Raw genomic sequence first — 287058 nt, forward strand, 5'->3', positions numbered from 1 at the left:
CTCATGGGTGAGGCAGGGAGAGCTGATCAACTGAGCTAATCCTGGTACTCACTGTTCTTAAACCGAGACCAGAAGGTGCCTCACAAGAAAGATGGTACCTATACCAATGGATTGGAGTTTGGACAGAATCTAGAGTCTAGTTTGTGAGGTAGTTCTGCCTTGGTACATCAGAAAGACTTGAGAATGAGGGAGTGGCAGGAAGGGGCAGTGGATAGCTGGGAGGAGATACTGGAGCAGAGCCTTCCACCAACAGGTGGAAAGGCCAGGAGGCTGGGGAGAGTTTCCAAGACAAGCATTGCCATCTTGCCCAGGGCCTCCTTTGGCCTGCATGATGGGAACAGAGGTAAGAGCCCCAAACCAGTAGCCTCTAAGTTTTCCTGCACGTGGTTTCGGTGAAATGGGGGGAGGACAGAGCCGGAGATCCCTGGGAGCAATGGAAGGCTTCTCTCTTCTAGTTCTGCTGCACAAATGCCTGGGCAGTCTTCAGTGTTTAGCCTCTGACATCACCATTTATGGACTGGGGCCTCTGAGAGCGAAGGGCCAGCTATACCTGAGCGTGAAGCAGTTCAGACCTTGGGCTGTCTGGGCTGAGCAGCATGGTGCTGCTGCAGCTGGAGCTCAGCTGACTGGGCTCAGGGCCGAGCTTAGGCTCCTCTGGAGAACCTGACACTTTCCCGTAAGAGCACACCAGCCAGAGTGTGCCTACCGCTAGCTCTGCAACCCCTGGAGAGCAGACAAGAGCTGCTTCGGGGGCAGGTAGGAGGAGAAAGGAGCTGCACAGTCCGTACCTACCTCTTGTCCCTTTTCATCCTACCTGCCCTTCCCCCCACCTGCCCCCCACCCAACAGGAGGAGCCCACACCAGCTCCAGCTCCAGCTGTGAATTCCTGGCAGGGACCGTGGCTGATTCAAATGAATCTTGTTGGCAAAAGACTCAGCTCTCAAAACCAGCCTACTTGGAACAATCTCGAAGGGCCTGCCCTAGTGAGGAGAGTATCTCAAGGCTCCATGGAAGCCAAGAAGAGGGTGGGGGTGGGGAGGTCACTGCGGCTCCAGAGGCTCCCGTTGGGGAATGAGGTCTCTTTCTTTCAGTCAGCCATACAGTTCAGCAAGGGTTTGAAAATAATTGTCAGCATAACCAGCGTTAAAAAGATGGTTCGCTTTTTATCAGTGGTCGAACCAGCTCCAGGCCACATTTATTGAACTAGTTATGGAGGGCACGGTGCCAGGCACGGACGATTAGCTTTTACAATAGGAAATGAGATCGGAAAGAAAAAACACATTCCCACAAGCAGACCTTTTATATATGCAGCAGTTGAATTCTAAAAAAGACATTTCTAAATCTCAGAGAAAAATCAGTAGGTAGTTTAAAATCGGAAAAGTCGTGAACAAATTTTTTTGCTTCAATCTCTGCAGATAAGGTTTTACACTTGAAAGAGGCAGCTTAGAGCCATTTGGTGTTTTGATTACCTATGGCTAAAAGGGAATGTTAAAAATGGGAAATTTGGACGAATGCTAGGTGCTGTTTTGGGGTCATAGCTTTGGGATGAGATGCACTTCATGTAATCAAGCAGAAACACAAAGTTGTAATTTGGGATTTAAGTATTTGGGGCGTCACACAAAGCTGTTAGAAGATTGGATTCCTTGGAATTTGGATCTCTAATTTTAAATATCCACAGAGTTTGTTTTTTAAAAAAACTTGGTGTTGAACATTAGTTCAGACTCTCACTTTGAAGATAGCTAGGATAACAAAATTGTCCTGATGAAATGGACTGACCCTTCTGTTTTTCAGAATTATTAAGGAATTTGACGATTAAATGAATTCTCATTTCTCTTCACACTGGTAAGAAATACACAATTTTTTTTCACTGTTTGTGCTCATACATATTCTAATGTAACAATGGTGCATTTAAAACCGGAAGGATTTTGATTTACCAGTAAGTTTTTTTAGCAAATAAAATAGGCAAAGAACACACAAATACAATTCATTTTTATAAAGGAAGTAAATATGGGAGCATTTTTTAAAAGGCTTAACCTCAGTTATTTTTAGAAAGTGAAAATTAGATCAATTTTTAATCTATCCAATCAGTAAGAATTTTTTTTAAATGATGATACTCAACTCCTGCTGCCTGATGGAAGTATAAATTAGTACAACATTTCTGAAAAACAATCAGGTGGTATATGTGAGCCCCCGAGGTGGTATAAAGATTATTTAAAATAAAAGATTATTTAATGTATGAAGATGTCTGAGAGTCAACAGTTGCAGAAAGAAGGCTTCTCAGAGCTTCCCTTATTTGTCTAAAAGCAACAAGTTCTGGGAAGTAAGTCTGCCACAAATTCTTCTTCAGGGCAGATCTATTTCCGGAATAGATCAAATAAAACCCACCCCAAATCTCTTTTCTGGGGGATTTGTACGGCCCTGAAGGAGACAGAAAGGCAACTCATACTTGACAGACAAACATCATCACAAGCTTTCTTATCTCTGAAAGAGAATGTTCTGAAAATCCATTGTCTTTCCTAAAAAACTCACTTACTCTTCCCACAGAAGCCTTTTCTCCCTCCCTCCCTTTTCCCTCATAAGTGAGGTACAGAAGCCTTTTACTTAAACCATTTAATAAGCCAGCTACTTCATTTGTTGGCTTCCATGTGTACCTCAAAAAACCTTTGTCCCCTGTTAGTCTGTCTTTTGTTGGTTTAGTTTGCAGTTCTCAGCTACTAAACCTAAGAGGCAAAGGAAAAGTTCTTTTGCCTCTTTACATATATATGAAGGAACTTGTATATTAAAGGAACACATATATTTTGACCCAAGAAAATTCTAAGAACAAAATCTAAGGAAATAATCAGAAGTCAGGAAGAGATTTATGTGAAGGATGATCATAACACGGGTAGTTTGGGGGGAGGGGGAACGAAGGAAAAACACTGTCTTAGTCCATTTGGGCTGTTAGAACAGAGTACCATAAGCTGGGGCTTAGAAACAGCAGAATAATATTTCTCACAGTTCCGGAAGCTGGGAAGTTCGAGATCAACATGCTGGGAGATTTAGTAAAAGTCTACTTTTTGGTTTATAAACACCAGTCTTCTCTCTGTAGCCTCATATGGTCAAAGGTGGAATGGATCTCTCTGGGGTCCATTTTATAAGGACACTAATCCCATGAGGGCTCCACCCCCATGACCTATTCACCTTCCAAGTCCCCTCTTCCAAATTCCAAATACCATCACATTGAGAATGAGGTTTCAAAATATGCATTTGGGTGTGGGTGCGGGAGAAAAACATGCAGTCTAGAGCCCAAAGTGCCTTAAAAACAGGGGAAGTTTTAAATAAATGATGGTATATTCATAAGATGGTATATTCACACACACACGCACACACACACACACACACACACACCCCTCACACGGACACATGATTGTTTATCAGCATAATCTCAATTAATCAAGAAAAATCCATACAGGAGAAAAAGGATGAAAAGAAATATCACCAAATGTAAACTGGTTATTTCTGGATGTTGAAAATAAGGGTCTTAAATTTTTCTTTCTGTATCTTTTAGTATTTTCCAGATTTTTGAAATAAGTATGTTAATATCTTTTGACAGGGGGTGGGGGAAGAGAAGCAAAAAATGTAATTATTTTTTATAAGATTTTATTTACTCATTTGATAGAGAGAGCACAAGCAGGGACGGTTGAGGCAGAGGGAGAAATAGACTCCCCGCTGAGCAGGGAGCCCGAAGCCACCAGCTTGATCCCAGGCCTCCAAGATCATGACCTGAGCCAAAGTCAGATGCTTAACCAACTGAGCCACCCGGGTGCCCCACCAAAAAAGTAATTATTAATCAAAATAATAAACAAATTAATTAATGTTGAGGGAAGAAGAGTAGGACAGAAGGAAGGAAATGTTTTGCTAGGTCTTTCCCTTCAATTGTAAAATGTCACCAAAGCAATAAATGTGGGTAGTTTTTCTTCGTAAAGTACAAACAGTATTTTAATTGTTTTATTGCATCCCATAGGTCAGTGATAAAAGCAAACACAAAGTTGCAACTTGGTATGTTAAATAACTTGGTGCATAAAAGACTAATAAAGTAGGTTTACGTGTATGTGGATATATCATGACAATATATAGACTATAGGAAGTTAGGCAGTGAATTGCTTATTGCAAATAACTTTTAAACATGCTTTTCAAAGATAACAAGACGTAACAGGTAGTTAAGTAAAAGCTATCTTCCATAATTTCAACACCAGAGTGGCAATTCTGTTCCGTTCTATTATCTTCATGTTATATGCTTTTTATACGTTTTTTGCTTAGATTTTTTCTTGATTCTAGCCTCATGTTGTGTGATATACATAATATTTTTAAATTTTTCATTGTGCATGTTTGCAAACACAGAGAAAAATTGAAAAGAAATAATCCAATAAATACTCATTCCCATTACCTAGACTTAACAATTTGTTAACATCTTTCATGCTTTTTTTTTTTGGCCAAAATTTTTTCAAAATAACTTGTAGATGTTGGGGAGCAGCATCTACGAGGTCCTTCTAGCTGGACTAAGATCAAATGATGGGGTGCCTGGGTGGCTTCTGAATTCAGCTCAGGTCAGGGTCTCAGGGTCATGATCTCAGGGTTTTGAGATCAAGCCCCGCATAGGGCTCTGTGTTGGGTGTGGAGCCTGTTAAGATTCTCTCTCTCTCTCCCTCTGCCCCTCCCTCACCTCATATGAGTGCACTCTCAATCTCTCTTTCAAAAAAAAAAAAATCAAACCGACATTATTTCATATACACAGGGAATCCACACAGACATGGCATTCCAAAGACGGGCAGACAAAATAAGGAACAGATGTCACAGAAATTAGAAGAAGGGATAGGGGTCTGGGACTTCAAAGGGGAGGAATGCAATTCACAGGAAGATGAAAAGAGCAATGTTCAGTAAACTAGTGTGTGCGGGGCCCCTCAGAAACAACGGAACACACAGGACTTGGATCAGACAGGCCTTGCTAAGGTTGCTCCCTGCCCACCACACCCGGCACGCATCATAATGTAGTTCTCTATGGTGACAGCTCTCTTCCTGGAGCAGGTCTCTGTCTAAATTCTTTTTAGGCAGTTGAGGGGGAGGAAAGAGCTTTTCCTGAATCTGCTGGGTTTTGATTGCTTTTAACTCAAAATAATCTTCATGCTAAAGCGGCCCATCTTAGGGTGGCCGGCCATCCCTGGCCCCCACATAGACGTTATGACACTTCGAAACACTTCGACATGTGTTTCCTCCAAAAGGACATTCTCCTACGTAAATAACCACAAAACCATCATCACCCTGAAGTAAATTAACAAAAATTCTCAAATATCAGGGCACCTGGGCGGCTCGGTTGGTTAAGCATCCGACTCTTGACCTCCCCTCAGATCTTGATCAAGGTTGTGAGTTCAAGCCCCGCATTGGTGTGGGGCCTACTTAAAAAACAAAAAACAAAAACAAAAAAAATTCTCCAATGTCATCTAATACCCAGTTGGTACTCAGAGTTCCTGAATTGTCCCCAAATAGCTTTTACAGCTACTTTTTAAATCCATACCTTTATAACAGCTGCCTAATATCAACAATGGATAATACCATGATGGAATTAACCAGTTCTTCTAGACGTGACCTGTAATTGTCAAGGAGCTTCTTTCTTGGCAAATTTGGTCTTCCAGCAAATGTTTATTGAGCGAAGTGCTGAACGAAGTGCTGGTATTATGAGGTGAAAGTCATTTTCCTGCCTTTGAATAGCATGTGCTCAGTGCACAAGGAGACTTTATTTCTTCACTGGGACATTTCTAACTTAGCTGAAAGAGGGGAAATTGAGTCAAATAGTGAATGCTTGCATCTTGATATGTATTTTGTCCTTGGAAAAAAATATATTCTACTGATTATGCCATGTCAACAGAAACAATGCTTCTGGCATTTACCCTAACTGAAAATGATACCTCTTGGGATTTCTCCCTCCTCCACTCCCCACCCCCGTTGTTTTTCTTTTTGGTATTTCATTGAGTAGAGAATGATATTTCCTATTCTTTATTCCTTAATGAAGCAAAATGGACTTTTCTTCTCAAATCTCTCCATTGCTTCTATTTGGCTATGCTTTCAGGACCCTTTGGTTGTTCTGTCCTGGCTTCCCCACCTCCCAAGGACTCCTGCCCTTGGAGAGAGGAGGTCTCGCCCTGGGAGACCCGTTGGGTGGTCTGCAGTCCTCTGTCTGCCACTGTCTCTGCCTTGGCCTGCAGAGAGTGTCTTACTGCTTCCACATTCCCACCCCAGGAGCCCCCTGGGGTGACGGGGTGGCCAGGACTCATCAAGCCACAGGAATTGGGAAGAGAGATCAGAGGAAGGAAAGGGGCCGCCCAGATGGGAGGACACCTTTGAATCCAAGCCTCCTCAGCCTGGCTCCCCTTTTCTCCTATCCCCTCTTCACTGTGTTCTCAGAGCATCCCATGTGCCCCATGTGAGGGATGTGCCTTGCCTTACCCTACCTGTGTCCCTGCCTAGAATGTGCTACCCGTTCTCTCTGCCATCCTCGGTCCCTCAAGACCCAAACTCAAGTTTTCAAAGTTCCTTTCACTTCTGCACTTAGCTCACACAGCTAAGCTCAGCTGCCACATCTCTCTCTGTCCCTCCCCCTCCTCCCCAACTCTCCTGGGATAATGGCCTCCCCACTTCCTTAGCTGCTTCCAGCCAACTCTGGTGGGACTCATGTGGTCACTTTGGTGTGCATGACACACTCAGCATCTGGAGGAAAGCTATTCACTCACTGGTGCAAAGGGCGGGAGCAGAAGCCCTGATGTGTGCTGCGCAGTACGAGGCCAGGATTCTCTCCCGGCAGTTCTGAGGGGATGTGACATCAGCTGGCCCGAGAAGTCCTCATCTGTGTCCATTCTGTCCCCCAAAGGCAGACACGGTGCAGGGCACATGGAAGACCAGACCGACAGCAGTGTCCTCGTGTGGGGGCTGATCTGAGCGTGGAGGAGGCATGCAGTTCTGCTTTGAATTTTTACATGTGACTTATCAGCGGAACAACCGTTTGGAGACATGGGCCTGACCCTCAGGAGCGAGGAGGTGCGGCTTTCGGGCTCTGCGCTGTGGAGCGGAGCTTTAGACCCTGGAACAGGGCCTCTGCTTCTAGCGAGACCAGAAGAGCCCCAAGGGAGAAAACAGTGGTGCGGGAGATGTCCCCACTGAGGAGGGGCAAACGGGACACTTGGTGCGTGAATCACTTCGGTTGTCATTTTCTCCACAGGCCCTCGAAGTGGTAGGGACTCCACGGAGTACCTGTTCGTGCCCACTACCTGGGCCGGATGGCTCCCAGCAGCCCTTTCTCTCCCCCTGCTGGTCATGTGATTTAATTATTAACCCAGGAAAAACAATTGCCCACCGAGGGGCTCCACGGCCAATTAAAACTATCAGTGGCACTTCCCGGGCCCGGACTCTTCCCCACCTGGTAAATTCTGGGCTGCAGGGAACATCGATGTCTCCCTGACCACCCCTGCAGTGACTGAAGTGCTGTCTTTAGTGGGGCCTCAGGGCGACACAAACCAGAATTGTGGAATGGGGGTGGGGACAGCCCAGTCCTGCACTATTACAGGGGGCTGTCCAAGCCTAGAGCTTTCGGTAGCCCGATGCCATGCTGAGCTCTCTACGGGCCATCCGAGTCTCGGCTCCCGAGCTGTAGGCACTGGCTTGTCTGGTTTTCTCACCCGTGACACTAAAGAAGCACAAAGAGCAAGCAGGCCACCCTGCACCCTGCCACTTGCCTCTGCCTTGTGACTGTGCTTAATATAGGTCAAATGAAAACAGCTCCCGAAATAGACTTTCTCTGAGAAGCAGCTGCGCCTGCAAAGCGCTCCACGAAAGGAGAAGGTGCGGGTGACTGGGGAGTGTGGCTCTCCTCAGCTGTTACATAACCTGGGCCTGAAATGGGGGCCAAATATCTGTGGAGGAAAAGGGAGGGTACCCCTGCCCCACCCCCACCCCCCAAGCCCGGGAAGCAGCCCAACCCTTACAGATATCAGCAAGCTTGCAAGGAGCGGGTTCTGTCCTGGACAACAAGGTCACCCCTCAAAACATCACTCTGGGGAGCTTGTCATGCACGCCAAAGCAATCACATGACTCCCACCAGAGCTGGCTGAAGCACCAGACGGGGTGGGGGGGTGGAGGGTGTGAGGGGTTAGGGGGGGTGACTCCCCTGGGAGAGCTTCATCTGCCCCAGGTGGTGGGCTGAGGGGATTGAGGAGAGCGGGACAAGTCTGTGTTTGTCAGTTCAAGGATAGAGGAAGCTTAAGCAAGAGGAGAACACCTGCTGTGTCACCCCTCCTCTGCGGGTGACACTGCCTCTTCCACCCTCCTGTACTCCTGGGGAGCCACCAGTGTGGCCCAGCACTCCCCACAGGACTCTCCCTTTGCCTTTTCTATAATGAAAGAACAGTGCTTCCGCCATTATTCATTTTCCATTCACTGGGTGGTAATCAAGACTTCCCTGAAGAAGTGACTGGAAAAGAGACAGGAAGCTGAAAGAGGGCTAGCCAGGCAGGGGAAAGAAGTCAGGGTGTTGAGGAAGCACCTGACACAGCAAACAAGACATGTGCAAAGGCCCAGAGGCACCAGGGCCAGCATATCTCCAGGAGAAAGCACAACAATGGCAGTGACTGGATGACAGTGAGAAAGGCCTGGTGAGAGCTGAGGCTGACAGAGCAAACGGCCACCCCCTCCTGAAGAGCCTTAGGAAGTGTGGACTTCCTGCTGACAGAACTGGGGGACTGCTGTGGCGGGGGCTTCTCCAACATGACGGCATGTTAGGGGAGCAGACTGCGGCCGCCCCTCAGACGCTCTGGAGGTGCCGCCCTGCAGTCTGCGTGTTAATAAGCCCTCCTTGCATGACTCTGATTGAGGCTGAAGTTTGAGAACCACCGAGAAGAGGGTGTGGCTGTGGATTTGTACACGTGGAAAGGGAGCAGAGGTTGTGCCTCCAAGAAATTTGGCTGTGAAGGAAAGAGAGAGGTGCGGGGCAGTTGGGGGGCTGTGGGGGTGACAGAGACCGTCTTGGGTCAGTTTCCTGGGAGGCAGAGGCTGAGATGAGGGTTAGTTGGCAGCGGTTCCCTGGGCGGCGCAGCATGAGGAGCAGAGGTGGGCGCTGGGTGCAGTGACCCAAAGGCCTGGGCAGAGCCTTCTGGGAGCTGTGGCGCTAGGGTGGCCCTTCAGAGTTGTTCCAGAATCAGGGCAAGGGGGGTCTGAGCCTTTACCCCCATATTAATCATGCTTTTTTATTTGCTGTATTTTCCCATTTTTAAAAAAAGATTTTATTTATTTATTTGACAGAGAGAGACAGCCAGCGAGAGAGGGAACACAAGCAGGGGGAGTGGGAGAGGAAGAAGCAGGCTCAGAGCAGAGGAGCCTGATGTGGGGCTCGATCCCATAACGCCGGGATCACGCCCTGAGCCGAAGGCAGCCACTTAACGACTGCACCACCCGGGTGCCCCTGTATTTTCCCATGTTTTAACATCTTGCTGATCCTAGAGGGACTGCCCCTGGCACGGCTACTAATTCCTAGAGATAGCAAATGCCTTCCTTGTGAGCATGACTTTCATATGCAAGCCAGCCAACCAATCCAGAGTCCAGACACTCACCCGCCACCTTGACAGGACTCTTAAAGGGTTCTTACACTCAGGGGCACTACCCCCGCCCTAATCACCTCAGGGTCAGGCACCAAATGACTAGGGACAGCCCCTATATCCTAGAGTCCATAAAATGATTCCAACTAGCCAATCTTAAACCTGTTACACTGCCGTGCATTGCCTTTCCCACGGAAGCCGGAAGCCGCAGTAAATGTTACCGCCCACATTTCCCCCTATTTTCCCCGTGAGGCCTCTGCCTCCTGATGGAAACTTTCACTTCACCATGTGCCACCCTGTGTGATATGCCTTACCTCCTATTTCTAGGGATCTGTGAGTATAAACTTCTTCCTTCGTGACAGTCCTCTGCATGTCAGTATGTCTTACCCTATCCGCTTAAAACAACTCCAGATTGTTTCAAATACCCCAGCACCCACCAGTCATAGGGTGTGGCCTGCCCCAGGGAATGGGTGTCACCCGAGGCCGGGCAGCTCCCTTTGGGGCGTTGGCTGTGAGCTGCGGCAGCCACCCGGAATTCCAGCAGCTGGGATTAGATGCCTCAGTCCAGAAGGGGCATCTACTAAAAGAGACCTTTTATAGGTGGAGGAAGCTAAAGAATGCTTAAGTGCTGGGGCGCCTGGATGGCTCAGTTGGTTGAGCATCTGACCCTTGGTTTCCGCTCAGGTCATGATCTCAGGGTTGTGAGATGGAGCCCTGAGTCGGGGGCCTCACTCAGTGGGAATCTGCTTAAGTTTCTCTCCCTCTCCCTCTGCGCCACCCCCCCCCAATTTATCCCTCAAATAAATAAGTAAATAAATCTTTTTAAAAAAATGGCATCCAGCTGGTGTTTGCAGATTGAGGAGCCTGGGCTGGAAGGCAGGACATGACGGCAGCAGAAAACAAGCCATGCGCAGGACTGATAGACTGCGTGAGGCCAAGAAACAGCTGCAGTGGGAAGAAGTGGCTGAGTGGGAGAGCCAGAAGGATGGGCTGAACAGGGATGCGAGGGGGCAGATTGCAGAAATGCAACAGTTCTGGGTGAAGGGAAGCTTCAAAGTGTGCCCTGGGGAGTGGGTGGTGGAGATAGAACAGAGGTTAAGCCCTTAAAAAGTGAGGCACTCGAGGAACCAGGAAGCCATAGTGTTGGATGGTTCACACTTGTGAATGCTGACTCACACATAAGAAAGTACAACACAGACTTGGGGAGAAACAGTCCCTTGGACTATATTGGCTGTAATACTGAGGTAACCAATTGACCTTGTTCCGTGAAAATACCTCTAACACACTGTGGAGGTTGTCAAGACCCAACTTTTTGCTTTTATATATTTGCTAAATTTAATAGAATGAATGTCGTAAAAAGAAAAACAAGAAACATTCCAAAAATCGTATGTAGGTTGTGGCCTTAAGATGAAATAAAAACCCTGGATGAAAAAAGTCAAAATATTTACAAGGGTTGCTTTTGGGTGATGAGTGTTGATAGAGTTACGAGTGGTTATTTCTGGGGGGCAAGCGTAGTTTCATTTTTATTTTTTAAAGATTTTATTTATTTATTTGTCAGAGAGAGAGAGAGAACACAAGCAGGGGGAGTGGCAGGCAGAGGGAGAGGCAGACTCCCCACTGATCAGGAAGCCGGATGTGGGACTCGATCCCAGCACCCTGGGATCCTGACCTGAGCCGATGGCAGACATAGACACTTAACCGACTGAGCCACCCAGGCATCCCAAGCGTTGTAGTTTTAGAAGACGGGAGACTGTAGAAGACAGTGAGCTGGGTTTCAAAGTGGCCAGGGAAGGAAGAGGAGGTCAACTTAATGGCCTCTGTGAGAAGGCAGGTGGAGGGCAGCGGGTCTTGGAGCCTGGAAAAGGGCCCTTAGCAGTCAGCTGTAATGCCCAGGCCTGCAGGGAGGTGGCGCTCCCAGCTCCTCCTCCAAGTCCGTACTCAACTTAAGCCATGCATTGGTCCGCCTTGTCCCATGACCGTGGTAGTAGGTTATGAGGTCTGTTAGATAAGATTTGTTTTCTTCTTTAAAAAGAATTTCGGAGCAAAAGGGGCTTGAGAAATCATATCATTTTACACATTAGGTAAGTATAAGTGAGCTTGGGTTGTCAGCTCATAGGAAGGACTGGTGGCTATTTATGGAGATTCTTTTCTCTCTCCTCTCCATCTTATACCCATCTATTCTCCTCTCTCCAATCTACTTACTGAATAGCTTCTGGATTTATGATAGCAAGACATACTCTCACTTTAGGACATTTTCAAAGAAAAAAAGGATTAAGATGCACACAAAAATACAAAACTACAACGCTTGCCCCCCAGACATAACCACTCTATCAACACTCATCACCCAAAAGTAACCCTGTAAATATTTTGACTTTTTTCATCCAGGCTTTTTACTTCATCTACTTAAGGCCACAACCTATGATTTGTGGAAGGTTTCTCTCTTTTTTTTTTCTTTTTATGACACTTATTCCATTAAATTTAGCAAATACATATAAAAGCAAAAACTATTTTAAAAACCACCCTAATGTAATGTTACACCCCAGGTAACACCCTAAATAAAATTTATGAAAAAATAGGCATTGGATTTTAGATATTGCTTTGGAACCTGCTTGTTTTGCTTAACTTTGTGTCGTGCTATGGAAGTCTCTGTGCCCGTTGGATCTGCTCTGTGTTCTGTCCCAGAGGCTGACTGTAAGGCACCTTGCCCTCTGGCTTCCAGATGAGCCCGATGAAAGAAGGCCCTGCCGGAAATAAGAGGGTGGGAGGAAAGCGAGAGCAGGTATTTCTCTCAGGCAGCCTCTCTGTGGGGTCACCTTGAGCTGCTCCGGCCCCCTGTAAAAGGTCACACTGCTCCTCTCCGGGCAGACTTTTCTGCAGGATCTTCCTTCTAGGTTCCTTTAATAGCTCCCTCCCCCAGGGCCAGACTAGCATGGGGTGAGGCAGGTGCCTCTGGCGCAAACATGTAAAGAGGTACTCACTGTGCCTTGCACAGCCCTGAGGGTGAATGTGTCCTCAAACCCTGCATCCTAAGTGCCTCACTGAGCTTGCTGTGCTCCCCGCCCTCCCTCCCCAAAGCCACTGAGGTCTAGTGATAGTTTGTTGTTCCTAGCCCCCAGTTACTTCGACACCCCTCAGGTGTCCCCCCTACCCTGCCCTCACCTTTGTAAGCAGCCCCTTTATTCGTCCCTCCTCGATTTATCCCGATGTGAGTGTGCCATCAAGTTCCTCTTGGAGCCCGGCTATAGCTGTGTGCATCTGTCCATAGCATCTAGTAATTTTTTTAAAAGACTGTTTATTTGAGAGAACGCACTAGCTATGGGGAGGGGCAAAGGGAGGGTCCCTACTGATCCCAGGACCCCAGGATCATGAGATGATGACCTGAGCCAAAGGCAGACGTTTAACCGACAGAGCCATCCAGGGGCACCACACTTAGTAATTTTTTAACATTATTTCTAATGGTTTATTTTCTACATGAAATGCAATCATTTAAAAAAAAAAAGTCTCATTCCCTCTTGTGAGACCTCTATGGTTTCCAAACTATTACTATTATAAAAAAAATTCTGCAAATACATGGGCATTTCCTTGGGTGAATTCATAGTAGAATTTCAGGGTTAAACTGCATAAGCATTTTTATGGCTTTATACATATTTATTATGTATCGAAATGTACCTAGTTTCAACTTGCATTCTCGTTGCTAGCGAGCAGGAACTTGGTTTCAGTCGTGTGTTCATCCTTCTTTTTTGAACTGTTTGTGAGCTTTACTCATTTTTCAGGGCCATGATACTTTTTTCATATTAATTTATAATGGCTCTTTATGTATTAAGAATATTAATCTTTTGTCATTTGTTGTAAATATTTCCCAGTTTGTTGCTTGACTTTCATCTTTTTTACTGGCATTTAATAATTTTATACTTGTGTATGGGCATTCAAAAATTTCGGGGTTTTCTCTCTTAAGACACATCCATTTCTTGCTTTTGGTTTTCTTCTTTGCTTTTAATCTTAGCAAGGCATTGCCCTCCCCAATATCATATAAATATTTTGTATTATTTTTCTCATTCTTTTATAGTTTCATCTTTCATGCTTAACTATTTGAACTGTCTGGAATTAATGTTTTTCCGAATAGTCGGTTGTCCTAGCTTCTGTACTTATCTAATTTAAATCTCAATGTCATCATATGTTAAATACCCACTCATATTCAGGCTTGCTCCTAGACTTTCAGTTCCACCTCACTGAGCTATTTATTCTTGTGACAACACCATAATGTTTTAATTATTATAGCTTTACAGGAAAAAAAATAAGACATACTTTTCTCCCTTCCATACCCCATTAACTTTCTTTTTCAAAAAAAATTTCTTGACAATTCTGCTATATTAATTTTTCCAAAGGAAATTTAGATTTATTTTCTAAATTTGCACTAAAAACACAAAATTTTATTGGAATTACTTTATCTCTATAAATCCATTTAAAAATAATTGATATTTTTAAAATATTAAAGTATTCCAACTAGATATATAAGTATCTCTCCATTGATCAATTTTCTTTAAAAAATCTAAACTTCTTTCATATTAAATTTTTATAATTTTACTCATATGTGTTGGTTTGATGTAGATCTTATTTTAATATATATTTTTTTCTTTTTAAATTTTTATTTAAATTCTAGTTAACATACAGTGCAATATTGGTTTCAGGAGTAGAATTTAGTGATTCATCACTTACATACAACACCCATTGCTCATCCCAAGTGTCCTCCTTAATACCATCACCCACCCAGCCCATCCTCCCCCACCTCCCTCCATCAACCCTCAGTTTGTTCTCTATCATTAAGAGTCTCTTGTGGTTTGTTTCCCTCTCTCTTCCCCCTACCCATATGTTCATCTGTTTGGTTTCTTAAATTCCACATATGAGTGAAATCATATGGTATTTGTCTTTCTCTGACTGACTTATTTCACTTACATAATATACTCTAGCTCCATCCACATCATTGCACATGGCAAAATTTCATTCTCTTTGATGGCTGAGTAATATTCCATTACACACACACACACACACACACACACACACCACTTCTTCTTTATCCATTCTTTATTTATTCTTTATCCATTCTTTAGTCGTTGGACATTTGGGCTCTCTCCATAGTTTGGCTATTGTTGATAATGCTGCCATAAACACAGGGGTGCACGTACCCCTTCAAATCTGTATTTTTGTATCCTATACCTAGTAGTGCAATTGCTGGATCGTAGGGTAGTTCTATTTATAACTACCTATTCTATTTATATTTATTCTATTCTATTTATAACTTTTTGAGGAAACTCCATGCTGTTTTCCAGAGTGGAGCTGGCTGCACCAGTCTGCATTCCCACCAGCAGTGCAAGATGGTTCCCCTTTCTCCACATCCTTGCCAATACCTGTTGTTTCTTGTGTTGTTAATTTTAGCCATTCTGACAGGTGTGAGGTGGTATCTCATCGTGGTTTTGATTTGCATTTCCCTGATGATGAGTGTGTGATGTTGAGCGTTTTCATGTGTCTGTTAGCCATCTGTATGGCTTCTTTGGAAAAATGTCTATTCATGCCTTCTGCCCATTTCTCAACTGGGTTATTCGTGTTTTGGGTGTTGAGTTTGATAAGCTCCTTACAGAGCTTGGATACTAACCCTTTATCAGATTTATCATTTGCAAATATCTTCTCCCATTCCATAGACTGCCTTTTAATTTTGTTGATTGTTTCCTTCGCGGCGTAGAAGCTTTTTATCTTGATGAAATCCCAATAGTTCATTTTTGCTTTTGTTTTCCTTGCCTCCTGTGACATGTCTAGTAAGAGGTTGTTGTGGCCAAGGTCAAAGAGGTTGCTGCCTGTGTGCTCCTCTAGGATTTTTATGGTTTCAGGTCACACATTTAGATCTTTCATCCTTGAATTTATTTTTGTGTATGTGTAAAAAAGTGTTCCAGTTTCAGGGGCGCCTGGGTGGCACAGCAGTTAAACGTCTGCCTTCGGCTCAGGGCGTGATCCCGGAGTTGTGAGATCGAGCCCCACATCAGGCTCTTCTGCTACGAGCCTGCTTCTTCCTCTCCCACTCCTCCTGCTTGTGTTCCCTCTCTTGCTGGCTGTCTCTATCTCTGTCAAATAAATAAATAAAATCTTAAAAAAAAAAAAAGAAAGTGTTCCAGTTTCATTCTTCTGCATGTTGCCATCCAGTTTTCCCAACACCATTTGCTGAAGAGACTGTCTTATGCCCATTGGATATCCTTTCCCGCTTTATTGAAGGTTAGTTGCCCATATAGCTGTGAGTCCATTTCTGGGTTTTCAATTCTGTTCATTGATCTATGTGTCTGTTTTTGTGCCAGTACCATACAGTCTTAATGACTACAGCTTTGTAATATAGCCTGAAGTCTGGAATCGTGATGCCTCCAGCTTTGCTTTGCTTTTTCAAGATTGCTTTGGCTATCTGGGGCCTTCCGTGGTTCCATACAAATTTTAGGATTATTTGTTCTCGTTCTGTAAAAATGCTAGTGGTATTTTGATAGGGATTACATTAAATGTGTAGACTGCTTTGGGTAGTATGGACATTTTAACAATGTTTGTTCTTCCGGTCCATGAGCATAGAATGTTTTTCCATTTCTTTGTGTCCTCTTCAATTCCTTTCATAAGTTTTCTACAGTTTTCAGAGTACAGATCTTTTACCTCTTTTGTTAGGTTTATTCCTAGGTATCTTACGGGTTTTGGTATAATTGTAAATGGGATCAATTCCTTGATTTCTTTTTTGGATGCTTAATTATTAGTGTATAGAAACACAACAGATTTCTGTATGTTGATTTTCTATCCTGCAACTTTGCTAAATTCATGTATTCTAGCAATTTTTTGGTGGAGTACTTTGGGTTTTCACATAGAGTATTATGTTGTCTGCAAACAAGTTTGACTTCTTCCTTGTTGATTTGGATGTATTTTATTTCTTTTTGTTGTCAGATTGCTGAGGCTAGGACTTTCAGTACTATGATAAATAGTAATGGTGAGAATGGACATCCCTGGCTTGTTCCTGACCTTAGAAGAAAAGCTCTCCAGTGTTTCCCCATTGAGGATGATATTAGCTGGGTCTTTTATAAATGGACTTCATGATGTTGAGTTATGTTCTATCCCAACTTTATTGAGGGTTTTTATCAAAAATCGATGCTGTATTTTGTCAAATGCTTTTTCTGCATCTATTGAGAGGATCATATGGTTCTTATCCTTTCTTTTATTAATGTGATGTATCGCACTGATTGATTTGAGATTATTGAATCCCCCTGCAGCCCAGGAATAAACCCCACTTGATTATGGTCAATAATTCTTTTAATGTACTGTTGGATTAAATTTGCTAGTATCTTGTTGAGAATTTTTGCATCCATGTTCATCAGGGACATTGGTCTGTAATTCTCCTTTTTAGTGGGGTTTTTGTCTGGTTTTGGAATCAAGATAATGCTGGCCTCATAGAATGAGTTTGGAAGTTTTCCTTCCATTTCCATTTTTTTGGAACAATTTGAGAAGAACAGGTATTAAGTCTTCTTTAAATGTCTGTTAGAATTCCCCTGGGGAAACTTCTGGCCCTGGAATTTTGTTTGTTGGGGGATTTTTGATTACTGCTTCAATTTCTTTACTGGTTATAGGTCTGTTCAAATTTTTTTTAAAGATTTTATTTATTTATTTGAGAGAGAAAGAGCGAGGGAGAGAGAGGGAGAGAGAGCACAAGGGGAGGAGGGGCAGAGGGAGAGGGAGAAGCAGGCTCCCATCTGAGCAGGGAGCCCAATACGGTACTCAATCCCAGGATCCCAAGATCATGACCTGAGCCGAAGGCAGATGTTTAACCGATTTAAGGTGCCCTGTTCAAATTTTTGTTTCTTCCTGTTTCAGCTTTGGTGGTTTGTATGTATTTAGGAATTTGTCCATTTCTTCCAGATTGCCTGGTTTGTTGGCATATAATTTTTCATAATATTCTCTTATAATTGTTTGCATTTCTGTGGTGTTGTTTATTTTTATATGTTTAGAAAGAGCTTCCTGCTGAAGATTGACTTCATATAATAATGGTTTTTTTATAGATGTTGTTTATTTTTAATTTTTAAAAAAATATTTCTTTTAATTATGGTAAAAAATATATATCACTAAATTTACCACTTTAACCATTTTGAAATATACAGTTCTGTGGCGTGAGGTACCTTCGATTGTTGTGCAACCATCACCACCATCCACCTCAGAACATTCTTCCTCTTGTAAAACTGAAACTCCAAACCCATTAAACACTCTGTCGTCTTCCTTCCCCTCAGCCCTTGGCAACCACTGTTCTACTTTCTGTCTCAATGAATGTGAGTACTTATTCTGAGTACCTCATAGGAGTGGAATCATAAAGTATTTATCCTTTTGTGACTGGTTTATTTCACTTTGTATAATGTCTTCAAAGTTCATTCATTTTGTAGCATGTGTCAGAATTTCCTTCCCTTTAAAGGCTGAATAATATCCCATCGTAGATACACAATGTATCATATATATTTTGTCCATCCATTCCTCTGCTGATGGACACTTGGGTTGCTTCCTCTTTGGGGCTGTCCTGAATATGCTGCTGTTGAACAGGGATGTGCAAATATCTCTTCAAGGTCCTGTTTTCTACTCTTTTGAGTATTGTTGGCTTGCAACGTCCTCAGGAGCTTTCTGGGTATAATCTGAAACCAGCCCTAGTCCAGGGAGGGCAAGGAGAGAACGAAGAAAGAGGCAGGCCACTCTAGATAGTCTAGATTGGCAGGTGGCAGGTTTGATAAGCAAGAGACCTTACCTATGAAGCTTGTCTTGGGCAGCTGCAAGCTGAATAGATCTCTACACCTGCCATCTGGAATTTTAAATGTGCGTATAGAGGACTTAACTGGGTTTAGTCATGTACCCAGTCCAGATTGCCTCGACACCACATTTCTATCTTGAGATTATATCCTTGGGGCAGTTTCTGGCAGCAGACATGGCAAGTGGAACACACATTCCAAGGATAGGAGAGAGGGGTGAGAGTGGGATGAGAGCTTCCAACTGCCTCGTCCAGTTTACAGGTCAACTGGCAGTCATGTCTTCTCTCTCCCTCTCTCTCGCTCTCTCTTTTAACAGACAGTGTTGTATTAGTTTCAGGTGTACAATACAGTGATTCCACAATTTCATACATCACCTGGTGCTCATGACAAGTGAGCTCCCTAATCCCCACCACCTATTTAACCCATCCTGCCACCTGGTCATATCTTCTTGCTACCCTCCTCGAACAGATATATGCCCAGAGGTGAAATTGCTGGATCATGTGTTAGTGCTATTTTTAATTTTTTGAAGGCCCTCCATCCTGTTTCCCATAGTGGCTGCACCATTTTACATTCCCACCACCAGTGCACAGAGATTCCAATTTCTCCACATCCTCACCCACTTGTTACTTTCTGGTAGTAGCCTCCTAATGGATGTGAGATGGTATCTCACTGTAGTTTTGATCTGCATGTCTCTAATGAGCTAGCAATGTTGAACTTCTTTTCATGTGCTTATTGACCATTTATGTATCTGGAGAAATGTCTATTCAAGTCCTTTGCCCATTTTTTAACTGGGTTGTTTTTTATTGTGGTCAGTCTTAGGAATTCTTTTTTTTTCCTGGATACTAATCCCTTATCAGATATGTGATTTGCAAATAGTTTTCCCCATTTTGTGAGCATTTTTTGTTCTGTTGATAGTTTCCTTTGATGCACAAAAGTTTTTTTTAAGATTTTATTTATTTATTTGAGAGAGAGAGAGAGAAAGCACGAGCGAGGGGCGGGTCAGAGGGAGAAGCAGACTCCCCACTAAGCAGGGAGCCAGATGTGGGACTAGATTCCAGGACCCCGGGATCATGACCTGAGCAGAAGGCAGATGCTTAACTGACTGAGCCACCCAGGCTCCCAATGCACAAAAGTTTTTTAATTTCTAAGAAGCCATTTTAGCAATATTAAGTCTTCTAATCCATGAACAAGGGATAACTTTCCATTAAGATGTGTTTTTAATATTAAGAATGGACAGTGGACATTTTCAAATGGTTTTTTGGAATTGAGATAATTTTTAAAGGGATAATTCCATTAATAGATGTGTTAATATTCAATCAATGGCCAACTACTCTTTGTATTGCTGGATTTGGCTTGCTAGTTTGTTTGGCATTTTAGCTTTTCTATTCATAAGAAAGATTTGCAATTACTCTCTTTTGGACTTGTTAGGTTTTACTGTCACATTTGTGCTAGTTTTATAAAATGTACTGGGAAACTTCCTATATATTTCCCTATGACCATTTTTTTGACTTGGGAAATATCTGTAGTTATTAAGTTTTTATAGCAGATATGAATTTTACACAGGTTCAGAGATACAGATATGTAACTCTCATTTCTCAAGACAGATACTTGGTTGAAGACACTCCATTTCCACTGATGGGAGAAAACTTACTCATAAATTTTAGCCACTTTGTTCTGTTTTTTTAAAAAATTATTTCTTTATTTATTTGAGAGAGAGAACATGAGTGGGAGGATGAAAGGGGGAAGGGCAGAGGGAAAGGGAGAGAGAATCTCAAGCAGACTCTGCACTGAGCACAGGACCTGACTCAGGGGTCAATCTCATGACCCTGAGACCACGATCTGAGTGGAAACCAAGAGCTGGACACTCAACCAGCTGCACCACCCAGGTGCCCCATTTTTAGCCACTTCTGCATTAAAACATGTCAATTTAGAGTATAAACTGAAATCCAATCCCCCCCTTCTTCTACCTTCCCCATGGTGATCTGAATTCTAGGAGGCTTACTTATCTTTCTAGCATGAGATGGGTTCTTTGGTGCTGGTGCACCTCCTGTCTTTTGTTCCTGTTGCCATGTGCCGGCATCCACTACAGGTGTACCCGGCTCCGGTCCAGGGTCTGCTTGGCCGTGAGCCCACCAGCACTGCATCCCCCTTGTCCTGACACCACTCTCCAGGGTTCTTTACGGGCTCACTCACTACTTCCATGGGTCCCAAGGACTTGTTTGCATTCCCTCAACTGTCCAGGGTATAGGGAACAAATCTCCACCTGCCATCCACCCAGATGATTCTCTCAACCATTTTGAGTTTACCATGTTTGTTTCATGTCCTCTAAAGCTTGCTGGGTCATGGAAAGTCAGCCTGTGGGCCTCTTTGCTCTGGTACTCCTTTCAAACTAGTTGGGGTTTCTCTTTGCCTGCCCCTCACTTTCAACCGGGAGAAAGCCAAGGTGCTGAGCACTCTTCAGAGACTCTTTATTTGGTGTCTATGAACACCACCTTCAAACCTCTAGTGAGAAATCTGTCCTTTTATGATCCTAAACTCTGTGCCCTCTGCGATTTTGTCTATAGCCATTGATTTGTAAAGTTAAGGTTTTTTTAACATACAAAACAAAATAAAAATAACTTCTTTCTCAAAAATCCGGCTCTTGAAAATCAGGTGTTTTTGGGATTCAGGCTCTGTCTCTCCAATAAGGCAAAATGTGCCTTGAAACTCAAAGCTGAGCAACCCTTTTCTTGTTCCGCCCTCCCTGCCATTATCCGTAAAGCAGTGAATGCCTTTGAGTTAAGGATAGATGATGAGCTCTGGGAAAGTAGGAGAAACCAGAAGTTACTTTCAATAATTTTTGAAAAAAAGTCATCAATTGATGTTAAATAAAATATCCTTCTATTTTAGAAATCATTTTCTCATAAAATCACCTGGTCTAGTATGTGTCCTGAAGGTAATTCTTTGATAACATTTTCAATTTTCCATTATTATTTGTTTCTTTGAGTTTTTTATTTTGTAAATTTGAATACCTTCATGTATTCTGAATAACGATCAGTTTTATCAGTGTTTTCAAATTGATTAGCATAGTGTTATACATGTTCTCATAATTGAAAATACCTTAATATCAATGATTATGTCCCTTTCCTTACATTTTTTTTTTTTAGAAAGGGAGGGAGAAATACAGAGAGTGTGCACATGGGGTGTGTGAGGGGCAGAGGGAGAGGGAGAGAAAGAATCCTGAGCAGGCTCACAACCCTGAGATCATGACCCAAGCCAAAATCAAGATCTGGACATTTAACCAACTGAGATATCCAAGTGCCCCTACCTTTCCTTACATTATTGCTCATTTCTCTCTTTGACTTGCATCTGTCAGGGTTCAGTTGCAGAAATACAGTCCTTCTAACTGGGGTAAGCGGAAAGGAAACCGTGTCAGTGTGGAAAATAACTTACAGAATCACTGGGGAGACTGAAGAAGCAAACTTGAGGTTAAACTCTCAAAGGCGACTTCCAAAGACACAGGTGCAACTTAGGGTATCCCTACCATGTACCCCATTCCCTCCATGCCACCTTTGAGCACTTTGTAAGAATCATCTCAATGATATCTCACAAAGCCCCATGAGGAAGAACAAAAAAAAAACCATTGAGTCCCTGGTCTCCATGGCCACAAACAAGCCAAAAGACAGGGAGCCAAGACCTGCGATTACGTTCCAGCTACAAGGTTACCATGGGTCAAGAGAGAGTTGGGATGGGCTACCCACTCTTGGTGGCCCCTGCAGGCAAGTACCTGAGACCTGAAAAGTCAGGGACAGCCAGTATCTAATAACCAGAAATCTGGGCTAATCTGATCCTGGGATCGAATTATTTTCTTGGTAAGAGATCCTTGATTTAATTCTGCTCTAGAAAGATGATACATGGTCCCAGGATGCAGTTGGATGAGGCTGTGCCTGGAGTGGGAGGTAGAGGAAGAATTTGTTAGGGCAGGATGCAAACAGGGAGGAGAAAAAGGAAGCATGTGTCAGTGGCCCTGACACCCTCTCTCCCACCTCCACCCCTGCCCCCAGGAGTTCAAAGAGGGTGAACAATGGATTCCTAAACCTGGAAGCCTGGCAGGATCCCAATCATCATATGGAGACCTGGGGACGGCTGGCCTGGCTCGGATCCTCCATCATAGCCACACACAAAGGTTTACCATGCCCCACTAGCTGCTAGACAGCGTGGCTGCAAGGTGTGTGTGTGATGCTGGCCTCCCCCCTCCAGGACCCATCCAGAAATGCATCCTTGCTTCACAGCACTCACTCATTTCAAACTTGTAGCCTCTTGAGTAACAGAGTCAAGTTTCCTTGCTTTAATTCTTTTTTTTTTAAAGATTTTATTTATTTATTTAACAGAGAGAGACAGCCAGCGAGAGAGAGAACACAAGCAGGGGGAGTGGGAGAGGAAGAAGCAGGCTCCCAGAACGCCAGGATCACGCCCTGAGCCGAAGGCAGACGACAGCTGAGCCACCCAGGCGCCCCTCCTTGCTTTAATTCTTAAAATGAACTCCTCATCCCTCAAGCCATTCTTACGCCACACTGTGCCTCAGTTCATCAGGTTTTCAAGGAAACAAACAAGTTCATGTTTACCCTATCATGCCCTCTTCCTCCCAGCCTTCACCTGTCTAGTTTGCTAAACAAAGGTAATTTCTTCAGCCTATCTTTATTTGTTTTTATTTTATTTTTTTAAAATTTTATTTACTTGAGAGAGAGAGTGTGCACAAGCATGGAAGGAGTAGAGGGAGAGGGAGGAACAGACTCCCAGTGAGCAGGGAGCCCGATGTGGGACTTGATCCCGGGACTCCAGGATCATGACCTGAGCGGAAGGCAGATGTTTAACCGACTGAGCCACCCAGGTGCCCCCTTTTGTTTTGTTTTTTAAATATTTATTAATTGATTTGAGAGAGAGAGAGAGAGAAAGAGCAAGAGCAGGAGGAGGGGCAGAGGGGGAGGGAAAGAGGGAGAATCTGAAGCAGATTCTGTGCTGAGTTTAGAGCCTGACGCAGGCTCGATCCCACGACCCTGAAATCATGACCTGAGCTGAAATTAAGAGTTGGACGCTTAACCAACTAAGACGCCCAGATGCCCCCATTTTTTAGTTTTTTAAAAAAATACCCGGCTCTTTTTATGTATGTATGTATGTATGTATGTATTTAAATGCATTTCTTTAACGTAATCTCTACACCCAACACGGGGCTCAAACTCACAACCCTGAGATCAAGAGTCACATGCTCTATCAACTGATCCACCAGGTGCCCCCAGCCTGTCTTCATATTTAAAATTCTTTCCAGATTCTTATCATATTTCATATATTGTGTTTCCAGCTGCCTTTTTTTCTGGACCTTTGCAGGCTCCTCATGTCTTTGGTGAGGGGTGAACCCACACACGATGCCCTAGGTGGGAACAACGTGACTTCTTTGTGCCTATGGGCAGTGGACAAAAGGAAAGGGCAGTGAGTGTACTTTCAGCAGGGCTGATGCTGACTGTCAGGGGTAATCAGCCCTATGAAGCCTAATGCAAGGATGAGATTAAAAAACAACCCATGGCAACACTTAAGCACAAGCAGTGTATTTGCATCATCTCAAAGTATTTGCTCCCAAACACCTAGTAATTACAAAGAGGAAGCTAGCGAGTCCACGCTGGAGAATCCTGGAAGACGCTACTTTAACCAAGTGACTAAGGTCAATATCACCAGTAACAGACCAGCATCATACCCCTCTGATCTGATGCACTGAGAAGAGCAGGTCGCCTCTGCCATCTCCTTCCCCATAATGTGTGACCTTAACTGAATCACAAGATAGCATTCTCCAAAGTATCTGACTAGTATGCTTCAAAAATGTCAAAGTCATGAAAGACAAGGAAAGACTGAGTGTCTTAGTCCTTTGGCACTGCTGTAACAGAATACTACGGCTTGCGTGGCTTATAAACAACAGACACGTATTTCTCACAGTCCTGGAGGCAGGGAAGTCTGACATCAAGTTGCCAGCAGATTGGGCGTCTGGTGAGAGACACTTTCTGATTCATAATGGACCCCATCTCTCTGTGTGCACATGGTGGAAGGGGTGAGAAAGCTCTCCAGGGCTTCTTACAAAGACACTAATCTCATTTTTGAGGGTTCTAACCCCCATGACCTAATCATTCCCCAAAAGCCCCAGCTCCAATACATTGGAGATCAGGCTTCGACACATGAATTTTGGGGAGAGACAAATATTCAGTCTATAGCACTGAGGAACTAGAAGAGACTGGTGCTAACCTAGGAGACACGAAAGCTAAATACAGTGTGGGATCCTGGAAGAGAAAAAGGGCATTAGTGGAAAAATTCATGAAATCCAAATAAACTCTGTAGTTAATGAATAGCATAGTACTAAGGCTAATTTGCTAGTTTCAATAATTGTTCTTTGGCCATGCAAGATATTAGTCAACATTAGGTGCAGCTGGGTGAAAGGTGTACAGGAGATTCTGTGCTACCTTTGTGACTTCTCTGTAAGTATAAAATTAACTAGCAACAAACAAACAAAAACCTACAAACTCACAGGAGTGGGTTGGGCAGCAGGATCCAAGAGCTTTCCCTTGGTGTTTGTCTCCGTCTGGGAGGGCACCCTCTTTGGCGATTAGGGTTTTATTCCTTCATCAGCCCTGGAGGACAAAGCTCCAGGAGGTGACATCCCTCCATATCCTCAGTTCCTGACACAAAGTAGGCACTCAAAGATTTGTTGAATGAATGAATGAATGAATGAATGAATGGGATCCTGGTTTCCATAAAGGAAACAGAATTGGCCTCCGCTACGAGAATCTTCAGAGTAACTGCAATTGTTAATGTCTCTAACCAGTCTGGTGTCTGGGGAATCTGGGCAAGGAGCTGGAGTGGGATACAGATGGTTTTGAGTAAATCTCCAGGTTGCACTATCTCTCTGGGCTCCTTGGAATGGTTTGAGGTGCTTGTGCTCATCTGAAGGGCATTGGAGGGGTGGCCGAAGTACAACTCCCAAGAAATTTGTACTTCCAGCCTCTTCCTGTGGTAGGAACCCCTTCCACCCATTTCTGCTGGCTTATTGGTCTTTTCCTGATTTGATTTGTAGGAACTCTTTATGAATTTTGCATGCTGAGCCTTTATTGGCTATATGCAATCCAAGATTTTATGTATCTGGGGTCTCTTGATGAAAAAAAGATTTTTTGTTTAAAACATAGCCAATCTATCACTTTTTTCCTATTATTTGTGTCTCTTCTGTCATATTTCCTTCCTTACCTTAAGATCATAAAGTTACTTTCTTATATATTCTTCCAAAGGTTTAAAAGTTTCTATTTCAATATTTCTTTTTTTAATCCCCCTGAAATTTGTTCTGTGTAAAGTATGGTGTCATATCTCATTTTATTTTTACACATGGAAATTCAGTTGCCCTGTCACCATTTATTGGCTAGCCTGTCCTTTCTCCATTGACATCAAACGTCACTTCTCTCATGTAAAAAACTTTGTATAAATTAATGAGAGGGGCGCCTGGGTGGCTCAGATGGTTAAGCGTCTGCCTTCGGCTCAGGTCATGATCTCCAGATCCTCGGATTGAGTCCCACGTCAGGCTCCCAGCTCAGCCGGGAGTCTGCTCCTCCCTCTCCCTCACCGTCTGCCTCTCCCCCTGCTTCTGCTCTGTCTCTCTCTCTCTCCCAAATGAATAAATAAAATCTTTTAAAAAAAATAAACTAGTGGGGGCTCCTGGGTGGCAGAGCGGTTAAGCGTCTGCCTTTGGCTCAGGGCGTGATCCCGGCTTTATGGGATTGAGCCCCACATCAGGCTCCTCTGCTATGAGCCTGCTTCTTCCTCTCCCACTCCCCCTGCTTGTGTTCCCTCTCTCGCTGGCTGTCTATCTCTGTCAAATAAATAAATAAAATTAAAAAAAATAAACTAATGAGATTACTGAGTGTCTGCAATGGAAAATTGCTTGGAGCATACTCTTTCAGGTATTCTGTGATTCTGCCTTTCATTGACCTGCGCTATTTTACAACTCCATAAATTGTAGACAACCGCAAACAATGCAGAGTAATTCTTGTCTTCAGACACGTAAATCAGTTCCATGTGGTGAAGGTTCAACTGACTTCCTTCTCCCTCCGTGGAAGAAGAAAGTTTTGCTGCCATGTTCATGTCAATATTCCTGGTCTATCAGTGTGTCCATTCTTTGGATTGCCCTTTGAACTGGTTGTAAGATCTTACCAGTTCCCTCATTAACAATGAATTAAATAAAAATTGTAAGATGTGTTTCCTTTACATCTGTACGAGAGTGATGATTTTACCTTATTTGAAATTTATCCCGGAGCACCTGGGCGGCTCAATCAGTTAAGCGGCTGCCTTCGGCTCAGGTCATGATCTCAGGGTCCTGGGATCCTGCCCCACGTTGGGCTCCCTGCTCTGCAAGGGAGTCTGCTTTTCCCTCTCCCTCTGCCCTGCTTGTGCTCTCTCTGTCTCTCTCTCAAATAAATGAATAAAATCTTTTTAAAAAGAGAGAGAAAATTATCCCTTAGCCATCATATACGAAGGACATATAGTTTTAAGCAAACCTAAAGGGAAATGATTATTAGGTAGCAATTATTCACTTACATAAGCTCTTGCCATGTGAACATAAGCGGTTACAGTGGGCTCCAATTCACAAGTGTTTAGAGCTCTTTTCAGGAACACAGCCCTGAGTATAGAGGCATGCTCGTGTTTGTGACAGTGCTCTGGCTGGCCAGGAGAAAACCAAACAGAACACATTTTCCGATATGTATCCTCAGTAGTGCAAGGAAACTTTCCAACACTATAATGGCAGTATAATCAACACTGAGCATCTGGAATGAAGGCTCCTGACTCAGCAGAGCCAAGACATGAGCATTCCAGAAGCTCCCCCATGACCGTTGATTCCTCAGCAGATGTTTACAGAGTGCCTGCAAAGTGTAGAACTCAGTGCTAAAATGCAATAAATAAAAAATAAAAGTCTCTTTGTTCTAGTTGAAACTAATCACCTAACTCCAAAGGTGGGACAAACCCCATGGGCCCTCCATGAGATCTCCATGAGATATACAATATGATAAAATATTGTGAAATGATATAATACGAAAGATGTGATGTGTTCGTTAGAAATGAACAGGTCAAAACGTAAGTCTGATGCTGCCTGCTGTCTTGGCCCAGAGGCCACCCCATGCTCTTGCTCTTGAGGTGGTCGTCCTTGAGGGCTCTGATGAATGTGGCTGACTGGTTGTCTTACAGAGAAGGACCTCTTTCAAGGGCCACTGGAGGAAGCCATAGTGTCATGTGTTTATAATCCAAGGACCATAGGCTCTACTCATTGAGTAGGCAACCTGGCAACCAACGGAAGACAGTATCATTACCAAGTGGCATCTACCTGGGGAGCCCAAACCACTCAAAAGGAGGTTTTCCCAAGGTCCCCTGCCAATACAAATACACAGTAGCTGCTATCAAGGAATTTGTAACCTACCTGAGAAGATAAGACTTGTATAGCTAGAAAGCCAAATAATATGTCAGCCTAAGGGTTGTAGGTCTGGGGGATCACTTATGGAAAGCTTGAAGAAGGAAATGAGCATGAGGTGGGCATTGAAGAAAGGTCAGATTAGGGCCAAGGAGGGTAGTAGACATTCCCAGGGCAGGGTAGAGGGAAGAGCTGGAACAGAGTGGGGAGTAAGCCAAAGGAGTCCCAGAGGCAGGGTGGTGGAGGGAGCCTGATTGTAGGGGAGTGTTATTTCTCAAGCATGAATAGGGTCTGGAAAGAAGCTCTCCACAGTGAGGCTCTCTTCCTAGAAGGGGTGGTCAGAATTGGGCCCCCTTGTGAGCAGTGCTCCTTTCTTGGCTAACCAGGACATCCCCCAAAACTCCTAATTTCGGGAGACTTTCCCTCTCACAACTATCAAAAAATACCCAGGCTGTATTAACAGATGAGGTGGGTCACAGAGGAAGGTCCTTTTCTTCCCATCAGACTGCTTTCCCACAGGATCGACTGGGGAGGTCTTTCATGGCCCAGAGGGGACAATGGAAGTGGCACACAAGGCTTGGCAGAGGGAGGTTAGGCAATGAAGCCAACCTCAGCCGTATTCACAAAGCTGTCAGGGGTTCTGATAAACATACAGAAACACCAAACCCTAGTCTTCACAGTTGGAGAGGATGGGTCAGGAAAATGTGGAGGGAAAGAGCAGAGGTCTAGAGTCAACATGGCTGGCTTCAAATCCAGCTCACCTTTTGCCAGCTGTGTACCTTGGTCAAGGTTCTTATATTTTCTGTGCCTCAGTTTCCTTGTCTGAAAAATGGGGATATCACTCCATAACTCATGAAGTGTCTGTTAGGATAAAAGGGATAACATGGGTAGAGAAGGTAGAAGAACAGACAGCAAAGGCTCAGCAGAGGTGAGTTAGCATCAATTAATCCAGTGAGGTCTTGGATATTTACTAACATAATCAGTTAAAATATAGATAGATGATAGATAGATGATAGATAGATGATAGATAGATAGATGATAGATAGATAGATAGATAGATGATAGATAGATGATAGATAGATAGATGATAGATAGATAGATAGATGATAGATAGATGATAGATAGATAGATAGATAGATAGATGATAGATAGATGATAGATAGATAGATAGATAGATAGATAGATAGATAGATAGATGATAGATAGATGATAGATAGATAGATAGATAGATAGATGATAGATAGATGATAGATAGATAGATAGATAGATAGATAGATAGATAGATAGATGATAGATAGATGGATAGATAGATAGATAGATAGATAGATAGATGATAGATAGATGATAGATAGATAGATAGATAGATAGATGATAGATAGATGATAGATAGATAGGTAGATAAGATACGTTCATATGTTTTTGTGATATCTATCTATCTAGATAGAAATAGATACGTATCCTAAGCAGAGTCCTAATGTAGAAAATAGATCAGTGCTCCTGTTTGGAGCTCCCAACCATCCCCCCCAACCCCCCAAATTTCCTGAAGACCTCCAAAGAACGCAGGTTAAAAATTGATCCAAATCCATTGGCGTGCCGAGAATGGAATCCCTTCTACAGTAGCCCTGGTAAGGCATCGTGGGGCCTGTCTAAGCATTTTGCTGATGTGTCCCTGTGGTTTTCCAGTGGCCCAGTAGGGGCCAGTCGTCTCATCACTGGGAGCCACAGACTAGAAACCTGCATCTGGGTGGCTAGATCCACTTGTCCTCCAGAGCCACCAAGGATAAGGCTTCCCCTAACCCTTCTACCTGAATCCACCTGGGTGGGGTTGCTTTGGGAAATAATCACACCCATAGGTACTGCATATAAAATAAGGCAGTCCACCAGAGTTCCTGAAAGATCCACGTTGATCTTAGCAGGTACTTTCCTTACACAGCTCCCTCCCCAGATAAGCATCCTGGACAAGACCCTGGAGAAGAGGAGGGTAAGAAGGTCATTCTGATTTTTCCTCTGAGGTCTCAAATGACGTTCCCAGTGAAGAGCTAGAGCCTGGCCTTGTCTCAAGCCTGCTCTTTATTCCTTGGCTGATGTCTGTGAACACTGAAATGCGGGCCGGCTCCCTGTACTCACTTGCTGTCAGTGGTTTGGGGCTTAATGACTTGGCTGCCTTCACTTCTCCATGGGACAGTGCTACAGCATTCAGCCCTCCAACCAAACCACTGCTCAGAAGTGATGGATTGGTGCAAGGGCTTGCTGGAGAGGCACTTTGCAGGCCCCGGCCATGAGCACTGAGCCAGGGGCAGCTGTGAGGCGTGTAGGGAGGCTGATCTAACGAGACTCTACAGGGAAACAATCCGATGTCAGAGCTTGGGACTCAGGCAGGCTGGAAGGACGTGATGCATGAATTCCAGTTCCCATCAAGGAAAAAAAGGATGAGCTGAGTAAGCAGCCCTTGAGACTCATTGCAATTACCCTCTCCACTGTGAGCTCCTCCTCAGTTCGGTCTTATTTCCCTCCAGTGTCCCTACTATTTGGACTGTTTCCTTATAGCTCTTATCACTTCCTGGTTTCACTGTTGGTAAAGTAAATACCTATCTTTCCCATTAAACTGTGGGGGCAAGCATTGTGTTGTTTCTATCCTAGAGGAAACCCCCAGAGCTCCAACACTTCTTCGTATGTGCTTGGGCCCAGCGGATGTTTAACTGGAATTGGCAGCTGCTCCAGTCACCTTTCCCACTAGGGACCAACTAAAGTCATCTCCAAACCCAGTGCAGACCCCTTTATCTCCCCCAATTGCACACTGATAGGGTGGCAAGGACGATGCATCCTCAGAGCTGTGCAGTACCTGGTCTGGAAGGGACCCCAGTGAAGGTCCATCCACAGAATGGCTTAGTGAATGGGATGACACATGGAGAAAAGGGTGGCTAAAGGATGTCCTGTGACCACTACAGTCTGGGTGACTGAGAATCGGAGACAGAGCTTGTTGTAGGACAGGGGCGTGTGCATCAACAGGCCTTTGGACTGATATCGGGAGATGCAAATGGCCGAGGACATCCTAGTGAGGATAATAAGAACACAGGATTTGGATTCAGACGGGTTTGGGCTGGGGTCTGGCTCTTCCACTTACTGACTGTGTGACACCAAACTTCAGCTGTCAAGTGGGAATAATGCCCACGTCATAGGGTTCTGGGGAGGACTAAATGAGATAGTGCTGGTTATATGCTCATACACTGCTTGGTATACAGTCAGCGCTCAGTCCATGTCATCGGGATAGGCGCAGTGGCCCAAGGCGTCCCAGGGTGCAGGGCACCTAGAGGCAGAGAGCAGAGGTGGAAAACACCATCCATGCCCAGTCCTTTCTTTCTGCAGAGAGGTGCAGGAGAGAGCAGGCGTGTCTGAACTCAGGTGGCATTTACAACATCTGTTTGCTCTGCAGCTCCCTCTTAAGGCTTTCCTGGGACGTGAAACCAAGAAAGTTCCAAAGCCTCAATTTAGTACAGCAAGATGATGGAGGCTGACTCTGGCTAAGCCAGCAGAGCTCATGGCCCCTCTGTAGACCTGTAAGGACCATTTTACGGGGATTGTCCATAAGAGACGCTCTTACTGAACCTTTGCTGATGGGCATCTCATGACCTGCTATCTTGCAGTTCTGATGAAACGTGTTTCTTTTTGTTCCCATCAGATTAACAATGTTTCCCGGTTGAAGGGGGGAAAGATGGAAGCAAATATACTAAGAGTCAAGAACTGTGCTCCCCCTTCCCTCCTCATCTGCATGACAACCATGGCACATGTATTAGTGTGTCCACTCTAATGAAATGGGCTGAGAGAATAAGAAGCTTGACCAAGATGGTAGGTCCACAATTCAGTCCCAAAGCCCACGCTCTACCTCAGGGAAAGGAGCTCTCTCTGCCTGGCTCTGCAGTCCAGTCTCTCCTCCCATAGGCTCTTTGGGCCAGAAATGTTGATGCCAGTGTGAAGGGTCTCTACCATGACCTTGTTAATCTCACACAAGCCCAAACTGAGAAATGGGTTAGTTAGTGGGGCCTGTTAGAGAGCAGATAAGTGCATAAATCGTTTAAGCAAGAGTATACTCCCCAGCATGTCCTGGTTTCCGCACTTGCATGCTGTCCCCACCCCCACCCCATTTGATCACTTGTGCTCAGTGCTCCACCAATTCCATCCTGGTCTAGTCCACCAACAGCTGGGGCCCTTCTATGCCTCAGTGCCTTTGCTTGTGCGATGCCCTTCTCCTGTTTCTCTCTCGAAGCCTTCCCTGGTTGTCACTCCTGTAAGCTAGCTTCTGTCTTGATTGCACCGTGGGATTTTGCTTTATACAGGTGACTGATGATACAGAAAGGTCAGTGCCATTGAAAGAATTTATTACTTACCGTTTCCCAAAGAAAGGGGCATACCATACCACCTGGGAAAGCACTGAGGTCAATCAGGAGGCAGAGGGATGCAGAGGGATGAAGGAAATCCCTCTCCCAGAGCCTTTATTGTGTTTCCATGGGAAGGAAGGGGCGAAACAGAGGAAACAGCTTAAGATCAGCTAGTTTGAATGATGCTGGCATGCTCTGGGCTAGGCGGGTGGTGTCCAGTTGCCTGCTGCCTGGCCCTGGGGTGGTGTAGGGCAGGGGGATACAGGCTCATAGGTGACAGCTGGATAAAAGAGCTTGTTGGGGGATGAATGAATAAAATAAAACACACAATTAATACACTTTCCTCTTTGCCCCAGGGATGCTTCCATGGCTGAACTCAGCACATTGTTGGCAGTTTTCTCCTTCTAGTTTGTTTTGATGCATATGTTCCTTGCTCAGCTGTGAGCCCATCAGATGCAGGGTCTGAATCTTGTTCATGTTTGTACCTTCAGCATCTGGCAAATTCCTGTCACCAATCTATGTTTAAAACTGTGATGCTCAGGCCTGGTGCTCATTAGAATCCCATAAGAAGCACTTTTAAAACGTTGGTGTCAGGGCGCCTGGGTGTCTCAGTTGGGTGGGCATCTGATTCTTGATCTCAGCTCAGATCTTGGTCTCAGGGTTGTGAGTTCAGGCTCCATACTGGGCTCCACATGGTGCATGGAGCCTACTATAAACAAACAAACAAAGTGATGTCTGAGCCTTACCCTCAGAGATTCTGACTTAATTCATCTGGGGTGTCTGGATTTCCACTGACTCCTTGAATTTCCTGGGAGGAATTTTCCAGAAGGAAATCAAGGTTGCGGTCCCAGATGTGGTCATTTAAAACAGCAGGTAACCAAGTCCTGAAAGCCAGGGACTTGCCCCGGCTTGATCACCTGTTACAGGAGCACCAACTGCCCATCTTAGTAGAATGTCACCTGCTAAAAACAGTCTCTGCGGTCTGGGCAGGTCCTGGGCTTGAACAAGTGTTCCTCCGCATTCTTCTGAGGCTCCAGGCCACATTAGTTGGAGAAGGGGCTCTTGCTTCACCCCAGGCATGGTTCCCAATCCCGCCTCTCTCCTCTCGGTGTCCATGTGAGTTTTGCTCTACACTGTTTGTCTCTTTCTGGGACTGTGGTCTCAATGGTTTCTCTCTATTCTTCCACACCCTCTCTTTGTGCAGCCCTTGGGCCTCTTCTCCCTGTCTCACAATGTATCTTGAAAGGTAGGAAAAATGGTAAGAGAACCGTCTCTATGATTTCTGCTCTTTACCTTAGAATCCTTGGAAGAGGGAATGCCAGAAAACCCACCCATTCTTCTTTTCCTATTCTTACCTACCCTGCATGTTAGCTCCTCCCTGGAACTTCCTGGAACTTTCCCCAACTGCCTCCCCAACGGCCAACTGCTGCCTCCTCTCCTGCACTCCAGGAACCTCCTTTAAAACTCCCATACTCTCAACACTGGCAGACCCTGATTGCCTCAAGGGCCCAAACTGTGGGGCATCCTGGAGGGAACTTGCTCCCCACCTTGCCCAGCCCAGAAACCTGCCAAGATTTCTCAGCTCCCTGCAGCCACCACTCAACAGCTCTCGCACTGCTCTGGGTAAGTGCTAGGGGCTCTTCTCCCTGGTTGGTGGGATGCAGGGACTTTCCCTAAGGACCAGCCAGACAGAGAGACAGAGAAAATAAGAAGTTCTCAGGGATGAGAACTGTGGCCTGGAGAATTTAAGAGAATTCGTGTTTAGGGTGTATTTCTGATTTCTTTACCCTCATATGATTTGGGGCCATTACTCGGCATTTCTACATGTTTGTGTCTGAGCATCAAACATTCCTCTACCTTTCCCAGAAAGGGCTTCTTGGCACATTTCTCACTACTGGTGTCTGGGCTGGGATTAGCATTACCGATTTCAGTTCAGACAGGCCTTACTTCTAACAAACTTAGGAAGTTTCTTTCCTTTGTGGGGCCTGATTTCTCCCTCCAAGGATGAAGAGTTCTTATTTCCTCCCATGTGTAGACATGTGGCAAGACCCAGAGATCAGATCTGTGCATGAAAGGAGGGGAGGGGTGGTCAATATGCAGCTCTCGTGGGCTCTACATTCAGGGCTGACCTCCACAAGGACAGACAGAATATTCAACCTTCTGAGGATGACAAGGCAGCAAATGAACCTGGAAAATGCCACTATTTCATAGCTTATCTGGGCCTTTCCTTTCTGTGGATGAAGTGAGTCAATAAATACAATATATGGCTAAGGCAGTGGGCTGATTAGGTCAATAATTGATTGCTGAGACCAACAAGCTGGGACTCCCAGAGAGAAGACTTTGTGTCTTTGGAGTGAAGTGGCCCAAGCTCCCGGCTTCTGGCTGGAGGTCTAGCAGAACCCTTGGATAAAATGAGTGGTTGGCTCAGAGGCCAGGGCTGGGCTCATCTCACAGACACTCTCATAGTCTCCTCACTCTTGGGAAATGTAACTGCTATAAAATTCAGCTATGGAGCTCTCCCTACCACTGCCTCCATGCCCCACCCCCTGTCAACACCACCAGTTTGTGCATCTTCTGTTTGATAAGTTAGAGATTTACAATTTAAAATGTGATAAAAAGAAAGCAAGCATTTCCTAAAATAACAACAAAAGAAACTACAGTCTGATACTTTTACATTCCAAGACAATTCCCAAATTGGTCCTCTGAAATGAAACATGCATAAAAGCAGCATCTTTTAGTTGAGAACTAAAGGATGGCTCAAGTGCATTGTGGGAGACTTTATGGTCCTTTCCTACTCTTTACATATGAAGGACAATGAAAAGTCAGAATATTCTGTTTACAACATATTGTTTTGGGATGTACATGCTTGTTTAGTTATTAAGTGTCTACTATATTCGAAGTGCTATGGGGGACGCAGAAACAGCTGGGGCCCTCACAGGATGAGATACATGCACAGAAAACTCTAACATTAGAAAGATATCAGTGAAAGCTATTGAGGGAGGAGCAAGCACTCCCTCTGGAACTCCAGGGAAACACAAATTAAATTAGTGGATGTGGAGGTGTGATCTTTAGAAGCTCTATGTCCACTCTTCCTCCCTTTATTTCCTTCCTTTTTTAAACGGTAATTGAGCACCTGTTGTTTCTCAGGGACTGTGCTAGGTGCCAGACACAGCAATTCACAGGACACATGTGGTTCTTCCTCCCAAAAGATAACAGTCTACTGGTAGATAAGCACAAGTAAATGGCAAATAAAAATGGCCTGATACTTACTATCATGGTGGAAGTATTGCAGAGACTATATGTGGATATGAGAGGGTACCTAAGAGGGTTCACTGAAGGAAGGTTCACTGATGTTTAAATAACATCTGAAGGATTAGCAAAAGTTAGCCATATGGGTCATGGGTCAGGAGAGAATGACCCTCCTTGCAGAGAGAACAGCTTGTACAAAGGCCTTAGAGTGAAGAAAGCACAGCCAATTGGGGATATTTGGAAAGTAGTCTACACAGGGAGATCAAGCGGTCTATACAGTGAAGAGAATGGATTAGGTCAGGGTTTCCAAAGTGGGTTCTATAGACCACTAGTTCCTCGGATGTGTATGGTGTGGGGGTGATAAATATACATAAAATGTACCGTTTTAACTCTTCTTAGGAGTACTATTCAGTAGCACTGATTACATTCACAATGTTGAACATTTATCATCCTATGCATTTCCAAAATATTTATTACCCCAACATAAAATCTATAACCATTAAGTTCTAACACCTCTTTGTGAAAAAATAAGTTTCTGTTGCTTCAGCCACCCAATTTATGATATTTTGCCATGGCAGCCCTGGCAAACTAACAATTTGTCTTATCTCTGATCCTTGGGAAAAATCTTGAGTCTTTCACCACTGAGTGTGATGTTAGCTATAAGTATTCCACACATGGCCTTTATCACGTGAGGATGTTTCCTTCTCTTCCTGGTTTGTTGAGTGGTTGTTTTGTTTTGTTTTGTTTTATCAAGAAAGTTGTTGGTGCCTGGATGGTGCATTCATGTTCAGTGTGGAGTCTATTTGGATTCTCTCTCCCTCTCCCTCTGCTCCTGCCATGACCTGATTGCTTTCTCTCTCTCTCAAAAATAAAATAAATTGTTAAAAAAAAAAAAAAAAAGAATGAAACTGGATGCCTGGGGGGCTCAGTCGGTTAAGCATCTGCCTTTGGCTCGGGGTCGTGATCGAGTCCCACCTCAGGCCTCCTGCTCAGTGGGGAGTCTGCTTCTCCCTCTGCCCCTTCCCCCACTCACGCGCTCTCTCTAGCTCTCTCGCGCTCTCTCGCAAAAATAAATAAATAAAATCTTTAAAAAAAAAAAGTTGTTGAATTTTGTCAAATGCTTTTTCTGCCTCAAGTGAGATAATCATGTGGATTTTTTCCTTCATTCTGTCAAAGTGGTGTATTACATTGGTTGATGTTCATATGCTGAACCATTCTTACATTCTAGGAATAAATCTTACTTGGTCATGTTGTGTAATCTTATTAATATGCTTCTGAATGCAGTTTACTAGGATTTTTACATCAATATTCATAAAGAATATTGGTCTTTAGTTTTCCTTTCTTGTACTGTCTTTGTCTGGTTTTGGTATCAGGGTAATGTTAGCCTCACAAAATGACTTAGGAAGTGTTCCCTCCACTTTAATCTTTTGAAAGAGTTTGTAGTGACATGTTTTTATTCCCATCTTACTTCTTTTTGTGTATATTATGTAGGTATATTTTGTGGGTATCATGAACACCACATAAAACATCCTAAAATTATTACAATCTAATTTGAATTGATACCAACTGAATTTCAATTGCATGTAAAAACTCTACTCCCCTACTTTATGTAATTGATGTCACGAATTATGTCTTTATATATCTGTATGCTAGCAAAAGTCTATAATTACTTTTAAATCCTATTTTTTTTAAAAAAAAGTGGAGTTTCAAAGAAAAATTGTAATAATACTGGCTTTTATGTTTGCCCATTTCTTTACCTCTACCTGAGATCTTTATATCTTCACCTAACATCAAGTTACTGTCTACTGTCCTTTCATTTCAACCTGAAAGACTCTTATTAGCATTTCTTGCAGGGAATCTCTAGTGACAATGAACTCCCTCAGCTTCTGTTTATCTGGGAATGTCTTAATATCTCCCTCACTTTTGGACAGTTTTGCTAGATATAGAATCCTTGTTTGACAGGGTTTTTTTCTTTATATAATTTAAATACAGTTGACCCTTGAACAACATAAGTTTGACCTGCATGGGCCCATTTATCTGTGGATTTTTTTCTCTTCTTTATGATTTTCTTAATAACATTTTCTTTTCTCTAGCTTACTTTATTGTAAAAATACAGTACGTAAGGTATAGACCATACAAAAATCTGTGTTAACCAACTGTTTATGTTATCAGTAAGGGCTTCAGTCAACAGTTATCAGTACTTAAGTTTTGGGGGAGTCAAAAGTTATACACAGATTTTTGACTGCATGGGGGTCAGCGTACCTAACCATCCTGTTGTTTGCAGGTCAACTGTATATCCTGATGCCTTCAAGCCTCCAAGGTTTCTTCTGATAAATCAAGCATCAGTTTTATGGAGGATACCTTGTACATATCAATTCCCTTTTCTCTGCTGCTTTCAAGATTCATTTTTTGTCTTTCAACACTTTGATTACGTGTCTTGGTATGAGTGTCTTTGAGTTTATTCTACTTGGCATTTCTTGAGCTTCTTGCATTTACAGATTCATGTACTTGGTCAAATTTGGGAAGTTTTTGGCCACTATTTTCTCAAATGATCTTTCTGCCCCCTACTCTCTTTCCTCATTCTGGAACTCTCATAATGCATGTATTGGTCTACTTGATGGTATCCCATGGATCTCTTAAGCTCTGTTCACTTTTCTTCATGCTTTTTTCTTTTTGTCCCTGATCCTAGACTGAATAATTTCAGTGTTCCTATCTTCAAATTCATGGATTCTTTTTTCTCTTTGCTCAGATATGCTATTGAATCCCTCTAGTAAATTTATCATTTCGGTTATTTCATTTGTCAGCTCTAGAATTTATGTTGTTCCTTTTCATAATTTTTATACTTTGTTGATATTCTGATTTTGTTCAAATACTGTTTTCCTGATTTCCTTTAGTTCTTTGTTCATGTTTTCCTTTAGCTCTTTGAGTATATTTAAGATAGTTATTTTAAAGTCTTCAATAAGTCTGATGTGTGAGCTTCCTCAGGGATAGTTTATGTCAACTTATTTTATTCCTTGGAATGGTTATGTTTTCTTGTTCTTTGTGATTTTTTGTTGTTGTTGAAAACTGTGTATTTGAAAGAAACAACCACCTTTCCCAGTCTTTGCAGACTGGCTGTGTGCCCAAGAAGACCTTTATTAATTAGCTGGGCATTCTCTGGGCCCAGGGATCAGCCCAAGCTGAGAGCTTAAGATCCTGTCTCATCTTTTCTGACCATGTGTCTTGTCTGGACCTGAACGTGGCTTTCTCAGTTCCCCCATATACAAAGCTTCTTTTAAATGTCTTAATGTCCCCCAAGAATTTCACCCTAGCTTCTCTTTGGAGCCTATATTATCTTTTATATGTCTCCATCCATAATCTCTTGCCCTAAATATCTGCAGGTCTGTAGTCTCCCTGCAGCTTTCATAAGCAATACCCACTTCTTATCCCCCCTGAGATCTGAGTTAGACCAGACAGAGACCAGTCCTTCAGGCAATCCCTAGACAGATTAGAACACTGGAGTAAGATCTGCTTTGTTCTCTCTGATTTGAGAGAGGAAACTGGTAATTGGGCTTCAGTCTCCTCCAAACCAAAACTGAACTATGCTGGGGAGGGTGTGGGGGCAAAAACATGTGAAAATACCATGAAATTTCTTATCATTTTGAAGGCAACTTTTTTTTTGATTGAGCATTCATTTGGTTGCTCTTAATCCTAGACTGTTTTCCAGAGCTCCTAGCTCAGCCAGCTTTAGGGTTTTTATGTGTTTGTTTTGTTGGTTGGTTGGTTGGTTGGTTGGTTTGGTTTTGGAGTGTGTGTACATGTGTGTATTTTGAAGTTTCCATGAAAGAATGAAAGCTTGAGTATTCCCAGTCCATCACTTTGCTGATGTTACCTGGACTTTTTTCTTTAATAGCTTTATTGAGATATGTTCATGTACCACACAGTTCACTAAATTATATGGTATAATTTAAATATGTACACTTTAATGGCTTTTAAAGTATAAAATTCAATGGTTTTTAAGTATATTTACAGATATTCGCAACCATTACCACAATGTTAGAACATTCTCATCACCTCTAAAAGAAAGCCCATACCTTTCCACTATCACTCCCATCTCCCCTATTCACCTGTCCACCCACCCCCAGCTCTAAGAACCATGAATCAATTTTCTGTCCCTATATATTTTCCTATTCTGGATATTTTATATAAAAGGAGTCATACGATATGTGGTCTTTTGTAACAAGCTTCCTTCACCTAGCACAATATTTTCCCCCATCCCCTGCTCCAGGGTCTGTAGAGGGCACAAAGGTACTGAGAAGATAAGTGGGAATGGGGAGCAGCAAGGGTGCACAATGGATGAGGCAGACTGGATCAAAATTGGAGTTACACCCAATAGCTACAACATGAGGGTAAGTAGGAAGGAACTGAAGATGGTGACAAGTGAATAGTAGAAGCAAAGATTCACAGGAAACTAGGCACCAGAGAGAAGGAAGTCAGAATAGGTACGGAGAAAAGACAGTGGTCAAGGGATTGGAGTTCAGAATGAGATGGAAGAGTAGATGCAGTGGGAGTAACAAAGTGACAGCAAAGGAAGAAGAGTTTGTTATCACAATGGCTGCTTGAATTTAAGATTCTAGGCACAGAATGGTTTTTAGTGGTGACATTGTCCAAAAAGTTGCCAGAAAGGAGGCTGGAGAGGAGGGAGAAGTAAGAGGTATCTCCATGGATATAGATGTCACCCAGGGTTAATATCAAGATTTGGAGCAAGGGAAAGCTTCCATGCCAAGTAGCAATGTCTTCAGTGGGCAAGGAGTGATAGGAAAACAGATAACACTAATTAGGAGTGATTCAGATGGAGTAAGCCTCAAGAATGTAGATTTTGACAAGAAGGCTGAGGATCATGGTATAGAAGCAGCAATGGGGAATGGGGTGCTAGTCAACCTTACCTCTCAACCCTGAGTCATGTTGGGCATGGGAGACTGAACATTCCACACTTTGAAGAACTTCAGGAGAAGTTGCTTTTCAAGGGTCAGAGAGATTCTGGTTACAGCAAGAGGTAGAGGTGAAGTGATATCAATGGGAAAAGCAAAGTCTTTTCATCAAATGGTATTGGAACAACTGGATAGAACTGAAAGAATAAAAATGGACCTTTGCCCAACACAACATATAAAAATTAACTCACAATGAGGGCGCACCTAGGTGGTTCAATTGGTTAAGCCTTTGACTTTTGGTTTCTGCTCAGGTCATGATCTCAGACTCAGTGGGGAGTCTGCTTGGAGAGTCTCTCCCTGTTCATGCTCTTTCTCTCTCTTTCTCTCTCCCTCAAATAAATAAATCTTTAAAAAAAATTAACACACAATGGATCAATGATGTAAATGTAAGAGCTAAGATTGGTAAACTCTTGGAAGAAAACATAAAGGAAAAGCTTCATGACATTGGATTTGTCCCTAATTTCTTGAATATGACACCAAAAGCATAGACAACAAAAGAAGAAATAGATAAAGTGGACTTCATTGAAATTCAATGGAGTCCATTGAAATTGCAACCTTTTGTGCAACAAAGTACATCATCAAGAAAATAAAAAGACTGGGGCAGTTCCTCAAAATGTTAAATGTGGAATTGTCATATAACCCAACAATTCTACTCCTGGGCATAACCCAAGAAAATTGAGAGCATATTTTCACAAAATGTATACAAATGTTTATAACAGCATTATTCACAATAGCCCCAAAGTAGAAATAACCCAAATGTCCATCGACTGGTAATTGGCTAAACGAAATGTGGTGCGTCCATGCAATGGAATATTATTCAGCCATAAAAAGCAATGAAGCACTGACACAACATGGGTTACCTTGAAAACATGCTAAATGAAAGAAACTGGTCACAAGAGACTATATACACAGTTGATCCTTGATCAACATGGGTTTGAACTGCATGGGTCTACCTATATGCGATTTTTTGGCAGTCCAAGACTATAAGTGCATTTTCTCTTTCTTAAAATTTTCTTAATAATGTTTTTTTTTTAAGATTTTATTTTTTAATTTGACAGAGAGAGACAGCCAGTGAGAGAGGGAACACAAGCAGGGGGAGTGGGAGAGGAAGAAGCAGGCTCCTAGTGGAGGAGCCAGATATGGGACTCGATGCCAGAGCTCTGGGATCACGCCCTGAGCTGAAGGCAGACACTTAACGACTGCGCCACCCAGGCACCCCAATAATGTTTTCTTTTCTCTAGTTTACTTTATTATAAGAAAACAGAATATAACACATATTAGACACAAAATTGTGTTATTTTACTGTTTTTAGGTTATCAGTAAGACTTCTGGTCAGCAGTAGGCTGTTAGTAGTTAAATCTGGGGGGAGTCAAAAGTTATCAGATTTTCACCTGTAGGGGATTGACCTCCATAGCCCCCATGTTGTTCACGGGTCAACTGTAGTATGATTCCATTTATATGAAACATCCAGAATAGGCGAATCTACACAGGTCGAGAGTAGATTAGTGGCTCCCAAGGACTGGGAGAGGAAGAAATGGGGAGTAACTGCTAATGAGTTGTGCTTTGGGGCTTCTTCTGAGGGTGATGAAAATGTTCTGGAATTAGGTAGTGATGATGGTTGCATAACTTTGTGAGGGTTGCACAAACTTTAGTGATTTCTATACTAAAAACCACTGAAATGTACATGTTAAAAGAGTGAATTTTATGGTATGTAAATCTCAATTTTTAAATGTAGAGTGAAGGAAAGGAGTAGATTCGGAGATTCCAGAGGTCATAGGTGAAAATATTTAAGGGAGAGGGAAAGCATGAACATCTGTCTGGATAGAGAAGGAAGGTGACACCTGGGCAGTGATGGGGGTGGGTGTCAGGCACAGGAGGTCTGGAGGGATAGGAGGGGGGTCGAGTGTTCCAAGAACCCTGGCCCAGGAGATCCCGGGGTTTGGAGGGACCAAGGCATCTCAGGAAGCCAACAGGCTCAGCCTCCCTGATAATATTGGGATGTGGTTACAGCCCAGATGACTGGAGGCATGGAAGTAGGCTCCCAGGGTGGCTACCTTGGGATCTAGAGATGGGAGTTTCCAGAAATAAGGCAGTTGAGCAAAGCAGGCTGGCAAAGGGAAGGGGATGCTGTTCCTTCCTGGGTTTGAATGTGGTTCCCAGATCTTGGACTCCATGTGTGAAGTCCTGTGAATCCCCAGATTCGAAAATGCCAAGAACCGCTGCACTCTGTCAGAGCTCTCTGAAGAAAACAGGCCAGAGAAAGTTAGATAAATAAGCAAAAGGGATTCAGGGCCAGGGGCCAACCTGAGCGGTTACTTCCTGCTGATGTTTATTGAGTTAGGAGCTGTTACTTGAAAACTGAGCTATCAGAAACAGGTGGCCGGTTTTTCAGGCATTCACACGGTAATTTATTAAGCATCTAGACACGCCAGGGACTGTGCTTGGAATGCTGGACGCAGGCTCAGCACAGCCTCCCAAGAAGCTTGTGGAATGGGGGTGGGGAACTCTAGGCTAATCTCTAAGCAAGTAATTACAAAATAATCCATCACAAGCATATAAGAACCAGGAAAGGAATAAGGAGCTACGATTCTGTATAACAGGAATCGAATGGAACCTGGGGGTCAGGGCATTTCTCTGAAGAAATGACATTTCAGCTATCCACCGAAAGGGGGTGGGAAGTGAGGGCGGTGCATGGGAAGGCCCTGGGGCAGGAAGGAGCTTGCGGCCTGAGTGGGATTGAACCTTGAGCAGCAGCAGCATGGAGTAGAGAGTCACAGCTAGAGAAGCAGGAAGAGCCAGATCACGCTGGCATTACGGGCTAAGTGGGAGATTCTGGGCTTCATTCCAAGAACAAAGGGAATGGCGGGGGACAACAGAGTGGGAAAGACAGGGCACGGCAGAGCTCCAAGAGGGGGCAGTAGAGGAGAGTGGTAAGGGGCAGGGAGTCTGGAGGCACATGGCGTGGGTTCAAATCACAGGTCTGCCACTCACAACCCATGTGACCACGGTCCGGGTCAGCAAACCTCTCTGTAGCTCAGTCTCCTCCTCTGTAAAATGGGATAATAATAGTACTTACTTCAGAGGACCATAGCCGGAGGATTCAGGGATAAAAGTTTGGCTCGTACTGAGTAAAGAAGAGCTGCCGACACGGGTGGACTCAGCAGGATCAGCCCTTTCCCGGGGCCTCTCCCCCACCTCCAGACAACCCCTTTCGGTGCTAAGAGCTGTTGGCATTCAGGAAAGTTTTGGCTTCTCTAGTGGTTGCCACTTTGAAGACCAGAGTCTCTTGGCCTTGGAAGACCATGCTGGCAACGTTGTCCCCGTGGCTCTGGCTCTCCAGCGAGCTCCGTGAGAACAGGGACCGGGCTGACCCTACATCACGTCAGGGCCTGGCTCAGGGGAGGCGCTCAGTGCCCACTGGTGAGATGGATTGCGAATGAAAGAATGAATGAACGACCAAATGGACGGAGCTGAGGAAGAGTACTTACACTCTGCGTAAGTGAAGAGCATTCCCTGGGCGAGGGCCATTCCCGCCCGAGGCCCTTACATACGCAGCTTGTTCGTTCCATCCGCACAGCCATCTTGTGAGGGGGCTCCCAGGAGACACCCCCAGGAGGGGAATGACCTTGGGAATGAGTCCTCTGTGGGGGAGCCCTAGGCATACATCAGGGACTCTAATTATTGAGAAGTGTGTTGGAGTTGTCGCCCCAAAGAAGGGTTTTGGCTAGAAGTCGGCATCCTGGAAGCAGGAATTCAGCTGGGAAGCAAGCAACGCTTGAAATAGTTTCTCTAGAGCTCAAGCTGCATGTACTTTATGGCTATGATCTCATCTTCCTTAGCAAGGCACAGGAGCAACGGGGGCATTTTACTTGTTTTTGAGAGGGAGAAGTGGTGCATCCTAGCGAGGCATAGCCCCCCTACCCTCACCCCCACCCCAGCAACCTGGCGGGGCTCAGAGCAGAACCCAGGTGTCCTCGTTGCCAGCTGGTGGAACGTCCCCCAGCACACCCCCACACCCCATCTCAGAGGAGACAGGGAGAAGATCAACTGGAAAGGCAGTGGGAGAACTGCCTTTGATCTTCCCCCTGCCCTCCCCATTCCTATCGGAGTCCCACACGCAACTTCCTGTAGGCTGCTACCCCCCTTCCTCCCAGCCAGCGCCGGCAACCGCAAGGCAAGCTGCCCCCTTCCCCAGCAGCCCTGCTGGTTTCTTCTCCAGAGACTATTATTTTGGGAGAGTGCTGAGTTCAGCATTGCAGCAAGGTGCAGCCAGAGGAGCCCTTCTGTCCTCAGCTGGCCCTTTGGAGCTGGCCTCAGGGCCAGGGCCGCCCTAAGTGCAGTGGCCCCTCCTACACAGGGTCACCGCGTCCAACCACCTACCATCCGTCAGACCCAAGGCTGTCAAGGCAGGTGGCACAGGAACTGTGGGCAGGGGACACAGAGCTGTCCAAGGGGCACAGCCTAGCCAGACCCCTGCTCCTAGAAAAATGACCGAAGTCTTGCTCTCGCAAGGACCCCAGAACCCAAAGCCTGGGATCACCAGCTCCCGGGGTTTGCCTTAAAGCCAAAGAAGCAGGCTGGCCCACGGCCAGCTGATTGCACACAGGGCGAGTGGCGGGGACAGGACGAGGAACTGGGGCGACAGGCTTATATAAGCCCTTCTGCCCCAGCCCCCCGGATTAGTGGCCAGCAAAGCCCTGCTCCCATGGAGGAGGGGCCTCAGCCAGGACTGCAAACTGAGTCCGGCTTGGAGCAGGCCCAGATCCTCCCAAGATATCTGTGTCCGGGTGGCAGACTGGCTGCCGGAGCCCAGGCAGCTGCCGCCCTTCTCCTTCAGTTTACCAGAGGTCTCTGTTCCTCCAAGGGGGACCCTGGGGCGGGGACGCGCAGGGTGAGAAGGGCGCCCCCTGCAGAGGGCCCCACAGCTCTAAAAGCTCCTTCTGTTCCAGGTGTGCGTGGACTGGACAATGAGGCTGGCTGTGGCAGCCCTGTTTCTGGGTCTCACGATGGTGGTCACCAGAGACGAGAAGGAAGGCGACCTGTGTCTGTACGAGGCCCTGTCTGACACCGATGCTGTCCTCTGCAAGTAAGGCTGGGCAGGACTCCGGAAAGCAAGGGGGCAGGTCAAAATGGGGCTTGAGATCTCAAGGAGGGGTGTCCCAGGGGGCACTGTCTCCTCAGGCAGCCTCTGTGAACAGGCAGAGAGTAAGTGAGCTTTCGAGACCACCTGGATGGAGGACGGCATTAAGGAAAGAACTTGAGACGGGCTCCTGCCTTCCAGACGGCCGTCTCCCGGCCCCAGATGGTATACGGATCTGGTCAGCTCCCCCTCATACCCCTGGGGCCTCCAGACCTGAGAGGCTGGCCTCACCCTCCCTGCTGGGACCCTGAGGGACCATCCCTCCCTGCGGCCTGGGCTGCTCCCTTCCTCCCAGCAAAGTGGCATTTTGAAGAATAGTGGCAGTTGACAGAGGGCATGGAATTGGTCTCTCCCTGTGTGAGAGGCAGTTGTTTGCTTTCCAGCGACGAGGCCCCAGGAGTGTGGGATAGGTGGGCCTTTTAGAGAGTGTGGCCTCTGGGTGTTGTGTTGTCTGGAGAAGAGGCCGGGCGTCAGGGGTGGGCTTTTTCCCTTCCGAGGGCACGAGCCTCTCCCTGCCTGCGTCAGCTTTCTCCTCACTGACCACCAGTTAGAAAAGCCAGTCCTGATTGTCCTGGACCCGTGGCTCATCCTGAGGGTGGCCCAGGGCACTTTGCTGCCAACACCCTTTGCCGGTTAGGTGGCCAAGGAGGCCGGCATCCCACTGAAGCCATTAGAAGTGAGAGAGTAGGGAAGAACTTTCCTTTCTTACTCTGTCCCCTTGTACACATTTGAATTCTTACAAACGTGACTTTTAGAAAGATAGACGTTTTCCCTTAAAAAGTTAGGGAGCTGAAACCCCTCCTCCCTCCCCCAAAAGGTAATACACACCCTGCTCTTATCAGTACATTTTTAAAACTCTGGTGAAACAATTGTGGGTAAAGTTTTGTGTGGGAGAAGGAGGGAACGTGGCTGCCTCTCACATGGGCTCCAAACCTCTAGGTGCCCTGCAGAGTGGAACCTGCCCGGGGGCTGCAGCCATTTTACTCGGGTAGGCAGAAGATCAAGTCCCCACGAGCTGGGGACGTCAGCTGGGCTGGGCCACGATAAGGTCCATGACGGAGTGCCTCTGTGCTTCCCATGTTCACTGTGGAACACTTAGAAAGTGATGATATGTGTACGGTCACTGGGGGTGACCAGCCTGGGCTCCAGCGGCCCTAGGCTCTGCCCTGCAGACCTCCACACACACACACACACGCACACACACGTGCACACATGCACACGCACACGCATGCTGGTGCCCTGCTGGCCTGAGAGCTTGGGGCCTGGAGGGAGCTCCGACAGGTGTACGAGCATCCTCATCTTGCGGGTGAGGCCGCCCCAGAGATTAAAGAACCTGTCCACAGAGCTCACACACCTTGCAAGTGGCAGAGCCGGGGTTCAGCCCCTCTTGTCTGACTCTACAGTCGACACTCCCCACCTGCCTCTGGCTGCTCACCTCCATCCAGGGGCTCAGAGCTTCTCAAACTCGAGGAAAGGGGAGCTGTCTTAGTCAACTTCAGGCTGCTCTAACAAAATGCCGGCGCAGGGCACCTCACAAACAGCAGAAATTTACTTCTCATCCTTCTGGAGCTACCAGCAGGGCGTCTGGTGAGAACTCCTCCCTGATTCACAGACGGCTGTCTCTTTACTATGCCCTTGCCTAGTGGAAGGCACCCCCCACTTCCCAATGCTGTCACACTGGGGGCTGGGGTGCAGCCTATGAATCTGGGTCCTTTGCAGGAGCCATTCTCAGGACTGCCTAGAATACACCAGCAGAACCCCAGTTTGAGAAACACGAACTTACCACACTAAGGTCGCTTGGTGGGAAATGTCCCATTATAAACCATCACTGCAAAAGGGGAGGTTTGTCTTCATTTCTGCTGAAGACTTTCGTTGGTAAAATATCGTCACTAACTGAGAACACACTATGGACACGCCAGACCCCCGAGGAGGGCCAGTACCTCCTGTGCTAGGCCCCCCTCCCCAAGAACGCTGCTCAGCTCAGGCTTCTCGTCTGGCCACGAGAGCCCCCAGAGAGGCCGCCCCTCTCATGGTATTTAGAGTCTAAAAGGGAATTTTTAAAGTTAGGCCTTCATAGCTGAGGGCACGAATCTAGAAAAGAGGAACTTTACGTCTAGGGACAAGCAGTAGGAAAACACTGCTAAGAGAAAAGCTCTTCCAGAGTAATACCTTACCTACCCCTGAGGTAAGCCTGAGTAGACTGACAAAAACTGAGATCAGAACCTGGGTTCGGGGGCGCCTGGGTGGCGGTCAGTTGGGCGGCCGACTCTTGATTTCAGCCCAGGTCATGACCTCCGGGCCGTGAGACTGAGCCCCGGGTTGGGCTCTGCGCTGGGCGCGGAGCCTGCTTAACATTCTCTGTCATAAAAAAAAAAAAAGACAAAAAACAACTTAGGTTGAGTCTCAGCAGCAAAAGAACCGGTCATCTAACCCGAACGCTTTGGGTGAGTCCGCTCAACAGCCCTCTCCCGCCGCCTCCGCTGGAGGCCCCAAGCTGCCCCCCAAACCCTCCGGGGGGTATTGGAAGCTCCACCCTTTCAGAGGGCGTGTCCTGTCTCAAGGCAGGGCCGCCAGTCTCAGTCAAGGCCCTCCTTCCAGTTCTGCCGCAGATAAAACAAGCCTTGTTTCTCTGCCCCCCGATGGCCCTTCAGATGCTGGGATGTCATGCTCTGCCCTCACCCGCAGCTCTTCTAAGCCGGGCGTCCTCCTCCATCCTCTGATCTTCCCTGGGGGCCTGGCTTCTGGGCCTCACTTCTGGAAGTGTCGGTTGGAGACAGACCCGTTGCTCTTTCCCAAGGCTGGTGCCCCACACTTGGTCCCTGAGAACCGTGCAGGGGAGGCTGGGGTGCCCACCAAGCCCCCTCAGACCTCCATGGGCCTTCCTGTCATCCTCGCTTTCAGGCCGCGGGAATTCTGGGCCCTTTGCACAGGGACAACCGGGGAGCAGTTTGCCTCGGATCCACTTCTTACAATGTTGAAGGGACTTCAGCGACCATCCTGTCAGACAGAAGCCCAGAGAAAAGCAGGGACTCCCCGGGGAGGCCGTGGGGCACAGGGGGAGTCAGACAGACCACTGGGGTAGTTCTCGGCGGCCGCACAAATGCCCCCAAATGGAGCGGCTGCTCACCTTTGTCATGTCCCGTTTCCTCGGGGTGGGGTTCAGCGGGACAACTCTGGCTCGAGGCCTCTCGGAGGTCGCCCTAAAGCTGCGGCCTCATCTGAAGGGGTGGACTGGCCAGGCCGGGGTGCTCAGCTCCCGAGCTTGCTGGTGTGGCTGTTGACAGGCCTTGGTCCCCTGCCTGCCATGTGGCCTGTCTGTGGGGCCATTCACAACACGGCAGGAACTTCCCCTGGAGCCAGGCTCTGAGGGGGAGCGTGTGTGAGAGGAGCCCCAGTCTTCTTGCAACATAATCTTGGAAGTGACGTCCTTCTCCTTTCCAATCGAGTTGCTGAATGGAGCCGCCACTCAAGGGGAAGGGGTCACACTCAGCTGGGAGAACCAGGGGGCAGGGATCACTGGGGGCATCAGGGACACTGTCCGCCACACCCACGTCCCGTGCCCTCCGTTCACCAACGACGAGACCCTGTGCCAGTTGTCCCACTTTCCTTGGGAGTCTGTTTACTCATTTGGGAGAGGCTGCTTTGAGGTATTGTCATAAGGGATGAAGTAATATGTTTGTGACGCCCCGGACCCACTCCCTTTCCCTGGCCCCCATGCAGTGTGAGATGGAGACTGAGCTGGGACCAGAGCCCCCTGCCCTCCCCTCCGCGTTCCCAGGGCCTTGTGCTTCCAGAAGTGCCCCAGCTCCAGGGCTGGAGACAGAACATGCCCCGTGTGACGTGCCCCTCAAGCAGGAAGGCAGTGTGAAAAGAAGGCAGAGGTTCTAAAGCGTGTTCGTGCTAAATTCAATGTTCTATTCATTCATCTCAGACTTGTCCAGATCTGTTTTTAGGCTGATTGGTTCATCTGTTTTAATCAATGACACACTTGATCACTGCTATTAATCAACTCTGTGCCACTCACAAATCAAATAGATTTGCCTTCTGTGTCCTGACCCAAGCCTTTGGTAAAACTGCGAACAGGACGGAGGCCCACACATGCCCCCCGGCCCTGCCTGCTGTGTGAAGCAAGAGGGGATTTTCCGACACCGGGCTGGCAGTGCCCCACGGTGTGACCAGGGCTGGGGGCATGGACCTAATCCCTGGTCTCCTGGCACCTACCTTTCCAGGGCGCACTAGGTGGCTTGAGGCCCGCTCAGAGAGCATCAACGTGCTGCTTTTGCTTAACTGTTCTAACATTTGCAGCAATTCTACCAGGATAAAAAGAGGAGACCCATCCATTCCCTGGGGAAGGCCCCTCTGGTCAGACTCTTGGTTTCCTCACAGGTCATGATCTCAGGGTTGGGAGATGGAGCCCCGTGTCGGGCTCTGAGCGGACTGTGGAACCTGCTTAGGATTCTCTCTTCCCCTCTCCCCCTATCCCTCCCACGCGTGGGTATGCTCTCTCCTTCTCTCTCTCTCTCAAAAAAATTTTTTTAAAATGTTGCTGTGAGGAAAAATGAAAACCCATCCCTAAAACTTGTTCAAATGCCATCCAAAGCATGGCATCCAAAAGGAATTACTGTAACCTCACCAAGAGGTAAAAGAAACAAGTGAGCGGAGCAAACCGGAAGCTGAGCTAACCGGCCCGAGGCTCCTCAGGGGTGCTGGCCCAAAGAAGCATCCCGTATCTGCTGGATGTTGTAGGCTCCGGCTGCCAGCACCCCAGGTGGGACCTCAGGAGCCACTGGAAGGGTGGGACGGGAGGGGAATGTGAGGCTCCCCACCAGGAGGCTGTCCTTGCCTTTCTCCCAGATCCAGAACTTAGGAGCTCCCCTCCAGATCTGTTCCCTCACTATCTCTTCACTGGGTCTCCTCCAGGCATCACCCCAGCAAGGGAATCATGGCCAGCTCTGGGTGACCACTGGCAGACGGAGCTGCTCAGCCACACTGGGCTTTTCAGCAAAGGCTGAGAACCCACCCCTTCTCTGTCAGTGAATCATCTTAATCAAATGTACCCTACAGAGACCCTGGGTCTTGGTGATAAGAAATGACAGAGGGACAGAGAGGAAGGGCGAGTTAAAAAAAAAAAAGTTGGCACAAAGATTTTTTTTTTTTAAATATCTATTTGACAGCCTGGTTTACATCCCTGAGTTTTGGTTACAGGCGAGCCCTTAAGGCTCACCTTGGTGGAGTTATGAGAGCAGCCCTCCCGCTGAAATAGATTCTCAGAGCATTCGTGCTGTTTAGGTCTTTGCAGGAAAAAAGCAGACAAATGGATTCATACTACTGTCTCAGTGATCAGATAGTTTACACCCTAGGAGACATTTGCATTTTGAAAGCGCAGGGACTGGTAGGTCGAGAGCCTAGGTTATTGGGCAACGCTTGACCCAAAGGTGGGGGCTATGGAGTTACCCGTGAGGATTGCAGACACGGAGAGGATCTGGATTGTTTAGGGTTGACAGATTCCTGTCCCCGTGAAGAAGGCTGTGCTCATTTGCTAACCCTTTCTTCATTTAAAGAGAACGTTCCTGGAAAGCAAGTGTAAATATTGTTATTATAAACCCGATCCTACTTTAAAGACACTGACCAGATCTGCCTCAGTATGTGCGTTCTTTCTGAGAAGTAAATACAGGTGACAGTTAACACCTTCTGACTCCTGATGACACGCTGGTTCTGTTGTAAACATTGATTGACTTCTTCACTCCTCACGCCAACACTATAAGTAGGTACTGTCAGTGTCCCCATTTTACAGGTGAACAAACTGAGGCACCAAGAGGTCAAGTAACTCTTAAACCACACTGGTCACACCAGTTAGCTCCCACAACTACTTCGTAGCAGGCCTAGGATTCGATTGCACTTGACTCCACATTCCCAACGGTGCTAGACTGAAGCATATGAGCTCTCCAGGCTCCCCCAGAACTGACGTGGGCTGACCATCTCCTTCTCTCCATAGGGGCCTTGAAGTTTTCTACCCTGAGCTGGGGAACATTGGCTGCATGTTTGTTCCTGACTGCAACAACTACAGACAAAAGATCACTCACTGGGCTGAGCCCACAGTCAAGTTCCCTGGGGCCTTGGAGGTAAGAGCAAGCCTGGCCTGGAGGAGGAGGGCCACAGGTCTTGGTTTCCCTCTGAGCTTGTTCTTCTGGGTGACTTGAAGCCGTGTGCAGGGCCATCTGGGATGGGTCTGGGGGTCCCAGGTGATGGATGCCATAAGCATGTGCCCTCCTGAGAACAGCCCCATGGCTTCCGAGGAGGTTGGGGTGTGATGGGGGTTTGCAGACGGAGAGGTTTAGTGGGTCTCAGGCTGCTCTGCCGGGGACTTTGCCTGCTCCCAGAGTACGTGGAGCTCCTCAGTGTACATGGAGACCAGCTTGTGAGCTTTGAAGACAGCAGAGAAAAGGAGGAGAGAAGGAGTCCTTTCTCAAGGTGCAAGGTGGCTGGGCTTTCAGAATGAATGCGGAGGAGCTAGTCTGTAACGGGCAGTGCGTCTCATGTAGGCTAAACAAGCAGAGGGGAGCATCTTGACTCCGTCATTGCAATACGAAACACATCTCAGCGTTTGCTCACACATGTCTGAAATAGAAAACTGAAACATTTTTAGGAATTGGAAAAAACTATTCTTTCTACTGGGAAATGCTAGTACTATCTTGTTCTGGAAGCTTCCTGGAGTTTGGGGATGTAGTAAGCCTGGGGAAGGGCCATGGAAGTGGGAAGTGGGACTGCGGCTGCTGCTTCCAGCGGCCAGGCCAGGTCCGGGGTCACTGCTCTAGTGTTCTGGTCTCTGTTTCTTTCTTCCTTGACTCCTGGGTCACACTGAGCCCCCGAAGTGTCAGCAGGGGAGGGTGACTCTCGCTTCATCTGCGGTATTTTACTAGGAGGTGCCCAGGTCAATCTACATACAAGGACTGTGATGTGGCCAGGAATCAGGCCACAAATGAGTGGAGACAGAAGGGCCACAGTCAGGATGTGACCCCTTGCACACCATGCACACAGCCTTCTGGTTCCCTCTGTGCGCCGCAGCAGGGAGAGGCCACTGCGGGCTCTTCCCCTCTGTCCGTCCGGCCTGGGGACTCTCAGTGCTGCTGTTGATCAGGCCTGATGGCGGTCAGGACAAACACAACAAAACAGCAAGTTCTGGGGTGGGGGTCCTCAGATGTAGAGGGTAGATTTTTCTCTCTTTCTGGAACTGTTCACCCTCAACCCTCCCAAGCCTCATATACATGACCATGCATGCACACGCATGTGCACACATGCACCTGTCAGTCTCCTCCCTGGGGACCCTTGGCCGGGGTCACACTGGTGGACATGTGGGAGAAACAGAGGAAACATAGGCCACTAAGATTCTAACACTTGGATCAGGACGGGGAGGGCTGCAGAAGCGGGGCAGGAGCCCAGTCCTTTAGGGAAGAGAGAATGCTGCTCCTGGGACAAGATGCTCGACTTTGCCATTAATTCACTTGTCCTTGGCTCTGCCACTGAAGGAGTAATGAGGTCGAACCAAAATACTTTCGCAGCCCAGTGACTGTCCCAGAAGGGATTCTCAAAGGGCTCCACTCTGCGTGATATTATAGCAGATGTCCACTAGATGGCAGTGCAGACTTTTCTGAGTACCTGGTTTGAAGCAAGCGTGGGAAGTGTGCATTTGATTCTGCTTGGTCCACACTCATTGTCCTGGGGTATGGGCGTGGAATGCAGAGAAGACATCACCCCCACCAGGTCATGAAATTTCCCACCCTGTCTCAGTCTAGAGGTGGGATGAGGGAGAAAACCTGGAGACTTATGAGGGACACAGAGCTGTGGTTAAGAAAGCCCAGAAGGGTAGAGATTTCACAGAGAAAAAACTGGAAACAAAGGAGGAAAAAGTAATATTCTACTACTATAGAAGTCGACTTTTTTTGGAAATTTAACCGATGTTTGACAAGGCAGATTCAGTTAGAGTTCCCGAAAATCACCATTAATTGAGACTTTATGCTGGATACAATTTATGTGTCATTTCATTTAAAGTTTTCATTAAGTCTGCAAGTGAAGTATTTCTTTAGTTGAGACTGTTAGTGGCAAGTGAGTTCCAACTGGCTTATGTCAAAGAGGGAAGAAATTGTTGGTTCACAAACTGAAACTCCAGGGATAGCTTCAGGCATGGCTGGATCCAGGTGCCCAACAACGCCACCAGAAATCTATTTTTCCCTGTTCTCTACTTTATCTTATGCTGGTTTTATGTGTAGATAGACTCTTTCCTTGTGGTGGCAAAGACAACCCCATCAGCTTCAGATTTGTGTTACTAGTTTATCAATCCCCACGGGAATAGATTGACGCTTTTCAACCATTAAAAATCCCAGGATTTGTCCTGCTTAAATCACATGCTTATCCTTGAACTAACAACCCTGGGTAGCCCCAGAAGAGAATGGTTCCTCCAAAGGAGAATCAAGGCGCTAGTTATCAGAAGGGGGAAAAGATATTGGGTCAGAAAAACGAGAGAAATTCCTGTGAAAGGAATTAATCAGAGCAAGTGCAGAGCTGGAAAGTGGCAGAGCCAGGGTTTAAACCCAGGTCTGCCCAACTCCAAAGGCTTGAGCACCGGCCCACTAGCAATGGCTCTCAGGGCAGACATCAGGGTGCTGGTACTACTGATGAGGGCTTGCTGAATGGAAGCTTTCCTGGGACAGAAAGCAGTGATTGCTAAGGAGGGTGGTGGTGAAGAGAAGGAGACAGGACAATGGGAAGGGCCAAGGACAGTGGGAGATGAGAGGACGGGTAGAGCTTTCCTGAAGGGGTAGAGGGAGCAAACACCTCTAGAGAGAGAGCAACTGGTAAAGTTGGAGAGGAAGTGGATGCTATCTGGGAATATGGTCTCTCAAAAGTGCAGGCAGGAGAGCCCTTAGTGGCAGAGAAGAGGATGGAAAGTGTTTCCTCTGGGCCTAGGGCCTGACGAGAAAGGACAAGCAGGTAGCAACCAGCTATGTGGGGACAGTGCCTTGTCTCAAAGGTGATTAAAGCAATGCCACCAAAGCAGCAGCTGCCAGGGAGCATGCCTTGGGAGGCTCCCTCTCCCTCTGTCACCAAGCAAGCCCCAAGACCCTGGAAGGAGGGGTGCAGTGGGCTGGGACAGTGCCTCTGTGCCTCCCAGAGGTCTTCCTGCCTGCACACCTTTGCTCAGGCCACTTCCCATATCTGGACCCTGCATTCTGGGACACTCTGACCACACCAAAATGCTTCTTCTAAGAAGCCTTCCGTGACTGCCTCCCTTTTGGCCCTCTCTTCATCCCTGGCTGGTCTCTTCTTTGAGCTTTTAAATGTCCCCTACCCACCAGACCTAGCATTTACTTCCTCTGGCTTGTATTGTGGTGGCTTATTTCTATCTCCCAGAGCCTTGGCCAGTGTATAAGCTCTAGGAAAGTAAGACCACCCACAGCCCCTTACCAGCATTGCATACCCCACGTTGGCTGACCAGGTGAATGAGTAGAGAATGAATGAATGGACACCTCCTGCAGTGTGAACTGTGAGATGTGTGAGTCCCGTGGTTTGCCTTTTAAGCTGCTGTGTGTCTAGGTAAGCCTGGTGGACCCCGAAGCCAGCGCTAGTCTCTCCTCCACCCAGGGTGGGTGGGGGCTTGCGGCTAGGAAGGGGAAAACCAGGAGACAAGTCCAGCGGGTTTCCCAAAAGGCAAAGTCGTGCAGGGAAATGTGGATGGTCCCTGTGCCAACAGCCCTGAGAGCTGAGAGAGGTGTCGAAATAAGAAGAAGCTTTCTCCCCGGGTGCTTTGACAAACATTAAGAGGCAAACGTCTTAAAATGCATCCCTTCTCAAGACGATGCAAACTGAAAGGCCCCTGAGAAGCTTCTTGACAGAGGCTTATTCTTCACCTTGAATTTAACCAGCTGGAATCCTTTTGAAGTGAAGAAATTGCCTTTAAGTGGGGAATGTACATTGCATTAGAGAGAAGGAACAAGGAGTCCTGCTGTCCCTCGGGTTTCCAGGCAGGCTCTGCTCCTTTCTCCTTCCCAGAAAGCAGGAGACTCCGAGCATCCTCGTCCTGGCTGGGGCGGGCAGAGCCCCATGCCACCCTGGGCCTGCAGCGTCTGTGTTGCTGCCTCTTGGGGGCCACCTCCTTGCCTTCACAGGCCCAGAGCAGGGACACAAGTCAGGACACAGGTGGCGGTGTCACAGACTCTCTGTGCTGAAAGAGACCTGGGAGCTAACTAGTACGCCTCCCATCCTTCTCTTTACACACAGAACAGAAAAATCAGGGCTGCTGCGATCACAAAATGATTAGTGGAGGCGGGACACAGGGCTCCTGACAGCCAGAGTAAGGCTGGTTAGAGCAGCCCTGGATGGACGGGGCAGATTCGCTCATCCGGGACCAGAAGGGGCAGAAGAGGAGCATGAATTCAGGCAGGGGGCAGCCAAGTGCCTTTGCTCCAAGGGCGGCAGCGAGGCAAGATTTAGCGTCAGGCATATGAAGCGATTCACTTAACACGTATTTATTGAACACACAGACACCATGTTAGTGCCTTGAAGTCAAAAACAAAAGGCGCCACCACGAAGCTCCCAATCTAGGTGGGGAGACAGACAGGTGGCCGGCAAACGCAGGGTCGTGTGGTGTCAGTGCTGTGATAGAGAAGCTGCAGGTACCACGAGGACGGGGCAAGGCAGCCAAGCTGAGTGGCAGTCAGGGGAGGCCTCCAAGAGGAGGTGACCGGAGCTGACCTGTGGACGGTGAATAGGCAGAGCATGAAGGGGGGGCCCCAGGAGGGGCTGGTGAACGCGATCAGGTTAGCAATTCAGGAAGTTCACCGTGGCAGTGCAGGTGGAAGAATGGAAGAAAGAGGAGGTTGGAGGCAGGGAGGGCACCCTGCTGAAGCACTCAATCTAGGTGAGGGCATGAGCCGTGGCGTGGACTTTGAGAGGTATAAGGAAGTGGCATCCATAGGCCTTGGTGACCAGAGGAACCGGGATAGTGGCAGAGGGAGGGTTGGTATGACTCTTGGGTTTCTGTGACGGTCAGGCAGGTAAGGGTGAAGCTGAGGATATAGCCTGTCCTCTAAAACAAGACGCTTTGGAGAGTGAAGGGACGTGCGGTCGATAATTATCAGCATGGCAGGGGTGATAGGGCATTGTCCCATTACTACGGCTTCCTGCAGGGGACACAAGAGAACTAGATGTACAGGGACAAAGGCCAGTGGCAGCGACTCTGCAGACGCTGAATTTGAGGACCCTATGTACACCCAGAGGCTGGTGCCCCATGAGTCTGCTGAGAAGAGAAGGCAGGGCTGGAGGCCTAGATTTGGGTCCTCAATGTCAGGGGGCGGGAAGTGGAAGCTTTGAGGTGGCGGGACTCACTCGAGGGGAGGATACAGAGTGGTCACCTGCAGCTGGCCTGCAGAGGTCAGACAGGCATGGGGAAAAAGTGTACCAACCTAACCCAGCCAGCTGTTGGCAAGCCCTGTCAGGGAGAGAGGAGTGAATGCGAAGAGGACACGGCGGGGCGGGCACACAGACCGGAAGTGTGCAGGGAGACAAGGGGCACCTGAGCTATTGAAATGCTGGCAGGAAAGAGCAAGTGATAACGGCAATGCCCCATGCAGCAGGAATTGGAGCTAACGGGCCCATTGGGGAAGTTCACATCTGAGAAGAACCCCAGGGGCAGTGGAGGTCAAACAAAGGGCAGGAGATTTCCAAGTTCCTCAGAGGTCAAGGGTGGGACCTGCAGAAGAAGTTTCCAGAGGCCCCAGGGCATGAGGGTGAGCAGGAAGAGGAGGGAGAGGCAGGTGTGCTCATGGTGCCAGAGGTCGTCACCCAGGTCACCCAGGTGAGGGGTCTCCCAGGCTGCCGGACCTGTGAGCTGGAGTGCAGGCAGCAGTGCCCCTCATACAGGGATGGGATGCTATCTGGAGGCTGGAAGGGCTCTGGGTGTGAATGTGAGAAAGTGCACTTTATGGGCATCCCAGACAGAGGTCAGAAAGGTGCCGGGTCAGAGAGGCAGGGATGGAATGGGATGACAGCCAGGCTCAGACTCGGGGCGGGACAGGGCGGGTGGGAGAAGCAGCTGCAGGGCCAGGTTGGGGAGAGCCATTAGATTTGGCAAATTCCCTGGCCGGACTCCTGAGGATGGAGAGAGGAGTTCCAGAACAAGGGGCTGGGAGCAGATGGTAAATCCAGGACAGGGTGAAGGGTTCAGTGAGGCTCTGAGTGGTAGGGGGAACTCATGACCTGAAACCCTAACCCAGGGCCTAACCTGCGACACAGGCTTAGTAAATGTTATCCATTGTCATTGTAAGAGACAGGAAGGAAGTCTGAAGAGTACAAGGCGCAGAAGGATTTGGGCTTCTGGAGGGTTAGAGTGGCAATGCTTATCACCATTTCTAACCCTTGCAGCCAGATTTTGAGGTTGCAGAGAAACTTCTCATGTAGGATTTCACACGATCCTCCTCACAGTGTTGGGATTGGGCAGCGTAGGGATTATCCCCATAATTGCAGATGAAGGGCCCTCCCAAGGTCACACTTGCCAAAGCTGGAAAGTAGGAGAACCAGCCTTAGATCCTTTCCAGTTCACTCTCTTTCGGCTACGTGATTATGCCTCTTGACTCCATCTGGATACTTGAAAACGGATGGGGTTCCAGATAGTTTCATACCTAAGCATCTTTGCTGCCAACATTTTTGCTGCACAGCTAATTGGCTATCAGGCAATTTTGCTGCAAACACTAAAAACATGAAAAATAAAAGAGGGACATTCATTAAAAATGACATAATGAAACATGAAGAATAACAAAATTAAAAAGACTTTATTGTGAAATATAAAATATCTGAACGTATTAAAAATGCATAGTGTAGATTCATGACATCTCTACACATATCATTGATTTTGTGGATTGTACCTAGGTACTTGTCTTCAAAGTCTTTCATCCATGGTATCATACATTTTTTTTTCTTGTTGATTCGTCTCCTTTCTCAGCCTCACGCTTTTTCTCTTTTCACTAAAATTTCTCCTTCATTGAGAGAGGTATCGGTTCCCAAATACGAGGATGCACATCAGAAGCTGAGCTTTGTATGGCGAGGTGACAGCCTTCTACACTGCTGTTTCTTTATGGCCTCTGGTCCCATGTCCACTGATGGACGTTCCAAACTTCTACGGGAAATGTGGGTTGAAAACTCTGCGTCACTGTATGGACGGCTACGAGGGCTAAGATTACATAGGATAAAATGCAGCAGGAAAACCAAACGGTCAAAAACCGTCAGCCCGTGACTTTTCATCTTTTACGGCAAAGTTGCCTTACGGCTGATTACTTCTGCGGCCAAGATGGGTGCCGCCGAGATGCTCACGGCGGAGAGCCGGGCGCGGCCCCCCCTGTCCGCCCTGGACTCTGGGGCCCTTTCCCGCGTCGGCTCGCTGGGGCAGCTCGGAGGCCTCCTGTCTGCCCCTCCGCCGGTCACTGTTGCGCGAGCCGGGGACACAAGCGAACACGAGCCCCGGCCCTGCCTGCCAGCCGCAGCGCCTCGCCTCGTGAAGGTAAGAACCCGCGTGGCTGTCACTGTAGAAAGAATGACCTCGGAAGTGCTTGTGCCTCTGGGGTTTTGCTCCTGGGCGGCTTCATTAGGAAGCTTCTTGGCCTTGATCTTTATTTCCAGTCCTCTTTCTCCTCCCACCCACCTTTCCTGTCGTTACACTCACTGCTCCAGGGTTTACAAAACCTCTGGTCAGACCCGAGCCTGACCTTCCCGGAGCTTGTTAATCAAGCCGCCTGTCCCCGTCCACAGCGGTGTTCCTCCAAGCTCAGGCAAACAGGGTGTTTGCTCGGTGGTTGGGCAGATGATGTCGGCTGAAAGCTTCCAGTCAAGTGTGGGGAAACAGGTTCCAGATGTTTTTCAGATCAAATAATGTTTCTTTGGAAAAAAAAGAAAACTGTGTGGGCCGCTCCTCGGAGGGGGCATGTGGGATCTGAAAGGAGAGTTCACTGGGTTTGTATCCTGGTTTTAAAAAAAAAGGTCATTCAGGGGCTCCTGGGTGGCACAGCGGTTAAGCGTCTGCCTTCGGCTCAGGGCGTGATCCCAGCATTCTGGGATCGAGCCCCACATCAGGCTCCTCTGCTATGAGCCTGCTTCTTCTCCCACTCCCCCTGCTTGTGTTCCCTCTCTCACTGGCTGTCTCTATCTCTGTCGAATAAATAAAATCTTTTAAAAAAAAAAAAAAAAAAAAAGGTCATTCAGCAAGTGTCTGTGTGGGGCACTTCGTGTGTGTGGGATCTTTTCAGAGCCGACGGTCGGGGGGTGTGAGCAGAGGCTTCATGGATTTCAAAATAGCTGCCCAGCCCTTGTGGGAGCCATTTGGAGAGACGAATACTCGAATTTTGAATGTACAGTAGCTTGTTGCCTGTTCTCACTGGAAAGAAAAGATGGTGTGGCCTGAAGAGCAGTGCAGAGAAGGGTTTTGAGGCTGTTTGAATGAGCGATGATGTTATTTGTTAACCCTTGCAGTCTTGGGGTGAGGGTGGGGGAGAAGGAGTTGAAGGACCCTCCACTGGGTGGAGTAGCTGGCAGGACGCAGTCCCATCTTGCTATCTTACCAGCGCGCCCTCGACGCCGGCCAGCACGTTGTTCTGTGTTAGATCCCATCTGGCCCTAACCACAGCCATGTGGGCCAGGCGGAGCAGACTCTGTTCTACAGACAAGGAAACAGCAGCTCATGGGAAATTATCTCTTTAGGTTTTCATAGACTTTATTTTTTAGAGAAGTTTTAGGTTCACAGAAAAATTGAGTGGCAAGTACAGAAATTTCCTATGTGCCCCTTGACCCACACACAGGCATCCTACACTATGAACATGCCCCACCGGAGTGGTACATTTGTTACAGTTGGTGAACCTGCAGTGACACATCGTTGTCACCTACGGTGCCTAGTTTACCAAAGGGTTCCTTCTTGGTGTTGTACATTGTATAGGTTTGGACAGATGTATATGACATGTATCCATCATTATAGCATCAGACAGAGTAGTTTCGCTGTTCTAAAAGTCCTTTGTGCTCCGCCTACTCATCCCCCAGCTTCTGGCAACTACTGATCTTTCTGCTCTCTACATAGATTTTGTCTTTTCCAGAATCTCATAGTTGGAATCCTACTGTATATAGCTTTTTTGGATTAATAGCGTAGACTACCACCCGGGCCTCCTGACTCCAGTGCCAGCACCTTCTTCACCACACAAGGGTTTGGCAGCATTGCCCATCCTGGCCCAAGACAGTGGCGAGTCATCCTGTGGCTTAGCTCCCTTTTTGGGAATTGTGCTTCCCTCAACTGGAGGTTTCTGCTAAGTCTTTGGAGTGGGCAGGATCCACTCACTCCTGCACCTGCTGTCAGCTTGGGTGTTCCCACCATTTTGTTTCTTGTCTGTCTCTCCAACTAGAATGTAAACTCCCTGAGGGCAGAGTCCTTTGTATGCTTGGAGACAGCAAGAAATAGGCAGGTTTTGTGCAATGAGATCTGTGCTATGATAGGGAGCTAAGGGCAGGATGCTGGCGGGGGAGGGCAGGTATCTCTTGGTAACAAGAGTCTAAGCGTTCCAGTTTTTAAAGCACTTTCCCTTATCATGACAGTTCTTATCTCTGATCAGTTCTGAGAGATGGGCCAGCCAGGTGTCTCTGCCTTCACTAAGGATCCTTGGCCCAGGGATGGCCAGAAAAGGCAGACGCTCAGCCTCAGAACCCAGACCCCATTTGGGCCTCCTCACAGCCTTGTGGATGTTAGCTTGCCTTAATGCACCGATGTGTAAAGTGGGGTGATGAAGCCCGGGCTCGAATCCCTGCCTCCTGTACTGTGCTCTTCTTTCCTGCACCTTCCGCATCCCTGTCGTCCCCAAGCATTTACTACGTGGCCACGTTTACTGACTATTTTCTACGTGGTCAGGTTCTGTGCTGAGTGCCCCATGAGGTATGATTACCGTCATTTTCCAGGCCAGGAAACTGAGGCACAGAAAAATTTCAAAGCTCACGAGTGACAGAATCAGGATTTGAACCCAGGTCTGTATGGATTCATCCCCCTGAGAGTAGAAGGCAACCTGCAGTGTGCCCCAGATGACCTGAGCTGTTTCCAACTGCTGCCTCAGCCACCCAGCTCCAGGTCCAGGGAAGAAGCCAGCCCCTAAGGGTTCCTCTTGTTCCATTACCTCCCTTTACAAATGGGCCTCACAGTATCAAATAACTCAGCAAAATGAGAGATAAGGGTGGGACATGGGGGCGTGCAGGGGTGTGCACAAATCAGAGACCCTTGGTTTCTTCCCCATCTCTAGGTCTGTACTGCTAACCTAAGGGAGAACCAGGGTAAGCCAGCAGACATTCTAATTTCCATGTTTGAGTTCTTTCCATTGCAATTGGGAGGGCAGAGCGCCCATGCCCATGGCCTAGAGTGCTAGAGCTACCCTGGGCAGAGGCAGACAAGGCCTGGAGGGGATGAGAAGGGAAGAGGGCCAGGCCTGGCTCCTAGGCGTGGTTCTCCAGGCCCTGAATGTGGGAATGCGTAGATAGCCTCCTGCTGTCTCCTGGGGCTGCAATTGCAAGAGTGAACACCAGAGGGAGACAGGTGACTGTCGTCCTGCCCCAGGCAAGGCGAGCCCACATAACTGGCCAGGGAGGCATTGCAGACAGTGGAGACCTACCCAATAATGGAGAAACAGAGGGTCCTGGATTTGGATTGGGTGTGCATGCCTCTTCACCCCTTGCCCCATCTCACCCTTTGCCAATTGGTTGTAGACATACCCTTTACTCAAATACAAATATCCTTGGACTGGAGTTCTTAAACCAGGGGCCACTAACTGGAAAAGCCCTCAGGGGCCAGGCCCTAATTAGGTGGGTGAAATGCACAGTTGGAAGGAAAGCAGGGCCAGGCAGACCCGCTTGCTCTGAGAATCCTCTCACATCCCACCTGGCATTAAAAGGACTTTTACAGTTGTGCTGGTTGTCCTCTGCTCATCCCCAGTTTTCCCTGACCTGCAGAGACTACTCAACCTTCTGAGGATGCCTGGTCCAGTGGGAGTGAGAACCGCTGGGTGTCAGAGCTACTCCCTTGGTTTAGAGAGCACTCAGAGCCTGCGGGGTTCGTATGAAGAGCAGCCAGGCTGGGCTTTGCGCAGACCTTGTCTTACATCCTAGCTCTGTTGCTCATAACTCTGTGACCTTGGATCTTCTCACTAAGATTCCTTTTCCTCACCTTAAAACAGGTATAATATCCATTTCTGGGTAAGACCCGGTGGGCATTTCTCAATCGTAATCCTTCTGTCTGCCCAGCATCATTTGACCCAGTTGGTCACTTCCTCCTCCTAGATGCCCCTGCCTCCCACACTCTCTGGATTTGCCTTCACCTTCTATGGTTCTTCACTTCTCAGTCTCCTTTGCTGCCCGCTGCTCCCCTCCCCAACCTCTTGGTATAGGATATCCCAGGCCTCAGTGTTCGGTCTTCTCATCTTTTTCTACACTTTCTCCCTTATTGTCTCATCCAAGGTCATGACTTTGAAGTTTTCTCTATGATGTCCTAGTCACATGGCCACTGGGGTATCTCACAGACCCCTCAAATGCAACATGTCCACCCCCAAGTGCCCACTCTCTGCAAACCTGCTCCATCTGCTGTATTTGCCATCTCAGCAAAGAAAAACCCCAGCCTTCCAGCTTTGTTGCCTGAACATCTTGGAGTCATCAATAACTGCTCTTGCTCTCCCATTATACATCCAATCCACCAGGAAACCCTCTTGGCTTTGCTTCCAGAATATATCCAGAAGCTGACCACTTCTCCTCTCCTCCACTGTTAACACCCTGGCCAGGGCCAGCACCCTTTCTACCTGGGTTATTACAGTAACCACCTAACTTAGGTCTCCCGGCTACCGTGTCTGCTCCAAACCCCCAGCATATTCTCGATACAGCAGCCAGGATGAGCCTTGAAATCTGCAGGTCACATCAGTTTACTCCTCTGCTCAAAATCCCTCCATTTCTCCCCCAATTCGCCTGAGTAAGAGCCACAGTGCTCTCAGTGGCTTACAGAACCCTAGAACCTGGCCCACTTCACATCTCTGACCTTAGTTCCTACCATTTCTTGCCTTGTTCACCTGGCCTCCTTTTTTGTTTCTTGCCCACACCACGCATGCCTTGGGCCCTTTCTCCTTATATCTCTGTGGCACACATCCTCACCTTCCTCAGATCTCTGCTCCAAGGTCATCTTCTCAAGGAGGCCTTCCCATCTCCAGCCCTGATACTCCTGAGCCCCCTAATCGCTCCCCACTTCTTTCTATCATATTTATACCTTCTAACCTATGTACAATATCTTCATTTATCTTGTTTGTTCATTTGTTTTGTCTACTCCCACCCTCCACCCCACAGCTAGGATGTAAGCTTCATGAGGGCAAGAATCTTTGGTTTATTCACTAGTCTATCCCACGTACCAGAGGAGTTTCTGTCACATGGTAGGCACTTAATATTTGTTGAATAAAAGTTATTGGATAAAGATTATGAGAGAACATGTATTTATAGCCTTCAGTGCTGACACAGGGAGCATTCAGTAAATGGTGGTGATTCTAATCTTCTCTCGCGCCCAGGTGACTAGTGCAGCCTGCAACGTGACAGCCGAGGCAGGGTGACGACTGGAGGACATGGGATTCAAGATAGAGGGTCGCACGGGTTTTTTTTTAAGGGTTTAAGGAGAGAAAATGGGGGTGGGGAGATAGAAGGGAAATATTTTATGCCTGGTTGAAAAGGAATAGATCTACAAGGCTGGATCCAGGGGTCTGCAGATAGTAGACACTCAGTAAACCTGTGGGATGAATGAACAAACCCCTTGGCTTGTTAGTACAAGTAGAGTTGATTTTGGAAACTGAGCAAAGACACTCAGTAAAAAGTTTTGGGGGCTGGATTGAAATAGTGATGACAGAAGGCAGTGATCGCCTGAGGCTAGGCAGAGGGGGCAGCCTGCAGCGACCTCTTCCCGGGTGCTGGCTGGAGGTAATCACCCTGTGCTCAGGAGGCCACATCCCGCCTGGTACTTACGGACTGTCAAGCCCTTGGGGGGCTGGACAAAAGAGACCGTCCACGTCTCTGGGAAGCTGAAGTCCCAGGCTCCTCCTTCCCTCAGGGTCTCTTCATGAGAACTTGGTATTCGAGGATACCCAATACCAGCAGAACTGCCTCTGGCTTCGTCTTGCAAATAGAGTGATGGTTAATTTCAGGTTTGGAATCTAACCCCCTGATTTTTAACGTGCTAAGACTGGAGCTGCTCGCCAGCTCTCCATACATCTGGCACTCCCCATCCTCCACCTCCCCCATCTCGGATGGGAAACAGAGCCACGTGAGGTGCACCTTTTCCAGTGTGTAATCGCAGAGCAGCTATTCATTTCTTCCATTCACTAGCAAAAACCCGGGGTCCCGTGGAAAGCTGCCTGCCAGGCTAAGCGGTCCTGGAAGGCAGGAGCGGCAGACAGGTCAATTTCTGCATCTCCCTGGCAACCATCTCTGACCTGACTCCAGACTTAGGACTGTTGGATGAGCAAATTCAGACCCCACCTCTATGTGAAATCCAAGGGAGTTAGAGCAGTCGATGTTAAAACATAAACCACACAACCATGAAATAGCTGGAAAAGCAGCATACAGGTGAATATTTCTCTGGTCGCAGGGTGGAGAAGGTCTGTCTAAGCATAAAAATCAAAGGACAAAATCATAAAGGAAAAGAAGGATGGATGTGAGTTACAACAATATTTGAAACTTCTACACTTCAGAAATGCCGTAAACAAAATAAAAATCCAGTGACAAACTGAGAGAACATATGTGCCACAAATATGGCAAAGGATTATTATCTTTATGCATAAAGAGCTCTTATAAATCAATAAGGAAAAGATGAACACCCTCAAAGAACTAGAGGGCAAAGGATATATAGGTGATTACAGAAACAGGAAAATTAATTAAAAATGGAGGGGCGGGGAATGCTTCAAGGAAAGGAAAATGTAATTTTTATAAGTAGTACAGACTTCGTTTAAAACCAACCAAATTTGCAGTTTGGGCTTTTTGTTGTTGTTTTGGGGTTTTTTTTTTTCTTTTTTGAAGAAGAGTATATGTTACAGGCAGAAGTACAAATTGCTTCAACCTTTCCAGAGGGCGATTTGATAATGTGTATTACAATCATTAGCATGTTCATTGTGTTTGAACAGTAATTTTAGTTCTACGAATTTATTCTAATCTGATTACTTAATCAGATACATACACACAAATTTATGTAAAAGGCTGTTCATTGTAGTATTATTTAAAAGAGCAAAAGAAAAAACCAAGTAAATGTTCAACAATAGATTGGTTAAATAGAATATGTTCTATCCATATGAAAACGTACCAGCTAGCCATTAAAAATCATGTTCTCAAAGAATATTTAAGGCTATCAGGAAGTCTTACAATATATTTTTAAATGGAAAAAAACCAAATGATAAAACAGTAATTTCACTACAGTCTCAATTTTCAAAAATTATATCTTTTTATGCGTGAAAAAAACCCTAGACGAATGAAGAATACATCAAAATGTTGACATTGGATCACCTCGAGTGGTGGGATTAAGGGTGATTTTTATTTTCTCCTTTACACTTGTCTGTAATTTCCATATGTTCTCCAATGAACATGTATTACTTTAATAATAAGAAAAAAATGCTATTTGGGGAGAAAAAGAGTGAATGCTAAGAGGAAAAGCTTCAGCTACCCAAATGGTCTGAGTGCTGGTTGCTGTGGAAACTGTAACTTTGAATTGCCCAACTTTTTGTGAATTACTTCCCTGCTCTGCAGGGTTAGTGCTGGGGCTGGATTCAGCGTTATTTGGGTGTGGGCATGTTGCCAGGGGGGTGGTAAAAATGGAGGGGCCGTGCCCCAGGCAAAGGTCCCCAAGGAGGGTCCTGGGTTTCATTCTGTCACCCTCTTCCCTTCCAGGTGTCCTGCAGGGGATGCTGGGACACAAGCTGCCCTGTGTGCACACAGGGTGGGGAGCCCACGAAAAGCTCTCTGCTTCCCTTCATAAGGCTCCCCAGTGCCTCTGTGGAGTATTTGGTGGTTCTCATGAATCAGCCTTGCCCTGCTCCCAGCCTGGTATCTAAAGATGGGGTCCCAGCAGTGGTGTGGGGAGATAGGGCAAGTGGCTTTCTTTTCCTTTTTGTGTCAATGATAAAGATGGGGATGTAACTGAGTCCCAGGGACATTTGCTCTAAGTGTAGCCTTTAATGAAAATCCCCATCTTGGTTTGAGCCTTGACCACTTGCCATCTTGCCTTCCTTCTTTTGGCCACCTGGCAAGCAATTCCTGCACTGAAGGGAAGACAGGGATGAAGCACTAGCCCTAGGGCCTTTCAGGAAGCTGAGAGGCTGGGTACCCTGAGTGCAAAGTCACTTTCATATGCCTATTCTCGGAATGAATGTCTCGCTGCCATTTGTGAATCCTGTTCCGAGCTCTAGGGTGTGGAGAACTGGTTGATTTATAGATCGAGGCAGCCACAAGTTGGAATTTTAAAAAGCAATGTGTCCTTTGAGCAGGAGCCCGGGCTGGGGGCTTTGCAGGCTGTCGCTTTGTCCCAGGGACCAGATGGAACTTGTTTTTCTGTTCACTTGGGGGTTTAACCCTTCGTGCACTCCCTCCCCTACAGCCCCATTCAGGAGTCGCTGCCTTTGAGGCCAGGAGTCAGCCATAAGGGAGAATCCACGTATGTGAGCCTCAGTAATATTTATTGAAAATGCCTCATCTTTTCAATCCCCTGTCTCTGCCGGATCATTTTGTTTTATTTAGCATTCACTGGCATGTGCCAGGCACTGTTTTAAGCACTTTAGAAATATTAACCCATTTACTCTTCACAACCATTATTATCCCTGTTTTACAGGTAAGTATACTGAGGCACAGATAGGTTAAGCAACTTGCCTAGAGTCACACAGTTGGCGGGTGATGAGGCCAGGATTTGAAGCCCAGCTGTTTGGTTCTCAAATCTGTGTATTTAATTACAAAATCATGGCTGCCTCTCAGCAGGTAAATGAATTCTGTTCTTAACAATTCAGAGCTTCTGAGGGTGATTCTCCCCACTTAAACTATGGGAGCATAGGGACCATCAGAGTGATATGGAGTCCAAGCCCCAGGGGTTTGTGCCTGAAATATCACTGCCATCCTGGGTTTGTCTGACTTGTTACCCCCATGTTGCCTTCAGGCACATCAGGCTGCAAAACCCCTATTTCTAAGGTCTGGGCAATGTAACAAGCAAAGTTCAGGGTTCGATGCCCACCTCCACTCCACCCACAGCACGTGCCAAACTAGTGCTACCCGGTGGAAGCGCGGGTCCCTGAGTTTGGATCCTGTCTTCTACAGGGAAAACTTTATGTATGCATACATCTTCCCTCCAGCAGGGGTCCTGGGGTTGGCCTTCAGCAAACTCTCTTTCCCCTTTATGGAGCAGAGCGCACAAGGCTCTTTGAAACTTTAGGCACATTGGAACCCTAACACTTCCCAGGCAAAAGCTGTTCTCTACCCTTGGGAAGTCAGCATGGTTCTCTGTCCCCTTTCTACAGAGGCAGGATCTGGATGGAGGCCTGAGCTCGGCACTCACCAGGGCTTGGGGCTAGAAACAGTGTTGGGTGTCCAGGCTGTGTGGGGAGAGGCTATAGCCTGGGGAGAAGCTAAGAAGACATCAGACCCTAAACAAAGTAGGGTGGGGTTTGTCATCCTCACCAGGGTCCCAGGAGCATGGGTTACACTGCCTCCTGCCGTGAGGTTACAGGGCAGGGCGGGCAGGGAACCTGTGATGGTCTATTAAGGAAGGATGTAGGGCTCAGAGTCAGGAAGTAGATTTTTGATAAAAATGGCAAACAATAATAGCACCCGTGAGAGGGAGCTGTTCTTCCTAAGCTCGTCTTCCAGACAATCACACCTTGCTCCTTTACGTACTCAGACTTCTTATTTTAATCATGTTCTGTTTGGCTGTCTTTCTAAAATTGGTTACATATGACCCTGCCTTTCTCAACAGTCTAATGAACATAATTTAACCTCTGTTAAATGACTCCATGTCATCGTTGCAAACACCTGTCACAGAGCGTGCCCTGCTGTGCACGGGCATTTCCTCTGTGTGTTGGCAGGAGCTGTTGAGAGTGTTCTAGCAGGGCCCGTCTGCGCATTCCTATGGGCACTCCCTTGTGGGCAGGGGGCGCCTAGCCCTGAAGGGGAGGTTGCCCGTGGTTATCAATCATCTAGGACAGGGAATTAGAACTCCGTGGCTGCCTCAGTCACTCTGCAATGTTTTCTCCCCACAGTATTTCTAACACCAAACGTGTGGGTTTTTTCCACACCAACAACCAGTTCTCCATCTCCCCGCCAACGTGGAGTCCTGCATTTCAATTCAATCCTCACACTAACTCCCTAGACTTAGTATCAGACTCCACCAGCGAAGGGCTCAGTCTCAAAGACCATCCCCCACTTCAAACACCAGTCACAAGTATTGGGTGCCCAGAGTACCCACGCTTCTCTCTAACTTGGCTAAATAATCAGGAGTCCCCACTACACCCCCACTTTCAGGTTCCGTAATTTGCTAGGACAGCTCACAGAACTCAGGAAAACAGTTGACTTACAATTACCAGTTTATTACAAAAGGATACAACTCAAGGAACAGCCAAATGGAAGACATGCCCAGGGCAACTCATGAGGGAGGTTGCGTGGAGCTGCCCTGCCCTTTCTGAGAGTACCACCCTGTCAGCACCTTGACATGCTCACCTACGGGGACGCTCTCCGGACCCATCATTTGGGGGTTTTCACAGAGGTTTCATTTACAAAGACGTGAATGATTAAATCATTGGCCACTGGTGATTAACTCAATCTCCAGCTCCCATGAAGGTCTGGAGTGGGGCTGAAAGTTCCAACCCTCTAATCACGCCTTAGTCTTTCTGGGACCAGCTGCCATCTTAATGCTCTCTAGGGGCCCCCAACCACCCGTCATCCCGTTAGCATACAAAAGACACACAGCACTGGAGATTCCAAGAGTCCTCGTGGAGCTGGGTGCCAGGGCAAAGACCAAATACATATCTCTTACTATGCCATGCTGGTGGTGGATGGTGTAGAGAGCTGGGCGGGGGGGGGTGGTATTGAGGAGGACTTCAGCTACATGCAGGCAGGCTGGACCACAAGGGGACACATGCCTTTCCCAGGGGTCACCAGCTGCAGACTGACCGCACACACACCCTGCATTTGTCAACTTCACAGCTGACAGCCTTGGCCCTGGGGCTGTGCTGCCGCATGGCAAGATCAGTGTTTATCGATTATGCAAATAATGAGCAAATGGCTATTTTGCACCTGGTTTCATGTGGCTCTCTTCATCCGCTTGTCTTCTGCTGTCTTGGGGTCTTCGGTGAATACGGGATGTGCCTCTCATTTCACAGTGGTGCCGAGGATGAATGCCTCGGTCTGTCTGTGCTCTGCCCTGGCTGGAAAGGTGGAACAGGACAGGGGCTCGGACAGCGGTGAAGGGATCTTGGGGAACCGGAGTCCAAGCTGCTGGAGGCCCAACTGCCACGCCCAGCGTGGAGCTTCTTTTCCTGCCTGGGGAATATACATGTTCTTTTCTTTTCACAGGGAGGGCTGAATTTTTTTTTTTAAAGATCACTCGCAAGTGATATCTGAGGGATCAAAGAAATTTGTGGGGTTATTTGCTTCTACATAAAACTGCCCAACACTGTTAAATTATTTCAAAAATTAATTTTCCTCCTGTTATCTGTCTCTTTTTATTACTGTTAAAGATGATTAGTAGCCGTATATCTCTTCTGATCTGTAGTAATATGGGAAAGCTGATAATCAAGTATGTCGAATTATTTCTAAACTAAGAGTAGATAGGCTCAAAATGAGGATGTGAGTCAAGCACCTGCATTCTAGCTTAGGAACCCTGTGATGTACGAGATGCATTTGTGCGTAGTTTTCAGACATGGGGATCAGAAAAGCAGCATAGGAGAGTCGTCGCACGGGCCGTGGAGGTCTCGAAAGACAGATCTGTGTACAGATTCCAGTTCTGTATCTAACTAGCAGATTCCTCAGCCTCTTAGCCTCACTTCCCTCATCGTGAACGTGAATAACAATATCTGCATAGAGAGGCTTAAAGGGGAAAATGTTCCTAAAGCAACCAGTCTGGGTGCAGAGAGCTTTTTCCACAATAGGTGCTCACTAAATGTCAGTTCTCATCTTCCCTCCTACCCTTTCGGATGCTCAGCTGCATGCTAGACACTGGAGCCATGGGAGAAGTGACCCCCAGATTGGTCATTTCTGTTGGCTCTCATAGTTAGAGAGCCCGTTATATGTTTCAGATCCCTCATCCTTGTCTCAGCTGGGATCATGACCCTCAATGTGCAGATGAGAAAGCCGAAGCAAGGAGAAGGGAAGGATCTTGTCCAAGGTCACACAGGCAGGTGGCGACAGAGGCCAAACTAGAAGCTGGGCCTCCTGCTTTTTCTGTGCCCTGCTCCTCCCGTTGCTACTCACCTGGTAACCACAGGTGAGAAGGCTAACTCTTCACGTTCGGGCTTCCCTCCTGTGGCATACCTGCTGTCCCGGGGTTGTTAGGTGGTTCAAGAAACAGACAACCCATGAAAGCTCTTTGAAAAATTAAGAGCGGTGCACACATGAATTCTGCCATTTTTCTGCAATATTTTAATCCCTTTCTAATACTATGAGGTAGATGAGATGGCCGACACTCCTCCTCCCTCCATCCCCAGCCCAGCGAGGGAAGAAGGAGCAAGAACCAGAGCTGCTTTTCCCAGAGGCTGCTCAGCAGACACCATAGTAACAGGGTGAGTCGCAGGTGCCAGGAGCTCAGCATCGGGCCCTGACTTGCAGGGTGCATACCAAGAGCCTTCCAGAATGGAAAGCGAACAAACTTTTTTTTTTTTTTAATACCACTTCCTCGTCCATGCTCTGGCTTTTCAGAATAAATGATTTGGAAGGCCCAGCTGTCTCCTGTAAGTACTTCAGGCTGCTCAGACTTAGGAACAGGCTCTGCACGCTCCCTGCCACCCCAGGGCCAGGGCTCCCAGAACAGGCGCAGGTTGGGGAACAACAAGGAAGAGGGAATGATGTCCAAATGCCTGGCAACCCCCCTGGCTCCCTGGGTCTGGGTAAAGCTTGCTCAGGGCAGCTTTCCCACCTCCAGAGAGCAGGGTGTGATAACAGCTCCCTCTATGTGTCAGGCGCGGTCTTCAGTTCTTTATGTACTGTCAACCTTTCATCTGCGCAACAATGCTATGTAGTCAGTGCTGTTATTACGCCCATTTTCCAGATGAGGAAACAGGTGTGTAGCTTGCCCCAGCTAGTAAGCCTCAGAGCTAGCTTCAAACCCAGGCGATCTGGCACTGGTGGCTGGCCAATAACCACAATGCTATACTGCTTGTCCAGTACATTGGACTTTAATTCATCAAGCCACATTTCCTTGGAAACATCCACAGTAGGGACTAGCAAAGGGAGACTGGGTTCAGTTTCCTGTCTAGTCTGGTTTCCATGGTAAGGCCCGTCCTTCTTTGCCTTTCTGAGCTCCTCCCCTCTGGGGAGTAAGGGAGCTTTCTCAGGGCCCAGTCCCTCCAGATTCACCTCTTTATTATCTCACAGAGCTTCTTAGCCTGTCCTGCCCTCCATTCTGGCTGGCATATTTCAACCACAAATTTTCTATGATGAGCAGAGTCTCATACATACCAGACCCTTGAGAAAGACTTAGTAACTGCAGAAGAGAAAGACATCCCAGGGGCCAATGCTAGCTTCCTCCTGAGCAGGCAGAGCATGAGGGAAACACCTCATTCCTTTCGGCAAAAACATCCATGGTGGTCTTTCGAAAGTTACCCTAAACCAAAGGGTGGAGCACTTTGTTTGAGACCCTTCATAATAGATAGCAATTTGATGGCTGGGAGGAGTTACCATTTTCTGCACAGGCTGCCATAACAAAATACCATAGACTGGGTGACTTAAACAACAGAAGTTTATTCTCGCAGTTCTAGAGATTAGAAATCCAGGATCAAGGTGCTAACCAAGTCAGTTTCTGGTGAGAGCTCTCTCATCTTCTCTTGCAGACAGCTGCCTTTTCTCTGTGTCTTCGTGTGGAAGAGAGAGACACACAGAGAGAGAACTCTTTGTAGATTCTTCTTATAAGGGCACTAATAACATCATGAGGTGCCTACCCTCATGACCTTATCTAAACTACATTAACTCCTGCAGGTCCCATCTCCAAATACTATCACATTAGGGATTAGGGCTTCAACATATGAACGGGAGGGAGAGGTGGGGGTAGGGAATACAAACATTCAGTCCATAGTAGATGGCAAAGACTGGGAAGAGTACGTTTGGGGGGTGCACGCAAGAACTCAGGCAATCTGTCTGGACATCCTGAGTGTGAAGTGTTATCAGATATCCAGAGAGGTATTGAGGGAGCGTTTACATATGAGTTTGATGTTCAAGGCAGAGGTCTAGGCTGGAGAAAGAAGTAGATCTAAAAGTCTACCTCTCCAAGCCACAGTCTTCTCAACTATAGAACAAGATTAATAATACCCAGCTCGTAGGATTGTTGGAAGGTTTGAGTAAGCAAAACAAAATAGTTGGTGATACTTTTATGCATATTAAAACTAGAGAGCTAATTCTTGATAGTTAAATGGCCAAGACACCTGGCTAGAATTATGGCATAGACAGCTTGTCTTTGGTACCTTGACCCTCCACATACCGTGTCCTTTCCCCCCTTGGACATGGCAGCCTCTTCTTCCTTCTCTGCCCCCACCCCCACCCCCACTCCTATTCCTGTCTATGTCTGTTCATCTCAAACACACCACATCCCAGTGTGGTGTCTGATAGCAGCTTAAAAATGTTATCTGCCCCAAGAGACTTTGCATGCTAGGAGACTGAACAGTCTTAAATTAAAAGAAGGAGAAAGAAAAGGGAAGGAGGAGGAGGGGAAGAAAGCTATATTTTCTCAATTAGCTGAAAAAATATGGAATTTACTCAATTTTAAGTTTTTTTCCCATACTTTTCTTAAGTCTTTTTTTTTAAAGATTTTATTGATTTATTTGAGAGATACAGTGAGAGAGAGAGAGCACAAGAGTGGGGAGGGTCAGAGGGAGAAGTAGACTCCCTGCTGAGCAGGAAGCCCAATGCAGGACTTGATCTGGGGTCTCTGGGACCATGACATGAGCCGAAGGCAGTCGCAGTCACTTAGCCAACTGAGCCACCCAGGTGCCCTTAAGTCTTTCTTAAATCATTTCCTTTCTATGTCAATGTCTACATTAAACTTACTATATTTGATATGTGTGCTTGTATATAAATATATATATTAATATATTTAGTACATTGGGCTATTTGATTTAGCTATGTATATATTTATATCTATACAGATCTCTTTATATACATATATCATTTTACATATACATGAAACTATATACATATATGTGTGTCTGTATATATGTATGTATAAATATGTATGTATGTAGAGAAAAAAGAGAAAGAACCATCATATACTACGCATCAATTAAAGTTTAAAGCTACTATGCTAAAGAAAGAGACTAATTGTGGATTTGGAGGCTTCATATATCTGATGGCAAGATGGTTGAGGCATTTCACACTTCTGAAATACTGCCCCATCATAAATTGTCACTTCCTGACCTCTGTGTAATGCTGGTTCCACCAATGAACACAGTAGGTTGGGAGAGTCTGATTAAATTCTGAGCCTCAGTTTGAACAAGAATAGAGAGGCCAAGGACAGGTGCGGAGGATGAGAAATGAAATGGGTGATGTGGTTCTTAGGTATCCAGAGCTAGAAAAATCTCACTGGACAAAATGTCGGGGAAGTTAGTGTAGGAGTGCACCTGAGTCAGCCCCAGGAAACCCATGGCGGGAGGGGTGGAAGGAAACTGATCATTTGGATGGTGGCAGGAGATGAGGGAAGACTCCGCTTAGACTGAAGGTACCCCTAGCAAGTGGGATGGAACCCTGATAACACCCCCACTGACATTGCAGCCATCAGGTAATTAAACCATTGAGTATGAATTGATAGGTAAGCAGGGGCAAAATTCTGTTAATGGGTGTTAGTTCTGACCTGTGCTTCGTGCTAATTCAGACCTTCATTATACCACACTTGGGCTATGACCGTGGTTTTCTAAAACTCAACTCCCCATCTTTTTTCCCTAGATTAATACATCTTCCTCCTCTGGGCTGCCATGTCACTCTGCATTCTGAGGGCATTGATCACACTCTATGGCAGGATGTGATGTTTTGCAAACATGTCTTATCTCCCCACCTACATAACCAGCAACTCTAAGGCAGCTGTCTTACACCACACATCAGACCTGCCCAGGGCAGAGAGAACACTCAATAGGCAGTAACTGGGGGTTCATGCCCCAGACTGGCATGAGGAAATCTGCCCATGGGGAGCAGGGCTCATGCTTCTAGGTTGGGCTCAGGGCTAGGTCTCATGCCCTAGGAGGCAATCTCGCGAAAAAGGCAGAACCTCCATCAAGGAAAACTAGACAGGTTTCTAAAATGGAACTTGGGATGAGCTTATCAACAAATTGGACATGATTGGTGAAAGAGTCTGTGAACTTGAAGATGGATAGATAGAAATTATCTAAGCACACATAAAGATAGAAAAGAAGGATAGGGGACACAACAGAGCATCCAAGAATTGGGGAACAATAGAGAATGGTTTAACCTACATATAGTTGGAGTCCCAGAAATAAAATACAGAAAGAACAGAAGAAATATTTGAAGAGATGATGGCTAAGCATTTTTCAAAACTAATAGATCCAAGAAGCTCAGAGAGCTGTAATCAGGATTAAAAACAACAACAACAGGGGCGCCTGGGTGGCTCAGCGGTTAAAGCGTCTGCCTTCGGCTCAGGGCGTGATCCCGGCGTTATGGGATCGAGCCCCACATCAGGCTCCTCTGCTGTGAGCCTGCTTGTTTCTCTCCCACTCCCCCTGTTTGTGTTCCCTCTCTCGCTGGCTGTCTCTATCTCTGTTGAATAAATAAAAAATCTTAAAAAAAAAAAAAAAAAAAAAAAAAAAAAAAAAAAAAAAAAAAAAAAAAAAAAAAAACAACAACAACAACAACAAAGCAACATCTTGATGTATCATGATCAAACTGTTGAAAACCAAGGGTAAAGAGAAACTCTGAAGACAACCAAAGAAAAAAATAATTCTGGTATCCCCACACCAAAGTATTCCTAAATACTCACAAAGGAAGTATGTTCTCAGGACAGAGTTAGAGAACACACAAGGGGGCCAATGTGTTAGCCTACCCCAACATTTCTATTGTTCTCTAGGTATTTGGGTTCTTCCCTTTATATTATATGAGGGAATTTCGATCACCTTAATTTTAGTTAGTATAGGATACCATTGAGTTCAGCTGCCATCAGAGAATGCACTGAGCAAACAGACCCTCACCCAGATGATCTAGCTTGCACTTTGGATCTAGAATTCATATTAATCAAGCTGGGCCGATCTCAGGTTATCTTCTTTTCTCTGATCTAGCACCTTACCTTAATATATATAGTGTATTTCTTAGGTTTCTGAGATAACATATCTTTCTCAGATCTCTGCCAATAAATATAAGAAAACAAATGCCAGTTATTTTGGTGTGGAAGTCTGCTGTTTTGGGATCCGACTTTATACTTGTCTCCGTGAGGTATGCTGAGATCTGACTCTAGGATAGGTCCGGAGCAATGAGGGCTGGTCAGTGTGGGCATCAAGAACAGGTATTCTCTTGCAAGTCAAGATCAGCCTTATCAGGCACAGAAGAAGGGGCGCTTCTGTTGGAAAGCTCAGTTGGGTCTGAGCTTCAGCCATCTGAATCATGCATCCCAGATCACAGGGTCCCAATTTTTCTTCATCAGGTCTCTCTCCCTGAAGAGATCTGATGAGTATGAACTGAGGTTATAACTCAGCAACCTGCAGAATCAGAGTTCATGTGCAATTTGTTTTGTTGGCACCAAAGCTGCAGGCTACCTGAAGATTTCCCACAGCTCACTGATGTACCATTCTGTTTTGGTTTTCTCCCACAGGTTCTTTCCAGGAAGTAATAAATGTTCCCTGGTCTTCTGATTACGCCTTGAGTCAAGAATTTAAACCCCAAGTTTGTTTATCTGTTTGTTTTTGAATCTTTCCACTTCAAGCAGAAGAAGCCATCTTATACCGCTCTGTGTGTTCATCACTCCCAGCGTAATCAACTATCCTGCAACTCTACCAGTCAGACACTTTTTAATGGGCACCTCACTCTAGGCAACCACTCTTGATAATTGAGAATATTTTGCATGTCATGGGCCACCAGTGTCACATTTTATAATGTAGCCTGTTCCCCATCTCGCTGATTTTGAGCAATTTGATATGATGTACCTTTGGTGTAGCTTCCCTCATTTTTTTTCGGCTTGGCATTTCTTTTGTTGGGCTTCTTGGATCTGTGGTTTATGGTTCACATCAAATTTGGAAATTTCAACCATGATTTCTTCTAATATTTTTTTCTGCCTCCCCCACTCTCTTCAAAGAACTCTAGTTACCCCTATATTTAGCTACTTGAAGATGTCCCACACTCATTGACCTGCCATTCTGGGTTTTTTCCCCCAGTCTTTTTTCTCCCTGTGCTTCATCTTGGATGGTTTCTGTTGCTGTGTCTTCCAGCTCACTAAATATGTTATTCTGTGCGATAATCTTCTGTTGACCTCATCAAAAGTATTTTTCATCTTAGACATTACACTTTTTTAGATCTTCAAATTCAATTTGCTTTTTAAAAAATAGATTCCATCTCTCTTGGGATATTTAAGCATCCCTACCTTCTTGAACATATGGAATATAGTTATAATAACTGCTTTAATGTCTTTGTCTACTACTTCTATCATCTGTGTCATTTCTGGGTCTGTTTCTATTGATTGATTCTTGTCCTCATTACGGTTTCTATTTTTTGCTTCTTTGCATACCTGGTATTTTTTTTTTTTTTTTTGGTTGCCAGACATTGTGAATTTTTACTTTGTTGCGTGTGAGATATTTCACACTCTTATAAATATTCTTGAGCTTTGTTCTGGGATGTAGCTAGATTCATTGAAAACAGTCTGATCCTTCTAAGGCTTGTTTTTAAGCTTCGTTAGGTAGAATCAAAGCAGCCTTTTTCTAGAGCTAATTTGGCCCACTGCTGCATGTTCTACCTGCTCCCTTATGAATTATGAAGTTATTTTGGGGGGTGAGGGTTGTTGTTGTTGTTGTTTACTGTAGCTGGTAGGAATACAAACTGTTCTTAAGTCTGTGTGATCCCTGAAGATATTTCCCTCTATTCCTTTTGGGAGTTCCTTCTGTGGTGTCAGGTCATCTCTTCACATGCATGTGCTCATCAGTACTCAATTAATCAAGGAGGCTGCCCTGCAATTTCCAGAGGTTTCTCTCTGCACAGCTCTCTCTCTCTCTCTCTAGTCCTGAATTCCAGGCAACTTGACCTCCTTGGACCTCCAGCTCAGTATCCTCAGCTCAGAGTGACTGTCAGGCTCCACCTGGTCCCCTTCCCTGCACTGCAGCCTGGAAACTCTGTCTAGGCAGTAATGGGGGTAATTGTAGATTCTCCTCATTTGTTTCCCCTCTCTCGCTGATCACTGCCCTGCTCTGCCCAATGTCCAAAGTCTGCAAACCATTGTTTCACGTGCTTTGTTCAGTTGTCTGGTTGTCTCAGGTCGTAGGGTGAATCTGCACCTGTTACTCCATCTCGGCTGGAAGCAGATGACTTTTACCTGTCTTCAGACTGGACCAGGCAGTAACCAACCCCAAATATGAGGGTCTACTGCCCACACCCTCTTCCATCCCAAAACACCGTCAGTCGGCGTTTAGTTGCAGAAAACTGGAGCTACACTCTAGCTATTTTAAGCAGGAAAGTACTTAATAGAGGAAATTCACTGCTTACAAAATTGTTAGCTGGGCTAGAGGAGTAGGCTCTAGTTTGGGCCTCCAGGAATGACTCTCCCGGGAACAAAAGCACCCACCTGGTCTACCAGAGGAGCTGCTTTTTCTGCTCCAGTGAGGAAGCCAGGTAATCAGGAAGCTGCCCTTAGAGCTAAAGCACACCACAGCTACTACACCCAGTGATCAGGAAGCTGCCACCCCCTCTCAGGAGCCTCTCAGCAGCCTCTCAGCTCCCGTGATCAGTGACTAGACTTGAGAACAGTAAATCTGAGTGTCTCTGTCACTACATCTCTTTCCAAGACCTATGAAGCTGCCCCTCAACACTGGATCACCATGGGTGATCCTCAGGTCCTCACCTGGTGACAGCACAGAGACCGCCATATACAGCCACATCCATTAGGGTGACAGTATTAGTGATAATTTCCTAGTCTCATCTTCAAACAGTGACAGTGGGAATCAGCAACCTGATGTAGGTACCAAGCTTGACTGAATAGGGATTGGGAAGGAAAAAAAGCAAACCTAAGGCAGGAGGAACACATAGCAGGTATTTTATTGCTGGTATGCTCAGTTGTACAGAGCAGAGCCCTTATCTGGGGGTTTGTCTATTGTCTGGAGACCCTGGCTAAGCTTTAGGGAAGCCATAAACCCCCTAAATTATTTGCAGATTTACTTCTGCAAAGTGTTTTCTGTAGTCTGTACTTTTTTTTTTCATTCTCTTTAGGGCTTTGTGATTTTAAAAAGTTAAGAATTCCTGAGGTAATCACCATTTTAAATTTTATTATTATTATTATTATTATTATTATTTATCATTATTATTATTTGCCTCTGCAAAGCAAATTGTCTTAGTAGTTTTTGAAACTATCGTTTCATTAATGTCACAATGGTGTATTACTGTGCCCATTTTCAAGTTATGAAAACCGAAGCCTGAGAAATTTGAATTTGCTTTAATTCCACATTAAACTGGCATTTAGCCATCACTTGGCCTGGAATCTTCTGGGCTCTCAGCATTCACTTAATCCATCAAAGCATACTACCTGCCAGCATACAGTCTCTAGTTTGATCACCCACTGCCTGTCAAGACCAATTTTATTTATTTTTTATTTTATTTTTTATTTAAATTCGATTAGCTGACATAGTACATCATTAGTTTCAGATGTCAAGACCAATTTTAGAAGCAAAACACAGGCTTCTTCTTTTGGTTTGGCTTATTATAAGTCAGGGAAAACAAAAGGGTCACCCTATGTGCCAAGGACAAAGGAAAGGAAGCCTAGAATGAATAGCCTGAATCAACAAAACATTCGTGGAAGAGATGAGCCTTTAAGCCACTTGATGTTTACTTGGTATTGTCATGAATAAGAAAGGGCAGAATGTTCCAGGTGAAGGCACTGAGTGTAGCAGAAACCAACATTACTTGAGCACTTATCCCATACCTGAATCTCATCTAGTCACCACAGTCCTAGGAGGCTGAGATACTATTATTTCTAGTTTATTTATTAGGAAACTGAGGCTCAGAAAGTAAGTGGCTTTTCCAAGGTAATACACTTGTGAGTAATAATAAAAACAAACAAACTCCTGTAATGGAGGAAAAAAAAAATCCGAAACTTCAGAAACTTAATCTAGGAAATGTGGACCTGGTCACATGTATCTATTTTATTCTTGTTAATGTTCCTGCTACTCCTTGGCAAAATGTTACCTCCTAAATTTTGGAATTTGAGATTGCTATTTTGTTGCTATAGTCATAGTGATAATAAGAAAAAAATCTGCATTACAATGTAACCTAGGACCCTTACCTCACACTATATACAAAAATTAACTCAAATGGACCAAAAACCTAAACATAAGAGCTAAACCTACAAAACTCATAGAAGTGAACATAGGGGGAAATTTCATGACGTTGGACTTGGCAGTGATTTCTTGGATATGACATAAATAGCATAGGCAACAAAAGAAAAAAATGGACAAATTCAACTATATCAAAAAATTTTAATTATGTCAAAGTATCACAACCAACAGAGTAAGAAGGCAACCCACAGAATGAGTAAATATGTACATATTGTATATCTGATGAAAGATATCCAGAATATGTAAAGAACTCCTATAGTTCGAGAGCAACAAAAAATAATCCAATTTTTAAAACGGAAAAAGGACTTAAATAAACATTTTCCCAAAGATATGCAAATGGCCAACAAAAACATGAAAAGATGCTTAACATCACTAATCATTAGGTAAATGCAAATTAAAAACCACAATGTGATGCCGCCACAAATCCACTGAAATGGCTACTATTTAAAAAAGGAAGGAAAAGAACAAGTGTTGGCAAGGATGTGGAAAAATTGTAACTCTTGCACATTGTTGATGGGAATGTAAAATGGTGAAGCTGCTATGGAAAACAGTATGGTGAGTTCCTCAAAAACTTAAAATTACCATATGACCGAGCAATTCCATTTCTGAATATGTATCCAAAAGAATTGAGAGCAGGTACTGAAGAGATATTTGTGTACCCAATGTGAACAGTAATATCTACAACAGCCAAAAGGGAGAAAAGACCCAAGTATCCATTGACAGCTGAATGGATGAAGAAAACGTGGTGTATACATACAGAGGAATATTATTCAGCCTTAAAAAGGAAGGAAATTCTGACCCAGGCTACAGCACAGATGAACCCAGAGGACATTATACTAAGTGAAATAAGCCAGACACAAAAAGACAAATACTGTGTGACTCCACTTATACGAGGTACTTGGAGTAGTCAAATTCATAGAGACAGGAAGTAGACTGGTGGTTGCCAGGGGCTGGGGGAGGGGGGAATAGACAGTGGTTATTTAATTGGCAAGGAGTTACCGTTTCGCAAAATGAAGAGTTCTGGAAATTGACTGCACAGCAAAGTGTATGTACTAACACTACTGAACTACGTACTTAGAAAGAGTTAAGGTGATAGGCAGGGATATCTGGGTGGCTCAGTCAGTTAAGTGTCCGGACTCTTGATTTCGGCTCAGGTCATGATCTCAGAGTCATGAGATTGAGCCGCATGTGGGGCTCTGTGCTGAGTGTGGAGCCTGCTTAAGATTCCCTCTCTCCTTCTCCCTCTGCCCCTCTCTTCCCCCGCCCTGCCCCCACCCCCACTCACACGTGCTCTCAAGTGCTCGCTTATGCTTTCTCTTTAAAAAAAAAAAAAAGTTAAGTTTTGTTAGATGCATTTTACCATAACTTAAAAAAACATAAGTAAGAGATATTACTTGGAAAATTATTTCATATATTTTAGCACTAAATAGGCTGACTACTAAATTTTCATTTCTCGGAAGTTGGTTTAATTAAGTATGACCCTTAACCCCTCTACTTTTTCCTTTCTTGGTTTCTTAAGATATGAAGGATCCTGTGATGTATGGTAGAAAGATGGTGGATCAAGGTCAAAAGACCTAATTATAATCCAGCCTCACCCCTTCCCAGCCCTGTGAACGGGTCCAGTGAACTGGGCTTTACTAAGGGCCTTAGTTATCTCTCTGAGACTGCTCTCATAATAACTCCAACACTGAACTCTACATAAGGAACATTCCACAATATGCTAGAGGCACTATCATGCCTAACCATATTATCACCCCCACACCCAGACTCCTCATTCCCCACGTGGCATTACCCTCTGGGTGGTCAACAATTCATGCCAGACCAAGAGGCCAAAAGGAGTATTTCATGCATTTGTGACTTGAGTTTCATTGGAGGGAGGTGAGGCTATGGGAGCCAACAGGTGGGGTATCACAGAAAGCAGGAGGAGCCAGGCTACATCCCTCCTACCCAGCCTTTTGCCCTGGGTTCTTTCTACCTCATGGTCTAGTATGAGCCACTTATACTTTGTCTCAATTACCTCTGAAGTATTCATTCATTCATCTATTTGGCAAGTGCATACTGAATAAATACAAAGGGAGCAGCTGGTCCTTCTTAAACATCTGGTAGTATCAAGCTCTCTGTATATGTTATCGCATTTACTGAGAGGGTAGATCTTGAGGAAAGAACTTTAGTCCCAAGTCACTGATTAAAATGCTGGGGCTCCAGGAGGTAAAATCATTTGCCTAAATGAAGCCTGCTTGTCAGTAAATGGTGGAATCAGAATCCAAACCCATCCTATCTAATGTCACACTTGCCCTTTCCACCACACAGCACCACTTCCTGACATCTGCCCCGTGGTCTCCAAACATGAGTGGTCTCTAGGCACTCTCATTCACTAGGCACTCACTGTGACGTGATGAGTGGAACCACAAGGGCACCACAGCGTACCAAAGCACAGAGGAGGAAATGGAATTAATTGGAAAGATAGAGCTAATGATATTGTCCCCATAAGAAGATCAGGGCATCGACCAGATTACTTCTTGGGTCTTTGTCTGGGGGTCTTTTCCAGCTCTGAGATTTGTGACTCTATGTCTCGAGGATGCTCCTGGTCTGGAGACTTGCTGCCCACAGTGTGGCCCATGGACTAGCCACGCTGGTAACCCCTGGGGGCTGGTTAGAAATGCAGTCTCAGGCCTGATCCAGGCTGACTAAATCAACATCGACTAAATCAGTGTCTACATCTTAGCAAAATTGCCAGACTCTAGAGCATTCACTGCTACAGCTTCTCTGCCAGATGTCCTCTTGCCCTCCACCCTTCTGCCTCTGGAGGCTTTAGAGCACAACTGTTGCTGGGTCCCCCTGGCAAGGAGGCCTCTTCTCCATGCACATCTCCTTCCATGGCCTTCTGTCTCCCTGTCTGTGAAGGCTGGTGAGCGCTGGCGTATGCCTCCTCACTCCTCCCAAGGAGTGTGAGGTCTTCCAGGTAACATCTGGTAGCGCTCAGTGGCTTGCTCAGAGACCTCAATATTGCTTGGCTCAACCAAAAATAAATTGGAAAAGAAAATTGAACATTGCATCAATTTGAAGCAAGTTTATAAATTCTGCAGCTAAGCAATACCAATAGAAAATGATAGATCGCTGCAGAGCAGAGCGTCCCTGCAGTGATGTATAGTCACATTACCTGAAATACCGTATTACATGATTCTGCTTTATTACCAGTGTTGGTGGCAGACAGAAAAACAGATTACACTTGAGTTCAAATCGATAGGAACTTTATTTACTGGCCTTTTAAAAACATATTTCTGCACTTTATAAAAACATACGGTAGATGCTATTGATAGAGCTTGTCTGCTTGTTAAAAAGCAATTTGCCCAAAACGAGGCTTTTAAGCTATAATTTACGGCATTACCTTTTACCTCCTTTTTTCAGGGTTCTGTTCGCCTGGCTGTGCTTTGACGACTTCCTTAGACTTATCTTGCCTTTAATTTTCTCTCCCACTTATCATCTCCCTAAACTCTGAGCTCCCCAGGGCCTTAGAGTGGGAGGTAGAAAGGAGCAGCATCTTCTCTTGATGAAGGCTAGGGTCTCTCCCTAAAGCCCACCCTCCCACCCTCATTCCTTACTGTTATTCTGGGTTTTGAGGGGGCTTCTGTGGGTTCAGATGGTCCATCCTCTCCCTTCTTCTGTTTCTCACTCCCATGGACCCTCCTTTGCTCTCCCTCCTCCTCGGAGAAAGGCACTTCTCTCCCCAAAGCCCTGATTGCAATCACCATGAGTGGTAGGAATATCATTCCTACTGCATAGCTATGCAAACTCACCCAAAGAAGTCAAACTCAGATCTTGGGACTCCAAGTCAAATCAAGTCATTTTTTGAGGCTGGAAGATGAGCATCCCCTTTCCCCCAGGCTCTTAACCAGGTGCACCCGCCCCTCCCATCTCAGATTTCTGTCACTGTCCCTGTTGCTGTTGCTGCCGGGTGAGGAGTGGGGGATTTGGACCACTAGAGCAGAGTGGTCAGCGCCCCCACCTGGCCATGGTTCTGGGTCAGGCATGCTGTTTGGGGGCCGCAGACTTGCCCAAGGGCTGCCACGCTTCAGGGCCCTGTATGGCCCAGAATGGAAAGGGGTCACATCCTTTCTGCCCCTGCATCTTGGCCTTGACCTGACACCCCAGACTTCAGATGTGCTGGATTTGTACACATGATTTCCATTTAACCCTTACAATTCCATGATGAGAAAGTCTGGGGTCAGGAAATTTAGGAGTCCCTCAACGTCCCCAGGGGTCAACCAATAGCATGATCAGATGCAGTGAAATTGAGGGCCAAATTCAAAGAGCTATGGGCTATATTAAGTGGCCTCCTGATAACCAGCCTGGATTTAGGAGTTGTCTTTTGCCTATTCCAGAAATGTGGCAGCTTGCAGTCAAGGAAGGGGGAAGTGGAGCCAGATCATTGATCAGGAACCCTTGCTGCCTCACACCCAAGTGGCCAGGCACTGTGTTGAAGCCCACAGTGGGGGCTGCCTCTGGTCAGGTCTACATGTCTCTCTAAAGTGCAGAAGTACCCAATGCTGGCACCTGACCCATCTACCGCAGAGTCTGTATTTGTCTAGTAAGGGCTTTGTTATTAAAGAAATGATTGACAAATAAGTGGATGAGTGAGTAGATCAACAAATAAAGACAACCTCCCTCCTTAACCTGTAATTCCATGTTAATGATGCTTAAAGATCACAGAAGAGAAGCAAGCCTGACTCCTAAGAAGGGATGATAAATCCAAGTCCTCACGTGATACATGACTAGGAAGTAATGAGGTAGATCCTTGGAGTGACCATTAGCTGGCGCAAAAAGCAATTCCCAAGCATGGGTGTTGCCACACTCTTGTGTCCTGGTCTTGTACCTGGAACACAGGCCTGGCTTCTTCCAAGGACCCCCAGGTGAACACCACCAGGGAGTATTCATTAAGCTGTGTGAGTCCTGACTTCATTCAAAAAGTCATAGTAACCTTGGCCAGAACAGCTTCGATAGCAGCCGTGTTGCAGAAGCCAGTGAGTGCTGTAATGCCTACAGCCTGCCCCATGGCCTTCTAAGAGACGCACCTTTGGCGTTTTCATTTGTTTGTTTAACCCTAAGACTAAAGAGTTGGGCTTCAGTGAAGAGTTTGCTTCAGTGAAAAGGCCAGTGTCAGCTTCCTGGAAGAGTAGAGGAGTCAGAGTAGTGTCCGGAGCCTACAGCTGTGAAAGTGGACCAACAGGCTGGCAGCTAGAGTAGCTGAACTCAGTGCTCATCTTGTGGAAAAGACCAGTCTCAGCCTGATTTTTGTGTTTGGTCTCAAAGGAAAAAGGAGGGTGCTGGAGGCAGGTAGACCCAGACTAGGTTTGAATTCTAGTTCAGTCCTGTACCTCTGTGGACACTGAGCAAGTCACGTAACGTCACTAAGCCTCGATTTCCTCGAGGAAATTAAATGAGATGATTCACATAAAGTACTCAGCTTTCACAAGCTCTCAGTAAGCAAGGGCTGTCTTACTGATTAGCATCAAGCAAGATGGCGCACATATCCTAGAGGCAGATAGTATCTGGTTTCACTGTTACCTCAAATCTTCACTCGCTTTGCCCAGTGTGCAAAGACATATAATATTCCATTCTCACTTCCAAGAAGTGAGAAGAGAAGAAGTGTCCGCTTCATTTGGGAGAGTGCAGTGAACTCTGTGTTAGATGCAACCTAAAAATTATCTAACAGTAAATGTTGCTGTGACTCAGAACAGAGATAGCAATGCAGGGTAAGGCTTTCTGGAGCAGGTAAACCTAGCTACACTTTGAAGGATGGGTAGAACTTGTGTGAGCAGAAAGGAAAGGTGAACACTTTTCAGGCATGGCAGGGGAAGGATAGGATGAGGCAAGACTCCACATTGGAGAATGCAGCAAAATTAAGGAGAGACATCGGGAGAATATGGAGGTGGTGTGGATTTGAACTGGTTATGTGAAGGCTGGGGACAGTGAGAAACATGCTCAGAAGAGTAAAAAGGAAGTCAGAAGGTACTTGGGACTTTCAGGGGAAGTCCAAGTCAAGGGGACAGATGCAACCCTTGGAATTGGAGGCTGACCTTCTCCCTCTTCCCTCTCCTGATGCCCCCAAGAGTTGTGAGCCAGTGAATCTCATCAGTTGGCTCTTCCTTGATTAACCTCCCAGGTGGAGGCTTGGCCATGATTTGTACTTGCTTCCCCTTAATAGCCAGTGCACTCCCCCATCCTGACATCATAATAGGCTCTGCAGAGAAGGAAATGCTATCATCCATGGTGGTGACAGCAGGCTCCAAGCCCTGCCAGGTAGCTTTAGCAACTTTCTAGTCTTCCTTATCTTGTTAATTAGGAGGGCCTATCTCTCAGATTTGGCCTATGAATCTCAGCAGCTCTTCAACCTTCGTAACTGCTCTTAACTAGGTGATGGAACCACGTGCCTTCCATACACATTTTAGAGAGGCCCTAGGATTTAAGATCTGTGTGAGCCCTGCCTGCCAGGGATGGGAAACAGAGTGAAACATCCACATGCCTCTTCCATTGCCTCCAACCTTATTGTCTTTTCAGCCCTTATGTCTACTCAATCCCCTTCCCCAGCTCCCTTCTCAGATTCAAGGGCATAGGTCCAGGTGTCAGGGAACCTTTGCACTTCAACATAAACATTTGTGAACACCAGAGCTGAGAACTGGTGAAATCGGCTGATGGTGGAGTTTTCCCCCTCTTTTTGTATTCCCCGTAAATAGTATACAGTAATCAAAATTTAAGCCGCCCAAGATGAAATAATTGCTTAACAATCATATAAGACGAACTGATTCAACAAATGACAATGAGGGCCCGTGATATACAGAACAGATGCATGCAGTGTACCATATTATAATGTGCTAATACAAGATTGACAGCACAATAATAGGAGTGAGCAGCAATTCAGCCTGTAATTCCAAACCAAATGTGAGGCTGTCCACAGAACTCAAATCCTAGCAGGCTGCAAAATTAGAGGTAACACCGCGCAAGGTTCAAGACGACTCATTAGCAGGTTGGCAGAGTGTTTCAGGAGCAAATTTGTCTGTCGAAGGAACTAATTTTGTGCCATCTTCGGCTCAACTTTTTTTTTTTTTTTAAGTCTGCAGATACAGTCTTCCCTGGAGAGAAATGCAGGGCTGGGGTTGTGAGATCTGGTCATAGCCCATGAGGCAAAAGTGAGGTGGCTGGTGTCAGGTAGTATTGGACGAGTGATCTGGGTGTGTTCAGGGGGTGTGCGAGGAGCAGACAGCAGCGATGGTGACAGACACTATTCAGAGTAATTTCAACATGAGGGAGTGAGGGACTCTCAGGGCTGATTCCACAGCAGAAAGGGCTTCGATCAAGGATATCATTCAGGTGTGATAAGTATCTTTTGCACGTCTTAAATTTCTGAACCTCTAAATAAGCATTTAATCCCTGCTTGGTATGGATGCCCTCATGGTTTTAAGGGTACCCGGCATTTGCTTTTAGCAGATGGAGTGAGACACAGACGCAGAAATGACTGTCATGAAGGAAGGAGTTTTTATACTTACACATCCCTAGAGACAAAAAGTGTGGCAGGCCACACAGGGCCACACAGGAAGGCACCAGAGGCTGTCAGGAGGCAAAGGGAGGGAGTGAGGGGGGAACTGTGGACAAGAAGCCTTTATTGTGGCTTCCACAGGAGGGTTGGGCGAGGAGGAGTGAACAGTAACCTATTCAAACTGACTAGTTTGGATAATTTTAGCAGGCTCTTGGGCATAGGGCCCAACCCCAGTCATCTCTACCTGGCCCTAGGGAGATAGGGTAGGGGATGGTGGCCCAGAGTGTGATAAAGGAGGTGGTTGAAGGGGAAAGGCTCCAGTTTGGTTGGTTAGCATATGGAAGAGTTGCTCTGCTCTTAGGAATTAGCTAGCCCTGGGAGGGGCAATCCCCCTTAGGGTCAGTGAGAACCTCAGGTGTCAAAGCAGCCTCAGAATATAGAATAAAAGGATATGATTGCTACACTTTCATAGCCCCACACCATCAGCTGCCTTCCATTTCCTACCATTTCCTCCTCCTGTCCCTTGCCCCAGCCCCCTGAGGAAAAGCCGGACACGGTGACATCACCTTCGGCACAGATGAAAAGCCATGGCATACTCCCCAACACCACCCCACCCCTGGATCTGCTAGGCCAGGAAGGAGAGACTTCTACTCTGCTTCAACCAGCACAGCTCTCGCCAGGCTTCTCCTCCTCTCTCCTCCCTCGGGGGCTGCTGGGTGTGGATAGCACCAGCCACGTCGCCACGGCTGACTCAGAAGTCCTCTCGATTCCACCAGGAACAGGCTGTGTGGCTGTTGGCGAGGCTGCTTCACATTTCTGGGCTTCAGTTTCCTGCCCTTCAAAGAAACAGCCTTGATCATCGTTCTAAATGCTTCGTTTCTGTGAAAAATTGAGGGAAAGGATAGAAGCAGCAGAAAAGCTAAGGAGATGGGGGGTGGTGTCTAATCCTCCCATAAAACCAGTGACATCCACAAAACCAGAGAAGCTGGCCAAGTCTCCTGAGCCCCCATCCTCCATCCATGCCGTGGGGCTGAGACTCTCCCAGTGATGGTGGTGGTGGTGGTGATGATGACAATGACAGGGATTCAGCAGCTGTGGGGTGGCCAGGCTACTAAAGTATTACCTTGCTTAGTTCTTACAACTCTAGCATGGGTAGCCGCTCTCGGTTTAGAGAGATGAAGTCACTTGCCGGCAGCCATGTAGGCAGTAAGTGATGGAGCCAGGTCTCAAGCCCAAAGCCATGTTCCTAGTCACTGTGCTCTGCTGCCTCTCTGTCATGGGCAGGATCATCCCAAGAGGATTTGATAGATTGTGTCCCAAGCAGCAATAAATTGTAGTACTAGGAGGGGTGACCCCAAAGAGGGAGACTGAACACCAAAGGAAAGTCACTGCCCAATGGGGAGAATGCTGCTTGGAACTGAAGGGGTTTCCCTATTCCTTCTTTCCGCAAATATTTTGTGTCCTTCGGCTTCTTGGCATGGCTGTCAGCAGTGAGGACGCACACCCATGAATGTCCCCTGCACTCGAGGCACTCTCAGCCTGGTGGAAGGGGACAGAGAGAAACAAAGGGAGCAAATAAATACAGTCTCTGTAGAGAGCACCTGTCTGACAGGCTCTGGCCCCCCCTGTGTCAAGGCCTACAAGTTGGAAAACGCTGGACCCCAGAGAAAGCACAAGTCCTCCATCAGGCCGGAGGGCTGCCACTGCCTTCAGTGACCAGGCCAACCCTCAGGACTCAGGGAGCCCCCAACTGCATTCCGCCAGGTCAGCAGAAAACCAATCTCCATGAAAACAGAGGGGATTTAATGCAAGGAATTGGTTATGTAGGTGATGGGGGTCTGAGAAGCAGAAGAGAGGATGAGAAGCAACAGCAGGAAGCCAGGGGAGCCCCAGGCTGAGGGACAAGGGAGGCTGTGGCGTCACCAGTCTAGGGCTTGGGGTATCCCTGAGGATACTGGAGCCCTGTAGGGCCTAGCAGACACAACCAAGGCCAGAGACACTGTCTGGAGCCAAAAGGAGGGGTAGCAATATCCTGGCTTCTCCCTCCTCTTGCCTTCTGATTTGTCAGTGACTCTCAGTGACCCAGCCGGACTATATCCTGATGGTATGGGAAGTCTGGGAGACTCCGCTTGCAGGGCCCAGTCCCCACACCCCCTTCCCCATGCGGAGCAAAGCGGGAAGGTTGAACAGTGGGCCTAAGTGCGAGCAAGCAGGCCAAGCCCCATGCTTTCCCTTCTCTCCCTTCTCTCCCTTCTCTGTGGGACATGGCTGGGTCTCAGGGCTTACAAAATGCCTTGGTGCGGCAGGGGAAGCACTTGCTTTAAGCAGAGCCTGGGGCTGGGACTCCTCCCCACCAGAGTCCCATTGGGCTTATGCCCTCTGTCACTGCTCCACCTTGGGCACCCCACACCCCATCTCTGCAGTGCTCACTGAGGACTGCAGAATGGAGAGAAAGGCTTCTTCCAGCTTATCTCGCTGAGACATGAGAAGCGGGGAAGGGCAGGTGGGGAGAGTCCCCTGGTCCTGAGTGTGAAAAACAGGGATAGGGACAAGGGCACAAGCCACCCTGAGATGTCTCCTAGAGCCGGCAGGCACCTGCTCGGTGAAGGGATGTAGACTCCGCTCTTAAAGGGCCTCAGGTAGTATCAGCAGCAAAGCAGTGCTCAGATAGCTGGTAAAAGAGAGGTCTGTCCTAGTGTAAACGGAGTATAGCCAACTTAGGAGCAGTTTGAAGAATTTTTCCTTTTAAACTCTGAAGTGGCTATACATAGTTCCTATCAGCATATTTCTTACAGAGTAATAACACCTCATATTTATGTCGCCGTTGGAGCCTCTCAAAATAAGTTCACGTGTCATTTGACTGTCACAAAACCCCTGCAAAGTAGATGGACAGGGACCGCGACCAAGTGGCCACAGTGACACTGATGCTTACAGCCAGTGGAGCTCCTCAGCCCATGTTCCTTGCTCCGTCATCTGCTCCCCATTATCTGCTGTCTTCTGGTTCCGCGCCCCAGAGTCCAGAGGGCGGAATGCAGCCCTGTAGCCAGCTGGCCACACTGTCCTGCTCTGCGCCGTTCTCAGGCCTGAGTATGGGTGCAGCAGCTCCACTTTGCAGCCAAACTTAAGTGCACGCAGCACTCTGAACAATATTTTCAGCTGCAGGGACAAAAAAACGGTGCTCAGCACCCCCTTTTATGCAAATGCAGCATGCCTCTCTGTGTGATGTAGAATGTTACCACATTTTATGAAATAAACATACCACAAGATATTTATTTCTTTTCTTCTGTGGGGGAGGATGAAGAGATTTTGGTAATTAAAACTTCCATCGATCAATGCTTAGATCTCAGAGATAATTGCATTGCTGCTGCAGATGTGCGTTGAATCATGTGGTTTTGTTTTCAAGTGTATGTGTACCCCAAGGCCTGGAATCACACCTCCCCCCGCGTGAAGCACCCCCACACCGCCCTCCCCATCCTCCCCGACCATCGTGGGGCTGAACAAGAACACTGGGGTGGTAGTCCTGGGCCTGACCTGGATCAGCTGTGTGGGATTGAGGATGTGGCTCACCCTCTCTGGACCTCAGTTTTTCCTTCATAAACTGAAGAGTTGGAACCTGATCGTCTCCATTTTCTCCACCTCTTTTCATGTTCCCCCTGAGAGCTGGTCGTCTCTGATTCCTGGGTCCATGACACATTAATGGAGGGCCTTGTGTGTGTGCCAGGCCCAGTACGAGGCTTGGAAGTACAAGGATGTCTAAGGTCGAGTCCTGCCTCTCGGGAGCTCCCAGTCTGATGGGCTCAACAGTCCAGAAGCAGACATCTCACAAGAAGACATGTGGAGTGGGGCGCCTGGGTGGCGCAATTGTTAAGCGTTTGCCTTCGGCTCAGGGCGTGATCCCGGTGTTCTGGGATCGAGCCCCACATCAGGCTCCTCTGCTGGGAGCCTGCTTCTTCCTCTCCCACTCCCCCTGCTTGTGTTCCCTCTCTCGCTGGCTGTCTCTCTCTCTGTCAAATAAATAAATAAAATCTTAAAAAAGAAAAAAAAGAAGAAGACATGTGGAGTGCCTTTCCAGAGATAGGAACTGTCTTTGTGTGGCCTGCCTGTCTTGCCGCACTGCACCATCAGCTGTAATGAGGGAACATTTGCTGCGGCAAATCCTTTCCCATAGGGAAGGGCCCATCCTCTCCTTCTGCCCCAAGAAACCAAGTAGACAGAGGAGATACCATGGATGGGGACAAGAGCCGTCATCTGTAGCTCTTGCTCTCACCCATCGTGCTCCGGTAAGAAGTCAGGCCAGTATCATTCTAAAGGGTCCCTTACAGCCTCTAGGGTCTGTCTGCCCATGGTGACTTGACCGTAATGACTACCACTAAAAAGCCAGAATACTTGGAGAAGGAGGGATATTTTTCCCTGGCCTTCCAGCATGGCCTGGGCATTCACATTGCTGCTCTGTTCTAGAAACTCTGAGCTTCCTGTGGTGAAGCTAGGGAATGCACCCCTGTTAGTTCTTGCACTCCACTCAGGAGCAGCCCAGAGGAGGCAGGCAGGAGGCCCTCTTTCCAGCTGGCTCTGCCTCCAGGAGCACCATGAGCCCTATTGTTTACTTTGTGATCCTAATTAAGCAACCAAATGACTCAGGGCCTCCACTGATAGTGGTCTCACTAATGTGGCATGTCAGGTAAACTGAGCCAAACAGCGAATGTGCCCCAGAGATGGGTGCCTTCTGAGGTACCACCCGGTTCCACCCCACCTCAGAGCCCTCTGAACATCCCCTAGCCTCCAGCCCCTCCCACAGTTTCCGTACACATTTTACCTGCAGTGTAGGTTTTAAGCAGAGGCCCCCCAAATGCCTTCTTACTACTATATTCTCTAACCTTCCATTCTGGGGACTTGAGCCCCTTCCTCCCTTGCCACACTCACCCCTGCTCCACCCTCCCAGGAGTTGCTGGTGCAGTCAGCCTCCTGTGCCTGTGATAGCCTTACCCAGTCTGCAGTAGCACTGGAGACCCCAAGGGTCTCCTTCCCCAACCAAATCTCACTTAGAGGGGAGTCTAGGAGGAGCCATGGGTGCAGGGGACAGAGGTTGAGCATAGGCCCTTTGATTGCACTGCCTTCTTCCCTGACTCCCAGTTACTACTGAGCCATGCACGGCGGCTGGCTGGCTGGCTGGACGGATGGGTGGATGGACAGTTGGGTAAATGTCCCCCTCTGTAGTGGGGTGGGGGAGCTGTCCTCTCACCCTGTGTCTCTCTGCCTCTCCCCCATTAAGCATCCCATACTGCAGGTGTCTCTGAGGCAGTGTTGATGTAAGCAGCTCATGTTCTACGGAGTTACATCAAGAAGCTGTTGTGAATCGGAGGAAAGCCCCGGCTGCCCACATGCGTGGTTGTCCCCAGCAGGTTTCCTAACAGGACAGCGAGGTGGGGTAGGGGGGCTCCCCGCAATTGAGTGCACTGGGTTGGACTGGGCTGGGGAGCCTCAGGCTTCCCAGGCACTGCGTCTGGAATCTGCAGCCTTCTTCTCTCCTCCCTGCCTGGCTTCCTGGAGGTTTGGCGATGGAGACTGTAGTGAATGCCTCCCACCTCTGGCCAGCTATGCAGAGCAACGCAGTATCTGAGTTGTGTTATTGGTTATATAAGGGCAAAGAAACCCGACCTCTTGAAGGCATGAGAGTTGCAAGGATTACCATCCAACCCAGCAGGCTCAGATGAACTTCATATTGTCCCTCAGGTCTGAATCTTAGTCAGGAAAAGTAGCTCTTTAATTATATGCTTGATAGACACTAATGGTCCCTTTATTCCAAAGTCCCCTGACCTCATCAGTATGTACGTCCAAGGGAGTGAAAAAGTCTTTGAGCCACCAAAATGGTTGCAATGGCTCACAAATATATACCTGAGGCTGAGGGGCTCAGTTTAAGGATTCCCACCCGAGAGAGGTATCACTGAGCCTTGTCACTTCTCAACTGTTTTCTGTTAGAAGAGCCTGGTTTGGGGGGTCGGGTGGGGAGGGAGTCCAAAACATGATGTCCATTTAACATGTCTGTGAGGGCAGAGTAAAATCCCAGAAACCCAAGCCATAATTAAAATAGGTAATGTTTGTGGGGGCTTCTCTGTCCCAGATACATGCTATGTAATTTACATTTAGATCCTCACAAAGACAGCATGAAGGAGATGCCATTATTATCCCCATTTTATTTATTTATTTTTATTTTTATTTTTATTTATTTTATTTTATTTTATTATTATGTTAGTCACCATACAGTACATCCCCGGATTCCGATGCAAAGTTCGATGCTTCGTTAGTTGCGTATAACCCAGTGCACCATGCAATACGTGCCCTCCTTACTACCCATCACCAGTCTATCCCATTCCCCCACCCCCTCCCCTCTGAAGTCTTCAGTTTGTTTCTCATAGTCCATAGTCTCTCATGTTTCATTCCCCCTTCTGATTACCCCCCTTTTCTTTATCCCTTTCTTCCCCTACCGATCCTCCTAGTTCTTATGTTCCATAGATGAGAGAAATCATATGATAATTGTCTTTCTCTGCTTGACTTATTTCACTTAGCATTATCTCCTCCAGTGCCGTCCATGTTGCAGCAAATGTTGAGAATTCGTTCTTTCTGATAGCTGAGTAATATTCCATTGTATATATGGACCACAGCTTCTTAATCCAGTCATCTGTTGAAGGGCATCTCGGCTCCTTCCATGATTTGGCTATTGTGGACAATGCAGCTATGAACATTGGGGTGCATATGGCCCTTCTCTTTACTACGTCTGTATCTTTGGGGTAAACACCCAGTAGTGCAATGGCTGGGTCATAGGGTAGTTCAATTTTTAACTTTTTAAGGGACCTCCACACTGTTTTCCAGAGTGGCTGTACCAACTTGCATTCCCACCAACAATGTAGGAGGGATCCCCTTTCTCCACATCCTCTCCAACAATTGTTGTTTCTTGCCTTGTCTATCTTTGCCATTCTAACTGGCGTAAGGTGGTATCTCAGTGTGGTTTTGATTTGAATTTCCCTGATGGCTAATGATTTTGAACATTTTTTCATGTGTCTGTTAGCCATTTGTATGTCTTCATTGGAAAAGTGTCTGTTCATATCTTCTGCCCATTTTATGATTTGTTTATTTGTTTCTCGTGTATTGAGTTTGAGAAGTTCTTTGTAGATCTTGGATACCAGTCCTTTATCTGTGGTGTCCTTTGCAAATATATTCTCCCATTCCGTGGGCTGTCTCTTAGTTTTTTTGACTGTTTCCTTGGCTGTGCAGAAGCTCTTTATCCTGATAAAGTCCCATAAGTTCATTTTATCTTTTATTTCTCTTGCCTTTGGAGATGTGTCGTGAAAAAGGTTGCTCTGGCCGATGTCATAGAAGTTGTTGCCTATGTTCTCCTCTAGAATTTTGATGGATTCCTGTCTCACATTGAGGTCTTTCATCCATTTGGAGTTTATTTTTGTGTATGGTGTGAGAGAGTGGTCAAGTTTCATTCTTTTGCATGTAGCTGTCCAATTTTCCCAGCACCATTTATTGAAGAGACTGTCTTTTTTTCCACCGGAAGTTTTTTCCTGCTTTATCAAAGATTAGTTGCCCAAAGAGCCAAGGGTCCATTTCTGGGTTCTCTATTCTGTTCCATTATCCCCATTTTAAAGATAAGAGAGATTAAGTAACCAGGCCAGGGTCACACAGTGATGGAAGAAGAGGATCCGTTGAAACTTAAAGGCTTCCTTTCTACCTTTAATGTCACAGAAATTTGCTTTTTTTTTTTTTTTTTTTTTTGAAACCAAANCCAAACCAGGTGTTGGCTTTGCTCCCTGGAAGCTGATGTCTCACCTGAGACGTCATGTTTAAGCAGCAGAGGAAACAATTCCTAGCTCATTCATTAACTTCTAACTGATATACTTTATGTACTGCATATTTATCCAGTCTAAGTACTGTAAGCATACACTGTCATCAGTGAGGCGTGTTTGTTGAGTGCCCCTGGGCTGTGAGCTAAGGTAGAGATGGGACGTGTCACCACTGCATCATTGGAAAGTGACCTCCTTCCTGAATTTCTGGCTTCTCAAGTGCTCCCAAGTAAGCACATGTAAATCCTTTCCTGGAATGGGGCCTAAAGACAAATCCTGAGAAGCTTGAAGAATGAGCTGGATCCCGTCTGTTCTGAGTAATTCATTCATTCAATCCTTCAGCGAATACTGGCAGAACTTCACTATGGACACCACGTATCGACGATGCAGGAAGTCGTTAAGACACCATCTCTGCCCTGCAGGGACTTGGTAGACTCAGCAGACACAGTGCAGTAGAACGTATGGAATGCATAGGGGCTGCATCGTCATAAAAGCAGTGCTCACAGAGGAGAGGACGTTTGAGCTGAGTACTGAGCAGTAAATGGAACAAGATCTGGAAAGGCTGTGCTGTGTTTTGAAGCGTAGCCTGTGACTGTGGCCAGTTTCAGGACCGGGTCAATGGAGATGGGCTGTGGGCGGTGTGCGTGGGCCCTGGCCCCTCAGTGTGGCCGGCCTCAGCGCTCTTAGACAGCCAAGGAGCCAGTCAAGACCGACTGGGGGCGAGGTTCTAAGTATCATGCGACAGTGTAGAAAGCGCCCGAGTTTGTAAGCAATCTCCTTTTGTAAAAAGGGCTTGTGTTTAAGATTATTACTAAAATAGGGGCGCCTGGGTGGCACAGCGGTTAAGCATCTGCCTTCGGCTCAGGGCGTGATCCCGGCGTTATGGGATCGAGCCCCACATCAGGCTCCTCCGCTATGAGCCTGCTTCTTCCTCTCCCCACTCCCCCTACTTGTGTTCCCTCTCTCGCTGGCTGTCTCTATCTCTGTCGAATAAATAAATAAAATCTTTTAAAAAAAAAAAGATTATTACTAAAATAATATGCTACTTGATTTCCTGACTAGGGAGAGAGAGGGGTGGAGTTACCTTTTGTGGGCAAGGAGTGGTTCAGGACAGTCAGCGCCCTCGCTCCCAGCTCCCAGCTCGAGAGAGCTGGAGAACCATCTCTCGCCTCGCGCTTGAGTCTCACTGGTGACAAGGCTGCGCACAGCTGGCTCCAAGGGATAAATTCATTATTTCACTAACAAGATTGACTCCCAGCACGTTGAAGGGTAAAGATGTAGAGGCTGTGGGTATATGCCCCATAGGGAGAAGCAGGGAAGCGGCTAGAGACCCCGCCTAGAAAACAAAATGGGGAGGTAGACCACCAAGCCCTCCATTTCTTAAAGCCCTGAGGAACAACTGAAAATTACTTGCCCCTGGAAAAAAATAATAAATTCCACATTATCATTTCAATAGTTCCTCACATAAATACCAAAGAATCAGAAAAGCTGGTGCCTCATGTTGCTCCCAGAACCTAAGAAATGGTATCTTTCAGTTATCGGATTTTATTTCTTTGCCGCGTTACATTTTATACATATTTATTCATGCAGAACAGAAGCGCAGCGTTATTGAGGCTGCCATGGGAGCGGAAGGAAAAGCTGTTATACATAAGAATGCGCCGCATTTACATTGCCGCACTTTGCAACAATTGAACTATATGCAACTGTTTTTTTTTTAATAATAAAAAAACTCCGGTTTGCATTTAATTTGCTGATTTTTTTCTTTCTAACTCTTGAATTTTCATATGCCATAGAAATGTGAAAGGGGGAGGGGTCAAGATCCTTGCAGATACAGAGGGTTGGGGGCTAACAAGAAGCAGCTTTCATGGGGAGGGGTTGGGGACCCAGAGCAAGTTTATAACTATTTCTTTTTTAACAGAGGCAGTTAACTGAACTGGGAAACATTCATCTTCTGATTTAATAACTCATTCTCCCTGCATGGAGACGGGGGTATTATAGTGCTGGATATTGCTTTTCAGGCTTTTGAGTGTCAATGATGAATCCCCATCTTCTAATAAAATACATTTTCAGAGTAATTGAAATAATAATTTTTTGCCTCTTCATTTTCCCAGGTACTTAAAAAGGGGCTTTTGACTCCTTTCCCTTTCCCCTGTCCTGACCTTATTTTCTTTTAACTAAAATGCCTTCAGCTGTTGAGATGCAGAGTCCGTCCTTCTGGCATCTGTGTTCAGGTGGCTGCATGCTTCCCTCCCACCCCCAAGTTGTAGCCACAGGATGGAACCGCCCCATCAGACTACAGGGCTGATTAGGGGGACTGAGACATCAAGACCTGGAATTCTTGGCTTGGTTTGGCTACTCCATTTGCTTGGCAAACTGAGCTGTCCCTAGGGAGGGACAAAGGCGATAACCAGGCAGCTGGGAGGAGTACCGAGAGGAGCAATGAAGGGTCCCAACCCTACAAATCCTGAAGCTCACATCCTAATCAGACCCCTAAATCTCCCCCAACATGCCCGAGGTCAAGATCTGGGACTGCCCCATTGCACATGCACCCCTCAGGCTGCAGCGGAATTCATCTCTGAGAATTAAAATGAGTATCAGTGTGTTAAAGACAGCATTACTTTCTCAAGAATAAAATTTGAGAGGGGGTAACGTGGCAGGGATGATGTTGCATTGGGTGTAATATACTTAATCTGCAGCTCTGTACGCAGGGTTACTTTAAATGCTATATTGGTGAAATCAACTTGAATGGGAAAACGTGAAGTTGTGTCTGACGATATCCTTTCCTCTTCATCCTCTCCTCCATGGCTGACCGTGATGAGAAAGAAAAAAATTTATAATTAGGACTGTAAAGGGTTTAAGAAGAACAATCGAGGTATGGCCTCTCCGGTGACGATGCCAGCTTTGGGAGATTGTCCTGGCCCTTTCTCTTCATACCCACCCAGGGAAGGATGATTTTGGCGAAAACTTGCTCAGTTTAAGCTATAGTTTAACTTTGCCTGTAGGAATTCTCCCCTCTCTGTGTCTTAATCTTTCCTAATCTAGTAAAAAGAATTTGGAAGCCAGGAATCTGGATTTGGAACCAGTCTGGATCAGGAAATCAAAGTAGCTGTTGGATAAATGGTCAGGGAGACTGAAAGTGTTTGGAAACAATGCCTTCCATCTTAGCAATAGAAGTAACACTCTTCTGCCTGTTTGTTTTCCAAGGTACTTAGAAAAAGGCTTTTGACTTCTTTCCCTTTACCCTGCCCTACTGAGAAACTTACACGTGATCCTGGCCTGTCCAGACGGAGTAGGTTTCACCTGCTCCTTGCAAATATGTAGGCTGTGGCCAGCATACTCAGCATCTTTGTGCAAACTACGGAAAGGACTTCTGTCTTTTGGCCTGATTCCTCCCTAGTCCAGGAGGCATGGTCTGGCAAGAGGAGCAGGGGCTGGATTTGAGCCTCCAGTCCCGTTCTTGCCTGGGGGGGCCTTTGTGCTGTGCACACATTGTTTAACTCTACCTGCAGGAGATGGTAGCTTTTTTTTTTTTAAGATTTTATTTATTTGAGAGAGAGAGAGAGAGAACATGAGTGGAGGGGAGAGGCAGAGGGAGAAGCAGACGCCCTGCTGAGCAGGGAGCCTGATGTGGGGCTCAATCCCAGGACCCTGAGATCATGACCTGAGCCGAAGGCAGATGCTTAACTGACTGAGCCATCCAGGTGCTTCAGAGATGGTAGCTTTTGAGTTAGAAAGACTCAGGTTCAAATCCTGACTTCACCACTTTCTAGCTGTGTTACCTCTGGCAAGTGGTTTGATTTCATACATAATAGTACCTATATTATAAGAACCTTGCAAGGGCTAAATGAGATAATATATGTAAATCTCTTAGTGCTAAATCTGTGGTGCCTATTATTATTCCAGAGAGGCCTTTTTTGATCCTTCAGTATCCATGAGAGGCAGGAGTGAAAATACATTTCCTATAATAGGGATGGGGGTGACAACACTTGGGCCCAAGCCTGGATGTGAATTGTCCTTTGGACAGAAGTGCTGGGCTATGAGATCTGATCTGCTAAATACTGGAGGGTCAAGAAAGGAGAGAAATCCAGTGGTTTGTGTGACCTCAGCTTCCAGACAGAGGCTGGACTCCCGTTCCTGCATTTGGGGTCATCTGTCCCAGCTATTCTTGCTTCTCTGTTTCTCTATTCCTCATCCCCAGGGACCAGCAGCATTTCAGGGGATTAAAGGGACCTGCTTCTCCTGGGACTTTGGGACTGGGGGTATGGGATCAGCAACGAAAGTCTTTCTTTTATGTCCCTGTCCTCATTCTTTAGTGAAGCAGGAAGGGAACAAGTCCAGGGCATCTACAGAGCATCTTCCCAGGTGTGCCCCCACCCTCCACACCCCCATCTAGGGCTATCCTTGATGCCGAAGTTTTCTCTGGCAGTGACCAGGAGTTCTTTGGATAGGTGAGAAGTAGCCATCCAATCTACTGCTTGGAAAGACCTGTGGCCCATTCAGGTTTTTTTGCAGACTGTTTTTTTTAGAACAGTTCTAGGTTCATAGCAAAAGTGAGTGGAAAGTACAGAAAGTTCACCTATACCCCATCCCCCACTATCAACATCCTGGGCCAGAATGTTACATTTATTATAATCAGTGAACTATGCTGAGTAATCATTACCACCCAGAGTCCATTGTTTACTTTAGGGTTCATTCTTGGTATTGTAAATTCTGTGGGCTTGGACAGATGTGTAATGACACACATCCATCATTACAATATCATACAGAAAAGTTTCACTGCCCTAAATATCCTCTAAGCTCCGCTATTCATTTCTCCCTCCTCCAATCCTTGGCAACCACTCGTCTTTTTAGCGGTCTCCCATTTGTTTTGCCTTTTCCAGAATGTTGTATTGTTGGAGTCATACGATATGTAGCCTTTTCGTATTGGCTACTTTCACTTAGTAATAGGCACTTGAGGTTCCTCTGTGTCTTTTCATGACTTGATAGCTCATTTCTTTTTAGCACTGAATAATATTGTCTGGATGTACCACAGTTTATTCATATATTCACCTACTGAAGGACATCTTGGTTGCCTCCAAGTGTTGGCAGTCATGAATACAGCTGCTATAAATATCAGTGTATGGGTTTCTGTGTGGACATAGTTTTCAACTCCTTTAGGTAAATATCAATGAACTTGATTATTGGATTGTATGGAAAAGGTATGTTTAATTTTATAAGAAACTGTCAAACTGTCTTTCAAAGTTGGCTGTACCATTTTGCATTCCTATCAGCAATGAACCAGGGTTCCTTTTGCTCCACCTCCCTTCTAGCATTTGCTGTTGTCAGTGTTCTAGATTTTGGCCATTCTGATAGGTGTGTGGTGGTATCCCATTGCTGTTTTAATTTATAATTTTGTAATGATACGACGTTGAGCATCTTTTCCTACACTTTTTTTTTTTTTTGCCGTGTGTATATCTTTTTTGGTGAGGTGTCTGTTCAGATCTTTTGCACATTTTGGGTTGTTTGCCTTCTTATGGTTGAGTTTTAAGAGTTCATTGTATATTTTGGATACCAGTCCTTTATCAGCTACATTTTTGCAAAGATTTTCTCCCAGCCTATGACTTGTCTTCTCATTCTCTTGACCCCATTCAATTTCATGCCCTCTTCCTGTGTGTCCAGCAGACCCAAAACTCCTTCTCTTCCTGCAAGAGCTACAGAGAAGCCATACTAGCTGTGGAGGGGCATGGCTTCCTAGGGAAATGTGTGGACCTATGGCCACCCTTCACTTCAAACCAACACATATTTATTCATTCCTTAAACACTTAGATTTTTTTTTAAGTCCTGGGGATGCATCAGTGAACAAAAAAGACAAAACTCTGAATCTTGTACAGCTTACTTTCTGGTAGAGAAGACATACTAAAAAAATAAATATAGAGACATATACTGAAAAATCTACACAAGCATCTTATATAGCTTTCTAGAAGTAAGTCCAATGTGAAAAAAATTGAGCAGAACAAGGGAGATTGGAGGTGCTGGCACGGGGGATGTTTGCCATCTAAATTAAGTGGCAGGGTGGGCTTCATTGGGAAAGGGATGTTTAAGCAAAGAGGATGCCAAGAGAATGCAGAAACCAGGCAGAGGGACCAGTCAGTACAAAGACCACAAGGCAAGAGTGTGCCTGGTGTGTTTGAAGATCTGCAAGGAGGCCAGTGTGACTGGAGTGAAGTAGAGGGAACATTGGGAAAGGTTTTCCTGATGGAATTGATGTGGGGGTGAGAGAAGGGAGCATCATAAATGACACCAGGATTTTTGACTTGAGCCACTGGAAGGATGTCATTAACTGAGACAGGGCAGAGCAGATTTCCAGGTGGTGGTGGGTGAGGGCAGAGATGAGGAGTTTTTTTGGACACGTTGAGTTAGTGCTATTAGACAATTTGGTGGACATCAGGTAGGCTGTTGGACAGATGAGTTTAGAGTTCAAGGGAGTTTGTGTATAAGACTCTGGGCTGGCTATGGAAAATAGGGGAAGAATAAAACCCAATTCCTCCACCCCTACCTCTGTCCAGGGATTCCTGGAGGGCAGCACATAAAATAGGCACCCCCCACCAGAAGGCAGCTCCTTCTAGCCTCCCTTGAGGCTTGAAGGCAGGTGAACAAATCCAAGCTACCAAAAATTACACTAAAGAGACAACCAGATGAAAGACCACCCCAAACACCTTGACTGCACATTAGTAAGAAGTCAGCAAGAAGGGGAAACCAAAGTGGTGTTTTCTTTCTCCAGCAGCAGTAAAAAAGACCCTTCAGAGTTTTGAGGATTATCACAAGGGCTCCTCACAGTCCATTTGCCTTCCCGTTCACCTGCCAGGCAGTTCAAGGAAGAGAGGGAAGGCTGATGGGGGCCTCCTGGCCACAGGGACTGTCCCTTCAACTCTCCTTGCTCCTTTGGCTGTGCCCCCCAGCCACCTGTCAAGCAGCCAGATCAATGCCAGATGGGTCCAGGCGGAGCTGGGTCCTGCTCTCTGTGGTCCATATATGCCCAGGGCTAGCTATTTAAAGAGAGGAGAGCTATTACTATCAATTCACCACACACTAGACCAATATTAGGTCGATTCCCTCATATGGGTAACCCAGGTCCCAGGGTTAGCATGCCAGCTGTGGTCCTCGTTCTGATGTACAGTCAGTTGCCCAAGGAAGAGCCGTGTTTTCACATTAAACATCCCTGAGCCTCTCTTGTTCAAGTGGCAGATGGTGAATTTCATGCTATGACGTGAGTAGAGGCCCCTCTATTTCCAGCCTGGAACTCGGAATCTGTGGAAAAGCCATATCTCTGCATCCTGTGTTCTGCGTGCTGCAGCTCTTGGGGTCAGGATGTGTCTGAGAGAGCTGGGGCCAGGTGGGGGAAGAGCAGTGAACTGGCCTTTGTCCAGGGTTGTCCAGCAGGGAAAGGGAGACCAGGGTGCTTCGGGAGGCCTAGGCTGGATACGGAGGACAAGACCTGCCATACAACCTGAAAATCTAGTGCTTTAATAAGCCGAGGCTGCTATTGGAACTGGTGCGCCCAGGGACCTCGGAGAGATGGGCAGCATGGAGCAAGTGGGGGGTTATTGATGCAATGTCTTTGCAGGCTAGGATCTGAGCAAAAGTAAACCTGAGTTTTGACACGGAGGTCAGATTAATGAAAATGTGCATGGGAACAGCCCATCCTCAGTGATTTCCACCTAGCACTTGGGTGCTTTCTGACCCAAATATGTTGACGGAGTCTAATGTCCTACATCCAGCCTTTTCACTGACAAAGACAGAAAAAGATTTATAACACAATAACCTTCAGGAATTTCAGCCCACTCCTGGTCTGCTGCCTTAAATCCTCAAGGGAATTGACCCCTCAGGGAAGGTTCTAGGACAATATTCAAGGTTTGGAATTCTTTATTTGACAGGCTTCCCAAGAAATGTGATTGAGGTCTTATCTCCCACTCTTTCCCTTCCCTGCTCCTGCCACACAGACTTCCTTGCAGTTTCTCCTGCTGGCCTCTGGCCTCCTGCCACGCCTTTGCAGCCTTGGGGCGCACAGATCCCCCCCCCACGCCCTTCCCAGACTTCCCACTTGATTAACAACTCATCTTCCATTAGGGCAAACTCAAGCCCCACCATCTTTTGGAAGCTTTGCACTCAAGCTGTACTTTAATAACATTTATTGCTTTTCTTCTTATGATAAAATTCATGTTCAGAGTAGGAAATATGGAGCTTATAAAAAAAATGAAGAAAACAAAAACCACCCATCATTTTGACATGTATTCTCCTGGTCTTTTTTTTTTTTTCCTTTTTCTTTTTTCTGAGCGTTTTTCTGTATTCTAATTGGGAGCATACTATAATACTGCTTTGTGATCTGTTTCCCCCCCCTTTCCCTATAGTTAAGGGAAAAGAGGGCAGTTTAGCATAGTGGTTTGTGTGGGTGGGCTCTGGAGTCAGACTGTCTGAGTTCAAATCCTGGCAGGGCCACCACAGTCCTGACACCTGAGCAAGTTACTGAAACTGTTTCCGTGTTTAGAACAGTGTGGTTTACACCGAATTTTAATCTATAATTTTGTTTTCTCCTTTTCTCACTCAACTGTGAGTTCCTTGAGGTCATAGAGTGGCTCCTGTTCATTTTTTTTTTTAATTTTATTTATTTATTTGACAGAGATAGAGACAGCCAGCGAGAGAGGGAACACAAGCAGGGGGAATGGGAGAGGAAGAAGCAGGCTCCTAGCAGAAGAGCCTGATGTGGGGCTCGATCCCACAACGCCGGGATCACGCCCTGAGCGGAAGGCAGACGCTTAACCGCTGTGCCACCCAGGCGCCCCTCCTGTTCATTTTTCTGACCTCCACATCTTGCTCCTCATGATAAACATCCCCAACATGTTAAATGCATGGAAGACCCCAAAGGAAAGGGCCTAGCCCTAGGAATCAGATGCAAGTTTCTGAAACAGGATCAAAGATTTGTGTCAGAGGCCTTGTTTCTTACCCGGATTAGCTAAAGCGGGACAGTACGTTTTCCGAGGCTCCCATTTCACCATTTGTCAAATGGAGACGCCAGCCCGAGTGTGAGACAAGCAAGACGACTCGTGGCCCTGCTCTGCAGACGGTAGATAGAACTTTGCGAGTGAAGTTACTATTTCCTGATTTCACAGGGCTCCTCGCCGGCTCTCAGTGGCGACAGTCGCCCCAGCCGCTGCCCTCAGTTCGGGAGAATCGAGCCTGATGGCAAAGCGGTGCGCGGCTGCGGCTCCTGGCTTCTCCGGGCGCCGGGAGAGTCAGGGGTGCGCCGGCCCCCGCGCAGGGTGCGCACCCCCCGCCCAGGTCCCCGCCCGGCTACGAGCCCAGGAGGCCACCCTGGGCGCCGCTGCCACCCGTGTCCCCGATATCAGGCTCCTTCTCCTTCTCCCAGGGCCCAATGTTGAGCCCACCAGATCCGGTGTTAGGGGGGGAATCCTATCCCCTTTTCTCGGGGATCCGGGAGGGGAGGGGAAGGTGGCGGTGGCTAGAATTGAGGCTTCCTTTGCCTCCTACTCTCCGGCAAAATCCGATCTTTTCTGAGCAGGATGGGGCGGGGGCGGGGGGCCGCGTGTGCGCCCGGGCGGAGGGAATTCCTTCCCCGGCGGGCGGCGGCACCCGCAGCAGCGCCTTCCCTTTTTTTAGCTCTTCCCCGAGGCTCCTTCTCGGCGCGGCCGGGGGTGGCGGCGCGCTCCACCTCGCGCTGGGGAGACAGTCGCCCTGCGCCCCGCCAGGCGCCCGGGCAGCGGCAGGTGGAAAGGGCGGCGAGGCCAGGGTCCCTGCGCCGCCGGCTCCGCCGCCGCGGCCGGAGCCGCAGCCCCCAGTGGGTGGGCAGCCAAGAGCTTTGCTGGAGGGAGACCCGGGGTGATTCCCATCCGCCCGCAGCTCTTCCAGGGCTGCCCTGAGCAAGGAGCTGTTTTGTCATTTTGAAAAAAACACCTTCCCCCCCGCCCCCCCCCCGGCTGTTTCAGAAATGGCATTGAGTCAGATCTGAGTCACAGAAGGACGTTGGGCCCCCTCCCCCTCCCCTGCGGTTCTTCCCTGTCCCACCCCCAGCCCCGCTGTCTGCCCCGGCCCCGCTACGCACCCCAGCGCTGCGGCCTCAGACACCGCGGGGGGCCCCCTGCCTGCCTCCTTCTGTCGCTACGATACCTGCCCACCCGCCCGGGGTGCGAGCCCTGCCGCGCTGCCTGCCCTTGCTGCGAAGACAGCTCGTCTGGGGACAGCAGTCCCGTCCTCAGACCGTGAAAAGGCCACGCTCTGTCCCGTGGCTCCGGGCACGGCAGGCCACCTGCCCGTGACCTTCCCAAACAGATGGTGCGTGCAGGGGGTCAGATTGAGAGGGGCGCTCAGCGGTGGCCTCAGTGCCTCCCACGGTAGTTTACTGTGGTGTGTACTTCCCTCAAGGCCCTGGTCAGCTTCTTCCACCTCTGGCTACCTATTTGCTCACCCCTTCCACCCTTTCCTGAGCTCTCTTCGAGAAGGTGCTACACAACTCTATTTTTAGTCCTAACAAGCTGCCTGCCTGAGCAGTTTCCATCTGCAGCACTCAGAGCCCTTTACAAATGCTAATGAATGGAAGCTGCTGCCTCCTGAGTAACTTAGATTCATCTTGCTCCCCCTTCCCCATCCCCCACACTTTCCCAGTGGGGAAACTGAGGCATGGGATTAGGGCATGGAGAGGAGACCAAGGCAGTGTCAGAACGCCAAGCTTCCTGTGACCTGTTGGTGGTTCTGCCTTTGCCAGTGCCTTCTGCCTCCTCTTACTTCACAGTGCTAGGTCCTGGACTAAGTTCAGAGGTCAGACAGTCTGTGTCCTCAGTGAGTTGAGGTCCAGTGAGAGAGGCGAGCATAAAAGTCGATCATTACAATACAAATAGGTGGCCCCACAGAGCTCTTTCTGCAGAGAACATTTTGTGAGCACAGAAGTCTCACCCAGCCAGGGAGGGAGAGGGGGAGAGGGGGAGAGGGGTTCGTGCTATTAGTGTTCTATTTTGTAATCAGGTAAGGCTTCCTGGAGGAGGTGACACCTGAGCTGAGTCTATAATTGAGAATTGGAATTAATCAAGCAAAAGGCGGGGCATTCTGTGACCAAAACACAGGGTGGAGAAGGATGCAGTTTGGAGTTGCTACAGGTGAAAATGTTTTGAGTGCTGAGGTGGGAGATGAGGCTGGAGATGTGTAAGCAGGGAAAGGACCTGGTCAGGTAAGGGTTTGAAATGTATCCTTCTAGTGGCCAGGAGGAAGAGTCTGATGGGCTAAGAGTGGGAGCCAGGAGACCAATTAGAGATGATAAAGGCCTGGATCAGGTGCTAGGGAGAGGGCCACGAGGAGGACAGGGAGCATTGGAGAACTGTTTGACAGTTACATAACTGTAAATCCAGGGTGACACAATCTTTTTCTCCCCCCTGTGGCCCACTGTTGGACTTGCAGGGCAAACATGTCCCTAGGACTTCAACTAGACTTCATCACACAGGTGGCACTCTTCCCTTTTGAGCTGGATGCCCAGAACTCCTGGGGGGCAGGACCTACCCTCTGTCTCTGCTGGGGCAACCTGCAGCAGTACAGACAGTCATTGTTTCTGAATGTTGGTTGAATGAATGGTGCTTTGATCATCTAAGGGTCATAAAAAAGGGTGGGAAATACTCAGCAACTGCAGGTAGGCGGATGTAGGCATGTGGGACCCTTACCACTGCTCACGCTCCTCAAAGTTAAAGCCCGATGCACACTTCAAGGGGAAGCCCACCCTCCCTGTGTGGCTTGCACTGTGAATCAGAAATTGCTGCCAACTGCAGCAAATGCAGCTTCAGAAGCTGTAAGAAGCCTCCTTACCACTTTCAGGGCTCTATTTTCCAACCAAAAAATCATGGAGCCATTTTTGGAACATCCCCAATGTGTTCCAGTTAGAGCAGACTGTAGAGAAGATGGGTGTGTGTGGTGGCCCTTGGGACCCACAGAGAGGAGGGAGGCATGGGGGGACTCACATTTGGCAGTTTTGCATATTGGGGTAGCAGGAATTTGAGGAGAGGCTCATTTAATTCTCCATGTTGTCTGAGTCATGTCAGGAGATTTCCCAGTGGTGCCTTTTGCTGCAAATAGCTTCTTCTGGTCATTGTCCCAGTACTAGATCCCAAGAGGTCTGCCATGGCCATAGAAGGTCAAAAGGGTGGGCTGTGGTCTAGGTTCAAATTCCCGTCTCCTCCACTCCAACTAGCTGTGGGGCCTTAGAGAAGTTAAGTGGCTCATCTGCCCTTTGAAACTTCAGTTTCTCATCTGTAGATTGGGTACATGCTAGAGTTATTGTGAAGTTTAGAAGAATTCATGCCTATTTAAGCACTTAGAACAGCATCTGGTATATGATAAGCCCTCAATAAATATTAATTGTCATGAATGTTGACAGAGTCCTCTGTCCTCTATTTGGTATGGCTGTACTTCTAGCACCTCTACCAGCTGATCAACCCCCATTGCTGTTTGGGGATCCAGTGAAGTCTTCCCTTGATCTCTTCCTTTATTTTAAGTCTTGGATACTTAGGAAGACAACCATTGACCCTGTGATCTCTGAAAAGCTCTTCCGGGGACAAGAAAATACACTTTATTTAGAAGAAAGTCCCATTTTTGATCGAAGATGAGATCGCCTTGTAGAGAATTGATTAGGACATAGAGTAATAGAATGTTAGAGCTGGAAGACATCTTGGAGGTATGATTTCAAGCTGGCGTTTTTCAGAGACCCAGAGAGATTGGGTTACTTGTGTGACTAGTGGAAGAGGGAGGGCAGGAACCCAGGTCTGCTCTCGGTGTCCCCCAGTCACTACTGTTCGGCTCCCGCAGGTGCTTCTCCCACCCCACACCTGTGGGCCCTTCCAAGTCCTATTGGTCTTTGAGTCTGCCTCTCCCTTCTCAAATCTGGTCAAGTTTCCTGTGCCCAGTCCAGAACCGTACTAGTGTTCTGTCGCTGTGTCAGTCAGGGTTCAACTGGAGAGACAGACCCTGTAGGAGCTACATAGTAGGGGATTGACTGCAACGAGCTGGCTTGCAGCATTGCAGTGGCCATCTTGGAAAGCCCACAATCCACAGTGCAGGTGATCAGGCAGGGCAGGCCGTCACGCGGGGCAGGCCAGAAACTCTTGGCCAGGGGCTGACGCTGCAGCCCACAGGTGGGACTTTTCCTTCCAGGGAAATCCAACTGATTGAATCAGGCCCTCTCAGATCGTCTCTGATGGTCTCCTTTTCTCAAAGTCAAGTGACTGTGGGCATTAATTCCAATTACAGAATATCTTCAGAGCAACACCAGTGTTTGAGTGAATAACTGGACCCTGTAGCCTTCCTAGCCTTGCTGGGGCCATAACACCACAGTCCCCTCGTGGTCTTGCTTTCTGTCCTCCTTCCAGCCTGCCTGACAGACTACAACTGTATTCATCTTCCAAAACTCTGCCTTGCCCTCCTTTTCAGTTTTCCACAGTGGTCCCTGGGTTATAAGAGAAACCCCAACTTGCCAACTGTAAACTCTCCGTTCTAGTCCAGCCAGTCTCCTTGGTCCCTGAACACTAATCACCTCAGTGGTTTTCCCTCCTCCAGTCGCTTCCCTGGCCGAACCCCACCCCTCCCTCCAAGGCCATTCTGTTCAGTTCCTGCAGCACCTGAGTTCTGCCCCTCCTTCCCGCTCCCCAGGCACCCCTTCTCTGCCTCATTCATTCACTGCTTAGCCCAACAAGAAGTGAACTCGGGATTGGGGGAGAAGAGGAGAGAATCTCTGTTAGTGCCCCTCCCTTCCCCAAACCAGCCAGTATGCTGGTTAAATCCTAACAAATTGCTCCTAAGATCTTATTGCTCAAGTGAAAGATTGGGTCGAGGTTATTATAAATGACAACTGAAACAATTTTCTCTCCATTTCTTTTCATTTCCCCTGCCCACCATTTCCACCCCACACCTTCCTGTCAAGAGAAGTTCCCAGTTCTTGCTATCTCTTTTTAATCAAGTTGGCATCCCTTGGACCTAAGGAAATTCAGAATCCAGATGGGCTGCACAGCACTGAAGGAGTCCAAACAGAAAACAGATCCCTGACGTCAGAGGGGCCCCCTTTTAATGTTTTAAAGAGATTCTCGAATGGGTTCTGCTAAATGTAATCTACATCAGATCCTGCCAAAGCAAGATGTTCATACCAGAACAGCAGAGCACGAAGAGTTTGCCTGCCTGGGTTTGCAGGCAAGTTTCTGGCAAATCTGATATCACTTAATTTCCCTTCTGGATGCAGGGGTAAAGTATTTAGCCTTTCTGTGCCTCAGTTTCATCATTTGTAAAACGGGGATAGTAATAGATATTTGTTTATCCCAGATAAAACCTATCTCTGGGGTTTGTTGAGAGGATTCAGTTAGTCTGTAGAAAGCACTTAGAACGCCTGGTACATGGAAAGATCCCAGCATTCCTTAGCTGCTACAATTATTAGCTGTTACAGGGCTAATCGAATGTCTCCTTCTGCACGTGCTGACATCAGCAGGCTAAGGTAAGATACTTTTATAAAGCCCCCACTCCACCATCAGGGATTAGAATCTCAGCCTGTGGCTGAACCCCCAGATCAGGAAAGTGCTCCAGTAGTGAGGTGAGCAACGCCTTCTAACTAGCTGTGTCACTCATGGTCACTTAGAAGTCAGGAAGCCCTGCATTCCAAATTTAACTCTGCTCGAACAAATATTTATTGATTATTTCTTATGTTGGATCTGTCGTGCCGGGGACTGGGGATGCTGAGAGAAGACGTGGCCCAGGTCCTCGGGAGCTTCCAAGGCAGACAGCTTATGGGAAAACCATCAAGGAGACCTCGAGGCAGCATGGTGGGCCATGAACACGGCCAGGGAGGGCCGTCTTGGAGTCCTTCCTGAACAACGTGCCAGGAAGCTGGGCTTGGACAGACTAGAAGGGGAGACACCCCTGTGCTCTTGTTGCCAGCACGGGGCTTGGTAGAGAGCAGATGCTCCAAAGATCTTTGTAAATGACTAGCTAGCTGTAACTGAGGGTCTTGAAGAAAGTTTCATCCAGTGGGTAACCTGGGTTTTAAGCTCTGTAGACAGAGTCAGATTTTGAGGGGGCAAAAGAGAGAGAAATAGATCAACAAAATGTGGTATATACATACAACAGATATTGTTCAGCATGAAAAAGGGAGGAATTCTTACCATGTTACAACATGGATGAACCTTAGGGACATTATGCCAGTCATAAACCAACAAATAATGTCTGATCCCACCAATGTGAGGCACCTAAAGTAGTCAGATCCTTAGAGACATATAGTAGGAAGGTGGTTGCCAGGGGCTGGGGGCAATAGAGAGTTGTTTAGTGGGTATAGAGTTCCAGTTTCCACAAGATGAAAAAAGTTCTAGAAATCAGTTGCACATCAATGTGAATGTACTTTATACAGAACTGTACTCTTAAAAATGGTTAAGATAGCACATTTTTATGTAATGAGTATTCTGGCACAATTTTTTAAAAAAGATGGGGAAGGAAGCAGCAAGAACAAAGGAGTTAAGGAAGGTAAAGAGGCAGAGTGTAGGATGTGTTCAAGGAAAGGACGCTTAACCGATAGGATCAGAACTTAAAGCACAGGGAGGGAGGGACATGGTAAGAGATAAGGCCAAATGGAGGCCAACTGGGCCTTGAATGCTGTGTCAAAAAAGAGTGGAATTTAAAATTTTGTCTTTGACTCCATATATGGCTGAGGTGGGTCCTACAATATTCTCTTCCACCTTGGCTACTGTACAAGCAGCATACATACTGTCTGGGCCAGTGTGCCAAGCTATTATTCCAGTTCTATGCTAACCCAAACTCTTCTGCGAAGCAGACCCCAAGGCTCACCTCACCTGGGACAGTGAGGGCCCATAGCACCCAGGCACCTCTGGCTGCTTCCTCTGCTGCCTTTGGTTTGAACAGATCCCTCATGGAGTGTTTCAGCTCCAGCTGCACTAATGGAAACTAATGAGATCTCACCCTGATTAGCCTGACTCCTTTCAAATCGAATATTCGTAAGCAACCTCATTGCTACAAGCTCAACTCTTGGCAAATTACTGGCCCTGTGTCACAGACTACTCAAATTTCCCACCCCTGACTTCATCCCAAGGTGCAGTCTCCAGGGGCGCGTGTGATGGCCTCATGATAGGGCTCCCTGGTAGGTGCTGCCTTATTTTGTTTCATAGTCTGGGCTTTTCTCAGTGTAAGACAAAAGGCTTAGTTGTTGAAAGTAGAAATGAAGTGGCCTATGACATTTTGGAGTTTGTTTTCCTTTTTAAGTGTTTGGGTGTCATGGGGATGGACACCCATGCAATGGTGACTTCTAGATGGAGTTGCAAACCAGATGGCCAAAGACAGACCTCTTCGTGTAGCTGTTATTTATTTAATATGAAATTTTAAGGATCCAGTTATCTTCTCTATGTCTCCATTTTTCACATTTAAAATGAGTGTAATAATTTTTTTCTTGCTTTCTAAGGACATCAAGAAGATGTATGGGATAGAGTTGATGACAGACTTAGAAATCTGAATAACAGAATGAATGTTATTGGATGTTAACATAAGACTGCACATTCTCTAAGGATGCTGGAACTAAACATTTACCTGTGCAGGTGTATTTTGTAAGCCCCTTAGCACTGCATTTACCAAGATGAAAACAGAAGAAGAAAATTCTTGTTCTGAGATTGATGGTAGACCTTAAACTGAGTGGTCATTCATTAGAGCCTGGTTAATTCCCTTCTTGGGCAACAGTGCTAAAAACAGTTAAACTCATTTGATGTCTTAGCCATTTTGCTGCCCAGCCTCTGAGAAAGGAACTTGATAAGAAGACTTGTGGGAATCTTGACTGTTTCTTTCACCATTTCTACACCCACATCATCCTGCTTTGACCAACTGTGTTGTTGGTACAACTGAAACTACACCTTCTCACTGGAGAGGACCCCTCCTTAGTTACAATAGCAGTAAGAACAAAATGCCTCAACTCTCATCACCTCAGAGGATTCTACCACATGGACACCAGGCTCTAGAAAATGGTGCCAGACATGTTTGGGGTAACAACAAAGAGCTTGCCCCACACTTAGTGCATGAAACATGGACTGTGCACCAGGCACCACGTACCATGGGGCATCTCAGGGTCAAGCCATGGACAACCCCTATTTCAGGTAGTTCTCACAGAGAGCTCTCCTCTTGAATAGTGTTTCCCGTTCATCTCCATGGCTCACTACTCTCTAACTCAATACACTGCCCTAAATGCGTACAAAATGAGACAGACAGAGAAGTTCATTAGGAATACTTCAGTATTTGACCTCAGTTACTGGCTTTTCAGTTTAGTAACTCACTCCCACCTCCCTCTGTGGTTCTGGACTCCACATCCCACTAAAATCTAGTCTAAGTTCCCCCAACTTAGGGTTCTCCTGTGGCTTCAGATCAAAGATTCATCCTATGAGTCCTGAGTTCAGAGACCCTCCCAAACAGGCTCACTCCTGATCTACCATCCTGGCTTCTAATTCTGGTTCTAGTATTTACTTGCTATGACTCTTTCTCACTGCACATAGACCAAAATACCCTGTGCACCTACCCTCCCATTCCTGCTGGTTCTTCAAGAACTTAACTCTGGCCATGAGTACTTCTGTGGTGAGTGATTGCGAGCCCAAGGCAGAGAGAAGAGTGTAGCTTTTGGTATGCACTAGGAGCCCCATGTGATATAAATGGCCACATCAGGGCATTAAACCGAAGTGTGTGTGTGTGTGTGTGTGTGTGTGTGTGTGTGTGTGTGTGCGTATACATAGGCTTACACTACTTAGTGTACCTTACAAGTAACCCAAATATTTAAGATTTTAAACTATTCTGATTTTTTAAAAAGGAAGGAAGGAAGGAAAGGAAGAAAGGCAGGAAGAAGTTAAATACTATAACACTAAAAGATGACTGGTAGTAACGATATCTTGTGTAAATTCCTCCAAAACTTTTATATCTATACTACCTATACTGGTTTATAATTTAATTTTTCACATAATTGTGTATCTATTCATGTCATCACACCCTCATCTTTCATTTTTAATGGCTGAGTGGTATTCCAGGGGATTATGACTCTACCAGACTTCATTTCACCGATTCCCCTTTGTTGGTCATTGTGTTGTTTCCAAGGACTTTCTCTCTTCACTATTATAAATAACTTGCTGTCAGGAAAGTTTGACCTAAATCTTTGACTATATTTTTAATTCCTTAGGGTAATCCTACAAGAGGAATTAATAGGTCAAAGGGTATGCTCCTTTTCAAGGTTTTTGATATTCAGTGCCAAATCAGCCCCAAGAAAGTTAAACCAATTTCTATTCCCATACCTTCAACCCTTCACTTACGCTGGATATTATAATTTGTTAAAATAATTACCAGTTGATAAGTGAAAAATAATATTTCCCTCTTTGATCATACAAGTTACGTCAGATTTTTTTCATATGCTTTTTGGTCATTTATATTTATTTTGTGATTTTTTCTGTCCATTGTTGCCCATTTTTTCTATTCAGATGCTTTTCTTTCTTTTTAAAAAAGATTTTATTTATTTATTTGAGAGAGAGCAAGAAAGAGAGTGAGAGAGAGCATGAGCAGGGGGAGGGGTGGAAGGAGAGGGAGAAGCAGGCTCCCCACTGGATGTGGCGCTTAATCCCAGGACCCTGGGATCATGACCTGAGCCAAAGGCAGACACTTAACCGACTGAGCCACGCAGGTGCCCCTATTCAGATGTTTATCTTCCCGATCGATCGGTCACAGCTTTTTAACACATTAATGATATTATCCCCTGTCATATATGTTGCAAATATTTCGTTGGTCTTTTGTCTGCTTTTTACTGTATTTATGGTGTTTTTGTTATTGTTGTTTTGAGGGGGATTGTAGATGGATTGTACATTTTGGCATAGTCGAATCCATCAGTCTTTTTCCTTTATGATTTCTATTTTGGAATCATTGTTGGGAAGACATTCCCCACCCATTAAAGCATTCTCTCCCACTTATTTAACATAATACTTCAAGAACCCTGGGCTTCAGGGAGGCACTGCCTCCAAAAGACCCAGCGGGTAAAAGGGAGGACTAAGGAAGGTGTAGATATGAACACAGACCCCACATCTGCTTGACTCTCTGAGAGCCGAGAAAGGACTGTTCTAGCTTTCCAGTGACAATCTGACAAGTCCAGATTCTGCTTGAACATTTCACCCCGGGATTTTGCTTCCTGTTCACATCTTCAGACAAGGTCCCTGGGTTCAGAATAGTGTCAACGTCTTCCCAAGCATCTCTCTCTTAGGGGCTTGTCCATGCCACCAAACCACGTGGGCTGTGCCCTGACATGTCCAGCCCATGCAAGGGCAAAGGGAGAGGAGAGGGGCTGGCTGCCCCACCATGATGATGGCAGTGCCCACATCAGCAATGGGAGCCCTGCCTGCAGGGCCTTGTGCTATTCACACGTGGGCCATGACACCTATGCTGGGCTGTGAAGATGCCTTTTCTTCCCGTGTGTGTGTATGTATGTGTGCAAGCATGCACATATATGCTCACTTGCACAAGCCTGCACACACATTCTCTGCTAGTTAATCCTAAGTGGGAAAAATTGCCCCTGTAATTTTGAAGGGGGAGGTGGAGCAAATAAAACCTTCAGTAGAAATAGAAAGAAAAAGATGTGCACTGAGCATGTGCAGAGTAATTTTTCTTCTGCATGCTTTATTAAAGAATTATATGACATAATTACATGTTATAATGTCTTTACACATATTTATGGTAATTACGTCAATGCACATTTGATGTTCTATAATTACAGTAAATACACAACAATCCTGACAAATCGCTTGATCAAGAATTCAAATTCTCCAAGTGAAGACGGGGAGAAAAGACATTAACTCTTCTGCTTCCTGATTGCCCCAGCGCCTGATTATTCCTCCGCCTTTTCCTGGCAGTTTTGGAGGTTCTTTATGCCCTGGGTGTCATCAAGGTACAATTACATTCATTTCCACCAGGGATGTTGCTGAGATGGGTCCCTACAGCAACACCACTTATTTTTATTCTCGTTTCCTCCATAGCATTGCTGTGTGGTGCCGATTGTGTAGGAGGAGTGGGTGCCAGGCCCCGATAGAGCCCCAGAGGCAGGTAGGGAGTGAAGGTGTGTTCGGTGCCCTCAGGAAAGGGAATTGTCCTGGCAAATGTGGGGAAATACAGAGAAAGTGCCGGTCAGCCTTCATCTCCTGTAGAAACTGGAGCCTTATGGACAGAAACAGCGGCGATAATGAATACCACAGAAGCAGCGCCCTTCCCGTAGCCCGCTGTCAATCCCTAAGCCACTTTTTCCACTCTGTAAACTCCTGAAGGGCGGGAATGTGTCTCAATTCCCCAGCACCTAGAATCGAGTGTTGAGTTTTTCATGGTGAAGCTCTGATATCACCTATCTGTATAAAGCATTGTGTCCATTAACTATGCTGGATGGATAGCTCTTGTTTTTTTTAAGATTTTATTTATTTATTTGGAGGGGGAGAGAGAGAGAGAGAGAGAGAGAGAGAGAGAGAGAGAGAGAGAGAGAGAGCATGAGCAGGAGGAAGGGTCAGAGGAAGAGGGAGAAGCAGACTTCCCCGTTGAGCAGAGAGCCCGATGTGGGACTCGATCCCAGGACCCTTGGGACCATGCCCCAAGCTGAAGGCAGACGCTTAACTGACTGAGCCACCCAGGTGCCCCTGGATGGATAGTTTTCTTCTCTTACATGAATATTTTACGTTGTCTCATCGTCTCTGGATTCTGGTGTTGGGGTGAGAGTGGGAGTAAGGGATTACTGTTCCTGCTAAGGACAGCTAGTTTATCAGAAACCATCAGCAATTGGCATAACTGCTGTCCCTACCAAGATACATCTCCTGCGATCTGTCCAGTCCCTCCTGAGGTCTGGAGGAAATGTTTCTTTACCTTTGCCCTGACAAGATAAGAATCACCCCGATAAGAACCATCCATTTATTCAGACCATCGTGTATTTAGCCCAGAGAAGGAGTGTTGGGTCTCCAAGATTTGGGCTCCAAATCCCCAAAGGGACGTCACAATGACTCACCTCGGTGGAAGGAGTTACTATGCAGCAAGTTATAGAATTTAAAGAACACAGGACTAGAGGTTTGTGACCGTCTCTCTAGGGAGAAGGGCTCCTGCCTACCAGGAACCTTGAGCTAACAGATGTTAAAGAGTTTGAAAAGTTAAAAGCTTTCAGTAAATGTGAGGAATTTTCAGGAAACTCCTTCTGCTGCCCAGCACTGACTGCCTTTAGTATGGAAGCAAAGAATAACACTCCCGTTTGTGTTCACCGATTTCATCCCACCTCCATGACCCGGAGAAACTAATTATCCCTGGAACAGGTGGTCTTGGAGGGAAATTGCACTGATCCCCACAGGTGGAAAAAAGAAATCTGTTACAGTGGTTCAGACCAGTGTGGGAAAGGACCGAATTGAGGGCTAATGATTCATAAAAGTCACAAACTTATTGACTAATATAATTCTTAGTCATGAAGTCTCCATGTTCCATGCATTCTGCAATCAAAGCAATTACAGATTTAAATGAAGCTGGAATCCTTAGGTCGGAAAATGCTTGTTTTAGCCCCAGATGGGGGCTAGAGGTAAGTGACCCGTTACTCCCCTGGTAATGAAAGTGCCCAGCAGACTGCAGGCTTCTCAGGATGGTAATTGCTGCGGGCTGAGATAGGGATCTCACTGTGCTAATGATGCCCTGTTCCTTTTTTGAGGCCTCACCACTTTTCCTGTAGCACCAGGATTGCAAAGGAATGCAGCGCGGTAGAAATGAACACATTAACACGTGCGTCTTAGCATTTTCATTTTTCAAAAACGTTGCCATCATGTTTTAGTCTTTTTTTTTTTAATTGTTAATTGCTTAGGACCTGGTAAATTTAGAGGGATGCCTCATCCATGTATTTCAACATGTGAGCAAGTGAAATGGAAACAGATGTAGCATTTTCTTTCTTTCTTATATTTTTTTTCTTTTTAGTGAGGACTTTGCACGGCCAGGAACCATAATTCATATTTTCTTCACACTCACAAAAGACTCTGCTGGAACCAAGTTTGTGTTGGGAAACAGATTTTTCCAGGCTCTTTCTGGTTGGGCGTTGTTGTGGTGTGTTTTTAACTGCTGTTCATTTACCAACTACTAGAAAAGGTGGGCTCAGAGGGAAAGTAGGCCAGGGCTGGCTCCCTTTTACATGGGTTCAGAAAGAAACTGGGAGGTCTGTGCTCCTTTGAAAGTGAGGAGTAGGAGCCCACAAGATTCATTCATGTAATCAGAGCAAGTCCATTCATTTCACAAAAGCAATTTCTTGCCTCAAAACAACAGGTAGGGGGGGAAAGAAGAAAGAAGCTCAGCTCTTCTACTGTCTAAGGGTTGACACTTTGGAGGTGGAGGGCAGGAGCTTGAAATTAAATATTCGGAAGAGAAATCAGCAAGAGGCAAAATCTCCAGGAAGAGATGTCCATTAAGTTACAGTGATGGGATTGCCAATAAAGTCTGTTTCAGCAGCACCCCGCCCCCCCCACCCCGCATCGTCCCACCGGTGGCGTTTTGGAGTTCAATAACTCCCCCAGAGGAACTGTGCTCTATTCTCTACAGGTCTGTATGATCCTTGGCTGCTGAGCGACCGATGGCGGTCCCTGGGGATTGAAAATTAATTTCTTTCCCTGCCCCACACGGCTGATCCCAGCTGGCCTGTGGCTCAGCTGTGAGCTGGGGTCAGATGCACGAGACCACCAGGTGCCTGGAGTAAATGATCAGGGCCTTGGGCTGCGAAGGCCTCTAACAATACGGAAATGGCATTTTCCACTTAACTCAATTGCTGTGCACCTGGCTGTCTCTGCGCACCAAAATTCAATTATCAGGGCCGGTGCCTGTTACCCCCTTCCCCTTAGTCTTCGCCTGCACTTTCTGGGGAGCCGTGTAGTGTTCTCTTTTTCTGACAGTGTGGGTGATGGGATTCCAACAAGCAAGAAAGAGAAAGGATTTTTCTGCTCACAGTCAGCTTCAGAACCAACTCCAGTGTGCAGTAGGTGGCACCGTGGAAAAGCACTGGAGTGTTCTAGCTTTGTGGCCTTGGACAAGTCACTCTACCTTCCGGAGCCTCAGTTACCTCCTTTGTACAATAATAAAGGTATACCAGATGACCTCCCATCTCAGCATCTAGTTCTAAAATCCCAAAGGGGTTTATCTTACCACAGTTCACTGAGGATCCAAAAGTACTTCTTGACAGGAATGTGTACAGTGTCAAAAATTAATTCAGAAGAAGCTGGAATACAAAGTCACGAATAATGGGCATTGGGTAACCCAGTAATCAGTGTGGCTGGAACTCAAGCCAGATGTTTGAACTTCCAGCCCAGGGTCTTTTGCATCCCCTTTCTCAGGAAGCCCAGAGGTCTCTGTAGAGCCCTCCATGTTAGCACTCACTAGAGGCACCTTGCAAGCCAGACATGGATGGAAGGGAGGAAGTAGAGACTATCACCCAGGGCAAGATGTGTTTGGCATTGTCCCCAGAAAGTTGCCTCCCAGGTCCCCAGCCTCTCGATCTTCAGTTTGTGAGGCTGTCAATGGAAACCGGATCCAAGTGTTGCTGATTCAGTGATGTTTGCCCAAATGCTGTTTCCTAAGAACTGTTGGATGCCCAAGATGCCTTCTGAGTCTGTTTTCTTTTTCCAACAAACCCGTTTCTTTTCCTGGAAGTGGGACATGGCATGGAGCCGGTGGAATCTGAACCCGAATCCAACTCCTTTCTAAACTTGGATCCCACTGCAATGAGAGGGTTTGGGAACCCAGCAGAGGCACCTTCCCCCACCCCCTGCCCAGGGTCCTGGAGGCTGGGGCTCTTAGTAAGCACCTTCGGCATGCAGCAGCCTTCGTGTTTATGAGCTACACGTGGCTCCATAGAGCTGCGCTTCATGGCATTGTCAAACCACGAAGGTATCAGTACCTCCATAATTCAAATGAAGAATTAAGACAAGAAGCAGTAAATGGCAGACTCCACAGTCAGACGGGGGCCCATTGCCCTTGTTATTTCTAACATCTCTCTCTTTTTCCCTCTCTCTCTCTCACACACACACACACACACACACACGCTGGCTATGAAGATATGCTCTTTTTCACACCAAGGAGAACCCTTCCTAGGTGGCACAGCTTCGAGTCACTTTGTTAAAAAGGCAGCCCCAACCCTTAGGCCAGATCGTAGCTTTGGACTCAACCGTTGCTTATCTTCCTGGCTATTTGAACACGACTTTCTTCTCTGGCCTCCCAGCTCTGCCAGCAGACTGGCTCGCTGCCGTGAGGAGGCCGTGGCTTTGTCTCTCCCAGATCCACTTCAGTCCCTTCCTCCCGCCAGGCCATCCCTTCTGTCCTGTTCCTGTAGTTTGAAATGCTGGCCACTGGGTACTAGCCTCTCCTCTCCTTCCCGTCTACAGTCACCCCATCTACCCTGACCCTAAAGCAAGGGAGGCTCTGTCACGCACCGGCCCATGTCCTACGCCCACCACTTCTGCTTCCCAGAACGCGCTCAGGACCTTTCTCCCAGCCCCACCCACAAGCTGGCGCCATTCCACAGCAACAGAAGACGGACTAAAGCCACGGACACACAAAGGCCTCAGCTGGGCTCCATGGGAAAGAAATCGGAAGCATTTGACATCTTTTAATTTTTTTTTTTTGCATAAAAAGTAGATGTGACAAGTGAAGAGTTGTAGTAACACCCCAGGCCAAGTAACACGTTCAAGACAGCATGGCAGGTGACACACAGGATGTCAGAGAGCATGACAGCAGCACTGGGGACGTGAATAGCATAATGCCACACATCAGCGTTGCCGGCAAAGCCGGTGTAACTTGGCAGTGGGCGTGGAAGGACCGTCTGGGTCAGAAGATGCCAAGAGGAGCTGGTGTTTATCATTAGCACAGGCGGCACTAAATCCAGCCAAGCCTGCTAAGACCGAGTTGCACGTCTTCTACCCCATCTCATTGCCCTCTGGTTGACCTTAGGTTGGTAGCTTCTCGTTCCCCTGCCCATGCGGTGGGATTTCCACCTTCACAGCTAGACTGTGAAGCATCTTGAGAGCAAGGACCGTGTCCTCAATGTCTTTGGTCTCCACCAGGCCAGAAATATGTCTTGCAGGTAGAAGGCGCAGGATATCTATTAATCAAGCAATAGCCATAATCTGTTTTGACGCAGTGCCTCACTTCTCCACTTGTCAAATGGGACAATAATTCCAATCCTCCTGTAAAGGATGGACAGCAAGAAATGCAATATCCATGGAGAATGTTGAAGTCATCTGTTAGAACTGCCTTCATCTTCATTTCTGAGTATGAGCTTACCCATCCATCCCTGCCTGAAGTCAGTGTCATCCCCAGCACTGGCTGGGAAATAAGCCACCTGGAGCTCTCCAGATCTCTGCGGGTGGACTACAGTACGGCAAAGGGGAGTGAGATAGTCTAAGTCTGGAATGACAGGGCCACGTGCATCTATGAAGAGATCAGAGAAGAAACAGTGCGCTTCTGTCTTTACGGGACACTTCTTCAACAGGAAACTATTCTACTCCCTCCGCAGTCCCATCTTTTTGTCAAACCCTTTTTTTCTTGGTGACACTCATCTCTTCTCCAAAACACCACTGAGGAAAGGAAATTTCTCCTTCATTCCTACCTCCATTGCTACTACCAAAAATCCAGTGTCTCTTCCTTTGGGACTCCCCCTCCTCCTTTCTACTTGCCTATTTTTCTCTGGCTACCAGGCATTCAAGATTGATCTGTTTCTTATGGCTCCAAGTGCAGTTTGACTCTGTGCAGGGAAACAGCCAGGAAGAGCTGACAGTGGTGTCAGACAGTGAGCACAGCCCCTGACATACGTGCCTGGGAATGAGTGCATGCATGCACACACGCACGCGCGCGCACACACACACACACACCCCTTTCTCTGAGCCCCCACAGGATTCCCTCTTTCCATTCCCTTTGGCGAGTCCCACCTGCTCATCCTCCCCTGGTCCAGCCTACCCCACCATCACGTGGCCCATCTCTACTCCTGGCAAGCAGACAGCCCTCCCTTGCCTTCCCACTCCTCACAAATCCAGGACGGGGCACCAGGAGAGCTGCACTCCCTTGGATAATGAGTTGAGAACTTACAGCCCCTCGTCTCTCTCTGGGCTGGTGACTGACACAAATGGAATTCATCTTTAATCATCTGTTAACTCGTTGTCTATTATAGCTCTTTAATAGCACCATAGATATTCTTAATGAAGCATGATTTAAGGTATTTACAGCACATGGACCGACAGACATCACTCACAGTGTGCAGGTAATGAGGCATAAAACAGCTTTTGAATTCCCCCCAAAAGAGAAAGCGACACAGAGAGAGAGAGAGAAAGAGCTTTAGCACTGGGATAAAAAAAAAAATTAAAAGCCTTGTGTTGTAAGGTTTGTTTTAAAATGTTTAGGCATTTAAAGTCATTTTAGCTCTTTCGAGGTGTTTGGCTCACAGAGTTCAGCAATTACCCCCGCTGAGAGTGGAAGGCTCAGAACCCAAGTGTTCTCCAGCAGCCACCTCAGACCCAGACATCTCTCCTGGAATATTTCAGGGTCTGGGGTGGTGCCAAGCGGGCTGCTCAGGGGGGCCCTGACTTCCTCCACATGGAATGCAGGCCCTCCTCTGGTTTCCGGCACTTCCAGTGTTCCCTGGTGCTGTTCTGGGGCACCACATGTTAGAAAGAATAGTAGTGGAATGGGGGGCAGCTGCCCCCACTCCCCCGCAGGGAAGGGGACAGGGGCTGGGGTTACCTTCCCACCCGATGATATGCTGCCTGGGTCTGGTGCCCCTGCCGTTGCACTTACTTAAGAAAAAGCCCGAGATAAGCAGAGGACCTAACCTACCACCCCACCCAACCCTTCCTTTCACCAATGAGGAGACCCAAAGTTACCTGGCTAGTTCGTGACCAAACCAGAACCAAGCCCAGACCTCCCTCTCTCCACACAGCAGTGCTCTTTGTTCCTGCCAGGCAGACCCCATAAAACCTTTAGGAGAGTGAGGATTTAAAGGGACCAGAGAGATGGAGTGGGGGACTCTTTCCCAAGGATATACATTAAAGATCGAGATCTCCCAAAGGAAAAGAGCGCCTTACAGACTTATGTGCCAAGGCATGAGAGTGTAGAGCTACATGACCAGGCTTCCAGCTCTGAGCCCTGCTTGTTGACTGAGCCTAGAACGGACTTCATAATATCCCCACTTCCCTTCTCTCTGCCCCAGAGGGATGGTTCAACAGGCCTTCCCTGCAGTCACGGGATGTTGCTAGGGAAAGTAAGTGGCTTGAGGATAGGGTGGAGATGAACACCACTCACAGGGGGTAGAACCAATGTACTTCTGTCTTGGGGCCTGGTTCCCTAAGATTCCCTTCTTTATGTGGCTTTTGCAACTGTTATCGCCAGCACATGCTGTCTGTACTTGGTCTGAGCCCAAGGCAAGGGCTGAGCAAACTTTATACGCGTACGTGTCATTTGCATCAAATCCCCTTTCTGCAACTGCCTAGTATTGGCCACTCATGGATCATGGTAGATACAGACAGGGAATAGGAGCCCCCCAGGCCTGGCGTGCTCCCTCGCAGGAAGGAACAGAGTTGGGATGTTCTGGAATTGGTTGCATACCTCATATCTGGCTTTGGTGGGTATAGACCTAGGCTCTCTGCCACTCTAGCCTTCTCCTCTCCAAGAAAGAAGGCTTAGAATCACAGTGAGGTATCTTCTGTTACCCCTGGGTTATAGCCAAATGAGGGGGTCTGGGGTGGGGTGGGATTAGGACCAGATCTCTCAGGATAGGGTGACAAGGACGCCCATGTTGGGTTAACTAAGATTATCATATCTCTCGGGGCGCCTGGGTGGCACAGCAGTTAAGCATCTGCCTTCGGCTCAGGGCGTGATCCTGGCGTTATGGGATCGAGCCCCACATCACTCCTCTGCTATGAGCCTGCTTCTTCCTCTCCCACTCCCCCTGCTTGTGTTCCTTCTCTCACTGGCTGTCTCTATCTCTGTCGAATAAATAAATAAAATCTTTAAAAAAAAAAGATTATCATATCTCTCAATCAGGAATTCAGCATTTTAAAAAGCTGGAGCCCCTACCTTCTAAGAGCCCCGTTTTACCTTTTCCACCCTGGAGAAGGAGTCACAGATTGGAGGAGGGATTGGCCCAGGTCACGTGGCATCAGAATTCTTGGTCCTAGCACTTCCCAGGCTATTGCCCTCCTGCTAAACCAATCAGCCTCCTGAGTATGCAGCCTCTTCCTATGTCTCTGAGGGGCCCACAACCATGGGAGGGTAACATTCTGAAGACATGGAGAGAAGGGGGTCCCCTGGACCCACCCAAGGATGGAGGTCTGCCTAGGAGAAGCTCATTGAGCTCAACTTAAAGGGCATTCCTCCTGGCATTTCTAGCGCTTTTTGCTATGTTCTTCCCTACCCTAGCCTCTGCAATCCAAGCCAGTATGTCCCAGCTCTTGCCGACCACGTCATTCATTCATGTATTGATTCATATATTCATTCCAAGCCTGGCCAGACATCATGCCAGGTCCTGAGGATAACCGAGCATCTTGCCCAGAGGAGCCCATGGTTTGGTCAGAAGACAGAGTCCTAAAAAAAATGATATCTAGGGTAGGGTGGGGACAGTGAGCTGTGCCTTATGGGGCATGAGGGCAGAATAAACCTGGATGGAATAATATTTAGGATGGATTCTCAACCTTAAGTTTGGCAAAACATTTCTCCCAATAGATAACTAGATACAGAACGACCAGCCCTCTGATACATGAAGACTCATAGGACGGCAGGACTGGAAGAAGCCCTACAATTTCCCCTACAATATCCCCACCATGTGATGGTGAACTTACTCTTCTCCCCCACCCTACCTTTACTCCCAAGCTGCCCATTCCATGTCTGCTCATCTCTGACTCTTAAAAAGTCCTCATTCGGGCCCAGTTGAAATCTGTCCCTCCACCCCTTCCACGAAGAAGCCTGCTTCTACCCTTCAAGAAAGAGAAGGCTTACGTGGGGAATTTGTGAGGACCAGACAAGAAGTAGGTGGCAGGCAGGCCCCAGGTAGTCCCAGGATTGGAATTCCCTCCCCACTGCTGTCCTCACCACTGGACACTGGTCATCCCAGCTCCTCATGACTCTTACCTACATATGACCCTGATTTCTACCACCCTCCACTAAAGAACCTGGTTCAGAGTGCTGAGGGCAAGTAGGATTGGCCCAGCCTAGCTTTTCTTGTGCTGGGCAGACACTAGGTGGTTTATGGACTGCCTGCCCAGGCCAGGTGCCCACCGTGGTCCAATCAAGGATAAGGGTTGAGAGCAGGGAAGGAATCAAGGTCAGGTTTCAGATATGCCGGCCTACTGCTGTGGGCAAGGCAGCAGTTCTGCCAGTGGGTTAGGGGCACACCCATAAAACCCCCTTATCTGGAAAGGACTTCTCCCTCTCTGAACACCCAGAGCCAGCATCATCCCCTGTCAGAGCTAATTTTCTAAATAGAAATGAGTAGAGAAGTTAGAAAGCAGTTAAGTGAAAAAGGAGAAAAAAGCATGTGGAACTTTATGGGGATACTTGAAATTCTCTCACCAGACAAGCCTTGTGATTTGAGATTTCCTCCTGGCATGGCCTCATCATAGTTTACAGTAACTTCCTTTTTCTAAACTGAAAGATGCCAATTTATATGGCATAAGTGTCTGTGGACACATTTTGGGGGCCTCGTCTTGGTTTTCCTTCTGTAATTATTTCTGGAACAATATGAGCACTAGAGTTGATGATTTCTGTAGTATCATTCGTCCTTTCCTACCCATCTCAGTATTGACTGTGCCAAGTTGTACTGATTCCTGAGGAGAATTTGAGATACCTTGCTCTGAAGATGGAGAAGGCGAGGCCTGAGCGTGAAGTGGTTGCTAGAAATGTCACTTCGAGGTGGCCCTGGGTGAGCCTGGGCTGTGGCTCCTATGAGTGTCTTTTCTTTTTCCTTCACAATATCATCCTCACCCTTGATTCAGCATCCAGGCTCTTCAGGCTTCCCAGACAACTCAGGAGTGGCCCTTGTCATAAGCTAAAGTCATTACTTATGACTGTTTCCAACAAACAGGTATGTCTGAGGGCGAAGCTAGGGAAAGAGGAAGGCTGCCATTCAGCCACAAAACATCCACTTGAGACCAGTCCCATCAAGGCCTATTTTTTTTTTTCTTTTCCAGATGGTTCTGTTCATGGATTGGCCATACAGCAGGTCATTGAACAACTCAGGTGTGCCCCAGGCTCCCCTGGGCCTTATTTCTCTTGTTTTAATTCCTGCCATTAAGAAACGTTTTTAGCAAAGCATGTGCATGACACTAAGATGGGGCCACTAGTTGCCTAGGAAACTGTCCATTCTACACATGTTCCCCTTCCTGGCATCATTTGGATCCAGCTGCCTCGATTGGCCTTCTCCCTTGGTCCTCCTTTGACCTACTCCCCCACTATTATTATGCCAGCTGAGTAGATCCTAACAAGGACTGCCTGTGTCATTTGTGGGGCCCAGTGCAGAACGAAACCGCAGGGCCCCTAGATGAAAAATCACTGAGAATTTCAAGATGGCAACAACAGAACATTAAGGCAAGCACTGCCCGTCTGAGGGCTGCACAGGTTCTAGGCCCTGCATACCTATGCTGTGGCTCTTAGGGCTGGTGACAGAGGCAGGCTCTTTCCACTTTATCAGCATAGCTCACCAAAGCTCCACAGGCTCAACCCTGGGATTTCTAAAGTTCCCCCTGTGGAACTTTACTTATGTGGGCTCATAATTGTTAGAATCAGGAAATTACTTTTTGTTCACCATTTTCTCTCTTCTCAGAATATATGCATAATATTTCTTACCTCCTTCAGCCCAAAAAGATCAGAATCGGCACCTTGGGTCAAAGTGAACCATTGTATGCCCGGCTGGGAATGCCAGCCACCACTGGCCCTGTTCTCCTCTCTGCTATCAGGCCTTAAGGATCTCTTCCTAAAAGTCACTATCTACCCAAGAAGCCATTGTGAATTGATAGCCCACTGGTTTGTCCAAAAATTTTAAAGGGCAATTTATATTTTCAACCTGTCTCACCTCTTGGGTAATGACATAGATGAGTTTATGGCTCACTGTGTAGGCTAGCGCTTCTTCTTATCTATTCTAACTGCTTTTTTTTCAAGTATCAAGAGTTCGTCTTGGGGCACCTGAGTCGCTCAGTCGGTTAAGTCTGACTCTTGATTTCTGCTCAGGTCAGGATAGCAGAATCTTGAGATCGAGCCCCATGTTGCGCTGGGTGTGGAGCCTGCTTGATTTTCTCTCTCCCTCTCCCTCTGTCCCTACCTCCCCTACCCACCCGCCCCCATGCGTGCTCTGTCACCCCCCCTCCAAAAAAAAGAGTTTCCTCTAATTCCACCTTCCAGGATCTGATGACCAAGACTGGGTTTGAACATTTGTAATCTTAGTGATTTGAAATACTTTGATCATTCCTTATCTCCTTCTCCTGGCTTCATCCCATCCCTCATATTTGACTATTTCAGTGGCACCTTTCTGCAGCACTGTGAAAGTGAAGACATTGCCTCCAAGCAAACATGAGGGCTCCACACAAATACAATGCTTTAATTTACACGTGTTTCCTTTCGGTTGAGCCCGACCTTCCCGTGTCCCTGCAGGTCACAGCAGCCCCTTGGTGTCTATAGGGAATGATCTATAGTGACTGTAATATCCTTTTCTGAGTTGTCCTCCTAAAAATACCCAGAATTCTCTCTGCCAGGCCCAGCCTGGCTTCAGCCAGCCCAGGAACTCATCTGTCCATATCTCTGTCCTCTCACAGCCTCTCAGGCCCAGCCTGAGTTTATCCCCATCACATGGTATTTTCACCTGCCGAAGGATTCCCTGATTATCTGATTACCTGGGGGTGCCATTGTAAACTTCCTCTCTCACACAATTTACATAAAGGTGTAGAAGTTCTAGAATTGAGCCCCAAAGAATTTAATCTGTAAGTGAATGGAGAGAGACATCCTTTTGTTGCTTGTTTGTTGCTGTTGCTAAGCTGTTCCCCACCAATGACAAAATATTTGGCCCCAAAGGTTATTAATTTTGAAAGTAAACTTGTCACAAGCTTTTGAAAGACTAAATACAATTTCCTTTCCCGCCATTTTTTTAGCGCCCTTAAAAAACTGTAACAGATTAACAAAGCACTTAAGATCCCCAATTTTGGAATCAGAACTGGATTTGATTTTTGATTTTTGCCTTTGCCACTTACAAATAGTGTGCCCTGGGGCACGTTAGTCAATTACCCTCGGTCTCAGTGTTTTCATCTTTAGGAAATAATAATGCTGACCTTCCATGTTGACTATGGAATTAAATGAGGCAAGGGATTTGAAATCGTTGGCATATAATAAAGCTCAATTAATGGTATCTATTATTTGCTTGTTAATATTTTATTACTACAGTTGCATCAGTTTGTACATCTAGGGTTCACTTTTTATGGACAAGCATTTCCTTGAAGGTGAAGTCCTTGGCTATTAGTACCACTAGTAATATATTTCATGCACACATTCAGAATACATGTTTATTGTACTCGTCATGGATAGAGAGGACACTAAGAGGCTGCCCCCAGTCCCTAACCTGGAGGAGCTCCCAAGGAGGTGGTAGAAGCAAACATACTAACAATCGATATAATTTCATTCATCTTTAACACAGACATTCTCTCAAGGAACTGATTCATGTTCTCTCCCATCAAGTCTTTAGCCAAAGGAGAAAATGTGGATTTTCCCAAGATTAATCTGGAATTTTCTGAATAGAAAGGAATAGTTCAAAACCCTCTGCTTTCCAGTTTCCTAATAGAAGAACCCAGGTTTTGGGGGGACTCCCCCAGCCAACAGTGCCACATTTTAATTCATACTTGTATATTTCAAAAATTCTTAGATAAAGGCCCATCAGTATCTATGATTCACTGAGTCTAGTTTTAGAGTAGATCTAGAACTTTCTGATCAGTTTGGAGGGTAATTTGAAATGGGAAAGGCAGGGAAAATCTACCCAGTATCTGAGAATTGTTTTGCATTGTGATCATCATCAGATGATGGTTCCCTGATTCTCTACCTGAACTTTTTCAGGATCTTTTAAAAATCATTTTATAGGTTTCAAGAAAAGGATAGAGTACACACACACACACACACACACACACACGAGTTTTTCCCAACAAATGTCTTCTTTGCAGCTGACCAGTCCCATTCTGTGGGTTTCTTTCAAATCAAAACACTTCCTTGAAATTGGAAGAAGCCCTAGAAATCACATGGCTGTGTTCCCTTAATTCATTTCCTTGTTTCTCCATCAAATTCACTTCTAAAAACTCAACAGTGCCTTCCTCCTTGGCCATTCCAATGGGGGCTCAGGCAAGGGGGATAAGACCACTATTCTTTAGTTTCAGAGGATGAAATTGAACACTTGGTGTTGAGCCCCTCACGTGGACAAGCTGGGTGCTGGGAAGGCAAACACCAGAGCAAAGACCCATCAGGTTGTTTTACTCATAGTTATGCTTTGTTTAGCACCCGCAAAGGAACGGAACCCCCACACACTATGCTTACAAATCAGAATGCTTGGAATCCACAAGTATTTGTTTGGGAGCTTTTAATGATGCCTGTGTTTCACACACCACATCTTAATCACCCTTTACACTTCTCCTAACCCTCCAGCAGAAGAATTCTTAATATTTTGTAGGACCCCCTCATTCTCCTAATGGCCCTTCCAACCAGAGATTGAGATGATGCCCTCCCATTTTGTGTGTGGAGAGAAGCCCAGACAGACCCAGTCGCTCACCTCACAACCTCTACCTCTCACCAGCACTTCATGATTCCCCAGCATTTCTTCCAGGCCTGGACCCCATCTAGATCCCTGGAGCAGGACATCCAGGCTATCTACAGCGTCTCTGTCTCTTCCTCAGGGCCCCACCCCTTCCCAGCACCTCCTCATTGGGTGGCCCGACCAGGGGTCCACCCACCTCCACTGGGGCCAAATCCCTTGGTGACCAGCACCACCTCCAAAAGGCTGAGCCACCAGCCAGCCACTCACCCCCATCTGGCTGGGCTTGGTCACCCCAAACAAGTGTGAAAACGCCACCTTTGCAGGCCGGAATCCGAAAGAAATTGGAAACCTGCTGTTAGCTTCATTCCCACTCTCTTCTCATGTTTGCTGTTATTTTTTAACACTTTTTTTTTTCTCATAAAAGCACTATCCTCTTCCCCAGAGCTTGCCTGTAGCGAAGGCATGGTCTGTACAACTGCAATTATTTCAGAGAACAGATGGAGTGAGGAGCAGAAAGTCTGTTAATAGTAATAGAAATGCTACATGTTAACCTGGACAGCACATGATGACAGTCCCATGACTACCCGTTCTGTTCCCACCAGCTGGGCCACCAAAGTAGGAATGAGATATTCACAAACACAGCCATCAGCCACGTAGCCACCTAAAGTTAGAACTCAAATTCCTTCACACTAGGGGCCTTGGCGACTGCTTAGGCCGAGAGCAGAGGAGGCCAAGCCACAGCCCAGTGCCAGGCCTGGCAGAATGGCCCCAGCTCTGTTTCCACTGCCAAGGCTTCCTAGGTCAGCTGAGGCCCAGGTCTGGCTTTTAGGCAAATGCTGCATTTGCCAACCCTAGCCAGGAGCCAATCCAACCAGCTCTTGGGAGGAAGCTTCAGGTCTGGCTGAGCTGATCTTACGTCCTGGGAGGTATGGGTGAGTGAGAGGCCTGAGTCAGGAACCAGAGCTTCAGCTTCTCCAGGCTGAGGCTGGGAGACAAAGGCAAAGGCTCCCCAGGAAGCAACACAGCATCAGGGCCAGCAGTACAAAGGGCTTGTGGGAAATCTTTTCAGAAATCTTTTCATTCTTCTATCTCAGGAGAAATAAACAGTGTCCCATCCTGGTATAGGAAATGGGTCCATTTATTTCAACAAATCTTTCTTGATCACCTACTATGTGCAAGAAAATATGCTAGGCACTTCAGGAACAACCAAAACACACTAGCCCTACCTTCGAGAAAATCCTGATCTAGTAAGAGGGGCCAAGAGAAGCCCACCTAGAGCCAGATACATAGCGGACCATGATAAGTGTCCCGCACTTATTGGAGTTCAGATACTAAGAACATCTTGTCTGGTTCAAGGGGCTCAGAAGAGGTCTTCCTAGAGGAGATGGGTAGCACTTGACAAGGGCCTTGAAGAATGGGAAGGATTTTCTGATGGGCAGAGAGACCAGTATAAATAAAGGCACTGAAGCCAGGAAGCAAGACCCATACTGGCGATCGGAAGCATCCCCAGCCTTCGTGGGCACATGTAATACTGTGGTGGGCTGGGCCAGGCAGGTGACTCAAGAGCAAGCTATAGGAGGCCTCAAGTGCCAGGTTACTCACTTCATATTTAAGTCACAAATCTGTGGCAGGCTGTTCCTTAGATTATCAGGCAGTTGTGTGCTTGCAAGGGCCAATTCCGGGCTGCTCTTTCCAACTGTGCATTCTGTGGCCTCACGTTGGTAACTGGGATGCTTGGATGGACCGTGGTGTGAATATTTACCCACAGAAACGTGGGAGCATTGCCAATCAGGCTTTGTTTTGGGTTGTTTGTTTTCCAGACAACTGGTTTACCAGGTCAGCCGCAAATGAGTAGAGGGGTAAGAAGGCCAGTGAGGAGACTGTTGAAATATTAGAGGCAGGAGAAAGTCTAGACTCACCCTCGGGTGCCAGAGACAATGAGGAGGGGGAGAATGGGGTCTAGAGAGACCCTAAACTTGGGAATCAAAAAGAACTGGGCATGGTTGGAGAGAGAAGAGCCAAAAGATGATTCATATTTTGAATTTGGTAGCTGACAAAATGGCAGTGCCATTCATAGAACTAGGTAAGTCAGAGGAGGAGCTGGTGAGTGGGACAGACATGAATGTAACTTTGGAGGTGGAGATATCCACCTGATAACTAACTAGATTGAAGAAATGATCCACACTCAGCGTTGCTTTTGAGCTCTCATCTCCCATTCCCTTCCTTCCATCTCCTCTTCTCCCTCCCGTGCCCTGAGGATCATATCTCAATTCATCACTCGATATGCTGTGATTTCTCTGCCTGCTTGGCTGTGTATGAGACTTTGAAATTTAAATAAGCCCCTCAGCTTTATTAAGACAGAAAGTTGCAGTAGATCAGAGCACAGGCTTTGGGGAATGGAGAGAGTACAGTGAACTCACCAGGACTTGAACTCACCGCATGGCCACCTGTGCCCCCATGGCACACAGCCAGAATCCCTTGAGCTGGGCAAACTTCCCTCCCCCAGCCATCTTGAGCGGGCAGATGCTGTGGAGGGACCGGCATCCCCAGAGGACTGGGCAGCACAGTGGCAGAAGGCACTTGATTCAGAGATGCTGGAACATGTTGCCAACAAGTACATCTTTGTAGTGTGTATGTTTTAGATTGCGCAAGTGTCCAGAGACCTGGGTGTGGAGGAGTCTGCAACACACAAATAAAATACCGTCTTTTAAGTAGAAGTCAGCCCCAAATCTGTCCCTCCGCCTTCTGACCTGTGCCTGCCCTTCTGTGAAGGGAGAAGAGGGTGGATTTGGGAGACCAGGGACATGGTTTTTAATCCCAGAGAAGCCATTCACTTGTTCACAGTGACTGGCATTTACTGATCACTTGACACATGCAGGGCGCTATTCTGAGCCATTTAGTAGCTCACTCAATGTGTGTAACAATTCAAGAGAAAAGCACTATTATTATTAATATCTCTATTTTATAGGTAATGAACTTGAGGCCCAGAGAGTTTAGGGAGCATACCCAAGGTCACACCATGCCTGAGAAGGTCACATCACTAAAGTATATTGCCTCAGACAGATCCTTGAGTCCTTCTGAGTCGGGGTTTTTTTTTCCAATGTCACACTCAGAATGCTAATCTCTATTTAGAGGAGTTTCACCTGCAGTGGCCGCATGTTTCCAGTAGTGTGACTCTGGTCCTACCAAATTATGGCCTTCACTGACAGGGACCCAAGTCCCCTGCAAACTCTGACCCCAGCACTCAGCCCTGGCCATATCATCCTTTATTCCTCCTCCTCAACCCCCACCCCCAGCAGGAAGCCTTACCCCCACTCTGGCCCCATTCTGCATGGAAGTATTTAGTCCCTCACCTGTGTTCCCATAGCCGGCATGTCACGTTGTGCTGTAGTTTGTTTACATGTCTGTCTCCTTATCACTTTGTGAACCTTTCAAGGGCATCTTTGTATAGATGGTGTAGGATGTAGCCCCAGGTAGCTGAACCAGTTGAAGGAAAGGACCTTTAGCCTGAACAAAAGGTATTTGTGAAGCTGTGATAACTGCCTTCAAATGCTTGAAGTGCTGCCATGTGCAAGGACAGGACTCGTTCTGTGCAGTTCTTAAAGAACAGGATCAAGCCTGAATTTTAAGGGGCAATTTTGGGGCTCCATGAGACATAGTCCTCTCTAACAAACGGGGCTGTACTTGAATGAGTCATGTCCCCAGGGAGTGAGGGACACTCATCATTTGGAGCACCATGGAGATAACTGGATGGTTGCTGGCTAGGTTTGCTGTAAAGGAAGCTCTGCCCCCATTTCCTCCCACTATTTCAGGGTCCTGTAATCAGTCCCATTTCCAGACAAACTTAGTCTCTCCAGGGCCATGGAGAGAGCACGAGTTAGAAGGAGGGCTGCATCTGTGCATGCCCCAGGGTCCCTAGACTAGACTGGAGATGCCAAGCATTCCTGTCTCTCTGGCTCCAGGCAGCTGGAGATGGGCCTTTTAGAGGAAGTCTTCTGCCTGCCAAGGTAACTGCTACTCCAGGGAGCACTGGGAACAAACACTGAGGCCATTTGTTCAGGATAACAAAACTTGACCCAGGGACCTTGCTTCACAGTCTTAAAAATACTTTCACACTTTAACTCACTTAATTTTTAGAATACCCCCATTGTGTGAGACACATATTATTGCCGTTTTGCAGATCGATAAACCACACCTGTGTAAGAGTAGATAACTTGCTCCCAAACGCATACATGGAACAGCTAGGGCTAGAATCCAGGTCTCTGTCGTTGACTTGAGTTATCTTGCACAACATCAAGATGCCTTTCTGAAGATCAGCCTCCGACACTTTTAAAACCAGCACAGAAAACTGATGTGTGTGTCAGGTAGGAATGTGTTTGGGTTCAAGGAAGAAAATTCCCTATCACAGGAACTTAGCAGGTTTATTTGTTTCGTGCAACATGTTGAAGGGCTGGCAGACCCAGGCTGATCTGACAGCTCAAGGACCCTTTCCATCTTTCTGTTTCACCATCCTTACCACATAGGCCTTCAACCTCATGGTTGTCCCCTCTTTGTCGCAGGATGGCTGCTACCCATCCAACATCACCTCCACATTCCAGGTAGGGAGGAAGGGGAATGGGTGGAGACGAAAGGTGACAAGAGTTTTCTCCTAGTGAGCCTGTGCCTTTTATTCTGGAAGATATCCCTTCCCAGGGACTTTCTTTACATCTTCTTGGTCAGAACCTGGCCCCATTTGGTGAAAGAAACACTGAGAAGTCCAATGTTGTAGCTTTCCAGCCTCTACAGTAGAGGAAGGCAGGGAGGGATATCTAATCCATAGTAAAGATACATCTTTTCCAAATAGTGTCAAAGCGTGACATGAACCCCAGTTCCCAGGCTGTGGTGCCTCTGTGCACATAGCTCAGAAAGTGTCTTTGTCAGCTGCGATGGAGAGAAAGGCTGTCTGTCCCTCTGGATGCCAATGTGAAATGTGAGTCGGTCCCTGGGGATGAAAGGCTTTAGGCTCAAGGGGCAACACCCAGACTGCATCCTGGCGGGACCATCAGCCCTGGTGAGGAACAGCTGTTACACTCAACCTCCCCCAGGAAGAAGGCTCTTAACTAGATTTCCCATACAGAACTTTGTGGGGGAGGTTCAAACACAACCAACCCACCATGGGCTAAATTTGTATTCCAACCAACATCATAATGAATAGTGAGAGCAGAGGGTGACTGGTGTTTGTGACTTCAGCTTCTCGATTTGGTGCTTGAGCCCCTTAATCTGTAGGGCCCCAGGCACAAGGGAATTCAGCAGTTTGGGGGAGGCCTGTCCTCTTTTAGTAGAGGGCACACACTCTTCTCTGAGAGTGCACTAAAGTAAGAGGTGAGAAGCCGTGGTTTTTAGTCAGTGCAGATTTGGTAAGGGACCTGGGACACCAGACTTCAGGATTGGAGTTCTCACCCCTAACTCTACGCTAGCGTCACCTGGGAAACTTCCAAATCAACACCAGTGCCTTGGCCCCACTCCAGACCCCTTAGGTCAAGTGTCCAGCCTTCGTAGCTTTGAAAAGCTCCCTTAGTGATTCTAATATTCCCTCGGGTAAGAACTACTGTCTTGGAGAATATGGCCCTCCACTTGACCATGAAACTTCATCATATCAGGTCACCTCAATCTCCCATTCAAGGACCAGTGAGTACTGTAGGCATCAAGCCATCTCCATAATCGTATCTGAAAATGAGAGAGATGTGGTGCTGGTTACTCCCCAGTGTACTGTAGTCTCCAGTGGGCTGACTGGATATCTGAGTCAAGGAGTCAAGGACCCTGTTGTAAGATGTACCTGGGATTTGTTTTAATCAGGTGTGGTAAGGCATGCAGATGGAAATGATGGTCATGAAGGAAGGAGTTTGTACTCACAGATCCCTAGAGACAGGAGTCAGGGCACATGACACAGGGCCACATGGGGAAACACCGGGGGTCTGTCAGGAGGCAGGTGGAATGATGAGAAAGCATGGGCAAGAGTCTTTACTGTGATTTTCATGGGAGAAAAAAAATGGGCAAGGGAGGATAATCAGGCTAGACAGGTTTAGGATTGGCTAGTTTGAATAGTTCCAGTGGGCTCTAGGGCCTAGGAACTGCCCCTAGTTGTCCGGTCCCTGGCCCTGGAATGAGTAGGGCAGGGGATAGTGGCTCATCTCCATAAAGGAGTTGGTAAAGGGCATAAGCTCTGGACTGATAGGCTTGCGTTTGAAGAATGTGCTCTCAGGTGAGTGTTTGGTGTCTAGGAATTGGCAGCCCCTCCAGATCAGCAAAGCATCAGAAAACAATACACGATTAACATAAGCCCCGTCTTCTCAGTACTTCCAGCACTCAGGACTATCTACCAAAATCTTGTCATATTCTGTCTTAATGCTTTTCATTTCTTGTCTCTGGGAGAGGCAGGCACACATACTCCTCGGATGGCAAGGTGGAGGGGGAGGGCCTCGAGACTCAAGGGTGCACCTCCACGTCAGTCCCTTTCCCTGGGGAATCTCTGCACTACAGAGAGTGTGGCTCGCTGGCCTACTCTGGGAATGCCCACTCTTGAGGCATGTGACCCATCCCTCACATGATCAGCTGTCACTGTGCCCACTCGGACCCACCCTCCTCCCACCACCTGCAGGAATTCCATGTGTAACACCTGTGTCTGGCCATATCACCCCCACACCCCCATTTACAAACCTCCTTGGCATATACGACCTTGCCCATCTCCCTCATCACCTTTGCTCTCTGCCTCTGCTGCCCCTGCAGGCCTCAGCCCCTTGGCCTTGGGGACTCTGGGCTCCCTTTCACATCTCTGTGGCTTTGTGTGTGCTGTTTCTTTGCCTGGCGTGGCTTCCCTCCTGGGCAGACTTCCATTCACCAGGACCCTGCTCAGAGGCAGCATCGTCTGGGAGGCTTTATTTGATCAGTGCAGGCAGAGTTGGTCACCTCCTCAGGTTGGCTCCTGTAGCACCAGCAGTGTGCCTGGTCCTCGCGTTATTTGCACACGCATCCAGCTCCCTGTTAGACCACAATCTCCTCAGAGGCAGAGGCCATGTGTCTCTCACTGCTTATCCTCAGCCCCCCTCATGGTGCTTAGTACATGATAAGAATTCAGTCAGTGCTTGCCGAATGAATGGAAGAGTGAACGAATGATTCAACAAACAAATGAACAATTGAACCACCTGGGCCACGTACAGTATTTGTTTCATTTATTCATTCAAAAATATTTGTCGAGTGTCTTCTATGTGCCACATGCTGTAATCAACAGGGTATATAATGGTGAGCAGAAACAGACACCATCCCTGCTGCCAAGGAGGGTATAATCTGATGGGGGACATACACATTAATCAAAACTCATGCCAATGAATGGATTATTGACCCTAAACTGAGATGAATGTTGGAGGAGAAGAAATACGAGCATGTTTAACAAAGGAACTTAACATGGAACAGGGCTCAAGGGGACCCTTCTCTAGAGAAGACACCCTGAACTGAGCTCTGGAATGTGAATAGTTCACTAGATTAAAGGGGGTAGGCTAGGAATGAGGAACATTCCAGACACAAAGAGAACATACGCAAAGGCTGTAAGTGGAGGGAGGAGGGCAAACCCTAGAAACAGGAAGGCCTGTGAGTGTAGGGGACACGTGCCCAAAATGACAAGGAGAGGTGGGCAGAGGGCACCTTATTCAAGGCCTTATAGAACACAGTAAGGATGCACGGAAAGCCAGTGAAGGATTTTAAGTACCAGGATAGCATGATCTTACTTGTGTTTTGAAAAAATATTCTGGATCCAGGTGGGAAATTGATTAGGGAGTCAAAGTGAATATGAAGAAACCAGTTAGGAGGCTGTTACAATAGACAACACGAAAGATGATGGCAGCCAGGGCAGACATGGCAGTAGTAGAGAGGGAGGAAAAGGGCGGAGCTGAGAGATGCTTGGGAGGCAGAACTGACAAGAATGCTATGGATTGGAACATGACTCCTGGGCTTCTGGTTTGCAATAGCAGATGGGGGTGCTTTCGTTCGTGGAAGCAGAAGACTCTGGAAGCCCAGGCAGTGTTGGTGGGCATGATTAGCATGAGGTGCTCCTCTCCTCTCCATGGGGAGAAAAGCGGGTCATGGGGCACAGGGTCTGGAGCTCAGAGGAGAGCTGGGGGTGGGAGGATAAATGTGGCTGTGCTTGGAGACTCCTGAGAAGGAGGTAGGAGTAACAAATGAAGAGAGCCTAGGATCCAGTCATGAGCAAAACAAGCTGTGGGGAAGAGAATGACCTGGAATCACAAAAGGCTTTCAATAAAGGGGTGGCCTGCCTTGGGAAGCGCAGCAGGGAGAGACGCCAGGTCTGATGAAGATTGGAAAGTGCCCACTGGAGTTGGTGACACTAGCAAAGGGCTGTAGCAGAACTGAGGGGGCAGAGTGGCTTAAGGAGTAAATGGGAAGTCCCGGGGATGAAAGTACAGCACAGGGAATACAGTCAACACTGTCATGATGTCGCTGTATGAGCACAGATGGTGACAACACTTTCCGTGGCAAACACCAAGTAACGTATAGAACTGTTGAATCACTGTGTTGTACACCTGAAACTAATATAGCGCTATATGTTAAGTATACTTCAATAAGTTTTTTAGAAAGAGTAAACGGGAAGTAAGGACGAGGAGATGGTACTCTTCTGTATGGTTTGCCTATGAAGCAGGGAGCAGGCGAGCTCAAGGGGCTAACTGGTAGACAGGGAGGGGGGACCGTCACCCATGACCCTTGAGGTCAAAGACTAGTCCTGATAGGCATAGATGAAGAGTTAGGCTGAACAGAGAGGAGGTTGTGGCCATAATCAGTGTGAATTTTGGAGATGGAGCAGTTTGGGATGACGAGTGTTAGGGTGTGACTGTTGCTGGTTGAGATAGAGGAAGAGAGGACTGCCTGAGACGTGGAGGTGCAGGAACAAGAGCGGCCGTGGTGCTGGGTGGGTATTCCACACGTTTGCTAAAGTCGCTGGGATGACAGCAGGACAGAAGGAAGAAAAGAAGACTGAGCAGGTGCCAATGTCTTCAGTGAATGAGCAGAAACAACCGTGAGATCATAGGTGACAGCAAACAGGCTAAAAAGGGGACGTACGGTTGAATGGCCCGAGCCACAAAGAAGGACGTGGCAACAGGGAGCAGTGCCACCTCCTGGCCTCCTGACCCTGGGGTTTGTGGGGCACAAGAGAGCACACACCAGCCCTTGAGAGTGCTCAGGGGTTGGGGCCCTTCAGGGGAGACCAGGCAAAAGCAGAGAAGCAGAGCGAGTCATGGAGAGACAGAGGACAGAGGGGAGATGCGTGTTGCTCAGTGGCATTTCTGCAGGGCAGAGTGGATGTGTCTGGAGGTGGAGGAGGAATGAGGAGTGGCTCTGAGGCAGAGAAGGAAAGAGCATTTGGGGCATGATGGGGTGGCAGAGGACCAAGGGCTGAGAAAGTGGTCAGTGGGGGAGCTTTGGCTGAAAAACCCCAGGGAGGGAGGAAGGGGAGATAGGGCTCAACAGTCTCTCTGAGGGTGGCCAATGGGGCAGTGGACAGAAGATTCGGCTCACTAGGCCTGGGGAGTCAGTGTCACTGGGTGCTTTCTGCTCGTCTGGACTGTGGTGGCTATCCATGAGGCTGACGTTTCCCTGCAGGAAGAATGAGCGTCACAGTGAGCTGCAGCAAGCAGACAACCTCATGTACAGAGGGTGATGGAGGGTGGAAGCCCGAGGTTCAAGGATGAAGCATATCCGGCTCTGACAACTCTTCAGAGCAGAGTTCAAAGTCAATAGCCTCTTCTCCCCACTTTCCTTCCTTTTTTCCTCTCTCCCTACTGCTCCCATTTCCCCAACCTCCAGTTGGGACACACCTATTAAAACTCCTTCTGGAATAATGAGAAGAAAAATTTAAAAGGGACAAAGATTTATACAGACATTTCACCAAAGATATATGAATAACCAATAAGAACATGAAAAGGTGCTCAACATCACTGGTCATTAGGGAAATCTAAATTAAAAACATGGTGAAATGCCACTTGATACCTGCTAGAATGGCCACAATCTAAAATAGACAGATGGTAACAACTGTTGGTGGGGATGTGGAGAAATTGGAACCCTCGTGCACTGCTGGTGGGGTTGCACAATGGTGTGACCACTTTGGAAAACAGTTGGGCAATTTTTTAAAATGTTAAACATAAATTTACTATGACCTTGCAATTCCACTTCAGATATTTCCCCAAGAGAATTGAAAACAAATATCTACACAAAGGCTTGTAGCAAATGTCCATAGCAGCACGCTTCATAATAGCCAAGAAGCAGCAGCCCAAATGTCCATAAACTTATGGATAGATGAAATGCATGCCAATATCCATACAATGGAATACTATTTGGCAATAAAAAGGGATAAAGCACTGACACACGCAACAACATAGTTGAACCTCAAAAACATTATGCTGAGTGCAAGAAGCCAGGCACGAGAGACCACATATTATACGATTCCATTTACATGAAATGCTCAGAAAAGACAAAAAGGAGATTATCGAGACAGAAAGTAGATTAGTGGTTGCTTGGAGCTGGTTGGAGAGAACAGGGAGTAACTGTAAATGGCACAGGGTTTCTTTTTGGGGTGATAAAAATGTTCTAAATTTAAATTACGGCGATGGTTGCACAGCTCTGTTAATTTACTAGAAATTGTTGAAACGGATGCCTAAAAAGAGTGAAGTTTGTAGTATGGAAATTATGCTTCAATATAGCTGCTTTAAAAAATTTACCTGGACAAGTCCAGATCCAATTCTGCTTCTGTGTCGTCAGCATCATCTGGAAGCACCATGATTTGTTGTTGTTGTTTTTTAAGTGTTTATTTATTTGTTAGAGAGAGCGACGAGAGAGAGCGAGCACGCAAGCAGGAGGAGCAGCAGGCAGAGGGAGAGGGAGAAGAAGGCTCCCACGGAGCAAGGAGCCCAACGCAGGACTTAATCCCAGATCTCAGGACCCTGGGATTATGACCTGAGCCCAAGGCAGATGCTTAAGCGACCAAGCCACCCAGGCGTTCCGGCACTGTGATTTATTAACATGGGTTCCCGCACCTTGCTCACGCCCTGTGCTGTGGAGCCCAAGGCCTCGTCCACCCATTGCCCTTCACCTAACTGCCCTCCACAAGTAGAATGAGGAGTCCCAGAGCTCTGCCTGCTGCAAAGGGACAAGGCCATCCCTCTTTACCTCTCAGCCAGTGAGAGAGAGACTAGAGGCTTACGTCTCCAAGATAATACTAGGTGATTACTTGTGCAGGTCTGCTAATCCACAGATGTGTTTCGATCAATACAGTACATTACCTCAAATGTATTTTTTCTCATGATTTTCTTCACTCCATTCTCTTTCCTCTGGCTTACGTTATTGTGAGGATACAGTATATAATACATATACCATATAAAATATGTGTCCATCAGCTGTTTATGGTAGCAGTGAGGCTTCTGGCCAGCAGGAGGCTGTTAATTGGGGGAGGCAAAAGTTATACATGGATTTTCAACTGCACATGGGGTCACCACCCCACCCATTTTTTTCAAAGGTCCACTGTATATATTCACATGGCTCAAAACCAAAATGGTAGAACAGGCATATACAAGAGATGGCCATCCCATCTCTCCATCCCATCTACCCCATTATCACCACCACTTGCATCTTCTATTTGCTTTTTTTCAGTATCCTCCCAGAGTTTGTTTATGCAAATACAAGCCACTGTAAATAAATATCTTTATTTTGTCTTTCTTCCATAAAAGTGAGCTCCTAGATATACTGTTCGGCATCTTGCTTTTTTCACTTAATTTATCTTGGAGAGCTTTTCATAACAGATCTTAGAGAGCTTCATTGTTTTTAACAGCTATAAAGTATTCCATTGTGTGTCTCTATGAGTGTTTATTAACCAATCCCCAACTGATGGACACTTGAGTTATTTCCAACTTTTGCTATTATCTTTCAGCTCTGTCTAGAGCTGAAATGAATACCTTATATACAAACTGTCTCATAAATGTGCAGATATCTTTAGATGGGAAAAAAATCACAGAAATGGGATTGCTGAGCCTAGAGGTAAATCGCCCTCACTTTGCTTCCCCACAGCCTCACCAGCAGAGCAGACAATCAAACTCTTGAGATTTGCAGAATATTTGACAAGGACATTGGTTCCATCCTGCTTTCTCCAAGTAGACTTACTTTTTTCAATTTTTAAACTTTATTCTATTGTGGTAAGAACATGAGATCTACCCTTGACCAGATTTTAAAGTGTACAATACGATATTATTAACTACAGGCACAACGTTGTTCAGCAGATCTCTAGAACGTGTTCATCCTGCATATCTCAAACTCTGTACCCATTGAACAGCTTCTCCCCACCTCCTCCTCCCTCCAATCCTGGCAACCACTGTTCTGCTCTACTTATATGAGTTCGACAATTTCAGATACCTCATATAAATTGAATCATACAGTACTGGTCTTTGTGTGGCTGTCCTATTTCAGTTAGCATAATGTCCTCATGGTTCATTCCTTTTGTTACAAGTGACAGGAATCCTTCTTTTTTAAGGCTGAATAATACTCCAGTGTATGTATAGACTGCATTGTCTCTAGCCATTCATCCACTGATGGGCATGTAGTGGTTTTTTTCACATCTTGGCTATTGTGAATAATGCTGGGACGAACGTGGGAGTGCAGACATCTATTTGAGGTCCTGATTTCAGTTCTTTTGGAATAATACCCTGAAGTGGGACTGTTGGCTCATTTAAGCAAGATTAGTTTCACCTGATGTCTAGACACCCAGAATCCACTGGATGGATGTTAGAATCTGAAGTAGTAGTCCATCTCTCAGTCCCCTCATTTTCTAGCAAAAAGCCAGAGAGGAGAAAGACTTAGCCAAGATTCCCCAGCCCACAGAGCAACAAGCCTTCATGAGTGCCTACTGCATGCCTGGCATTTACTAGGTCTGTGCAATACCCCCAAAGAAGTACAAAACAGTTTTGTCCCAAGCAAGAAGACATGTGGCAAGTGCAAAAATCTCCTGAGACAAATCTGTTGTTGAAAGTATCGATTGCATGTTCTCCTTAGGCTGTGCCTGGATGATGGACCACCATGGTCAGACATTAGTGTCATGTGCCCGGAGACTGGCTCATCTCCTTCACCCCACCCTGTGCCAGCCTGTCTGCTCCAACGACCAGCAGGGAACAAGCGGGGGCCTGGGTCAGACTCCAAGGGGTCTAGCTAGCTACAAGCCAAGCTCTTGAATAGCCCATTTCCCAGTTTATCTGCTGAACATCACCCCACCTCTGCTAAATATTTGCTAGGAAGCTTCTGTTGGCAATTGGGGTCTTTGAAAGGGCTGAAAACCAGCTCCCTGAGTGCACTGAGAGAGAAGGCTAAAGACCATCACTGCAGAAGCCCTCTCTTTCCTGCTGAGTTTTAGAAGAGGTCTGCTATGGGGTTGCTTGGCAGGGAGGGGATGTAGGGTAAACCTCAGTATGTAACCACCTCAGAGAGCACCATGCAACAGGGACTCACCCATGGAGACTAATCTCCTGGTTCACCACTAATAGAAACAGACCCCAGTGTGGGAGAGCTGCAGGTGGGGGCCGGGAAGGGCAGTGAACGAGAGGAATGGGAAGGAAAAGAAGCCTGCCACAGAGAAGAATTCCTCTGGGCATTGTTTGACCAGGAGAAAAATGAGGGTTTGGGGACTTCTTACAGTAGCTTTTTTTAAGTGCAAGTCTTTTTTACCCCCTATGTATAAAAGCAGTGCATTTTATTGCACAAACTTTGGAAAATGCAGAAAGCACAAAGAAGAATATAGTTCATAATTATCCCATCACTTAGAGATGGTCAACATTTCAGTTCTGCTTTTCCTGGTCCTCTTTCCGTGGAAGGGTATATATGTGTATGATACACATTTTTGGTCTTCTCTTCTGGTTAACAAAGACAATGAGATCATATCTTACATAAGATTTTGTAACCTACCCCTTATTTCTACATACCTTAAAAAACTCTCAGAATAAACATAAAAATATGTGTCAACTTCATAGGCAAAATGGGGTTTTATTTTATAAAATTTGCATATCTTGATTACTAATGAAATTGAATATTTGTTCATATGTTTGTTGATCATTTGTACTTCTTATTGTATGAATTTATGCCTATTCATGTAGCTTATCTATTTTTCTATTGGGTTATTACTCTTTTTCTTATTGATTTAAAAAGTACTTTACATATTAAGGTTAACCCTTTATCACAGATCTTGTAAATATTTTCTCCCAGCATTATCTTTGAATTTTGTTTTGCTTTCTTTTTTTTTTTGGTCATAAAAGTTTCAAAATTATATCTAGTTAAATATATCAATCTTTTCCTTCATGCCATTTACTGTTAACAGTTTGGTGTGTACTTTTCCAGACATTTTCTATGCATATGCAAATATATCTATAAATATATATATATAGTTAGATATATAAAGTTTTCCTGCACATTTTAGATGATATTCACACTATTCGGCAGCTTATTTCACTTACTAGTATATTTTAGATATTTTTCCATATTAAAATACAAAGATCTTATTCTAACAGAGTATTCCATTATATGAATTTACTAAATTTCATTAAATCACTTTTTAAAGATTTTTTTCATTTTCACATTTAAATCTGGAAATTTTTGACATATGAAAGAAATGGAGACTGAAGTTTATTCCACATGGTGAGCCAGTTGTCTCAGTAGCACTTAAAAAATAATCTATCCTTTCCCTACTTGTTTGAAATAATGTTATCATATATTAAATATCATATATTTAATGATCATCTATTAAATACACATATATTAAGAACATGGGTTTCTCTCTTGATTTTCTACTTTGCTTCCTGTAGTTACTTGTTCTTTAATCAACACCACATTGTTTGAATTATTGTAGCTTTATAATATGTTTTAATATCTTCAAAATCAATACCATTTCCCTATTGTTCAATATTGCTTTGGCTAATTATTTTTTTCTTCTATTCTGAGCTTCAGAATTATTCCATGAAGTTCCCAAAACACCAATTTAGGATTTTGATTGGACTTGTGTTAAATTAGCTAATTAATTAAAGGATATCAACATATTTGTAAATGATTCTTTCAATTTAAAAGTATAGAGTGTCCCCACATCTATTCAGGTTTTCTTTTTATGCACATCAGTAGTGTTTTGGCTTCTTTATCTAAGTCTTGGATTTTTCATCAAGTTTATTCCTAGATATTTTATACTTTTTTATTAAAATTGTAAATGGGATTTTAAAAGTGTATTTTCTGGTGGTTATTAATAAGTACTGATTTTGTATGCATTTTGTAACAACTCACTTTACTGAATATTAGTCTAGCTGTTTCCAGCTGAGTCTTTTGGATTTCCCACATAGGCAGTCACGTCACTTGAGAAAAGAAAAAAAAATAAATAAAAATAATAATAATAAAAAAATAATTAAAAGGCAGAAAGAAGATAGATGGTTATATTTCTTTTACAGTATTTACACTTCTTTTCTTTTTACTTTCTTATTACTTTGGCTAGGACCTATTCTTGGGTGTATCAACTATACAGTTTTTCCTTCTGGGATTCCACTGGAATCACACACACACACACAGACACACACACCCTGGCTCTTTGGGATATGATCCTACATTCCCCCTCATATTTTCTTTCTCTCTCTCTCTCTCATTTTTTTGTTTTAAGATTTTATTTATTTATTTGAGAGAGAGAGAACACAAACGGGGGGAGGGACAGAAGGAGAGAGAATCCCAAGCAGACTGCCCACGGAGCAAGGAGCCCAACGTGGGGCTTGATCCCAGGACCCTGGGATCATGACCTGAGCCTGAAGGCAGACACTTAACTGACTGAGCCACCCAGACACCCCCTGCCTGCACATTTTAACACCAAACTCAAGGTCTCCCAGATTTGTTACTCCTAATATTCATGGCACCGTCGCCCACCTAGTTGTCCAAGATAGAATATCAGGGTCATTCTAGACATCTCCCTCTCCCCCATCAGCCCTATCCAGTCACTCCATTCTGTTGATTGAACGGTACAAATGCCTTTTTCTGTCTTCATTACTACTACTTTATTTTCAAGCTCTTGTGATCTCTCTTCAGAATATCCCAGTTGTCTTTTTTTTTTTTTTGCTCTTCTTTTAGTTTTTTGCTCAGCATTTATCATGTGCCTTCCCAAAGCACACTCTTAATCATGTCAGTGGTCTATTCAAACAATTTCAGTGAATCCTGTTGCAAAACAAATTCCAAACAACTTAGGACACTTAATGCTGTCTATCATCTAGTCCCTGTAACCTCTCAACTTCGTCACCCACCATTCCTTATTAGATGCCCCGTGTCCCGTTACCAAGATTCTTGCCATTCCTCAAACCTCCCCACTCCTTTGCACAGTCCCTTCCCTTTGCCTACAGAGTTGCTTTCCTGACCCTGCTCATTCTTCAAGATCAAGTTCAAAAGACAACTCTGTGAAGACTGCCTGGATTCCTGAGCTAGAGAGGTTTAAGCTCCGTCCTCTGTGTCCCCTGAGCATTTGGCAAATGTTCAGACACTTGCACATTGTTCTACCCCTTCAGATGAAGAGGAGCCCTGGCTCTTCTCTATTTACCTTACTCACATCTTACTCTCCCCCTCCCTTCTCATCCTGCATCCTGACCAGTCTGAGTCCCTGTCCACATGAAACCCAGCTACCATCCATTTCATGACTGCACCTGAGCAGTTACAAGCACACAGATGTGGAATGTAATATTACCTAGGAACCTTACTACAAACCTATGGTATATTCAATTTCTCACTTTCCAAAATGACTGTCTCACCCTTTCTTCTTTGTCCCCAAACTTCCTATAATCCATCTTCCCCTAATGACCTTGCCTCTAATTCACAGAAGACAGTTTCCTCATTACTCACCATCACATTCTCCAGTTCCCTTGCATCTGAGCCTGTATCCTCTGCATCTACCAGAGGCCAGTCCCTCTACTTTTGCTCTGGATCCTTTCCCCACCCACCTTTCCAGAATCTTGGCTCTTGCAATGATCCCCTTTCTCCTCTCTGTCCCTTCTATCTCCCTTTCTCCTGGGTCATTTCCACTGGCCTACAGACATGCCTGACTGTCACCTCTCTCTTAAAAGAATAACTAAAATAATTTTTTAAAGATCTCTTGACTCTTCCTTCCAATCTAGTAACAGCCACTCCATGTCTCAGCTGACCTCACACTAAAATTTCTTTGATCATCTTTACAAACTCTCTCCAATTCTGCATCCCCCATCTCTTCTCCACCTATCCCAAGCAAACCTCAGTCTTTTCTACTCCACTGAAACTGGTCTTGCCAAGTTAGCAGTGTCCCCAGGTTGTCCAATCACACTGTCATATCTGTATCCTCATCTTGCTCTACCCTTCAGCAGCATTCGGCATAGTTGACCACCTCCTCCTTTTCAAAAACTCTTTCTGGCTTAGATTTCATGATACCTACTCTTCAGGTGTTCCCTCCACCTTCCTGGCTTCACAGTCTCCTTTGCTAGATTCTCTTCTCTTCTAAACATTAGCTGTTCTAGATAACTCTTTTCTGTTCATGAGACCTCTTTTCTGCTCCATGTCTAACCCACCCAAGAAGAATCTCATTAGCCTATGGATTTAAGGACCATCTATATTTCAATGTCTCCAAAACTTAGATATCCAGTCCTGATCTCTCCTCCAGACTCCAGATTCTGACTTGAATACTTTTAGAAGCATTTCTAACTTAATATGCCTTAAACAGAACTCTCAATATCCCCTTTCAAACAGTCTCCTTGCCAAGTCTTCTATGTCACTAAATAGCACCATTCACCCAGTTGGTCAAGCCAGAAACTCAGGAGACAGTCTCAAATTCTCTTCTCACCCCCTCAATGCCCTACTGTTCCACCCATCAGCAAATCCCATTGATTCTACCTAAAAATACTTCCCCAGTCCACCTACTTGCTTCTCTCTCTGTTGTTACCATTCTAGTCCAGTATGCCACCATCCTTCCCTTAGCTACTGCAGCAGTCTCCTGACTGTCTTCCTGGCTCCCTCTCTCATCTCCTGCTAACCATGCATTCTCCACCCAGCCACAAAAAAACAATCTTTGAAAAACAAATCAGAGCGTCTCACTCTGCTGGCTAATACCCTCCATTGGTTCTCCATTGCACTTAGAGTAAAACCCTCCTCCTCACCCTACCAAAGCCTACAAAGCCTTCTGTGGCCTGACTCTACCCCCATCCCTCCAACCCAGCTTTGTCCATTCTCCCCCTTGCTCACCCCTAGCCACATGGTATTCTTTCTGTTCCTCAAACCCTCATTCTTTCCCACCAGCAGGCCTTTTGTAGTGGCTGTTTCCTCTTCTTGGAATGCTTGCTCCATCTCACCCACCCTATTTTTTTTTTCATCAGAGCAGTAATCCCAGTTGGACATTTCCTTGTGGCTTGGGTTTGTTTTTTGAGTTTTTAAAACATCTGTGTGTCTTGCCTAGAATAAAAGCTTCCTGAAAGTAAGGCTCACACTATCTTGTTCTCTGTTGGATGCCTAGCCCATAGAACGATTTCTAGCATATAGTAGGTGTTCAGTAAATGCTTGTTGAAGGGATGAATGAATCCTAGTATTCCTTGCCACTGGTACCCTTTGACACAGACTAAGTGCTCCTGTGTTTGCCGCATTCATGGATAAGTTGCTCCGACCATACTGCAAACTTCTTGAGAGCAGAAACCCTATTTTAAATTTCTTTTTTCCATCACAGCACCTAGCATGATGCTAGGGACTTCCAGATGCTTAGTAAATATGCTTGCTTGATTTATTCTTCCTCATAAGAGGAAAGCCAAGCTTTTCAGCTATCTACTTAATAAACTTCATTTCTCTGAGAGTAAACACGTGACACAAGAGGAATGTCATGAGAACAAAGATGGACTGGGTAGGAAGCTACAAAGGTTGGCCAGCCATTCTCGGCTGCAAGGGAAACAAAAGGAGAGACTGCACCTTGCAGTTTTCCTGTCAGAATTCTAGCCACGATGCTACATTTCTTTCTGGTGAATGTGTTACAGGGCGCGACCTACATCCTGGTGATGGTGGACCCAGATGCCCCGAGCAGGTCTTCACCCAAAGCTCAGTTCTGGAGACACTGGCTGGTAACAGATATAAAGGTAAGCAGGCCAGAAGGCACTTTCGGATTCATTTGGGGTTATAGCTGGAGGATTCCTCTTCTGTGCAGTTCTCGGCTTTCACTCAGGAGGGCTGGGGACGCTGAAGAGCAAGGACTTCCGTGTCAGGTTGCCCCCCACACCCAGCTGTCACAGCCCCTTCCAAGTTTTCTAACAATTTTGAAAACATCCAGGATCAGTGGTACACAGGTAAATGGGCTCTCAGTATAAACCAGGTGGGGAGAGCCCCAGTTTGTAGTGTTTGCTGATTTCTGTAATGTAAATACTTCCATCATGGCCAGTTTTGAGTTCCTGATGATTTAAGGATTAACTCACAAATTTTCTGAAAATTTAACAGTTGGTTGTAGTGCACCACCACGAGGGGCCTGGATTCGAAGGCCTGGGGGTGATTCTGTGCAATCCAGGGGGCAGAGCTGGTCAGAGGGTATCCTGCAGGAGCTCCCCCTCCTGATGGGCCGAGGGGCCTGGGGAGACATGGTGATTTCCTTTCCTTTGTACAGAAACAAGTGGCCTCCCCTCATCTGTGTCGCTTTGCCACCACATAATTGTGAAGGACACTGGCTCATCCCTTCTGGAGTAGGTCTGAGGAACACAAATCTGGTGCATTGTTAACGGGCATTATGTGGGGGAAGAAAAAAAGGTTCTATTCCCAAACAAGTTTTGGAGACTCCAGGTTGCACTGTATTAATCCCATTCTTCACTGAAGGGTTTGTTGTTGTTGTTTTTTTTAGTGCTTTTAATATTCTAATGTGCACTGTATAATATGCATTTATTTTCCAACCTCATTTGACTATTGAATCTTGTGTTCACGAGCGCCTGGCCACACACTTTGGGAAAATCCACGCTAGCTTCAGCCATCCATGCATCTGTGCCTAGAGAGCTCGCGGATGGCCTTCACATAGTGTGCAAAGGCATCAAGCCGACAGATAGTAAGAATCCAGAACTAGAAAGACTAAGTCTGGATCTAGGTTTGGCTGGTTCCCAAATCAATGATCACCATTAAGTTGCCAGAAGTCCCTCTGGGCGTTTCATGTTTATCTGTAAAATAGGAACCATGTTACCTCCTCTATGTGGTTGTCATGATAATCCAATGAGACAGCATCCCGAGAGCCCTTTGGAAACCATAGTACCACAAGTGTAAGAAGTTTGTGTTTTTCCTCCTACCATTATGGGGCTGACTGAGGAAGGGGTATCGGTGTGAACTAGCCATTGATGCTTGTGAGCAAGGCAGGGGCTCTCACCCAGAGTGGGGGGCTTGAGGAGGAAGCTACCCTGTCAGCCAAGCCCGGCCCAGTGACCACAGGCCCTTCACAGGATGCTCAGGTCGACAGCCTATCCTCAGAGGCACTGCTGGCTACAAATGGCCTTGGAAGGGGCCCCCTCCAGGGAGGCTTCCGGCAGCAGCTTCTTGGACAGCCCCTGAGGGAAAGCAGGGCCATTGCTCTGAGACACTTCCCCGGCCAAGCACCCTTCGGCCCTGTAAAGAGCCTTGGAACCACCGTAAACATACAAAGGGGCAGAGCTGGGGGATTTTCATGCCGTCAGGGCAGGGAGAGGAACCGAGGGCACAGCAGGGAAAGATACTGGATCCTACCCCAATCTAGAGCCTTGCCATTTTCTGTACTTGGGATTCCCTGGAGGTCACAAGGGGACGAAGCTCTCAAAAAAAGGGGTATTGCTCTGGCTGTCATGTGGACAGTGCAGCTCCTCACACACCAGGCTGTCCATAAGAGGGTTCTACGGGGCAGTTCTGAGGCAGATTTCAGAAACTGTGGTGGACAGAGTAATTTCAGCATCAAGGGCACCTTGGGGCCACGAGGCTGCCTCTCTTCCAAGCCTGAAGCCCTCCAACCCCACCCACCCCCTCACCCCGTATGCACTCGGGACAGTTCTCTCTCAGATGCTTTGTGGCACAGGCATGGGTTCTCAGCAACCCAGCTGAGAAGCAGAGCAGGTGGCAGGTGGCAGCTGTCCGGCAAGACTGCTAAGCCGCAGAGCTTAGCAGGGCCACCTGCCCGGGTGTGGCCCTCAGCCTTCCCGCTCAGACCGGAGGAAGCTTGGGTTTCAGGCACATTTTCACCCACTTTCCCTGATCCTAGGGTCCAGCAGGAAGCAGCAGCTCTCCTCAGCTATATCCACTCAGCCTGCCCACCAGCCCCCAGATCCCTCCAGCTGCACGGCCAATATAAAAACCAGACTTGTTTAGGTCTCAGCTGTGGACCTCAGCCAAAAAAAGGGAAGGCTCTAATCAAACCCAGAAGCCCTTCCTTTGTGTTGGCGTTAGCTGTGGCTGAGTGGGTCTCAGACATTAGCACATGTTCAAATCCACCGGTAAACGTGTGAAAATGCAGATTCCCAGGCACCACTTCCGTCAGTGTGGAGAGAATGAGTCTCCAGAAGGGAGTTTAGCCAACTGAAGGAAGACCACGGAACTCAGTGTCAGAATGCCTTGGTCATTGCTGTCCTCACCCATCTGTGGAGCAATTTTCAAGTGACAACCACTTCTGACGCTTCCTTTTGAACCCCACAATCGCTTTGTGAGCTAGGCATTATCCCCATTTCGTAGGTGGGAAAGTAAAGTCTAGAGGGGTTGGCTGATGCAGTCTCTCACCTAGTGGGTCACAGAGCTGGTCTTCAGTCCAAGCCCCCCAGCTCCAAATTGCACACCGTTCCTGCCATATCACATGGTCTGGTTCACACCACATCTCTGCTGGCCACTCCACCGTGGCAAGAGGCATCCCACCATGCCCTCTCCGTCAGATGGGAAACATAGTCTCTGTGGTTCCCCTACCACTCCAGGGCTCTCTTTCTGGTTCCCTCTTACGGATAGATGCTGCCAGGGAACCTCCCCAGGGAATGCTATCTTGGGCAATCAAATACACCTGGGAAGTATTTCGAACCCTTCAGTAATTTTAACCCTTGATATGTTAGGTTAAAAGTAAACCCTACCTAGTATCATTACCCTCAGCAGTCAGTGGCCTCAGAAGTAAGGCACACCATAAAGTCACAGCCAACATAGAGTGACGACAGTCCTGTGATTCACAGTGGCCACAGAGGTGGAACCCCAGCTGGTCTTGATATTAAGGGCCCAGGTCTAATTGAATGGTGGGCAGGGCCACGGCCACGGGAGCCCCTCAGTAAGGACAATTTGGGGACCATCTGTCCAGGTTGAAACAGCAGTCAGTTCTTAGGAATACAGGGAACATCTGTAGTACCCTGCTCCAAAGAGAAGCTGACGGGAGTCGACTATAGAGTGAGATAAAGCTCTGGATAAAGGAAATGTGTACGAAAACTAGAGAAGTCTGCCAGCAGGAACCAGGCGTTCACAGTACCCTTTGTTCACTGAATTCAACAAATATGGATTGACCATTGTTTGCAAGTGTAAACGCAAGGACTCTGGAGCCAGACAACTGGGTTCAAATCTGAGTCCACCAGTATAGCTATATGATCTTGGGGGGCAAAATATACTCAACCTGTGTCTCAATATGCTCACTTGAAAAGTGGGGCTAATCACTGCCTCACACTGTTGTTATGAAGTTCAATGGGTTTTTAAGTAAAGCGCCTAGAACAGTACCCGGAACACATAGTAAGCTGTATATAATTGTTGGCCATTACATTATCCTTATTGTTCCTAAGTCAGGCACCACAGTGGTCCTGGGGCTACAGATGTGCACACAGCAGGGCAAATCTTTGCCTTCCAGGGGCTTCTGCTCTAGGGAGGCAGAGGAAGGAGGCTGCAGCACAGGGCTGGGATTACAGGGGCACCAGGGGCTCTCCCAGGGCAGAACTTCCCACAGCGGTGGGCTCCCATCAGCTCAGGGGTAGGACGAGGCTTCAAAGCTGGCCAGACTACGACAGGCAGGGACTCCTCGGTAAAGCATGCTGTCCTTCTCCGCCCCCTCTTTGAAAAATCTCTCATTGAACAAAAGAGATTTCGAACAGAGCACTGACAACTAACATCTCTCTCCCCTCAGTGCCATGTCCTCGGCTTTTTCTTTAAGATGTTTTTCAGTCTGATTCAATCTAACTAATAATCTTCATGCTAAAGCCTAATTAAGATATCAATTAATTTGCATCATTCATTTCAGAAGAAAAGCTTATTGGTTCATCTTCTATTTGTCTCTGAAATTAGCGCTCAGAGCTTTTCATGCAGATATTTTCATTAGACTTTTTATTGTTAATGGGAATATTGAACACAGGAAGATGGTATATTAATACCTTCCACAAAGAATATCATGATTGGTGACAAAGAACACTAAGAACAATTAAGGAGACAAGAGTACCTTTTTTCTTCCAAAAAAGAAAATCTTCCTAGAAACCGTCAATGATTCTAAAATTTGCCCTGAATATCTTTTTTGTTTTAAGAAAGAAAGCAAAACGGCAAGTTCACGTTTCCCTTTCATTCGGTGCCCACAGCCTGGGGCAGCTGTAAGCGCAGCCAGTTCTGGGTGGGATTAAAAGGACCTCTAAGAGTCCATTATTCTGTCCACTTTTCTATAAGGGTTGAATTTTTCCATAATGAGAGGTTGTTTTTTAAAGGACCCCTAGGTGTGTTAGGTGAATAAGATAAATGGGAAACCAAATAAACAGGGCAAGGATCTTAGCCCCTTGCTTTCCAGTGACATGGTCGGCACATGTCGGGACACTTCTGCCTGAATGATTGGTCCCACTCCTGAGTGATCTCAGGAAAGTTACTTGACCTCTCTGAGACTGTGGCTTCTTGTCTGTAAAACTGACACAAATCCTTACGCTTCAGGGTTGCAACAGGAAAAGGAAATTACATATGCAAAGAGGGGGAGCCTCCCTAGAGAAAGGCTCTATAGAAAACAGCAAATTTATCCTGTTCCTAACCAGTTGAGCAGCGGATCCTGTGGAAATTTAAATATACTGTGTGGGCACACATGTGTGTGTGTATGTAATACTAGAGTATTATATATATTCTGATATTATATATGCTATGCAATATATATATTCAATATCTATGCTCAGAAGCAAGCTAATGATAACAGAAGAATAAACAATCTTTAATCAGGACCACAAGTTCAGATGAAGAGATCAAACCAAGGAAATGGGATTAATTTCTTTTTTTAGACCTGTATTTTTAGTTTTTCTGCTCTTTGTGCACTTGTCCATACATTCTTTGCCCTGTACTGTGAGGGTCCATTAATTTAAGTCATGAACACCAGGAAGGCATGGCTTCTGCCCCCTAAAGAGCTACAGGCCACAGAGGGCTTTTGGTGATGGCGACAGCGCAGGGGGGCCCTGGTTGTAAAGCAGACTTGTACAAGGCCACCCTGAAGGGGTAGGGACCAGGCCTGTACTTTTGGGTCAGATGAACCAGGGGAGGCTCCAGGCTCTGGCACTTTCACATGGGAATTTCTGAGCCTCAGTTTCTTCATCAAGAAAATGGGCATGATAATAATATCTCCTTCCCAGCGTTCAAGGAGATTAAGGCTCCTGACTCTGAACAGAATAGTAGGACTCTGGTAAATGTGATTCTCTCCCCTATAACCCCCAACTTGGAGATCTGACCACAGCAGCCACTTATAACTTAGCAACTTCCCTTAGGCTTTTGGACTCATGCTTTGCAAAGTAAGAATTCTAGACAATGAAACAAGCCTTGCTGTAAAAACAGCTCATCCTTTTGCCTTTCAAGTCCAGGTGGGTTCAGGCCCAGCTTTCAGGATCTGCTTTCATGGAAGCACTAGGAGTTGGGGCAGGGGGATGGGTTCCCTCATTCAGCCTTTGGGAATTGCCCTGTGCCCCCTTGGACCAGATCACAGCCAGGGCAGGGGGCTGGGCTGGCAGGGCCGGTCAGGCCTGGAGTGTGCTGGCCCCATCAGGACTGCAGTCTTCCCGGACACTTTCCATCTGTCTTTTTAATGCAAGCCAGCACCCGCTCGCCATTTCCTTATCACTCACAGTCCCCACCTTGCTGTCATTGTCCCACCCCAGAGATGCCTTCGTTCCCATTCAAAATAATTTAAATAAAATGTTGCTACAAAGTGGAATATTATCTTTTGATGAATGTTTTTAAAGCCCTTTAGGTTTTCATGGTAATTTGCGGTGTAAAATTATTTGGAGATAAGAGCCAAATTAGCTCTCGTATGCTGAGGTCGCTGTGTCCTGTTATCCATGTGAGCAGTGTTTAAATATAATCAGCTCTCAGACTAATGCAGCATAATTGTTCATTTGAAATAGCTTTTTTTACTCCATTCAATGAGTCATTAAAATATTCAAGGGATAATGCAGTGAATTGGAAATGAATTTATCATATTATCCCATACATACTGGAGTGCTTCAGGTAACTAAGGAGAAAGAGAGAGAGAGAGAATGAATATAATGTGTACAAGCAGGAAAGGGGCCAGGATAGACAGGAACATGGTCAACAAAGCTTTTCAGTTGGTTTTTGGAAACTGTGTATAGAGAGGCTGACCGGGAGGGTGGGGAAAAAAAGGAAAGTGCTGTTCTTCGAAGAGCTCGTGCGCGCTCACTCCCTCTCTCTCTCTCTCTCCCTCCCTCTCTCTCAGCACTCTGAGAGTCTGTGCTCCACCACAGCTCCACTGTTAACTTATTTTTATCAAATATGTTTATATCAGAAAGTCGTTATGGAAACCAATTCTGCCATCCAGGAGAATTCCTGGATCAGGCAGAAAATTCTCTCTCTCTCTCTCTCCACCCCCTNCCCCTCCCTCACACAGACACACATGGATGCCCCCAAAAGGAACAGCAACGTCTTGCCCACCCAATTCCGAACTCAGCTCTGACAGGGACAGAGGGTGGTTCCCCTCCATGGCACGCTGTAAAAATGGAAAAGACCAAGACAGACACCCTGCCCTGACACAAGGAACCTGGACTTGTCACTGTCTGCTGGCCTCGGGCCCCCTCCCCTGAGCACATGCTCTTCAGGAGAAACAAAGGAGGGGCTGGTGGCAGCATATTCGAGGGATCCTTCCCTGATTTCAGGAGAGTTCTATTAGTGTGCACTGTTCATACCACACCTGGAAGAGTGTCTTCTGTTCTGGCCACAGTATTTTAGGAAAGATCGTGAGTAGCATGAGGAAAGTAACCAAAGCGATGAGGCTGTGTAAGCACTATGTCAGGTGAGCAGGACCTGAAAGAAGTAGGGATGGTTAGCCTGCTGGAATAGGACAGGAAGGCATAACAACTGCCTTTAAAAATTCTTTGAAGATTTCCTTAAAAATTTGAAGAAATCTAATTAGAAAGCAAGGACGATCCTGCTGTGCTTCACTGGGCAGAATTAGAACGAATGGGTGAAATTTACATGGAAGTAAATTGTGGCTCCATAGAAGAAAGGACTTTCTAAGAATTTGAACTGCCTAAGAGCTGAGCATAAACTCCACAGAGGAGGGAGCTTCTTATCACTGAAAGTACTTATTCATGGGTGACCCAGGGAATTACCTTGTGCGTGGAAGGCTGAAGCAGGTGACTCGTTGGATGTTTCCACCTGCAATGTCCTCTCCTGGCTAGAAACACTCTTCTTATAGCTTACATTCATGTAACATATTAACAACAGCAGTAATAATTAAAGAAGGAAGGGGGCACCTGGGTGGCTCAGTCAGTTAAGTGTCCAACTCTTGGTTTTGGCTCAGGTCATGCTCTCAGGGTCGTGGGATGGAGCCCCGTGTCGAGCTCTGTGCTGGGCGTGGAGCCTGCTTGAGATTCTCTCTCTCCTTCTCCCTCTGCCCCTACCCCCCATGCTCGCTCGTGCCCTCTCTCTCAAAAAAAGTAAATAAACAAAATAAAGAAGGAAGAATAGAAAGAGGAAAAGGGGAAGAGAAGAGGGAAAAAGAAAATCAGAAGAAACACTTGCTCACTTAGCATGTGCTTTACATGAATGTCTCATTTAGTCTTAACAAAAGCCAGAAGAGGAAGGTAATAAAGACACGAAAAGAAGGCCTCAAGGGACTGAGCCACTTGCCCAGATCTCACAACTACCAAGTGGATGATTGGGATTTGAATCCAGAGCCTAGACATGTGCTCATGATGCCATATTGCCTCTCCAGAGTGGCCCCTGTATGACAGCTTCCGTCAGGGCCAGGTATGGTTGCTAAGAGTGCCAGCGTAAGTGCTGTGGTTTGAGCTTCCTGGCCCTCTACCGTCTGCCTCTGCCCATGGCCGCACCCCCTCAGTCAGAGCACGGCCCTGACTCTGGGCGGTGGACCGCAGCACAGACCCAGGAGGTCGATCCTCTGGCTTACTGGGGAGCAGATTATTTACGTGCCCAAGTCTGTCCCCCCATTTGTGAAAGGATACTAGCATCGACCTTGCAGGAACACTGCGAAGACTCAGTGGGATAAATTGTGTGGCACGAACAGCGCCTGCCCTGCTAGCGCCCTCCATCCTCCACAGGAAGCTTGGGAAGTCAGGGGCAGACGCGCTCCCAAGAGGTCAGGCACGGCCTGGCCGGGAGAATGAGCGGTCTGCTGGTTACCAGTGAAAAGAGCTCGAGGGAAAAGGACAATGCGAGCATAGCACTTAACAGTGAGGTGTTGGGACCAGCTACTTAATCTGCACTGTGCTCAGCACTGTGGCCATAAAATAATATTAATAGATTATAGACAGACAGATAGGTTTTTGATAAATAAATGTTAGAAAATTTAAAATGTGATTTTTTTTCCCGCTACTCAGAAGAACAAGGCTAACGTATAGGAAATAGTAGAACTCAAGGGGTATGGTATCAACTTTAACTGGACTCTTGAGACTCAGCTGTAAAAGGGCAGAGCACTTTCCCCTTGGCAGTGAGGCAACTACTCCTCCTTCAAGGCTCAGCTCCCGATACCTCCAGCTTTGTCCTTCTTCACTTTGTTATTATTTATGGGTCTCTTCTGACTAGACCATGAGTTCCCAGAGAGGAAAATTGTATCTTATTACATCCCCAGCATTTACTAAAAACCCAGAAGGCCCTTAGTAAATGTTGGTTCAATCAATTAATGAAGGCATGAAGGCATGAATAAGAGAATGAAGGAAGGAAGACTGGATGGATGGGTGGATGGATAGTAGTTGGGTAGGAGGAAGATAGATATGATAAATTCACAGTGGAGATAGAAGTTGAGCTGGGCATTCAATTATGAGCAGGCCTGGAAAAGTCAGAGGCTACCAGAGACTGCATTCCAGGAAGGGAGCAGAATAACTAAATGTGGGGCACCTGGGTGGCACAGTCGGGGGTAAGCATCCTTCTTCAGCTCAGGTCATTATCCTGGGACCCTGGGATCGAGCCCCACATGGGGCTCCCTGCTCAGTGGGGAGCCTGCTTCTCCCTCTGCCTGCCGCTCCCCCTGCTTGTGCTTTCTCTCTCTCTCTGACAAGTAAATAAATAAAGTCTTAAAAAAAATAACTAAATGCTCAGACGTTTGAATGGGGCAGGAAAAAAGAAGAATCATAAACAAAAAAGCCAAGACGTCTGAGTTAATTAAAGCCCTTATCACTTCTCTCTTGATTATTATTGCAAAAGCCTGCTAACTGGTCCCCCTCCTACAACCCCAACCCCTCCAAAGTTATCTATTTTTCTAAAATCAAAATATGACCATGTTACTTCACTAGTTGAAGCCCTGCAGTGACTCCTCAGTATCTCATGACAGAGTCCTATCTGGCCAGCACGTTATTCAAGGCCTCTGAGGCTCAGGCCCCTGCCCCGCCAGCCCCTACGCTTGTGGTATCTCACACCTTCTGTGGTCCCAGGCCTCAAGGGACCATGCTTGCTGTGTCCTCTCTCCCTAGGAAGCCTTTCTGCAATCTGCAAACACTTACTTGCCTTGCAGGAGTTAATATCTCATGAGTTAAGACCTTCAAAGTCCAGAAAGAACTTAGATTTATGATCACAAAGTCATTTCCAGAAATAGGATAGGAAAATGTAAATTCCTGAATTTAGGCTGGCAAGTGTGATATCAATCCACATCAAAATTCAATACCGATTTAATAATGTCTGAGACAACATAGAAAATAGTGAACACTGGGAGTCAGCATAGGTTCACTAAAAACAAGTCACACCTCCCCACTCAGATTTCTTTGTTGATCAAATCACTGATCCAGTGGACCTCCACACTACAGCTTGACTGACCAAGGCATTAGACCAGTCAATCTCGGTAAACTTGTTGGCAAGGAAGGGAAATATGGCTTTGATGACTATTGTGCTAGGTGGGTTTGTGGCTTGTTAACAGTTCCTGAAGAGTGTTTACTAATCACTGTCACCCACAAGGGTGGTCCCTGGTGACACAGCATGGGACTCTTGCATGGGCCCTACGTTGTTTGATATCTTTATAGATAGCAGGCTCACCAGATTTGTAGATCACACAAAGTTTCAAGGAATTGCTGGTATGATGGCTGACACAAGACAGTTAATTTTAGTGAATTGGAAGGATGGGCCTACATTGAAAGACTTAAATTTAACAGGGATTAATCTGAACTTCTGTATTTAGGTTCTAAATCAATTGCACAAGTACAAAATGTGGAATATCTGGCATCTCAGGAGTTCATGAGGAAAAAGGATCAAAGGAGTTTTAGTTAATTTTTAAGCTAATCTTAAGCTAATAATAGAATGTCAAACCATAATGCAGGAATTAAGAACGTTAATGTAATCTTTGATCACGTCGATGGAAGTAAAGGCTTTTAGATCATTGAAGATTATAATTTCCCTTTTCTGCATCAGTCAGACCACCTCTGTTCACTCATTCATTCCTTCACTCATTCGTTCATTCAGCGTATGTTCAGCATATCTTAGGCAATAGTTTTCATTCAGGTGCTCCAGATCAAAAGTTTGTAAAGTCAAGTCCCTTCCGGGGAAGAGCAACCTGTCTGGTGAGAGGAGCAGAGGAGTAAATCAATGACTACATACAGTACAGAGTGGGAGTTTCAGGGTGGAATTAGGTCCCAAGAACCTGGAAGGAGAGGGGGTGGGCTCCACAGAGGAGGTGACCCTTTTAGCAGAGTAGAAATTGGGCAGGTGAACAGTGAGGAGAGGGCACATAGGCAGAAGAAGTAGCAGGAGAGAAGGTCCCGGTACAGGAACGAAGATCCTGGGACAGTAACAGGCTGGGTGGGTTCCAGAAACAGGAAGAAGGCCAGTGCAGCTGGAGCAGAGTGATCAAAGGGAAATGCACAGGAGGTGAGCAGTGAGGGAGGCTGTGAAGGACAGAGGGTCTTAACCTTGATCATTCCCTGGTTAGAATCACCTGGGCGGCTACACTCCAGGCCCCCTAGATCAGAACCCCTGAAAGGAGAACCCAGGCACCATTTCTGTTAAGATTTCCCAGGTGATACAAATGTGCGTCTGGGTCAGGGATTGGGAAATGGGAGTCGCTAGTCAAGGAGTATAAAGTTTCAGTGACACAAAATGAGTAAGTTCTAAAGATTAAAACTGTACACTTAAAAATGTGTTAAGGGGGTAAATCTCATTTGAGTGTTCTCAACACAATTTTAAAAAGGAAAAAAGAGGGGCGCCTGGGTGGCACAGCGGTTAAGCGTCTGCCTTCGGCTCAGGGCGTGATCCCGGCGTTGTGGGATCGAGCCCCACATCAGGCTCCTCTGCTGTGAGCCTGCTTCTTCCTCTCCCACTCCCCCTGCTTGTGTTCCCTCTCTCGCTGGCTGTCTCTATCTCTGTTGAATAAATAAATAAAATCTTTAAAAAAATAAAAAATAAAAAAAATAAAAAGGAAAAAAGAAAATTGAAGGAAAAACAATGTGCATCTGGGATTGAGAATTATTGTCCCAAGGCTTTGTGTCCTGGCCTGGGCAGGGAGTTTGGCACATGGCTATTGGAGGGCTTTAAAAAGAGGATGAAAACTGCTTTGTGTCTTTTTAATTCTTACTTATTTAAGTAATCTCTACACCCAACATGGGGCTCAAATCCACAACCCCGAGATCAAGAGTAGCGTGCTCTTCCGACTGAGCCAGCCGGGCACTCCTGCTTTGTGTCTTTATTTTTTTTTTTAAGATTTTACTTATTTATTTATTTATTTGAGAGACAGAGGGAGAGAGCACAGAGGCAGAAGGAGAAACAGACTCCTCGCTGAGCAGGGAGCCAGATGCAGGGCTTGATCCCAGGACCTCGGGATCATGACCTAAGCCGAAGGCAGATGCTTAACCGACCGAGCCACCCAGGCACTCCCTGCTTTGTGTCTTTCAAAGATCACTCTGACTGCTGTGTAGGGTGGCAGCAGGGTGGCCACAAGAGGCCATTTCACTCCTTTGGGAGAGATGAGGGTGGCTTGCACCAAGGGGACGGCAGTGGGCACGGAGAGGACAGCTCTGGGGTCTCTTTGAGGTTAAGAGCCTAATGGACTTGCCAGTGGATCAGGCATGGTGGGTGAAGGATGGTCCAAGGGTGGCGCCTAGATTTGGGGCCTGAGCAAACAGGAGCATCATTTACTGAAGTGGAAAATACTGGAAGAGGGGTGGGTTGGAGTGCAAGGCAGGGGGTTAGTGGATGGGAGGACCTGAAGTTCTGTCTCAGACAGTTAATTCTGAGATGCTCTTAGATCTTCACTGGAGATTTCAAGTAGGAGACTGAAATGAGGCTGGAAGTCAGGGGAGATGCCAGGAGAGGAGGCCTGACTTTGGGATACATCCGGGGTGTTGGTAACCATGGGGCCTTTTAAGGCAGTCCCTTGAGGAGGGGGATGAGTAAGTTGTCTTTGGAGATGTTCAAGAAGAAGCCATCTGCCAGAGATTGGGCAAAAGGTTGGGCACATTGGCTCTAGGCTGCTTTCTCCAGCTCTCAGCTGCTGGGATTTCATAAAAGAGCCTGACACCTGCCTGTGTAGAGCCGAGCGCAGAGAGGCAGTGAGGCCAGGGCTGTGGAGGCACCTTGGAGGCCATGAGAAGTTGGTTCTATTTAGCAGGAAACCGTGTGACTCTGAGAGGAGCTTGGGTCTCAGAGACCAGTGTGCTGGGCCCCTTGCTAGCTGGATGACACTGCTCCGGGTCTGCCCCTCCATGGGACTCTGCTGTCTTGCTAAGCAAGCTAGGTAGATTTGGACCATCACATCCAGCTCTGAGCGTCTAATTCTGAGACCTTTCTTTCTGCCAAAACGTTGTTCATATGTACACCGCATACCCCTGGCTCTCTGAACACGTAAAACAAGCTACAAGTTCTGAGCAGTTCCCTGTGCGCGTGCTCTCCCGTCAGCAGTGTTTTCAGAGTGCCGGAGAGAGTGGCATTGGAGGGAGACGTGGGAGCTGCGCTGGTCTGTTGTTAGCGGTAAATCGTTTGCTGCAGCTTTAAGATTAGCAACGCCTGCCCTGGAAGCTACTTCCCTAGTGATTTTCAACCCACAGCTGGAACTGGTGTCAGGACAGTGTTGCAAACATCAGTGACAGGCCTTAGAGGACCAGAGTGGGCCAGGTAGCAGGGAGAGGCCTGCACAGCTCTGGTTTAGGAGAAGTGTAGCTACAGCCTGCGTATCAACTGGAGGAAGATGAGCCCGTGGCAGGAGGCCTGCTGGGGGCGGCTGCAGGAATCCAGTCATGCCAGGGTGAGCAGTAGGCCTTGAGTAGTGGGCAGTAGGCTGCAGGGGGGACGTGCTGGTGTTCCTCGTGCTCTTCTGCCAGCCACAGCCCAGGAAGACATGGTGGAGTCAGTGTGGGGCCATCAGAGACCGAGGGACAGGAGAGAGCAACCTCGCCACCACCACCCCCTGTACCCCAAACCACCCCCACCACCTCCCCCTCCCCCGAGCAGTGAACTGTGTTGCTTCCCAGAAAGATGAGGAGGAGGAAACCACAATCCAGAGCATTCTGGAAAAATCGGGGACTCCTCTTGGGTATAGGGGAGGGGCTGCAGGGAAGGACTTAAATAGGGTGGAAGAACAGACCCCCAGAGCTCCTTGGGCTGCTGCCCTGTCAAGCCCTTGGCTAAGAATTAGCTCTTTCCCTTCAAAGAGGGTGGAAGTCACTGTTTTCTTGTCTCAGTTGATGAACAGATTCTGGGTGGCAGGAGTCACCATAGAAACAGGTGCTATCTTAAGCAAATGAGCCTTATTAACCTTAAGAGTGGTGGAGTTTTCACAAGATTGCACATATAGGGTAGGAGGAGAGCTGGGTTTGGTTGGGGGAGGGCCCCAGTGCTGGGGAGCCATGCTGCGGTGGCTCTGGGTATGGATGTGTGTGTGTACGTGTGTATGCGTGTGTATGGATGCGTGTCTGCATGTGCTTTTGTGAAACCATTTCTCAGGGAGTGAGCTCATGTTCTGCCTTTTCCCTGAGAAATACACACATCCCCCAAAGAAATCTTGGATTTCTTGGGATCTTCTTGGGAACTGGCCTCCAGATAGCAAAGGTCAAGAGCCCAGCCTCCACCCCTACTCTTCCTCCGGCTGCTGTTTCTAGTCCCTGCGTCTACTGCGTCTGCAGCAGGAGTGCTGACCTCAGGTGGGCCTGGGTTCACGTGGTGCTCTGTGATTCTGAACCAATGACCTGCCTCCAGGAGCCCCAGTCTGTAAATGGCAGGAACACAGGGCTTATGTGAGGCTCAAGTGAGATGATGGATACGGGTGTGGGGTGTCCCACAGCCCTCCCCCTGTGAGGAAGTGGGTGTTTCCCCTCAAGCGCAACTGTGACCTCACATAGATTTTCCAAAGCAAGGTATCTTTCCGCAGCATTATCCCATCGTACAGGTTTCCATTCACAGCTGCTGGGCTTGGTCCTGGGAGAGGACAAAGAGCCTGCCCCCAGGGGGTTACCATCACTGGGGGGCAGGAGAAAGACTTAAAAACTAAGGACTACCACCAGGAAGTACTGAATCCGGTAAAGAGAAGAGCTACAGCTGTTCAAAGGGTGTGGGCTGGGAGAGAGTAGGAAAGAGAGGTGACCGGGGCTCTGACAGCCAGGTAGGCCTGGGGTGGATGGGAGGAGATGGCCAAGAAAGGGGGGTATATATTCATCTCTTGAGGCAAAGTCGGCCAAATTCTGGACTGCTCCCACATTGTGAAGGGTAAACAATGAGCTGGCGCTCTCCCACAGAATCTGGGAGCTGCGTATCTTGGCTCCAAGAAGTAAGTCTGCTGCCCTCTGCAGCCCCGCCTTGGGCAGGACAGTCAACCCGCCCCTGCCTGGTTCCAGTTCTGGGAAATAACCCTGAACTGTCATCCCAGGGGCTCTGAGGACTAGTCCCATGAGACCCCACCGCGTATACCGTGCAGCCTCAGGTGCTGTTTGTCCCAGGAGGAAGGATGGAAGCAGCCTGGCCTGGGAGGGCACACCACTGGGGCACCTTTATTTTCCTTTGCCATGAGGAGCAAAGGGTCCCAAAACTTGCCTGAAGCTGGGATGGGGTTGGCATCGTGCCTGATGGATAGTTCCCTGCCTCAGAGATTCTAGATATATAGAGCTGGAAGGACCCTCAGATTTATATGGTCCTAATCCTCCATTTTACAGATGAGGAAACTGAGGCCCAAGGTCATCTGAGCTTATTGTGCAGGGCGTAGACCAGAATTGAGTCCTACTGCGCTTTCCTCTCACTGCCCCAAGCTAGCTGAACGAGAGAGGCCACTGACTGGCATGTGCCCTGCGAGTCTGAGGCACTCGCTGGGTGACTGACCAGGTCCCCAGAGAAAGAGAAAGGGACCATCTTCCCTGGGCAGCTCAGGTCTTACCTCCTCTCCCTCTCCAAATCAAAATTTGGCATTTCATGATCTTCACCTGGCGCCAGCCAAGGACTGCAACTATAGAGGTTCTGGGAAAGTTCTCCCAGGCCACCTATCCCTGTCTCCCAAACACTCTCCCCACTGGCTTTAGAAATGCTCAAAATTCCTTAATGGCAGGGAAAGCATTGGGCCACAGTTGAAGGCAAGGCTGGAAGGGCTGCTTACTAGGGGAGAGGTCATGGATTGGTTTAAGCCCCAAACCCAAAGCGGCAATAAACAATGCTGGAGTCTTGGCTGGGCCACTGGGAGCAAACCAGAGCAGAATGCCACTGGGCAGTGAAGCAAAGTGTGATATGGGGGAGGAGGAGCAGTGGGGAAGGCGATGTGAGCCTAGCCGTGTCCCCCCAAGTTTCTCCTACACCAGCCGCTCCCAAATATGACGGCTGTTCCCTTTCCCATGGCAGATGACGCAGAGATCAATGCCATTGAAAGGAGTTTTATTCCTCATAGTTTCTAGGAGAATACACTGTGCATGCCACACCATTCAGGGTGGCATGGGGAAGCACCGAGGTAAGTCAAGAGGCAGAAGGAGCAAGAGGCCAGCATGGCCCAAAGTCTTTTATCTGTGGTTTCTCCTGGAAGGAATCCGCATGGGTGAGGCAGGGGAGGCAAGTTTGAGCAGTTCTAGGATTGAGAGTTGGAATAATCTCGATAGGCTCTGGGCTATGAGTCGCCGGGTACCTGGCCCCAGGGTGATTAGGACAGGGGAATATTGGCTTGGTGTGTGAAAGTGAGATGTAGGATGTGGTTGCCAGTATGGACTTTGTGTTGGTTGGTCTGCATAGTGACTTGTTCGCCATCTCTAAGAATTAGCTAGCCTTGAGAAGGGCAGTCTCTCCAGGATTAGCAAACCCTTGGGACATGAAAGCATCATAAAATACAAAAAGTGAAAAACCTGACTGATAACACCTGGAGCCCACTTCCCTCCAAAAGCTGCTCTTTTTAAAAGTTCTCCTCAGGGGCGCTTGGGTGGCACAGCGGTTAAGCGTCTGCCTTCAGCTCAGGATGTGATCCCGGCGTTATGGGCTCGAGCCCCACATCAGGCTCCTCTGCTATGAGCCTGCTTCTTCCTCTCCCACTCCCTCCGCTTGTGTCCCCTCTGTCGCTGGCTGTCTCTATCTCCATCAAATAAATAAATAAAATCTTTTTAAAAAAAATAAATAAAAGTTCTCCTCAAAACCCACCTTCCTTATGACTCCAAGACCCCTCTCCTCGTCTGGCCTCCCACTTAGCACTTAGTCTGTGCCGCACAATTTAGCGCGGGATTCCACGCTGTCTTGTTTCTTAGTTGTCCCAGGGCACTTGCCCTAGTTTCCCAGCCCCGTGGGAAGACTCTGCTTGCCTTCCTCCTGCCCTAGTACGCATCCGGCCCTCTACCTGGAACACAGCCATTCTTCTTGGCATTAGCCCTTCCCGGCCACCGTCCCAGGCAGGGTACTCACCCTGACCACCTCACCTTTCATGCTTTCGTCTCCTGGCCAGGCTGTTACAATACACTGCATCCTCCCACCCACAGACAACAGCAGGACCCCCTTCTCCCACTCCTCTGACCACATGTCTGCCAGCGGCCTTCTCCAGCAGACACCCTCCACCAACTGAGCACCCACCATTGACCGCCACTTCTGCTCACCACTGACCGCTTACTCCCACCTACAAACCTCTTCTTCTGCTGTCCCCCTACCCGAAGTATCCACTGCCCATCTTCTCTCCCAAACCCACGTCCCCTCAGTTTCCAAACTCTGCTTAAAACCCTCCCCATCCCCTTCTGAATCACACTAAACTCCTGCCAATCAGTTCACTAACTTGGAGTCGGATCGTTCATCCCCCTGGGCTTTGGTGCCCTCCCAGGGGAAATGAAGAGCTGGCCTGCATGGTCCCCAAAACCCCTTTCAGTTCTAACCATGTGGGGTGCTGACATTCTCCACAGAATGATTCCTTGGTATGTAGCAAATATTTCTTCTTAGCCAGCGTGTAGGCAAAGAACGGGCTTTCATGCTTGGCATGTCCTCTGCACAGAGCCAGTGCAGACTGCTGCCCAGAAGAAGTTTCCACAGCTGCTCATTATTGACCACACTGCCTAGTTCTGATAGCAAGAGACAATCCCCTTCAACTCAATACAACTTACTGAGCACCCCTTCTGATTCAGCGCTCTGCTGGGCATTGTGGGGGCTCCGAAAGGATAGAATTACATTCCTGCCCTCGAGGAACTCAAACGCAGTAGGGAGATGAGTTACACACACACACACACACACACACACACACACACACGTATATGTCATTTGAGAAGTGCCAGGGGAATTGGGTGACTCTATAGGTTGAAGAGCCTACTGGAGTCGCTGCTTTTAATCCTTACTTTGGTTTTGCCGAGCACTGAACTCTACGATCTGACAGTATGTCAATGTGAAGCCATCCATAAATATTGAGTGTCCGCCATGGTGCCGGCACTGTCCTGGGCAGCTTGGCCTTGGAAACCAGTCACACCTTTGGGATTCAGCCAATATTCTTCCAATTTTAAATATTCCCACCTTGTCCTCTTAACCATAGAAATGCTCAGAAATTGCTCGTTTCAACATACAAACTATACCTCCTAAAATGTCTTTGATACTCAGAAAGACCAAAAAATATATGTATATATTTTTTCAACATGTGTGTTGATTTGGGGCTCAGAAAACATGATAAATCCATTTATATTTTATGCTAATAACAGTAGAAAATATTGACAAATAAACTACCCTATAAATGTAAAGAATTTCAATTAAAAAACTTTCAAGGAGAGTATGAAAGACTTTAGTATATGGTGACATAACATAAGTTCACAAATCAATATTTTCCAAATTAATTTAGTATGTGCTCTTTGTTGATAAGAAAGGGATTTTTACTGGAACTTGACAAAATGATTTTTATTGGAATTTAAGGTTACTTTTAGATATTAATACAGGTTATAAAACTATAATTATTAAAAGATGGTACTGGTGAGCGAAAACACATCATTGATACTGAAGAAAAGGATAGAAAACAAAACAGCATCTAATAAGGAGTCATCTCAAAATCAAAGGGAAAGGACTGATTATTTCATAAATGGTTTGGGGTTGATTGGCTAATCATTTGGGGGGAAATGATGTTAAAGCTCTTTCTCATACCATAATCAAAATAAATTCTAAATGGATCAAATATTTAAATATCAAAAATTAGACCATAAGAGAACCAAAAGAAAATATAGCTTAATATTTCTCTGATCTAAAGATAGAAAAAGACCTTTTATAACCTGTATTTGCAAAGGCAGAAGTGAAACTTTGACCAATTTGACCTCACAATACCTTCAAACTTTTGCAGATCAAAACATCCATAGACAAAACCAAAAGACAATCAACACATTTAAAAAAATGTGATATATAGGACAAGGGGTTACTATCCTCCATATATAAGGCACTTACAAATTAATAGGATCATAATTGTGCAAAACCCATGAGGCTATTAGAAGGACCAAAGGAAATAAAGCAGTATATGAAGTGCTTGGGGCGATGCCTGACATACAGAAGGCACTCAATAAATGTTAGCTGTTAATTCATTTTTTAATAAATAGAAAAATGAGCAAAGGACAGTAATAGGAATGGTAATAGGAAGTCCTTTAAAAAGAAATACAACATAAACATATGAAAAATGAAGATGTACACAGGTACAGAAGTCCAAATGAACACAAGAAATCATTGCTACCTCTCCATCCCTCACACCAACTGTGGCCATTAAACTGGCAATGTTTGGGGTTTGTGTCTTTAAAAACTAATAATAATAGCATCCAGTGTCCTCTCATATAATGCTGATGGGCATGTAAATCGTGGAAAACACTTAGGCAAGGTTATTTGGTGGTATGTATCAAACTTCAAATGCCTTTAAAATGCATATAGCCTTTGACTCAACAATCTCCTAGAAATTTATACTAAGGGAATTATAATGAATGTGAGCAGCAACTCATTCACAATGCTATTCATCACAGTGTTGCTTATAATAATAAAAAACCAGAAACAACCTATCTGTCCAACAAGAGATGATTAGCAAATAAATTATGGTCTGAAGAATATTATGCAGCCATTAAAAATGACTGAAGATGAATAGGTGAGGCCATCAATAAAATAGTTGTGCCAAATTGTTATGAGAAAAGAAAAAGCAAATTAAAAATAATTACATGGAGTGTGACCCATTTTTGTTGCGTGGGAAAATAGGCATGGGGGAAAAGAAACTGGAGAATATATGCACGAAAATATTCATAGTAGTTAGGTCTGAGTAGTAGGGTTATGAGTGCTATCTTCTTTTTTGGGCCTAGCTATTTTTCTAAATTTTCTATAATCTATATTGTTTATAATCAGAATTTTCAATTTAAAATACTATTTTAAAAATTAAATTGCAGAGAAAGAAAATATGATTATCACAACTACAGGGAATATAAAGAGAATTAGGTAAGGTCCCTGTTCCCAGGAGTCTGGTTTCTTTTGGGAGCATTTAAACATCACGTCTGCTGCAGAGCCCTGAGAGCCACCCCACCCCAAGCCCCCTTCACTGCCCTACCCCCATAGCACCCCATGCACACATGTCATACACCTGATACTAGTCAGTACAGATTTACCTGCCTTTCCCCCTGCCAGGCTGGGAGTTCCTTACGGGCAAAGCCAATGCCCTTTTATCTGTGTCCCCCAGAACGCAGGGCCAGGCAGGCACTAAGCAGAAATTCCCTGAGTTTTCATTGTAAGAGCAACCTAAGCCTAGAACAAAAATAATACTTCCCAGAGTAAGGTTCAGTGCCCGCTGAAGTTGCCCAGGCAGTAGGATAAGCTCATAAGAAGGAGATACTGGTTACGATTGGGATGAACAGGGAAGGCTTCATGGAGAAGGAGGGTGTTGAAAACCTCCTGGACGCTTGGCTAGGATAAGCCTGTCCCGCCCATCCCTGCCCCCAGCTCTTTGATCTCCATCTTAAAAACACCCCGAAGTCCTCTGCGCTGAGCACTGAGAGGTGGCCTATGCAGGGAACCCCACCGCTACTGTTTCACCCAAGTGGGCTGTCTCTCCCGTATTAAGGAAACACTGATCTGTTGACATACCCTACTAGCTCACTTGATGGCTGTCAATACAGATTTCTGCACATTTGTTGGAAACCTTGTGTTAAGACTCCAGTGGATTTCAATGTTAGCCCCCCTAAGGCAGGGGCTTTATCTGACTTGTTCATTGCTTTACTGCCAAGACCCAGGACAGTGTTTAATGAATAGGAAGTGCTAATTAAATGTTTGTTGAATAAATTAAATATGATAACTTAAATATTGGCTTACAGGAGTCTGTGCTGTATTACACATATATGTGATGAATATATATATATATATATATATATATATACACACACTTCTGTAACTGCCTTGTGAATATGCATTATGTGTTTGTACATAAGTAGAGAACCCTAAAACAAATGTGCATGTGTGTGAGTGCATGAGCAGTCGCGTGCACACATGCACACACGCACACACACACAGAGTTTGGGAAAATATCAAAAGGAGAAGCCCACAGCTTTCTCAGGAGTCAGTTGCATCCTTTGAGAATAGGATTCCAATAAAATAGAATTTGGATGGTGTCACAGATAAATTTGCCTTTCTAAAAGCTCCCGAGTTAAAATTTGAGAAAGGCTTGAGCATGAAGACAGGATGGCAATGACTAGATATGAATTTGCTTTATTTGTGTGGCTCAGAAATCCTCCCAGTACCATTGGGTTGAGGCAAGGGGACAAGATGGGAAATGCTGAGGCTCGCCTGTACCTTGCCACCTCCAGCCCACCCCCAAATCCCATGGAATTCAGCTTTCTCGGGGTGGGGGGGCATGGTTCTGCATGAAGGAAGCATTTAGATTAATGGAGCCTGTGAAGTTACCCAGCTTAGCTATTTATTCTTCTGGGCTACTGGCCAATAAAAGGGCACTGACTGCAGCCTCCCCCACGTGCCCCCCAGTAAAAAAGTTACTGCTGTCATATTGTTCCAACATCTTAAGCCCTGGGGGATCTTTGCTTGTCCCAGTCACTCACAGATCCCAGTGCCTCATGCTAAAGACTGTATTTAAGGGTAATATAAACAGTTTGATCTTTAAAGTACCCTGGATGCATAATATCTATACATAGTTCTTGAATTTTTATTCTAAAAACAATTAGCCAAAAAGCCCTTTTTATATGATATTTGCAACTACACTGACAGTAACAGCAATTAAACCCCGTCTGTTTGCTGAGAAAGGAGCCAACTCTCCGTTTCTCCAGAAGCCTGTAAAATGTACAAATTCAGAACTAGAAAACGAAGCCTCCAAAGGTAGCCACAAGACCCTTCAAGGTCAGGCCCTAGCCCAGCCTTTCAAGCCCCCCTCCACCCCCCATGAGTCCATCATTCCAACCAGCCGCAGCAACCCTGAAATATTCCTGGTGTTTTTCCCACTGCTAAGCCTTTGCCATGTCTGCCTGCCAGGATGTCTTCCTTCCTCTTCCCTCTCTTACCCCATTCATACTTCAGGGCACCCTTGAAATTCCCACACTGTGAAGTCTCCCTAGCGTCCTGCTCTTGACCAGGTGCTTCCATGTGCTTCATAGGGTGGTCCATTCTGGAGGTGTCTGCTCCCCTTCTGCACTGTGATCTCCTTAAGGGCTGAACTGCCTCTGGCTCTGTGCCTCCTATGTGGTGAATAAATGAGTGAGTGTGTGAACGAGTGAATCATCAAACAGCCTGCACAATTGAAGGCTAGGTTGGAGGCTAATACAAGGGGGCTTCCGGGATACAAAAGGAAGACTCCAGGGCTCAGAGTTAGAAATGGGGGTGAGGGGCAGGCAGACTTCCATTTAGACTTAAACCGCCTTTCTTACTCCTGCACATTGAGCTGCCTCTCATTGGAGCACTGTCCTAAATTTCCTCTGTGTGTTTTCCTGATAAGGGAAATATTTCTAAGTTCTGAACGTCTCCCCATGTTTTGCTTTCATTCAACAAATATTGTTTTGAGTGGCTACCCTATCCCCCCCCCATTCTAGGTACTTTGGATGCATCAGTGCATAAAACAAAGTTCCCTCCCCTCATAGAGCTAAGACTTCCTAGAAGAGGGAGACAGACAAGCAACAATAAACATAGCATGTAAGTGATCTGGTACGGGTAGGAGGCTTAACTACTTGGGGGAAATGCAGAGCATGATTGTGGAGCCAGAGTGCTCAGGGAGGGGCTCACTGAGAAAGTGAGATTCAAATGAAGACTCAGAAGAAGTAAGGAAGCAAGGCCAGCAGAAATCTGGGGGGAGAGCCCTCAGGGAGAGGGACCAGCCAGTGCAAAGAACCTGGGGGAGGGGCTGCGGTGTCCCAGGAAGAGCTGGGAGGCCGATGTGGCTGCTGGGGGTGTAGGGGACAAGTGAGGACTTATGGAAGAAGAGGTCCGGGAGGTGAGGGGACCAGATGAGACAGGGCCTGGTGAGGGCTCAGGCCTGCTCTGTGTGTCTATCAGGAGGCCCTGGGGCATGTGAGAGAAGAGGGTTGTGTTTTACTTGGGGTTTAGCAGGATCCCCTGGCTGATTCGGGTCAGGGGTAGGAGCAGGGAGACCTGTGGCAGGAGGCTTTGCAGTAGTCCAGGCAAGAGATGATAGAGTGACCGCGGTGGTCAGCTGGCCATAGGGTCCCAGGAAGGGCTGGGCCCAGCACCCTCTCGCCTGCATGTGGAAGAGGGCTTCAGGGCTAGTGCAAGAGCATGCACAACAGGACGCTTGCAGCCTTCTCCCTAAAGTTCAGCTTAGCAGAAAGGAAGTGAGGCAGTCAGCCCAGAACAGCCCTGCAGCCCTGGAGCAGCTTTAGGCTACACAGGCTTCCTGGGCTTGAAAGGAAAGGAGGAGCCCCAAACCGGACCTTGTAAGTAGCAGCAGGGGCTCTCTGCAGGCCCACCCCCCCAGCCTGCTAGCACGAACTGGAGGTCCCCGTTCTAGGCCTGGCTCCCCAGCACGGTCCTCGACCAACAACTGTCCGACACTTCCCGCCAAGCTTGAATTTCTTCATCAGAAAAGTGAGGAAGGTGGGCTCCATGTTCTCTAGGGCAAATTGCACTTCCAAATTTCAGAATTTCTCCACTTCCTTGACTCAATGACAGCCTACTTTCGTTTTTTCTAATGACTTAAAAATGTACATGAACACACTTAGTATATAGCTCTGTCTTTCTGTTTAGTTTTTTAGTTACATTATTCCAGATAATACTCTATTTGCTTGCCAAGAGAAGAAAAAAATGACATTAATTAAAGATTTGGTCTGTGTCCTAATCAAAAAATTTAAAAATGAATGTATCATACTGTACATTCTGTAATGTAGCCTGCTTTTTTACTTAGCAATATATCATTAACATTTTCCCATGTCAACACATATTCTTCTAAACCATGATTTTTAGTGCAGAAGTAGTTTACCATATGGATGTACTATAATTTACTCAGCCAATCCCTTACTATTGGACATTAGGTTGTATCTATTTTTTTTTAAATATTACCAATGCTACAATGAACAAAGTTGTGCATACCCACTCTTCATTCATCTCCATAGTGACTTCCTTAGGATAAATTCTCAGAGGTCAAAGGTATCACACATTTGAAGGCTTTTGGATAGATATTATGAAAATGCCCTCCAGAATGTAGAAATTCCATCAGTTTAGAATCCTGCCAGTAGCATGTGAGTAACCATCAGGATAATCCAACTTTAGAGTTGAAAGGAGACCTCCCAGGGCCGTGGTGCAGCCCCTTCCTCTCCCAGGTGAGGACGCTGAGGCCCAGGATGGTGTGGGATGGGGTAGGGGTCCTGGGCACTCCCCACAAGTGTGTGTGAGACTGGCCCCCCTCTGGTCACACCCCCTGTCAGCTGTCTTTCCCAGTCAGACTGCTTCCCAGGGCCCGTGGCATGTGTGCAGTTTCTCCTTCTTCACTTCCAGTTCATCTCTCCCACACTGACACTGTTCCTTCTTTGGCCCTCTCGCGACCACATTTGATGGAGACTTGTCATCCTCACCCAGTGGTATCTCTGTGACGTTAGGCACCAGCTCCCATTTTGAAATGTGCTTCTCCTGGGCGACCATGATTTTCCTCCCAGAGTCCCTCCACCTGACTTCCAGTGCCTGCAGCTTCCAGGTTCTCCTGGCGCCCTTTTCCATCAGACTTTCCCAGGATGGGCTCATCCATTCCCACAGTTCACAGCACACCCATATTGCCTCTTCCTGAGCTCCAGAGCCGGGTGCCTGTTGCCCATGTGTCTCTCTGGATGCTTTGCAAGCCCATTCAAAACGCACTCCAAGTGAAATGGATTATCTCCCACCCTCTACTCTGCCACCCTGCCCCTGACCCCTCCTCCTCCATAGCACCACAGCCACCCCAAGTGGAAAAGCTGCAGCTCACCCTGGAGCCTCCCTTCTCCCTGCTTCTCCTGTTCTCCCATCCAGCCACTGCCTTGTGCCTCCTGAGTCTCTGGAGCCCACACTGTCTTTTGCAAGCCCTCCCCAAGCTCCAGTCTGGAGCAAGGCGGTCACTTCCCAACTGGTTACCTGCTTCTAGTCTCCGTGCTCCCCAGCCTGTCCTCTGCCCCATCCCTGAAGAATCTCCCTAAGAGTGGCTGCCCTCATCAGACTGCTCCCCTACTTAACCCCCTGACTGCTTCCCACATGGGGTTAAAGCTGCACACCGTGGCATGGCACCTAGAGCCCTCCCTGACCCGCCGGCCTCCTCACCAGCGTCGTGCCTCACCAGCCCCCATGTGGCACCCCCATTCCCATCCCAGCAGTCACTTCCTAGGCTCCTCCTTGACATGTGGTCAGTTAAGTCTTCCCCCGCCAGCCCCCAGCTCAACCCTCTTGTCTGCCTAGATCATCTTTTAAGACGAAGCTTAGACACCTCACCCTTCACAAGGTTTTCTGGGGCCCCCCTTCCTTTAGGCAGCATTAAGCCCCCTCTCTTCTCGGAAATCGCCATGGTTCATGCACTCCTCTATTATGGACCCGAGCACAGAAGTGTAGGTACTAGTAGTTTATTTCCCTGACTCCCCAGTGAGACTCAAATATTTGAGAGTAGAAGCCACCGTTAATCCTTCTTATCCCAGTGCGTGTTTGTTGCCTGAAGAGCAGTGGCAGAGAAGAATGAGGGTTACCATTACCAGTTCACACCTCTTTTCTTCTTGCCACCATCAGCCAACTGGGGATCCGTAGAAAGAATAACTTTTGACTGGAAGGAGAGGATATGAGTACTATGGAAACAAAAATGACCTGACAAAATGCTGGTATCCCCTCTTCTTCTGCTTCTGCCAATTCCCAGGCTGGGAGAACGTCTGCCAGGCAAGATGAGTTTGAGATTTTAAGACCCTGTGTAATCCTTGCCTTTCTGACCATGTCCCCAGTGCAAACTCTTCCCCTGACTTAACTGGCATGTCTAGAAACAGACCCCAGCTCTTCAGTTTCACTCACTGTGTGCCATTCTTCGAGAATACTGCCCGTCTGCCCACCTATGCACATCTTACCCCCCTGCCAAGATAGGCGTCCGGGAGTTGTTCCTGGAGGAACCCACCCCTGAATTAGAGGGTACCAGCCCTCGTCTCTTGGTATGACTTCCCAGGCACTAATCATCCACTTTCCCTGCCAGCTCCCTTGCCCGCAGCCATAGAGCTTTGTAAGAAGTGTGTGCTCTGATGAATATCCTTTGATCGGTCCGTTGAAATCTGACTGTTGGAGGAACTGAACAGAAAGAGATTGCTTCCTCTCTGCACACTCAAACTGCAGGGCAACTTTTTAAAAGCCGCCGAGAGATGGGTTTTCAAAGTCCAGAAGTATATCTAACCTCTTTCCGTAGGTCGCATCCTATTTCTAGGGAAAACATGCCCCAGAATACCATGATGTATCCGAGTCCTCTTTCCCTGGTGTCACTGGTCCAGAACCCTCCACAGTAGAAGCTTAGCAGTTCTCTTGCTGGGAGACAGAAGGAGGATGGATGAAGTGGGTAGAGGGGGAAAAGGGGGAGGTAAGCCAGCATATTGTCCGTCTCTGCTCCGTGCTGGGCACTGCCTACACCTGCATTACGTCATTCCATTCTCACTACAGTGCTGTGAGATAACACGAATGCTATCTGACACAGAAGGAGACCAGGGTGCAAAGGAGTCTGGACCTTTTCCAGGGTCATGTAGCTAGTAAGGAGCAGAGCCAAATTTTAAAGTCAGCTCCAGGCTCAACTTTGAGCAGCAGCGATCCCAGGAAACTGCACTCCGTTGGCCCGTCGGTCCTGTCACTTCCTCCTTTATTAGCGCTCATTAAGGACTTACTGGATGCCAGACACCATTTGTAGACATTCTCTCATTGACACCTCACAGGACACTGTGTGATAGCTATTGTTCCCATCTTATTTTTTTTTAAGCATTTATTTATTTGAGAGAGAGAGCGGGCAGAGGAACAGAGGGAGAGGGAGAAACCCAAGCAGACTCCATGCTTAGCGCAGAGCCCGACGCAGGGCTTGTTTTCACGACCCTGAGATCACGACCTGAGCTGAAACCAAGAGTCAGATGCTTAACTAGCTGAGCCACCCCCTCCCCGCCACCAAACAACCCTGTTGTTCCCATTTTAAATCAGGAAGCAGTCTCAGAGAGATTTTGTAGCTTTTCCAGGTCACACCACTAATCAGTGGCCCGGCAGGGTCCATCAGAGTCCAAGCAGCATGGACCAGCCCTGCCTCCCTGACTGGGCTTCCCTCTTTGGTGCCTCTCCCTGATACCAGGAGCAGCACCTGTGGTGGTACATCACACCAGGCTTGTCCCAAACCAGACTTACCTTGACATTCTTCAACCCGCATCCTTGCCTCTTATTCGTACCCCATCCCAGCGATGTGGCCTTCTCCAAAATTGCAGATTGCCCAGGATCCACACTGCAAGATGCTTGCGATCTTGATATGGCCATAGTTCTGTTCTGGGCACTGGGTGGGAGGCACCGAGGTGCGGTCTGGGTCAGGTTCCTGCAGGTGCCCCGGAAGGTCAGGGAATTCAACTTGAGGAAGTGGCCACTCCCAGTTCCACTGTGTAAGGCCTGGTGTCCTTGGTGGTGGGTGGTCAGAGAGACTTTCCCTCGGTAAAGCCAATGCCGTGGAGAGGTGGGGTCCCCATGGGTCTGTGCTAAGCTGTTCTGTTGTCCAAAAGCGGAGCCGAAGGGGTGACAAAGTGTTCTAGGCACACCGGGGCCCTGAGGAAGCAGGCCCAGCCACCGCTCACAAGCCCGCAGTGAGTGTTCGTGGCCATGGGTAGGCACTGCATGGCCCACCGCGGCCCCCTTGCCCAGGCTGTGTCTCCAGCACCCCGAAAATGTGACGGAGACCCAGATGAAGCTCAGAGCATCTCTGATGGTCCTCCCTTCCTGCTCCCTGCCTTTCTCCTGGTGTCATCACTGTTGACAGAGAATTATGTAACCTCCAAGGAAGGGAGGCCTGGAGTTTTCTCCAAATCTGCGAGTGAATCCTGAATCCGTTTTTGCTGCCGTCACTTTCTCAGCAGGAATCTGCTTTATGCAGACTGGATTTAGGGGTTTTTCCTGGATGCTTCTGTTTCATTTAACATGCAAGGGCTAATAACTTGTCACAATTCAATAAGGCGGTGGTTACAAACACCCGGGCGGCTGCTTATTTAAATGCAGGTTTGTTAATTAGCTTCTCTTAACAAGGCGTACGCTAAATCAGGCACCCGGCTGGCAGCACCCGAGCCTGGCACATCTCCCAGGATGGGAGCTTGGCTCCAGGGTCACGTCCAGTGGCTGGCAGCAGGGCCAGAGTTCAAGGCCAGGAGGCTTGTCCCGGCCACCCTAGTGCCTCAGTTTCCTTAAAGACAAGGTAGCTGTGACAGGTCTTAACAACTGCAAGATAGCCACAGTCTGTCTCTTCCTGCCTGTCCTGGCCCTCTTTCCTGCCTTTGAGTCCTGAGCACATCCTCCCCTCCCAGTGTGTTATGTTTATCCTTGTTGCTGTTCTCCCTGGTCCCCACCTCTTCCCCTGGGCCTTCCTTCATCTGTTCCTTCAGCCCTTTCTGGCACCCGTCTTCCCTGACTTAGCACTCGGTATTCAGTTTTGGTAGCGGGGGTGCCGGTGATGGGGACAGAAGAAAACTAACAAGGACGGAGTGCAGGTTTCGTGCCAGGGCCCAGGCAGGCACTCACGTGATCCCTCTCTGTGATCCTCCCCACAGCCTATGGGCTTCCCTGGGCCTGGAGAGCTCACATAGCCTTCCTGAGCTCACCGGCGGTGACAGTGACTCTGGGCCTCACCTTCTGGCCTGTGCTGTCTACACTCGTGGTGTGCAAGAGGCGCCTGAACACCAGTCGTATTAAGTGAGCGCTGCTCATTCCCGCTGTGGTAGCACTCTCTTCTCTGAGATCCCACGGGGCACAATGACCCTGGTTGAGTGCTGGCATCCGATTCCACCAGAGCCCGAGCACCTGACCAGCAGCGTCCAGAAAGCAGCTGAGGGCCCCCAGGGGGCAGCAAGTCAGCCACTCTAAGAGGGCCTGGCCCTCTGCGAGTCTCTCCAGAGCAGCCCCGGCACCACAGGCTATCGAGGAAGCCAAAGTGGGGCAGAGAGAGAGGGCCATGCAGAAATCCCAGGAGGTGGGCTTTCGCAGACCCTCGCCCTCCCTGCTTGGATGGCGCGCCGACCTCTCTCCTCAGAGGGAAAGAGTGTTGAGAGTATCAAGAGAATGGCTAGGCATCGTTCCTTATGCTCAAGAAAGGACTGAGAAAAGATCTAAATACAGAAAGGAAGTCAAAGTGAGGTTGGAATAGGGGAGATGGAGCCTTGAGGAGCCCCACATTGCCTACCCCTCCCCACTGAAGCAGGAGCCCCAGCCCATGGGTCTGGACCCAGACCTCGGTGGGCCGCGCTCAGTGGAGAGGCCAGGTCTGCCTGTGCACTCCCGTCCCATACCCTCTGGCTGAGAGGAAACCTAGGGTCTGAGCAGGAGGGCTGGGGGGTCCAGGGGCTCTTCTCTGTGATCCTGGGAAGTTGATCACTGCCCCCGAGGCGTGTGGCATATGTGTGGGCTCTCCCCCAGGAGTCTGTGAAGTCATGCTGCTTCCAAAGCTGGGCCAGTCTCTAATACCAGGAAGGGTCTTTAACCCTTGGAGGTCACCGACCCCAATCTGGGGAAAGAGCCCGGACTCTCACTAAAGAAGTACACACACAGGCACACACGAATGAATACAGTTGTGCAATTCTGGTCATTCATAAATCCCCTGAAGCCTGTTCACGGCTCTTAGGTTAAGAACTCCTGCCTGAGGAAGGCATTCTAAGAGACTTCTCCTAATGAGAACCCCCGTGTGCCCCCATAAGATTTTCTGTATGTGGTCCATGGACCCTGTGTAAAAAGTGAAACTCTCTGACGGGTGGTTCAGGCACGCTCGTACCCTGAAGGCAGGGGTCTGGATCCAGCGGGCTCTCCAGAGCTCGCACCATGCAGGTAGCGGATTCTGTACAGATTTGTTCTGAATGAATGAGTGGCAGGTTCCTGCCTGCTCTTTGATTTTGTGCCATGCCATTGTTCTAGCTCACCCGACTGCCCTGAATTTGTGGCATTGAACCCCAGGTCAGGCACCTTGTGTCATGAGGACAGCTGTCAGGGCCTCTGAAGGGGGAGTGTGGGAGGGTGTGCCGGGCCTGGGCTTCGCGCCCTCTGCCCAGTGTCTCCGGCACCCACCCTGAGAGGACTCCCCCACTCACCCCCACTCACCCCCACTCCTACACCAAGTCTGTTTCCCAGGCAGTCAGGCATGGCACAGGTGATAGCAAGGGAGCCAGAGAGGGACAGAGAAGACCTCATTCCAAATCCTAGCCCCGCGGGAGGATTTTGAGAGAGAGAAGGGGACCAAGGCCCACAGGCCCTGTTCACAAGGTGTGGTGGTAGTGTGGGTAGCTCCAGCCCCAGGTTTCCTGGGCCTCGATGAAGCAGGCCCAGTTCTGCCACCTCCCCACTAAGAGAGGACTGAGGAGAGCCTGCCATGTCCGAAGGCCAACATGGGTGCCTCTAGACAGGAGCCGGGAGCTCTGAGTCTGAGCCAAACTTTAGGCCTATAAATGTGAGGGTCTAGAATGGGGGCTGATGCCAGGCAGGGCGTTTGGTCTCCCAGATTTCCTCTGGTGACTGGGCCACATGACATCGCCAACTGAGGTGGGGAGTGGCTGTGTGGGAGGCCTGGTACAGGGGGAGGGAACTCCTACCCCCGCCCAGGCCTTGAATCATTTGAAAGGCAAATGTGCTGGGTTGCCTAGGGAACGGAAGAAAAGGGACTTCCCTAGCACCGGTGACTAGTAAGGGATGGAGACGGGAGCTGTGATGCTGAGAAAATTGTTTCCAAAAAAAAAAGTAAAAAGCGGTGACTAAGCAGCCCTGGTTATGTAAAGCGATCCCTGAGGAAGTGTGGGGAAAAGCCTGGAACCCACCCCCGTGTCCCTCCTCCCCACTCTCAGCCTGGTTCCTGCTGCCTCGGGGAGTTTCCAACAGCCCCTTCCCCTCCCCCTTCTCCCGGACTCTCTACTCCTCCACAAGGCTCTCACCGCCAAGTGCAAACAACGTGGTGGGCAGGGCGCAGAAGAGGGGATGCCTTCATGGTCCCCAAGGGGACCCATTGTGTCAGTTCTGAGACCTCTGCTCAGTACAGGGCACCAGGGTCAGCCCCACAGAAGGCAAAGGGTCATTTGCCATCCCCAAATCAGGGCGGTGTTCAACTCCAAAGACAGAGTTCCAGATTTGCACCCCAGCAGAGCTAGTTGCTAATTGTGAGCTTGGGTGAGTGACGGAGCCTCTTCAAGGCCATTTTCATAGCTGTAGATGGAAAATGCCACCTACCCCACAAGACTGGGCTGACCTGTGCAGGCACTCAACACATGTCCGTTTCCTTTCCCCTTAGCCAGGAACCCAAGAGACCCTCAGGTCTCAGTCTGGGGCTGATCATTAGGCTCTCTTGGGATCCAAAGAATCTAACCATCACTTTGGTGCCTTTGTCCACACTCGTCCAGTGGATGAAGGACTGAGGATCTGGCCACTTTCTCCGCCTTTCAGGCCTCATAACTTCCACCCCAGGTAGTGGCCAGGACCTGAAGGGCATCCTTTTGAGAGCAGCCCAGAAGAGCAGTGGAACCTCAAAGCATCAACGAGATGTTGTCGCCACCATAACCCCTGTGTGTGGCCGGCCTCTGGCTTCTCAATTCTTCCCTACTCCGCGCATCCTCCAGGGAAGAGAAGGAACTGGTTGCTCTGGACAAACAGATTTCAAGGCATGAGCTGCTCTGAGCCTCAGAAAGCTATGGAAAGGGTCTGGGAAACAAGGGCCTCTGTCACCAGTGAAGGTGACCAGGCCTGAGTGAGGAAGGACACTGTCATCTGTCACCTACTGCAAGATGCCTGGGAAGCAGCCCCACTTTTAACCACACCCAGCAGACTCCTATGCCATCCTCACCCTCAGGAGGGTTGACACGGTCAGTCCAAACCCCCCAGGCTGGAGTTGAAGCCCTGTTTCCTCTCGTTTGCCCTCCTTGGAAAAGAAAAATAGCTAGTCACCTTCCATATGCTTATACTTCATAAGGCCCAAACACAAAGAGAAACATTTAGAGATCAAGGTCTGATAACCTAACATTTTCCTGGAGGTCCGAGGGATTGGGAAAGGCCTTCATTCTCATTTAAATGTTGTTCCTGCACTTCTCTTGGATGGACCTTGAGAGGGGTCAAGGGGACAGACTTGCCATGCTTCTGGAGCAGCTGGACTAACTCCGCAGCAGAGGCCCAAGGAGAAGAATGGAGACCCCTGGGCCCTGTTGCTGCCCTGCCTCCCCACAGCCCACTGGCAGTTCCTGTTCCACTCCGCCCTACACTGCTCACACCCTAGACTCCAGTGAAAATCCATCGCCCACCCCCACCCACCCACCAGGCCTCCAGCGAGGCAGACTGTAGGGTTTTTTCCTGGGATCCTCAGTGCCTCTTCTTTTTGCTAGTGAATTCTAGTTGACTCTCTCCTCTTGGAGACTAGCCTTCCCCACTTTCCCCAGTGCTAAGCACCATGCTAGGCCTGCAGTAGGTCATGGATAGGCATTTTCTGGGGGAAAGGACATGCCCAGTAGAGATACTGCTCAGCTTCCTAAAGGAAAACTCTTCCGTTCTGTGAGGAGGCAGTCGGGGGGCCAGGGTGCAGCCCCACCCCTCACCCTCTGGGCTTTTCAGTGCCCCCATATAATGGAGGGGGTGGGGGTACTTGTGGCCTGTGCCCTAGATGATCTAAGACCCTTAGAGTTCTTGGCCTGGCGCTTCCACAATACCATAAAAACCCCATTGGTCCTGAGTCAGAGACCTCTATGCATCTTGCCTGGTCACCTCTTACTGGCTGACCTCTGACAAGTCACTTACTTCTTTGTGCCTCAGACTCTATCTGCACCTTGAGGCCAATCCCAGGGACCTCATGAGTGTAGGTAAAATGCCTAGGATAGCCAGAGTCCTCAGAACACATTAGGCGAGGCCAAATACTGGGCACCTTGGATCCCATAGGGATGCAGGGTTCTCCTGTGGGTAGTCTGAGTCCTCGAGGGTTTCTTTTCTTGAGCTCTCCGACTCTCCTCTGGCCCACACGGCCTGCACAGAGCCAGGGAGCTGACGGGGTGAGGAAATCCCGGCCCCCACCTCCCTCACCTCCCCTGCCTCCCCCTCCCACCTACCCACCACCTCCTCAGAGGCTCATAATTGGTATTGTGAAGATTAGTCACCGCGCCAGCACAAGGCTGCCTCCCCCACAGCCCAGGCCCCCCACACAGGCAGACTGGCTGAATGCTTAATTGGAGTTCCTCACACCTCCGAGGACAGCTTCTGACAAGATGACAAGACTCAGAGCCCCCATGGCAGGCCTGACTGAGGGAGGGTGCTAACGATGGGCTGAGGACCTTGCTTACCTCAAAAAGGCACCCTTCAGATGGCCTCAGCTGAGAGGGAGGAAAGGCTGGGAACTTGACTTGGTGCCCAGCACCCCGACAAGACAGCACTTCCAGAACCTTCTCCTAAAAGGCTTACTGGGAAGGCCTGTTCATCTCAGTGGAAGGAGTGTTACCAGCCACTTTACCCTCCCAGAATCACAAGAGAGGGAAATGGGAACAACAGGAGGCAGGGAGAAGTCACTTGGGTGGAGCCACTCCTACTCTGTGTGGGGCACCAGGAGAGGGCTAGAGGAGGCCCAGGGACCTGTCCACGTGCACACCATGTCCACCCTCCTACACACACAGTTTTATGTGCCCCCATAAATGCCTCTAAAAAAGACTGAGAGAGGCGTCTTAGAGGCAGGAGGACCAGGCTCACTGATTTGGCTGCCCCGGGGCCATTGGGGTTTGTGGGTCAAGGGAGTGAGGTCACGTGTCACCATATCAGTGCTGAACTGGAGCACAGTTGGGTGAGAAGGACAATCACTACAGACTGCAGGAGAGCCCAGGTTCGGAGGGGGACCCAGCCCCAGGGGTGCAGGAGGCAGCCCCCTTACCCCCTGCCCCATTCCAGGGGCAGGAGACGAACAGCAAGAGAGAGGGAACAGCAGTGGCTGCTGCCCTGGGTCTGCTGCTGTCTGAAGGGTCCACCAGTGGGACTCCGTCACCCCAAGTGAGAAGCGGATGAGTGACAAGGGGAATCAGGGTGTGATGGTGGCCCCAGGAAGGGGACCTGGGGGCTGGAATGAGGGAGCTGGCTATAATTTCTCTTTTAGGGCTTGGGGAAGCCAGAAAGTGAAAAGAAACCTCCCACATGCCCTCAGCCTCCCCAGCCTTGCCCATCTAATTGGATTCCCTCTGCCTCCTACGAGGTTATCCTTAGCGCCAGGAAAATGCCTCATGGTTGGATGCTCTACCCCCCCTTAAGAGGAAGGCTGGGACTCGGAGCAGCTCTGCCATTCACAACATTTCCCCGCGCCCCAGTCACCGCCCCCAGCTCTGGGGGTGACAGGAGTGCCATGCAGGGTGAGTGAGGAAAGGAGTCTGACAACCACAGAGCAAGGAGAGGCAGGCTGGGAGCCAGGGAGTGAGCTTCCCAGCCTTTTTCTGGCTGTTAGCTGGAGACCCTGCCAGCCTCAGCAGAAGCCTGCCCAACCCCTTCAGGGGCCTGCCTGTCTCCTTCAGGGGACTGCCTGTCCCCTGAGGGTCCAAGGGCTGTGCCCTTGTTCTCCTCCTGCCCCTCTGACCTCCCAGGCCAAGCCCAGCTGGGCCCTGGCTCAGGCTGCTCTCACACATGCCACCCGTAGTCTCATCCTCCCCGGTCCAAAAGCAACCCCACCTGTCTCTTAGGGCTCCCTCCTCCCGGGATCCACAAAGCATGACCACAGCTCTCATTAGCACCTGTGGTTCTCCAGCTGGAGGACAGGGCCATGCCCTGCACCTCTCTCAGATCCCTCATGGGGTTGGGCTCAGGGAAACACTTCAGTGATTGGTTCTGCACACTATTCTAGACCCAAGGGCCAAACTTCTCCCCAAAGGGCCTGCCTAACCCATGATTTGGGGAGCAGAAAAACACAAAGAGGAACTTCTTCCTCCTAAGAGGTGTTTTCTCTAGCCTGTGAGTTCCTGGAGGGCATCCACACACCCGACATCACACATCACAGGTGCACAACGAAGGGAAGTAGGCTGATAAGAAAGCACTGCGGCAGTGCCCTTTGGGCTTGTGGTCTGCGCAGTGTCATTGGTGTCCACGGAGGACAGCCAGCCTCAGCCAAGCCTCTGTCCCGGAATATAGCCGGCTGCTATCTCTCCACCAATCCCAGACGGCCCTTTGGACCTAGCAGGGAGCAGACTCAAATGTTTTCTGAAAACATCATCTGCAGTCCCGGAGGAAAGGGTCCCAGGCCTTGAGGAAAGGCTGAGGTGAAGGTGCAGGCTGCTGGGAAGCCATACAGCGCTCCTCTGTCCCAGCGCTGCGGCTGCGGGCGCCCCGGGCACAGCACTCCCTGCAAGAGCTTCCAAGCTTCCATCCAGCGCCAAAAGATTTGCTTTATCCCATGGTCATTCAGAAGAGCCCTTTGGGCAATTTTTGCCACACACCTCCGTCTTCACCCTCCTTGCCCTCTACCCACTTTAAGGAAATATTGTAAAAAACGAGTAAACGAGCCCTTACATATGCCTGACTTTCCCACTGCAACATTCCCAACACAGATAGCACCTCTCTCCCCGCATAATCTCTCCTCAGTTCCTCCTCCCCTGACCCCCTCATCTCCCCTCCTCCTCCTTCTTCTCCAGCCCTTTCCTTGGAGCCACTCTGTCTCTGTTCCAATCTCTGTACAGGGAGGCGAAGCAGGAGAGAGGGGGAAGGGGAGGCAGCAGCTAGTGGGGGAGACCACCTTGCTTCCTGTACAACCCTCATCGCTCTGATGTCAGACAGGCAATTCTGAGGAGCTTCTTCAGCGCTAGGGCGACAGGTCTTGTCCCCCCCCATCCCTGCTGGGAACCTCTTCTGGAGCGACCACACCCTTTCTTCACTCTGAAAGTGAGCTAATACAGCTAGGGGAACTGGGGAGGATGGGGGAAGAAGGAGAGGTGAGCCAGAGGGGAAGCCGAAGGAATGAAGAAAATGAGAGAGCATGAGGAAGGGGGCACACCTGCCTTACTGAACCTCTTCCCCAGCCTTTCTAGTGTTTTCTCTGGCACCTGCTGCTTATCTGCACAATTGCCTTACGTGTAACCCCCTCCCCTGCAAACCTCAGCTGATACCCCTGCCCCGCTCGACCAGCACCCTTCCCTGTCTCTCCACCCAAGCATGGCCTCCCTAGAACCCATCACAAGCCATCCTGGTTTCCCCCACTCACCTGAGCTATGCCTTCGTGCCACACTTCAGAGAGGCCTGGCTGCTGACCTCCCAGCCCTGCAGTTCGGGTGATCTGAGGGGTTTGCTGACTGGAGCTACTTAGCCACCACCTTGAGTGTCTGGATCAGAGAAAGGCCCAGCCAGCCCTCTTGGTCTCCTGTCCAGAACTGTTACTGAGCTTCTTATATCCACAAGTGATTGTGTTTTTAACCAGTTGGGAGGTAGATGGGGGAATCAGAGTTATGGAGGAGTCCATGTTTGCAGATAGGGAGAGAAACAACACCGAGAAAAGACAAGTGAAAGGGAGAAAGCGGTGATGGACCATGGTGGAAGAGGGTATAGTGACCGCCCAAATGAAAGGCCAGTGGTCTGAAGGCTGAGAGCAAGGCAGCTGGCCCACCAGGAAGGCCAGTGGACCCTGCAGCCAGCCTGGCTGCTGTTCACAGGGTCTCGCAGGTGGGGCGCCCATGGAGAGCCCCCAGAACCACACAGCATTGCTGTTGAAAGACTGTATCAGCCAGCTTCAACATGGATCGTTCTTTGTACCTTGGAGAAGTTTGATGTCTTCTACCAAATCCCATCTACAAATAAAAAGAGATATGAAAGGATGACAAAAGGTCTGCAATGGCTTCTGTTGGCCCATGGATCCCCAAATCTCCTTGGTGTGATTCCTCCCCCCACCCTAGGAGCCCCAGCATCAGCATTGCAGGATTCTGTTCTTCAGAGAGAATGCTGGCCCAAGCCGAGGCTTTCTAAGTGCTGATCTAACATGAGGGTGAAGAAGGGGAGGGTCCAAGTGGCCCCAGGGCTCTGCAGAGGTTATGGTATCTGCCCTGGGCCGCCCTGGCCACAGACCCACCTACCTCCCCAGTTGGAGATGCCCCTGTATGTGCATACGGAACCTTGTTGTTTCAGAGGTGAGCCCAGACGACCCTGGCTGGCCCTGGTAGGGACAGATGGGCCAGAAAAGCTCCCTGCCAGCGCCTCCAGAACGGGAAACCCCCCCAAGAGCCAAGGAGTCGGGCAATCCTTCCTGCCCACTCAGAGATTCCGGAAGCCCTTCAAGTCTGGAGAACCCGCCTCCCCAACCTCTCTCTCACTTCCTCTGTCTGTCTCCTCGCGACTCCTGTGAGTGCACAGGAGGGCTGAGGGAAGCCCCGTGTGCCTGTGATGAACGGAGCTAATTTCTGGTTTGCTGGTATGCCGCAGAGACGCTGCCTCCGTTCCCCTCCTTCCCAGCAAACCCTCTCCCACACACAGACAAATAGGCTGCATATTTAATTGGAATTCCTCACACCTACAGGGTAAAGCCTTGTCAGTAGAAATAGAGCCCACAGCCAGCTGGCTTCCCCCATTCCACCCACCTTGTCTCTTAAAAAGAAATCCCCCCCCCATACGTGAACACCCACCCACGGGCCCTTGCACGTCCCTCTCAGCATGGTTGTAAAGGAGGGATTCGTTGGCAGTGACGTGCCTTTCCTGGGCTGCAACAGCTGGGCCCACCCCGCAGAGACCACCCAGAGCCTTCTCCCTGGCAGATGGGCCCTGACTGCCTTCTCATGGCCCACCTCCGGAACCTCCTGGCCAAAGCTCTTGGCACTCCAGAGACCCCGAAGGGTGCTAAGAGGCGCTGGCTGCCTGGATATCAGAGAGTGGATGATATGGAGAAGGAAGGAAAGGGTAGCCATAAAATCCTAGAACATTACCCTCGAGGAGACCGGGGAGCCCCCTCTCATGGGAAATATAGGTGGGAAAACCTACATCACACAGCTAACTTATAGTATTGCTGGGCTGAACCTGGTTCCTGATTCCAAAGACACCGCTTTGCCCCTTACCCTGTGGCACCTCTCCCCACATGGGGAAGGGGGGTGGGACACAGGCTGCCAGGACAGAGGGAGTGGGGCTCCTGGGGAGAAGCAGGTGATAGACTGGGGCCATGGAAGAGCAGGGGACCACGAAGGGGTTAGACGTGAAGGAGTCCTTACTGGGGGAAGTCAGCTGGGTTTATTTCCCATATGGCAAAAGAGAAAGAGGTGTGGGGGGAGGGGCTGGGGCAATAGAAGTTAAAGGCGGTGGCAGGCCTGGGGGGACTGCATTCCTTAGGACAGCCTCTGGCACATGCAGCTCAAGCTCTGACAGGAGCCACAGCTGGCTGTCCTCCTGGGGACAGACAGGCCAGAGAAGCTCACTGCTAGCACTTCCAGGAAAGGAACCCCCTACACCTGCTCCTCGTGTTGTGACCTCAGCATTCAGGATCAGCTGCCTTGGCTGGGTTTTCGGGGCCTCGGTCCCCCATCAGTGAGTTTTCTCTTGCCTCTTTCCTCTCTGGCAAAATGCTTCCCGTCACATTGAGCCTGGCACAGGGCCACACCAAACCTGTGTGTCAGTGAGTAGACAGCTGCCTGTGGGGCTCTGAGGAGCACTGTGACATCCTTGTTCTCCCCCACAAAATATCATCTCAGTTTGCCTGAAAGTTCACCATTAGTGACTCATTTCTTTGGGTTAAACATAGCCCTCCCTTTTGAAACACAGCTGCTCTAGGAAAGGGTAACTCATTGAGTTCTTAACACCCTAGCGTGAATGAGGATATGGATGAGATCTAGGGGGCCGAGAGGAGAGAAGGAGTGGAGGTAGAAAAGGTGACAGGAAAGGGAAGCTGCTGAAAGGGAAAAAGAGAGCAAAGAAGGGAGCAGCAAGAAGCTGCCTTGGCTCCACCTTGAGGGCCGCCTGCCACAAGCCATCACAGCTCCATGGCGAAGGAAAGACCCCCTTGTTTAGGTGCTGCACTCTGGTCTACAAAGCATGTTCACAGCATCCTCGCCTGATCCTCATCACTCTGTGAAGCCAGAATGAGGGAGGATGTTGCGCCCATTGTACAGTTGAAGAGACTGAAGCTCCTGGAGTTGAGAGGACTTGCCATCTAGCCAATGAGCTGGAGAGCCAAGAGTCTGTGTGCACTTTGTACGGAAACCTGTTGAGACGCCCTCCACGCTCACCTCCTCCCAGCTCACCCACTGTTCTCTGGCCAGAACAGGAAATCTCCCGCAGAGGGACAAGAATGAAAACAGGGCCAGAGGGGTGCCAGGGACAGAAGGTATATGTAATGCAAGGTGCTCCACGGTGGGAGCTGCAAGCACACCTCCCCATGTCCTAAAACCCCCGACTGAGACTTGGCATGGAGAGATGTGAATGTGGAGGGCAGAGCCCCCACTCACTCACTAGTAAAAGTCTGAGGCCAACATCCGGAATATCCCACGGGTCCTTCTGTTGGCAGCCTCACTCCCCAGGCATCCACGCAGGGGCCAGGAAGGCCTGCAGAGGGCTTTCGTGGCCTTGGATGGGAGGCAGAGCTGGTTTGGATGGAGTAGAGTAGGCTGGACCGAGGAAGACAGGGAAGCCAGACTCCAAGGGCCCTGCTGAGAAACCCTACAGACTTTCAGGCCCAGCTTTTCCTGCCTCCTCCTATCTCTTCTTCTGTTCCGCCTTTTTCTTCCCTCAAGTCACAGCTCTGTCTTCAAGCTTTCCACCCTGCAGGAAGTGGTCTATCCGCCATTTTGAAACCGTCCCCTGTGTCTCCCTCTTAACGAGCCAGGTTAAATATGCTGTAATCAAAGTAATAATACACCTGGGCTGGTTCTCGAGAGAACTGCCTTTTGTACTGCGATAGGACATTAATAGCAATTATTCTGCTTTGTAATTGGAGCTTTAAATACTAATTCAAACAGCCAGAGGAAAACCAATTAGTGCTAATTTATCTCTATGTGTTTTCCAGAGCTGGTGTCTGTCACACTGTGAAGAAATAGGTTGGTAATTAGTACAGTTGGGTGGTAGATAGAAGTAATTATCAGATTCTTTCATTTTTCTTTGGAAAAAAAATTGGGTAGGGGGTGGGGAAGGCCAAGATAGGTTCTGTAAGTCTTTGTTCCCTGAAGTTTAAAGGGAGGGCCCACATTAGCTCTGGATTCCAGTCCTCAGCATCCCAACTGTACAGGTATTTCTGAGAGACAGGTGGGCTCTAGTGGAGGCCACGTTGAAGGCCTTACCAAGGACCCTCCAGCTAACAGGCTCACAGAAGTACCACCAGCAATGTGAGAGGAAGCAGAGCATTTCCTATTTGTCTAGGGGAAAGCTCTGTGAGCCCCAAACAACTGACCTCAGGGTAAAGGGTGCAGTGGGCTCTGGGTCCCAGGCCAGCTTCTCAGTCTCCAGCTGTGTGTGTGGTCTGGTGGAGGCACTGAACCTCTCTGAATGTCACTTTCCCCATTTGTAAAATGAACAGGAGGATACTTCATAGGATTGTTGTAAGGACTGAATCAAATCAAATAATGTACATAACAGGCCTATGTTATGTATAACATATATATGTTATGTATATGTATGTATATATATGTATACATAATAATAGGTATGAGCCATTGCGAACTTACAGTCTGCCTGTCACTCTCCTAGATGACCTTGGATATGTTATTATTGCTAACCCTCCAGAGCCATGGGCTGACTCACTATGCTAGTTTTACTTCCTCTCCCAACTCAGGAGACGTTATTGGTTTTACTAGGTTTCTGTTTCCTCTTCTGCGTAATGGGGGTAATATAGTACCTTCCTGATAAAAGTTATTGTGAAGATCAAAGGAGATGGTGATTGTGAAACCTCTTATCCCAGTGGCAAGCATGGAGCAGGGGCTCCGTTGTCATTCCCAGTATTATATATACTATCATTCCATGGCGTATGGTTTTGTCGCCATCTGTACAAACCCTCTAGTGAAAGAGGTAGGTGGCACGTTTCATTAATTCACCCACAAGGATTTACCAAATGCCCGATCTGTACTCACTACTATCGAGAGCCTGCTCACACCAGTTAGACACTAAGCCCAGCACAGCCTGGACAACACGAGGTGGGACAGTAATGGCCTTCCATGGAGCTTCACAGTTTACAAAATACCTCCACATATGATTTCAATGCCTTGTCACAATTGAGTGGGTTGAGAATTACTGAAATCCCCGTTTTACAGGCGGGCAATGTGGCTTAGAGAATTAAAGTCACTTGCTCAAAAGATTGATAGAATGAGAACCCAAGACCGGGCTCTTTACTACGAAGCCCGCATAGGCACTCGCTAGATGCTTATTGAATGGATGAATAATTGCACTTTCCGTGAAACCTTATAAGCCTAGGCTGTCAACAGGTATCTCATGCTCCTATATGAGGAGCAAGGCTGATCAAGGAGGGGTGGGGCAGAGACACAGAAATCTCGGAAGGGAGATGGACAGTGGCAGAGCTGGACGACTTTGCCCTACCTGGGCAAAGCTTCTTAACATGTTGAATGAGTACAGACATTAAACATTGGAGAACTGCCTTCGATAATCTGGGTGAAGATCTGACAACCCAGGTCATGTCTAGTTCTCACAGACCCCACCCCCTCATACACACAGGGGACCTGCCTGGATGCTGTGAGCCTATGAGGTGTGACCCCTGGGCCAGAGGCAGGCAAAGATGAGCAGGAGCATGAGTGTAGGGAAGGGGGGTGGGTGTTGAGGATGCAGAGAGGGTATTACTTTGGCAAAGACCCCAGAGGGGGCGGAACATACAGTGTTCCAGAAGCAGGGACTACACGGGTCTGGCAGCTCTGGAGACTACGTGCTGGGGAAGGGAGGGGCCATGGGTAATAAGGCCAGGAAGGCTGGCCAGCAGGTGGCCGAGGGCAGTTTAGCCTGGCGCCACCTCCAGCAGCAGGGGCAGGCAGGGGCCGCCATGCGCCTGCACTCTGCCCACCAGCCACTCGCCCAGTCTGGGAGCTTCCTCTACCCCAACACAGGGGAGCCTTGCTTCTAATCACACAAAGGCGTCCGCCATATGCTTGCCAAGCTGTGGGCTTCTACCCGGAGGGACTGTGTTTCCTGTGGACTAGTGGCTGCCCTAGATTTGACATGTTTCAGAGGCAGTGTCTGAGAAGGTTAGACTGGCCAAGGAGGCCGGCTGGAGGAGAGGAGAGTCGGAGACACTGAGGGGTGGAGAGCATAGACCAGTGGGGCAGCGGGAATGGGAGTCACAGAGAGAGAGAAAAGGGTGTAGGTACATGGACGTGGGCCAGGGACTGACTGGGTCTGTATCAAAAAAGTGATAGTCTGCTGTCCCTGGAAGAATTATGGGTAATTCTAATGTTCTTCTTTTTGGTTATCCGTATTTTCTACACCGAGTATATTTCTCTTTTATACCAAAAAACAATGAAATTTATTTTTAAAAAAGGAAGGGACATATGCTAGAGACATTTTGAAGGAAAAACTGACAGCATTTGATAAGTGACTAGATAAAGGTGATAAAGGAGAAAGATGAACCAGAAATAACTCGGAGGCTTTGAGACTGGGTGGCGGGGAAGCTGGCAGAGAAAAGAGAGCTAGGTGGGGGAGTGACGAAGCAGGAAAATGACCCACTCGGTTTCAGGCTGTGGCGCCCCGGCTGCCAGCCAGCCATAGGAGGTATTCCTGCAGTAGGAGAAGCAGAATCCCCCGCACAGAAAGGAGAACTGAGGCACAGAGGGGAGGGGCCGTACTCACCAGGCTGCAGGGCAGCCCTGGGGCCAGGAACAGAGCTCAGCAGATCCTCACCACAGGTTCAGTCCAGAGTAGCAGAACTGCCTGTCTGGGCGGAGGCTGTTGGGCCTGAGACTGCAGAAGACAGGACATGCTGGCTGGGATGTCCCAAGGGCCCCAGTGTCATTGGTGATAGTGATGTAGGGATGGAAAGTGAGGGAAGTCACCTCTGGAGGAACAGAAGCCGTTTCTCACAAGGAGAGGGGTCCGCCTAAATCATAGTTCTCAGCCAACTGTCCACAAATGCATTATCAGTGCCCAGAGACCCATTCTGCCTGCTCCTAACTTGATTGGCCTGCAGAGGCTTTGGACCTGCCAGAGACTCAGAGACCAACTATCCCAGGCCACACAAACACCCAGCATGGGGAAAGGCTGTTCCCTCTGGCCTCCAGAACCATCTGCCTTGTATCTGCTGGTGACATGGCCAAGGATCTCCTACAGGCTCTGAGTAAAAAGTTGGATCCTGACAAGCATCTTCCAGTGGGCTGGCAGCAAAGCCACCACCTTGTCCTTGTCCTCCTCCCCATGCTGCCCTGTCCCCTGCCCCCCTGGGCCAGCCCACCAGCCCTCCAGCACCAGGACACACTGAACCACCATTGCCTTAAAAGACTCTGCATTGACTGAGCCTGAGGCCCCACCCGAGGCTGCGTCACTGTTTCCTTGACAACCGAAGGGGTGGGTGAAAAGTAACACACAAAGCAAACAAAATGAGCTCCACATGGGTGGCCGGGAGAGTCACCTCAGCATCACGGGGCCACAGATGGGGGTGCAGTGCCCAGCTCCTTTCCCTGAGGTTGCTCCAAGGAGCTCATGCCAAAGCCCAGGCCAGGGGCACCGGACAGCATTCAGCAGTAGCATGCATGCTCTCACTCTGCGCTGAGCTGCCTTGCCAAGAAAAATGAGATTGTCTGGGGAGGGTCCTGCCTCCACATGCACTGGGCACTAATGTGGCTGAGATGTCAGCCCCAAAAAGTCATCAGCCAGGTGAGAGCTCTGAGGGGTACACTGAGAAGAGTTTGTGGCCAGTCATTGCCCACTGGAACTGATCTGATGTGACCCCAGCACTCCCACGGCTCCTACACTAACTGTCCTCACCCAGGGACCTAGAACATTTGCGAAACTTCCAGTGGACATTGTCGGGAAAACCCTGACAGGTGTATGCCTGAGATTCCAAAGTTCTTCTCAAAAAAAAATGTTTTATTAAGTTGTAAATACATACATCAAGCACACAGATCTTAAGGATAAAACTTCAGTGTTTTGTTTTACCCATTGTCTTAGTCCAGCTGGGCCTAACAAAGTACTGTCGATGTGTGGCCTATAAACAACAGACATTGATTTCTCACTGCCCTGGAGGCTGGAAGTCGCATATCAGGATGCAGGATGGCCACGTTCTGGTAAGAGCTGCCTGGGTTGTGAACAGCCAACAACTGGAAGTGTGCTCACAAGGAAGAGAGCTAGGTGGAGGGGAAGCAAGCTCCCTTGTGCCTTTCCTAAAGGCATGAATCCCACTCATGGGGGTCCCATCCTTATGAGCTCATCTAATCCTAATTACTTCCCAAGACCCCACCTCCTAATACACTGGCGAGTAGGGTTTTAACATAGAAAATTTTTAAAAGATTTTATTAATTTATTTGAGAGAGAGAGAGCAAGAGAGACAGAGCACAAGCAGGAGGAGGGGCAGAGGGAGAAGCAGACTCCCTGCTGAGCAGGGAGCCCAATACAGGGCTCGATCTCAGGACCCCGGGATCATAACCTGAGCCGAACGCAGATGCTTAACCAACTGAGCCACCCAGGCGCCCCTCAACATACGCATTTTGAGGGACACAAACATTCACTCCATAACATCATGTAACCACTACCAAGATCAAGACATGGACTATTTCCAGGACCCCAAAAGTCTCCTACAAGCTTCTTCCCAATCCTAAGCCAACATTATTCTGACTGCTGCCCCCATCAATTAAGCTGGTTGTTGAGCTTCAGGTAAATGAAACCATCTAGTGAGTGCTTCTTTGCATCTGGCTGCTCGTACAATATTCTGCCATGAGAGGCAACCACATTGGTGTAGAAGGCAGTGGTCCATTCCTCTCTTCCACTATGCGGTGTACGTAGTGTTTCTAAATTCCTCAGAGCCTTTCACGTTTCTGTTCTTCTCCAAGTCAGTGGCTGGCTGCTGTTATGTCCAGCAGGTCAGGCGAGACTGTGGACACCCATGGCCAGGCACACCCCCGTTGTCAATGCCAGGATGCACTCTTTTCTAGCCTATTCTAGAAATCGCAGAGCAATGTGAGTGGGTATGATGGTGTTATGGGGATAACCTTGAATTCCCTCTACTTTACAAAACAAGCTGGGGGGATTATTCGAAAACTGCAGCACTTTATTATTAGTAACATATTTGTTTGTGATACATCTCACAACTGCTGGTGCCACACCAGCGTGTCACAGATTTTAGGCTGAGAAGTGCTAGTCTAAGTGGTGTGATTTCAGAAAGAAAGGAAGGCCATTTCCTGCCCCCAAAATATCTCTTTCCTCTACCCCACTGCTTCCCCAGAAGTCTTCGCCCCAGTCAATTTATTGTGCCTTATCAAGTAGCCCCAGTGTCCTCTTTTAAAATGCAAGAACTCCTGAGGGGAGAGAATCCATTAAACCCACAATACCTCAGTGTGACTTGCAGGGGAACTGGGAACTCACATGTCCTAAGGGCTGACTGCATGCTCTGCCCTGTGTGGGACACTTTTCCTGCACTTCATTCCCACAATGAGGTCATGAGGATGGCATTATTATCCCCATTTTGCAAATAAGGAAACTGAGGTATGAGGAGATTAAAGAACTTGCCTAAGGCCGCACAACTATCAGGTTGCGGAAGCAATAATTCAGACCCAGTTTCGTCTCCTCTGGAGCCCCTGGTGAGACCCAGCTGGGTGGGCCAGAAGTACTGGGCATTTGTTGAGCAAGGAGAGAGAAAGGCATAGAAAGGTGAAGGGCAAGACTCTATGTTAAGGAAAACATTGACACCCTGGCCATAAATGAAGGTGTTAGAGAAAAACAAAGTACCACATCCCTATTCGATGGCCCCTATTGCCAGCATCTGCCACGCCACCTGGCAAGTACTGGGTGCTGTTACCTATTGGTCACTCAGAGGTATATGACCAGGTCTGCATGACCCCGAGGAGCATGTCCTCTTCACCAGATGGGCTCACTGCAACAGGACTGGGCAGAGACCTAGTGGGAGGGTGAAGAAGGCTGCTCTGGGGATGGAGACACAGGCTTTAGAAGGAAGAGGACATGTTTCAGTTAGGACAAGGAGCTAGCTGCCTATTATATGTATTAGTGTGAGGCAAGAGCTCTTTCTCAAAAATAGGCCCTGCACCAGTCATAATTCCACCATTGTGTGTTTACTCCCTTGGGTCTTATATGTTGAGGGGCATGGTTGCACCATTCACCAAAACCAGTCTGTACAGAGGACAGAATGGATTCAACGCAGTGCTGTCCTCAGGCTGTAGAAAAGGCGAGGTGGAAAGCCCATAATTTCCTCAGGCCATGGAGAGAGCCCACGCTGGGTTTGGGGCTAACATCTAGGAGGCGCTTAGAACAGTGCCTGGCGTGGAGCATGGGGTGAGATACTCACATACTCACATGCACACATCCCAGGGGGCTTGTACAGGATCCTAAGATGAGGGATTTTGTGGAAGGGATTTCGGCAGGAGAGTGACAACATCAAAGTCATATTCTATTATGCTAACTTTGGCAGCATCAGCGATGGGAGGGATGGACATATGGAGGGACGGACATATGGAGGGACAGTGGGCCTGGCAACTAACTTAGTGCATTCTGGAAGATTCACAGATCATCACCTAGTACCCTAGCTAGCATATCTTAGCAGAGAATGACCTGGACTTGACGAGAGACCACAGTAGAAGGTGGGGTCGGCACTTGAGGAAAAAGTGTGTCCCAGAGAAGTGGACAGATAAAAAAGCAGCCTTCTCAATTTCCCCGGGTGGAAGGGCCGCAGGTGTGTAGCTGTTTGGGGGAGGTGGTGTGCACATGCACACACATATACACACACAGACATGTGCATGTGTGCACACATATGAACTGGATTCAAGAATGGGGAGCTTTAGGGGCGCCTGGGTGGCATAGCGGTTAAGCATCTGCCTTCGGCTCAGGGCGTGATCCTGGCGTTGTAGGATCGAGCTCCACATCAGGCTCTTCCGCTATGAGCCTGCTTCTTCCTCTCCCACTCCCCCTGCTTGTGTTCCCTCTCTCACTGGCTGTCTCTATATCTGTCAAATAAATACATAAAATCTTTAAAAAAAAAAAAAAGAATGGGGAGCTTTAAAAAAAAAAATTCATACCTGGGCCCCTTCCACCCAGTGGAATCCCAGTCTCAAGTAACAAGCACGACGGGTTTGTCTGGGGACTTGGACACAAGGTGTGCCCTGGACCGAAGCTCTGCTTTGCTGCCATTTTTAATTCATCCTGGTATATTTCTTTGAATGATTTCACATAAGGACAATGGGCCGGAAAAAAGTTAAGCGAGGAAAGCGCACAGAAACCGATGAGCATTTCCCCTGGGAAGGGAAGCTCTGAAGACAAACTGTCAGATCTTCTGGAGTGTAAACTCTGTGAGACCAGGGAACAGGTCTTCCCCGCGTGTCTCTCTGCTCCTGGCAACCGCCGTGTACCTGGCAGCAGGGGCACATCGTGAACGCTGAGCAATGAATGAATGAAATAGTTGCAAGCAGTCGTGTAGGAGAAAGATTAATCTTGTCTTGCGGGGCCCCAGGGGGAACTACAAGCTTGGCAGTGATTCCTGGGAAATAGATGAACTTCCTAACAATGATAAAACTAACTCAGTAGGTTATACTTAGGAGGTTAACCTTAGTTACCTTAGTAGGCTGGACACTGCCTCGGCTCCTCCTCACAAAACCTGTGAGGTGGGCACTCATTCCCATTTTACAGATGAGGAGGAAACGGAAGCAAAGAAATGTGAAGCCGCTTCTCCACACTTCCATAGCTGGGGCACAGCAGCACGGGATTTGAACCCAGGCACTCATGCTCCAGCGTGTGCTGCTCTCAAACACTTGCTTCTCACTGTGAGAGCTGCACAGTGATGATCCGACCACTGTGGAAGAGTGTTGCCTACCCATTCACCCCTGGAGAAGCCAGAACCAAGAATGAAGAAGTCTTGGGGGGGACCTTGGGAAGGGGATTCAAGCAGCACCTGGGGGTGGGGGGGGGAGGGGGGGAACTAGATGATTCTCCAGACTTCTAGCTCCCAGAGAAGATTACTGTGTGTCTCGGTCTGTCCAGGCTGCTGTAATAAGTGCCATAGACTGAATGACTTAAAAAACAAAACAAAACAAAACAAAACAACCCTAAGCATTTATTTCTTAGAGTCCTGGAGGTTGGGAAGCCCAGGATCAAGGTGTTGGCAGGTCCAGTGTCTGGTGACAGCCACCTTCTCCTTGTGTCCTCACAGGGCTGAGAGAGCAGAGAGCAAGCTCTGGCATGTCACTTCTTAAAAGGACACTAATCCTATCATGAGGGCTCTACCCTTATGGCCTAATCACCACCCGAAAGCCCCACCTCCAAATGCCATTACCCTGGGGGTAGGGTTTCAACCTCTGAATTTGAGAGGGACACAAACATTCAGTCCATAGCCCTCTGTCATTTAACTCCTTTGCCTTTGTCATTCTGGGGCAGGAAGTGTTGCTTGGAGGTAGTTTGTTTAAAGAGGTAAAAATGCTGAGCTGGGAGTCAGGACCCAGGGTCCAGCCTCAACTGCAGGCAGTTCTGTTATATTAGGTAAGTTAGAAAGCCCCATGGCGGAGGTTCCTCAACTATAAAACAAAGAGGATAGGAAAGGTCTAACGCTCTCAACCGCAAGATCCCATCATTCTTTGACTTGGCGTGGGGAGGAAAAGGAAGATAACAATAGAGAGATGGTCCCCACTTTGCTACTTCCAGGAAAGTAACTCTACCTCTCTGGGACCCTGCAGTCCCTTTTCTCTTTAAAGGCATGATAACTGGAGGCCTGACCAAAAAGAAACCAGTTGGGTCAATATCAGGCCATCCATCCCCCATGGAACTTGGCCTTTTCCTTCCTTCAGGACTGAGAATCTGACAATCTAGGGCATCTCAAAATTGATCTTGCTTTTTCTCAACCATGGACAAGGGCTGATGTCAGAAATACCCAGAAAACCAATGGAACAGAATTCTGGCTTCATTGGAGCTAGGCATTTTGAAGGGCCACCCCGCATTTTTGCTGGAATGATCCCTGCCACATGGTTTTCCACCCCTGTGTTGCTTTTATAGATGTATATTTATATACATATAAATATCTCTTTCCCTGAGGGACAGTGAAGCTCAGCCAAGTGGGAATTCAGTGTGATCCAGCAGAATTTGTTACAAAGGAATTTCACTGGGGTGGGGAGCAGAAGTGTATATTCAGGGCATCACCTGCCTAATAAAAAATTGCACAGCTCCCAAGAACACATGAGATTTCTTTTTTTTTTTCTCCTTTAAATTAATGTAATGAAGGGTGTGTTGTTTCCTCTATTTTTGCCTATTTAATTTGCTATTTTTTTGAGACAATAAGCAAACTAACAGTAGGAGTTAAATAATTTGTTAAAGGGTGGGGACTAGAGAGGAATTGGGATTTGGAAAGGGGGTTGGGGGGACTAGAATCTGCCAGTAGCAGCAATAAATGCAGAGTTATGCCTCAGGCATAATATATCAAAGAAAATATAATGCATCCAGCTTAAAACTAATGATTGCCATATAATTAGATGAGAAGCATTGTGCTATAAATGTGTATTCTTTAGCGTGCTGTGATTTTACTGTAAAAAAAGAGAGAGAGAGAGAGAGCAAGAGAGAGAGCGAGAAAGGAGACAGAAAAACACAGAGCCCAGCAACATACTATAAAAAGAACCTTCTGTTGACTTCTCTACTGTTTAGTATTCCTTGGCTGTTCTCCCTTGGGAGTGTGTAATTAGTACTTTATGAAGAGTACATTTAAAGCAGTTTAATATTCACCTCATTCAATCTGAAACAATGTGATCCATGCTTAGACAAATCAGTGCTCCTTGCTGACATAATCTGTCAGAACATTACCTCTGAAAAGACCTTTCAAGAGGTTTGGATGTTAATTAGTTGTCTATCATGTATAAACAGAGCAGTGAGCAGAAGGGGCTCCGACAGGCCAGAGGGATACGTTGGGAAATGCATTTTGTATGAACACGGCTTGCAGGGGGGTCTTCTGGCTCTCCCCGCCTCTCCCCACACCCCCGCCTCCCCGTGTGTCAGCAGCCACATCGGCTTTGGACCTCTTCCGGGCGAGAAAAGAGCTTTCCAGTTGGCTTCAAGGGGCACAGCTGGCCCCTAGAGGGGACTGTGAATGCTAAAGGGGTTCCCCCACACACCACCTAACCACCCCTGCCCCTGAGGTCCTGCAGCTCCCCAGGACAGGGCTACCTGCAAGGGGTGGCAGGAAGCATGACCTCACAGACCCACCTGGGCCTGCTGGGAGGCTCCAGGCTTTGGGGCCTGGCTGGGTCCCACCTCCCGTAGGTGGAAAGGGCCATGAGGAGGCAGAGAAGCCCCAAATCCTTATGCACATATCACCACTCACCTGAAAGCTCTCCTCCTCTGGGAAGCCAGTGGGCTGTAAACAGAGCTGCAAGGCGCAAGAGGGGAACTCATGCACTCCCAACTTCCTTTAACACCCCAGACTCACAGAATGCCAGCAAGGTTCAGAACCTACAGGGCTCATAGTCCAGGCCCTTCCTCCAGGGTGAGACTTTGCCAAAGTGCGTCCTTCAAGGACCAGGGTTTAGGTCCCATGTGGACTGCCCATGTGGACTGTCTAGGGATTTAAACTAGCCATCCTTTATTCTGGACTTAGCACACCCCCAGTGTGAAGAACTTCCTAGCATAGCGAAGATGCTTGCTTACTTCATAGTGGGTCAGGACATCATTCTGTTGTTCCTGCCAGGCTTGTGATTCCAAAATAGTGTGGCAACTGGCAGCAGAACTTCCTCACCCCCAGCTGGGGTCAGGTGCTCCCCACCCACTCAACTGTCTCCCTACCAGTCTCCCTTTCCTGGCTCCCAGGCACCCCACCTACCCTTGGTGGTCTCAACCCCCAGACTCTTTATTCAACATTCATTTCATAAGCATCCACTGAGCACCTACTGTGTGCATTGCACTGTGTTATATTCTAGGGCAACAAAGATGAGTTCTTGGCACAGGAGGCATTTACAGACCCATAAACTTATCATTACGGTTTGGGGTAATTATAAGTAATGTAAGGGAGACAATATAATTTAGTGGTTAGGAAGGAGGGCGCTGGAGTCAAACTGCCTGGATCCAGATCTCAGCCTTACCACTTAACGGCTAGGTGACCTGGGGCGGGTTATTTAGCTGGTCTAAGCCTCAGTTTCCTTGTCTGCAAGATGGGGGTGAGAAAAGCCACCAACGAGTTTGTGAATATTAAATGAGATAATGTAGTAAAGCACCTAGTGGAAAGCATAGGCTGTAATAAGTGTTCAACTAATGTTTGCCCCTCAAAATAGTACAATAGGAGCACAAACGAAATGCCTGAAGGTAGAAGAGGGAGGTACCAACTGTGCCTAGGTAGTCTTGGAAGGCTTCCTAGAGGAGGTGACATTTTGAGCTATGTTTTAAAGGACTCAGTAGAGGAGCGCCTGGGTGGCTCAGTCTGTTAAGCGTCTGACTCTTGATTTCAGGTCAGATCATGATCTCAGGGTCATGAGATGGAGCCCCACGTCAGACTCCTCACTGAGCATGGAACATGCTTAAGATTTTCTCTCTGCCCCTCCCGTGCTCAAAAAATTTTTAAATAATCATAATCATCATAATCATAATCATAATAAAGGACTCAGTAGAGGTTTACCAGGTAAAGAAGTGATAGAAGGGCTTTTCTAGCTAGAGAACTGTGCATCACAAGTGGAAGGGGCACAGAAATGAGCAGGGAGTTGGGGATATGAAGACAAGACCTTGTGCTCCATGTCACACTGCTGAGTGACAGCCTGGGAGGCTGGTCTCAGGTGAGGCCTTCAGAACCAGCCATGGGATGGCATAGGCACACAAAAGGGAGTGCTCCAGGTTCCATGACTGGGTGACAGTGGGGTTCTTCTGACAGCCGAAGAACTTGTCACTTCTCCCTATATTTCAAAGAAGAGCCAAGATCTCAAACACCCATGGCTTGGTATCCAATCCAAGCCCAAATGCACAGGCAGAATTAGGACATCACATCAGAGGAAACGGGAGCACTAGCTCTAGTCTGTTCTCACCCCATTCCTGTCCCTGAAGCCAAAATCCACAGCCCTTTGCAGGGTCCAGGCTTGCTGGGAGGATGGACATGCAGCCTCCAGCAGGGCACCTAGAATGCAGAAAGCGCTCAGCACATGGTGGCTCTTACTGTTAATGAAAAGAGCTTGCTCGGGTCCATGCTTGTTTCGGAGCTGCTGTTCCCTAGTGTTTTGCTTGACCAGAAGCCTGGACTCAAGAGGACTAGGTAGTCCCCAGAGTTCTCCCAGCAAAGCTCTGGACCTCCTTGGCCCTTGCTCCGTCTTTGTGGGGTCTCTTGTAGCCTGGCATTCTCCCAGATCCACTCCTGCCCCTCAACGGAACCCTGTGCCCCTTACAAGGCCTCCATTGCCCTGTAAAATATTCCAGGCACTAGGAGAGCTCTGTCCCCCCACCACACCTAGGACAGGGCAGGCCAGCTCAGGTTGCGTGTTCCTTCCCTCTCTCACTGAACAGTAAGGGTGCTCTCAGTTGCCATCCAGGGGACCCCTGCAACAGCAGGGCACTGCATAGACAGCCCCCTCCTCACAGCAGCCCTCTGAAACAGGCAAGGCAACAAACGAAATCCCAGGAGGCCAAATGAGTGCTTCAAAGGCCTACAGCTAAATAGGTTCTAGGCTTTTCTATTTCCAAACCCTTATACTAGACTAGGGGCAGCAAAATACTTCCCACAGGCCAAACTGGCCTGTTTTTGCAGGACCTGTGAGCTATGGATGGCTCTTCCATTTTTAAAGAGTTGGAAGGAAACAACATGTGACCGAAACCTGTGGAGCCTCAGATGCCTCCTCCCGGGGCTTTTGCAGAAAGTTTGCTGTCCTTGCCCTGGAGCACACGGGCCACTCCGGCAGCATTCAGTTCAGTGCCGGACGCGGGGGACTAGAGATACCAAGTGGAAAAAGCCCCAGTCGTTAAGTTAGACATTTGACCAGGACAGTCCTGCTGGGTGAGCCACCACTTCAAAACCATTTTTTAAAAGGTGCTTCCTAGAAATGAAATGGAGCTGAAGGGACCACCAGTAGTTTCTCTCTGGGCAGGCTCTGTAATTTATGATGAAACATTTCACACACAATGTCTGTTGCATGTAGTCAGTATCCCCACAGTTTGTGTGAAAAATGGAAAAGCTGAGTGGTGAAATGACTAACTTAGGGTGCCTCTGGTGAATACTCTCCCCTGGCCCAATGACCTCGAGGCCAGTCTTCTTTCCATCACGCCACGGCTGCCTCCAAGTCCCGGGGCATCCGGGAAGGGAAGCTCGGTCGCAGGAGCCTGGCCACAAGGGGAGCCACTGTCATGACCGCCAGGCCCAGCCGCCTCCCTCCCTCGTACAGATTGAATTTATATGCATCTCAGATGTCCTTTCTCAATACAAGCCCAACTCTCTTGGAGCTGGCTCAGCCACTGAGTCACCCATCAAGAAGAGCACCCCAACTGCTATTTCTCAGGGGTGATTCTAGCCCACATCCATCAAGCCAGATAACTGTCCTAGAGGGCAAGAGTGCCTGGTTTCCAGTCCCAGCTGTCCCGCCAGCCGGCTGTGTGATCTAGGGCAGGCCAACATCCCTCTCTGTGCCTCCCTTTCCTCCCCAGGAAGTAGAGCCAACGATCCCCACCCCTCCTTAGCCCACATGGGACTCTGTGAGAGTGAATGAGATCATGTCTGTGTACTGCTTGGTGGAAGAAGGCAGCAGAAGTACAAGGTAGTATTATTTTCTGGGTCTGCCTGGGCAGTTGCCATGAAGTTGCTGAGATGTGTAAGCATTTCAGGGCCTCGGGAACGAGTCCCAGGAACACCATGGTAAGGCAGTGTGGCAGGACTAGCTTGGGCTTCCAGGTCCTGGGGTGTGAGTTCAAAGGTCAGCTCAGCCACTTACCAGCTTTGACAAACATCCGTGTCACTTTGGGCCTCAGTCTCCTCATCTCTAAAATGGGAGTAATCCCAACCACAGATGATTGTTTGGTTGATTATAAAATAATCCCTGGCACTCCTTGTTCTGAATTCTCTGGACCTTATCAGGACATCTCTTTGTGTCTCCACAAACTCTCTCCAAATAAATGCAGAGGCCCTCCACCCAGGGGCCCTCATGACAACCTTCTGCAGCAGGGATGGGCTGAGCTTACCAAGCCCCTCCTCTGAGACAGGAAAGGGAGAGCCCAGGTGTTGGGCACAGGCCTTTCCCAGCATCCCCCAGCAGCCTGCGATGTGTGGGGCCAGGGCCCCAAGGCCAGGGCACTGGGTGAGGCCAGATGTGCCCTGGAGCCCTCTCCCCTCAGGAAGTGGTGCAGAGAGGCCCCTGAGCTCTGTACCCACGGTCCCAATCTCCGTAAGCCAAAACTCCCAGCCTGGCCAGCTGTCCAAAGGCAGCAGGCCCGAGCTCCCTTCTCTCTCGCCTGGTACAAAATAAAGGGCCTCAGTGAGCTTCCAGGCAAACGGTTCTTGGGGACAGTCTTCCTAGCCTGTTTTCGCAGAGCAGGAAGGGACATGAAGATGGGGGCCATGGATGAACATGGAGAAGGTCTAAACCGGGGGGAGTGGTGATGGGGTGGTAGTCAAGGCTGGTGAAGCCAAGGCTAGCCAGGAAGCTGACATCCATTCAGCAGAGGGTGTGAGAACCAGCCACAAACTGGCCCAGGCCTCATGTGGCTAACAGCAAATCTGCTGAGCCAATCTGGCCAAGACTGTCTGAATTAGTCACCAGTTTTGACAAGGAGTTAAATTGGTTACATAACAGCCTCCCTCGCCCTCCATTGGCTCTCCTGAGCTGGGCTTTCTCTCGCGTGAAGGGTCTGGGGCCGGGAGGGTCACGTTCTGGCAACCCAGGGGCGAAGCTTCCCTCGCAAGCCTCCCCAGGCCTGCTCCAGCCCCGCAGGGCCAGAAGGAGGCGCCAGTTGTTCACCTCCTGTGTGAGCCTTTGCCACCCTGCCTCCAAAGCAATCCCATGCTAGTCTTGCAACCTTAGGACTCTGGGCGCCAGCAGGGAAAATGCCCCAGACGAGGAGTTAAATATGTTTCTCGGCTCCTGGAAGCTGAGTGGCTCTCTGAGCACTAAGGCCCACTTCCCCTGCTGAATGTAGTGTAAGACATCGTTACAATAATTATGATCAGTAAGCATTTAGGGAGCACTTTTGTTGTGGCCCTGTTCAAGGCGTTGTAGGGGCTACAAAGATGAATAAGACACACGTGTACGGCAGCAGAAGCAGCTTGGAATTAGAAAACCTTTCCTGCAGTGAGAAGGGCACTTTCACAAAGAGGAAAAACACTGAGCAGCCAGCCCCGTTTCCTGCTGAGGGTCAGATTTAATCTCTAGGTAGGGGTTGGAGAAACCAGCCTTGACCTGAGAGACGCCCAGAACAGTGCAGGCTTCTGGCAGCCAGCTTTCCTTGCTGATTTACTCATCCGCTGCACATGGCTGAGTGAAGAACAGTAAAGGTTTAACGATATTGATAATAGGTGGTGGTGACAATGACAATGAGGACGAGGATGAGAGACTACTGCTAGAGTATGTGTGTCCCCTTTTGGCCCCAAGACCTTGGGACTTCAGCCCTTTCTTCCTCCCAATGGGCACTTATGTTACACTCACTCAGTAATGAAAACAGGAGTAGAAGCCTGAGAAACATTTAAGAATCATTCATGCAGACCTTCTGACTCCAAGCAGGACTCAGCTAATTCATCCAGGAAGAGTCATCATTGCAGCAAAGGGGTGAACACAGGAGCCAGTGAGTGCAACAGGGGCTTTGGGGCCCCTACGCCCTCTCCCAGTGCAGGTTCAGGGAAAGTCCCTAGCCCAGGCTTTTGGGAGACAGTGATAACACAGGGACCACATTCCCTTCTCATCATCCTACCAGATTTGTGACCAAGAGCTGGAAGAGATCCCAGAGATCATCTAGTCCAGCCTTCCCATTGTACAGATGAGAACACTGAGGCCCAGAGAGGAGAAATGACTCACCCACCGCCACGCAGCAGAGCTAGAACTCAAATGGCCATCTCCTTTTATTAGCCTGTCAAAACCAGACAGAAAGAGGTGATGGAGGGAGTGGATGTGGGGAAATTACCAGCCTTCTCCACCTGCAGAGGTCCACGTGACCCATAATTCCTGCCCTTCTGGCTTGATACCAGGCAGCTCACAGCTTTGCACAGAGGGCTGCCCCAAAGAGGACATGCAAATGGCCATGATGCCAAGTCAGTCTGTACGGTTTCTAGAACAATGAGCCTTTCCCCTCTGCTCAGCTCCCTAGAAAAGAGCTAAAAGGGTAAACTACCCTCAGGCCTACAGGCAAATTCCTGATGAGAAGTCTGATCCAGCTTCTATCTCCCAAGGATCTCTCTGGGTGACTACTTGGGATGAGCTTTCCCAGCAATATTTGAAACCAATTAGAGAAAATTAAGGGATTAAATAGGAAACCTCGTGTCAGTTTAGGCTACAAAATCATTTACTCATTCAACAAACTTCTACAGAGTGTCTACTCCACAAGGATTCCATGATGAAGGAGATAAGGTCTCTTCTTAGTACGCCCATAGCCTAGTAGGTAAGAAAGAGGAGCAGCTGCCTCAGGGACTTGAATCGGTACAAAGCAAGACACTTGGGGAGCCCCGAGGAGGGAAGACCATCTGGAGTGGGGAGGCGAGGGCTGGGGGCAGCTCGCGGAGGGGGAGGCACCAGACCGTGGGCACTTGGGTGCCCCTGCAAAGCCAGAAGCCCATCCTGAGCAGATGCAGATTGATCCATTTGCTTTCATTTTTCACTTTGTCCTTTGTCCCTCCTCTTCCCCAGAGTTCAGAGACATTCTTTTTTTCATGTGAATGTACCCTGTCAGCCACCCCTAGCTCAGCCTCTGTCTTCCGACTTTCCATTGTTCACCCCACTGGGGACCCAAACCCAGCCTACACCCTATCGATGAATAGGTAGATGTGGCATAGAGGTTGTGGAGCGGGGCCCCACCAGCCTCACCCTGGACAGATGTGCTCTGTTCCCCACACAGCTGTCCGGGTAGCCCATCTGTGCTCACTTCCTGCCTCCCAGCTCCAGCCCCTCACACCTCCCACGCTGGGGTGGGGAAGTCTGGTCCAAAAGCCAATGTTGAGGCCAGGCCACCAGCCAGCACAGCAAAGCCCGTAGCCCGGGACCCTGGCTCCTGCCCTCCACCCTCCCCCACAAGGAATGGCGGCCTAGGAAGGACTTCAGCAAGGTGGCCACTGTGGCGGGCTCTGCCTTGGAGTTTAACCTCAGCCTGTTGGCAGCTGCAGGAGCTACCCGGCTCTCAAGTTCTCCCAGCCACTGTTTGTCCACATGAAGCACACCAACGTTATCACTGGTCTCATGTCAGTACTTTGTTCAAACTAAGAAGTCTGCTTTGCTCTGGTCAGGTGTCTCCAAAGGAAGAAAAAATTATTTGCAGAAAGAGTTTAATGCAAAAAGATGTCCCAGTGAAAAATCCATCCCAATGTCTTTGACTCATTGACTCCTCTTTGAAGTCTTTGTGGTGCCCCCAGTTTCAATGCTGGGAGCCGGGAGGAAATGGGAAATCACTGGAAGAAGCGTCTTCTCTGGAAACCTGAATGTTTCTGGGATGTTCACGGCTCCCTCCTGCCTCCTGAGCAGGATGTATTCTCTGGGACTACAGTGATGGTGCAGGCAGCTCTGGAGCTTCCATGGGCTGAACACTCCTTAACGGAAGGAACTGTAGCCCTGTGGCCCCCAGCCTGGCTCTGTGCATGGGAGTCACCGAGTAAGAGTGTGCTGAACTGGGCTGCCAGGCTACTCCCTGACCACACGCATGTGTCAAACTGTCAAGTGAGGACTCTGATTGACCCTCTTCGGTTTGCTCTTAGGAAACTCAAATTGGGCAATCAGGAAAGTAGAGGCATAGAAGTGATATGTCTCCATGATGGAGAATGGGGGTGGAGAATGCTGGAAAAATGGGAAATTTCAGTGTGAATTAACAGGTATCGCCTACTCAACCCAGAGCCTTCACTTAGTATTGGGTCCTGGTGCATTGGGAGTTAGGCAGAAACCTGATAAATTTCTACCTTCTCCTGGAAACAGAAATGTTTTAGGAATGTGTACAAACCCCAGAATTCTACATCTCCTGAACAGTGGGATTGGCCTCGGTGGCAGTTGGCTTCTCCAGGCAGAAATGAGCCCCAGAACAAGAGCTGGTGCCAAGAACAAGAGCACAGAGCTAACCCAGCCTTTCCAGTTGCAAGAAGCTATTGCCTTCCTTGACCACCATTTGTAAATAAGGGGAAATTCCAATTCACTCACTCTTTCCCACCACATCCTCAGACAATGTATATGACTTTAGGTGAGGGGCAGTGCTGGTCTTTCTGCCAGGCTGGAAACCCATGAGCCATGGGTGTTGATTCTGGTTTTTTAACTGTACCCTTAAGACGAGCTGCCTCAGGGTGACCAGACAACCGTAGACTTAGGTTACTTGATTTTCAAAGTGTTTTGCTAAATATCTAAAGTAGAACATTTCTTTTACAAAGATATCCATGTCACCATTTTTCCACTTTACAAATCTGGCCACCATAACCGTGACGGAGTCCCTGAGATTCAGGTCCCAGCCTGAAAACTCTGATCACTCGAAAAGTCTGAGCCTAATGTAACAGAGAGAGAAGATGGATGCATAAATGTCTGATGATAGGAGAGATGGGTGACGGCTGGGTGGGAAGACAGGCTGCTGAGCCAGGGCAGGCAAAGAGGCCAGAAGCCCCATGCTTATCCTGGGCCTTTGAGGTGAGCTCTCAGCCAAAGGAGGCACTCTTTTAAGAATGGTAATTTGTGCTCCTGTGGCTTCAAACAAGAGAAACCCCAAGTTTTCTTTAAATACAAATACACACACACACACACACACACACACACACACAGATTTAAGAAAAAGGGAAAACCCATATTCACCTGGATCCTTCCATTAGTTCATCATGATAGGGAAGCCTAGGATTGCACAGATGTTGCTGGGTTTCAGACCCAAGTTCCCCAAGGCAGCTGGGGCTTGGAGGGAAGGGAGAGGGCTTCATTCTGACGACCCCACAGGAGTTGCAAGTTGTCTGTGGGTCCTCAGAAATCCCCAGGCCTCACATGGCATCATAGCATCTCTAGGCGTCTGAGTTGGGGACCCCAGCCTTTGCCCTCCTAATCTTGGGATTTTAGCTCAGGGTGGCTGCCCCGGCCCACCTGAAGCCTATCTAGAAGCAAACGGCTTGACCCTGGATCCCCCAAAGCACAGATTCCCTGGGACAGATTTCACAACCCAGCGCTGAGTTTTACTACAAGTTTCAGACAAAGAAGGTGTGTCGGAGTTGAGAGCATGCTTCTGCCCGCTGTGTGGGTGTCAAGTTCAATACCTTCTTGTCAACACTTGAATGTGTTGAACATCACTCACAAGGGCATTCTTTAAGAAACCTATTAACTTAATTACCCAGGCCTTTCCACCACCCCCCCATCCATGCATCTCATATAAAAGTTTGGCTTTCTTCCTTTCTGAGATATTTTTGATGTAACTTCTCTCCCCTTGGCACAATACCATCTTGTTTATTTCCCTAGCAGATAATCAGGGTGGCTGCCACTGTGCAGACTGAGTCCTTTACTCAGGTCTTAGCCCTGAGGGAAGCTGAGAGAGCAAGGTGTGACCCTGGCGGCTGAGGGGGGGCTGGGTCATCCCGCATCCTCCTTTCTGACTGCCCAGCAGGAGTGGAAACCTAGAGGGTGACAGCAGTGAAGGGTAAACCCAGCTCTTAAAAGGAATGCCCCTCCTTCCTACAGAAGGTGAGGGAGGAGTCACCCTGAGACACAGGTCAATCAACAAGCATTGGTTAAACACCAGCCATGTGCCCAGAACCATCTACCTGGATTTTAGAAGAGAAAATGCTGCCCAGATAAATTTTTCCAAATGCCAGCCCCATGCACATCCAAGCCCCTGGGAAAGTGAAAGAATTAGATATAAATTATCTCACACTGGGCATCCGGAAAACTAGGTTCCAGACCCAAGCTGCCTGTAAGGACCCTGAATTGGTTTCTTAGTAGAATGCGGAGAGAGGACCTCACTGAAGGATCTCCCTTTAGAAGGACCCCCTTTAGAATTCACCCGCGGCTCATCTGTGCTTCCACAGCTACCTAGAGCTGCCCACCCATATGGGGACTTGGCTCAATGGCAGGGAAGGAGTGGCAATATTCAGACAGAGGCAAATGGGGACCGTCTCAGAGACTTGATCCATATGCTGTGTTTGGTGGTCACGCCCTGGATGATGACTCCCCTTTCCAGGGAGGGAGGAGGTGGATAGAGGCAGGGGCTGGGGCGGGCATGGCTGCCGGCTCTAGCAGGGTAGCGGAGGTCATTAGCCCAGGGAAGGTAGCTGTGCTCGGAGGGCTGACATTACATAGAGGGGCCCTCTTGCCCACAGACCTAAAGCAAGAAGACCTACGCAGAGGCCCACAGAGATATGTGGGGGAGGTGCCAACCAGCCAGACCTCTTCGTATTGTGGGAAATCTGGGCTGCCAGCTATGATAAAGGAGGAACACACCCCACAGCTTTCTTGCCAAAACCATGCATAACCAAAAAGCAGTTTGCAGATCTTTCTAACCATCCTCACTCTTTTTCCTATTTCCAGGAAGTAAAAAACTTGGAGCAAATTCAGAAACTGTAGCAGGACTGTGTCAGATCCCCCCTTCTGTACCCACACCTTTCTCAGTTCCCTGAACACAGACTGATGTCTCCCCAATCCCCACAGTGTTACCCCCCTGCCAAACCCTCAGTGGACCCGTGTAGGTCCACAGAGCCCAGAGGCTCTGATGTGGTGAGGCTCCTGTGTGGAATTACAGAGTTAGAAGGGACCCAACAGGTCATCTGGTCCCAGTTCCCTGGCTCCAAGCAGATCTGCTTCTGAATCATCCACTTGTCGTGGCCTCTCTGTTCTCCTGGAGTGTACAGTGATGGCAAAGAAAGGTCTGGTCTGCAGTCAGAGCCTCAGAGCTGCCCCATCAGGGAGGGTTCTTGTTTCCCAGGAAGCTCTTACTTATTGGGAACCCCGAGACTACCTGAAGTTGTTCCCACCCACCTCTCTGACTCAGGGCTGATTAAAGCCTGGTGACCTGATTCAACCCCCCATGTCTTCACTCACCCCCAGCGACCACCTCCATCTGTGTGCCGTCTAGTACAGACCAATGGTCAGGGAGGGGAGAGCTAGCAAGGCCGAGCATTTGACCTCAAGCACCTAAAGATTAGAAACTTTGAATCACAAGCCTTCAGTGCCCTCTCTGCCAAGGCATCCAGCATGAAGTTTCACTCTGATGCAACTCTCCACCAGGCTGGTTCTGTGACCCAGGAACCCCCGAGGCTTAGATACCTTCTGGAGCAAAAGAGAAGGCATCCTCTTCTCTTTACACTGTGACCACATCCCATCACATACTGACTGGCGGGCTTCTCTCCCCTGCCCTCAGAGGGCTCCTCTCAGTGGTCCCTCCGGTCACAGCCATAGGCTTGGAGCCTCCATCACACCCAGGGAGCCTGAGAACAGCCCTGTCTCAAGGGATTCCCACCCCCTTCTCTCCAGATGTGGGGAGATTTGCTGCAGCAGGAGCTTGGAGGGAGGGCAAAACAGCAAAGGCTAATTTATCTTCCTTCCACACACCTCCCTACTCAGTGTATCCACGTGTGTGTGTGTGTGTGTGTGTGTTTGTGTGTGTGTGTGTGTGTGCATGAATGTCCAAGTCCTTCAAGCTGACTAAGAGTCTCAGCATTGCATAAGCCAGGGCCCAGGTCCAGGCAAAGCCCCTCCCCCTCCCCCCACCCAAACCAGGATGGACACCCCCTCTAATGCCAGGGCCAGCAGCGCTGTGGGAGAGCGTGCACGCGGCTTGGGGCTTCTGTACCACAGTGCCACTGTGCACACACACTCGCACATTCCCTGAGAAAGCCCCTGGGGCCTCTGTGGGAAGACTTTCCGGGAGACTTTTATGGCAGAAGAGGAAGTCTGGGGCATCTCTGGAACAGCCTGGGCCAGGGAGCAGGCAAACGCCTGCCAGGAGTGGAGTCAGGCTGCAATCTTCCCCTCATTGTGGAGCCTTTAACCCCCTTCCTAGTCCCAGGCCGTTCAATCAGGCAAGGTCAGACTGCGAGGCAGGGTCCCCAGGGTCTCACTGCTGTCCGTCACAGCCCCCTCCTCCATGTATGCACACATGTATGGGTATGCTAATGTACATATGTATAGGTGCACGCCATGCACTCACGTACACACACACACACACACACACCACCTGCACTGCTGCTCACACTGACTCACCCAGATCTGATGATAGGAGGTTCCTGCCCAAAACCAGCAGGGAACTTAAAGCTGGAAGGGAACCTTGGAGCTTGGGCACCTTCCTCAAGAAATTATCCTCATTATCTTACCGAAGAGGCCTCTGACGCTCACAGATCCAGTGCCCATGTTTACCCAACTCCAAGCCCAGAACCCAGGCCTCTGTGGCTTCTTACAGGACAGGAAACTGAGCACAGGAGGGAAGCCGTGTCCACACAGAGGCATTTAGGCAGTGGGGCAGGGCCCAGACAAGGGTGGGCAGTGCCCCCAGGGACCTCCCAGGAGTCAAGCACTTGGCATCACTTAGAGCTCTGATGTCCCCTTCACTAGCCACTAGAACTTATTTAAATTAAAATTAATTGAAATTTAATAAAATGTCTAAAAATTCAACTTGTACATAGCACGAGCTACATTTGAAGTGTTCAGAACCCACATGTGGCTAGAACTACTATATAGGACAGTGCAGATCTAGAACATTCCCATCACCGCAGCATGTTGTAATGGATGGACGGTGCTGATCAGGAGGAGGCAGAATGCGGAACCAGATGGTCTGAAGAAATCTGTTTCCTGATGGAGGGCTGAGGTCCCTTTGGAAGGAAAGAGAAGAGAAGAGAGAGGAGGAGGGAGGAGAAGAGAGCATAACAGAGCACTCAAGAGAAAGAGGCTGGAGAGAAGAGGGAGAACGGAGGAGGAGGAGGCTGGCATGAGAAAGGAGGGGCAAGAAGGGAAGGGAAATCCTGTGGCTGTCCCTACGGTCGAGGTCTGACCAACTGTCCTAGTCCAGGGGGACTGACAAACTCCCCCCACCCTATTCCAGAAGGGCCAGAGAACAGAGTCACAGACCCCACAGCCAGGGGCCACAAACTTGGCATCTGATAGCTCTCCAGACCTAAAGAGCCCAACCCGTCCCCAAACTGAGGAGTCCTTATGCCCAGGACTGTCTCCATGTCCCTGGGTGGCTTCTGCACACTGTGCAGGAAACAGCTGGACTGGCAAAGAGATTCCCCTGCCCCTTGCGCTGGGAGGGCACACCCCGAGGCCCTTTCATGCTTCATGGCAGCAAAAATGTCTCTTGGAAAAAAGGAGGCAGGAAGGTGAACCTAGTGAAATAAAAATGCTTCTCCTGCCACAGGTTGAGTGCATTTTTCAAACCAGGAGACAACACCTTCAACCAGGATTCAGTTCCACAGATAATCCATTTTGTCACTTCCTCACACATTCTTCTAAGAGAACATTTGAGAGACCGTAGCGAGCTAGGCAAAGAGCATCCTGTCTGAAATCAGAAATACCTGGGTTTAATTCCCATTCTGCCGCCTAATGACCAGAACAAGTGGCTGCGCTCCCCAGACTCGGTTTCCTGCTTAGCGGGGCCATTGGGATCATCCAATGCTCTCATGGGTGTGGAGCCCATGGACAAGGCAGGCACTCGTGTGTCAGTCCCTCCCCTCCTGCCCCAGGGACTTACTGTGCGTCTTCCACCTGCCACCAAAGCAGGAGAGGAGGTATTGGACAAGATCCCCAGTGGAGCTCGAGGCCTGAGGGGAGGCAGCAGCTGCAGCCCTAGGCTGAGGGAGTGCTCACCACCACAGAGCCAAGCACAGTGTGTGGGAGGAAGCGCTGGGGGAAATGCAGGTGAGGAAGGCTTCACGGAGGAAGAGAAGGCTGGACTGGACTGGAAAGAGAAAGAGAATCCGAGGAGGGCATCTGAGACTGAGAAACCACGTGAGCCACACTCATAAGGAACCTCAGCTCTCCCTGAGGAAGACCCCAGCCTCAGATGGGAGAAGCCTCTAGCCAGAGCCCAGGCATTCTCCACGTCACTTGGCCATCACCTTGCCTCTGACCCATGCCCCCTCTCCATGGCACTCGGGGTCCCTAAGTCAGGAGGGGCTGGGGAAAGTGGCCTGTCCCTGTCTGAACAGCTTCCCACCCACAGGTCTGGGTGTGATTTGGGAGAGATTTGGGGAGATCCAGACTGGTCCTTCAGCCAAATGTAAGCACATCCAGGGTCACCCGAGAAATTCCAGCGAAGGGGAAAGAAATCATCTCTTCTCCTCACAACCGATGTCCTTAACACAGCCCCCTTTGTTATGAGGTGTAGGCAAAAGAACAGTGGACTATGAGTCAGGAGGTTCAGAGCATGGGCCAGGACACCTGGACTGCTTTCCCCGCTCTGCCGCCGGCTGGGACTGTCATCTCGGGCAAGTCACTTAACTTCTCAAGGGCTTGCGTTCCCCACCTGCAAACTGGGTGTGACCCTCTCTGCCCCTTCTGCCTCCTTGTAAAGGACTACTAGATGATACAGTGGCACAGAAGTGCCTAAAATGCCTCAAGAGGAGAGTGCCTGACACACGTCCAGGATCGTGGTTGTTACTCTAACAACCATGACACCACCTCCGAGTGACTCACCTTAGCTGTTAACTCCCCACTCTCCCTGGCCAAGGACTTGAGACCTGTGCCTCTGTATGTTCTTTCTCTACCAGAGAGAAGGTGCCCCTAGCTGAGGAGCTAAGTGGGACCTGGGAGCAGTGCTTTTCCTGCCCTGCATCGCGAAGGGGCAATTGTCTCTGAGGAAAGGGAACGTGAAAAATGGGATACTAGCAAGGGGCACAGGAACCTAGTCTTGGGATCGTCTGCCCTCCACTGACCCCAATTATCTGCAGATGGCCTGGAGGCAGGGCTGGGCCAGCGCCCAGATGGGAACACTGAGGCTGCAGGCTGACTCATTCATGAGTGTCTTGCCACGGGCAGACCCTGTCATGGTGGCCTGTGGCTTCTGCACAGACTCAGAAGACCATGGTGTGAGACAGTCCCATAGCTCTGGGGAAAGCCAATTGGGCTGTCTCCATCCTCACCCATTCCGCCTCCCTCCAATGCCGCCAATCACCAGGACCCCCTGAGGACACCCCCTCCCGGGGCTTGTCCATGGCAAGTGGACTGGATTATTTATTTCCTCTTACACATTTCATCCCAAGCGATGCCATGTTCCTCCTGACCAATTTCTACAATCGAATTTGGGAGAGGTGGGGAACTTGGAACAACTCGAGTCTCTCATGGAGATGATCCTGGGAACACAGGGGCAAGTATCTCTTTAAAAATACTCCCTGCATAGCAGGTCACACTGGCCTGCAGCCACAACACCCGGGGCTGTGATCTCACCAAGCTCCAGGAAGCCAAACAGGGTCAGGCTTGGCTAGTCCCTGAGCGGGAGACCTCCCAAGCAAAACACAGGTGTTGCTGGTGAGTCAGCAGGCCGAGCCCCTCCCTCTGCGAGTCTAGCTCTTCTCAGGTGTTGGATGATTCTGTGAGCTCCTATCAGTACCTGGGCAGGAGGGGGCGTGGTGCAGGCAACGGGTACTAAATGCTCTTTCTCTGCGCCATGTGTTACAAGTGTCGACACCATTCTGAAGAATCAGGGCGTACATGATTCCTCCCTCACCAGCCCCTGCCCACTTCCTAAGCTTGGTCAGCCATCGACCTAAATTCCCCACAGCTGTTTCAAACAGATAAGGGATGGAAGAGGAGAAGGCAGCCTCCAAGGGGCCTCAGGCTCAGGAACCAACTGGCCCCCACCCCAAACAGCTGGGGTCTGTGGCTGCCACCAGGCTCTGGGCCTCAGCCCTCAGGATGGTCCCTTCTGGTTTGGGAATGGGTGAGGATGAAAGGGGTCCATGAAATAAGGGCGGTCATTAGCCTGTTTTATGAGTACAGAGATATTCATTACACCCCAACCCCGTCATTAGAGGCTGTGGCAGGAGAGAGCTCGGGGCCCCTTCTTTATTGCAGTAAAAACTGAGGGGTTTCTCCCCCAAATGGAGCTCTGCTTCTGCTTCCCAGCAAGGGGTCCTGCCCAAGAGAAGGTCAATAACCTCCATTATGCCCGGCCCGATTCACTCCCTCTCCTGTTCCTCCATCCCTCGAGGGAAGGGTCCAGCAACTCAAGGAGGTGATAGGGGCCTGGGGATGAGGAGGCCTGAGAGAGCCCAGGTCTAGAAATTGGGGCCTTTCCGTCCCAGCACACAGTTCATCCTCCACTTTCCCCGTCAAGTACCACTATCAGGTGGAGAATCTGCCAGCTTCTTCCAGGAAGCCGTCCCTGCCCTCTGTATGTCCTCTTCTTAGCATGCATCCCATCTGTAATTACCCACTTCACTCAGCCTTCCTGCCAGACTGTAAATCACCCGCACACCTGCACCGCACTTGGCACCTAGCAGGAGCTCAGTAAATGTGGGCTGCGTTGATATCAGCAGGGAGCCAGGGCAGGTGACCTGGCAGAGAAAGAGGGAGTCTCTGTAGCCCCATCCTTCTCTCTCTCTGCCTTTTCCCACAGTGGGAATGATCTGAGGAACCACTGCTTTCTTAAGGCCGCACTCAGCAAGAAACTGAAAAACAAACCGTTGTCTAGACAGTGCCCCCACTTACCTCCTAAATGTAACCCCTTTCCACAAATCCCACTGAGCACCTGCTTGCATCTTTCCTTGCCATCTGCCCCATTCCTATAGGGGAGCACCCAGTGAGAGAGTCCAGCAGGACCGAGCCCACTCCTGCGGGGCCAGCCCTTCATGCATGACAGGACCGCAGGCTGGGGGCTGGTGCGGGCAAGGGCTGGGGACTTGCCCTCTTCCCCATTATGGCTGGAATAGGTTTATTACCACGCAGTGGTAATAGGTTGGAGCCCACCCTGCTGGCGCAGGCCGTGGAGGCGGAATGGAGCGTGGCCAGACCCCACAGAGAGGAGGCAGATTAATCAGCTGTCATTTGCGTTCATTAAAGACCCCTTGCTTGTGCACTGCAGCCTCAGACGCCAGGGCGATTGACTGCTCACAACAAAAAGTTCTGGGGAGAAGTTTGTCTCGGTTCCCCGTGGCCTAGCCTGGGGGTTGGCCTGGCAGCCTAGAATCCCCGACTCCTTGGGTGGAAGGCCTCTGAGGTCCAGCCACAGGTGGGGGATTGGAAGGGGGCCCACTGAGCCCCAGATTGGGAAGCTTGGGGAGTCAGCAGCCATGGAGGACCCTTGACCCTCTTTGGGATTCTTCCCTGCTGTCACCCCGTCCCCTTTCCTCCCATCTCCCCAGGGCCCTGGGCACTGTCACCTGGAACTGCTGGGCCCTCCTCAAAGTTGCGCAAAGACTCATTTCAACATACTTGGAGGCTGCTGATGATCCCCATAGGGCGGGAAGCCAAGCACTACATCTGCCCCAAGCCCAGCTCACAGCCCGTCTGTCTTCCAACCAGACTGTGGGGCTCAGCCGAGAGGACCCTCCACACATGAGCACCACTAGAGGGGCAGCATGAGGACCCAGGTGCCTCGGACCCTGCAGGAGAGGGCCGTAGACTCCCCTCCACTCCCCGGGGTTATGTCAGTCCCCACACATTCCAGAGACAGACCAACTGTGAGGTCAGGGTGTTCACTGAGCTAAGTCTCGGTTGTTTTTTCATTGTAATTGCCAAGCTCCCCAGATTGGCATTTGCCTGCCAGGCACTGTAAAAGGTGACACAAGAGAATGAGAGCAAGCCCTGGGCCTGGCAGGCCCCCGGTGGGCCACATGCACTGTTCCCTTGGCCCAGACAAACGAGCCTGGCCTAACCCGGGCAGGCAAGGGCGCAAAGGCCCACCGTGGGGCGCGGGCATGACTGAAGAATGACAAGGCAGACTGGCAGCTCACCAGGGATGACAGCTTTACCCGAGCATCTCTGAGGGGAGAAGGGTGAGGAAGTCCCTTAGCAGCAGACCTCCTGTTAGGATCCTAGAGCAGCCCCTGACCCACAAACCGAGGCGGCCTCACGCAGCTCCCCCCTCTTTGGTCTGCAGACTACAAGGAAGAGCAATGCTGTCTTGCTTCTTGTTCCACCGGAGGTCTCTGAACACCTGGGAAATAAATGTCCCCCGAATAGGGTCAGGAGTGAGGAGCATGATCGGGGGAGGGGGCACCAATGGGCATGTCACCCCCCTCCTGCAGTACCCATCAGCTGTACCCAGGTATGGCCACGCATGTCCCCCACCAGTGAGAGGGCCTGCCCTGCGCAACGCCAGAAACCCAAAGGCTCCAAACAGCAAGTAACACCGAGAGTCGCTAATCTGGGGCTGCCATCTGCAGCTCCAGGCCTGGGTGCAGGGGAGGAGATGTGCCTGGTGTCTCGAATTCCTGGCTGAGCCCCGCCCCCTCCAGTCCACGCATCTCCTCTGACCACCCAGGAGCCTGACCAGTCCAAATAATCTGACTTGAGATCTGGGGCCATTTCAGGTCCAATCAGTCCTGCCCGGGAAGGGGGATTGCAAGGGCTCCAGAGCCTGAAAGAGACCTGTCAGAGACAAGACCTCGGACGGTTCCCCCCACTGCTGCCCCAAGGTCTGATGGGGAGGGAAAGTGGGTAGGCAGGTCTGAGAGCAGGAGTCTGGGGCAGGGCTTCGTTTCGGTCTTTCATGTGCAGGTTCTTGTTAAAAAGAAGATTCTGATTCACAGGTCTGGGGTGGAGCCCGAGATTCTGCATTTCTGACAAGCTCCCAGGTGATGCTCCTGCTGTTCTGAGTAGCGAGGGGCTAGGGGACCAGGGCCAAGTTCACTGTCAGCCCCTGTGAAAGAGCGAGATGTGATTTGAATGAGATTTAACAGTTTCTACTTACTATCGCATTTCCTGATGAGTACAGGGTTTCACAGAACTTCCCCGGGCCTCGCCAGCATCTTTTCTTTTCTTCTTTCATCTCAAAACCTGATCCCCAAGCTTTCTTCCAGGAAGTCCTTCTGTCTGTCCCTCCCTTCCTTCTCACCCTCCTTCCTTCCTTCCCTCCTTTCTTCTTCCTCACAAGGTAGCCCCAGGCCTGGGCCCTCTGGTGAGGAAGGAGAGAGGGGGCCCAAAAGTACAGATTATGCTTCATCTCCCACTAGAGCTGAGCATGGAAGCCTAAAGTAGGGCAGAGGAGGAAGAAAAAGCAGAGAACAGAGCCCGGGAACCTGACTCCCACCACTGCCACCCGCCTTTCCCCAGGAGGCCAGAGGGCTCATGATTGCTGGGCAACCCCCACCCCCTACTCCACGCTCCCAGGCCCCCAGCCTTGTGGCCTGCTTCTCTAGAACTACCGGCATGTCTTAGGCGGCACATGGGGAGTGCAGCGAGGCCCAGAGGCAGCTGGCTGGTTCCTGGTTGGCAGTTGAGAACAGGACAGGATAGGGTCAAGGGCGGTGAGAAACCTCTTAGACTGAAAGAGGAGATGGAGGGATTAGTAGAACCAGGAGCAGGTGGAGAAGCTGAGCCAGGCACTGTGAGTAGCCTCCCAGCAGTTGGTGAGGGTGGTCCCCACTCCACAGAACCTGGGGGAGGGGGGTGCCATGAAGCTCTCACAGCCACCCTGGAGAGGTCCAGACACCAGTGCTGCAATCATCCACAAGCCCTGGGGTATCATCCCCAGGCCAGATGGGTGCTAAGGGGCTGCTGGGCCCCCTCTGTCCAGCTGGAGCTGGGAAGCAAAGGTCTGGCTGCCTCCCCCCCAGGTTTTTGCCCTCCCCAGCGCCTCCTGTCCCCCTCCTGGGGTTGCAGCCACCCAGCCAGAAAGACTGGATGCTGGAGATGAGAGATGGGAGCCATAGATAAGCACTGGGCCTGAGGAGGTAGCCCTGCAGCTCCCTCCCTCTGGAGGTTGCAGTTTCCCAAGCCCTGTTTGTGTGGGGGATTAACTACAGCCCTTTCCCAATTGTTCTGCCTCTGTGCTGCACGGAGAGGGGAGCAGGCCAACCCCAGCTCCACACTCCAGCAGTGGGAGGGCAGGGCTGGTGCCTGCACCCCATTAACCACCTCTCCCACTAGGGCTCCCCTTCCCTCCCCCACCCCCACCCCATGGGCTCTCACAGGGGAGAAGAACATCCCAGTTCTTACTCACAAAACAACAGTCCTAATCAGTCATCTCTGTGTCCTGGGCTCCTGCCAGGGGCCTGGAGATTCCCACACCCCCTGGCCCTAATCCTGCTGTCCAAGCTTTAGCCTCACCCCCAGCCCCTTCCGAATGGCCCATCACCCTGGTCTTCCTATCATACTCAGCCCCTGATGTGCACACCAGTGCAAGGCAGCCTGGGAGAGGGAGTGTGTGTGAGCACATGTCTGTGAGTGTGTGTGTGAACTTTGTGAGTATGTATGTGTGACTGTGTACAACTATGTATAATGTGAGTACGTGTATGTGTGCATGTGTGTGCATCTATAGGATTGTGAGTGTGCATTTGAGTGTGTTGTGTGTGAATATGTGAATATATATGTGTGTGAGCATGTGTATGTATATGTGAGTACATACTGTATGAGCATGTTGTGTCTGAGTGTGCATGTGTGAGATGCGTGTGTACGCATAAGCACATTGTATATGTGTATGAGTGTGAACATATACATATGTGAATGTGTGAGACTGAGCTTAAGGGCACAGGTGCAGAGAGTTGTGTATCAGCATGCATGTGAGCATGCAAGTGTGTGTGAGTGTGCATGTGTGTGAGCCTGTGTATGTGACTGTGTAGACACATGTATGTGTGTGGGTGCATGTGCATAAGTAAGCATGACAGCTATGTGCATGTGAATGTGTATGTGCGAGTAAGCATGTTGTGTTTATATGTGAGCGTGTGTGTGGCTGTGCACATGTATATATGTGAGTGTGTGAGGGTATGTGTGGGCACGTGTGCCTAAGTATGTGAGTGGTGGGGTGTGAACATGTTGAGTGGGCATGTAAGTAGTGTGTGTGCTCAAATGGGGGGCCATGGGTGTGTGAGTGTGACTCACTGTTCTCCCCTTCTCTAATTCTCACCCTGCCACCCCCAGAGTCCCCCAGACCCAGCCTGCGAATGATCTGAAGACTTTTGTTCCCTTCCTGCTCCCATGAAGGAGCCCAGCCCCTCCCTCCAGCTCCTGGGCCATGTCTCACACCCTGCCACTCCCCTTCCTCCCCACCAGTTTTGGAAAAGTCTTGCCACTGTTTTGTTTCCCTTGCTGCCATTGCCAAGCCATCTCTGGCCCGGTTTCCACCTGACTGCAGAGCCCTGGCATCCTCCCACCTCCCTCATCCAGGATCCTCTGTCTGCCCCTGTGGCTGGACCCCCATCAGAGTCCCTCCTCCCCGACAGCTCTCTCTATTGTCCTTCGCTTTCTCTGTCCGTGAGTGTGTATGTCTCTGTGGATGGGGGAAGAGACAGGAGCGAGGAGTGAAAGAAAGAAGGAGGCTGGGCTCAGATGGTGTCATTAAGAGATATTAATGCCCCTCATCAAGGCATATTAATAAACATTAGGCACCGTGCGCTCAGCGCACCCTGGGTGAGTGCAGACCCAGCAGGACGGGCCACGTTCACAGCCTTCACAGCCGAGTAACCTCTAAGCCCACGGCACAGCCATTAGCCTCATGAGGTTGACCCTGCCAGGAGACTTCTCGGGACTGCCACGGCAAGAGGGGGCTGGCAGGATGGGTTCCCCATCTCCTCCCCACCCTGCCGCCACCCCACCTTTCCCCCCAGTGGGCAGCCCAGGGAAGGGGAACCACAATGACCCTTGTGCTGGGACAGCACTGTAGGACTTGAGAATATTCCTCTTCCTAATTTCATCTTTACAACAGCCCCATGGGGAAACCAGGGCAGGCATCATCATCATTGCCACTTCATAGGTACAGAAGCAGAGACACTGAGAAAGTAAGTGTCTTGCTCACAGTCATGTAGCTGATTGGTAATGACATTGGACTGAAGCCCAGTTTGCCCCTTTGGACAGCTGTGTGAACAGCACGGTCACTAATGTAGTGGGGCTGCTTTTAACTGGATGGCACCACTTCCCCAGTTCCCACAGCTGCCAAATATCAGACCCCGAAGAACAACTCCTTCAGCAGGGCGGGTGGCCTCTGTCCTCCAAGGGGTGGGTCTCTTGAGGGTCAGTGCTCCTTAGTTAACAGGAAATGTCTGGGGAGGCGGGGACCAAGGTAGCGAACTTGTATAGAGATGCTGGCGGAATGCCTATGCGTTGCAGGCACCCGGCAAGAGGCGTTTCCCTTTCTTGATGTGGTGACCACGACCACATAAATATTAAATTATTAGCTCCTAAGGAGGTTTGAGCAGGCAGAAGGCCAAATGGCCCGTTCGTTTTATTTGTTTTTCAGCATCACAGTCCGGTGTTGTAGCAGGGTGTAAAATTGGTTCTTCACTGGGTCAACCACAGTGGTGTTTAAAATTACATAAGGTAGTCTCCGTGTGTGTGTTTAAGAAGATAAGAACTAGTGTTTAATGAGATCACTAGCCAAAATAGTCAAGACAAAAGGGGTTGTGGAGCTAAAAGTGTAAGATTCAAGAGATCAAGGAAGTGTGCTTACGAATAGCCAACTCCCAACTCGCCACATGCTTCCAGATAACTGATGCATTCCAGAGACCTGTTGTTGATTCTGAGAGCCCCAGCTTCTGTTCTGTGTGTCTAGAAATGGCAGTCTCTAGTCTCAACTCACATTGATGGATAATAATTATATTTAGCTATCAACTCTTTTTTTTTTTTTTTTTTTTTTTTTTTTTTTTTTAAAGATTTTATTTATTTATTTGACAGAGATAGAGACAGCCAGAGAGAGAGGGAACACAAGCAGGGGGAGTGGGAGAGGAAGAAGCAGGCTCATAGCAGAAGAGCCTGATGTGGGGCTCGATCCCACAACGCCGGGATCACGCCCTGAGCCGAAGGCAGACGCTTAACCGCTGTGCCACCCAGGCGCCCCTAGCTATCAACTCTTGATACTTGCTCTCAAACTATCTTAATATATCTTATCTGTTTCTAAGTGGAACAGGTTCAGTAAGACCATACGTTGTGTTCTTTATTCCGTTTTCCTTCCCACTCCCACTCACTAACCCTGCCCTGGAGCTGTTTGACCTGTGACAGGCAAGGGTCAAAGAGCAGTGGCTCCGCCTTCTCCTGAGGTACAAACCAGTCTGTGAGCCTCCGACACTGAGAGCAACTCAGGCAAGTTTCCCCGAGCAGGAGGTCAGAGGGGAGGCCAGCTAATGCAGGCCCCAGGGGGGTCCAAGGCTCAGGGCTAGCACCTGCGTGACAAGAAGCCTTGGGACCCAGATGCAAGGAAGGGAGCCATGGTGTTCTCGGAGCAGTTATCTCTACACAGAATGATCCAGGGGATTCTTTTTCTTTCTGGTGGTTTGTTTGTTTGTTTGTTTTCTGTGTTTTCAAACTTTTCTGCCATGAGCATATAGTACTTTAGTGATCTGAAATGAAGTTGTCATTTGTACAGGGAGGTGTTTGGGTTTGGGGAACCCAGACTCAGCTGCTCTGAATGAGGCCATGGTGATGGAGTCCTGCTCCACGCAGCTCCGACCTGCCGCCTGGGCCGTGCTCCAAGGCCTGGCCCTGCCCAGATACTTTCTTGACCAGAGGCCCCTCTGATGACTCCCTTGGGTACATGGCTGCTGAGCATATGGAAGTCTTGCCTGGGGTCTGTGGACCCAAGTGTAGGTTGCTGGTGGCTTTGATTGTCAGAAGCATTGCCTGCCATTCAAACCTAACCCTCTGCTTACATTTCCAGCCTTATCTTGAGCTTTCTTCCAGACCCACATGCTCTTTCACACATTGTTTGCATATTTATACATTGTTAATGCAGTTCCCTCAAATTATGCTGCCCCTGCCCTATCTGATGCACTGGAAAGCTAAAAAACTCCTACACATCCTTCAAGGCCCAGATAGCATATAGCCTCCTCTCGACAGCTTTTCCTGATCGCTGCCCCCAAGCGGGTACAACTTCTGTTCTCTGTGCTCCTCTAGCATTTCCCGTAGACTTCAATTATTGAGGCCTATAATAGAGTTATTTCTTTGTCGAATGATCTACCACACTGGACCATGAGTTCCTCAACACCATGAACGGTGCCTCATTCATATTTCTGTCTCCAACCCAGGGCTTCTCATTCATTGACTCATTTATCTACCCATCTCCCCAAGCCATCATTCCTCAGGGCCAACTCTATGCTAGATATTATCACATACACGCAGGTGCAAGACAGCGTGACTTATTTGGAAACCACATGTACTTCCACACGGCCTAGAACAAAGGGTCTGGACAGCCTGTACTTCTTAAGTTGCAGACAGTCTTGACCTTGGCCTTGGGAAATCTTGCCTCTTAACCCAGTGTCATGAGGAATGGTGAAGCCCTGGGTGAAGCCCCTCTCTCTCATCCGGGTAACCACTTAGTTACAAGGAGCAGATAATTCCCCCTCAGCTACACCCCACCTCTCCCCATTTTGGCATCTGGAGACCCAGGGAGGTAACTGACCCCAGATCTGAAGCCAAACTAGGAGTCAAAACCCAGGGGTCTGTGCCAGTCACGGCCAAGACACCAAATCTTCAGGCTACCCACTGGCACTTTCTGAAGACTATTCAACCACCCAGCCCCACTGCCCATGAAGGTGCCAGGAAGAAGCCTATCGGGTCTTTGATGTTAACCCTTCTTGAGGGAAACTGGTGCACAAAATAATTGGCCATCTTACATCCTGGAGTCTAGAAGCACTCAGCTCCCAGGAGGGCTCAGGTGCGTGACTCCTTCTCACCACTTCCCACGGATCCTTCACCTACCTCAGTGGCCAGCCCTCCTTTCCCTGGCCTCAGGGCAAAAAAAGCAGGCCACAGGATTAATTGATCACAGCCTTTCCCTTGAAGCAGGCATCGGTCTCCAGGGCTGGGTCCTCTCCAAGCGGGTGTTCGGCGGCCTGGCAGCCACAGCCCCTGGAGACCTCAGAGCCCGGGAGCTGTCAGTGCGTTCCACTTACTTACCCCTTCTTAATTGCAGAATACACAGACTGCTGGGGAGCACTCGGCAATCTTGTGCCTTTTCCTGGATCCTTTGCCACTTGGCAGCTTGCAGGCAGCTGTGCAAAACAGCAAGGAGCTTTCTCATTTGGTGCCAGTGTCAGAGAGCCTGGAACTCTGTTTCTGTTTTCCCTATTTTTCCCTCTCCCCCTCCCCCGCCCCGCCCCAACCAAGTGCTGTTTCATTCATGTCTCCCTTCACTCTCCCTTATCCCCACAACATCTTTCTGTACCTCACCTTTCAAGTTCAGGACTCTTCTGACAGCCCTCCCCATCCCTACCCCTCCAGAGATCAAAAAGTGAAACTCCCCACTCTGACTGAGGCTTGCAGCCAGGCAGGAGAAGTGATTGAATCCTCCTGTCTAGATGGGAAGAAGTGAGTGAAGAGATTAAATCATCTCCAGCAGACTCTAGGAAATGTGCTGCTGACCCTCTACTCCAGGGGTCAGCGAGCCCGAGTACCTGGGGCCTTCACAAATGCCCAGGTGGGCGGACAGTTGCCTGTAGGTAATTGAAGGGGAATGAGGAAACTGGGCTGGCCTCCCTCCTGGGCCCAGCGCTGAGCCAGGCCATTTCTCACCCACCTGACCTCACAACCCAAATCTGGCCACCATGTCTCAAGAAGGCTTGACCTAAGGCTTCTCCCAAGGCTGGAGAAGGGGTGTCCCTGGACCCTCGATTCTCAGGAAAGGTAGCTTTCTGGCTGTCCCCGCGGAGAAGAAACAAAGGAGAGAGGTGTCTTTCATCTAATTGGCTCATCTGTTTGTGGTACTCCAAAGGCTTAATGTATCAGGGACCTCTGGGACCCAGCCTGGGAGGGCAGAAGGAGCTACATCCAGTTAGCAGTGTGGTCCCATCAGAAGAGACTGGGACAGAGTCAGGAGGAGAGGCTTCTAGCCTCAGCATCGGGGCCAGCTACCTATCACACGTTAGACAAAGGCTTCATTCATCTCTCCCTCCTTCCCCAGATGTCTGTTGGACCCTTACTGTTTTAGGGTGGGTTGCCCCAAAGCAGAGCGCGAGACTAGGAGACCCGTGCAAGTAGTGAATTTTCAAAAGGACGTGAGGAAGCACTAGTAAGGGATCAGGTGAGACAGGAATAATGAAGGCACTCAGTCGAGGCTCCTGAGCAAACAGGCTCCACTGTGGGTGCCTGGAGCCAGTAGGGAATATGCAGCTCCATCATTCCCCCCAGAGGTGGGGAGCTGGAGTATTTATGTGCCATTTCCCATCGGCCATTGGTTAGGAGCTGTTGCCAGAGGATGGTAACACCCCAGCATGTCACCCTATTGTGCAGGTGGTGAAGCAGGCTCTGGACGCCCGAGGGGGTCCTGGGCCCAGGAGAAGCAGACTGGAAGGAAAGCTGGAGAGCACCACAGTGGCAAGGGCCAGGGAATGAGCCAGGGCACTGACAATGTCTACTACTCTGTGTGAAGCATCTTAAGGGCTACAAAGATGGGCAGGATGCTGTCCCTGCCCTTGAGAGGCTAAAGCTTCTCTGGGTTTCCTTCTAGTGAGTTGGGAGACTGAGCTCTGCCCTTCCCAAGCAAGGGCTGCTGTGAGATGGTTGCATCGGTTAGAGCCCTGGAGAAGAAACACTGAAAGCTCATTGCGAATGTCAGTTAACAGTAGTGGAGAGAAGACCCTAGCTTCCAGCACTGTGCTTTCTACTTGACCAGACACCAGCTGATCAGAGCAAGTCTGGTGGGACAGTCTGTATCTACCCTGGGCCAAGACGGGGGTCGCCATGACTCTCAGTCAAGTTTTGACTCCTCTTCAGCATCTCACATGCCAGGTCCAAACTAACTTGATAGAGAAGCTATGAGTTCTGAGGTTGGAGACAGCTGGAAAGGAAATCTCACGTCTATAAAGCTAGAAATTCCTCCAAAGTGTTCATAGAGTCAAGCTCCTTCTCTGCAACTAGAATAATGCATGCCTCTTCCTATGCCAGACAGTCGTGTGCATTTCCTCCACACACACACATGCACACATGCATGCACACACACACTGGGGACCAACTTGTAAGGAAAAGAAAAGACTATTCTTATATCCTGAGTGTTTAAGGGGCCTCCTGAGCAATCTTCCACCCCTCTTCTCCTCTCTTTGACAGAGGACGCTGATAAGTCAAAGAATGGCTTCCCCAGGGTCATCTAGTCTCTGACACTTAGAAGGACCCTGGACATCCTCCCAAGCACACTATCCTAACACCTCAGGTGTTCCTGTCCTGATATCCTGAAAAAGCCACCCTGGGCTTTTCAGTGTTCTTGAGGATCAGAAACCCGACAATTTCTACACTGTTTGTAATTTCTATAATTATTTCCTTTTTTTAACCTTAGCATTTAGACAAGCTCCTTCTGAAAATGTCAATCTGTCTTAGCTATAGTAAGGGAAAGGAGGTTTTGTCTGGGCTGGGCCCATCTTAAAGAGGAGCAGTATACCTGGGGGAGGGGAGAAGGCCAGGGAGGAGGGCTCTAGGTGAGGAAGCCAAGGTGTAGGAGAGCTCTCAGCAGCCCCTTCCCTGCTGCACGCCCTCTTTCCAAAACTCCTGTCTGCTCAGACATGACAGGTATGGTATCTGTCCCTCAAATGCTAGGTTCATTGAGCCCACCCTCAGGGCCCTTCTGTCAGTCATGTCTTCCTAGGAAGTGCTCAGAATCAGAGATTCCCCCCTCCCCACCAGAAATGTTCCAGAATCTCATCCATCCCCAGAGATTTCCAGCTTCCTAAGGTCATCTCAGGCTAAATGAGGTACTCTGATCCATGAAGACACTTTAGGAGAGCTCATGATTTCATATGGGGGTGGGGGGCTGGAAGTGGGGAACCATGTAACCATTTCCACTGTGGCCTCAGGCCTCTAGGTAATATCCGTGTATTTTAATAATAGTCTTCCTAAAGCCACGCTGCCTGGAGGAGCGATGGGATTGTCATGACGTTGTAGAAAGAGCATAGGATGGCACTGTGTGTCAAAAGACATGAGATCTTCAGCTAGTGGGTCTCAAAGATCAAAGGGTCTAAGGCTGCTTCCTCCTGGAATATTCTGGGATTCTCCCACTCACCACTCTGTGGCTCTGGACAAACAGTTTGAGCCCCTTGGAGAGTCAACTTTCTCACCCTTTGAGTTTGGTTTCCTAAGACCCCTATCACATATTGATTGAATGGTAGAAATTTTGGCACATTCCCCCCACCCAGAACAGACCAATAAGGGAAGGTTGATGGCCACAGGAAGCTCAGCCATTCCTCAACCCAGCTTGAGTAAATACCAGCCACCCTGACCACAGGCTCTGGGGGAGGCCCCTCTATAGCCTGGTTCTTCCTTAGAGCCTTCCTTCCCTGCTCATCCTTCCAAGGACCAGCCCCTGTCCATAGGACAAGCTCCAGAGAGACCCTAAGAACTCTAAAGCCATCAGTGCCCTCTGCTCCCAGCTCCGCCCGCAGCTGCCTCAGCGGAGCTCAAGGGCTGCTCCGCCAGGGAAGGCGGGCAGGAGGGGCCTCTGGCTTTACTCAGTGAATCCACGGGTGTGCGTATGTCTTTGCCAAGCTGGCCCCAGTTGATGAGAAAAGACTCCCCGGAGTGAAAGGGAGGGGAAGGAGAGCCTTTCCACCCTGATCAAGGCTACAGATCAGACTTTCCACCCTTCTCTGCACAAACTCCCTGACCTTACGGGCCCCAGCAACCCACCACCCCTCCCCAGCCCTCCCTGCACTCGCTCGGAGGAGAGAGGCCTGTTGATCACTCTGGGTGGGACCCAAACCTGTGGGGAATTGACAAGAAAGAGCCAGCCTAGGTTGCTGTTGTTTTGTGGAAACAAACCGCTGGCTGGGCTGACTTGGAGAGGAGTGAGGGGGAGGCTGGGAGCGCACAGCGGGCTTGGCTGGGCTGGGCCGCCCTGGGCTTGGCCCCCATCTCTCACTCGTTCTAGAGCCGCCAGAGAGCCAGGCAGCTATTTCGGGAGAGTGGCTGCTCGGGCTTGGGCCCTCCCATCGTCTCCTGAGAGAGATGGGTATCAAGGAGAGTGGCCTCTGTTCCCCAACCCCTTTCCCCTACCCCAGTGCCCCCTGACTTCTCAAGTCCTGGCCACAGCTGGGTCCCATGCCAGTCCTGGGTAAGACAGGGCCTGATACTGGGGGAGTGGGGGACCGTGCTGAAAGCAGGCCAAGGCCCAGCTGGGACGAGCCCTGCTGTCCCAGGGACTAAATTTAAAGGCTGTCTGGATGCTCCCGACCAGACAAGACTGCATGGGGGGGGGGGGGGCTGAAAGAGTGCCAGAGGACAGAGATCTCATCTGTTCGGGCTGAAGACAACCAAGTGGGAAGGGGGCCCAAGGTGGAGGGGCCCATTTGCAGTCTCCCCACCTTCTCCCAACCAAAGGTAACCTAGACAGACAGGGAGGAGCCTGGGGGAGGGGATGTTCTAGCCAAGGAGACCCAAAGTAAGAAGAGTCGGTAGACAAGCTACAGCCCAGAGGGGAAGAGAAGGGGGAGGGGGGCTCAAGAAGGAGGGGTGGGGTTTTAATTCTGTAGAGGATAAACCACCCTAGGGGTTGGGTCACCCAGCTGACCCTGAGTCTCTGCAGAGTAATGAGAAGAAGTCTCACAGCTCCCCCTTCCCAAAGCCTCATCCTGAGCACCTTTGCCATACAGGGAGGGCTTCGTGGAAAGGTGGCCAGGGCACAGTTAGGTGTTGGCAGAACCGATGAAGAGCCATGCTAATCACCATCATTAAGGCCATAAAACCCCACACCTAGGGGCCCCCGAGCTGTGGCACGGACCCAGGGGCCCGGCTCCAGTCCCTTTCATCTGAGCATCTCCCAGTCCTGCACAAACAATAATTAGCACCCGCCCCCGCGATCGCCTCATTATCCCACAGACGCGGAGCAGAGGAGAGAAGGGAGGGGAAGGAAGAAGAGGGAAACTGAGGCCAAACAATCTGCCAGGGGTTGTGGGCTGAGTCCAATCAAGGCTGGGGAAGAAGCTTCCTCAGAATCAGCGGTCCAGCCTCCTCCTGCCCTCCCTGCCCTTCTGGTTACTCAGACAGCCATTGGCCTAATGTTCTGAAGGCCCAGAAGAGAGCCCGAGAGGCTAGGTTGGCCTAGCAAGGCTGTGTGGATTGTCAGCTCCTGCCTTAGATCTGACCAGACCTCAGAGGCAGAGACTTGTGTCCCATGCCCAGTCTAGGGGCACAGATGATGGGAGTGGAATGGCCCTTCCAGAAGTATCCTGTCACTCTCTCCAGCGGTCAGGGGGGGTCCATCTCTCACCCCCAGGCCACCCTCAGCAGTGCCTGTGTCTGTCCTGGACCCCTGAGACACCATTCCAAACCCCGTTCTGGCAACGTGTCCCAGGAGCAGCCATACCGTCCCTACTCTTCTATCTTACTCCCTCAGAGAAAGAAGTCAGCAAAACCCATTTGGACTGAAGTGTGTGGTGTGGCCTTCTGCTGCCCCAGGAGTGAGTAACCCACACCTGTGCCTGTCTTCTTATTGCAGGGCGTTGATATAAAGAAAGGGAAGGTCCAGGGCCAGGAGTTGTCACGTGAGTACGACCCTCCATTCCTCTTGCCCCAGCCAGGGCAATGACATGACTGCAAGAACCCTAACAATGCAATTTAATGTTGAGACTTGGTGGTGGGAAAGTGCCCACCCACCAGGGCTAGTTTACTCTTCCACAATTAGATAATTAATCATCACGACAGCCTGGAGGCCACTGCCGCCAATATCTCCATTTGAAAGAGAATGAAAGCCAGGCACAGACCCACCTGTCCCATGGCTCCCAAGCAGTAAAGGGTGGGGCCCGCATTAAATGCAGGGGTCTGCTCTCCTGGAGGGACTGGCTGGGTCACTCTCCTCCCTGTGTTCCCTTGCACCCGGTGCCAGATGTGCTTGCATGAGGCCCCATAGGCCTCCCTTTTCTCTGATGCCCTCCCCTTCCCACCCCTGTCACCCTCAGCTCCACTCCTCCCCACCCCGTCAGACCCCCCTGCAAGAGCATGCCCTCCCCTCAATTTGAAGGGATTGCTCAGGCGCAGACCTGGCCTCCGAAGAGGGCTGAGCAAAAGGACAAATGAGCCGCATAGTTCCATGACGCAACGTGGGGTCAGACATCAGATAGGCCTGGATTCAAATCCCAGCTTCACCACTTCCTATCAGCCTGACTTCACCTCTCAGAGCCCCATTTCCTCATCCAGAAAATGGGGATAACACTCATCTTACCAGGTTGTGCTGAGGATTGACGAGATGTCGCACGGGAACGCACGTAGCCAGGGCCTGGTACCAAGACGTGGCTCCTCATGTGTGTGTCCCCTCCCTTCCTCCTCATGACCCTCAGCTCTACTTTTGGAGGGGTTTCTTCAGGAAAGCCCTAGCGAAAGGGGCTGGGTCTCCATCTCCCCTGAGGATAAATTCCCAGCTGCACAGAACCGGTGAGGTCCAATCGCGGCCTGCGGCACACACAATCAGGGACACTAGTTCTTTGGCAGTGTGCGACATGCCCACTGTCAAGCGTACTTGGCAACCCACACACCCAGCAGCCTTGCCAAAAGCTGACCCGGCTACCTCTGCCCTCCACACGCCATGCACGTGAAGACACACTCCAGCACCCACCTATGCTCAGAAGTCTTCCTCAGCATTGGCCGTGTTTGTGAAAAAAACAATGACTTACCCACATTTGCACACACAAGGACAGAGACCCTCCCAATCAGCCTCCAAGAACATGCACACCAGCTCTTCCGGTACCTGCACCTGCACCAGTGTAGACCCCAAGCCATACAAACTCACATGGCTCCTGGCACACCCTGTGCTGTGCTCACTCTGAATGTGTGTGCGGGCGTACGCCCTCACGCGCATGCGCAGCACACACACATACACACGCACACACACACATGCACGGATATCAAATCTGCAATCAAAAAGTCAGGGAGAGATGAATAGTCAGGAATTCCCCTGGCTGTGAGCATGCTGGAGGCCCCAGTGGCCGGAAGTGCACCATGAAGAACGCTTCCAACAGCTCCAAATAGCGAGTGGCTCTTGTCTAATGACCGGGAGAGGGAGGGGGCCATAAAGTACCAACACTCCCTCCCACCAGCATCCTCACTGCACACACTCCACCCCCACCCACCCCCAGGAAGATTTCTGCCTCTCTGGAAGGGGAGATGAGGAGAGCGAAGGGGAGGAGGCAGAGGCACAGTTTGGAAGGAGGCCCAACTGGAACCAACCGCAAAAGTCTGGCCCACAAAACCCCTGCATAGACTTGGGGAAAGAATGAGAGATGTCCCCACCTCAGCTCCCCCCTACCCCAGAAATAGATCTGCCTCCTGCACCGAGGGCAAAAGGGAGGGAGATAGATAGGCCTTCTCCTCCGGAAGAGCCTGAGTGGGCTCCCAGTGCCCCGAGCACCCAGATCCTACACTTCCATGATCAAACCTTTGAACCGAGTCCCACCCACCCCCGTAACCACTTCCAGATCCTCCGGATCCAGCCAAGAAATTGGCTTCTTTCGGAATTGAGTTCATAAGGAAATGCTGAAAAAATAAATAAAAATCCACTGCCAAACGCGCTCACAGAGGAAGATGGGTTTCTCTTGAGGCAGGAAATCCATCAGGGTAGACTAAAGCAGCACAGGGATAACACCAACACCTGCTGGCCAGGAGAGGCCCGGGGAGTCCCAGCAGCGCCCAAGACCCTCAAGCAGCCCACACCTCCTCCTCCTCCCCGTGTTGCCCAAAATAAGGTCCTTCCTAAGGGCAGCTACCAAAGCTGAGGTCCTGCCAAAGATACATCCTAATGGTTTGTGATGGGTAGGCCCCCAGCTGGGACCCCAGGGGGGACCCTGAAAGGCACAAAGGATTCTCTTTTCCTCTGGCCCGGGGCAGCCATGAGGTTGTGGGTACTGCGGGGTGGGGGCCCACGCTTTGTCCTTCTTCTGCCCCCAGCCTACCAGCCTCCGTCCCCACCAGCACAAAGTGGCTTCCACCGCTACCAGTTCTTCGTCTATCTTCAGCAAACACAGAACATCTCTCTCCACTCCAAAGAAAACAAAACTCGAGGTAAGGCCTTCCCATCTGCCAAAGCCAGTGCGAATTCTGGGGTGGAAGTGGATGCTTGTGCATTCATGGTGAAGTTGGGACCTTGACCCCTATCCATGAGCCTTGGAGGCCAGAGTCAAAGGGTGGCCTTTCTTGGCAGTAGACTGGAATGAGTGTCCTAAGGGAGGTGTCGGCATCAGATGTGGTCTCCTTCCAGAAGTAAATCCCACAGACCAAGATGGTGGCTTTTGCTGGGTGGGCAGGTCTCTGAGGCTGGGTCCCAAAGGGATAAACTGAAGCCAGGGAGAGAAGCATTTCCCCAGCTCAGCCTCGAATGGCATGTGCAGGCAGCTACCCCACAGCACTTCTGCAGGTAATTGTACCCTATAATTGAGTCCGATCTGGGCAAGAGGGCCCTGGAATGCCACCCTGCCAGTCTGCCTTCATTGGTCGTTAATTGTCCTGTCTGCCCAGTACTACCTCAGTGGTGGGGCAAACACTTCCCCAGCCATGCCCCTTCCACTAGCTTCTCTGAGCAGCCCTTCTGGCACCCTGGAGAGGATCCACTCCCTGTAGCTTCCTAATGGCAAACTGATGGTGGCCTTGGTCCCACTCCCACCAGAGCTGGGGAGCGGGAAGACCCGTGGCCATCTGGCCACTGCAATGCCTCAGGCGACTCACCTGCTTCTGTGTGAGCCATGCCCCCTCTCTGAGCTTTGGATTGCTCTTCAGAAATTGGGAAATAAAGTAATCCCTGTATGCACTATCATTTCCCCCATTGGGGGAAGGGAAGATAACGTGGAAATGCCATCTTGAGAGTGCAGACAGCACATCCCCCAGGCTGGCAGAAGGGTGAGTGGGTGGGTGGGTGTCATCAGCCATTTGCTCTCACCCAGTGACCCTGACCAACTTCCACCCACTGGGAAGACGGGGAAGGTATTGTTACAAGCCTGTTGCCCGAGGCCCCAGAGGAGAGGAACTTGGAGCCCGGAAAGGCACTCGCTGAGCGAAGGAGGCCTTCAGGTGTGCCGAGCAGGAGCCACCAATCACAGAAGACTCTGGGCTGCCCTGAAAGCAGAGTTGGTGCAACCTTTCCACTGGTGAACCCTCCCCAGGTGCCCTCAGCACCTCGCCAATCTGTAAATCTGTTTAAACCGCTTTCCCAAAGACGAACTTTCAAATCCAGATACAAGGAGAGAAGGAAAAGAAAAATGTATCTTGCCCAAGCCAAGACGAATTTCTCCAGTTCCCTGGCTCCCTCTCATCTCGGACATCATGAGCCCCCTTCCACCAGTCCAGGCACTGCGCTTTCTGGAGGCTGGGAAGTAGCACCTCAGCCCACCACGTTCCCCCACAAAGGAAGGCAGTGCCTCTGAGTCCCACGTTAGACATCATAGTCACAAAGCCCACACCCTGGGTGGGGCGGGGGGCGGGATCGTGCTCAGACTGTCCCCTGGAAGAGCCTCCCGCAAGATCAAGGGCCTTCTGAGGGGTGGGGTGGCAGGGGAAAGGAGAGAGCAGTAGGTGAAGCCAGGAGGAGCGTGAAAGGGGTGAAGGAAGAAGGGAGGTGCATGCGGCAAAGACACTTGCCCCTGCCTTGGCTGCGGTCCTCGCGTTTGATCCTAACCCGTCCTCCAGAAAACACAGTGGCCTGTGTGCCCTTCCTGTGACGCTGGCAGCAGGCAAGGAAGCTCAAAACCTATCCAGCCTGACACCCACTGTTAGCCCCTTTGAATCTTGGCCCAAACCGCAGTTTGTTGTGCATCCCCCCCCAACACACACACACACACACACACACACACACACACCTCTCATCTACATGAAAACTTAGGAACTGGACAGAGTCCCTTGACTTCCGTGCCATTTTGCTTGCTGCCAGAAATGGAGGTGGGAAAATTATCCTCCCAGGAGAGCTCTCCAGCCAGGCCAGGGACTGCTCCCACCATATGACCCCTCTGGTGCCTGGTCCTCCTAGCTAGGGGTTTAGGAGAGGACAGGATCCCACAGCACAGAGAATGTTCCCTGCCCTCAGGGGGCTTACAGTCTGCTTGGAAAACACTTAAATAACAATGCAAAGCAGCTTATAATTAAGCATTTAATTGTGTTTCTGCCTGTAAGGACAACTGGAGAGCAAGTGCAGTTAAGGATTGTCTGTAGGTTCCTAGGATTCCCTTCCCTCCAAGAAGACACACCCTCTTTAGCTAGGAGAATTGCAAAGGTATTTTACTGCAGGGTGAGGAAATCTGTATTTCCAGTCTCCAGCTAGTGATTTGATGTTTGGGCAAATCAGCTATACTCTCTGAGCCTCGGTTTCCCCATCTAGAAAATGAGGGGTTGGATCTGGACGATCTACAAGCCTGTATGGCCCTGAGGCTACATGGAAGTGGTGTGGCCTTGGCTGGGCCCAGGAGAAGGAGGACATGTGAATCCTTGAGTGAAAGAGAGAGGAAGCTCTGAGCTGGAGAAACCACAGATGCAAAGATTATTTTTTAAAAGTGAGAAGGAGCACCCCTGTGAGGAACAGTGAGGGCATGAAAGGAGGAAGGGGGATGGTCAGTCGCGCAGGTTCACGACAGCCCAGCAGAGGCACAACCTTGGCGGGCGCCATGAAGAGCCGTTAGACCTTGGCCATGGGAGAGGCGAAACACAAAAGCCCCTCTTCAGAGATGACTAAGCTGGAGCGGTGGGCAGGACTGAGAGGAGCGAGAGCACAGGGGGCCGCCAGGAGCGTGGAGCTGTGTGCCCAGATGAAGCTGGGGGCTATGGCAAAAGCAGGAGCTGCGCTTGCGCATCATTGGAACTCCTGGAGCCCTGTGAAACACCGGCACCGTGCTCGTGGAGCCCCAGGCTGGCCCAGCCCTCAGGAGGCCAGGACCGGGAGCCACGGGACACAGGCCCGGGGGCTTACTTCGGTCTAGTTTTCGTTCCATGGGAAGGTATCCTTGGAGGGGCAGGAGAGCCCTAGGGTATGCATGGTATAACCAGCCCCTGGTGTTTCCTGGATGCACAGGTAGGAACAGATTCCAGAAATTAGAGGGGAAAGTCACTATGCAAGAACCAGGTAGAAAGGCATCCGTAAGGGATAGTTGACTTGAGCCGGTCCTATTGGGTCCTTCCCTCCCTAGGACTTAGGTGTGAATGACAGTTTTGGATGAGGACTTAGATGTGAATGAGAAGTTTTGGATGGATCCTAGTTGAACTTGTGTGACCATGGGACTAGGGAACATAGCTCATTGCCAGGGGCTGAAACCCTCTCCGTGTTTTCCCTTTATTCTGTGACCTCAAGACAGCATATACAGGGTCAGCTGATGGGAGAGCTGGATATATCCATTGTGTGACCTTGGACAAGCCACCTCACATCTCTGGGCCTCAGTTTCTACATCATCAAGATAAGGGATTGGACTAGTTGGTCTACCATTGAATGACCCTTAACAGATTTGCTCCCAGCTTACCGAGTTCCCCCCACCTCTGAGTTCTGTGAGACACGTGCAGGGAGCAAGTGATCAGACTTGACTAGCCTAGCCAACTCCACACACTTCTGGGTGGAGGCTTTCCATCAGATACTGGTCTGCCAGGACCACAGCAAGGGCCCTAGAAGTGGATTTGGAGCCACCTTGCTTCTAGTTTATGAAGTCCTGCCTTCCCCACTCCTCCTGCCTTTACACAGCTCCTTCCTCTCCCTGCCATTTTCCCCACCGTGCTGGGCATGATTCACAAATGCCCTCTGCATTCGTTGGGATGATGCCAAGTGTATGTGAGGCAGTGTTCTAGGTGCTGTGGGCACAGAAGTGAGCCATGTGGACCCGGACCCTGCTCCCATGGATGTCCATGCTGTCACCTGGTGTAGCTCTGCGGATCATTGGATCTCACAGAGCGAGCGGAGGGAGATATTCAAATAGCTCGAGCACGATCACATCCCAAACAGGGAACAACGGTGAAGCTGAAAGAGCCCGAACTGGTGTCCTCTGACCAGGGCTGGCCCAGTTTCACTGACATTTGTCCCAAAGGCCACACCTCGCCTTCCCAAATTTGGGCCTGCAACACACTGGACTTGCTCCTCTGCCTCCAGCCCCCCTCCCCCACCTTCTCTGCCCAAGGCCCAGAATCTGGCCTCTGGGCTCATCTGTGATTCATGATGGTTTGACCCTGCATCTTCCTCACAGCAGCCTTGGATTCGGCATCTAGACTTCTACATTGTAGAGGAACCAACTGAATGAGCCAAGGGGATGTGTCCGAAGACACACGATGCTGGCTCCCACCTCATCCCGTGCACCCTTCCAGACCACATGCTGCCAGACAGCCACTAACTCCCACTCACGTCAGTGCCCCCCAAGCTCCCCCCAGCGACTGATTTGCCTCTGCCCGCTGATCTGGGTAGACCATTTCTCCCCTTCCCTGAGTCCAAGGGCCCTGCTTGCCTGCAGAACACCAGTCCTGCTGATGGCCCCAGGATGCTTTCCCATAGGGTGGTCTTCTCTTGCGGGCTTGACCCCGCCCTCCCCTGCCACCGTCTCTCTCTACACACTCAGTGACACTTTGTTGTGCCTCCTTAGTCACCCACTTTTATCTCTTTATATTACTCAATCATTTTTCACTTGCAAGGGTCACTTCCACCATGAGACTCAATTCCTTGAGGGAGAAGCTCACCTCTGCTGTAGATTTCCTCTTTACCACCGGTCCCTGTGCTCAGCCCACTGTGAACTTTGAGTCAATGAGGATGTTTGTGTATGGGACACACCCACGTATGCACATTCACAAGCCACACACACACACACAGCTGCACATTCTCACACCCCCATATTCAACTCATCATCAACTTCCTTTAACACCTGAAAAGACAGCCACCTCTGTGAGCGTCATGCCCACAAATGACAGTTTTGGCATCCACATCCTCCCTGTCCCAACGCCGAGCGGGCGGGCAGGACCACTTGTGCCCAGACTCTCTACCAGCCTGCCCTGACTCTCCCTGGTCTTCCCCTCACCCAGCTACTGGACCCTGTGTGGTGGGCAGACCACGGCCATTGCTCCCACCAGGTGAACGAGGAGACTGAAGCCCAGAACAGTGATGGCTTGGTCGACCCAGGATCCACAGTTAAGAACAAATTACCTTTCTTCTGATATCTGGGGCAACCTCTTTGCTCCTGTCGCCCACTTACCCACATTCCCTCTCCCCTCACCAAGACCACCAGATTTCTGGGCCCTGGGGTGGGGACAAAGAAGGCGCAAGTCCATCCCGAAGCCCTGGGTGTCCTTGGCTAGCAGCAGCAGCCTCCCGAGACGAACCCTCAGGCCCCTTCCCTGGAGAACGCTACAGACAAGCACTGTGTAGAGACTAGAACTCCCAGGAGCTGTGGTCTGCATCATGCCACACCTCAGCCACCTGGCCCAGGGGCATCACGAGCCGACCTCATGGCCCCAAGCTCCTCTCACGAGTGAGCAGCGGAAATCCCCTTTCTGCCCACAAGATGACGTGCCACCATTTGTTCCAGAAGCCTCTCCAAGGGGGTGAGCCCAGGATGGTGCCACAGTGCCAGGGGAACTAACAGGCCACATCAGCCTCAGTCACCGCCTCACTGGGGCAGTCTCAGAGGCCTGCAGAGAGACTGCTCCTTGCAAAATGGGATGGGAGGGGCAGAGAAGGGTCCTTGGGTTCTGGACCCGGTGACCATAACCCACTCCCCAGCACTACAGACACCTGAATTGACCAGCTCCTGGGTGAGCCACCCACCCACAGGGGTCAGAGAAGAGAGACAGGCTGAGCCTTGCCACATGGTGGAGTTTAAGGCTTGCTTGTGGCCTCTAAAGGCCTGAGGGGCACCGTGGGTGATTGAGACAATGGGCATCTCGGGGAAATGTTTGAAAGCACAGGCCAAGGGCAGGAAGGCAGCAGAACTCCAAGCAGTGTCAGCAGGAGGAGGCACTGCTGTGGAGGGCCAGAGGCTGGGAGAAAACCCCAGCCTGGCAGCAGTGAGGAAAAAGTAAACGGTGGAGGCAAAGATAGAAGGAAGGGGCCCCCCCGCCTGTAGACCAGCCCCAAACACACACACAGACACACACACACACACACACCCCCAGTATTGACCAGATCATTGGGAAACCACAGAGCATCCCCCAATTTCACCCACAGCTCTAGCCTGCCACCAGCAAATACTGGACTTGATCACCGGAAGCTCAGATCAACAGCTTGGAGCCTCCTCTCTTGCTCCCTTCCCAACCCCCATCTCCATCCCCACCCCCAACCCCAGGAGGGAGGGAGGCATCCTGGGTGATCCATTAGTGGGTAATTAGGAATTGTACTTCCACTCTCCAATCCTCCTGAGTGCTCCAGAGAAGCTGGGTAACCCCTGCCCACCTTGGAACCCCCCTCCCCAGCATCCGCACCCTCTCACTCCTGCCAAAGTCAAAGTGGTCCCCTCTGCCCCAAGCCTCTCAAACCAGCAGGGTCAGCCACTCAGCAAATATTCTTCAGGAGTAATTGGATGTGATGGAACGAGGGCTTTCCAGCTCCTGAGTGGAAGTCTCTGGATGTCATTTAATGGCACAAAAACTAAGAGGCCCAGGCCTCCCGCCTACCACCACCAGGACATCATTAATCTCAGAGGAAAGGCATCAGTGCTGCTATCACTGCAGCCAGCCCTGCGAAGAGCCAGACAAATTACAGACCTGAGCCGGGCGCTCGATGGGGCGGTTATTAGGCTGGCGTTCAATTTTTGTTTTTTCTTCAGGGCCACTGTCCCCTGACAAGAAGCAACGGTGCCCCTAGGGAAACGGGGGGGGGGGGGAGGCGGGGAGACAGGGTTAGATGTAACTCACCCATCTTGGGGGACAGGGTGGCTGCTCACCAGCAGAGGCTCAAGCAGCTGAACTCCCAAAACAGCTCTGAGGAGGCCGCCCCCTTGTTCTCCAGCCCACCTGAACGGAAGCCCCCACTTCCTGGGCAGAGAGAGAAACAGTTAAGGGCCCACTGAGGACCAAACAGCAAGTCAGGGGCGAAATGTCCCTTGGCTAGAGTGGGGACACACGGAGAAGTCTTAAGGGTGGGCCTGATAAAGAGGACAGGCGCATGCTCAGGATGGGACGCCATCTGCCAGGAGCTGCAGAATTGTGCTGCTGGCCAAGGTCACTCTGTGAAGACCTAGCCTGTGACTAGTCCAGCATTCATTAGCTTGTATTAGAAACCCGTTGAGGGCAGGAGTAGGGCCTCGGTGCAAGCAAACCCCCCCACGCCCAGCAGACTCGAGGAAGCGGCTGTCAGTTGGGGTGTCAGATTGCCCTCAGCCCAGAGCTTAACCCCTTCTAGCAGAGGAACTGTCCTCCGCATTCTCAGGAGTCCTCCAAGGAGGAGGGGCTGGGCAGGAGAATATTTCTCGGTCCTGGGATGCCTGCTTAACCCTGATAGGCCCAACGGGCCTGTGCAGTCCCATGTGATGAACCGCTCCCAAACAGTGCTAAGCCAGCCCCACAGACTGGGGCAGCTGGGGGCAGAGAATGATGCCAAGACCTGCCCCAGGGCGATTCCTGAACATTCTAGCCATTGCAGCCCCTGGGACTGAAGCTCCGAGGATGAGTAGCTGAAGTCTTGGAGCCCCTCTCCCGGTTGTTGAAGTCACTGTCTAGGAGAGACAGGCACACGGTGGTGGCTCAGAAACCCCTGACGGCTTTAGGTAAGCTTACCCATCTTTTCCCTTGGCCCATTTCTGGAACATCTCTCACATCTAATATCCTTCATCGCCAACATCGTCCCTATTGGCACCAACCAGTAGGTGAGAGACCAGCCTCTGGGCACAGCCGAGGCATAAGGCTTTGCGGGATGGGAATGGGGCCCCCTAGGGTTGTGCAGGGAACAACCAGCACATCACATGCAGCGGCCCCACCCTGAGGAGACCAGGCCTCCGTGTTCCAGCCACTGGGTGGCTCAGGACACAGGCGCAGATACCCTCCTCCTTTCTCCCTCCAGCCACAGAGGCATTTGCAGTGCACTCACTACCCCTGCCCCGGGCCAAGGAAGAGCCCATCTGGGTGGGCCCAAGTGTGCAAGGGGAGTGGCCTGAGCTTAGACGGCAGCACCGCCCTCTTCCCGTGTGGCAGCAGCCTCTCTGCAGCTCCGGACAGGACAGAGCAGTGCCATACAGGATGGGACTTTCCTCCACATGGTGACCACGAAGCCACAGCCTCCCAGCTCCCCATCTCTCCCCACACACACACTCCTGAGGGTCTGACTCACCCATCTTCCTTCTAGAACTAGCACAGGGTCAGTTCCTCTTGCCCTTTGTGGCAGGAAACGGGGGTGTGAGGAGTCACGGCCAAGCCAGGGGAGGAGGCAGCGGGAGGCTAGCAGCCAGCAGCGCCATACCCGCTCTCCTGAGGGACACGGGCTGGTTTGAGGAGCTGCCCAAGAACCACAGCATTGTCGGAAATGTGACCAGGAAGGTGCTGGGAGTCTCCAAGGGCACTCCAAGCTCCATCAAGAGAAGCCCTCTGAGCTAAGGGAAGGCAAAGTCTGCAGGAGGAGGGCACGATCTCCCTCAGGGTACAGGGGATTTCTTTCCACCAACTTGCCCTGATCTCGTGATGAGAGTTTCAATTCCCTCCTGGCCATCAAGGTTTCTTCCTGCCCCACTCAGTGGGGAAGGCCCCCTTGTCCCCATGCCTGTCACACACCAGTTCACCCATGAGCCCTTTTACTGGCTTGCACACGCGTGCACGCGCACACACACACGCACACAACCATAGACACATGCACACGCTTTCCCAGGATCATGATACCACAGTTCTTTTCCATCCAGCTTTCTGGCTGTGAAGGCCATGCCAGGCCTGTGCCTCCCTGCCTCCCATCCCAGTGGAAGACCCCACTGTGCTCAGTCACCCACCTGTCACCCAGTAGCAGTCTCCCCCCAGGAGAGGCTATCCCAGGGTCCAGCGTCTCTCTCCCTAGTCTGAGCATGCAGTCACCAGATCGGACCTGCGGGAACCTGAAGAAGCCCTTTCCTCCATCCCTGCCCCTAAGAAGCATCCTCACCGGAACCCCATCTTGTGCCCCATCCTCCCATCTGTGCACTGGGGATAAAAATAGTCTCCCTTGGTGAGGATTAAGTGTATGAATATGCATGGAGTTCCTGGCACATAGGAAGCACTATATAGATGTGTTATTACTATTATTAATATTATTTGCATTATCATTATTATTGTCTTGTTTCTTTGGATTAAAACGTTTTTGTTTTCCTTGAAATCATCTTTGAAGCCCAAACACCCCCTGGGGGGGCAGGATGATAAGTGGAGTAACAGCACTTCAAGGGACTGCTTTCTTCCTTGTTGAAAAGGGTAGAGGGTGCAGACAGAGGACCACAGGTGGAGAAAGGGCAGCTCTGAGAGGAAGGCTAGGCTGCCACTGTTGCCGTGCTCTCTATGTGCCTTAGAGATTGCTCTTCTCTGCCGGGCCACGGCCTATCTGTCACTGCCTAGCTCTGCTCCGGCCAAGGTCTTCCCTGAGCACTCCCTCCACCCGGGGAAGGTTGGCAGATTTAGCCAAAAAGAAAAGGATAAAAAATACAGGATGCTCAGTTAAATTTGAATTTCAGATAAACAAGGAATGAATTTTTAAGTATGCTTCATGCAATACGAGGGACAGACTTACAAATTATTTGTTGTTTATCTCAAATTCAAGTTAAACTGGGCATCCTGGATCGTAGCTGGCAATCACGCACAGAGGGTGCCTGGGGCCCAGGGTTTGGGAAACAAGAGCGTGGGAATATGCTTGTGACCACTTCCCTCAGCTTCTCCCCAGTGCCTGAGGCTGCGCCCTCCTTGCCCTGATGCTAGGCCTGTCCACACTTGCCCCAGAAGAGCCACCTCCCCCCACACCCCTGTGCTTTTTTCCCCTCGAAGAGCACCTGGGCACCAACCGGGGACTTCTCACCCATACTCTGTTCCCGCAGGATCCAGGTGCTTGGGAGTAGGGAGAACCCTAGCATGGACTCTTGGGCCAGTCTCAGCCCCAGCAGCTGGGGTTACCAGGTGTGAAGGAAAGAAGCATTAAGGCCTCAGTCATGGGGTCAGGAGAGCCTGCGAAAAAAGAGGGGTGGGTGGAGGAAGTGGGCAGCCCACCCAATGGGGCATTTCCTTTCTGCATGTGAGTGAGGAGGCAGAGTTATGCCAAATAAAGGGCCCTGGGGAAGGAGACCAAAGGCAGTCCAGACCCGACCCAGTCCAGACTCAGTCCCCTTTGTTCCCTGCGGAGCAGCCTCTTCCCACTCTGCTAACATCCAGCTAGGACCCAGAAGGCGCCCCCAGGGACTCTGACACCCTCAGCCCAATGGCCAAGGTCCTTACTTGCTGTCTCCATTTCCCCCAGAGCTGGCCTCCCTGTCGGGCCCTGCCAGCATCCAGTCCATGGCTCTTCCTCACTGCCTTCCTCTGGTCTGTTTGTCCTTCCAGGCTCTTGGAAAATGGACAAATTCCTGAACCGCTTCCACCTGAGCGAACCTGAAGCAAGCACCCAATTCATGACCCAAAATTACCAGGACTCGCCCAATTACCAGACCCCCAGAGCCGGAAGCAGTGAGCCGAAGGACAAACCCAAGTAGAGATAACTGCCTGCCAGGCATCAGGCTCACACTGTAGGTGTGTGTCCACGGTGCCCGCCACGACGGTCTGGGTATGGAACCCCCACTGGGTATGGCACCCTCTGGGTATGGAACCCCTCCTCTTCCAAATTAAAAAAAAAAAAAATCGTCCAGGGCTTACTGGTTGGTTGTGTTCTTTCCTAACCTGCTGTCTCAAAAACTAAGACGAAGGAATCAATCACTGTCCAGCACTGGGACCTGGAGCTTTCCTGTAATTGCAAGTGTGTATATGTGGGGGGAGAGGGTGCTAGGAGAGATGGATAGGCAGGAGGTGGGGGTCCCTAGGCCTCAACTGTCACTGAGGCACTGTGGCCTTGAGTGAAGCACATGTCCTCTCTAAAGTTCTCCCTCAGTTGTGAAATCAAGGTAGGAAGGAGAGTTGGGGCAGTTGGTTTATTGCCACGGTCCCTTCCAACTCTGACAACATCATTCGTTTGACAAATACTGTCGGTATCTGGTATATGCCTGACCATCTTCTTTTTTTTTTTTTTTAAGATTTTATTTATTTATTTGTCAGAGAGAGGGAGCACAAGCAGGGGGAATGGCAGGCAGAGGCAGAGGGTGAAGCAGGCTCCCCACTAAGCAGGGAGCCCAACACAGGGCTAGGTCCCAGGACCCGGGGATCACAATCTGAGCCGAAGGCAGACGCTTAACTGACTGAGCCACCGAGGCGTCCCTGTGCCTGACCTTCTGCTTAGGTGCTGGGGATACATATGTGAACAGGGCAGACAAAACTTAAGGCTTGCTTCATGGAGCTTACAGTCCAGGATGGGAGGGAAAGGTTCATCAGATGACCACAGGCAAATGACAACAAATGTGGCATGTGCTGCGAGGGTGTAAGGGGACCTGCTCTGTGGTGGAGGGGCATAGTAAGGCCCAGGCAAGGCCTCTCTGAGGAAGTGCTATTTAACTTCAGGGCTGAAAAGTGTGGTAGGGGTTAACTGTGAAGGGGGGTGGGGGTTGAAGCCCATGCCAAAGAGAGGGAACACCACCGCCGAGCTCCCTGGGGCTGGCAGGGGCTCACATGGCATCTTCCAGGCCAGCAGCCTGGCCACCTGGACAGATAGGCAGAGACCAGAACACGCCAGGCCTTGCAGCCATGCTGAAATTTTGGATTGTTACCCTGAAAGCAATGGGAAGCCATTGAATAATAAATAGATTGGAGGGGAAGGAGGGGTACAATCTGATTTATGCTTTTAGAAAACTATGAAGGAACTCCTTGGTGTCTACGAGGCAAGGGTTTTTGGAGCCTAACTCCCCTGGATGTCCTCTGAAGGTCACTTGGCTTTCCCACCCAAGTTCCCCTTGGAGGTACCTCTTTTGCTACGGTCTCATTCATGTACGAAGCTCTGGTTCCTTGACGCCCCCACCCCCAGCTCCAGTCCTCTTAGCCCCCCCCCCCTCACCAGCCCCCACCCCAGTTTCCCTCCAAGAGTTAATAACCCCCTCTCCTTGGCCAGAGTAGAGCAGTGTTGGTGACTCATGTATACAGAGTACCTTGAGATCCCCAGATGAAAGAACAGGCTGCAGCTGGGGCAGGGTTATTACCTTCTCAGAGCCATGCCCCACACTCGCTGGAAGGCAGAGGGGCCCTGGCCAGCCCCTCAGCCCAGCTGAGCATATCTTCACTAGTTGGGAGATTTGAGTGGTGGGGATCTGAAGAACGCGATGAGGTGGGAGACGGAGTCCGTGAAGGGAATTGGATGACGCTCCCCCCAACATTGATAGACTTAGCTCCCCACCTAGGTGGTGGGCACTAACTTCTTATTCTGTAGGAGGGCCTCTGATACCAGCCCAGGCGGTAGGAACTCCCCACTCTCTTCTACCCCACCAGGCAAGCTTGTCGGCACGGCTAAAAGAAGCAGCAAAAGGAAGTGTCCATTTGCAGTGTCATGGAAGGCAGTCTCGGAAGGGACATTCTGGGTGTGTGTGAACCTCACACCCCTGCGTCCTTCTCCTTGCAGCCCCCGCCCCACCAGGCCCAGAGTGTAATTGGCAGCTCCGGCTAGAGCCCAAGGCAGGGATAAATAGCAGGCCAGCTCACTAGAGCGGCCCCAAATCGAGACATATCCTCCCCTCTTCTGCTTTTAATTCCTTGTGGCTAGCATGTTTATTTTGGGTGAGGAAAAAAAATCGGATGTTTATCCTTCGAGGAAATTATCGGCTTGCTTTCCTTCCTCCCCCCTCCCCTTTTCTTTTCTCCTGGTGTTTTCGGCTTTGAGTTCAGCTACAGGAGAGACCCCCACCCTCCTGGCCCCAAAACGTGAAAAAAGAACAAAGCTGGCCCGGGCTCGAGGCTGAAGCCAGCCCTGCCAGACGGTCCTCAAAGCCACAGAGAAGAAGGACCATTGCTAGCAAGGGGAAACATGAGGGCCAGGGACACCTTGGGAAACCCACCCTTGACTCTTCAGAAGCCAGCTGGGCCGAGAAGGAAGGCTAGAAGTTCCCGAAGAATTTAGAGGGAGTTTTGCCCAGCCTCTGCCCTTCCCCCAGCTCGAGCTCTTCTAGACCAAGTGGGACCCGAGGGAGGGCCAGCTCCTGGACACTCAGGGCAGCAGCCCCGCCCGGCCCCTCACCCCACCTGCCCAAGGCGGCTACCCCAACAATTTCCCACCCTCAACCCATGGAATCACCCATCTCCCCAAGAAGCTCCCCTGTGTGACAACTGCTCTCACGGAAGGGAGAGAGGTGGCAAAGGAGGGAAAGACAGCCATATGGGAAGACTGCCTGATGACCGTGATAACAAAGGTGGTGGTGGTGGTGGTGGTGGTGGGTCCAGGTTACGACTGAGCAGCTATGGGCCACAAAACGAGCCTGGTAGATGCCATAAATGGTGTAGTTTGAAAAGCACAACTTTTCTTACTGAGCAGACCCAAATTCACATAGACTCTCTACTATCGAAAGCCCTGTGACCTCAGGCAACTTCCTCAACTGTTCTGGACCTGGGTTTCAACTGCAAAAAAACAAAAAACCAGTATAAGCATGGAAATAAGTGCCTTCCTTAAAGATGTGTTGCACCAGTTAGACGAGAGAGCAGGCGAGGCACCCAGGCGCAGTGCTTGGCATGCAGACTGCTCAGTGAATGCGTTTTCCTCTCCTTCCTGCCTCCACCTCACCTGCTCTGCGCCCCACCTGGGCTGGAGCAAGCAGAGCAGCAAGCAGCGTGGCTTTGGGGAGTGGGAAAGAGCCACCCTCGCCAGATGTGAGTCCTTCCCAGGAGCCCCCTCAGAGTTGCAGCGGCCCTGGGGAAAGGGCTGACGGCCAAGGGATCCTCAAGCCCAAGCTCGGCAAAACATTGGGAGGCTTGGATCAGGGAAGAGAGCCCAGTTCCTTAGCAACTAACAAGCATTTCTCTGTAAAGACAAAGACCCTTCACTCAGAATGCTCCTTCCCCCAACCCCCCACCCCTTCTCTCCAGGTGTCTGATATACTCTGCAGGAGTGGGGCTAGGGGCTGCCCACCCCCCGCCTGAGATCTAGGGGCCTTTTGCCCCACCCTCCCGGCCATCCTGATATTACCTGTAATTATCCCACAGCACCTTTCATCCTGGTGCTAATTAACTTTCCCATTCCCCCCCGCCGAGCTGCTGGGGGGGACACATGAGGCATGCGTGTGCACGCGCACACGCACGCCCACACGCATGCTCACACATATACAGATGCCCATGTTTCCCCCTCAGAGACCCTCGCTCCATTTTCAAGACCAGGAAACTAAGGTTACAGAGAGGAGCTGATTCCTTGAGGGTTCCCATCTGCCTCCTCAGTACTTGGAAGGAGAAACCGAGTTGAATAGGCTGGCTCAGGGACAGGGAAGTACAGGGTCCCCCTGAGCATCCTGGGGGAAGAGGGACCAGAAAAGAGAAAAGCCTTTGGAAAAGACTGAGGAGAACTGTGCCAGGACAGAGGTCTTGGCTCTGAGTGCCACTTTGGTGCCACCAAATGCCAGCCATCCTGCTTAACACAAAGAGGACATTTCAAAGGGAAAAGAGGAAATCGTTCAAAAAAAAGGAAAGGAAGAGAAAGATGCAGAAAGAGAAGGAAATAGAAAAGAAAGGCATGGCCATCTTGTCTGACGTAGCTAGAAGGACTGCTGGCCCAGAGGGGTGGCCTGATTTTCATACCATTCACTGCTGTGTGAGCCTGGACAAGTCAGCTGCCCTCTCTGAGCCTCTCTAAAATAGCTCAGGTCCGGCATTCTCTGAGGTCCCCTCTGGCCGAATATTCGGCAACTCTATGTGCTTATTTTGGGGAATGGTAGAGAAAGCCACTACCACTGTCCCTTTGGCTGGGAAGGAGTGGGAGTAGGTGAGAAAAAGCCACCAGAACAGGGTAGAACCTTGGGACTGAGAAGCAAAAGAGCCAAGAGCATTTGGCTGCAGAAAACCCTAACACGAGGGCCAAACTAAAAAGAGCTGAAGACCTTAGGGTTTCAGGAGGACCTGTTCCCGGAAGCAACAACCAGCAACAGAGCTCATCCCCCCCAGATCCAGGCTGGAGGAAAGCCATTCAGGGAGCCTAGTGGAGGGAAAGTGGAGAAGCCCACGGGCCCTGTGTCCGCACCCCGGGATGAAGGGCAGAAATGTGATTCCTGAGCCTCCCGCATGCCCTGATGAGGGCAGGACTCAGAAGCACCCCCTCGACTCCTCCTGAGCCAGGGTCTGCCCCACTGTCAGAAGCCACCTGGGCAGAGAGCAGACAGTTCAAAGGAGAGGGGCCGAGCTTGTCAGAAAGGCAGGCCGAGGGGGCTTCCTTCAGAGCCTGGACAGAAGGGCGAGCGTGCGCAGTGCCCCAAAGGAGTCCAGACACCCTCTACCCATACCCACACGCCTACACACTCACCCTCTCACACGCTCACATACCCTCACAACTCACTTTCACTCATGCACACACGCTCACACTCACATATATACCCGTAATACTTACCTTCACTCACATGCTCACACTCACGTATTCACACACACACACACTTGCCCTCAAGTCCACAAGGAAGCTATACATACACTTGAAGTCGCCACAAAGCGGCACCTCCCTCACAGACACGCTGTGGCTGAGGCCAGCATACAGTCAGCCGGCCCCCAGCACTGAGGGAGGCTCCGTTGTGTGCAAAGAATGGAAGAAACTACGAAAGGAACCTAGCAGGTGCCTGCTGTCCGGAAGGCGTCCCTCAGGAGCCGTGCGAGTGGGAGACCGAAGGCTCCCAGCAGCGGGGCAGGCCAGGCCGACGAGGAGGAGAGGCGCTGGACCCCGCGCGAGACGGAGCAGCCTAGGGAGGGGCAAAGGTGGCTTGAGGATTGAGGCCTGACAGGTCCCGAGGTAAAACGTAAAGGCACACACAAAGACGAAGTGGCCGGTCCCTAGCCGGTGTCCCCCAGGTACACATTCACACCTGCAGTTCACTGACCTGCCCTCAAACCCTGGTCCACAGACGGACCTTGTGTGTGTTTGCCCATAAGGACACGGTCACCATTGTCCGGAGCTCTCCTGTCTTCCTCCCCCCGCACCCTGAGAACCAGGCCCGCCCATCCGTACGTACGCAGACGTGCGTGCGCACACTTACACACACCTCTACTCTACTCATCCTGCGCACACATACTGTAAATACACCAGCCCACACAAAATCACATGGCGTACGCACCCGCTAGACACTCCAGGGTTTCAACTCTGCCAGGCTCTTTCTAGACATCCGTGCAAGCTGTGTGTGCATGCATTGTTCAGCCCGGGCAGCTGTGAACATCGGATTCGCATGCACATGCAATCACCATATATGCACACCCACTTTGTTCACAACCTTCATACACACCGGCCCACCAGTGACACAGACACACCATCCTTTGGAGTAGAGTCAGGACCAGACAGGGCCTAACGCCAGATCTCACCTTGCAGTCTCCTGATGCAGCAAATGAGTTTAGGGCAGTAGCTATCGGGGCTGTGTGTGTGTGTGTGTGTATTCGCAAGCACGTTTAGGGGTGTTGGAGAGGGGCAAGAGGGAGGTGCTGAAGTCCAGAAGGAAGGCACCCAGACACACACCCATCCTCCCAGTGCCCTACCTCTGGGCCCTCGCCTGCTGCCAGGCCAAGGAAAGGAGAAGCTAAAAGTGGCCAGTCTGAATTGCTAAATCGGTCCTCAGTGGAGAAGGGGAAACGCGTCAGTTCCCTGGGGAAGTGGCCGAGCCCAGGGTGGCCACAGGCCCCTGGGCTTCTACTCCAATGGAAAAAAAAGTTGCTCAAATAGATCTGACGCTTTGTTTTCGAACCTAAAATACCCTGTGGTGGCTGCCGGAAGTGTGACCGCGGGAGGGAAGTGGGGGCAAGAAGGGAGGGTTAGTTCGAGTTTCCATTGTGGCGACTTTTTCTTTCGATTGGGGTCTAGAAGAAGATTTCTCGCCAATCTGAGAGATGGTTTCTGCAAGAGGGGAGTGCAGCTCTGAGATTCGGGGCTGGGGTACCCACAGCCACAGTCACCCTTGGCCCGCTGCCATCCCTTCCCCTTGAGGCTTCTGAACCGGCTTCGTCCTTCAGAACTGTCAGAATTTTATCTTAGGCCACCTGGTGGCAGGCGGCAAAGCTGGCCCAGGGAAGAGGGGCTGATGCCAAGGGCACGGGGCCAAGTCATGGGGGACTTTGCCTTCAGAGACCTGACCTTCCTTAGTGGACTTTGATGTCATTTTTTAAAATTTATTTAAGTAATCTCTACACCCAACAAGGGGCTCAAACTCACGACCCCGAGATCAAGAGTTGCATGCTCCTCCTACTGAGCCAGCCAAGGGCCCCTGATATAATTTGTTTGAAACCAAAATCAAAAGTATAGAGAATTTTTCAAGGAGCACACAATAAATTAGCTGGACTACAGTTTGATCCCAAACTTCAATGTCAGTGGCACTAAAGCAAGATCCAAAATGCAAAGAAGGGGAAGAATAAGGACATAAAGCCAGATCTGGACATGCACTCCCCATCACTCTCCCCTTCTCCTCCTTCTCCTCATATCACCACCTCCTGTAGATTTACGTATTGCCCGTCCCCATCCTGAACACTCACTGGGCCTTGAGTCTCCCTGCAGCAAAGACTGCCAAGTTTTCTTTCCCCATGCCTGACACATAGTAGGCGCACAAGACGGCGCTGTCGACAACAACTGGGCAGAGGGCAGTAGCCATCAAACAGTTCTGTTGTCTCGCGGGGACTTGTTAATTCAGAAGTAAAGAGGCCTGCTGGACACCAGACCCTGGGGATCGGTGGCAGGAGAGTGGGCTGGGAGGGGGGACACACAGGGTAAAGAATACAAAATCAGTAGGGGTTCCTGCCCTTCTGGAACGTTTGGAAGGAGGGAGGAGACATTCATCAAAGGATTACACAAATGAATGTAAAAAGGAGCTAGGATGATGGGAACCTGGAAGTGCTATCTGGTGATCACCTGGAAGGGGGTCATCACAGGAGAGGATTTCCTGAGGAATGGGGGCTGAACTGAAGGATGAACTGGCCCCCTGTCCTTCAAAGGAAATGCAACACGGTGGCAACGGGATGGCATTTCGGCATTTGGGGACGCGGAGGCAGGGGGGCTCCCGGCCCCTGGATACTGGATACCGAGGATTCGTACTGGGAGCTGGTGGCGGTGCCACGGCCCGGGAGGTGGGGTGCTCCTGTGAACCCGGGCCGCAGTTCAGAGGCAGCCGCGCGCGCGCCCTCGGTCCCTGGGTGATATTTACCGTCCTTTAATGACGGCAGGGTAATCACCTTAATGAAAAACTCCCTCCGGGCTCAGGGCAGCCAGACTGCGATGAGGAAACCGGGAGGCATTTCAGAGCCGCTGGTGACTCACGCTGAGGATGCCGCAAGCCGGCCTGCCATCGGGCGCCAAAGACTCCCTGGTCCCCTTCCCTGCTCCGCCGGCTGCTCCAGAGCCGCCTCTGGGCTCATCCTGGGCCTGGGCCGGCTCTCGCAGGCCAAGCCACCAGCACACCTGACTGGCCTTGGCCAAGAAGCTGAAACATCTTTCTCTGCTCCTTGTGGGTGTCCAGTGCCCCTTCCTCATTCATGATCTCAGCTCCTCAGCTGCCCGGGTTTGGGAGAGGGCCACCCTGCGATGTGCTCAAAGCACCCCAGAAGATTCTGGACTCTGCTGGGCTTTGTATCCACTCTCCTGACCAGTTTCACCACCAGTGCCTCAGTTTCCCCGACTGAGTAGCAGCAGCTCAAGATTCTCCACACTACCCCCACCCTGCCCCGGGTGGCTGGGGTGTTAATTACAGTTTGCGCCTCACTTTGAAGATGAACAATGCCGAGGATCATTACCACTCAATTAACGGGGCTATTACCACTTAGTTTATGTATGATTAATCCTACCCCGCCCCCAACCTGGAATCCATGTTGCCTTGGACTCCCCAAGCTCCTTCTTCCTCCTGGATTTCACACCTGGAGTTGGCCCCCTTTCATGTTTCTGCTATTAACACCAGGAATGGGGCCTAAAAAGTGCGTCTGGCACATTCGTTCTTCAACAAATATGTATGGAGCACCCCCATAAGCCAGGTTCTTGCTGGGAATATAGCCATGAGGGTCATGGACCCAAGCTCTTGCCTTTCTGGAGCTTACATTCTAGTAGGTGCCAAACGTCTAATGGGATCCAGCAGATCCAGGCTCAGTGCTGTGTCCCTTCTCTCCCTCAGGGGTTCCTCACTCACTCACCTACACAACAAGCCGTAATCAGGCCTAGGCTAGGCTCTCTGAGAGAGAAGTCCCGGAAGGACAATGCTAATGGATTCTAGTTCCAGAGAAGAAAAACATAAAGTTGACATGAAATGAGGGGGGAAAAAACCATAGCTCTTGGCACAGAATCCCTCTCCCCTTCTCTCCCTTCCTGTCTGCTCCCCTTCTCGCTATGGGTCTCGGGCCCCCCTCCCAATCGGGCCTTCCCCTCTTCCTGGACAAGTCTGTCCTGCAAGGCCCACAGAGGTGCTTCCACCTCTGAACCCCCGCCGCTGCCTCCTTTGAGCCACGGGGCATGTCTGGTGCATGACCGCTTCTGACAGAGCTCCCTTACTCATCACTAGAAGCGGCCTGCTCCCTGAAAGACAGCAGGAGCCCAGCCTCGAGTTTGCTTCCCTCCACAACGAGTGCACGGGAAGGGCTTCCTAGATGTTCGCCTCATTGCAGCAAGAGAGCTAAGTCCCGGACCTAGGAGCATCCCTGACACAACGGAATTTTGGTGGACAAGGGGTACGCTACCCTGTGAGGAGGGAATGGGGGGGCAGGGGTGGAAATGAAGGACCAGGTGGGAAGATTCAAGTGGATTAGGCTGTTTCTCCAATAGACCACATTTCAGAGTCACCAAGGTGGGCCCTTGAATTGGGCCGACAAGCTCTTATGGAGCACCCACGGGGGCAGGCCTGGGGCTAGTGCTAGGGAGACGGAGAGGAGTAAGACTCAGCCCTGCCCTCCGGGAGCTTGGATACCACCTCTTGTCTTCCAGTAACTCTCTGGGTGATCTTGGGGCAAATCATTCTGCGAAGCCCAATAATGCTGCAGTGGTACCCCTTATCCTTTGCCCTTCTGCCCTAAGCCTTGTCAGGGAAGCTCACGCCATCAGTAAAGCTGATGGGCAGAATTCCAGTAGGCTCCAGTTGGCCAGTATTGTTCCCCCAGCCCTCAAGGTGTTGGGAAGGGTCCTGGGGCAGCATCGGTCCTTTACCCCAGTGCCGTAAAAGAGTTTCATTTTCTAGGAGAGCTAAGGTGTGACAAAGGTCAGGAAGCCCTGCCTAAGCCATCTTGGTGAGAAAGGATGCTAACACAACCGACGAGCTCAAACTCTGGGCCCAAAGGATTCTAGTTCATTCTAGTCATTAACTGCTTATCCCCAGATCCCAGATCTTTGCCCACATAGAACAGCCAAAAAGAACACAAGTTTCTGTCTCCAACTCCTCGCCTTGATGCATGAGGCAAAGGGCCCCCTTGTTTGAGGCTGGCGAGGTCCTGAGCCAAGGAGCTGGTAAGGGGCAAGGGGCAAGGATCTCAACCATAACTCTCTGGTTGCCCAAACGTGTTTCTGACAGGGCTGGGAGGCAAGGAACCCGCCAACCTCTTGGAGACAGCACCTGCCCCATGGGTGAAGCCCACAACCCATAAAGTGGCTGGCTGCGTGGAGAGCAGTGGGAGAGAAACTGCTCTCATCTCTCTCACTCCCTCTGCGCCCCATGACTGCCTCCCCCACTGTCCCCTCACACTCACGCATTTTCTGGTTCATTTCAGATGACAAAGTTCCTCTTTTCAAAAACCCCATCCCCCAAGAGTCCTTTCTGCAGAGATACCATCCCTCCAGTTGAGAAGGGGGCCGTCCCACGGTGGCCCCCAGGGGCAATGACAGGCCTTCTGAGCACATGACTCCACTTACCTTCCATGAACCCCTAAGCTACCACAGCAAAGTTCCCATTATAAGGCCTCATCCCCTGACCGATGCGTCCTCTTCCACAAGGATCCCAGACCAAGCCTTACAGAACCCCAAACTTGACTAGGAACACTAATGTGCCTCCTCCCAACCCTTTCTACAGTGGAATCCTGAAATAGTGGATTAACAGGGCTGGGAAGACCTTAGAGGTGGGATGTCCGGTCCATTTCCTACCAGAGGCCCAGGAACAAGGGAGCCTGGTTCAGTTACATAGATAATTCACAGCAGAATCCAGAACTCCTTGTTCTGCTTTCCACTGACCCATCCAGCAAACTCTTTCCAAGTCTTGCCTTCTACATGAGACCTGCCTTCCCTCCCTGGCCCAGCCTGGCCTGGCCCTAAACGCTCAACCTCTCCACCCTTGTGGCAGTTGCTCACAGCCTTGGACTTGTGTCTAAGGAGGGGGCTCCAGGACCACTTGGGAGCCCCTTCCAAGCAAATGTTACTTTGTAATAAGACTTTCTCCCTTTTGGTCACCAGACTTGCCCCCAAATTCCTGGAAGTGTGATAAAAAACCATCCTGATTCAACATGATTATAAGGAGTTACTTTAAAATGGGTCACAAGCAGGTGTTCAAAATGGAAGTGCATGACTGACGTGGAGAGTTCCCTGTGGCCTCTGAGACAACCTAGGGTCATGGGGCCTGAGCTCAAAGTGGCCCAGTGGCCATTCCACCTACTGAGAGCCCTGCTGAAAGACCCTACCCACCCCCAACCTCCCTAAGTGCTTAGCCCGGGACTCTCCCCTGGGCGGGGGCTCCTCCCCTACCCCATGCTGGGTCCAAGCAGGCGCTATGGGCAACACTCCAATTAACCTTTTCTCCTACCCCTCACCTTCTCCACAAGTTATACACGTATCCATTCCATTACCCACCTCTGCCATCTCATTTCTTTCTCTGACAGCCATGATGGGGACGAAGGCTGGAATGAAGGGCAGTAGCTCGAAGTCTCAAGGCCGTAAGTTCAAATCTCAGCTCAGCCACTTCTTGGCCCAGTATCCTCCAACAAACAATTCAGACTCTTTCCATTTTTTAAAAAAGACAAAATGTGGGGGGGTGGGGCAGCTGTAAAAGCTTTTTCACGGCATCCTTGTAAAGAATGAAAACAAAGAAGTATGTCCACAGGGCTCCCATGGCCCCTCCTGTGGCTTCGGAAGGAGCGCACCCTCCAAAGTCTTCATGGCTGGCAAAACTATTTCCCCTCTAAAAGCGTCCAGGCAAAAGCTGCCTAGCCTCAGCCGCTGTCATTATCCAACAAAGAGCGATGACCTCTACAGTACCAGGGAGAGCTGGCCCAGGAGATTCCCCCAGTGACCTGTCTGTCTCCTTGCACATCCTGTGCGCACCCTAAAATGGAAAGCAGTGGAACACCCTTAAGACAAGGGTCGGTCCAGAGCAATCCCGCCAGGCTGGGCCCTGTACACAGGTGCTGGGAATGACGGGAGGAACCCCAGACACTCTCTCTGTAGGCCAGACCTCCCGCTGCTTGTCACTGGGCCTGCTACCCACAGTCAGACCTCACTCCTCCAGCACTGAGCACCAGCCTTTCCAGGGATCCTGCTAAGCAAGGGGCTTCATGCCTTTGGGTTATTCCTTACCCTCCCTAATCATTTTCTTTTAAAATGCAAATCACCTCTGAGAAGAGCAATGCAGTAATTGCTAACACCCCAGATTGAATAATTGGGGGGGGGTGCTTATTGTAAGACTGCAGAGGACTGGATGTCTTTAGCAAACAGGGGAGCTAATGTTCAGAGGTGACCGTGGAACTAAGGAGCCAGACAGAGCAACAGCCTGGCCTTTTTCGGGGGGGTGAATTCCTAGGGCCACATCGATGCCTTCCTTTGTCCTGCACCAAGACAAACACACCCATGGCCCCCATAAGTGGCAGCAGTCCCCACAAATGCCACTGGCGTGGCGAGCTGGGTTCCAAGGGAGAGAGCAGCCAGGGGCTGGGCGGCCTTGGCCCCAGTGCAGAGGAGCCGAGCCTGCCTTTCACCATCTCCAGGCTGAGGACGCCCTGAACCAGTGCCTACTCGCTCCCCAACAAGTCCGGGGCTTGGAGTTCAGGTAATTAGGCCCTTGGCATTCTCACCTGAGCCCGCCAATAAAACTGAGACAATCACTGTCGGCCCCTGTTCAGGAGGGAGAGAGGAAAGAAGGGGGGAGGGAAGGAGGAAAACTTTTTTTCTATGCTGAATTCAAGGCTTGGCAACCAGAAGGGAGAAGGCTGTTAGTCTATAAGCAACTGCTCCAAACACCCCACACCCACTTCATACCCAGGGTTGTACCCTCCTGCTGCGGAACCCCGGCCTCCATCTGCCCCGGGTAACAGAGGACAACTATGGGGGCTCCAACCTGGACTGGAGCCAGGCAGGGAGGACCTCTGCTTGCAGAGGCAGGCTTTCCCAGCGTGACTCCTTCCATGGCAGAGGAGGGACAGAAGGACACGCGTCCCCCACCCAGCTCCGGGAGCCAGAGCCACTCTCCAAAGAAGTCTAGAAGGATGCTCCAGAGTGTTAAAGTGCAACGGAGTGACTTCTTTGTACCCTGCCTTATGCCACCTCCTGCTAGCCAGGGCTGGTGCTCCAGCAGAGTGAGGACCTTTCTTTAACCATCTCTACATTGGCACAGTGCCCAGAGGTACCTGGCACACAAACAGGACTTGCTTTTTCCCCTAAATAATAAACTTTAATGCTTCTTGTGTGTGATCACGCAGATGTGGGATACCCAGCCCTTTTTACTCCCTGTATCATTTATGCTCACACATAAAATACATGGTAGAGTGGGGGAGAATATAGTTTACCAATATTAATTGCCATTTATGGAATGCTTGCGAGGGGGCTGATGTAAGTATGAGGATTATCTCATTTAAACCTTCCTAAGGGATAGGTACTATTATTACCCCAATTTGCAAACAAGGAAACTGAGGCTAAGAAAGAAATTCCGAAATTTGCCCCAGGTCACACTGAAGTTTTAATGAACATTTATTTAATTGAACTGAAGCCTCCCATTCTTTGTCAGGAGCTAGTAGGAAGGAGGGCGGAGGCAATCTGCCCCCAAAGACTCCTATCCAATCTCACCAGTGGGCGAGCAGCTGGTGGAGCAGGCAGGCAAGCCCTGCTACTCGCTCCTCTCCTTCGGTGCAGCAAGCGCAGCTAGCCTGGAAGTGGTTGGGGGCCGTCTCTGCAGCGGCTACACTCCTTCACAGCCTCTGGGGTCCTGGAAGCTCTCGAGGATCCCAAATTCTCCCACTGCCTCTGCCTTTCCTAACGTGGGCCCTTATCGAACAGAACTAGGGTTTCCAGCTCCTTGACTCTCCTCTTGTGGGGAGAGGGGTCTGGACGGATGGGGAGGGGGTGCGTCGCGGCAGGGTCCTTGAGAGTTGAGCTGGACGGCCTGGAGGTCTCCCGCTTCCTTCCCGCCACCCCCGCAGGCTGAGCTGTGCCTCGCGCGGGGAAACAAGGGCACTGCATTCAATACTGTGGCCTGCCGCTCGCCCCAGGCCGCGGCCCTGGCGGCGTCTGCCGGCCGCGAGCAGGAACCCGCCGAGACCCCTGCCACCTCCGGGTGCCCGCGCAGCAGGCAGCGCCGCCGAGGGGCCCGGTGCGGGCGTTACTCGCTAGTCACCGCCGCTCGCCGCTTCTCCCTCGCCGCCAGGCTCTTCGGCCAGAGGCCGAGCCACCGGCTAATTTTTCACGCCCCCCAGACCGCCTCCCTAGGTGACGCTAGAGTCTGTGCGGTTCCTTTAAAGGCTGCGGGTTCCGTTCTTCTTTCCTTTTCCACTGGATGCCAAAATATGCAAATCCGGGGACCGGAATCTGCAGCCAAATCGAGGAGAAGGGGCGCGGCCGGCGCGTCACCGGATCCGCTCCTTGTATGGCTCTTCCCGGCTTGGCCCGCCGCCCCGCGACCCTCCCTGCAGCCGCCAGGGCCCCTCCCGCGCCCAGCCGGGCTCACACTGCCGCCCACGCCCCCGGGCCGGCCGCTCGCCCCCCTAGGGAGGGAGCCGGGGGCGGGAGGCGCTGCATGCCCTGATTCCGGCCGGAGCCGGGGACCGCTGCAGAGCGCTCCCTCCCCGAGCCGCGCAGGCGGAGGACAGCCCGGGGGCGCAGCGCCTCCCCGGTATAGGTGTGGGGAGCCTGGCGGGAGCAGCGGTCGGGGTGGGGTGGGGTGAGGGGGCTCGCGGGCGGCGGGAATCCCTCCTTTCCTAGGAACCAGAGAAGATCCGGGGGAGGCCGGGCCCTCCCACCCCCTGTTCTCCGCCGAGCGGAGGGGAGGGGAGTGAGGTTGTCATCCACCCCCACCACCATGTGCAGCTCGGGAGTTCCTCCCACACGTCCCCGGCCCGCGTGGCCCTCCCACGGAGTGAGGCCCGGGGATCCTCTCTTCCTCCTTGTCAACACTCCCACTCCCCCTGAGAAATGCACGTTCCCCCAACCCCGACTCCCCGGCGGGGGGGACGCGGGATTCACCGCGCCCACACGGCCACCGAGGAGGGAATCCTCCCACGCCAAGCCGGTGCCGGTGTGATTCGGGGTCGCTCCCCCACGCTCCCTTTCTCTCCTCCCGCTCTCCCGCGGCCCGACCGCGCGCGCTCCGGGAGCAGGCCTCGGGGAACGTAGCAGCCGCCCCCGGGATCTGCTGCCGCTCGGGGAGGTGACAGCGTTCCGGTCGGCAAACAGGAGGCCCCTGACTGCAGGGCGCCGGCAGGCAGCGGTGGGGACAGCCCTGTGCAAGGGGAGGGGGAGGGTAGAGACTAGAGGAGGTGGCTCAGAGACTGTGGGCTCGGCACGCTCCTGCTGCAACTCAGTGGCGGGCCCTTCGCGGGCAGCAGCAGACAGCGACTGCGCCTGGGCCTGCTGGGCCCTCCTGCCATCCCGTGGCCAAAGGGGGTGCTTTGAACCGTTAGGGAATGATCAGGGATTTGGTGCACATGTTTCCTGTCCCCTCAACTTCATTCCTACTTCTTCGCCACCCAAACCGCACATCCTCGACCCCAGAAGTGCGGGGTTTCTCGCCTCCCGCGCAGCCACGCTGCAGCTACGAAGCTCTCCACCACTGCGCTCGGCAGGGAGTCAGCGCAGGGTCAGGGCCCAGGGAGCGGCAGGGGCGTGGGCGGAGAATCAGAGAGAGGGCCGCATGAAAGCGGTGGGGACACTGGATCTGCGATCCCTGACACGCTGGAATCACTGGAATCCCCTCGAAGAGACGCGCTCGCGTTCTCTCGGTCTCAGGCCGGGTCCTGGACGCGAGAGGAGCGGCGGGAGCACGGTCGGAGCGCACACCTTCCGGGTTCCCCCAGAAGTTCCCAGGTTGCAAAGGGACCTCGCCGGGTGTTTCCAGTTCCCTTTCTCCCTGCGTGGGGTGTTGGAGGCCACTTGCAAACAACTCCTCCCCCCCCCGCCCCCCGCTGGCCAAGCGCGCTCTCGTAGTGCGGACCTAAAATAAACACACAGGCCGTTATTGCTTTTTCTACTCGGGGCTGCGCGCTTTACGCTTTGCGTTCAGTTGCTTCCCTCTTTCCCCTCTCCTCTCGAATTTTCCTCCTTTCTTCTCTTTTATTTCTCTCTTTCTCTCATTTTCTTAAGATCTGCGAGCTTTGCGGGCGCCGCATGTTGGCTGCGGCCCGCTTCCTGCTTTCTAATGTTCCATTGTGAGGAGCTTCCATTGTGACGTCGCGCCCCTTCGGCTGGGCTTTGTCTGTCCATATATGGGCAGCTACGTCACGGAGCTTTCCCGGGGCTCAGATAAATAGGCTGGTGGAGTTCCCTGGCTGGGAGCTTTTGGGCAGCAGTGAGCTTGCTAGGAAGCGGCGGGGCTGGTGGTGGTGGTAGCAGCGGCGGCAGCAGCGGCAGAGGCGGCGGCGGCGGCGGCGGCAGTGGCGGCGGTGGCGGTGGCGGATCGGGGGGCGGGGGGGCCGCCGGCGCGCATCTGCTTGCCTGGAAGCTGCGTTAGGAGCGAGCGGCGGCGGTGGCGGCGGTGGCGGCGGCGGCAGCTCGGGAGTGCTATGACCGGCAAACTCGCCGAGAAGCTGCCGGTGACCATGAGCAGTTTGCTAAACCAACTGCCTGACAATCTGTACCCCGAGGAGATCCCCAGCGCGCTCAACCTCTTCTCTGGCAGCAGCGACTCGGTAGCCCATTACAATCAGATGGCTACAGGTAAGGGCGGCGGGGAGGCGGCGAGGCAGCGAGGAAGGAAAGGGAAAGAGAGAGAGGAAGAGGAGGAGGGAACGAGCTAGCGATGGATGGATGGATGGATGGATGCATGCATGGATGGATAGGTGGATGGATGGATGGGTGGATGGATGGATGGATGGAGAGATGGGGGGCGCGCTGGGAATTTTCCGGGGGGCGAGTTGCTTTTCCCACCCACTCCTCCCGCCCTCCTCAATCGGGAAGGCTTGGTTGGCGACGCCACGGTAGAGGCTTCGGTTCTCCCGGGTGGGGGCAGCCGCCGACCAGCGGGAGGTAGGTGCGAGCGGCTCTGGGGTTCTCCACTTAGGGGGCGCGATCGCCAGGCTGCGCGCAAGGCGTGGTGCAGTCGCCCCCTTTCCCGGGAGGAGCCCAGCGTCCCTTTCACCCGCGCTCTCCCCCCCTTACTCCCTCAGCCTCCCACCCGGGATGGAGCCATGTGCGGCGTGGAGTCCCCGCGGTGGGAGAGGTACTGCGACGCTGCCTTTCCGGGGCGTTCAGCAAAGCCGTGGGGGTGTGGGGACGGCGGGGAGAGGGAGGGGGTCCACCCGCGCGGGGGCCGTCACGGGGGGCGATCCCGCGGCCGTGGAGCTTGGGAAGAGCGGCCACTCCCGCCATGGAGACACGGGCCGGTTTTCCGCCGCCCTCCACCCTCGCTAGCTGAGGCTGGGCTTTCCCCCTCCAGCAAGAGCCCAGAGCTCCTTCAGGCCTGGAGAAGGCTGGGGCCCGGGAAGGCGGCGGGAGAGCTCCCTTTGCGGGCAGAACCCCTCTACGCGCAGAGGACAAAGCATCGGAGCGCCCTGGGTCAGCGACCCGGGTGCGGTGCGCACGGGGGGCTTCGTCGGGGCAGGGAAGGCGCGGCGTCCCGGCGCGGACAGGGCTAGGGGAAAAGGCCGAGTTGTGTGCGCTAGAGAGCGAGAGCCCGGCGCGCTCCGGGTCTGAAACTACCTGTAGCTGCCGCTACCTGCCCGCCCCACCTCGGAAACAACAACAATGCTTCTCGCGTGCGCGCTTGTGTGTGTGCGTGTGATACGTGAGTGTGTGCGCGGCGTGTGCGGTGTGTGTGCGGCAGCCACTCCACACCCCGATCCGTAGTATTTTGCTCTATCCAGGTTGCGCCCGGGAGCGCGGCACCGCCCGCTTTGCGCCCGGGCGCAGCTTTCCTCCTACCCCGCGCGCTGTTCACTCCACCCGGCCGCACCCTCCACACCTGGGCAAGGACCTGGGCGCCCGGGCCCGGGAGCCGGCTCGGCTTCACTCACCCCTCCCCTCTCTTCCCCGCTCTCCGCAGAGAATGTGATGGACATCGGTCTGACCAACGAGAAGCCCAACCCGGAACTCTCTTATTCGGGCTCCTTCCAGCCAGCCCCCGGCAACAAGACCGTGACCTACTTGGGAAAGTTCGCCTTCGACTCCCCTTCCAACTGGTGTCAGGACAACATCATTAGCCTCATGAGCGCCGGCATCTTGGGGGTGCCCCCGGCCTCAGGGGCACTCAGCACGCAGACCTCCACGGCCAGCATGGTGCAGCCGCAGGGCGACGTGGAGGCCATGTATCCGGCGCTGCCCCCCTATTCTAACTGCAGTGATCTCTACTCGGAGCCTGTGTCTTTCCACGACCCGCAGGGCAACCCCGGGCTCGCCTATTCCCCCCAGGATTACCAATCGGCCAAGCCGGCCTTGGACAGCAATCTTTTCCCCATGATTCCTGACTACAACCTATACCACCACCCCAACGATATGGGCTCCATTCCGGAGCACAAGCCCTTCCAGGGCATGGACCCCATCCGGGTCAACCCGCCCCCTATTACCCCGCTGGAGACCATCAAGGCATTCAAAGACAAGCAGATCCACCCGGGCTTTGGCAGCCTGCCCCAGCCGCCGCTCACGCTCAAGCCCATCCGGCCCCGCAAGTATCCCAACCGACCCAGCAAGACCCCGCTCCACGAGCGGCCCCACGCGTGCCCGGCGGAGGGCTGCGACCGCCGTTTCAGCCGCTCGGACGAGCTGACCCGGCACCTGCGCATCCACACTGGCCACAAGCCCTTCCAGTGCCGGATCTGCATGCGGAGCTTCAGTCGCAGCGACCACCTTACCACCCACATCCGCACGCACACGGGCGAGAAGCCCTTTGCCTGCGAGTTCTGCGGGCGCAAGTTTGCGCGCAGCGACGAGCGCAAGCGCCACGCCAAGATCCACCTCAAGCAAAAGGAGAAGAAGGCGGAGAAGGGGGGTGCGCCCTCTGCGTCTTCGGCGCCCCCCGTGTCCCTGGCCCCTGTGGTCACCACCTGCGCCTGAGGCTCGGGCCCCCAGATCCCCACTTTTCCCCTGCAGTGTCTCCCAGCTGCTCGCCTGAAAGCAGCGGGAAAGCTAGCCACGGAGGCGCAGGGGCCGCGCCCTGGCCTCTCCATGGACGTAAGGTCCCTTGTTCCCCTTCGATGTCCCCCGTTTCCACCCTTTCACACCGGCCAACGGTCGGGGGCCAGGGCAGGAGGCGCCCTCCATTCGCTGCCCCCCCTTAACCAAGGCGTGGGGGCGGAAAGGTGGCGTCTAGCCCGCTTTGTTCAGTTCGGATCGTCTTGATCCAGGGGCCGCTGGGCCGCGCCAGGACCTGCGGGGGACTGAAGGCGGGGCCCGCCCAAGCCTCGCCCGACCCAAGCACCTCACGGTTCCCCCCACGTCTCCCTCGGTTCCTCCTCGAAGACCCGAGAGGGGGAGGGGGTAAGGAGCGCACCAAAGCGCAGAGCTTGCTGCCCGCCGCACGCACGCGCGCCTGCGTGCGGGGATGCGCGCGAGTGTGCGTGCTCGCGTGAGTGTTATGTGTGTGGCTGTGTGTGAGTGCGCGCGCGCGCACGCGTGTGTGTGTGTGTGAGACTCTTGAGCTGAACTGGGCTGTGTCCACCCCAAACTCTTCCCCACATCGGGTCCCCAGGCCGCTGGGGGAATGTCCCAGGTTGGGGGCCTGCACGTGGCCGGATGAGACGGTCTTCCATCTGCTCGGAAATAATGTTTCTTACAGAAATGCCTCGGATGCCGCCGCCGCGGGGCTGCTACCGCCGAGTAGGGTTCGGCCCCTCAGCACCCGTCCTTTTCCGAGCGCTTCCCTCTTAGGCCTCAGGGCAGTTTGATCTGCGGGGAGAAGGAGCAGCCATCACTAAACCTGCCTTGTAACAGATCTATTTCCTCAGCCCCACTTTTCAAAATCTCTGTTCCTGAGTTCGCCCTCTGCCCTTGCTCCCCCACCTCTCCCTTCTCTCTAAAGCCTTCTCCCATCTCGTTCAAAATCTTCCAGAAAGGCAGGCCTCAACCAGCCGCCTCATTTCACCATCTTTTTGTTTTCGCTCACTCATACCGGTTTCTCCTACCCCCCATTGATGGGAAAGCAGGCTCGTTTTTCGTCTTTTGTCATAGCCGCGCAACAGGTAGAATTCAGATCTATGGATATGGTGTGTGTGTGTGTGTGTATGCATGTACGTGTATATACACACATACATACAGCTATACATATATACAAAACACACACACACAATATGTACTCCTAGCAAGATAAGATCTCTAAGGTACTTGGCTGTCCAGTGCAGTGCACAGGAATACAGAGAATTTGTAGGTATATAAGCTTTAAATGATTTATTTTTATGAAAAATGTAGCTGATGAGATTGTATCTACATAGATGTGTGTATGTATATATACACGTCCGTATGCATGTCTGTATACCTGCAGATACACACAGACACACATCTCTGTCCAAATTTTCCCTAAAGATGTGGGTATTTTTGCGTTAATCCATGTTGCTGAATGAGGCATATCTTTTCCGCCCCCCCAGTCTCACATTCTCCCCGCCCTACCTCACCTCTTCTCAGGCACCCCCTCCTCCCTAGCGCTTCCCCCACACAGGGGTGACTGTTTTGAAGTGGAGTAGTAGGGAAGGTTGCTCTCTGACACAGCTTCCAGCACAGTCTTGACTGAATGTACTGTTCCCTCTTAGCGTTATTTCTCCTGTGGTCACTAAGCTGCCCAGAGAGAAGGAACAAAGGTCTGGAGTTTACAGAATGTCTGTTTTTAAAGTCACTTTATGCGTTTCCCACTTTTTTTTTTAAGAAAAAAAAAGCATCGGGGGTTTTTTGTTCGTTTGTTTGTTTTTTGGGTTTGTTTTTTGTTTCCTTTGGTGGTGGATAAATAATACTAAAAGGAGTCTAGTGAAAGGGAAAAAAATCAAAGAGCAGGGGGATTGTGAATTTCCAGGTACTTGGACTTTTTGTAGAAGGAGAGAGAAGAGGATGAAGTTTGCCAGGAGGGCCCATATTTTTTCAGCTGAAGGGTAAAATCTTTCTTTGCAGAGACAGTATTTTGCTGAATACTTTTTATAATGTGATGATTATTAAAAACAAAAATTTTGGTCACTTCAAAGCTGGAAGGAGGAATCAAATATCCTTTAATATTTTTCCTTGCTCCTTCTGGTTTATGCATGTCACTGCATGATAATCTGAGTTTTCCTTTGTTTTAATAAAACTGTTCTCAGACATTTAAGCTTAAACTAAGAGAAAAATAACTTTGTTGCCAAAAGGTTGTGCTATCCAGATTTTTTTATATGTCTGCATGTTTTAAAAAAAACAACAAAAGAAAATGCACTCTAACTTATGTGAACTGAGAGAAAAAAAATCAGGTTTTAAACAGGAAAACCTATGGGGAATGATATTTTTTGAAAGACTTTTGTATAAAGTTGAGTACTTAGAAAAAGACAAACCAGATGTAATATATTTTGTGGATGTTTTTATTTCTTGGATTTATAGTACCTTATACTAAGGTTAAAAAAATATGCTTGATATTGTGAAAAGGTGAAATTCTTCACCAACATTTCATTTGCTCCTTTGTCACATTGTTATGCCAATATAATATAGTTAATGAAAACAGCATTTTTAAAAACCGAAATATTGAAATGGTGTAATGTTGTACCATTTGCACTGTGAGCAAATGCTAATACAGTAAATATATTGTGTTTGCTGACAATCAGCCGGCCTATAAATCTCCTTATTTTATTTCTTGTTTTCATAGTATAAAGTTTTGGTCTGGCCTGTTTTTTGTCTTGTTTTGTTTTTGGCTGAGAGTTGGTTTGATAGGTTCTTATGCCAGGTTTTGCTGTTCTTGCTCTGAGAACTCAATGTGAAACACGCAATTTGGCATTATTAGAAGTTGGTCAGAATTTTGTGCGGGTTCTGGAGTTTCAAACCCGGTGTGTTGAGCGTTTATTGTGGTTCTGAGAGAATAGGATTCTTCCTCCACACTGTGGGGAGTCTCAGACTGCCAGAGAGATTAGGCAAACAGATGAGATAAACTCATGGGAGTCAGGAGTAGTAACTGGAACCTTCTAGAACCCTTTCCCTGGTTTCTAATGGGTATTGAGGGTAGAGAGGCGGGGATCTCCCAGTGGATGAACTATGGCTCTGGTGGTAACAGGGAGCATCAGAGCAGGACCTTAGAGAGTCTTTACAGCCATACTGAGCAGTGCTCTTGTTACAGCTTTTGAAGCCTGAAAAACAGGTGGAGACTTGAGAGAGGGTTCTTCAAGGTTGGCAAGATAACCAGAGAGATTGGGGGCTCAATTGTGGTCAGACGACTGGGAAAAATCAGGTTTAAAAATTATGCAACTTCAATCCCACTTGGACAGGACTCTCCAGGCCTCACTATTTGTAGCTGCCTGGGAAAGAGGGTCTTGGCTGAAAAAAGCAGCTCTCATGAGCTCCCAAGGGATCCGATGCTTCTGAGAGGAGAAAGAACATTTGGGATTTGGAGAATGTACAAGGAATATTTTATATAGCATCAACCCCTCACATTTTATGACTTCTATCTCCCACAGAGGTGATGCTTCTCCTACTCTATGAGCTTTCTTCCCCAGAACCTTCCCCTTTCTTAACTGAGATCATTTGTCAGCCCTAGAGCTTTCTCCCTGTTCTCTTAAAGAGATACATACCCTCCACTTTCTTCCTGTGTCCCCAGCTCCGCTCTGCTCCCTTCACCTTATTCCCCATGAGTCTTTACAATCTTTGATCCTCCTGCGGCTTGTTCTCTAATGCTCTTTGGACAGATCAGTCCTTCCTCTCCCTTTCTCTCTGCCTGCCCTCTAAAACACTCAGTTGGGCTTTTTCTGTCACGTATTGTGCATATCATCGGCCTCAGTGAAGCTTGGGGGCAGGGGCTCTGTGTCTGATACTGTGCTGCGTAGATGGGGCACCAAACAACAATGGGGGACAGTGTCTTGCCAACTGAAGCGAACACACAGTGACAGAAACGGAGTACAGCATCCCTGCTCAGGAACTGCTCTTGCCGCCCCAGTCAGACCCATCACCCTAAAAAATGTGGGTGGTATTTCTGGTTGGCCTCAGTTACCAAGAAGTTGAGGGCAGACCCGGGTGAAGGCGGTGGGCTGTGGCCTTAGAAAAGAATGTTTTTGAAGTGTGAGATCAATAAAGAGAATGTGGTATGGAATCTTCCATTTTCTCACCCACACAATTCTGGGTCACGGGCTGCCATCTTGAATTCCCTTCTCTCACCTCATGAAACTTTTGAAATTCTAAACCACAACTATAGCCACAAGGAGGTATCCTTTTTTAACAAAGGGAATCCGAGATGGCTGAAAAGTCCTAATGATTGAGTATATAATCCACCTCTTTGCTAAACTAGATATTTGCTTCCAGATTTCTATGTGTTTTTCAAGCGCGTATTTCTCAGGGAAGGATAGCGTCACTGGGTGTCTTCATAGTTACCATCCAGCCCCACCTGCACCTACTCCAATCAAGTCAGGCCTTCAGGGTTACACTTTCGTCAGCAGTGTACTATGCTGCATGATTAATAAACTCACTACCCATTGGTGCGTATTACTCAACCCAACCTGGTTCAACCACTGGTTTACTTGACAATATGGCAGCCCGCCTGGCTGGCACCAGCCCTGTGTGCTGTAATCTCTGATTCATACTTTGTAGCTAGATAAGGCTGTCCCAGATAGCATCACACCAGCAACCCAGCCTGCCAGGGTTTTGTAAATATGGGGAGAGGAAACTCAACCTTCAAACTTAGGGATGAAGTGGAGAGATGGTAGAGGAAAGGGTTGGGTGGAGCTATGATGAGAAGGAATCAACGTAAGCTTTGCTGGGAGCAAAATCCGACAGAGAAGTGTGGAAGAGATAGAGGCATAACTATGTCCAAAGCAACCTATAAGCTGTTAGGGGTGAATGCAAGGATCTCTCTCTCTCTCTTTTCCTCTCTCTCTCCCTCTCTCTCTCTCTGTCTCTCCCACCTTGGGAGTGGCTTACTGAAGGCGATGACTCTTTGCAAAATTGTACTCCATGAACTAAGGCTCGGTACAAATGAGATATTTCATGAGAAGCGGGGAGCAAGGAGTGGCTTATTTTCTAAATGGTGGTGGTAGTAGTGATCTAAGCGTGTGTCTATTCTCAAGTATATAAAAAGGAATAGCAAGGTGGATTCTGATGATAGCAAGGTAATGGCTTATGGCCGGTCGCTATAGATCCCCTTTCACTAATCCAGAATTTGCCTACCATAGATAAGGGGGTCGTGAACTGCCTTTTCCTGGCTTTGACTGGCTCCCCTGGTGCCATGTATTAAAGAGCCTAAGGAAAGTAGAAGGCTTCTGTGTGTCCCAAAGACTAGAAGTCATAAATCTTAACGACTAGGGGGAAATGACTTTCTAAAAGGTGACATGGGGTTTTCAAAATAGGTCATAATCCTAAATCTATCCCAAGCAGTTCTTTTTAGAAAACCCATTCTTTGCACAAAGAGGAATGAGGTCTCCAGAGGAAGAGAAAAGATACAAGTGACTCTCGGAGCCCCTTAGCCACCCCGGTACCCGGGACAAGGCCACAAGCATTCAGGCCCGTCAGTCGTCCACAGTGGCCAGGGATGCATCTGGCCTGGTCAGCTTCTCCCAGCATCCCAGCTCTTGAAACTTCGCCACTCCTTTTGCTTGAAGGTTCCTTTCTATCCCATTTCTCATATTTTCAACAATTGGTCATTTTCGCAACCTCTACAGGAGCCCAGGTGGGTCGGGGCAGGGGCAGCGTGATGAGGCTTTCCCAGCTTGCACTGAAGTCGCTGACGTGTCCATGCCCAGGCAGGAAGGGACCAGGCCCTGACTCACTTGCCTAGGATCCTCATTCCCCATCTTCATCATGGTTGCCTCACGTGGCGTCTGAAATTGGGACAGTCCCTGCCTCCGCCCCTGCTGGCCGCCGGGAACACAGTGCTCCTCTGCCCTCTGACCTTGGCGGGAAAAGAGTATTTCTTCCCTTTTGGCAAACACGCAGACGGCTAGAAGAAAGGTTTCTGAGCAATCTTACTAAGGAGCTGATCCAAAAAGAACATGGCCAAAAGCTGCCAACAAGAATGAGAGAGTCGAAGGTTCTAGATGGTGCCGGCTACTCAACAGAAACGCTCTAATGTCAAGGTTGGGTGGGAGTTTGACCACCATATGGTTTCTTTAATGTTGCCTTGCCTGCTTCTTGACCTTGGCTCCAGGAAGGCCCCTAGCACATTCTCTTAGGACGAGGACATGGGGCTTCCCTGGGTTACTGATACCCTCCTTTCCTCTCAAGGTTCCTGGACAGAGGACAAAGAAGGCACGCTCCTGGACCTCAGGCACCCCACCCGCACCTATAGTCTCTCCTTCACCCTTTCCCAGGGGCCTCTGCCACTCCACAACCCTCCCGTCCTCTCACTGCCCAGCCATGTTCTCTGGGCCCTGCTCATTTTGCGTGGAGCATGATCTCGTGTCCTTCAGGCTAGCTGTCCCTGTGAGGCCTGCCCAGAGCCTGCAGCCATCTTTACCTCAGGCCTTCACAGTGGCATCCTGACCCACACAGAAACACACTGCTCTGTTCTGACCCAGCCAACAGCTGACTTGAGTCCCTATTTGAGTTCCCTACTGAGTTCCTAGTTGTAGTCTTAGGAAAGCTTCCACCTCTTGGCTCCCTAGTGATAAAAAGATATCTGACACCACTGAGGCTGGGGACACCTCAACCCTCCAGAGGGGAAGTTACCCTTGTCTGTGGACCTGTCTTCTCTGGGATGGCTCTCCCCAGGGGGTGTCTCCCCCCCCACCCATGCATCAGGTCCCTGTTCCCAGCAAAGGGAGAGAGATTAGTGACCAGAACAGATTGGGGCCTCCAGGCACATTGGCTTCTTCTCAAGCACAGGTGGCAAGAGCTCTAGAACTTTCTACTCCTTAGCGCTTTGCCCCTCCAGGTGGTCTGGGTGCCTGAAGGACTTCCATTCTTCCTTATTCCCTTATCCTCCCTGTTTGAGACATTCAGTCCATCTGAGCAGGAAGGCAGAAAACTTCTACAGCCTGTGTGACCCCAGGGTACTAAGGAAAGTCTCCTTTGGGGCACTCATTCCTTACCCAAGTCTCCATCCTGAAAACTGGGAGGTAGTTTGATAACGCAGCAGCTACTTGGCTTTTCCCTTGGGGCCTGCTCTGGAATCACCATCTCCATCTCGATCTGAATCTCAGCTCTGCCACTTGCTTACAGCGTGACCACTGACAGATTTCTTAGTCTCTCCAAACCTCGGATTCCTCCAGTCTTAGCACGACATCATATATGGTACCTGGTTCATGGTGGATGCTCCATAATGTTACTTATTTTCCTTGTCCCTCACCTGGTCCCCTCTCCCCACCCTCCAAACACAGATGCAAGAAGGAAAGCTCTGTGTCCACCAGAGATCCGCACACCAGTTCAAATAGAGCCAAGGCAACCTCCGGTCCTCACCACCCGCCCCCAACACCAGCCCTCCACAGGACATCTGTATTCTGAAAATGGATCATCTCAACCCCAACCCCCAGTCCGCCCAGAGGACACAAGTCCTCTCCGCTCTGGGCTGCAGCTGCTGTTCATTGTTGCCATTTCCTGGCTGGTTCCTGACCCCATCCCAGGTCCTCTTGTCTCTCTGACTTAGATGGGTGGATGTAACACCTTCCTGATGCAGTATCATCTGCAAAGTTAATTAATGTGTCATTGGGCTGTTGCCTGCTTCCTGATCCTTATCAGGGATTTAAATAAAACGAAGCAGCCCCAGTTCCTCCCTGTCTGTCCCTCTCCCTGGATCTGAGGCTTGTTCTTAGTCATCCATCCTTGACCTCAGCCTTCTGGCCAGTTCTCAGCTTCCAGCCTCAGGGCTGATGGAACTGCCCCTGGCCAAGCCTAGTTTGGGAGCAGAAGCACCATCCAGGGCTTTCCCAGCAGTGATGTTCTAGGACAGAATCACAGGCAGCAGGGCCCTGACCTCATCCCGTCCCCCTGGGTGGGTTCCCCTGCATTTGTTGAGTCACAAGGGACCCTAAGAGTCCAACACCTGCTTTTTCAGGTAAAAACAAAACAAAAACAAAAAGACAGAGGCATCCAGAGGTTCTGTGACTTTTCCAAAATCACATTCAACAAAGGAAGAGCCAGGACTTTGGATCCAGACTTTCAGTGGAGGGCCCCATGGAAAGTGCTGGTTACTTCATTTATTCAGTACTATTTGTTGAGGCATACAGCATCCTTCCATTCACAAAACTTCCCTTCTCCAGGGCAGAAGCAGGTAAAAAATACTCATGTCGGATTGTGATATGTGTTACAGAGAAAAATACAGCAGAGCGATTGGAGTGAGAGGTGCTAGGTGGGCATTACAATTATGTTGGGGGAACACAGGGAGCAGTCCGAGGGCCTCACTGGGGAGGGGCCTTCGTACAGATGCAAGAAGTGCTGGAGGCAGTCCTGTGGACATCTGGGCAAAAAGGAATACCAAGTGTAAGGCCCTGGTGGTGGCCTTCTGGAACTATTCAAGGAGCCACATGAAGCCAGAGTGGCTAGTGACAAATGTGGAAGGGGGTCAGCTGCAGGAAGAAGGGGGGAGAGCAGGACTTATGCTGGTCTGCCAGGCCCTCTCCCTCTGCCCAAGCTGCCTCTCTTCTCTGCTCTTAATGATCCCCCTTCCTCCGCTTGGCTTCCTAATCCACCCCCACCCCCACCCCCCAGCCAGCTGCAGTCTTCTTAACCTTGCTTTCATGTTCAGAGGCAACTGATGATTCCTAAACCCCAGCTTGGTCAAGGAAAGAACTGCCTCCTTCAAGAACCACAGCCCGAGAACCCTTTCTCTTCCTGTGGCCATTTGCCTTGGTGATAAGATGGGTGACTCTTTCTGCTGCCCAGTCTCACAATGGGAATCTCCTTTGGCCTCATCTCACAGAAATCGCTCCTCACAAAGCCAGCTTCCTCCTTCATCTGTGGCTGGCTTGGCCACGTTTCCTGCCTTGGCAAAGAGCTGGTGGATGGCCAGGTTCCTCCGATATGGTCATATTCTCACCCCGACCCCGAGCCCTGAACGTGCAAAATGGGACATTCCTGAAATCACTTGATCCACTATAGTCCTCGCCATGAGCTCAGTGTCCCAGGCTTGTTACAAATCTTGGTGCTGTGACTTTATCTCTATATACTTGTCTAAGCAATTTCATCTGGGAAAGAGAAATTTCTTCCCTCCATCTTTCTTTGGTCTTCCATGTCATGTCTTTCCAAAAGCTCCCCCCCCCCAAGTCTTTGTCTTTCCCTGGCAACGTGACATCATCCAGAACCTCTTCCCATCTCATTCGTTCATCCGTTAATTTAGCAAGCCTGTACGAAGCCAGGTATAGTGCCTGTCTGCGGGGTCAGGGGGAGTGGCAGGCAGTACACAGATGAACACCAACGGGAGACCATTCTTGCCCTCGGGGGTCTTCCATTCTGTTGGGGGAGAGGGAGACACACAAACAGATGATTTCAATACACTGGGCCTGGCGTCATGTAGTGGTGGTGCCTGATCGAAAGATACCTAAAGCAGAGTGCGGCGGGAAGTGGGGGAGACAAGAGTTAGAGGGAGGGGAACTTCCTGGAGGATCTCAGAAAGTCCTCTTCCATGTCTCTCAATAATAATGAAACCAAGTCCTGAGAACCCACTACATGCCAAGTGTGAGCTAAGGTCTCTTCGTAAATTATCCCTTTGGACTCTAGGTAGTGTGGCTCCACATCGGGATGCTCACCTGGTGCCCTGTGGGGCTGCTCACTCTCTTGTCCTTTTCCCCAAGGAGGAAAAGAAAGTCCCAGTGGCCCACGGGCCCCAGGAAACAGCATAGCAGCTTGGCATCTCCGGAGCATGCCCAGCAGGCTCGGTGGAGGTTGTCCAACCCAGATGACACTTCTCTGTGTTACATTCTGGTTGCTTCTTCTTGCTACAAGGCAGACTTTTCCAGGCTTGGGGGATCCATCTTCTGACTCTCCTTGGTCCACACAGAGCATCCCTCCAGCTGACCTCCCTGCCTGTTCCTCGGTCCAGGCCCTGAGATGGTGAGCTGGAAGCTGCCCCACATCCTCTTCTCTTTGGGCACTTAGAATTCTGCATCCACAATTCCAGAGACAAACCTCTGCCTTTCTACCCTCAACCTACCCACCTACTTCTCCTTTGCTACTGGTTGAAGAGCTCAGGCCTCTCAGCCAAAAGACCCAAGCCATAGCTTTGGTCCCCACATTATTCTTCTCTCTGTGTTAAACCAGACCAGACCAGACCAAAAGGTATGAGATAGACCAAGTCCACCTTGTGACTTGGCCAAGCCTCTGTTCTCCCATCTCCCATCTGTAGGGAGTATTAACTCCCATTCCACAGGGCTGTTGAGAGGTCCACTGCAATGTAAAATTATGAAGGCGAGCTGTCCTGTCCCAGAGGCCTGAAGAAGACTGCTGGGGAACACTCTTCCCTCTACAGGTGAATATCCCAGGCAGACATTCTAGGCAGAGCTGGGAGCCAGGTCTGAACTCAAGTCACTCTTCTTAGTAGGTCAGATGGGAAAACCACACAGGACCCAGATGGTTCAGAGGTGACAGGCCTGGGAATGATCCCTGATTCCCTGTTAGAAACTGTACCTTCTGGGTCTAAGGGTGCTGAAATCTGCATCCAATGAGGACACATACCATCAAACAGCTGTACACCCCTGGGACTCGCAGACAGCTCTCCTGTGCCACACCAGGAGTTAGGAGACCTGGCTCCTGATCTTGATTTTGATACGAGGACAAAGCTGTATGACGTTTGCAAAGCCATAGTCCCCCTCTGTGTCTTAAAGTCCCCGTCAGAAAAGTGGGTGGTGCTAGTGGTAGAGCCATATGGCACCTCCAGCTTGGCTGTGCGGATGTTCCAGGACCATCCCCTGTGCACACAAGACCCACCCCTCCCCCTCATAGCTGGAGGGCTGAGCCGGGGCCCAGCAGGGGCAGGAAACAGAAAAGGCCTCTGCTTTCGCCCTCCTGGGCCCAAACCTGATCCTACTTGCTGGTGCTCAGAAGTGCTGGCCTCCTTCCATCCCCGATGATGACGTCCTGGGCCTCTCATTCTCTGGCCCAAGCCAAATGTGTATAAGATGACATTTGCTGAGGTCCCCTGGTTTGGGGTCTCGGCAGTGGCCTGTGGTGCACGGATCAGCCCCAGGCCCATGGACTAGAAGGCGCCAAAGGGTGGCTGACCCCTAAACGGAGCCATTGTCCCGGGGAGGGAGCAGCAGTCGTGGAGGGCTCAGAGCTCCGCCTTTGGGCCTCCCACCCTGAGAATTCCTCTGTTCTGGGATATTAGCCCCAAAGAGCTTCTGCCTCTCCTACAGGGGCCTAATCTAAGTAGAGGCCTCCCAGGAGGTCCTGGAACCTCATTCCTTCTTCCCATCCCCAAAGAAGAAGTGTGCTTCTCCCCATCCTCCTCCCAAACAGGCTGCCCGGAACCATCGGCCCCTCCCTGCCACCACCCTTTCTCCCTTATCTTGAGTATCACCCATTTCTTCCATCCCTCCCCGCACTGGAGCGTCTGCTGGGTTACCCAACCAGCCCTAGGTCAAGCCTGTGTCGGATGGGTTGAGTCATTATCTCCATCTCCTCCCCAGCCCTCCCTCCCAGGTCCCAGGGCTTGGTCTGGTTTAGCAAGCTGGGAGGGAAGGCTCCATCACTTCCATGTGGGTAGCCTCCAAGGCCCCACAGGCCTCTTGGGACCAGGATTTTCCTGGTATTTGGCCAGACTTTGCCTTCCCTGGAACAGTGCCTCATGGGCACTCCTATGTCCTCAGCACTATAGACCCCTCATCACCAACTAGACCACCCAACAGATGGCCTGAATTTGCTTCCTGCCCATCTCTCCACCCCAGCTCCTTCTCTGGCTAGTCATGGAAACTCGGACACAGCAACTAACCTCTCTGGGCCTCGGTGGACACTTCTGTAAGACGGGGGTAATAACACTGCTCCCGCCCCAGGCAGGACACCAGCTTGGCTGCCTCCCCAAGGCCCTCTTCCAGTTCCCTTAGGTCTGCTTGTCCTTTCCTCTCTTACCCTTGCTCTAGAACACCTCGTCTGCCACCGCAGGGGCCCCTAGCTCGCTGTGCTCCTCTTCCTCATACGCCAGCTGGCCTTGGCTCCTGCCTCTCTCCCTTCCACACCCCCTATAGCCTCTGTGGGCTGGCCTATAAAAGTCTCCAAACAAGTCCAACCAAACCCCTGAGAACAGGCCTCCAGACAAACCTCCCGAGGTTCAGGTCACAGCTTCCCTCCGCACTCTCCCCACATTATCCAGGGAACCTAGAAGTGATGGAGCATAGCCCCATTTCTCCCCAGGACAGGAAGGTGGGCTCCATACTCTCACACAGCCTTCCCACCCTGGCGGGTCCCTGGGCAGTTCCCTCTGTGCGGCCCTGCTCACATGACCCCCATCTTTGTGCCTGCCCTGCACACGCATGCACAGCAGCCCCGCTCCGTTCTCCCACAGCCCAGGCTCCCCTGCTTTCCCTCCCCCTCTCGTTCTCTTTCTGTGCTGTGCTCCTAGAACACACCCTCCCGGCCCACCAATCCTACACAAGCCACTGTGCCTTACAAGCCTCAGCTCCACAATTTCCCAGCCTGTCTTTGTGGGAAGGGTCTTTGCGATCTGCTCCCTAAGCCCCTCGCCCCTTTCCCCAGGAGGAAAAGCAGCCCGAGGCCCCCAGCAGCCCCGGCAGCCCCTCCCCAGCATCTGGTGAAGGGACCAGAAGAAGGAAGCACTGTCGGTTCTTTTCCCTGAGACTCCTAGATTTTGCACCAAAATGCAGGGTGTGCTCCTGTTTGCATTTTTTTTTTGTTTCCTTTCTGAAAATAACCATGAAACTATCATTTCCTCCCACTGCCTTTTCCCTATCTTATTTGGATTAGCAGAGTTGCTGGGAGAGGTGGTTTGGAGCCACTGGCAGCCTCCTTCTCCGACCTGGGTCCGGAGGACTCACAGGTGGCTTTCAAGCAGGTGCAGCCAGAGGGGCACCAGGTCCCGGGTGGGGAGGAGAGGAATGCAGACACTGGGCACCACGGAGCCCTGTGACTCCCTCAATCAGAGACCTCCCGGAAACCAGGTTTCTGCCCCGCCTTGTCCCCAAGTTGGCAAATCCTGGGAACAACTGTGCCCTGGTTTCCCCTTAGCTTCTGGGTGTGGGGGAGGGGCCAGCACCCCAGGCCCCCACCCTTGGCCTACCGCAGGGGAAGCCATGATGGTTGCACATTCTCCCTGTGAGGTGAGGGTGAGCAACACAGGAGAATCTGTCCTTATATAAGAAGGAAAATGGGGCGCATGCTGGGGGGCATATTTCTCTCTTTCCATTTTGTTTCCATCCACGCCTACTCCCCGCTCAGCCATTCTAGGCATTCACCCTGGTCCTCCAAGAAGCAAGCCTTGAAAGACACCAGACCCAGGTCGGGGTGGTGGATCAGAGGGGCCCGCAAAGGAGCATGCCGCACCTCTACCCAAGCGCCTTCGGGTCCAGCCCACTTCCTGTGACTTGCCTGAGAAGCTGGGTCCTCACGACCTCCCCAGCCCGTGGAGGGAGGCCCCAGCTCCGCCGGCCTCAGGCCCCCCCTCACACCTCAGGCGGGGACAGCAGTTCAAAATGGCAGCACTCCTGGCCCTGACTCCCTTCACAAGGCTTGGGGACCCAGCTCCAGGATCCCAGTCTCCCAAGTCCACAGCTGCCTGCCTTTGTGTCTTGTTGAAGACCACCCAATGGAAGGTCCCTGGGGTCCAGGAAGTGACCGTGCCCTCCAAGGCAAGGGATGCCTAAGGTTGGAAGAGGAGCTAAGGCCTGGCAGCACCCAGACCTCGGCCTGGCCCTCTGGGGAGGGGGGAGTTTGTGCCCCCAGCACCCTCCGCACCTTCCCTTAGCCTCTCTCCCCTGCACCGTGTGCCTTCCTTGGGAATTCTCTCCTGATCCATCCAGAGGTACAACAGGCCAGGACTGGAGGTACGCAGGCCTGGCCTCGGTGGCACTGCTGGTTCCTCCCACGGGGCAATGAGACCCTTTCTACCTGTCGCTCCATGCTGGGCACCACCTTCTCACTGAGCAGACTCGCGCTCAGGAAGCCTGGAGGAGTGGTGTCTGCCCCATCCACTGACTCCCTTCCCTGCGTTGGCCTGCTACGGGGGAGACCTCATCCCTTTCTTTGAGGGTCCTTGACTGCCCCAAAGGCAGAAACCCTGACATGACGCCATTGCTACCCCCCACAGGCCTTCCGAACGCATCCACCCCACACACCCCTTTGCTCCTGCCCCATCTTCTCCAGCGGGACCCTTCTCCTCCCCCACTCCCTGTGCCAGGCTGAGCTGCTGGGCTATTTGGGGCTTTGGCTGGCCCGGCAGTGTAATCAGTGCCTCGGGATAATTGCCACCTGCCCTGCCGGTGTCTGGGGGCTGTCTCGGCCACAGCAGCAGGGGGCGGACACTGGGCAGCCAGGCCCACAGCGAGGTCAGGCTAGGGCAGTCCTCCCCATTCCCTAGATCTGCTCTCATGCGTGTGGGACCTGCGAGGATTCCCTAGGAAAGCCATGCCTTCCTGGGGGCTGCGCTCCCCTGGGGTACCCTGTGGCTTCAGTGGAGAGGGGAGGGCTCTTCCAGCCAAGGGATCAAAGTCCTGAGGCCAGTCTATCACGCGCCATCGGCTCAAAGCCTGTCCCCCCCCCGTACTGCCATCTGATATCAGTGGGTCCCCCTTCCGTCTTCCTTCTGGGCGGCGCCTCGGCTGGAGCATGGGCTTTTGCAGCAAGAATGACTTCTGTTGGACTGTCCCAGGCTGTCCTGTGGCCAAGCCCACCAAGCCTCATTGTCCTCCTTTGGGGAGGTGGCAAGGGTTAATGAGATGGCATATGAGGGAGAGCCCATAAATGCTAACTCCCTCCCCTCTTGCTACTTTCTTTTCTACTCCAAGGCAGTTTAGATAAACCTGGTTTTAAACTCGGCCAGTCATTGTCACTTGGCCAACTCTATGACCTTGGGCAATTAGTTCAGCCTTGGTTTCCTCATCTGTAAAAAGGGTCCTGAGGGGAGCTGCCTCATCAAGTCACTATGAGGAACACATTGTCTCGGGGCGCCGGGCTGGCTCAGTCTGCGGAGCATGTGACTCTTCATCTCAGGGTTGTGAGTTCGAGACCCATGCTGGGCATGGAGTTACTTAAAAATAAAACCTTTTTTTAAAAAACAGAATACATTATTGCATACATGTCAGATTCTTCACCCAGCTCTCAACAATGATGGTTGTTGTTATGGACAAGTGCGAAGAGCAAAGAATGGGCGTGGGAAGCATCAGGAAGCCAACTGTGCCACACTCAGGACAGCAAAGCCTGAAGGGACATGCCAGGGCTGAGGGAACCAACCACACAGCAAGCAGTGCCTGGACCACCCCTGTGGCTGCTCGGGCCCGGAGGGTGTGGGGGACTTCTCCCAGGATTTCTCCCTCTTGCAACCCCCTTTGCTCTAAGGTGATGCCATATAAGCCCCTCACAGAGAACACCAAACACTTGTGGATATTTTATTTTTTAAAGAGAATCAGCGACGGCAAAATCACGATGAAGTAGCTTTGATCTTGGGAGATGTAGAAATAAAATTGTTTCTTTTTCTTTACTGATATAATCCAAAGGTTATTTGTCCTAATCCTTGGAATTCTTAACATACCCATGAGCGGCTAGCCAATTGCAGGGCCATTCAGACAAGTTCCTTCTCCTCAGGGTGGAGCACCATGGTGGGAGTGGGTGCTGACCTGAAAGAATAGGACTCACGGGGCCAGCCTGAGTCCGATGCAGCCCAGCTCCATCCCTCCCTGCTTCAGAGCCTTCCCCAGAGAGGTGCAGAGCTCCCATCACTGGCACCCAGGCCAACAGGACAGACCAGGAGAGCGCCCTGGCTCTCTTGCCCCATCAGCACCAAAGCAGGAACAAAGGCCACCCAGAGTACCAGATACTGCCCCCTTGAGGATGCAGAGGAGGGAGCATGCTAGCATGTAGGGCATGGGAAGTGGGCTCCATTCCCATCAGCAGGAGCTGCTCAAACCCAAGCAGAGCCCAAGGCAGCAATTCTTTAGCTCCTCCAGCGCCTGGGCACCAGCCCCATGCCACAGCCATAGTGGGCTCCATCATCCTCTTCAGCCACCAGTGCCCCACCTCAGGAGCTGTGTCTTCAGTGACTTCCCTCTGACTCCCCCTTTCCAGGTGTACCCTGGACCCACCTGGAGGAACAGGCCACCTGGAGCCAACTCAGACCCCAGGGAGCATGGGCTCGGTGTTCCTCCTGCCAGTTCTCTTTCCAGTGGCACCTCCTATTATGGGTTGAGCTGGTGGGGGGGGCTGCCCAGCCTGGAGGAGCAGCCCTTGGACCGATGCCCTGGACACATGTTGTCCAGGGGGATTGTTTTCCCTCCTGGGTGCGCTCTTTCTCACTCGCATCTCCTCCTTGGCTTCTGCGAGCTAATCAGGGAGAAGGAGGGGGAGGAGGGGGATGCTGCTTGCCTTCCCCGTTATCTGCAGCAATCCACGGTGACTAATGCTCCCAGTTGGTAAAAAGGCAGTGTAATCAAAACACTTTTTTTTTTAGTCCTTAAAGTTAGTCATTCTCCCAGAGTGGAGGAAAAAAAAGCCCACAGCAGGCACCATGAAATGCAAGCTGAGAGGCTCACGCTGCGGGTGGAACTAAAGCATTGGCCATGGGAGCTCCTGTGGGTCTGAGGCTCGGGCCTTCTTCCTCCCAGCCCTTGGCTAGCCTTCCTGCACGCCGTCCCTTGTTCTTGCTTTCCTCGACATCTGGGCTGTCTGATCCCTGAAGGACTTCCATGCCAAGTCCAGAATCTGCCCTTTACTCTCACCCTGCCAGGTGCTGCCACCTGCTGGTCCTGAGCTCACCAAATGGGAGGAAGCATATAAAAGCTCCCGGGATGAGGCTGAGTCCTGAATCCCTTTAGGTACCTGGTCTCATGCTGGCCCACCCTCCAGCCCCAACCCAGCCATTCAGTGTCTGTGCTCCTCCTATCGCCAGCTGTCTGCTTCTCCTTTCCACTTTGCCTTGACAGAACTATAGGTTGTCAGAAGTAGGAACTTCAGGAGTCAGCAGTAAGAGGTGGTGTACCACAGTGGCAAAAAGCATAAGGCTCAGGGCCAGGTGGCCAAGGTGGGATTCCATCTCCCTACTTACCATCTGTGCTTTGTCCTGATCACAATAATAGGACCAACTTCATAGTGTCATTGTAAACAACGAAAACGGAACCACTTAGAACAGTGCCTGGCATACTGTGAGTGCTCAGTTATTATCTCGTAATAAAAATAACAACGACTAAGTAATAAAGTAGAATGTACCTCCTTAGTCATCCAAGGCAGACATTGCTCATCAATCAGAGAACTTCCCCACCAATGGCAGATTCCCCAGAATCATCAATAGTACTCCAGGCAGCCAGGAACAGGAAAAGCAATTTGAGATGGCAAGTGGGATGGCACCCATTTGCCATCCCAGATCTAACCCAGACTCTTTATGTTACAGTCAAGAAAAATGAGATCCCAAGGATGGAAGAAACTCCCTCAAGCTACTTGAAGACAGAGCTAGGGTCCGGACAGCTATTCCTGGCCCTGACTGCTTAGCCAGCCCAGCCTCTGACTCGCCACTTTACCCTGACATTTGAGCCATTGAGGTGCGCTTCCCACTGCTGGAAACTTTTACCCACATATCCTCCATCTTCTCCCACCCTTGCTCCTCTCCCATGTCCTTGGCCCATGGTTGCTCAGGGAACTGTGTTGTTCTGAGGCATCTTGCTGAGCAAATGCAAAGCAGAGGGAAGTAGGCAGTGAAACGATATAGAAACCTGAGGGTCTTGGTCTGAATTTATGCTGCAGGAACCTTCCAGGGTACAAAGACCTGCAGGGCTGCAAGGGAGCTTGGCCCAGCAACTCAGGCCCCTGACAGTCAGTCCCTTCGGTCTCAGCCCTTATGTTGTAATGAAGTCCCTAATGACCCAGCTCCAGTTCTGGAATCCCTGCTCTTAGCTGATTAGAGGCTAGCATGGTGAAAGAATCAGAGGACCAGCTCTAGACCTCTGTGTGGGGAGGGCATATAGGACAAGCCCAGAGAGGAGGGTCAGTGGGGAGCGCCTGCTTACCAATTTCTGAGTGGAAAGCTCCAAGGAGAGGTGAGTGGTATGGTGGCAGAACTGGTTCTCTGGCAGCTTTCCCTCTGGTACAGAACATTGTCTGCCCAAGCAGATCTCTGCCACCTGAACACTCTTTGAACTTAGGGCTCAGACTCTGGGGGAAGAAGCAGTATTCACCTCTGTCTGAAGCTCCTCTACTTTCAGCCTCCACGTCGAAGCTGAATTTGTTCCTTTTCCATCTCTCCCCTGAAGAGGCAGGATCAACCTGACCTGCATGGCACTGTCCTTTGGTTCCCAGAAGAAAGACATAGCTCCCAACCCTGGGTCTGCAGACCCTGCAGCTGAGTTTTCTAAGACAGTGAGAGGTGTTTATGCTGCCTTGTGTTCAGTTCCCTAGGGATCGAAGGGACATGGCATGTCATGATCATGGAGGAAAGCTTGGGAGCCCAAAGGACAGTGGGGTGCCTGGCTGTCCATCCTCAGCCTGGCATACCTCAGGCTGAAGAAATGAGCCACAGAGAAGAAGTCAGAGCAGGCATTTTCCAGACAGACTCTTAGAAGACCAGCATTCTCTCCAGGACCCTCAGAGGCCCTGCTGGCCACATTGAAGAGCCAGGGTTGGAGGTAAGCAGCACAAGCCCTACTTGACCTCATGCTGAATCCTCCCCCCTCCCCCCCACCCCCACTCCCCTGCCCTGAGATGTCACTAATTCCTCAGAGCTGCTCATTTCTCTCAGCTTGCCTTCTGTTCAGGTCCCACCCCACAGACCTCCCCTATTTTCCTATATCCTGAGGACCTCTTCAGTCAATAAGACAGTCAACTTAAAACCTCAAAATGTTGGCAACTTTGGTAATATTATCCATCCACTCATCTTCTGGACAAGGGGACCAAGGCTCAGAGAGGGGATGTGACTTCCTGAGGTCAGTCCTAGTGTCAAAAATGGAACCAGAACCCAGGACTCCTCCAGACTCTTAATCCAGAACTCATCATTCTTGTCCTATGGGGTATGTCTGCTGCCCCCAGCCCTGAAACAGACCTCACCTGGGATATGGTGGTTGCCTAGGCTGATACTTTCGGAAATTCTTTAGCACTTTGGGGCAATAACTAAGGGACACAGAGCATAGGGAAAGGAAGAAGCAGGTGGGAGAGCCATCCAGAGGTGTTAAAATGCCAGAATGTTCATCACCCACAGCACCCTTCATCCAGCCACCACACCTTGTACAAAGCAGCAAGGACTGTCCCTCCCTTTGCCTACTCCCTGTCCAGGCTGCCTTTTGGTGACTCCTCCTCCTCTTTATTCTTCAGGCTGCTCTAGTGCTCACTCCGGCCTGTTTCCTGAGGAATAGCATGGTGATGAAGCCGATCTGTGGAATACACTCGGGGGCCCGCCCTCTATTGGAAAACCTCTGTTGAGTCAAACCTTAGACTCTAAACGATAGAAACGGAAAACACAAATGAGAGACCGTCTCCTGTGGACGATCCTCTGAGTGCCTCTGCTCCTCCTGACCAAGCTGTCAACTCTCTCCTGGGAACTCAGAACAAGTAATGCACATCTTCTGTTCAGTGGCTTAGCTGCTCTCCAAATGACCCGAAAATATTTGAGATCCATTTGAAGGAGGGAAATTCCCAGAGAGAGGGCCCTTGTGAGCCCAGTAGTTACTTGCACAGGCCTTGCTGCCTGCTTTTCTCTTCTAAGGTAGGGAGGTTCTTGGGGGTGAGGAGACCAACACGGACCAAGACCCCAGGCAGGACTAAGGTCCCAAATTCTGACTTTGGGAGACCCAGAATGAGCTGCTTGCCTGAAACTCAATCCCTTTCTCAGCTAAGACAGGTTTCCTCGGCCTGGGCTCTCTTCAGCCCCTATCGTGGATTCACCTGGCTAGCCTGACTTGCCTTCAGGACTTGGCTTACACATTGGCTTCTAGAAGCCATCACTAAAACGCATGTGCAGCTTGCAGGAGCCCTTTATAGGCAGCCACAGCACCCTGTCCTTCCCCATCATATGTGATTACTTTGTTGCGGGTTACCTCTCCCTCTAGGTAACTAGCTCTGGGAGGGAATTAGGGCAGGACCCATACTTCTTTTTCAGGGTTGCAGCCTTGAGCTTAGCACAGTGCCTGGCACATTGCAGGAACTCAATGAATATTTGTTAAGTGACTGAATAAAAAGAATGGGGCCATTCACATCATTTGGGTTCTGAGAAGGGGAGCAGAGGGAAGGACTGGAAGACATGGAGCAACGCTTACTCTTTGTTCTCTTTCGTTGGGTAAATCTACAGAACATTGCCAACCCTAAAAGCACCTCTTTTGTATTCAGAGCCTTATGCCATCTTGAAGAAGAGAACAGATCCATTTGTGTCTTTGTTTGTAACAGGTAAGGCATGTACAGGGTACACAATTTAAAAGATACAAAAGACCATACGGTGAACGTAAATCCACCCCCCACCCCAACTTCCCAGCTCCCCAAGTGACCCCTTCCCCCATCGACAAGGACTGCTACTGTCTCTGGATTAGAAATTTCTTTACAGACAGAAAAACTAAGGCAATAACAAGGTTAAGAGGCACGTGTAGTAAGCTAATGAGAATTTTACAAGTCAGTATCTCAGGCGGGAAACGCACCCGGGAGTCCCCACGCCGCCGCCACAGGCTGAGCCCGTCCTAAGGCAAAGCATGAGGTCGAGGACCCGGGCCACTGCGCGGGACGCGCACCGCCGCGGAAGGGTTAACGCCCCGGGCCCCGCCCACCCCCGCCTCTTCCGGGCACAGGGGGCGGGGTGTACGTCACTTCCTGGAGACTGGCTGAATCCGGAAGTGATCCCTGAGGACCTAGTTTCGGCGGAGGACCCCGGTGGCAGGGCCAGGTTCGGGACCATGAGCTGGTGAGTGAGGCCCGGGCGGCAGAGCAGCTGGAGCCCTGGGCCCGCCATGCGCCTTGCCCGCGCCCGCCTGAGTCCCCTCGCCCGCGCTGCCCGCCCTGCCCGCACGGACCCTCCGCCCTTGGTCGTTCGAGGGCCCTTGCTCCGGTGCTTTCCCGGAGGCTTCGTCTTTCTGCAGGACTCACCGGGAGATGGGGCGGGGGATTCCGTTGGCTTGGGATCCCGCGTCTGTTTCCTGACTCTTTCTGTTACATGGAACCGGGGCCCGTCTTCTCCCAGCTGCTTGGAGCGAGGAAGTTTCCTGTTTCCTCCTCTTGTAAATTCGTTGAGGTGGAGTAAAATGCCTTCTTTCTCCCGTAGCCGCAGAGCCGTGGCCCTCACTCTGGCAGCCTGGACCCAGTTCACTGATCAAAAACCCACTCGCTTTCAGATGACTAGTCTTTGCACCACTTAACAGTCTTCAAAAGACAGAACTTGCTTCTCTTTTGAAAGGGTCCAGAATTGAAAACCCACACCCACACTCCCAGTATGGGATTGAACTAGTTTTTAATCATTTACAGGGCCATTCCCCACTCACTGCTTTCTCTTGAACATCGACGTAGGTAAGCGTAAACATGGGAACTAGCAGGCCGTGAGAAAAGACGCTAAGGAGTCTCGGAGTAGAGTCACAGCTCCAGGGTTAAAGGTGTGTTGCTGTATGATGCCCATAGTAGATGAAGGCTCTCAGTAGAGACTTCATAATATTTAATGGTTAATTTGTTTTGTAAGACTCGGTTTGCCCAAAGGGCCTTACCTTCAGACCCAAAGGACCTGCATATCCACAACCCCAAACCTCAGGGGGACCGGCTATAGTTTGCTTCTATGGGTACACTGACCCCCAGAGATGCAGTAGGTCAATCAAACTTCCTGGAATCCAAGGTCCATTAGCATAGGGAATGTGTTTGCCACTCTGTCCTCATAGTCCACCTTGTTTCTTTACACAAAGTCAAAGTATGATAACTAGTCATGAGTGAATGAAGATAGTAGAATAGCCTTCAGGAAGGCTCTCGCAGGCTCACATTTGACCATTAGTGGGAACTACACTCTGGCCACAAGCAGCTAATGTCCGTCAGTGCTATGGACAATTCCCTCATGTAAAATTTAGACCATCTCTGTCCCCTCTTCCCTTCTGCTTCTTAGACAAAGATTGATGGGCAAATGTCAGACAGTTGGTGCCAGCATGTGAGGAAGCCCAGAGCAATGCCCTAATAAGCCCAGGCAGGAGCTGCTCCTTTTCCCTCCACCTTGGCTCCAGGAGGCCTATAGGGGGCTAGAGCCTCACAGAGTTGACTTTCCCATCTTGTTAGAACCTAGTTAGTGATGAGCAAAGTGACAATCCTTCATTTCCCTTTCCTAGAGGAATTACTTCCTTAAAGTGTAAGCCTGGATCCCCCGACCTTATGATATAGATGTCCTCTTGCCAGGCACATCTGGAATCTTTGGAATTATCTTGCTTAATTTTTCAAGGTAAAAACCAGGAAGTACAAATGCTTTGTATTGCTTAGATTGGCATTTACAATTTTAAAAATCAATCTTTTCTTCACAAATCAGAAGAAGAACAGAGCAGACACCAGGGTAAAAGATTTTCTTGGTGATCTGAAACATGCTGTTTCCACCTGTCTTGAAGAAGGCTTTTTTTCTGAAAAATTAATAGCCTGTTTCCTAAGGCCTGTCAGGTTGCAGCAAATTGAAATTGACAGCAAAAGCTGAGATTTTTATCCTGCAGAATTAATTTACTAGTACACGTGCAGCTTGGCATCTCCTTGGACTGAGGGTCAGAACCAAAAGGGTGGCTTTGTCCTTCAAAGCTGACATTCCTTTTTCTTCCTCTGTAGAGGGCCTCTACGTCATCTCTGACGTGGACCCTGACCCTGTCTCCTTGAGGGGAGAGCAGCACCGGCGCCTGGGCGCACAATCACACTCAGTTCCTGGCTCAATGGCTGGCAAAGGGAGCGGGGCTGGGTCCTTCTGATTTGCTCCTGGAGTGGTTTTCCTGCTCCCGGAATGAATCCATCCATTCATCCGAGACTGGAATTCTCAGTGGGGGAAGAGACCAGAGTGACGTAGGGCCATCATAGGAGGCCGATGCCCAAGGTCAAGTTCACCAAGCACACGGGGTATGCCAGCCATCATTGAATAAAGCCTAGGGGCATGTAGCCCATGGTCCCCAGAGGGTAACCATTGTTCTGGGCTAGGCTGGGCTTTCAAAATGTCACAGTGAGAAATGTCCAATATTGATGCCCTTTGCACACTGTGGACTTTGCATGGAGAGTGAGAGGTCTTTGTTCCCTGCTTCCTCTGTGCATGCAGCCCGCCCACCCCCTGTTTGTTTAGTGGTACCTGCTGCCTTCCTGTACCATCTGCCCATCCATTCATCCACCAGTCACCCACGTGTCTTCTTAGCTGGTGGTCCAGTGGTGTGCACTGCTAGCAAGAAGGCGTTTGATGTTCACATTTCAGGTCACTGATCCACCGTTTGGGCCTAAGTCGAGCGCTTCCCTCTCCTCTCCTGCTTGTCTCCTCTCTCTTCTTTTGTTGTGTCTTTATTATTGTATGGAGGGAGAATTCAGTAGAATTAAGAATATAATCTGCCTTATCAATCTGGTTTATCTGTCTCCAGGGATGGTAGCCTTCTCTGGAACCACACACCTTGATGCTCTTAGGCTTAAGTGACCAGGAAAAAGAAGGCCTGCAGGAAATCTTCCTCTATTAGGGGTCTGGAAGTTTGACTCAGAACAAAGGAAATTAGGGTCCATGCAGAGAAATGTGGCTGGGAGTTAGAGGAGTGAGTTCGGGTTCTGGTTCCCTCCTTCACAGCATGGCCTAGGCAGGCATTCAGCCTTCCTCTGTCTTCTTTTCCCCACCTGTGACATGCAGTGGATAATCCCCGCTGACGCTGTGCCACCCAAGCCTGTTGTGAAACCCATGGAGACCGTGATTGTTTTCAGACTCTTCTGGGCCTTTCTACCTCTCTCTGCCCCTTAAATATTGGAATCCATCCTCTGCCCCCATGTTCTCACCCTGTATGCGCTCCCAGTCATCTTCAGTATAAAGGCCTGACTCTGGGCCATGGCTTATAAGGTCTTCCTGGACCTGGCTGTCCATCTTTACTCCTGTGTCTAAGCTTTCCCTGGCCTCTGGTGCCTCTGCCTCTCTGTATGCACTGTTCCTCTCCCTGAAATGCCCTTCCCTCCCGACTCATCCGCCAGGCCGACATACCCAGAGTCAGGGTAGACTTCACCTCTTCTGAGGGTCTTGACTCAACAGCCCCCCACACCCTGCCAAGCTGAGTCGGGTGCCCCTCCTTTGACCCTCATTAGCATGTGTACTTGAACTGTTGGTTTACTTGTCAGTACCCCCACTAGTCTGTTCATGATCGAGAAAGGGACTGTGTCTTGGTCATCACTGTATCCCTATTAGTGTCCCCAGCAATCGGTACATGTTTATTGGATGTATGAATGAGCACTAAGTTTTTCCATTTCCTGACTTGCCTTAGCTGAGGAAAAATTTTCAGATAAAAACCGTGTGGAACCTATAACCCACTTCCTGAAACAAAGAGCGTCCGAGAGTGCTGTCGTTAAATCGATGATGGAAGAAGTGGCTTCAGAGCCTCTCAGAGACTGACTGTTCTCCCCTCCCCTCTTGCCCCACCCCAAACTGTCCTCTCCCGTGCTTGCATAGAACACCTGTAGTACTTCACGTCCTTCCAAGGAGCACAAATGTGTTCCTCTCCCGCACAGACTGCGTGGGGGCAGGACCTACACCTTCTTTACCTTTGTGTGTGTCCACTGTTTGCACACAGTAGGTACCTCATCGGTAAATGTCAAATGAAGTGAGTGAAATATAAAAAAAGGAAGGTAAACTGCTGGGTGAGACCCAACCACGCATTCTGTTTCACACATGTTCTCAGTGGAGTCTCTTTTCTGTTTAGTGTGACCCTTGCCATCGTACATTTGTATAGTGCTCTTAACTTTTCAAGTTACTTTCCCCTCCATTATCTGATTTCATCCTCAAATGTACCCTCGAAGTACGCAGCGCAGGCCTTCTTACCTGCCTGTGACAACTTCTCAGAACTCACTCACGGAGTACGCGGCCGAGTTAGAGC

The 287058-nt window shown here is 49.4% G+C and overlaps 3 protein-coding genes across 6 annotated transcripts in view; all 3 read left to right on the forward strand.

The window, feature by feature from the left end:
* The first annotated feature begins 30909 nt into the window (after window positions 1-30909).
* On the forward strand, window positions 30910-243059 carry PEBP4 (phosphatidylethanolamine binding protein 4). The gene is made up of 9 exons (XM_019794733.1): window positions 30910-30933; window positions 33302-33370; window positions 33704-33877; window positions 45423-45559; window positions 51609-51735; window positions 148681-148779; window positions 229793-229838; window positions 232234-232347; window positions 242761-243059. Exons 1-9 carry the CDS (start codon window positions 30910-30912, stop codon window positions 242907-242909), a joined length of 939 nt encoding a protein of 312 aa, XP_019650292.1. The 3' UTR covers window positions 242910-243059.
* Window positions 243060-259315: 16256 nt separating this feature from the next.
* EGR3 (early growth response 3) lies at window positions 259316-264581 on the forward strand. 2 transcript variants are annotated; one of them, XM_034661268.1, is made up of 3 exons: window positions 259401-259537; window positions 259987-260039; window positions 260862-264581. In XM_034661268.1, the coding sequence occupies exons 2-3, from the start codon at window positions 260000-260002 to the stop codon at window positions 261866-261868; spliced, it is 1047 nt and encodes a 348-aa protein (XP_034517159.1). In that variant the 5' UTR covers window positions 259401-259537; window positions 259987-259999; the 3' UTR covers window positions 261869-264581. The 2 variants fall into 2 exon arrangements, with proteins under 2 accessions (XP_002914816.2, XP_034517159.1); XM_002914770.4 differs by lacking the exon at window positions 259987-260039 and having other exon boundaries at window positions 259316-259537.
* An 18222-nt stretch (window positions 264582-282803) lies between these two features.
* Window positions 282804-287058, forward strand: part of BIN3 (bridging integrator 3) — a 42314-nt gene continuing 38059 nt past the window's right edge. The window contains exon 1 of one of the 3 annotated variants that reach the window (XM_002914791.4): window positions 282804-282917. In XM_002914791.4, the coding sequence (XP_002914837.2) occupies window positions 282910-282917 (8 nt within the window). In that variant the 5' untranslated portion in view covers window positions 282804-282909. The remainder of the gene's footprint in view (window positions 282918-287058) is intronic. The other 2 variants (XM_019794716.2, XM_034661274.1) reach the window with 2 other exon arrangements.

The sequence above is a fragment of the Ailuropoda melanoleuca genome, chromosome 5 (genome assembly GCF_002007445.2).
Source record: "Ailuropoda melanoleuca isolate Jingjing chromosome 5, ASM200744v2, whole genome shotgun sequence".
NCBI classification, from domain to species: domain Eukaryota; kingdom Metazoa; phylum Chordata; class Mammalia; order Carnivora; family Ursidae; genus Ailuropoda; species Ailuropoda melanoleuca.

Excerpts from the sequence above, each read along its gene's own strand:
- PEBP4 (XM_019794733.1), top strand. The coding sequence starts at position 30,910 with ATGCAAATGGCCGAGGACATCCTA. Across the intron at positions 30,934-33,301 it reads AAATGGCCGAGGACATCCTA|TTGGAGAAGGGGCTCTTGCT; the intron begins GTGAGGATAATA and ends AGGCCACATTAG. Across the intron at positions 148,780-229,792 it reads GGCTGGTAACAGATATAAAG|GGCGTTGATATAAAGAAAGG; the intron begins GTAAGCAGGCCA and ends TTCTTATTGCAG.
- EGR3 (XM_002914770.4), top strand. The coding sequence starts at position 259,384 with ATGACCGGCAAACTCGCCGAGAAGCTGCCGGTGACCATGAGCAGTTTG. Across the intron at positions 259,538-260,861 it reads TTACAATCAGATGGCTACAG|AGAATGTGATGGACATCGGT; the intron begins GTAAGGGCGGCG and ends CGCTCTCCGCAG.